Source organism: Mobula hypostoma, chromosome 9 (assembly GCF_963921235.1).
Source record: "Mobula hypostoma chromosome 9, sMobHyp1.1, whole genome shotgun sequence".
Lineage (NCBI taxonomy): Eukaryota > Metazoa > Chordata > Chondrichthyes > Myliobatiformes > Myliobatidae > Mobula > Mobula hypostoma.
Window position 1 is genome coordinate 44,559,818 of NC_086105.1, and position 226,387 is coordinate 44,786,204.

Below are 226,387 nucleotides of genomic sequence, written 5' to 3' on the forward strand. Positions count from 1 at the left end.
TATTACTTATAGCACCTGAGATCCCAACACACTAGTCCACTATTACGCTATCGTCTTGAATTTCTTGGTCTTTTATTATGCATTTTTGATCATTTTTTCTGTTAACCGCAAGGTCCTGTATCATCAAAAGGAAACCCTCTGTTTCTGGGAAGAGGTCTCCAACTCTGAACCAGGTGTTCGACACGTTCTTGTCGACATCTCGTCTGCTCAGATCATGGGGTGTCTTCCATGGAGGGTCATGTTCTTCCTGTAGTTCGTTTTTTCTTCTCCAGTGATAATTTCTTCATTTTTCTGGCCTGTTCTTCCATTTAAGTTTAGTAGTGTGTACTTCTTATCAGAATTGCCTTTTTTCACATGGAGCGCTGAATCCTATTTTCATTGATGAAAATATATCCTTTGAAATTTCATTTGACTGCTGTATAATTTTTTATGTCTGTTATTCCTCTTCCTCCTTCTGTCCTACGTAGTGTTAATCTATGTGTATTCAAGAGTACAGTAGTATTTTCTAAAAGTTCTCATTTCAATTCTTGTTTTTCTTTGTAAATTTCCCAGATCAGATTTGGACCAAGATATTCTGTCAAAAGAATAGGTTAATATGTGTAGAGAGAAAATGTTTATTGGCTTTGTTATATTTTTATAACTGAGCTCTGAGAGATTTTCTTAATTATTGAAGTAAATTCTGTCAAAAGTTTTCCCTTTATTGCACTATGATCTACTTTCTTTGCCTGTTGGTATCCCAGATACTTATACAGCATGTTTCATATTCATCCATTAATTGTATACTTAGAAAATGGTTCTGTTATTTGAATTAGTTGCTTTAGCTTTACTGATGAAGGAGTGCACAAATTCACATTGTTCAGGTATAGAAGGTGTGTGAAGGTATAATTCATTCAGTTATTTCTGATTTGATAGCCTATTTTCATCTGATTCAGTAAATTAGAGTGTGGGTTTAGAGCTAGACAAAACCATAGTGGGCTTAGAGAGTCACCCTGGAAGATTCCTCAGTTTATTTTGATAATGGTGGATGTTCTTTATTGGTTGTTAATACATAGGGCGATTATTGCTTCACCAGCTATTGTAGGAATTTCACAAGTACTGGGTATGTACATACAATACATTTTCATCAATGAAAACAGGATTTAACACTCCATGCGAGCAAATGCAATTCTGATAAGTACACACCACTTAACTTTGAATGATAGTACAGGTCAGAAAAAGAAGAAGTTATCATTGTGAAGAAAAAAGTAACCATTGGAAAAGCATGATCCTCGATGGAAGACCCCCATGATCTGAGCAGATGAGATGTTGACTAGGAAATGGTTCAGAGTTGGAGACCTCTTCCCAGAAACAGGGTTTCCTTCTGGTAATACAGGACCTTGTGGTTAACACAAAAAATGATCAAAAATGCTAAATAAAAGACCAACAAATTCAAGATGATAGTGTAGTAGTGGTCCAGTATATTGGGACCTCTGGTGCTACAAATTATATACTGCTGGTAATCGGTCAGGGTTTTCTTCAAACCAGGAAAGCTAAGAAGGTGAAGCTTTGATGACAAGTTAGAGTTATCTTCAAAAGGCAATGCTTCAAAAAGTGATATCCATCAATAAGGACCTCACCACCCAAGACATGCCCTCTTCTCATGACTACATTCAGAGAGGAGCTACAGGAGCCTGAAGACACAAACTCAATATTTTCGGAACAGCTTCTCCCCTCTGCCATCAGATTCCTGAATGGACAAAGAATCGATGAACACTACCCGACTCTTTTACTCGTGTGTGTGTGTATGTGTGTGTGTGTGTGTGTATATTTTTAAAATGTATTTATTAATATATTTATAACTTTGTGTATTGCACTGTACTGCTGCTGCACAATAACAAATTTCACATCATATGTCAGTGATAATAAACCTGATTCTGAAGGACCTTTGGATTTGGAATCTTAAAATAATTTTTCTTATTTTCATTGAACTAGAATGTCTCTATTCAACTGAAGATCATGTTGCCCTGATCACATTTCAGTAAATGCAACAAACTCTATAAGCTATCCTTCATGTTTTGTTCAGAAATTAATTCAAATTGCATTAAACTAACTCAAAATACTGTATAACTGAAATGTTAACTTTCATGAAATGAGATTTTTTTTAAAGATGCTTAATGCAATTATTTTCATTTGTAACTCTAATTTGAACATCAAGGGCTCCTGAAACCAATTTACAAAGTGGAAGATTACTTAAACAAGTCCTATCCACTTTGAAATGAATAGATTTAGCCCCACCAAGATCTGTTCAGTAAAGTCTCCACCCTGACGCACATAGGGTAAGTGAATCATGTTTTTAATTAATGACTCAGTTAAGTCATTAACTCAGAGATCTGCCTTCTTAAGTAGAGGAAACAAAATCCCTGTCAACATTCAGAGAATATTTCATCACAATCCTTCAAATCGGAAAACAAGGAGTTGCTCTGCAGGTTAAGTATCATGGATGGAAACAAAAATAGGGTTAATACTTCAACTCAGTGAGCTTCCTGGCATTTACCTAATTACTTGCTTTTCAACCTTTGAAGACCGTCAGGCCATTATTGCATCATAGTTTGTGGGAGCTAAAGATGCATAAATTCCCCACTGAATTTTCTTTTACAATTTTGAGGAGAATCCAAAGGTGATTTGTGTATTCACTGGCCATGCTTCACCATGTGGCTCACTCCTCCCCGGTGTGAGTGTGGGCTGTGGCATGAATGGTAGCCATTGCACTCTGAACATTCACTAGCTAGAGATCCTTCCTTGATATGTTCTTCAAGATTGATTTCTTCTGTGACACAGGGAGGCTGTAATGTGAGTCTCCCACTGAGAAAGAGTGAAAAGCTTCTAAGGCAAATTTCCACCTTTTAACCCTACAGTTTTCTACCTCCCAGTATGCTGGTCATTTATGCCAGAAACCATCTTATTATCAAATTGCAGTGAATATTGCTGTATTCAGAGCTGACCGTATTTTAATAAAATACTTTAATGTAGTTTCTGGTTATGCAACCATTAACTGAATGTCCAGCTTTTTCATCTTCAGACTACTCCTCTGCGGCCTGTGATTGTGTAAGTAAATTACTTCATTCTGCACTCCTAACACCTTGCAAGATTTAGACTTATTCAATTAGAATTTGCATAACCACAATTTTTAAACATTTTCTGTTACAACTAAATTTTCTAAAATGTACTTAATAAATACTTTCCACTGACTTTATTTGGCTAATCAGTTTGACATGCTGCACATTCCTTGTTGGATTTTTTAACTAATTGTGGCAATGAAAAAAAATTGTTTTCCTTGTTTAACTGCCCCAGAACTAACGAGGTAGTTAAGAGTAGAACACATTGATTGTCCTGATATAACATATAGGGAAGAGCAGGATGGTACACAGGTAGGGAGTGTACTTGTCTTGAAACAGTGCAACATAGATTGTTTGAATGCAGTTCCTATGAGGTGCAAAGGAAACATCTAATTACTAAATTGAGATCTTTGGGAGAGACACAGTTTAACACAGAAAGTTTGTTTGGATATTGCTGTCATTGTAATGTATATAAATGCATATCTGACTTTCTGAAAAACATTGATATTATTTGAGAGTTGTTTTTGTAGGGGTGGAATTTTGTGGATATACTTCCTGTCTCTTTGCAACATACTTCAACTCAGTAGGTGGCTGTAATGCATCTTATGTTGGTCTGCCAGCTGTCATTAAACCTAAACAAGAAGATGGTAGGTTTCTTCACTGAAGAACAACTATAAATCAGATGAGTTTTACTGACATCATAGTTATGACGGACTAGGAAACTAAAGATTTTATTTAATTGCTTGAATTTCATTTCCTTGGCTGTCTCACCTTCTCGGCAACTGGATTAATTATTTATATACTTTCTTTTACCTTTCACTCACTTCCATTCTCATATTGGCTTGTTCCTAAGAGTGGCTATTATTTATAATTGAGTTATGCACTTCTCTAACACAACCACAATCCTGCCACTGTGTGGAGAATTATTCTGCTGTATTATTGACTCAGCTGTAGTCTCTTCTAGCATCTGGTTCATTCTGTGCTGCTGCAGCCACAGAGACCAGTGAGTGTTGGTGATATCTGTGGTGTGGTGCAGAGCATGCAGGGTGAGAAGATCACCTCATACTCAAACAGGGGAAAGGCTGTGAACACCTCCTCCAGCCTGAAGCACTGAGTATCAGGAGGAAGTAAATTAAGGATTCAGGAATGAAATTTGTGTTGGTAACCAAAGACAGCTGGTTTGGTCTTCCTGTTTGTTAATTGGAGGTAACTCTGATTCATGCTGTATTAAATAAGGCAATGCGCTATGGTACATTGCCTTCTCACTCTTTCAAAGATATGGATCAGCAATGAGGGGTTTTGGGTTAATTACTCTGACCCACAACAATCTTCTGTATTTTCAATATCCTCCTTACCTAACCCCAATCCTGTTTACCTCCTTTGAGGATCTGGTGATGATTATGTACAAGCGTTTCCTGAAAAAGAGGGAAGAGATAGATTGTGGGTAGAACAGATTTGTGAGAATCTTTACAGATTTGAACTGGGTGATAGATAAGCTCAAATAATCCGAAGGAGGTTTATTCTGTGAACTCTGCTTTGACAGTGGTGCTCTGGATGGGCGAGGTGCAAGAAACAAGGCATGGACTTCAGGTTCCAAGGCCAGAAGCCTTGTTATTCTGCTAGGTAAGTGCCTACATTAATTTCACCTCTTCTATGGTCACTTCTGTACTATTGTACAACAGGGTTTATTTCATCAGACTTCTTTCTGTACAAGCCAAGGCTACTGGGCCCGAGAGAACTGGTGTTCAGTCACTGCTCAGATTCATACTGCCATTGCTCATTATTCTGGCTGCACTCCGACTTTGGCTTCCTCCTTAGTGAGCACACGTTGATTTGAGACCTCATTTCTCTAAAAGGGTACATACAACTGCTGGGATGACACTGGAAGTGTCATATAAGTTTGCTGCTGCCACCACAATTGTAGGCCGTATCTTGGGTAATGATGAGTTTGAGTACAGAGAGGAAATTAAGAACCTGGTGGCATGGTGCGAAGACAATAACCTATCCCTCAACGTCAGCAAGACAAAGGAATTGGTTGTTGACTTCAGAAGGAGTGGCGGACCGCACGACCCAATTTACATCGGTGGTGGGCAAGTGGAACAGGTCAAAAGCTTTAAGTTCCTCCGGGTCAATATCACAAATGACCTGACTTGGTCCAACCAAGCAGAGTTCACTGCCAAGAAGGCCCACCAGCGCCTTTTCTTCCTGAGGAAACTAAAGAAATTTGGCTTGTCCTCTAAAACCATCACTAATTTTTATAGATGCACCGTAGAAAGCATTCTTCTAGGGTGCATCACAACTTGGTATGGAAGTTGTCCTGTCCAAGACCGGAAGAAGCTGCAGAAGATCGTGAACACGGCGCAGCACATCACACAAACCAATCTTCCGTCCTTGGACTCACTTTACACCGCATGCTGTCGGAGCAGTGCTGCCAGGATAATCAAGGACACGACCCACCCAGCCAACACCCTTTTCATCCCTCTTCCCTCCTGGAGAAGACTCAGGAGCTTGAAGACTCATATGGCCAGATTTGGGAACAGCTTCTTTCCAACTGTGATAAGACTGTTGAACGGATCCTGACCCGGATCTGGGCCGTACCCTCCAAATATCCGGACCTGTCTCTCGGTTTTTTTGCACTACCTTACTTTTCCTTTTCTATTTTCTATTTGTGAGTTATAATTTAAATTTTTAATATTTACCATCGATTTGTACTCCAGGGAGTGCAAAGTGCAGAATCAAATATCGCTGTGATGAGTGTAAGCTCTAGTATCAATTGTTTGGTGACAATAAAGTATAAAGTTGAAGTTAGAGTTGTTTTTATGATGAAAGGGAAATATCTTGAGTTTCCGAGCTCTACGGCTGACAAATATTTTGAGTGGCACCTTTTAAGACATTGTATGTTGTTCTCCTCGATCCTTTTTTATTTGTTCTTGCGTTCCTGCTGATTTTATACCCATTGTAAATGGATGAGTTCTCCATGAAATTTCCATGTGTGACAATGAATGTAATGTTGCATAAATAATTTTGCATCACAACCTGGTACTCCAGCTGCAGTGCTGTCGACAAAAAAGCCTTGCAGAGGGTGGTTAGGGGAGCAGAGAAGGTTATTGGGGTCTCCCTACCTTCTGTCCAAGACCTCTTTCAGAATCGATGCCTCCAGAAGACATGGTACATCATTAAAGACCCCTCACACCCTCTCCATGAACTGTTTGTTCTTCTACCATCAGGCAAACATTACAGGGGCATCAAAACTAAAACCACAAGGCTACTAAACAGCTTCCTCCCACAGGCAGTCAGACTGCTAAATAACTGCTCCACCTGACTCTGCTTTGGACACTTAACTTGCACTGGACATGTATAACTGATTTTAACTGACATGTGGCTGTTGTGTTTTACTATTTATTGTTAGGTTTATTATTTAGTGTTGCGTTTGTTATGTTATGATTGCACTGCTCCTGAGAAACGCTGTCTCATTCTGCCCTGCAGAGCTGATGTATGGTTAGAATGACAATAAAGTTTTTTGAATCTTTGAATCTTGAATCTTTGAATATGGATTAGGTTGGTGACTTGTTTGTGCATTGGTTGCTCTGGGTGTTCTGTGGCTCTACAAGCGTTTTTCAAATAAGAATTGGTCACATTAGCCAGGCTACATCATTGGCAAAAGTGAACTAAAAGACAGCTAGCCAAGGCCATTTATCATATCTTCTCCTCAACAGGCAAGCCAGAATTTTAAATTTAGACAATATGACTGACATAAGCAAATTTCTTGGGTCTGTGTAGGCCTATCATATCACAGTTCAGATTTTAAATATGAAAGCCTTTGCTGAAGTACAAAGGTGACATTGTTGAAGTGTTTTCCATATATGTAAACTTTTGGCTCCGATGCTGCTTCTCCCATCTACTGCTCCTCTCTCACGATTTCTGGGCTTGTATTTCCTGAACTAAGTGTGTATTTACCATTTGCAATGTGTTTCCAATTAAACTAACATCATCACTTCTCAGACCATAAGACATAGGAGCAGAATTCGGCCATTTGGCCCATTCAGTCTTCTCTGCGATTCAATTAAGTCTAATTTATTATCCCTCTCAACCCATTCTCCTGTCTTCTCCCTGTAACCTTTGACGCCCTTCTCTAATCAAGAACTTATCAACCTCTACTTTAATGAATTGGTGTCAACAGCTACCTGTAGCAATGAGTTCTACAGATTCGCCACCCTCTGGCTAAAGAAATTCCCCCTCTTGTCTGTTCGGAAGGGACTTACTTCTATTTTGAGGCTGAGTCCTCTGGTCCTAGACTCCTCCACTATTGGAAATATTCTCTCAACATCCACTCTATCTACGCCTTTCGATACTCGGTAGGTTTCAATCAGATCCCCATTCATTCTTCTACACTCCAGTGAACACAGGTCCAGAGCCATCAAGCACTCTTCGTATGTTAACCCTTTATTTCCCAGGATAATTCTCGTGAACATCCACTGGACCCTCTCCAATGCCAGCAGATCCATTCTTTGGTAAGGGGCCCAAAACTGCTCATAATATTCCAAACGTGGTCTGAACAATGCCTTGTGATGCATTTGTGGAGAGAAAAATAGTTAACATCTTAGGTCAAAGATCTTCCAGAACTAACCTGCTGACTATTTTCAGCACTTTGTTTTTATAGAAACATAGAAAACCTACAGTACAATACAGGCCCTTCGGCCCACAAAGCTGTACTGAACATGTCCTTACCTTAGAAATTACCTAGGGTTACCCATAACCCTCTATTTTTCTGAGCTCCATGTACCTGTCCAGGAGTCTCCTAAAAGACCCTATCGTGTCCACCTCCGCCACCATTGCTGGCAGCTCATTCCACGCACTCACCACTCTCTGCATAAAACAACTTACCCCTGACATCTCCTCTGTACCTACTTCCAAGCACCTTAAACCTGTGCCCTCTTGTGCTAGCTATTTCAGCCCTGGGAAAAAGCCTCTGACTATCCACATGATCAATGCCTCTCATCATCGTATACAACTCTAGCAGGTCACCTCTCATCCTCGTATGTAACCGTGCATAGGTGAACCACAGACAATGCAAGATACACATCTGCAAAAAGACAATATTGCGTCACCAACATGAGACTCTGGAAATCCAGAGTAACACACAAAATTCTGGAGGAACTCAGCAGGTCAAACAGTTCTCAAGGTGACGAACATTTAGAGTTTTGGGATGTGTTGTAAATTAGATTATAGATCTGTTAATTTACCCTCAGGAATTTCGATATCTGCAACTGAGAATCTAGCTTATCAACCAGAACCCAAAGTTGCTCAAAATGCAGGAAATTATTATACATAGTTTCTGGGAATCTTTCTGGCTTCATCCTTCCATTAATATAGGACCTTTCACAAATCTACCCTATCAAATTGTGACTTTATTCAGCTGGCAATCAATCATGCAAATTTTAACAGGTTATTTCCTTTTAAGTTATTAATTTTATAAAACTATATAGTATCGGTTGGAATGTGGGAATGGTTTGAGGACAGACATACGTACTAGTATGTAGCCTTGAAGGTAAATGGATCAGGAAAAGTAGCTTGGCCAGGTTGGATGTTGAATACTTGTTCTGTATTGTTCTCTGCTGTGTGCACACTTGCATTTTCCTTTCTTCACTCAGCCCCCACCATCCAGCTATATGCTTGCTTTAGAAAATTTACAAACTGTCTGAACAAACTGCCTGATAACAATGAAAACATTTTTTAAACTGCAAAAATGCTCTTTCTGTCTTTAAGTTGCATCTATTTCGAAAGATCCCAGTGGTAAGAAGGTACAGCTTGGTACCCCAAGTAAATGGATAAGAGAGAGAGGGAGGATATAAAACACTCATAAAGTAATTTTTATAACCTTAAACTCATGCATACCTCATTTGTTTATTGATGGGCTTTGCTGCTGAATCAGAAAAGAACAAAGAAAGCTTTTATGACACTATTGATATAGTTGGCAAGATTCAGCACAGTGTTTGGCAACCCAAAGAACATAACTGTGAGCAGGATAGAGTTCAGAAGTGCTGAGGTGGGCGGGCAACACCCATGGCTTTGGAGTGGTAGCCAACACCTTGTCTGTGTGTTGATCTCCCACGTGTTGGAGAGTGAGACAGAAAGCAGTAGTGGCAACTTCCTGAGTATGGTAGTCAGACTGTTATATTGGGCAAGGTTTCCCAATTGAAAAGGGAGCAAAAAGGTGTGGTTTTTACTATGCACCTAAAAAGGAACATGACTCAGGTCAGGCAGTAGAGCGATGAGTGGCCATCCTCACTGCGGAAGTGGTAACCCAGAATCTTCAAAATATCACTTCAACTAAGTTATTTAGGTCAGCCTGAAATGCAGCAGACCTCCATAATCTATTAGCTAATTAAAGCAAGGTAGAAGGATTGAGAACAGCTGAAGGATTGGGATCTGGATCTCGTCTGGATAAGGACACTAATGGCCAAGGATTGGGATCCCAACAGCGGGGATAGCTTCATATACAGTACGACCCCAACACTTGGTGTGGTAGTGGTCCAGAGGGTCTCCCACTGAGGGATGAGTGGAGTCCCCCCCCAGGTGAGAACCCAATAGTTCACACTCAACTGATGAATATCGGCAGTACTGAGCTTGCAATCATGGGATGAATTCATGACAAAGAACAACCAAGTGGTGTACAACCCAGGAATAAAGGGCCATGTGAGAAGAAGTTAAACAAAAGACTAGAGGGTCCCTCATGGTTAACTTAGTTATGAGATGTGGTTTCTGACTACAGAGGAGGCCAGTGATCTACTCCCTCTCTATATATAGGGCAGTATCAATCACCAAATGCAAGATGACAACAATGACCCTACAAATCTGGTTACATGAATCAGACTATGGTTTATCCCTCTGTGGAGATTGGGAGTCTGATGACACCTCTCGACATACCATAGACAAGAGAATCACGGTACTTTGGTCCATGACTGCAGACTGGGATTTACTGGGAACTCAGGTGGCCTGGCCCCGATAAGGAGGTACTGAGCCAGGGACACCTGACTAGATTAGTTCAATATGCACCCGCCAGTCTGAAGGGGGTCTTGTTGGTTGTTTCAGCACCACAGGTGGGACAGCCTTTGAGGGAGCTGTGTGACAGCAGTCCTCTTTTATTGTCATTTTGCAATGCATGCATTAAGAAATGATACAATGTTCCTCCAGAATGATATCACAGAAATACAAGACAAACCAAGACTGAAAAAACTGACAAAAACCTCATAATTATAACATATAGTTACAACAGTGCAAAGCAATACCGTAATTTGATAATGAAAAGACCGTGGGCGCAGTAAAAAAAAAGTCTCAAAGTCTTTCGGAAGTCCCATCATCTCATGCAGACGGTAGAAGGAAGTAAAACTCTCTTCCTGCTATGAACCTCCAGCACCGCAAACTTGCCGATGCAGCACCCTGGAAGCACCAGATCACAGCCGACTCTTGAGTCCGTCGGAAAACTTTGAGCCTCCGACCAGCCCTCCGACACTGAGCACCGAGCACCATCTCTGCCGAGCGCTTCGACCCCGGCCCTGGCAATAGGCAATAGGCAAAGCTGAGGATTTGGGGCCTTCCCCTCCGGAGATTCTCGATCGCACAGTAGCAGTGGCAGCGAAGCGGACATTTCAGAAGTTTCTCCAGATGTTCCTCTGTGCTTCTCACGTCTGTCTCCATCAAATCAGGATTGTGCACGGTACTTACTTAACAAATACGATATCATTTTGGAGCGGCCGCGCGCACTGCGTCGCGCCGCCATCTTCTCCTCCCCACCATTATCTGGCTTACATTCAATTTTGTTTCTGTCCTTTAATGAATTCTAGACTTTCAACAAACATAGGAGTGATGTCAACTCCTAAAGCGAGATTTGCAGTAAATTTTCCCCTAGGTACTGGATACCAGGGGTTGGCACCCTAGCTTATCAACTAAATCCAAAGTTGCTGAGGTTGCAGAAACTTACAATAGGCATAATTCTTCCTGATTTTCACCCACCATCGCACACAGAACCTCTGACACATCTATCCCTATCAAATTGTGGCTTCATTCAGTTACTTATCAATCTTGTTAATTTTAGCAGATTATTTCTTTTAAGTTATTAATTTAATAAAATGTTCATGAAGCTTGCATATTACATTTCAAAATCACACCTGAGTTAAACAAAGTATAATAAACCATCAACCAATCACCCACCTTCTGGCTTCTGACGTCACAGCTGTTTTTTCAGGGAATCCCAAGTTCTTGAAACCAAAGTTGGTTTCTTGCTCTCCTGTAGTTGGTCTCAATGATTCAAACACATTGTTATTGATATTATATAGCTCAGTATGAGTTTCCTGATGCAAGCTGTTGGTGAATACTTACCCCATTATTTTGGGGCGGGATTTAAACTGCATTCCTGCTCCGGGATCTCAGATATGCTCCATCCCTACCGTTCCATGGGGTCCTCGGAAATAAAATCAGAAAATGATGGAAACACTCAGCAGGTCAGGCTGCTGCTATAAAAAGGGAACAGTTTACATTTTGGATTGAATACCCTTTACTAAGGGTAGCACTGAAGCACAGTGACCTCCAGCAACCCACGTTCAGTCCTGACCGCCACCGTCAGCTGTGTGGTGCTTGCATCTCTTCTCTTTGATGTCATGGATTTTTTTCCCCACATCTCAAAATTGTGCAGGTTGGTTGATTAGTTGACTGCTATAACTTGTCTCTAGTGTGTAGGTGAGTGCCAGAATTTGGGCAGGTGTGAGGGGTGGTCTTTGGGAATGTGCTGAGAACAAAATAGATTAGTGTAGGATTAGCCTTGGTTTAGAGTAATAAAGTGAGAAAATGGAGAATCTTAACTTTGAATGCAAAGATAAATCCCTATGAGGAAATCATTTTGAAGAGAAGTGCTGCAGCTTCTGCAGAATGGAAGCCGGGAGGTTGTTCTTAAAATAAAATTCGCACCATAGTATGATAGTACAAGTGCTGTCCATGTTTCCTCTCATCATACTAGTCATTGTCTTTTCCTTTCCTACCTGAAGAGGGAGCTGGAGTTCAACATTTTGTTAAAGGACAAACCCTCGGCCGTATGTTTTCTTGCTGACATATGTTACTCAAATCCAACAAGTTCCTTTTTCATTTTCCACCATTGGTTTTGATGCTTTTAGTAGTCTAACCTCCAGCTTCCCTCCCAAAGCCAGTTTCCACTTCATATCTCTCTCTTCTTTTAAAGACATGTCAGTAAAACATTTTAAAAAATGACAGGATGGGAGTGGTGCTACTAAGGACAAGATAGCAAAAATTCAGAGAATGCTATAATAAAATGGCATAAATAATTATTTTCCTTTGACATCAACCGGGAAGATGGATCATTCGTAAACCCTTTTGGACTCCAATCAGTGCACAAAAACTTTGAAACTTCCAAAAATTTCAAATTTCTCCATCAAAATCAATACACTAAAACCATGTGGCGGGAAAGACATGACATAGAAAAACAGAAGAATCCTATCTAATGTGTCAATTAATATGCAATTAAATGTGGAAATGTTAAGTATAATCACAATAATTACACTTTTAAGGGCATTGTTAAACAATAACAACACTTTCAAAGGGAAAATGTTTATGCCCATCACTTGGAATGATGCAGTGAAAACGTCCTGCCTTTAAGAACCTTTAAAAATGTCACTTTAAATTATTTTTGTTCAATCACTCTAAGAGTTTGTCCCTCCCTCTGTCAGTACTATTCACTGTATGTGTCACTACTTTCCTTCCTGCCGAGCAATTCACAAGTTCTTTTCCCCTCATCTCCTCAAGAGAACAAGCCTCTAGCCTTCCCTTTCTTGCTGACACCAATTTGTGTATTCTATTTTCTTGTGTTCTCCACACTATCACAGGTATCGCTTATGCTCCCTCCATCCTTTGCCCTCCCGTGCAACTTAAAACAAGTCTACTTTATAAATTATCCTAGTTTTGATAAAAGTTCATCAACTTAAACCCTTAATTTTGTTTCTCTCTCCGCATATGCTGCCTGACTGGTGGAATACTTCCGGCACTTTGCTTTCTACAATGTTTTACTTGGCGACTTGTTGATACAGACATCGTGGGCTGAAGGGCCTGTTGTGCTGTTGTATGTCTGAGAGTGCAAACCACAACCTCATCCACAGCTGTGACAGAAAAAAATGCCTGACGGGATACACAAGTGAGTTTGTGAAGTGGTGGGCTGCTTAATCAGGGCTTCTGTGCGCATTTGATGCATGGGTAAAATTCTTAAACCATTTTAAAAATCACTTTTCCATTTTGAAATGGGTTTTTTAAACCACATTTCCATTTTGATCAGTCATGGGTCAGCGATTCACAAGAATCATTGGATTGGTTACCTCTCTTCAAATTGACTTAAAGTACCATGGAGTCAGTTATACAGCACTGAAAACTGAGCCGGCCTCATTTGACTATGTTTGACCCATATCCCTCAACCTTTCCTATTCATATATCTGTCTAAATGTGTTTTAAATGTTGTAATTGTACCTGCCTCTACAACTTCCTCTGGCAGCTCGTTCAGTTTCCCTGCCACTCATTTAAAAGTTGCCCTAAAATCTTTCCCCTCTCACCTTAAACTTGTGCCTTGTGGTATTAGAATCCCCTACCCAGGGAAAAAGACTGTGAACTTATCTATTCCCCTCATGATATAAGGTCACCCCTTAGCCTCCTATGCTCGCTCCTTATAAATCAATTCCTCTAATCCTGTTTATATCCACAAGAGATTTCTTTCCTGCACCTTTTCCAGTTCAATGACATCCTTCCTATAGCTGGACAATGAGAACTGAACACAATCCTCCAAGTGTGGTACTCCAATACTCCAGTTGTAACATGAAACCCTGACTCCCACTCTCAACACCTTGACCAGTGAAGGATATGATTATGGCCAAATGCCATATTCATTATCCTGCTTACCTGTGTCTCCACTTTTGTGGAACTATGTACCTGCATCCCTGGAGTCTCTTTGTTCAACGACATGCTCCAGTCTCAACTCTCAACAACTACTATTTAGTGTGCAAGTCCTACCCTGGTTAAACTTGGCAAAGAGCAAGACCACAGACTTGACTGAAATAAATTCTAAATGCCCACTTTGGTTAACTTCTGTTGGGGTAAAAAACGACTATCCATTACTACTCTCTAGTCCCTTTCACAAAGCCAATTTTGTGTTCAATTAGCTCATCCAGGATCCCACCTATCTCATCTTCTGCACTAGACTACCATGAGTGATCTTGACAAGGACTTTGCTAAAGTCCACGTGGACCACATCTACTGCCCTGCCCTCTTCAATCCTCTGGGCCACCTCTTCTTTAAAAAAAAAACTTGAACGAATTTGTGAGGCTCCATTTCCCATGCACAAAGTCATGCTGACTATCCCTAATCAGAATGTTGAGTACATTTGAGTACATCCTTGATATTTTCCCTTTGCCCTGATAGTCACGCCTGTGACAGATTATTAAGCGGTGTCTGTTTCAGGAGTCGTAGCTGACTGATTAGAAGAAAGGTCTCAGTGTTGAAAATGTTAGCCCGGGGGAACAACCCTAATATTGGTTTGCGGTTCCTCTCAGTAAATTTAGAGTATTTTGTGCAGGCAGTATCTGTAGTGTGGAAGCTCCAATGTGCAGGATCAAAAGAGGCTGCAAAGGGATGTAGACTCAGTCACCTCCATCAGAAGCAGGTCTCCCCACCATCAAGGACATCTTAAAAAGGCCGTGTTGATCATTAATGAGCCTCACGATCTGGGTCCCATTACTATCAGTAGGGAAGAGATACAGGAGTCTGAAAATCAACATGCAGTGTTTTAGGAATAGCTTCTTCCTTTCCATCAGGTTTCTGAACAATCCATAAGCACGGCCTCACTGTTCCTCTTTCTCCCTATCTATCTTGACAAGAAGCTCAGAAACCTCGGCCTTTACCTTGCCTTGTGCAGCTGGATCCTGGACTTCCTATCAGATAGCAGGCAGGTAGTAAGATTGGGCTCCCTCATCTCTGCTGCTCTGACCCTTAACACACGTGTCCCTCAGAGCTGTGTCCTAAGCCCCCTTCTTTACTCTCTGTATACCCATGACTGTGTCACTACCCACAGCTCCAATCTGCTAATTAAATTTGCTGACGATACTACATTGATTGGCCTAATCTCAAACAATGATAAGGCAGCCTACAGAGAAGAAGTCATCACCCTGACACAGTGGTGTCAAGAAAACAATCTCTCCCACAATGTCGCAAGAACAAAGGAGCTGGTTGTGGACTACAGGAGGAATGGAGACAGGCTAACCCCTATTGACATCAATGGATCTGGGGTTGAGAGGGTGAACAGCTTTAAGTTCCTCAGCATAAACATCATTGAGGATCTCATGTGGTCTGTGCATACCGGCCGAGTAGTGAAAAAGGCACAATAGCACCTCTTTCACTTCAGATGGTTGAAGAAGTTTGGTATGGGTCCCCAAACCCTAAGTACTTTCTACAGGGACACAATTGAGAGCATCCTGACTGGCTGCATCACTGCCTGGTATGGGAACTGTAATTCCCTTAATTGCAGGGCTCTGCAGAGAGTGGTGCGGACAGCCCAGCGCATCTGTAAATGTGAATTTCCCACTATTCAGGTCACTTACAGAGACAGGTGTGCAAAAAGGGCTCAAAGAATCATTGGGGACCCAAGTCACCCCAACCACAAACTGTTCCAGCTGCTACCATCCGGGAAATGGTACCGCAGCATTAAAGCCAGGTCTAACAGGCTCTGAGACAACTTCTTCCACCAGGCCATCAGACTGATTAATTCATGCCAATACAATTGTATTTCTATGTTATATTGACTGTCCTGTTTTGCATACTATTTATCACAAATTACTATAAATTGCACATTGCACATTTATATAGAGATGTAACATAAAGATTTTTTACTCATGTATGTGAAGGACGTTAAGTAATAAAGTCTGTTCATTCAATCTATCTATTGCAACTTGCGGTAATTTATGCCTTGCACAGTACTGCTGCCGCAAAAAAAAACAAATAGAAAAACAGAACGAAAAATGTGTGTCAGTGATAATAACGCTAATTCTGATTCTGGTACATTTTCAGGTCACTTGAGGTGCTTGTTGTAAGTAGTATAGATCTCGGAAGCATGTAGGAAGGCAAGGATCATTGCTCCCCAGAGGGCCCTGAGATTATGCTAGGTCTGAGGTTTTCCTCTTCAAGTATGTTTTACTCAATCAACCAAAGCCTGAGCTGAAACATTGAGGAGTGATGATGAATTACTGTATTCCTTCTCATCATGAGCAGTGCTGCAGCACACGGTGACTGGCTGGGGATTGTAACAACTGTGCTCTATTTCGCATGCCAGTCAGATTGAAAAATTTGTTGAAGGCAAGGGGTGAAGCAATCATTTGAAAAGAATTGAACCTTAATTCTGCTAAATTGAATTGCACCTGAAAACAAGTGCAATGATAATGTGTCAATAACACATAGTTGTTTGAAACTGCGTAAAATTGAAAAAGTAGTCATGATGTGTATTTGCAGAGAAGGATGAAGGTCAAAGAAACAAAGGAAATGGTTGGAAAGGAGTTCAAGTTCACGTCAACACTAACAACACTCTGGAGTACATACAATATTGTATTAGTGAAGAGCGTAATTTTGATTTTGCTTGCCCCAATTTAAGAAGCTTTCTCTAATTAAAATTGGCCTCAACCCTTCACAGCTGGCTCTCTGCTCCCAACAGATGGTGGAAATCACTGTAGTGGTCTTGGACATTACACAACACGTGTCCTGCAGGATTTTAAATGCCGCACTGGAAATCTTGGCACGGGGAAGCTGAGAGGAGGTGGAAACCCTGGAAAGACATGTTGATAATATTTATTGCTAGACAGGCTGTACAGCCCATCATGTCATCACTGACTATAGTTTTGGGATCCTTATTTTAGAAAGGATTTACTGACTTTGGAGAGGGTTCAGAGAAGATTCACAAGAATGATTCCAGGAATGAAAGGGTTACCGTATGAGAGACGTCTGGCAGCTCCTGGGTTGTACTCCCTGGAGTTCAGGAGAATAAGGGGAGGAATCTCATTAAAAAAACATCCTGAATGTTAAAAGGCCTGAACAGATTAGACATGGCAAAGTTATTTCCCATGGTAGGGGAGTCTAGGACAAGAGGGCATGACTTCAGGATTGAAGGACGTCCATGTAGAACAGAGATGCAGAGTAACTACTTTAGTCAGAGGGTGGTAAATCTGGAATTTGTTGCCATGAGTGGCTGTGGAGGCCAAGACATTGGGTGTATTTAAGGCAGAGATAGATAGGTTCTTGATTAGCCAGGGCATTAAAGAGTATGGGGAGAAGGCAGGGGAGTGGGGATGACTAGAAGAATTGGATCAGCCCATGATTGAATAGTGGAGCAGATTTGATGGGCTGAATGCTTACCTCTGCTCCCATATCTTATGGTCTTAAAGCACCCTTTTATATTAATGCCATTATTATTCTCTTCAACTCTTCTCAGTTTCTACAACTTGTCTACCCACTTGAGTTAATTTAGTTTTGCCAAATACCTTACCAATCTGGACATTTTTTGAGAGGTGGACAGAAGCCCACTTGGACACAGGGAGAATGGGCAAGTTCTACACTGTAGATCAGAATTGAACTCGTCATTGGCACTGTCAGGCAGAGGCTCTACTTGTCACAGTGTGTGCTGATAAATGACTGAAGCCAGGTTCGGAGGAACGACAGACTCCCAAGTAGAGACAGAAACCCCACAGGAACCCCAACAGGACCTCAGTGGCTCGACTGAGTGACATCATGGAACGAATCATCCTCGAAACACAAGGACCCCACAATATATCAAAATCAGGAGTCCGCTTTCAATGATCACAGTACAGAAAACCCGTGCCAGTCAAAACAAACTTAACAAGGTGAAACAGAGAGCACAAGGGCTTAATGACTCTAGATAAGACAACAATTAACAAATACAGGTACACAGGCCCACAACACTCATGACATTACCACTTTGTCTCAGTCAGGCAAGAAGTTCAGGAAGGTTACATAAATGTTGTGGTCTTTGCTATACTGTGCCAGGCACTTCAGGCATTGGTCAATGTATATACTTCCACCATCTACCTATCAACAACTTCTGTCAGTCAAGAATACGTCCTCACCTTTATCAGGCCAACTCCAGTTTCTAACATCACTTTTCTTACCCATTCCATAACATATCCTGATCAACATCTCAAATCTCTCAAACAGTACCAATTAGCCAGCTTTGGAAGACACATCACTCAGGCATAGCACTGGACTTACAGACACACCCCTATCTCTCTTATGGAACAAGGTAACAAATAACCAGAAACAGCAGGGTGGGGAAAAAAACAAGTGGGAGGAGAAGGCACTTGCCTTATTTAGAATGGACATGAGAATGTTGAATGTTGAACTGGGCTAAGAACATCAAAGAAATTTGTCTTAATCTTCCAATTCATAGGCTGCTGATAATGTAAGCGGGCACCTATTACAATCCTTTTAATCCATCTCTACCTGGTTTCCCATTGCAGAGTAAAGATAAGCTCAGCCTAAACACTCAGTCCCAACCTGTTCTAGGGTTGTGGCAAGTGGCAGATTTCATTAAGGATTTCCTTACTGAAACACCGACCACATGCATAGTACCCTTCTGAGGTGGGTGTAAGATTTTATGGTGCATGGTGTACATGGCCTCCATTTGATGAACACTGTTCCCAATTCCTCCTCCCATTTCTGTCAGGTTGTCTTGTTCCTTGTGTCTTCCCTGTGAGCGCTTAGAACACTGTTTCCTGTGCAAACACAAAAGCAACCAGGAAATTCTAAATTACATACTGGAAATTAAATAGCAACTTATTTACTTTGATGATCCCCTTTTTATAAAAAGGTGTTGATTGAACAGTGGCTCCTCTCCACTGCTAACATTTAATCTGCTGCATGCATTGAAAATATGATGTTGATGCGTTATTGAAGTCTAGTTTGGCATCACTGGCTTTAAGTTGGTGGTACACTCTGATACATGATATGCATGGTCTGCATACTTTCAGTGGGAAAGGTAACTCAATAAGTTATTGTCCTCTAAATACGACAAGTCATTGGCGCCTGCACTACAGCTCTGAGATCAATGCACAACACAGCCAATTTTTGTTGTTCAAATGAGCTTCCAGCAGGGCGAGTGAAACAACAAAAAGCACTAATGCTTTTTAAGCATGTAGAAGCAGAAAATACAAAGCTTCAATTTGTATTGCTTCAGGAACGTTAATGCATTAACAAGGATGCCTGCCTCCCTGGCCATTCTCTTTTCTCACTACTACCTTCTGAGAGAAGGTATAAAAGCCTGCAGGCCCAAATAACTATACTTAAGAGCAGCTTCTTCCCTTGTGGGGTCAGATTCTGAACCAATCACTTCTTTCACATCTCCTTCTTGGTGTGGCTGCAGTTCTCATAGAATCTTCGCTCTATATTTCTTCATTATTCCTTTGTTGTCATTTTAGACTTTCTTTTTGTAATACTTCCAAAGCCCTGAAATCTTTGCACCATTCAGGTGTCTGTTGCTCTTTTTGTATTTAGTATTAGATATATTGTTTATTTTGTGAGCTTCACATGAGTGAGGAGTTTCATTGCACCCTGGTGTATATGATAATGAACTAAACTGAATCTGGACTGCTCTTTCCATTGGAATAAATGTGAAAACACTTGTAAATTCAATGTAACTTAGTTTGGTAAACTGTACCAGCCTTACCTCATGTTATTTGTGTAACTGCATAGGCACTATTTCTTCAAGAGGTGTAACCATTTCCATTCCAATGACATTCTTTGTCTACTTGTGAATCTGAGTTTCAGTTAAAACATAGAAACTGAAATACTTTGCGATATGCTGGAAAAAAAAGTATTGAAACATTGTAATGTTTCTAGAGTACAATTATGGAGTACTATTTCTATCATAATGCTTAATTGCCAGCATTTGAACACCATACTGTTGTGTTTGAAGTGTGAACAATTTTACAATGCAATACCTGATGGAATAGTGGCGGTCTGTGCTGGAGATGTGTAATGTGCGCTAAGTTCATAAAAGGGCAGCTTCAACATCCCTTCGCAAGTGGTGTGAGTTTGACAGAGCTATACAGAAGGAAATTTAACACCAAAGAGCGTACCCGAAGCTTCTTAGAGGTAACATGGAAATCCTGATGTGGGAGGAATCTACCAAACACACATTTGCTGAGAGTTGAGGTCTTGCAGACAATGGCAGAGTTGATTAGGTTGAGACCTGAAATCGAGAAATGAGCTCTCAAAGCCTCAGGCAGCAGAGGATGTGGTTCGACGTGCACAAAATGCTGGAGGAACTCGGCAGGTCAGGCAACACTGATAGAAACGAATAAACATTTGTTCGGGCTGAGACCCTTTGTCAGCTGCAGCAGAGGATGCAACTGATGGAATCAAATACCCAGGCCTCAAGGTTCATTGGAATCTCTCAATACTACTAAATGGAGATAAAATCATGAATAGTGTCCCGGTCTAGTTTGTTTGGAGTTGACAGATAGACGGGAAACATTGAAAAAGGAGAGGCACGATGCAGAGTGTGGAGGAGCAGAGGACTAAAATGAGGATTGAATTGGAAAGGTGAAAGAATGAATTGCAGAAGGTAAAGCAGGCGCAAATGAGGATGGCACATGCGAGAAGGAGTAGGGACGAGTGAAGAGAAATTTAGAGGGAGAGAATGTAAGAGACAGTTACATGATCAGAAGGGATGGAGGGAGAGGTAAGGGCTCAGAGGAGGTAAATAGGGGCAATGGATGAAAAATGGAGTAGCTGCAGAAAAATGGAGTAGAAAGATATTGAGCAACAACAAATTGGACGTATTTGAGTCACAAACAAGAGAAAATCTGCAGCTGCTGGAAATCCGGCAACACACACTAAGTGCTGGAGGAACTGAGCAGGCCAGGCAGCATCTATGGAAAAGAGTCCAGTTGGTGTTTCAGGCCGAGGCCCTTCATCATGACTGAAGGAAAAAAAAGATGAGAAGTCAGAATAAGAAGCTGGGGGAAGGGGAGGAAGAAGTACAAGGTGGTGAGTGATAGGTGAATCTGGTGGGGGGGGTGAAATAAAGAGCTGTGGAGTTGATTGGTGAAAGAGATAAAGGGCTGGAGAAGGGGAAATCTGATAGGAGAGGGCAGAAAGCCATGGAAGTAAGAGAAGGGGAGAGGAGCACCAGAGGGAGGTGATGAGATGGTAAGGAGGTATTGTGAGAGAAGGAACTGGGAAGGTGGAATGGTGAAGGTGGAGGGGGGAGGGTTCAATTACAGGAAGTTCAAGAAATCGATGTTCATGCCATCAGGTAGGAGGCTACCCAGATGGAATATAAGGTGTTACTCCTCCAACCTGAGTGTGGCCTCAGTGCGGCAGTATAGGCGGCCATAGACTGATGTTGGAATGGGATGTAGAATTAAAATTGGTGGCCACTGGGAACTTCCTCTTGGTTTTCACTACTGTCAGTCATGAAGGTCCTGGGTGGAGACTCAGGAATACTGTCACACTCAGATGTAAAAGGATCCTTCATTGCTGTTTCCATAACAATCTTGTTTTACCAGTCAGGATTATTAGTCCTGAGCTGAACCCCTCAACCTGGGGACTGGTGGAGTGCTCGTAGTCTGGCTTCTATCCTTTGACCTGTTTGGCATGGGTGACCCTACCAACAGCCAAAGCATAAGGCCCTGACTCCAGCCAGCACAGCTCTCCGGGTCACTGAGGCACACAACCTCCAAACCCAACGACAAGGAGGATTCACCAAACAAATGCAGGTTTAAAGGCGAAACTTGTAGAAAACGAAACAAAGTAGGAAACATACAAAGACCCCATTGGGCAGACAAAAATAATGGACTGTACAGGGAAGAGAAAACGCTAAAAAGTCAGGTTGCAATTTTAAGAAGAGCACTAATCTGCGTGCTGTTGATGAAAAATCTGATAATGATGCGAGTGACACAGGACAGGGTAGCCTTGACATTTAAAATGTGAAAACTAACAGTAGACGAGCAATATGGCTTGCACCAGCAGAGGAAAGCAGATTAATTAAAATGAAATTGGACACTGGCTCAGCTGCTTCAGTCATTCCACAAAAAGTGTTTTAAAGATTCTAAATAAAGCCTGCAGGTATCCAATTAAGAACTTATATTAGAAAAAGGTAACTCCTGTGGTAGTTACATTTGTAACAAACAACAAGCTACATTGGGCTTGTATGTGGTAAAAACAGGAGAACAAACATTGTGGGGACATGATTGGCTGAGACACCTACAGCTGCAATAGAGTCAACTGAAAGTGAATTAAGGAAGGTACTGGATGATGACATAACTGTCTCCAAGCTGTACATCTTGAATTGTTGCCCAACAGAGGACAAACCAGTGTTGGTGCCAACCTCGTGCCTCCGGTTGGAAAGCATATTGGACCAAGGAAGGACCATGAAAGTGATGAAAGCAATGGTCCGGCCACAACAATTTTTGGAGGCAACATATCTGAGAAAGCTTCTGATAATGTTAATCAGCTAGTTACTAGCAAAATGTGGCTCAGTTTTAAGTTGGAAGTGTGTTCAAGGAGCTTCAGGAAAGTTGCAAGCATTTGGCTTTTGTGAGTATAAAGAGCCAGAATCTACTCTGTGTGCGTTAAGTATATTGCATGAACTTCAGGTGGACGACACAAAAGCTGCTTGTAAAAGTTGATGCAAAGTCCAAAGCCCAGCTGGATGATTGAAAGATGAGAAAGAAAGGAGTCAATGGAGGTACGGAAACAGAAGATTCATCAGATGATGTTATGGATTTGGAAACCAAGGGGAGAGAGCAGATTGTAAAGGGGTTGTAATGGAAGGATGAAGAAGAGCATACTCTAGTGAACTACATGCACCTTCCCAAGATCAAGATGCACAAACTAGAAGTAAAAGGAAGAAGAAAGGTGGCTACCACTATCAGAACCACTTCCTGCAGAACCAGAGTCAACTCTTACAACCACCACAGAGGAGATCCTAGAACCTAAGCTTGTTTCACAGCCACACGTCTCACCTGTCATGCAAAGTGATTCTCCTTATCAGGAATGCAAACACGAGGAATTCTGCAGATGCTGGAAATTCAAACAACACACATCAAAGTTGCTGGTGAACGCAGCAGGCCAGGCAGCATCTCTAGGAAGAGGTGCAGTCGACGTTTCAGGCTGAGACCCTTCGTCAGGACTAACTGAAGAAAGAGCTAGTAAGAGATTTAAAAGTGGAAGGGGGAGGGGGAGATCCAAAATGACAGGAGAAGACAGGAGGGGGAGGGATGGAGCCAAGAGCTGGACAGGTGATTGGCAAAAAGGGTATGAAAGGATCATGGGACAGGAGGCCCAGGGAAAAGGAGGAGGAGGGGGAAAACCCAGAGGATGGGCAAGGGGTATAGTCAGAGGGACAGAGGAGAAAAAGGAGAGTGAGAGAAAGAATGTGTGTATATAAATAAATAACGGATGGGGTACGAGGGGGAGGTGGGGCATTAGCGGAAGTTAGAGAAGTCAATGTTCATGCCATCAGGTTGGAGGCTACCCAGATGGAATATAAGGTGTTGTTCCTCCAACCTGAGTGTGGCTTCATCTTTACAGTAGAGGAGGCCGTGGATAGACATGTCAGAATGGGAATGGGATGTGGAATTAAAATGTGTGGCCACTGAGAGTTCCTGCTTTCTCTGGCAGACAGAGTGTAGGTGTTCAGCAAAATGATCTCCCAGTCTGTGTCGGGTCTCACCAATATATAGAAGGCCACATCGGGAGCACTGGACGCAGTATATCACCCCAGCCAAACTCACAGGTGAAGTGTCGCCTCACCTGGAAGGACTGTTTGGGGCCCTGAATGGTGGTAAGGGAGGAGGTGTAAGGGCATGTGTAGCACTTGTTCCGCTTACACGGATAAGTGCCAGGAGGGAGATCAGTGGGGAGGGATGCGGGGGGACGAGTGGACAAGGGAGTCGCGTAGGGAGCGATCCTTGTGGAAAGTGGGGGGGGGAGGGAAAGATGTGCTTAGTAGTGGGATCCCGTTGGAGGTGGCGGAAGTTACAGAGAATAATATGTTGGATCTGGAGGCTGGTGGGGTGGTAGGTGAGGACCAGGGGAACCCTATTCCTAGTGGGGTGGCGGGAGGATGGAGTGAGAGCAGATGTGCGTGAAATGGGGGAGATGCGTTTAAGAGCAGAGTTGATGGTGGAGGAAGGGAAGCCCCTTCTTTAAATAAGGAGGACATCTCCCTCATTCTGGAATGAAAACCCTCATCCTGAGAGCAGATGCGGTGGAGTCGGAGGAATTGCGAGAAGGGGATGGCATTTTTGCAAGTGACAGGGTGAGAAGAGGAATAGTCCAGATAGCAGGAAAGCCATTTTATCCCACAAGAGTAAGAAATCCTCCACAGTAATTAAATCTTTAGGCCTGAATGGGACAATTTAAAATTTACAGTGCTGTGGATATTTGTATATTATTGTTGTATTATATAGTATGACCCAGCTGGTGACACAGTGACATCAGTGCCAGACTTCGGGACGAAAGGTCCCGAGTTCGAATCCAGCGGCTCCCCAGTGCTTTCCATCCGTGCTGGGTTACGAGCTGCTGTTCTCTTTGCAAGCTCACCCGGCAGAAGGCAACGGCAAACCACTGCTGTAAATTGCCTCGTATGCGGTTCCCCACCACGTCAGAGAGGCGTGGAGGGAAATAATCCGCTAACCGGAGAAACTCCGGGTGCGACGTACCTTTCCTATTATATAGTACTTATACTTTATACTTTATTGTCGCCAAACAATTGATACTAAAATGTACATTCATCACAGCGATATTTGATTCTGTGCTTCTGGCTCCCTGAATTACAAATCGATAGTAATTATTAAAAATTTAAATTATAAATCATAAATAGAAAATAGAAAAATGGAAAGGAAAGTAAGGTAGTGCAAAAAAACCGATAGGCTGGTCTGGATATTTGGAGGGTACGGCCCAGATCCGGGTCAGGATCCGTTCAGCAGTCTTATCACAGTTGGAAGGAAGCTGTTCCCAAATCTGGTCATACAAGTCTTCAAGCTCCTGAGCCTTCTCCCGGAGGGAAGAGGGATGAAAAGTGTGTTGGCTAGGTGGGTGGGTATACTGTGTATGTAGATGAGATGTTTTGAGTCGGAGTTTATAGCTAAGCAGGGAGAAGTGTTGTGTATTTAATTGTTCAATAATATTTGAGTAATTTTGCATATATATTGTTAATGCATTCTTGTTCATTTAAATAATTCATTACGGGTTATACGTACGTCATCATGCTACCATGTGATACACGCATGCCTCGCTAAAAATAAGCTCAAGGTTAGACTCACATTTCGGACTCCAATGTCTTCCTTTGAATGAGTTCAATGTTTTTCAAAGTTACAAAACATAACACATTAATTTGCCTGCTGTTCAAAAATCTATCTAAGTGTGTCTTAAGTATACTTAATGAGGTAGTCTCTACTGCATCCCAGTACAGAGAATTCTACAGAATCACCTCTCTCTTGGAAGAAGTTTCTCCTCTTCTTCCATCCTAAATCTATTGCCCTGAATCTTGAGGCTATAACCTTTAGTTCTAGTCTCACCAGTAGAAACAAGTGTGCTGTCTCTAACTTACCTATCTCTTTCATAGTTCTGTTCTATATGTTTCCATAAGGTCTCCTCATTCTTCTGAATAAATGGAACTGAACTTTACGCTCCTGACGAAGGGTTCCGGCCCGAAACGTCGACTCATCATTTCTGACTGATGCTGCCCGACCTGCTGAGTTCATCCAGCGTACTGAAAGTGTTGCTTTGATCTTTTACAGCATCTGCAGATTACTTTGTGCTTACCCTCCTATTCTTGCTCAGTATTTCCAGCTGAAAGTTCCCTCTAGATCTTCTATTTAGTTGAAAAAGACACAATAGCTAAACCACATTTTTTACAATTGCTTCAGTTTTCTGGAATACTTTGATTCCATACATAATGTTTCTGTAACAGCCCGGAAGAATAGCAGGAGCTCTCCACTTGTTTTATGAAGTCAATCTGCTGGAATGCTGCAAGAAGTAGTCTCAGCTACTGTTGCTGGTTCTATTGTCATGAGAACACAGGAGAAATTGGAGTATCCTTGATTTTTAGCAAAACATATAGAAATTTGACTCGAAACAGATTCCAACCTATTCCTTGTGGTTAAATGAATATTGCAATAAATGCAATGTCCACAAGGTGCCACTGACAAGTTATACTGTACTCATATGCTATGCTTGGATAATATGTGATCTTTGGTCAATAGCAGCTCTTGCTGGCGTGGAACAGCAGAATCTTGTGCTGCAAAACTAAATGTTTCATTTGACATTTGTAACTATTTACTTGTCTAAATATGCAAATATTGCCTTGGACACATAAGTTGCATTGTTTTACCATCAATCTTAATGCATGTTATTCCACGTGCTCATTCAACAATACACTGAGAACTCTGTTCCACCTATCAGGATGCCTACTCTTTAATCAATAGTCAAGATAACTCGGTGCTGAAGCTTACTACTTGTAAAAGACAATGAAGCAGCATAGCACTCCAACTTTGATGAAGCTGCACTGGATGTTGTTCTTTGCTGTATGTCATTCATTGCTGATATGTTGGAAGTTCTCACATCTGCCAACATATAGTCTAACGGATGTGATCACTTCAGTCAACTAGCATGAAGTTCAGGGTTTGGTGACATGGGTAGGTTGCATTCAAAACTGTTCCACTTGAAGAATTGATGCTGCCATGATGGGACGAGGGTATGATAATATACCCTGATGGTCAGAAAGATCTCGACAGGTTGGTGCAGGAAGGTGTCCACAGTAGCTACAGAGACTCTCCAGGGGTACCTCAAGGTGTTACTGGTAGGAGTTTGACAAAGAGGCCTGTGAAAGTAAATGGGCGCAGTCTACGAATGGCAGAACTTTGGACAAGCTTGTAATGCAGGTGAATGTCTGCCCCTGCAAACTGAAGGGGAAGTAGATATGGTCTTCCCTTGTTTGATTTGGAGATTTGGTGACTTTTCCAAATACAACAGCGAGGAACCATTTGTGAGATGTCTGAAAACTATCTGAAGTCACAGATCTCACTGAGGACAGATATAGTTTAAGTGTTTGCCTAAGTAGTAGGATCCAGGGCATGAATAACAATAAACAAAGGTCTGCAGGTTTGTTTTTCGGGGGGGGGGGGCAGAATGTTGAAAATCTCACTGGAGACAAATTTTGCAAGGTACACTACTATGAACTTAATTGGTGGAATTTTAAGATAGAAAATTTGTGTTAAGGCAAACATAAATCCTGGTTTAAAAACATTTGGAGCTGAATTTCCTGGTGTGTGCTGAACAGGCTAACAAAACAATTGCAAAATCGCTCTGTGTTCTGCTCTCTTTGTGTGCAAAGTAGGAGATAAACAATTCAACAGTAAGCCAAACTCGGCTCAACTGAACACAGGAGTCAGGATATAGTGTCCAAGTTCCAGGTGCTTTATTGGGTAGCACCCACATATAAAGTTGAATAAGAGTAAAACTCAGAGAACCAGAAAAAATAGTGTAAGGGGTTTCTTCTTTTATGTTAACTGCGTAGGCTAATTAAAATGGCTTCTTTGTTATTTTATAATTAAACTGGCTTCTCTATTACATTAAATGCTGAGAAAGTCCTCCCGCTAGTAGTTTGTTTTGGATTATTTATTGATAAGAGGCCTAATGAACCAATTGGGATAGTTGTTATGCTTTCTGTGTGTCTGTAAGATATTGTGATGCGCGGGTTTTTGGGGAGAAGGCGGGAGAGAGAGACAGAGGATGGACAAGGTGCTGTGAGTCCGCTAACGGGGTCAGACCCCAAGCAGGAGGCTGAGGTCCAGGGTGTTCAGCGAGGAGAGGAGGCGGAGATGGACTCGTGTGGAGCGTCTGGTCGACCACCGTTGTTGGTGCCAGGCAGCGGGTCGAGGTGGTCCGAGGGGTCGCAGGGTGAAGACGGAGGGTCCTGAGCTCCAACTGTTTGTGCACAAAGAGATTGAACTTTGATAAGTGTGGCGCATTTTATTTTCCTTTTATATTTTATTCTCTATTAATTATATAGTTCCAGTAATATCTATAAACTGTAAATCATTTAATTGTATCTGGTGTATTGTCTGGTATTTGGGCGGGGTGGGGTACATCACACAGCATCCACACAAACTGATTACCCAGTTTGGCGGGGCCAAGTGCTGTTTCCCTAGACGACAGCGAGCCGAGAGACCCTAAGGCTGGCCGGGGGGCTACAATACTGTAAGTACTTAATGCAGGGGATGATTATTGAGCCACACATTCTAAAGAAATTAGGAATACTTGATGCTAGACTTATATGTAAAATGTCCAAAAATGATACGCAACGTGAGTAAACAAAGTTTTAAAGTAAGCAAGAAGATTAATATCGTGTAAGCATTCCCTAAATTACCAAGGCTGGTCAAACACTATACAGATAATTGAGAATAAACTTTTACATAATATTAACACAAAATATTGCTCAGATAGTGCTCTCCTTTATGAACTAGAACAACACTTCCCGATGATGAATTTGATGGCACAAACTAAAGAAAGGCAGCACAGGATTATGTATGTGTGCATGAGTCTGACTGAAAAACTCTACCACAATCAAAGATGGCTGACTTCCTGCTGTGGTTCAACTGAATTTCAAAATAAAAGTCCTCAGGTCTGTTAGTTAACAAATTAGCCAGAGCAGTCCCTACTTGGCATCTATAAAGGTGCCACAAATAGTTCAATGGTCCACTTAATATCAGAGAATGTATACAGTATACAACCTGAAATTCTTGCTCTTCACATGCATCCAAGAAAACTGAAGAGAACCCCAAAGAATGAATAACAGAAAAATGTTAGGAGCCCAAATCCCCCTCTCCCTCCTCCCACACGCTAGCAGCAGCAAAACATCAACCCTTCCTCCTCTTCCCCCCCCCCACCTATTCAGCAGGAAGCATCAGCATCCATCACCCACCAAGCAAGCTCCAAAAGAGAGACCATGATCTGCAGTAGAACAAAAACTATTGTTTACCTGATTTGTTAACGGAACAAGTTACAAAGTTTTGTTCTAATTATTCAGAAAAAGAACATTCTCAGGCACAGGCCTGAAGAACTTGTTGCTTGACCTTTGCTTTGTCACCTTGAGCTCTACTTTGCAACTCCTTTCATTCTGTGTGTTACTAATTCCATGGGCCAGTCATTTCAGGATGCTTTACTGTCATCCAGAAGCACAGTATCACCTTCTTTAATGTTGGAGCATGACTCTTGCCATTTGTGGTGAACTTGCAGTATCTGCAAATATTCTTGTTTCCATCACCTCCAGAAATGATCAGCTAAATTCTGTACTTGATGCTTTTGCTGTTTATAGAGGTTGCTTTCTGTAAAGTGCCCTGTTGGGGATGGTGCACCATATCTACGTGTGAGGAGCATTGCAGGATGGAGAATGAAAGATGAACCTGCATCTGCGGAGACTGGAAACAATGGCCTCAAGTTGATAATTGCCATGAGAGTGCATAGAACGTTTAAGCTGGAGGATCCTGTGTGCATCAGCATTGGGTCCAATATTCCTTTTCATACTTCAATCAAGCACTGCCCATACGTGAGGAGTGTGATGGATTAAAGTCCCAAGTGCTCCCTTGGCTGTTGATACTGTATACCTTTGCATTATGGAGTCTTCTGTCATTTTGTGGAGCCCAGGTTGAAGGCAAGCACAAATAAAGTTCATACCACAGTCAGAGTAGAGTCTCTCAGAGGAACCTGAGATGGCAAACAACCATCTCAGAGCATTAATGCAGCTAGATGTATCCACAGACTCAGTCACTTCTCTGTGAACAGTTCGAGTGCTTAGGCAAGTAAAGGTCACAACCCTTCGCTTGCTCTGAGCTAGATCTCCTCTTGTACGTCTCCAAGGACCAAAGACATCCAGACCAGTGTTTGTGAAGGCTGAGGACTGCTTAGTCACTCCTCCAGCAACTCTGACATCAGTCACCTTTCCAATTTCCATGCAGCTTGTGAAAAGTGACAGAGTCATGTAAGTTGCTACTTGTGCATCTCTTGCCACTGATCGGGCATATATCAGCAGCTCCAGTGGCTCCTTCTGTGAACATGCATCCCTGATGTTTCACCTGCTCTCGATAGTGGCCTACGAGCAACATGGAGGTGTGATGTTTGCCAGGCAAAATAATGGGGTTCATCTCTGAGCTGCTCAAATCTTCCTCAAACTCTGAGCAGGCCAACTTTGCCTATGATTGGATTCCATTTAGTGAGTGGGTTGTTCTTGTTGAGGTCTCCTCCCTTAAAAAGAGTGTCTAATTTTTTAGAGAAGGTGGCCATTTCCACAGAGTGAATTATTATGTATCGCTGTCTTTGACAGCACGTTGGTGGTGTGGGGTTTCAAAAACATCTGTGACAACCTCTGCACTCGGTAGGGAGCAGTGCGGTGGGCCTGAAAGAGTACACAATGTGAATCAGGGTTGCAAGAAGTGTCAGGAAGACCATGCTTTAACCCTCCCAGGGACAAGTGGCTTATATGTTGTGCCAGTGGTACAGCTTGTCACTTGTGGTTGAATCCCTGTATCAGCCTCCTGATCGATTAGCTCATATACAGTACATCTGGTTGTGTGTAGCAAGTGGAGTGTAGTTTGTACAGGAACACTGGCCCTGTGAACCAGCTGCTGTCGGTGAGCTTGGCTTGGACAGATCTGGAAATGTGATCTGTGGGATTATGCTTCATGGCCATACTTCCACTGCCTGGGCTGCACAGATTGTACAGTCCTTTGGATCCTGTATTGGCTGTTATTCAAGTTTGGTCCGGTGAGCAGGATGTTTTTCGGACCTATGCCACTGAATTGTGCACTGGAGTCAATAACCACGCTGATCTGGTGTACCTTTCTTTTACCTTATTCAGCACAGCAACAAGCCCTGCATGCTCATCGTCAAAACCACAAACTGCTCTTCCATCGTCAGCTTTCAATCAGGGAGGCGCCATAGAGAAGACAGGCAGGTCAAAGCTTGTACTCTATTGTTGGGCAGAAATGGTCTGGGAGACTTAGAGGAGCAGTGGCACCCAGCCACTGTACTCGTCTTGGAAAGCCTATTTGTCCGTAGTCTAAAGAAAAAGTTCATCTTTGAAAGACAGTGCAAACAAGAGAAAACCTGCATATGCTGGAAATCAAACTAACACACAAAATGCTGAAGGAATTCAGCAGGCCAGGCAGCATCTATGGAAAAGAGTACAGTTGACATTTTAGGCGGAGACCCTTCTGTCCTGCTGAAGGGTCTCGGCCCGAAACGTTGATGGTACTCTCTCTTTTCCATAGATGCTGCCTGGCCTGCTGAGTTCCTCCAGCATTTTGTGTCTGAAGCTTCTGATCTTCTTCAGTTCTTTTGAAGAGTGTGAGACCAAGGTGGTCTTCATCTGTTCTGCCGATACTGATGCTTTGTGAGAGATCATGTTGGGGCTGTGAACTGGAGTTTACCTTTTCTTTAAGGTTAACATGGCTTGTGCAAGGGTTAAACAGTGAAGGACTCCCATTTTCCAGAATGTTTCTCTTAAAGCTGCGAACAGTAGGCCTGTGGACATTCCCTAAATACATATCACCAACAAAGACCCATCCTAGATCCAGCTTCGGTGCCAAAGCTGCATTGGCATGACCTTTTTAAAAAAAATTTACTTCTTTACATGGGTTCTATTGTGTTTCTTTGTTTTGTGGCTGCCTTTGGGGTTACCATTTAATATTCTGAATCCTTGCCTATCGCTTTGGTATGCTTCCTGACCTTATGTGCTGTGAGGATATCTCTCCTAAGCAGAAGTAGGATTTGGGCTTTATCATTCAGAAGAGGAATCTGTTTGGAAAGACACTAGAGGTGGGTGTGATAAGGAGCAGCCTCAGAAGCTTCGCAAGTGTCTGGAATGTCATCATACTCCATTAGTGCTAGGAGTGAAAGAGTAATGTCACCAATTCATGCTTCAATCTGATACCTGTCACTCTTTTGTCTGATCTCTCTGTTACATCAGCACAAATCTTCAAGATGTCGGGTGATGAATCGCTAGGAATGCCAAACAGATCAGAGAACATTGACCAGACTAAGGATCTGTTACTCTGGTCGTCAAGCATAGTGTACATTTTGAAATCATTCTCTTGTTGCCCTTTAGGATTCACCTTAATTAAGCATATCAGGATTTAGCAGCTAGCCTGGCGATTCAAACTTCTGTGCATAAAGAGTTCACAGAGGGCAACGTTTCTTCCTCTTCCTCCCCACTGTTCTCAGAAATGCAATCTAAAACCTTGGATGCCCACGGAGGGGGACGGGGATATAGGGCTGTAATATGATTGTTCTTCCATTCATCACACTTTAATGTGGTCTTGTAGTTACGTGTGAGATATGATGAAGAATAGCATCCGAAGCAAATCCCTTGCTCTTTCAGGTAAGCCTTTTGTCTTTCAAGGGTTTTTAACCTAAAGCAATGTCACCTTTGCAACAGGTGAAGTTTATTATGGATGGGGCAACATTTTGCTGGGTGTTCCTTAGGAATAGTTTCATTCTGAGCCGTAGGTGGGAGATATTGGTCTTATGGACTGACACTGGAGTACTAATGCTTGTGTGCTTTGGAGGAAGTTTCCCGCTCCAAGGTGAGCTGCGGCTGGCTAAGTCTCTGGTACGATCACTCACACACTCATGTGTGCCCTATGTTATTGCTGGGTGGTTTTTGTTTTGCTTTAAAGCTCCTCACCCTCTTGCTCTGCTACTGCCTCTGGTATCTCGTCCTGCACGATAGCACCTGCAGCCTCTTTTTCAAGGTGCAGGCTTTCCAAGCTATAATGGCAATCTCACTCTCTACAAAGGTAGCACGTGCTCACGCAGCCTCTGCCTTCGTTCTGGCTCACGCCGCGCTGCACCAACTGGTGGTCTGATTTGATTACAATGAATTGTGATGAGAACTGTCATCAGGTATTCTGTCTTGTCAGCTTTGTCTTCCCTGGGGTTTTGTGTGTTTTGAATATCTCTCATCCATAAAACAGATCATTCACTGCTAGTGACTGTTGGCCATCTGCATTCCCATCTTTTTACTGTACTGCTCTCCTTTTATGTAAAGTAGGAAGTAGGATTCAAACTCCACTCAGTTAAACACAGGAGTCAGGATATAGCATCCAAGCTCCAGGTGCTTTATCGGGCAGCATTCACATATAAAATTGAATGAGCAAAACTGAGAGAGAATGAGAATAATACCATATGTACTTAATGTAGAAAACAAAGAAACATAGAAAACATACAGCACAATACAGGCCCTTCGGCCCACAGTGCTCAGCCAAACATGTACTTACCTTGGAAATTACCTAGCGTTACCCATAGCCCTCTATTTTTAAGCTCCATGTACCTATCCAGGAGCCTCTTAAAAGATCCTATCGTATCTGCCTCCACCACAGTCGCTGACAGCCCATTCCATGCATTCACCACTCTCTGCATTTAAAAAAAAACAACTTACCCCTGATATCCCCTCTGTACCTACTTCCAAGCACCTTAAAACTGTGCCTTCTCATGTTAGCCATTTCAGCCCTGGGGAAAATTCTCTGACTACCCACATGATCAATGCCTCTCATCATCTTATATACCTCTATCAGGTCACCTCTCATACTCTGTTGTTCCAAGGAGAAAAGGTTAAGTTCACTCAACTTATTCTTGTAAGGCATGCTCCCCAATCCAGGCAACATCCTTAGAAATCTCCTCTGTACTCTTTCTGTAGTTTCCACATCCTTCCTGTAGTGAGGCGACCAGAATCTAACTGGGGTTCTATACAGCTGTAACAATACCTCTTGGCTCTTGAACTCATTCCCGCAGTTGATGAAGGCCAAGGCACCGTATGCCTTCTTAACCACACTGTCAACCTGCACAGCAGCTTTGAGTGCCCTATGGACACGGACCCCAAGATCCCTCTGATCCTCCACACTGCCAGGTACCTTACCATTAATACTGTATTCTGCCACCATATTTGACCTACTAAAATGAACCACCTCACACTTACCTGGGTTGAACTCCATCTGCCACTTCTCAGCCCAGTTTTGCATCCTATCGATGTCCAACTATAGCTTCTGACAGCCCTCCACATTATCCACAACACCCCCAACCCTTGTGCCATCAGCAGATTTATGAATCCATCCCTCCAGTTCCTCATCCAGGTCATTTATAAAAATCACGAAGAGCAGGCGTCCCAGAACAGATCCCTGAGGCACACCACTGGTCACCAACCTCCATGCAAAATACGACCCGTCTACAACCGTTCTTTGCCTTCTGTGGGCAAGCCAATTCTGGATCCACAAAGCAAGGTCCCCTTGGATCCCATGTCCTCCTTACTTTCTCAATAAGCCTTGCATGGGGTACCTTATCAAATGCCTTGCTGAAATCCGTATACACTACATCTACTGCTCTACCTTCATCAATATGTTTAGTCACATCCTCAAAAAAATTCATTCAGGCTTGTAAGGCACGACCTGCCTTTGATAAAGCCATGCTGACTATTCCTAATCATATTATGCCTCTCCAAATGTTCATAAATCCTGCCTCTCAGGATCTTCTCCATCAACTTACCAACCACTGATGTAAGACTCACTGGTCTATAATTTCCTGGGCTATCTCTACTCCCTTTCTTGAATAAGGGAACAACATCTGAAACTCTCCAATCGCCCAGAACCTCTCCTGTCCCCATTGATGATGCAAAGATCATTGCAGGGGATCAGCAATCTCCTCCCTCGCTTCCCACAGTAGTCTTGGGTATATCTCGTCCGGTCCTGGTGTCTTATTCAACTTGATGCTTTCCAAAAGCTCCAGTACATCCTCTTTCTTAATGTCCATATCTGCAAGCTTTTCAGTCCACTGTAAGACATCCCTACAGTTGCTAAGGTCCTTTTCCATAGTGAATACTGAAGCAAAGTATTCATTAAGTACCTCTGCTATCTTCTCCACTCCATACACACTTTTCCACTCTCACACTTGATTGGTCCTATTCCCTCATGTCTTATCCTCTTGCTCTTCACATACTTGTAGAATGCCTTGGGGTTTTCCTTAATCCTGCTTACCAAGGCCTTCTCATGGCCCCTTCTGGCTCTCCTAATTTCATTCTTAAGCTCCTTCCTGCTAGCCTTATAATCTTCTAGATTCCCATCATTACCTAGATCTTTGAACCTTTTGTAAGCTTTTCTTTTCTTCTTGACTAGGTTTTCAACAGCCTTTGTATACCATAGTTCCTGTACCCTACCATCCTTCCCATGTCTCATTGAAACAAATCTATGCAGAACACCATGCAAATATCCCCTGAACATTTACCACATTACTTCCATATGTTTCCCTAAGAACATCTGTTTCCAATTTATGCTTCCAAGTTCCTGCCTGATAGCCTCATATTTCCCCTTGCTAAATTAAATGTTTCACTAACTTGTCTGTTCCTATCCCTCTACAATGTTATGGTGAAGAGATAGAATTGTGATCACCATCTCCAAAATGCTCTCCCACTGAGAGACCTGACACCTGAACAGGTTCATTTCCCAATACATAGAATAGTACAGCACAGTACAGGCCCTTCGGCCCACTATGTTGTGCCAACCCTCAAACCCTGCCTCCCATATAAGCCCCGAACTTAGATTCCTCCATATACCTGTCTAGTAGTCTCTTAAACTTCACTAGTGTATCTGCCTCCACCACTGACTCAGGCAGTGCATTCCACGCACCAACCACTCTCTGAGTAAAAAACATTCCTCTAATATCCCCCTTGAACTCCCACCCCTTACCTTAAAGCCATGTCCTCTTGTATTGAGCAGTGGTGCCCTGGGGAAGAGGCGCTGGCTATCCACTCTATCTATTCCTCTTATTATCTTGTACACCTCTATCATGTCTCCTCTCATCCTCCTTCTCTCCAAAGAGTAAAGCCCTAGCTCCCTTAATCTCTGATCATAATGCATACTCTCTAAACCAGGCAGCATCCTGGTAAATCTCCTCTGTACCGTTTCCAATGCTTCCACATCCTTCCTATAGTGAGGCGACCAGAACTGGACACAGTACTCCAAGTGTGGCCTAACCAGAGTTTTATAGAGCTGCATCATTACATCGCGACTCTTAAACTCTATCCCTCGACTTATGAAAGCTAACACCCCATAAGCTTTCTTAACTACCCTATCCCCCTGTGAGGCAACTTTCAGGGATCTGTGGACATGTACCCCGAGATCCCTCTGCTCCTCCACACTACCAAGTATCCTGCCACTTACTTTGTACTCTGCCTTGGAGTTTGTCCTTCCAAAGTGTACCACCTCACACTTCTCTGGGTTGAACTCCATCTGCCACTTCTCAGCCCACTTCTGCATCCTATCAATGTCTCTCTGCAATCTTTGACAATCCTCTACACTATCTACAACACCACCAACCTTTGTGTCATCTGCAAACTTGCCAACCCACCCTTCTACCCCTACATCCAGGTCGTTAATAAAAATCACGAAAAGTAGAGGTCCCAGAACAGATCCTTGTGGGACACCACTAGTCACAATCCTCCAATCTGAATGTACTCCCTCCACCACCACCCTCTGCAGGCAAGCCAATTCTGAATCCACCTGGCCAAACTTCCCTGGATCCCATGCCTTCTAACTTTCTGAATAAGCCTACCATGTGGAACCTTGTCAAATGCCTTACTAAAATCCATATAGATCACATCCACTGCACTACCCTCATCTACATGCCTGGTCACCTCCTCAAAGAACTCTATCAGGCTTGTTAGACACGATCTGCCCTTCACAAAGCCATGCTGACTGTCCCTGATCAGACCATGATTCTCTAAATGCCTATAGATCCTATCTATAAGAATCTTTTCCAACAGCTTTCCCACCACAGAGATAAGGCTCACTGGTCTATAATTACCTGGACTATCCCTACTACCTTTTTTGAACAAGGGAACAACACTCGCCTCCCTCCAATCCTCCGGTACCATTCTCGTGGACAACGAGGACATAAAGATCCTAGCCAGAGGCTCAGCAATCTCTTCTCTCGCCTCGTGGAGCAGCCTGGGGAATATTCCGTCAGGCCCCGGAGACTTATCTGTCCTAATGTATTTTAACAACTCCAACACCTCCTCTCCCTTAATATCAACATGCTCCAGAACATCAACCTCACTCATATTGTCCTCACCATCATCAAGTTCCCTCTCATTGGTGAATACCGAAGAGAAGTATTCATTGAGGACATCGCTCACTTCCACAGCCTCGAGGCACATCTTCCCACCTTTATCTCTAATCGGTCCTACCTTCACTCCTCTCATCCTTTTTTTCTTCACATAATTGAAGAATGCCTTGAGGTTTTCCTTTACCCTACTCGCCAAGGCCTTCTCATGCTCCCTTCTTGCTCTTCTCAGCCCCTTCTTAAGCTCCTTTCTTGCTTCCCTATATTCTCCAATAGACCCATCTGATCCTTGCTTCCTAAACCTCATGTATGCTGCCTTCTTCCACCTGACTAGATTTTCCACCTCACTTGTCACCCATGGTTCCTTCACCCTACCATTCTTTATCTTCCTCACCAGGACAAACATTGACCACATGTCCATAGTACATTTCCCTGCAAAAACATCATCCCAATTCACACCTGCAAGTTCTAGCCTTATAGCCTCATAATTTGCCTTTCCCCAATTAAAAAAATTCCTGTCCTCTTTGATTCTATCCTTTTCCATGATAATTATAAAGGCCAGGGAGCAGTGGTCACTGTCCCCCAGATGCTCACCCATTGAGAGATCTGTGACCTGACCCGGTTCATTACCTAGTACTAGATCTAGTATGGCATTCCCCCGGTCAGCCTGTCCAGGAATCCATCCTGAACACACTTAACAAATTCTGCCCCAACTAAACCCTTCGAACTAATCAGGTGCCAATCAATATTAGGGAAGTTAAAGTCACCCATGATAACAACCCTGTTATTTTTGCACCTTTCCAAAATCTGCCTCCCAATCTGCTCCTCTGTATCTCTGCTGCTACCAGGGGGCCTATAGAATACCCCCAGTAAGAGTAACTGCTCCCTTCCTGTTCCTGACTTCCACCCATATTGACTCAAAAGAGGATCCTGCTACATTACCCACCCTTTCTGTAGCTGTAATAGTATCCCTGACCAGTAATGCCACCCCTCCTCCCCTTTTTCAGCCCTCTCTATCCCTTTTAAAGCACTGAAATCCAGGAATATTGAGAATCCATTCCTGCCCTGGTGCCAGCCAAGTCTCTGTAATGGCCACTACATCATAATTCCATGTATGTATCCAAGCTCTCAGTTCATCATCTTTGTTCCTGATGCTTCTTGCATTGAGATACACACATTTCAGCCCTTCTACCTTACTGTCTTTACACCGTTTATTCTGCTTCTCTTTCCTCTAAGCCTCTCTGTATGTTAGATCTGGCTTTACTCCATGCACTTCTTTCACTGCTCTATCACTCTGGGTCCCATCCCCCTCGCAAATTAGTTTAAACCCTCCCGAACCATGCTAGCAAACCTACCTGCAAGGATATTGCTCTCCCTCGAGTTCAGGTGCAACCCATCCAATCTGTACAGGTCCCACCTTCCCCAGAAGAGATCCCAATGATCTAAAAATCTAAATCCCTGCTCCCTGCACCAACTCCTCAGCCATGCATTCAACTGCCATCTCCTCCAATTCTTACCATCTCTGTCACATAGCACTGGCAGCAATACTGAGAACGTCACACTTGAGGTCCTCTTCTTCAGCCTTCTGCCTAATTCCCGAAACCCACACTTCAGGACCTCATCCCTCTTCCTGCCTATGTCGTTGGTCCCAACATGTATCACGACTTCTGGTTGTTTTCCCTCTCGTACCAGGATGTCGTGCACCCGGTCAGAGACATCCCGGACCCTGGCACCTGGGAGGCAACAAACCATGCGGGTGTCCTTCTCACGTCCACAAAATCTCCTGTCTGCTCCCCTGACTATAGAGTCTCCAATGACGACAGCTCTCCTTTTCTCCATCCCACCCTTCTGCACCACAGGGTCAGACTCAGTGCCAGAGGCCCTGCCACCATGGCTCACTCCTGGTCGGTCGTCCCTGCCAACAGTATCCAGGACGGTAAACTTATTATTCAGGGGAATGGCTACAGGGGTGCTCTGCTCTACCTGTCTGTTCACCTTCGCTTTCCCCCCTCTGACTGTCACCCAACGACCTGCTTCCAACAGCCTAGGTGTGACTACCTCCCTGTAGCTCTCATCTATGACTGCCTCATTCTCCCTTATGAGTTGAAGGTCATCCAGCTGCTGCTCCAGATTCCTTACACGGTCTTCCAGATCGCCCAGCCGTACGCACTTCTGGCAGATGTGACCCTGCGGGAGAGGGGCGTTCCCCCAAGACTGCCACATCTCACATGAGAGGCACATCACCGTCTCAGGACACATTGTAAAAACTAACTGCGAGCTAGCTTGTCCTCCCCCTCCTCTTGTCGAAGCCTCTCGAGTCAAAGCCTCAAAGCTCCACTCCTTCACTGGCCCACTCACGCACTGGCCGCTTCGCTTGAGCTATCCCTCTATTTATCTGTTTGAGCGTTTCAAAATGTTTGGTCACCTGACCTCGACTACCCAATCAGCTGCTTTCTGCTGAGTCTGAGCTATTCAAATCTTGATTGTCTAATCAACGGCTTTCTGCTGATCTATTCAAATCAAGTACAGCCTCTCTTCTTGTAAGTTTATTTACATATTATGTCAGGAAACCTTCCTGAACACACCTAACAAACTCCACCCCATCCCCAATATTGATTGGCTCTAGGGAAATGCCAATCAATATTGGGAAAATTAAAATCTCCCACCATGACAACCCTATTATTATTGCATCTTTCCAGAATCTGTCTCCCTAACTTACGATGAGTACGTCACACATTCATGTAAACATTTATTCCTGTTTACCAGAATGGTGTTTGACAAGCCTTGGTAATCTAATTTAATTTAAATTTGGAATATATGATGTTAGACTTGCATGTAAAATATCCAAAAATTATGCACAACAGTGAATAAACTATTTTTTAAAGACTGCAAGAAGATTAATATCATGTAAACAATTCTAAAATTACCAAGGTTGGTCAAACTCTATACTGATGAATAGGAATAAATTTTTACATAATATTAACACAAAATATTGCTCAGATAGTGCTCTCCTTTACACTTCCTGATGATGAATTTGATGGAACCAACAAAAGAAAGGCAGCACAGGATTATGTACCTGTGCCTCAGTCTGACTGGAAAACTCCACCACAATCAAAGAGAGCTGCTTTCCTGTTGTGGTGCAAGTGAAGTTCTAAATAAAGGTAAGCTGGGCTATTAGTTAACAAATAAAATCCCGAACATACTGCTCTGGATTAAGCCAATTTTCAATTACACGGCACTGTTTCCTTTGGAGCTGTATGAATGAATTGGATGTTGTGAACTTGCTGAATAAACATCAAAGCCTCCATATTTGAAAGGTTCATTTATTATCAAATTATACAACTCTGAAACTCTTCTTCTCCAGGTAGTCAATAAACCGAGAAAGTAAAGAATGGGAGTATGATCATTAACACCCCAAATCCCTCCTCCCTGCACCAAAAACAAACAAAAATGGAACAGGAACACTGACCCGCTAAAACGCCCTCCATCGCACACAAAAAGCATGGGGCAAAAAATACAATATAAAAAACTATAAGTCTGTAAAAAACAAGTCTATAGTCTAAGTCCATATCCAAAACACAGAAAGTCTGGGTAACGTTCTCTGAGCACAGTGGCAGGCCTTTCCCTCTCCAGCAGCAGAGCGATCCCACCAGCAATCAAAAGGCAGTCTCCCCTCTCCGTAGCAGAACAATCCCACCAGCGATCAAAAGGCAGTCTCCCCTCTCTGTAGTAGAGTGATCCCACCAGCAATCAAAAGGCAGTCCCCCCTCTCCGCAGCAGAATGATCCCACCAGCGATCAAAAGACAGTCTCCCCTCTCTGTAGCAGAGCGATTCCACCAGAGATCAGAAGACAGTCTCCCCTCTCTGTAGCAGAGAGATCCCACCAGAGATCAGAAGACAGTCTCCCCTCTCTGTAGCAGAGAGATCCCACCAGAGATCAGAAGGCAGGCAGCTGGCGCTCACTTTCCACATTTGCCTCAATGTTTCAATCTCTCTCGTTGCTTTAATCAGCGAAACAGAGTCGAACATCGGCTCGCATCATCCCACAGCCTTCTCGCCACGAGGTTCACACATGCTGTCTCTACTTCCCAGAATCCTCTTGGAGACCGCAGAGCGCTGAAACACCCAAACAATCTCCAAACTGTAAATCACAGGCTCCGACAGTTCCAGAATCACATTCAAGACAAAAAAAGACAACGTAAAAGACATAGAAGGAGTGAAATGTTTTATAATCTATCCAGATGATGTCGACCCCCGAAGGGGCGTTGTATGGAGGCACTACCTTTCCACCTCTTCAATACCTGACTCCCAGCATTCATTCCAATTTCACTCTCTTTGGATTGAGAAGTCACTTTTAAGTTTGCCAAATTATTAGAAGTTGGATTTTAATCAAACGTACTTATATAATGTTTTTGGAACCAGCAGTAAACAAACTCTTCCCACTGCCTTGGTAATGCAGCCAACATAATCAAGGATCGCACCCATCTCCCCCTCCCATTGGGTAGAAAATACAAAAGTCTGAAAGCACGTACTACCAGACTCAAGAACAGCTTCTAACCTGTTGTTATAAGACTATTGAATTGTTCCCCAGTACGATAGGATGGACTTCTGACTTCACCGTCCACCTCGCTGTAAACTTGACTTTACAATCTACCTTTACTGCTCTTTCGAAATAACGTAACATATCTTGTTCCCTTTTGTTTTATTTTGCACTACCTCGAGCCACTGTTGTAATGGATTTATTTGTAAAGATGGTATGTAAGACAAATTTTTCCCTGTACCTTGGTACATCTGACAAAAATAAACCAATTTACTAATTAGTTCTCACGGTCAGCAATGGGTCACTTAATGTCCTGTTTCTGCCTAACAAGCAAATGATGTTTGGTGGTTTCAGCCTTCTCTTAAAATATATTTCAGGATAAAAAAAAATACTACTTTCGTTTACCAAATGAACAAACTGGTTCATATTGGTGACCTTCAATGTCAGTGAAAATGTACTTATTGCACGACACTGGCAAATTTGCACTGAGTTTGAGAAGGTGACTAATTGGCAGGTATGTGGAAGGAGTCAACACAGTGGGTTTCATGAGCCCTGTCAGTCTGAAAGATTATTTGAATAATTTGCCAAAAGAAAACAGAAAGTTGTCAGTTACTTGTTTTGCTGAATTTTAAATATTTTTGCACCAGAAATGGAAAGTGAGACCACTCAGCCATTGTCTGTGCCAGTGTCATCCATTAACTAGAATTTGGCTCTTTAGGCCAATTTGCTTGGTTATTCCTTTACTCCATAATATTTCCCTTATTTATTTGACAAATGTTGTAATCAAATCAGCTTTGTAACCACTTAAAACAATGTGTTCATTTTAATTTACGATAACACTTGTTTAAAAAAAACTAACACTTTCACATTGAAGCATCATGTCTAGACCCTGTCTGCTCTTGGGTGGATGTGACAAACTATGCTGCTAATTTGAAAAAGAGCAGGTGTTCTGCTCAGTATTTATCCCTCAGCTAACAGATTACCTGATCATCACATGTCGGCTTGTGGGAGTTGTTTTGCTCAAATTGCCTCCTATGTTTCCTACATTGCAACAAAAACTAGATTTTAAAAAAAAGTTAATTTATCTTAAAACCCATTGGGATGTGCTTAATCATTAAAAGAACTTCATAGATATCTCAGTTTTGTATCCTTCTGATATTAATCATGTAACATACTAGATAATCATTTAATAATGTTCCCACTTCTTTGAGAACCCCATTGTGCAGGAGAAAAATTGCTTTGTTATGTGTTCTTTTGGGTTTCTTGTTTTGTGTCTGCCTGTAAGGAGATAAACCTCAAGGTTGTATAATATATACATACAGTACTTTGATAATAAATGTACTTTGAACTTGGGCACTTATTCAAGTAACATTTCTCCATTGTTAAACATCTTGTGAAGACAGATCCGTTCGTTTGCAATGCAGTTTTATTTTTCACTCTACCTTTGTTGTTTTGACTTTTAATTTCAAATCCCCGTTGGTTAATCAAATTGCAGTCAACAGAAAAACTGGATGAAAGATGCCAATAAGTACATATCCCATGAAATTAATTCTGGCATAACCATGGCAGCAAGATCCACAAGGGCTTTTCGCAATGAGATTTCAGTTTGTCTGGAGAGATTTTTTTTCAATGCCTGTGTTTAAGCAGACATTAAATCTTCTTGCACCAGCTGCTTACAGCTGCACCTGTATTGTGTGCCAGCCTCACGTGGACACGTCAGTGCAGTGCTTAAGCACCTTTGCTTCGTGCACTGTTTGAGCGTGAAGGGAACTGAGCAGTTATAGAGGAAGCTAGGAAAACCTCGGAGAATTCTGCAAATGGTTGTGGTTGGATTTCTGTCTAATTTATTCTAATGCCCACTACATTTCACTGTTGTCATATTGTCCCATAATTTAGCTTATGTTGAAATAGCCCTGGTACAAATGTTTGTAGATTAAAAATAGATTACAAATCACAAGGGGCACATACAGTTTATCTACACGTGGGTAATAAGGGTATAATTTCTCCATGAAGCAGACGATTTTGTTGCAAAGACTACACCTTTTCTCTTTGAGCGAAAAGAAAGAATTGAACACCCATTTTTGTTTTTGGCACAGGACAATGACTCATTGAGTGAGTGGCGTTTGATGTCAAAACAAGTTGCTCTTGTAGTTCAGTTGAAATATAAACAGTAGATGTTGGGACACGTTGTGCACCTATCTCCATACACATAAGTAAGTTTAAGTTCATATTTTACCGGAGCACAGACCAGTGAGCAACATAGCTTTTCTAGGATATTTATACTGGAAAGTTTCACCATGCTTCTAGCAGCTCTGTAATTCATATGCGTAAGCTATTCACTCCTGTATTGACCATGCTTAGTAGAGTTACAATTTCAATGGTCAGATGCAGTCTCTTTTCTTTTACCCGTTATATTCTCCAAATATTAAGAAAGATCATTTCTTTCAGTGGGTCAGAAGGATCCAAGATCCCCGCAATTCACTCTCCTACATGTGACTTTAGAGGTGTACGAACTCATGAGGGGTATAGACGGAAAGGTGAATTAAAAACTGGAGGGCTTAAGTTTAAGGTGAGATGTGAAAGATTTAAAAAGGACCAGAAAGGCACATTCTTCACTCAGAAGGTGGTGCAAACATGGAGTGAGCTGCTAGAGGAAGTGGCTGAGGCAGGTACAAACCAACTTCGAAAAGATTTTTGAACACATGCATGGATAGGAGGCCAAATACGGGCAAATGAGTTGGACGAGTTGGGCTGAAAGGTTTGTTTCTGTGCTTTATTACTCTATGACTATTTATCTAAACCCATGTAAAGTACCACTTGACGACTGTCCGATTGTTAAAATTTGGCATTCTGCAGCCACTACATCGACGACCTGAGGTGGTGCTAGGAATTTTGCCTACCTCCATTCTGTGCTGGTAAATGATAACGTTTCTCATGTCACTACCCATGCACTAAGAACACAATGCTGTAAATTTCGGCGGTACTACTTGCTGCTTGGCCACTGTGGATGCTGAAATGATTTCAATATAATGATAAATAGGCAGATGCACAATCGTACATTGTACAAATGTGACCAGCAATAGGAAACAAAGAAAAACTGAAAGCATGGCAGCCTTCAGTAGCTTCTTTGCTCATTGTCAACATGGGTTTGTGGTGTTTCAGGTTTGCTTCTACTCACTCTAACCTAGCCCCATCAAAGCCTCCAGCACTCTGCTTCCCAATGACCACCTTCAACATCATTAAACTTGTTTACTCGGCTAGTGCTATTCTGATTTGATGAACTGTCCTGTCTACCAAAGGCCAAATGTCAGCTTTCATGCATCTCCTCTTACCTCTGTAGACCATGAGCCATTGCTTCTGACCTAATTTCCTCAGGAGATCTTCTAACCCTGTCTTAGCAGTTCCCAAATCATTCCCCACTTTCACCTCCTTTCCAAGATCCAAAACATGCCTGTGGAGGTGGACCATTGTTACAGGCTAATCTTTTTGCACAGCAGTTACTTCTTGCTATTTCGACCTGGTTTCTTCTCCATTTTCCATTCCATTCCTACTTAGAACTATTTCTTCTCCAATATCTTTCTTCTCGTTTCTTTGCCCCAGCAGGCTCATCGTCACAATAAGCATTCAGTCCCTCACCACCTCCATCAAACTGAAGCATTGTTTGACAGCCTTTTGCTTTTTCCTCTACAGAGACTCAAATAGTCTCCTTCCACCAGATTTCTCCTACACCTGGATGAAATCGTTCTTACATTGAAAAACTTCCACTTTCAACGAGCTCGAGACATGTTGTTGTGGGTCCCAAGCTACACAACGATTCTTGTATTAGTGCTACATACATCAAAGTTGCTGGTGAACGCAGCAGGCCAGGCAGCATCTTTAGGAAGAGGCGCAGTCGACGTTTCAGGCCGAGACCCTTCGTCAGGACGAAGGGTCTCGGCCTGAAACGTCGACAGCGCCTCTTCCTATAGATGCTGCCTGGCCTGCTGCGTTCACCAGCAACTTTGATGTATGTTGCTTGAATTTCCAGCATCTGCAGAATTCCTGTTGCTTGTATTAGTGCTGTTCACGTCCTCCCCGCCAAATTATTTTTCCATTATATTGAGGACTATATTGATGCTGTTTCCTGCACTGCTCAAGAAATAAACACTTTGAGAGAGATAAAAGTACTGTTTAGATGATCAACCCAATTCAGAGTGCCAGTTAATACACTGAGTCTGTTTTGATTGTGTGGATGTACAGATGAAAGTTTCATGTCTTTGTTTCCAAAGAGGGAGAGCTATGTGGAGAATTCCTGCAAAATATGTACATAACGTATACTACGCAAGATTCGAACAGAAGAGGAGCGTCCCGCTTCCTCCGGATGAACCAGACCTGGTGGCATCGATATTCACCGAGGAGGAGGTTAGAAGGGCCTTACTGAAGATAAATCCAAGGAAGGCGACGGGCCCAGATGGCGTCCCGGGACGGGCTCTCCAGGCCTGTGCAAGCGAGCTAGCTGGAGTGTTTGCTGACATCTTCAACGGCTCCTTGCTTCAGTCTAAGATCCCCTCGTGTTTTAAGAAGATAACGATAATCCCAGTGCCGAAGAAGAACAAGGTGGCATGCATGAATGACTATCAACCTGCGGCTCTGACATCAATTGCTATGAAGTGCTTTGAAAGATTGGTTATGGCACACACCAACCACAGCCTACCAGTCAACCTCGACGCTTTGCAATGCGCCTACCGGAGCAACAGGTCAATGGCAGTTGCCATCTCTCTGGCCCTACATTCATCCTTAGAACACCTGGAGAATATAGACACATATGTAAGGCTCCTTTTCATTGACTACAGCTCTGCCTTTAATATCATCATTCCAAATAAACTGATTCCTAAGCTCCGGAACCTGGGCCTTAGCACTCAGATCTGCAGCTGGATCTTCAACTTCCTCACAGACACAACCCACCCAGCCAACAGACTTTTTGTCCCTCTTCCCTCTGGGAGAAGGTTCAGGCGCTTGAAGACTCGTATGGCCAGATTTGGGAACAGCTTCTTTCCAACTGTGATAAGACTGCTGAACGGATCCTGACCCGGATCTGGGCCATACCCTCCAAATACCCGGACCTGCCTCTGGGTTTTTTTGCACTACCTTACTTCCCATTTTTCTATTTTCTGATTATGATTTATAATTTAATTTTTTAATATTTACTAATTATAACTATTTTAAATATTTTAATGTTTAATATTTGTAATCCAGGGAGTGTGAAGCGCAGAATCAAATATCGCTGTGATGATTGTACATTCTAGTACCAATTGTTTGGCGACAATAAAGTATAAGTTGTGTTGATACGCTTGGCTGTTAGACCAAAATATGTATACACCCTTAGTTTGTACTTCCTGGTGTTATGGTAATTAATGTGCTTAGCGATTATTAGCAATCTCAGCATGGTTTCCGATGAAGAACAATGTCTGAGGGTGTATTTACTCTAACCCCTACAAAGAAATAAGGATATTTTATGAGCAATGTTTGAAAGCCTTTCCTGTGGTTGGGAACGACTGGGAAATAGAGAGAGAAAATGTAGTGGGGAATAGAGAGTGGAAGGTGGAGACATTGTTAGGGTGGGTCGGGGCAGAGTCTGGGCAGGATGGGTTAGGGACAGCACCTGGTAAGGTGTGGGTTCTGTTTTGGGACTGGTATGGGCCAGGGTCTTGGTTGGGATGGATGTCGGAGGGGAATAGGGCTGGGCCTGGTTGGGACACTGATGGGGAGGTATAGGATGGTTTGGGCCAGCTTCTGGGCTGGGTCTTGACCGGGTGAGGAGTGGAGTGAGGTGGTGAAGTTGGGCGGGTTCTGGTTGTGGGGTGGGGTCTGGGTTGGGCAGGGTGTGGGTACGGGGTGGAGTTGGCCGGGTGAGGGGCGAATCTTGGCCAGGTGAGGGGTGTGGTCTGTGAGGTGGGCGGGGTCTGGGAGAGGGGCGTGGTCTGTGAGGTGGGCGTGGTCTGGGAGAGGGGCGTGGTCTGGGAGAGGGGTGGGGTCTGGGTCCACCCCTATCGGCGAGGGGCGGGCCCTGGGCTTGGATGGGCGACGGTGGGTGGGGGCTGCCTCACTATGCGCCGATAGGGGGCAGCTTGGAGGGCGCGGCGCCAGGTGACAGGTGCACAACGACGGCTTTTCAATGTATCATATTACGTCTTAGCAACAGGCGAACGGCAGCCTAGCAACCGGCCGCACAGTATCAAGCTGCCCTGTTCCTCCCGCCCTTCGGGTCCCAGTCACTTCCTTGTTTTTAGTTTCTTTCTCACATTTTTTCCTACGAGGAGGAGAATGGCTCGGATGCTTACGGGGCTCCTCCTTATCGCCCTGTTTGGCTGCAAGGTGTCCTGCGACCACAAAAGGGACTTTCCTGAGCTGCCGGCCCATCGCCGGGAGATCTTTCAGCAACTGGCAACTTTCAAGGGCGCTTCGCGGGTCGTGAGAGATGCTCCCCGTGGAGCCAGTGCCGGGCAGGCAGGATCTTGTGGCAGTGACACCTCTGATCAAGGCGCTCTGGTGCAAAATACCCACCAGGTAAGTCTGGCTTGTGCGTTGTTAGTTCAACGGAACCATCAGGAGCCCTTTTAAGATGCTATCAATGCTTCGCTTCCTTCTGCTTGAGAATTGTTGTGAAACTGACCAGTTTATCTATGTAAACACAAAAGATTCTGCAGATCTTGGAAAACCAGAATAAGAGAGACAAAATGCTGGAGGAACTCTGGAAGGATTGGGGGAAGAAGCCAGTACAAGAAGGTGGGAGGGAGGGTGGCCCCGATAAAGGCCTCGGCCGGAAACGTCGACTTTTTATTCCTCTCCATAGATGCTAGCTGACCTGCTGAATCTCGATATGTACCCGGTTTCACAAGCCCTTTCTGCTAAAATGACCATCAAGGCAGGGACTGGAGCTGTAGTCACGGTGGAAAGCTCAGGTTTAAGTTTCACTCAGTTGCAGTGAGAGGTGTTTAAAAAAGTAACCTATTTTAATGCGAGTAGCTTTTTTAAAAAAAATAAGTGATCACAGCTGGTTGTCTGTCCGCCTGAATAGCAAAATTCAGTAATATTTGTTTGCTTTCGATTTTGCTTGCGTATCTTGCTTTCTCGTTCGGAGTATCTTCTGAGCACAAAATATAGCTTGTTTTATTTTAAGGTACTGTCCGTTCTAAAATTGTGCTCACATGCTCTGGAGCTTCTCGCCTGTGTACATACTTGAGAATTGTGTAAAACAGTATTCTGAGAATAAAGAATGGGGAATTCAATATGTTACAGTATGTACATGTATTGTTAAATGACAATAAACTCGACGACTTGAATTATGGAAGGAGGCGTTTCTAATTTATAGGATCTGAATGCTTCTCTCTGAACATCCCATATCCTGTATGACTGAAACACCAAATCATCTGTAGTGAAGTTCTATAAATCAACCAATAAGCAATTATCTTTGAATTTATTGATTAGATTTTTATATATTAAGAGATATAGAACCAGGTATTGTTGGCATAAAGATCAGCCTTGACTTAATTGAAAATTCATGCTTTTCTCTTGTTCCCAGATGGCAATTCCTTTAAATTAATTTGTGTTATCTTCTCTTATTAAAACATTTTTCCAGACACAAGTATTGCATTTCCTTCTGCTGTATTACAGTCTGACTATTAAAGATATTTGAGGTGGAAAAAGAAAACGTGTTTTCTACGCAAGATATAGGAAAATTGATATTGAAATGTATCGTCATGTGTAGTAGCAAATGGTTTGAAAAAGAGTTGTGATGGAGAATAACTATTATATTAGAAGTGCGCATTTGGGAGTAATGTTAACAAAGCAGAAAAAGTAATGGTTCCATTTGTAACTTTAGATTCCTTAATCCACATATAGAAGTAAACTAAGAAGATTATGGTTTATAATATTCAGTCATGATGGGGGGAGGAGGGGCAAGTGTTGGGAACGTGAATAACATACTCAGTTTGCCTAAATGGAGACACAAGAGACTATAGGAGCCACCAACAATCTCACTAAAAAGCTATTAAAATTTATATAACAAATATATTTCACCTCACACATTTAACATCTATGGTCAACCCTAATCGACGGAGGCCTCAGTCATATTTCACCTAAAACCACATTTTTTTTACACCAAGGGTAGAAAAGGGAAGACATTTATATACCCTTTGTACTTGGTTTCACAAACTTGGGCTTTCCAAAGCATTTACTGCAAATTAAGAGGTTTTTTTTTAGTGTAAGCATTGTAGTAAGGTAGGATATAAGATTAAAAAAAGAACAAAACAGTAATCTCTCAATCAGTAATAGGATAAACAGCTGGATAGATCATCTCCTTTGGTCAGGAAGTCAGGTTGTACATTCTCCTGAAAGAATTGATCTGGCTTTCACTTGTTTCCTTTGAATGAAAACACCTTTGACCATACAGCATTCTGTCAGTAGTATACAGTACTGTTGGCCTAGATTATTTCCCACAAAACTCCAGTGTGAGGCTCAATCCTAATAATAGAAAGATAACAATAACAAGTTGTTTGTGGTACATATTGTGCAACAACGTCAAGTGGATGTTGGGTTAAGTAAAAATAAGTTTAGATTAGGTTGATTAAAGTTTGAGTACCTTATGACATTTATGTCTTCACTTTTTTAAAATTAAAAAAAAAGTCAATGTTGCTGCTGAGGTACATCCTAGGATGTGCTGGGACACATCATCAGTGATGTAACCTGTGGTTATCGGGTGTTTCGAGTGTTTCAACATCAGACACTATTGCCCAGGCGACCCAGCCAGGATTGATCTGACCCTGGCGTGTGTCCCAGCAGCATTGGTCCACGGGTCACACCTCTTGATCCATAGCTGTTTGGAGGCTCGCTCAGCAGCCTCTGTGACGGTGCTGATGACCCTTTCCTTTGCAGGCCCTGTAATGCCAAGCAGAGAGTAGGTTCTGCACAGCGAGCAGCCACCTCTACAAGCTTGCATTGTGCCCTCCACCCCTGTCTCTGGCACTACTCCACAAGCTCCTAATAAATGGCTTTCATATGCTCAAATGCCTCCTCAATCTGGTCTTCCCAAGGGACTTTCACTTTTACCATGACCACCTGCTTTGAGGTTTCTGACAGAATGACCATGTCAGGCCTCAGGGCTGATGATGCGATGAAGTCAGGAAACTTCAATTGCTCGCCAAGATCTATTTTTCAGTTGCCGATCAGATGCTACGGTGAGCAAGCCTGCTGGTGATCCAGGCTGAGGCTGTGGTTGGCCTCCAGCTTTGACAAAGGCTATGGGCTTTATGAGTTGGTGGGGGTGCCTACAGTGGTTAAAAGCCAAGGAGATACTTCTAGCACCTGGGTCATGGCACGAGTGGTAGTGTCCTTCTCCTGAGACTTTATAAAACAAGAAACTTTCTCCCAAACACCACAAAATAATGGTGTAGAGGATGTTTTTAATGAAATGTCATATTTTCATCACTTGTGACATTTTATTTGAAGTATACCAGACCCCAGTAGTTGAGAGAGTATTGTATTATTAACCATGAAGTGAGTGCGCTTTTACATGTGCTGCTTTCGCAGTTGGGATCATCGAAGTGAGACTACTGGATTTTGAACTAATGTTGCTAAAATGGCCTTGCTGTTTCTGTGTTGTATGATCCCATTTCCTCATTTCTTAGTACAACTTAGTCGCTTGAGGGATAAGCTGGAGTGGCATGAGGGGAAAAAAGATTTACACGTAACTTTATTACGCCTTTTTTGCACCAGTTGAAACTGGTATTGGATCAACTGAAAAATAATACTCTATGCTTGCTAAGAGTTGGATTACTCTTTGTGTACTTGTGTAATATAAATCAAGTTCCCGAATGCTTGCTATATTGTTAGCAGTTTTTTTTCTTAGATATGACTCAAAGGTAAGGCAGCGTTTGTAGACTGGAACTTCTGGATATATTATTCCAATTGTGGGAAATAGTTCACCTGAAGGCTACTGTAAATGTGTACAAAAATATCCTGCTAAAAAATGGCAATCCAAAGTCTCAAGTGTTGATAGATGCTCTGTCCAATTATATAAACTACAAGTACTTTCTTCAAAATTATCTCTTTCTGGATTTAATTTCCACCACAGGCAGCTTCCTTTCAGTCCAATGGATAAATGTGGGATTACACTGTATATGCCTGTACATGCCATCCAAGCAAAATTAATGCAAATGGCTTGGCTGTAAATGTTAAATGACATACTGGAAAAATATTTACTGCATGACAAGAGCAGTAAAAGTTATGATAATAAAAGTAAGTTTAAGTGCATGGTTGGAACTTGTGTTATACCATCATGGAAAAATCAAACCTCTCACTGTGTGCTGTAAAACATCTTTCAGGTACGTCCTCCAGGTTTCATAGTACTTGGAAATTTCATGTACAAGATTATGATTGTTCAACTTTTTCTTGATGGGTGTGTGTGTGTGTGTGTGTGTGTGTGTGTGTGTGTGTGTGTGTGTGTGTGTGTTATAGAACCATCTGCACCAGAGGTGAGAAGGGCTGTGGGGGAAACTCAGACATGGCAAAGCATTGGGGCCAGATGGTGTGAGCCCCAAAGTCCAGAAGGAGTATGCTGAGCAGCCGTGTGGAGTTCCCCGGTACTGAAAGTCTTGAATGACTGCCATCCAGTGGCCCTGACCTCACACATTGTGAAGACCCTAGAGACCCTGGTCAGATCAGCCCTCGATCTCCTGCAGTTTGCCTACAAGGAGCAAATTGGAGTCGACAATGCTGTCATTTACCTGCTGAACAGAGCCTACTCCCATTTGGATAAGCAGGCCAGCACGGTGAAGATCACGTTTTTTGATTTCTCAAGTACCTTCAATACCCTACAGCCCTCATTGCTGGGGGAGAAGCTCTGTCCAATGCAGGTGAGCACTTCCATTGTATCCTGGAGAATGGACGACCTGACAGTTTGTGTGGCTTTGGAGCTGTGTGTCAGAAATTGCTGTAAGTAGCACTGGTGCCCCACAGGAGACTGTGTTGGCTCCCTTCCTAGTTACCCTGTACACCTCAGTTGTTAGATTCAACACTGAGTCATGTCATCTGCAAAAGTTCTCTGATGACTCAGCAATAGTTGGGTGTATAGGGGGAGGACAGGAGGATGAATACAGGGCCCTGGTGGAGGACTTTGTCAAATGGGTGCAAGCTGAATCATCTGCAGCTCAACATCAGTAAGACAAAGGAGATAGTGATGGACTTCAGGAAGACTAAGCCTCCACAGCTCCACGTTACTATTGATGGTGAGGTCGTGGATGCGGTGAGGACCTACAAGTACCCGGGGGTGCACCTGGATGACAGACTTGGGTGGAGCACCAACACAGAGGCTGTGTACTAGAAGGGCCAGAGCCACCTCTACATCCTGAGGAGACTGAGGGGAATAAAACACCAAGCAGGATACAAAACCAATAGCTTTTTTAGTTGCTTTTGATTTCCAGATCAATTAAAATTATTTCTAAAAATAAAATTCACATCTTGTTCATTCGGAAGGAGAATATGTGGGCCTCTCTTTCACATGTTCTACCAGTCTGTTGTTGCCAGTACAGTCTTCGATGCAGTGGTGTGCTGGGGCAATGGCATCAACACGGATGATGCCAACAGGCTCAGTAAACTTATTAGAAAGGCTGGCCTTGTTATAGGAGTCAAACTGGACACACTGGAGGCTGTGGTAGAGCAAAAGACCCTATGGAAAATCCCAGCAATCTGGATGTTTCCCACCCTCTGCATGCCACCTTGGCTAAACAAAGGAGCTGACTAAGGCAACTGTGCTGCTCCAAGGAGCACGATATGAGGTCATTCTTACCTTCAGCCATAAGACTGTATAATGAGTCAACCTATAGGTGGGGAAGTGATGAACCCCTCCTGTTAGACTGTTCAACGTAACTTATTTCTGATTTATTTTTCTTATGTCTCTTCTAATATTGTATATCTGTGAACTTGTAATGCTACTGTGACATTGTAATTTCCTTTGGGATCAATAAAGTATGTATCTATTTATCTCTAAATCTGTTATGTGCTAATTTTGAAGGAAGTACTATCAGTTAATATAATGGAAGAGTGCACATGGCAACACTTGAGTCTTGAGCTTCTCAGTTACTGTTGGGAGAAAGATTATGTCCACACAATAACCATGAAGTGAACTTTCTGTAATTAGAATTAATCCGATATTTGAATATGTTCCAATCCGTAATATTCTACCTCCTGGCTTCTTAGCTCTTCTCCTTACCTGCCCGTCATCTCCCCCCGGTGCCCCTCCTGCTTCCCTTTCTCCCATGGGACACTCTTCTTTCTGATCAAATTCCTTCTTCTCCAGCCATTTTCCTTTTCCTCCTATCACCTCCTAGCTTCTTACTTCATTGCCCCCCCCCCACCTTCACCACCTGTCTTCTCCTTCTTCCTTTCTCCCACCACCTTATTCTGGCATCTTTCCCCGCTCCTTTCCTGGAGAAATGTCTTGGCCTGAAACATCGGCTGTTTTATCCATTTCCATAGATGCTGCCTGACCTTCTGTGTTCCTCCAGCATTTTGTATGTATTGCTCTAGGTTTCTAGCATCTGCAGAATCTCTTGGGTTTATGTACATATCATCTACGTTACAAGGAAGCTTATAATTGACTGTTGTTAAAATGCATGACTTGCCCTTTCTATACTTTGAGGAATGCTAATTTCAATTTATTACTTAGTTGGACCTTCTCTGAAATAGTTATTTTCTTTTAGTGAGATGTTTTAAAGGGTAGCCCTGTGGGAATTGTACATTTTAGATTTTACAGAAGTTTCCAGAATTAGGAAGTCACAGAAAAGGAAATATAGTTTGGCCTATGTCATGTAATTAAAATCATTTTTGAAGTATTCTTTGTTGGGAGCTGATTGAAGATTATTATGTTTTTTTTCCCCCACTGTTCATTTAATGAGGCAAGTGAGAATTGATTTGACTTGACACTTCCTCCTTCTGTGTCCATTTGTGACTTTTGTACTTGAGTATTTTTGCAGTGAACATACTGTTTGCTTTCCAAATTGCTTCATGAGATTGTTTTCCTCTACTCTCACTATACCATCTTTTATTAACAGGGTTACCCTTCTCCAAATTTCCCATCTCATTTAAACAATAAATATCCTGGAATATTTAATTTCCAAACTTGGTCATTTTGAACCGTTTTACTGCAATGACTATTGGATGTTTGTCTCTGTACATGTGAATATTGAGTGCATTTCAATTTTATCTTTTTACCACTTTTCCCTAATGTGACCCCAATAGGCGGTATACTTTAATGTCAAGATCTTGAAGTGCTGGTTATAAATATCTGCTTTGATATTTGCTATTATTGGCTAGTCATTTCTTTCTTATTAAATCTCCTTGCCTAAGTTTCCTCCCTACTCATATTTGGTAGAATCTCCTTCTTAGCCCTATCTATGTCATTAGTACCTGCGTGGACTATAATAAATTGATATTCAGATTCAGATTTATTTATTTATCACATGTACATCAAAATCGGTCATTTGTGTAAACAACTAGCACAGCTTAAGAATGAGCTGGGGCAGTGTGCAGGTGTCGTGACACATTTTGGCGTTAACATGGCATTCCCACAATGTTCAGCAGAACAGCAGCAAACAGTCCCTTTCCCACCGTCCTCTCCACCCACCCACTTACACACACGCACACACACCCAAATTTCCAACCCCCGGACAGGCTGCCTACAGACCTCCCACTTCCAGTCCTTGGTCTGGACTCTCAAATTTGCAGACATCAATCTTACAACTTCCAGTCCCTGGCTCAGACTCGCAGACTTTCAGACATCAAGCCTCTGACCTCTGGACAAGCCAATCCAGTTGCTTCGATGTTCAAGCCTTGACCTCCAGACTTGCCAACAACTGGAGTTTGACCAAAGGCTTTGACCTCTGGAATTCATCTTCCTCTGGATATCCACCCTAGGACTCACCAATTACTGGACTTTGACCTAGGGCCTCAACCTCCAGACTCACATAGACGTCAACCCTGGGACTTACTGACCTGGGCATGCTGTACATTGATCCTCATGCCTCCTGCCTCTGACTCTGAGTCATGGCGACCTGAGGAATCGCAGGTCTTCATCCTCAGCACCTGCCGACCTAAACTCTGTCCTCAATGGTCACTGACCTTTGCCTGCAGAGTGCTCTGACCTGGACTCCAGCCTCCGGCTCCTGCCTCTGACACTGCATTTACTGCCCGTGGCTTCTTAACTCCCTCATCACTGTCCCTAAACCATAACCTGACCCCTAACTCTCTGAACTATTCCCTGAACCAGCCCTATGAAATTAAAATAATACTAACTGTGAGCCACGACCTCAACAGACATTGCAGCTTAGTGCCATCTTGGACCACCAATACCCACTCAAAACTCCTTTCTAAGCCTGAGGAGATGTACTGAACCCTGCCAGTGGACCTTCAGGACTCACACCGATGTGTACACAGAACAGTATCTTTAGTGCCTATAAAAAGTATTCACCCTCCTCCCCCAGAAGCTGATCAGCAGAAAAAGACCCTTTTGTGTCAAAGTGAAAGCTGATCTCTACAAAGTGATCTAAATTAATTACAAATATAAAATGTAAAATAATTGATTGCATAGTATTTACCTCCCCTTACTATGTCATATCAAATCATCACTGGTGCAACCAATTGGTTTTAGTAGTCACGTAATTAGTTAAATGGATATCTGTGTGCATTTAAGGTGTTTCACTTGATTGTAGTGAATGTACACCTGCACTGTACCTGGAAGGTCCAACTGCTGGTTTGCCAGTGTCCTGGCAAGAGCTACACCATGAAGACAAAAAGGGATTTCTGGCAGGTCAATGGAGGTTATTTAAAAAGGGAGCCTCGAGAGCGTTTGTCCGTTGTACTTGGTCTATCAGCAGCGTCAACAGAGCTTTACAAAGAGGTATTTCTCGCAGGTTGGCAGTGCTTATTTAAAAAGGGTGCTTCAAGAGCATTTGTCCATTGTACGTGGCCTATCAGAGGCGCCAACAGAACTCTTCGAACTAAATGAAAGTACAGAAGGGATAAGTGGAGCGGCCATTGTCAGTGGCGAGAGTAGAAGCGACAAGCTTTGGCTGAAACTAGGCTTCAGCTAGAAAGAGGCGTCGGCTCTGTGTAAAGTGTCTGTTAGAGTTTCCTTTTTGCTTTTTTTCCTCTCTTACTGTACCATTTAAACAGCTGTGGTGTGCTGTTTGTGCAGATGGTGGAGAACTGGGAGATCCAGAGTCTCCCGGGGAACTACACCTATGTGAAGTGCATCCGGCTGCAGCTCCTTGAAGACCGTGTTAGGGATCTGGAGCAGCAACTGGATGACCTTTGGGTTGTACGGGAGAGCGAGGATATAAATGATCAAAGTTACAGGGAAGTAGTCACCCCGAAGTTGCAGGAGGCGAGTAGCTGGATGACTGTCAGGAGAAATGGAAATAGGCAGTTAGAGCAGAGCACCCCTGTGACCATTTCCTCAGAAACAAGTACACCGCTTTGGATACTTTTGTGGAGGTTGACCTTCCAAGAGAATGCCATGGCGACTGGGTTACAGGCACTGAGCATGGGTCCATGGTGCAGAAGGGAAAGAGAGAGAAGAAGGGAGCAGTAGTGACAGGGGAATCAATAGTGAGGGGAACAGACAGGAGATTCTGTGGACATGAACAGGACACCCGGATGGTATGTTGCCTCCCAGGTGCCAGGGTCAGGGATGTCTCGGATCATGTCCACAACATTTTGGAGAGGGAGGGGGAGCAGCCAGGTGTCTTAGTACATATTGGTACCAAAGACATAGGAAGAAAAAGCAATGAGGTCCTGAAAAGAGAAGCAGGACCTCCTGCGTAGTAACTTCTGGATTGCTGCCTGTGCCACGTGCCAGTGAGGGTAGAAACAGGATGATTTGGCAGATAAACGCATGGCTGAGAAGCTGGTGCAGGGGGCAGGGCTTCAGGTTCTTGGATCATTGGGATCTCTTGTGGGGGAGGTATGACCTGTTCAAAAGTGATGGGTTGCACCTGAACCCGAGGAGGACCAATATTCTTGTGGGTAGGGTTGTTAGAGCTGTTGGGGAGGATTTAAACTAATTTGGCAGGGGGGTGGGAACCGGAGTGAAGGGACTCAGGAAAGGATGGATTGTGAAAAGTAAAGATAGCGTGCAGTCAGACTATCAGGAAGGGCAGGCAGGTGATGGGACTTAGTTGCAGCCAACAGGCTGAGTATCAAATCATTAGGGATGCACAATCAGAAAGGACAGCAAATACAGTACTCAAGGTGTTCGATCCAAATGCACGTAGTATAAGAAATAAGGTGGATGATCTTGTTGCATTATTACAGATTGCCAGGTATGACATTGTGCCCATCACTGAATCATGGCTGAAGGATGGTTGTAGTTGGGAGCTGAATATCCAAGGTTACACATTATATCAGAGGGATAGGAAGGTAGGCAGAGGGGGTGGTGTGGCTCTACTGGTAAAGAATTGCATCAAATCGGAGGAAAGATGTGACATAGGATCAGAAGATGCTGAATCCTTGTGGGTTGTGTTAAGAAACTGCAAGGGTAAAAGGACGTTGATGGCAGTTACATACAGGAGGCCTCCCAACAATGGCTGGGAGGTGGACCACAGGTTACAAAAGGAAATAGAAAAGGCAAGTCAAAAGGGCAATGTTATGGTAGTCATGGGAGATTTTAACATGCAGGTTGATTGGGAAGATCGGGTTGTTAATTGATCTCAAGAGAGTGAGCTTGTTGACTGCCTAAAAGATAGCTTTTTGGAGCAGTTTGTCGTTGAGCCTATTAGGGGATCAGCTATATTGGATTGGGTGTTACGTAATGAACCGGAGGCGAAAACGGAGCTTAAGGTAAAAGAACCCTTAGGAACCAGTGATCACAATATGATTGAGTTCAACTTGAAATTTGATAGGGAGAAAGTAAAGTCTGATGTAGCAGTATTTCAGTGGAGTAAAGGAAATTACTTTGGTAAGAGAGAGGAGTTGACCAAAGTAAATTGGAAGGAGATGCTGGCAGGGATGTCAGCAGAGCAGCAATGGAGTGTGTTTCTGGGAAAAATGAGGAAGGTGCAGGTCATGTGTATTCCAAAAATAAAGAAAAACTCTAATGGTGAAATTATAAAACCGTGGCTGACAAGGGAAGTCAAAGCTATTGTAAAAGCAAAAGAAAGGGCATACAACAAAGCAAAAATTGGTGGGAAGGTAGAGAATTGGGGAAGTTTTTAAAAACCTACAGAGAGCAACTAAACAAATCATTAGAAGTGGAAAGATGAGATATGAAAGCAAGCTAGCAAATAATATCAAAGTGAATAGTAAAAGTTTTTTCAAGTATGTTAAAAATAAAAGAGAAATGAGAGTGGATATAGGACCGCTAGAAAATGAGGCAGGAGAAATAATAACGAGGGACAAGGAGTTGGCTGATGAACTAAATGAGTATTTTGTATCAGTCTTCACTGTGGAAGACTCTAGCAGTATGCCTGATGTTGTAGTGTGTGAAGGAAGAGAAATGGTTGCAGTTACTGTTACAAGAGAGACGGTGCTCAAAAAGCTGAAAGACCTAAAAGTACATAAGTCACCCAGACCAGAGGAACTGCACCGTAGGGTTCTGAAGAGGTAGTGTAAGAGATTGTGGTGGCATTAGAAATGGTCTTTCAAAAATCATTCAACTCTGGCATGGTGCCAGAGGACTGGAAAATTGCAAATGTCACTCCACTGTTTAAAAAAGGAGGAAGGCAGCAAAAAGGAATTATAGACCAGTTAGCCTGACCTCAATGGTTGGGAAGATGTTAGAGTCAATTGTTAAAGATGAGGTGATGGTGTACTTGGTGGCACAGGACAAGATAGTACAAAGTCAGCATGGTTTCCTTCAAGGAAAATCCTGCCTGACAAACCTGTTGGAATCCTTTGAGGAGATTACAGGCAGGATAGATAAAAGGGGATGCAGTGGATGTTGTATATTTGGACTTCCAGAAGGCCTTTGACAAGGTGCCACATGTGAGGCTGCTTCCCAAGTTAAGAGCCAATGGAATTACAGGACAGTTACTAACATGGTTAGAGCATTAGCTGATTGGTAGGAGGCAGCAAGTGGGAATAAAAGGATCCTTGTCTGGTTAGCTGCCAGTGACTAGTGGTGTTCGGCAGGGGTCGGTGTTGGGACTACATCTTTTTATGCTGTGTATAAATGATTTAGATGATGGAATAGATGGCTTTGTTGCCAAGTTTGCAGATGATATGAAGATTGGTGGAGGGGCAGGTAGTGTTGAGGAAATGGGTAGGATGCAAAAGGACTTAGACAGATTAGGAGAATGGGCAAGAAAATGACAAATGAAGTCAATGCTGGAAAATGCATGGTCATGCACTTTGATAGTAGAAATAAATTTTCGGACTATTTTCTAAACGGGGAGAAAATCCAGGAATCTGAGATGCAGAGGGACTTGGGAGTCCTTGTGCAGAACACCCTGATTGATTTAACCATATTATCATCCAGATCTTGGATATAGATGACAAACGACAATGGACCCAGCACAGATCCCTGTGGCACTCCATTAGTCACAGGTCTCCACTCAGAGAGGCAACCATCCACCACCATTCTGTGGCTTTTTCCCACAAAGCCTTTGTCTAATCCAATTCACTACCTCATCTTGAATGCTGAACATCTGAACCTTCTTGGCTAACCTCCCATGAGGAACCTTATCAGATATCTCACCAAAGTCCATATAGACGACATCCACTTCCTTGCCTTCATCATCTTTCCCGGTAACTTACTCGAAAAAGTCTAAAAGATTGGTTAGACATGACTTGCCACACACAGAGCACGCTGACTATCATTAATTAGCCTATGTCCATCAAAAAACTCATATATCCAGTTCCTTAGAATCCCTTCCAATAACTTTCCTACTTCTGATGTCAGGCTCACCGGCCTATAATTTCCTGGTTTATTTTTAGAGCCTTTCTTAAGCAGTGGAACAATATGAGCTATCCTCCACTCCTCTGGTACCTCACCTGTCACTAAGGATGATTTAAACATCTCCGTTAGGCCCTGGCAATTTCTGCACTGAACTCCCGCAGGGTATGAGGGATCACCTTCTCAGGGCCTGGGGACTTATCCACCTTAATTAGCCTCAGGACAGCAAACACCTCCTCCTGTGTAATCTGTATGGGGTCTGTGAAGTTGATGCCACTTTGCCTCACTTGTATTGACCCTGCATCTGTCTCCTGACTAAATACAGATGCAAGAAATTCATTTAAGATCTCCCCCATTTCTTTTGGATTACCATTCTGGTCTTCCAGAGGACCGATTTTTGTCCCTTGTAATCCTTTTGCTCCTAGCATAGCTGTAGAATCCTTTAGTATTCTCCTTCACCTTGTCTGCCAGGGCAACTTCATGCCTTCTTTTAGCCCTCCTGATTTCTTTAAGTGTTCTCTTGCATTTATTATACTCCATAAGCACCGTTTTGTTCATACCTACTATGCACTTCCTTTTTTTCCTTAACCAGTGCTCTTGAAACCAAGGTTCCCTGCACCAGTTATCTTTACCTTTTATTCCCTCAGGCACTTTCTTGCTCTTTCAAATAGCCTGTAATATTTCTCCTCCACTTATTTTCCTAATTATTTCTCAGACCCCTGACTTGCTGTGCATTCTAAATTTCTTACCATCTATTCTATGAAGTTATACTTCTGACATTTAGCATGGAAACACACTCTGCAGCCCATGGAGTCTGCATCAACCATTGAGTGCCCATTTAAGCCACTCCTGTAATGAACCTATTTTTGTTCCCCTCTCATTCCCATCTATGTCCCCATTCAACCACATATCAGCATCAAATCACAGCAGCCAATCAATCTGCCAACTTGTGCATCTTTGGAAAGGGGGAAGAAACCACAACACCAGTGTGAAACAGGCACAGGCACGGAGAACGAGCAACCTCCATGCAGATAGCACTGAGCTCAGGATTGAATTCAGACCACTGAAGCTGCGAGGCAGTAGCTACACTAGCTGTGCCACTGTGCTGCCTCTGGCCCTTCTGCCTAGGACATTAAATCTGTACCTTCTCATTATCAGTCCTTTATGTAATTATTATTTTAAACAACAACCTTAAACTCTGCTGTCAGATGACCAAATGGCAGTTTTAGAAAGTTCACAAAGTAAAATAATGATGTTTGATTGGTACAAATAGGCTTGGAACCCTTGGGAATTTTTGAGGTATCAGTTTCCCTGATGGTTTCCTGAATTTTAAATCTTGTGAGATGACTTTAAAATTTTTTTAACTTGATGTTATTGGATGCCTTAACCTCTTTTATACTGCCTTGCATTAGATTAATCAATGAAGTCACTCTGCGTCTCTCTTCCATCTACCAATGATCTCTGGTCTCTGTCTCACAGCAATCCACCACCACTCTCCACCTTCTATACTTGCTATTTCCTCTCTCCATTCTTAGTCCTGATGCAGGGTTTAGACCTAAAGTGTTAACGGTTCCACCCACAGATGCTGCTCAACTTGCTGATATTTGATAAGTAAGAATGGAGATAATCAAGTGAAGTCCTCCTCAGCTGGTTAACAAAATGAGAGAGAAAACTTTTGAAGAGGATGGCATTGTCATCTCATTCATTGGCTGCAGTTGATTCAAAACAGGATGAGGAGGAATAGTTGATTATTATCACAGTCACAGAGGATAACATTTGTGACTTTGGTTATCATTTTTGTACCGCAGAAGGCTAGCATTGCAATCAGAGAAGACACATAGTTAACTATGGGAAAGGTGTCAATGGGTGGGGGAGGGTGTTAATACCGTATTCAGATTCTTTGAAAAGGGAACCATGGAAGAGAATGGTCATTACCAAAATAGAGGTGTGAAGAATAGAGTTTGCTTGCATAATTTTTATTTTCAATAGATTTTTTCTTTGTTTCTTTGAATACAAAATGTTTTAAAAATTGTCTGTATTGGTGCAAATGAAATGAGTAGTGTATTTCCAACCAGAACAATATTCTGATTTCTAAGTACAATATTTGGCAGAATTGGACTTTCTTAAGATTATTATTCATGTACTATTGTGCTATTTTAATAAGTGAATCTTTCTTGTTATATTAAAAGCTTTGGAATGAAGCACTCCACATCAAAGTTACTGGTTAACGCAGCAGGTTGGTGCGTTCACCAGCAACTTTGATGTGTGTTGCTTGAATTTCCAGCATCCGCAGAATTCCTCGTGTTTGGAATGAGGCACTAACTGTTCTGAATACTTAGAATTCATGCAGAAATTGACATTTTGGAAGCATAACCCAAATTGACACCTTCCTGAATTCTCTAGAGTTACCCACTTTAAGCGAAGAACAAAATAGAACAATGACTGCTGACATAACTGAAGCTGAACTAAAAACTGCAATTAGTAGGCTTAAATTAAGCAAGTCACCAGGATCAGATGGATATATGGCAGAGTGGTATGAAGAATTTAAAAAAGAGTTAATTCCTGTTTTACTCCCTGCACTGAACTGGGCTCTAAAAAAGGCACAAATGCCTCCCAGCTGGAAGGAGGCAATAATCTCAGCTATGCCGAAAGAAGGCAAGGATAAAATGGAATGTGGGTCATTCAGACCAATATCTGTTCTTAATGTGGATTATAGAATATTTACGTCCATCTTGGACAAACGATTAGAAGAGTTTCTACCCACACTGATACATAATGATCAGACAGGTTTTATACAACAACGCCAAACACAACACAATATACGAAGGACACTTCACATCATGGATCATATACAAAAAAATAAAATTGAAGCAATAGTGATAAGCGTGGATGCTGAAAAGGCATTTGATTCGGTTAATTGGAGTTTTCTTTACAGAATTTAAAAAGATTTGGTTTACATGACACAATTATTAAAACTATCCAGGCACTATATGACAATCCTACTGCTAGGATTAAAATCAATGGATATTTATCAAATAGTTTTACCCTAGAAAGGGGCACGAGACAGGGTTGTGCATGGTCACCGCTACCCTTCGCATTATATCTGGAACCATTAGACCAATATATCAGACAAAATGAAGATATCAGGGGAATTACTATTAAAGGGACAGAGCATAAATTGGCCTGTTACGCAGATGACATTTTGATCTATCTAGGGCAACCAACATACTCTTTACCTAAATTGATGCAATCCTTTGAACAATATGGTCAATTATCAGGATACAAGATCAACATAGATAAAACCCAATTACTTTCATATAACTATAGCCCACTAAGAGAAATTGAAAGTAGATATTCCTGGGCATGGCAAACAGAGTCTTTCAAATATTTGGGCATCATTATGCCAAAAGATTTGGCAAAATTATCAGAATGCAATTATCCGCCTATATGTAAAAAAATTAAGGTAGATATATGGTAACAAGATGGAACCTAATTCCTTAGTCTCAGTTCAAGGATTGAATCCATTAAAATGAATATATTGCCAAGACTATTATATCTCTTTCAGACCCTACCAATATATTAACCAAAATCAATTCAATGAATGGAATAAAATGTTACCAAGATATATATGGCAAGGTAAAAGGCCTAGAGTTCATCTCAAAACTTTGCAATTAGCCAAGGAAAAGGGGGGATGAGGCCTCTGTTCTCTTAGAGATTATTATTTTGCAGCACAGTTGAGAGCTGTGATATGCTGGTGCAACCCATCATATGATGCTCAATGGAAGAACATTGAAGAGAGGATACTTTCCATCCGGATACAGGCAATTTTGGCTGATAACAACCTACAAGGTTACATAAATACTATTGATAACCCGTGGGTGAAATTGACTCTTAAAATATGGAAAATTATTATAAGGGAATATAAACTAGAGGGAGATATTGCAATTCTTAAGTGGTGTGCATATGACTCAGATTTTACGTCAAATAAACTGGATGCTAGATTTAAGGATGGACAGCTAAAGGAATAACAGTTATTTGCGATATAATGAAAGAAGGAACACTGTTCAGTTTCGAAATGCTTAGAGAGAAGCACTTATTAGAAAAACAAGACTTTTATTGGTATTTGCAGATGTGACAGTATGCTAACTGGAGGGTTAAAAATGTAACCAAGACAAGTACATGTTTGATAGAGCTATTTAGAAAAGCATATAATTCAGACAACAGTAGTAGAATCATTTCAAGCGTGTATAAGGGTTTGTCAAATCTTAAAACACATTCAACTTCATACATTAAAACAAAATGGGAGAAGGAAGGAGGGATAATTATATCTGAGGAAGAATGGACAATAATATGGAGGTATCAATGGAAGTGTACCAGTTCACAGAAATAGAGGGAGTTTGGATGGACAAATTTGATAAGACATTTTATTACACCCTCTCAGAAATCCCATTATGATAGGAACCTCCCTGTTTGCTGGAGAAATTGTGGAAATCAAAATGTAAACCATTATCATATTTTCTGGGAATGCCCCATTATCAAAGACTATTGGAGTGGGATACATAATGCTCTATAAGACATCTTTAAATGTGAAATACCCTTAGAAAGTAAGACCATATATTTTGGGTATTTACCTCAAGAATGGTTGAAAAGAGATAAATATTTTATGAATATATTGCTGGTAGCTGATTAAAAAGACTCTTACCAGGAAATGGTTATCACAAGAGAGACCAACTTTAAACGCAATGATGGAAATTACAATGGACACTTACAAAATGGAGAAGATAACAGCATCTGTTAATCATAAGTTGGAACAATTTGTTTCATACTGGGGGAAAATGGTTTAACTACATAACACCTCATAGACCTGATTTTATTCTCACAAATCAATGAATATGTTGTTAAAAAAAAATCACTCCCTGCTTGTACATAGTTTTCTCCTTTTGCTTGTTCTTTCTTCCCTCTCTTTTCTTTGTGTTATAAATATTATGTGGAGATTTCTGGCAAATATGACTATGATATATATGTACTGTATCTGAAATACATCTTATGGAAATGTTTGAACTTCAATAAAAAATAAATTACAAAAAACAGTGAAATTTTATCACAAAATAATTTAGTTTCTTTGATTAATATTGTATTTTATTTTACAGTACACATTTGAGGATGATGATGCTTCCTCTGTAACATTAGCTTGGGTCGGGGACGGAACTGGGGTAAGTCTAAACTTCTGGATTGTATGTCACAGTATATTGATTTCTCCTCAAAATGTGGGAAGTGTTTTAAACTGTTGAACCATTGACTTTATAAATGATACTGTTTTCTCTTTGATAATATATACCATGTGCAACTTGAAAAGTATTCAAAAGCCGTGTTGAGAACATTAGGTCCCTGAACAAGGGTGATACCATGTAATCAAGGAATGCAAATTGGGCATGAGACAATAGCAAAAATTCTGACTTTCAATCCCTCAGATTATAACCTCCTGTCAAGAGCAAAGAAATGTGATTCGTATCTGCAGAATGCTACTGAACAAACTAGAATGTCTATCAATATATATTTACTGCCATCACAATATTCTAATCAACTACTAAAGATAATGGTGATATGTCTATCTGGAGGGAGGTTCTAGCTGCCTAGAAATTGGATCACATTTCACTTTTTTTCAGGGCTATGCTCTTAAATTTTTTCTTTTTTTGTGGAATAAATCCCAGAGCAACCATTTTCATATGAAATTTTGCTGATTTCAAAATCTGTTCTGCTTGTGATCCACATTAGTTGTTGTCTAATAGCTTCCAAAATTTAAGATTCAAGTTTATTTATCATGTATATATCAAAACATACAGTGAAATTTGTTGTTTGCATAAACAACCAACAAACCCAAGGATGTGCTGGGAACAGCCTGTAAGTGATGCCACACATTCAGGCAGCAATGTCACATTCTCACAATGAATTGAATTGACTTTATTACTTGCATCCTTCATATACATCAGGAATAAAAATCTTTACGTTACGTCTCCATTCAAATGTGCAATGTGCAATTACAGTAATTTATAATAAATATTATGTACAACAGGATAGTCAGTATAACATAGAAATACAATTGTGTCGGCATGGATTAAGCAGTCTGATAGCCTGGTGGAAGAAGTTGTCCCAGAGCCTGTTGATCCTGGCTTTTATGTTGTGGTGGCGTTTCCTGGATGGTAGCAGCTGGAACAATTTGAGGTTGGGGTGACTCGGGTCTCCAATGATCCTTCGGGCCGTTTTTACACACCTGTCTTTGTAAATGCCCTGAATAGTGGGAAGTTCACATCTACAGATGTACTGGGCTGTCCGCTCCACTCTCTGCAGAGTCCTGCGATTGAGGGAAGTACAGCTCCCATACCAGGCAGTGATGCAGCCAGTCAGGATGCTCTCAATTGTGCCCCTGTAGACATTTCTTAGAATTTGGGGGCCCATACCAAACTTCTTCAACCATCTGAGGTGAAAGAGGTGCGGTTGTGCTTTTTTCACCACACAGCTGGTATGTACCAACCACGTGAGATCCTCGGTGATGTTTATGCCGTGGAACTTAAAGGTGTTCAACCCCAGATCCATTGATGACAATAGGGGTTAGCCTGTCTCCATTCCTCCTGTAGTCCACAACCAGCTCCTTTGTTTTTGCGATGTTGAGGGAGAGGTTGCTTTCTTGACACCATTGTGTCAGGGTGATGACTTCTTCTCTCTCCTCATTATTATTTGAGATTAGGCCAATTAGTGTAGTGTCGTCAGTAAATTTAATTAGCAGATTGGAGCTGTGGGTGGCGACACAGTCATGGGTATACAGAGAGTAAAGGAAGGGGCTTAGTACACAGCGCTGAGGGTCAGAGGGGCAGAGGTGAGGGAGCCCACTCTTGCCACCTGCCGGCAAACTGACAGGAAGTCCAGGATCCAGCTGCACAAGACAGGGTGAATGTTTAGCAGAACAACACATAACACAACAAAACAACACATCAAGTAACAAAACAACAACAGCAACACAAGTTCTGTTTCTCCCTCCCACCTAAATACATACACAGTCCTCCGACCCCAGGACAGGCTGTCTTTGGCATTCAGCTTCCATCGGGCTCACAGACATTGGGCTTTAAGTTTCCCAGTGGACTCTCAGAGGGTCGTAGACTTGGGGCTCCAGCCAATGGGCCTCAACTTACAGACTTCTGATTTGACCCTTGGACTTTGATCCTCAGCATCGATCCCAAGGGCCTGCCAATCACTGAACACTAGGCCTCAAACTCTGGACTCACCAGTGATGGTACCCCAAACACTAGGCTTCAAACTCAGGCCTCACTAATTCATGAACCTAGGGGGCATTGGACTTTGTTCTTCCTGCCCGCATGGAGCTCTGATTCCGGAACCTGCTGACAACTCAGTGACCCCAGGAAGGCTACCAGCCCTGATCCACACTGGTCTGCCAGCCTGACAACTGACATCTTGGCCTGGTCTGCAGATTTCCCACATCGTGTCGCTAGTCTTCAAATGCAGAGTGGTGACTTAGACTCCGGGCTGGTGTCTAATTCCCCAATATCCTTGTCTCTAAACCATAACCTGACCCCTAACTCCCCTCTCAGTCCCCAGCTTATCTCTGTGAACCTATAACAAACAATTAAAACGCAACTAAATCTGAGCAGCAACTCAATAGAGTTTATAGTCAGTACCATCTTGGGAGAACTTCTCCAATTTTAGATTATTTGATGATGTCATTTGTCATACAAAGAACACTTTAACTCCTCCCATTTGATTCCTTTCTTAGTTTTTATCCATACAGTACAGTACGGATAATTGTTAATGTATTGATACAAACGAAATGAACAATATACTTGCATCACTGCATATCATAACAATCTTGTAATTTTTAAATGTGGTAGTCAGCAGAATTAGGTTGGCTTTAAACTTAGAACTCAAGGGTTAAGAGAATGGACCTTAAATTCCATTGTTCTGTACCAGTCATCCATCTATAATGTTAGCTCAGCTAATTTTTTTTCTTGCCTCATGTTTTTCTTCTCTCTGAAACCTGCTGGGCTTGTCCTCCTGCACTATATTTCACAACTACCTTATTCCTTTCTCTTCCTCTAATTGCTCATATTTATTCATTTTACTCACTTCCCCCACCACCATCAAAACAGTGCTCTGTGCAGCTTTACAAGTTTTATTTGTGTCTTTTTCAGTTCGGACACAGGGTCTCTGGCCTAAAGCATTGACTGTATCTCTTCCCACAGACATGGCCTGACTTGCTGAGTATTTCCAGCACTTTGTGGTTTTAGTTTACAGTCAGTACCTGTGTTTTTTTTTTCATTTTCAAGAAAATGATTGCAGTTGAATCATAGGGAAGCAAAAGCACACCGTGCTGCATTCTTCATTTAGGTGACGTCAAGTCACCTCACAAGACAGTTTCGTAATTAACAGCAAGCTGCAGTAACATCTCCCGGATTGTGCTTAAACCAGCAGAGAGTGCTTGTTTACAACACTTAAACTGCTAAACAACGCATCTGCAGATGTCTGTTGCTGGCGGCTCTTTACTACAGAAATTTCAAGATCAGCGTCACAGGAGGGAAGATGTAGAAAGCACAGAGAGTGTTCAGAAACATTGAATTTTATTTGGACCTTCCCATAAGAATGTTCATGACATGATTAATAAGTTTGCAGATAACGACAAAATTGGTTGTTTGGTGGACGATGAAGGTTGTCCAAAGTTATAACATGATTGTGGACAGAAGAATGACACATGGAATCTAACTCAGACAAGTGCAAAAGGTTGCATTTTGGCGAATAAAGCCAGGGTTGGATCTAAATAGCAGTGCCCTGGAGTAATGTTGCTTTGCAAAGAAATTTAGTGCTACAAGTACATACAGTTCTATGCAAAAGTTTTAGGCATACATACGTAACTAGGGTGCGTAAGACCTTTGCACAGTACAGTAGTAATTTTATGTATTGCACTGTACTGCTGCAAGAACAAACAAATTCCATGGCATATAAGAATGATGATAAACCTGATTCTGACATGGGTCTCTATTGTGGACTGAGCATGAGAAGGGTGCAGGGAGAGGGAAATCATAGTTGGGAAAAGGGGGAAGGATTGAAAAAGGAGTGGGAAGCACCACAGAGACATTCTGAAAAGATCAATAAACCAATTGTTTGGAATCACACAACCTTGCCTGGTGTCTGAGGGCTGGGTGTGTCAGTTTACAAACTTGCTCTCTGCTCCATGTTGAGAAATGCAATACTGTGCGAATATCTTCGGCCCTGCAGTGGTGAAACAGGGCGACAGGATGGTGAAGAAGGCATAAGGCATGCCTTTACTGACCACAGCATCGAGTCCAAGAGTTGGGCATCATGCTACAGCTGTATGCAATGTTAGTTAGACTACACTTGCAGCATTGTGAGCAGTTCTGCTTATCACACTACATACAGAATGTGATTAGGCTGGGACTGTTGTCCCTGGCACAAAGGAGGCTGGGTGGTGACTTTTATAGAGGTGTGTAAAATTATGAGAGGCATAAATAGGATAGATAGTCACAACCTTTTTTTGTCTTGGGGCAAAGGAGTCCAAAACTGAAGGTGAGAAGGAAAAGATTTTAAAAGGCTCTAAAGGGCAAATATTTCACTCAGAGTGTGGTGGAGGTACCAGAGTAAGTGGTAGAGGCAGGTACAATTACAATGTATAACAGCCATTGGGGCAGGTACATAAACAGGAAAGATTTAGAGGACTGTGGGCCAGATGCAGGCAAATGAGGTTAGCTAAGACAAGTATTGTGATTGGCATGGACAGCTTACTTCTGAGCTGTCTTTTGACTCTACAACAGCCTCATTCACTTTAATTGAAAAGAGATTGTCTGGACATTTGTCAGCCAGGTTAGATTTCTCCTGCTTTCAGTGAACTAGATGTTGTCAGGCGGTTGCTAGAGCCGTAAATACATTGGTGGAGTACTACTAGTGAGAGATGCATTTAGCTCTGTAGTGCAGATCATCATTCTTACAGCTGGGATGTTTTCTGATCCGATAATTAACACCAGTGGTGCCTAGACACCCTTCTAACCAGTGGAGCGGCGCAATTTTGCACTGTGATGAGACAAGGGTTAAGGAGATTTGTTGAAGAGCTTATGTTTGAAGTCCACACTCATTCAGCAATGGGAAAACCTGCCAAACTCCTGGATCCAAAAGTTCAGCTTGGGCAATTGAACGAATTGACTAGTGTCTGAAACACAATTGCAAAATAAGAGATAAAACTATCATTTGAAGATGGATCATAATTTATGCTGTTCAAACCTATCAGATGTTGTTTATCATTATCTTGCTATCCTGCTCAAGGAGTCACTTCAAGCTCACACAATGTTACATGTTCCTGTAACGTATATACTTTATACTTATATAGAAATATATACTTTATTCACATGCAGAAATGAAGCCTCCTGAAGTGCAGTCAACATTGGGTGGATGTTTTAGTTCATCATGCTTCTCATCATGTTCTTCATATTCTCCAGTCTCCTGAAGGACCCCCTCTTTCAGAAAGCGCCTTTAAAATTATTTGAACAGCACACCAAGCAGAAAGAATAATTACAAGATTTGAGTACACTTGCTGACTCAGGTCAACTCCTGAGTCCCTGAGTAATAGGGTAGGTAGGGTATGCTTCTGTAAGGGAATCCTTTTTATATAAAAACAGTGATCAAGTTTGAGTTTGAGCCATGCATGCTGCTTCAATAGTATGGTCTGCAATAATATTAGCAGTTGCAAAAACCCTGTGAATTGACACGTGTTATGTATCTAAAATGAATAATGAAAATGACTCGTGTATTGAAAATAGTTTATTTGTGAGATCAGTGAATACATCAATAGAAAATTAAATTGGGTCTTTTCACCCTAGTGGCATATTCTTTTGACCACCTTGTTAGGTAGGTTTTGATGTCTGCTCTTGATTGGTCGTTTCAGGTCCACATATATGTCCTCGGGTATATATGTTCATCACTGGTCATTGAGGCCATAAAGGTCAGCACAAAGGTTGGCACAACATAGTGGGCCAAAGGGCCTGTAATGTGCAGTACTGTTATGTTTTATGTTGTGTGAACTTCTGCAGTATCTGTGTAGGCTTCCAACAGTTGCTGCTTAGTGATTTCAAGGAATTTGGGGTGTCTGACTGTGGACCATAGATAAACATAAGAGGCAATGATGGGAAGAGAATTGCTGATCTTATAAAGGTTAATGAACACATCCTGTTGTTTCACACCTCTCAGGGCACTGTGTAGATAATGCAGCGGGGATTTTCTGGGACCTAGCATTATTATCATTGTTTCAGCCAATGTTCCTAAGCCTGAACCAGCCAACGGACTCAACAAGAAGATAACTTAGAGCCAGCTCTGTTGCTTGTAAGATCATGCGTGATCTCATCTTGTCCTTTGATTTAAAACATAGAAAACATAGAAAATAGGTGCAGGAGTAGGCCATTTGGCCCTTCTTATCTATTTCTTATCTATTTTGTACAAACCTTGACTCCCAAAAAGATGAAAATAAAATATTTCTTTGATATGAAAGATCACCATCTTTGTCATAATATCCTAAGAGAAGAAATTCATTCTCTTCCATCTTAAATGCATAATTCATTGTCAGACCTACACAGGTAGGCACATCCAGCTCTCCACCCAGATAACAGGAGTCACCTGTCATTCGCTTCCAACTGATCGCCTGCAACCCATTTAAACCCAGTTCTCATCCACAAATCCCTGTTCATTCAAAGTTTCAGGTGATTATTTAGGAAAAGAAGTATGCCCTGATTGTGTACTTCTGATCTCTGATTCATTCTTGGTCTTGATATCTATTAAAACAGGTATTTCTAACTGTTGGCCAAACACTTTTCTTGAGATTGGACAACATCTGTTGAGGCTGCATGGGCTTGTGTATACATTTCTTATGGGTCGTTGCCCATGCTGGCATTGAAGGAAACGAGGTGGCAACGTCCTAGCCAAGCAATCGTTTAAAATTAAGGATATAAATGTAGTGGTACCTTTACATAAGGGGGAGATGAAAGCCATAATTAAAAAGTTTATTCGATCACTGTCATAACAAAGTTTGGATAAGGAAAAGAAAGTATGGCATTTATATAAAATTCAGAGGATGGTGGAAACTCAACTGGATGATGGGTATAAAAGGAGGGAGAAGTTAAACTTAAACATTAATGTATTGGACATACTAGGTTGAATAGTTTATTGTTCAGAATTAATATGTATGATATAGGCATTTGTAGGGAGTGTGCTTATCAAGAAACAGTGCAGCATATATTGTTTGAATGCAGCTCCTATGAGGTGCAAAGGAAACATCTAATTGCTAAATTGAGATCTTTGGGACAGGCACAGTCTAACATGGAAAGTTTGTTTGGATATCACTGCCGTTGTAATGTACATAAATGCATATCTGACTTTCTGAAAAACATTAGATTTTTTGATTTTTAAAAAAATATTATTTGAACTTTTTTGAGGATTTAGTGGGTATACTTCCTGTCTCTGCTCCACACTCCAACTCTGGAGGTGGTGGTAATGCAACTTATTTGATCTGCCGACTGCCATTAAACTTTAGAAGAAGAATCATGAACCAGCCAGCCTCGGCCTCATCACTTTAGTTACATTGTTGCCTTGTCATGTTTAAGTACCTGTTCTCTCTTGTTTCTCTTGTGTCTTGTTATTTTGCAGTTTATTATTAAAGTGATTGCTTACTACTAACTCTGCATTTGGGTCCAGTCTCCTCTTCATTTCTTGATACTTATTCTCCCTCCATTTCTTGATTCCCCAGCAATGGGAATCATCCTCACTTCCCTGAATAACTCTCTCAGAATCCTGCATGTTTCAATAAGATCACCTTTCATTCTTAAACTCCAATTATTATAGGCTGAAGCAGCTCAATCTTTCCTCTTATGGTAACCCTTTGTCCCAGGAGTCAAGCTACTGAATCTTTTCTCAAATACCTCCAATACAAGTATTTCTAAATTTAGCAAATCTGTAGTTCTATGGCAAGACTCGTTTTTATATTTCATACCATTTTTTAACTGAAGTCATTTAGTTTTAATTACTCACTACACCTAGAATGCTAATATTCTGTGTTTCATGCTCGATGATAGCCTGGTCCTTTTACAGAGTTATTCATTACATTTTGCCAAACTGAAAAGGACACATTAATCTTCATTCTGTTTTCTGTTAGTTTGCTAGTTCTTTATGTATTAAACAAATTTCATAAGCTCTTGCAGCAACCTTTTATGAGGCATCTTATTAAGTGGCTTTTTGGAAATCCAAATATATTAAATCTACTGGTTACCCTTCATCTATCCTAACACTCTAATAAAGTTGACAAAGCTAATTTGCTTTAAAAAATACTGGTTCTGCTTAATTGTATTATGATTTTCTAAATGGTGTACCATGACATTCTCAATAATGGATTTCAGCAGTTCCCAATGGTGGTAGCTTTCTTGGTTAATTCTTTCTGTCTCAATGCTTTCTTCAATACAGCATTAAATTTGCACTTTTTCAATCTGCTGGGACTCTCCTGGGTAGGAAATTCAAATTTAAATTATTGAATAAATCAAATGCTTAAAACAAAATGCTAGCATCAATACTTCAAAACTTACTGCATGATTGTTCTGAACACACTCAGTTCAATGATGTCCATCAAGGAAGAATATCTGTTGTCCTTACCCAGCCCACTTGTGTTTGACTTTAAACCCACCAATACCTTCTCAGTTCGGTGACAATTACAAATAAAACCAATAGGTGCTGGAAACAATCAACAAGTTGGCAGAACCTGTGGAAAGCGAAACAGGCCTAACATTTCAGGTTTGAGAATCTTTGGTAGATGGAGCAGAAACATTAACTCCATTTTCCTCTTCACAGATAATGTGAAGAGCACTTCACTGAGCACGTCTGCATTCTCTTTTTATACTTCCTGTGATGTTTATATTGCAAACTGTTTTATAAAGAGTAAAAAAACTTAGAATTGGATTTGTTTTATTTTCACATGTACTGAGATGCACTGAAAAGCTTGCGTTGCATACTGTTCATACAAATCAGATCACTATGCAGTGAATTGAGATAGTGCAAGGTAAAGCAATAAAGTGTACTAGCTACAGGGAAAGTGCAGTGCAGGTGGACAATAAGGTGCAGGATCATAAACAGGTTGTGAAATAGTCTGTCTTCTCATTATATGGGTCCATTCAGTAGTCATATAAATGTGGGACTGTCCTTGAACATGGTGGTAGGTGCTTTCAGACTCTTGTATCTTCGACCTGATGGGAGAGGGGAGAAGAGAGAATGTTCCGGTTGGTTGCGGTCTTTAATTATGCTGGCTGCTTTACTGAGGAAGTGAGAAGTATAGACAGAGTCTATGAAAGGTTGGCTGATTTCTGTAATGTGCTCTGCGGTTTCTTGCGGTCATTAACAGAGGAGTTGCTGTTATGCATTCAGACAGGATGCTTTCTATGGTACATTCACAAAAATTAGTAAGGGCTGATGGGGAAATGAGAAATATCGTTCACTTCCTCGGGGACTAGAGGCATTGCTTAACCTCAGTTCTCATCTATTTTGAATTTGACTCCGAGAGCTGTTGAGCTTAGAAGTTAGAAGTTTCTTGTAACTTGTAGGATTAAACCTTATTGATTATATGCCTCATCCAATATGCCACTGATTTCCATAAGAGGTACTGCAGCACAGGCAACCACCTAGCACCATTGTGCAAAACTACATTTAGGCTTTAGGTTTAAGTATCAGAACAGTTCACTTATCTAGCAGTTACTTGAGAAACAAACCAAACCACTGAAAGATGTGAAGGACTTGACACCTTATTATGTGCTTCCAAATACCTGAGCTCCAAGTTGATAAAAGTACATTCAATCCATTATTATGAAAGCAGCAAAGACTATCGATCTTGTATAGCAATGAAAAAAACTAACAAAACTAGCTTAGCGAGAATGAAATAAGCAAAATAAGCCACATTAGCGAAGTTAGCATAACCACATTAGAGATATAGTGCAAGAAAAAATATTTATTCCCTGGCTGTCTCTAACTTAAAAATTGATGGTATAAAGGTGAATATGTGACTATACTCATTTGCTTCTACCACGCCCCAACCCCCGTGACAAATTACTGCAACCCATAATAAACATGCAACACAAAATACAATACAGACAGACAGAAAATAGATACATGGCTCCTACATCCCAGCCCCTAATTATTACACTATAATAATGATAACCATGTACTACAAAAATAGGAGGCATGAAATATTCAAGGATAAGCATCTTAACACTTAGGCAAATGTCTTCTTTCTTCAAGTTAAGGCATGTAACAGTCATCTAGGCCAGAGGTTATGAGCACTTAGCCCAGTGTGGAGGGATCTTTACCACCACTCTGTCAAGTCAGAGTCATGAAGCTTCCAGAACTGTAGCTCCTCAAACCTATGTTTCCTGTAGAAGATGGATCTTTGCTTTGACCTGTCCACACAACTGGTCTTGGTCTTGATGTGCACTTGCTGCACAAATCCTCTTCTCCTAAACTCTCCTCTGGCTTCCAGCTGGGAGCAGATGTCAAATATAACTGACATTTCAATAACAATCTCTGCTGTCTTCAGGGATGATACTTAGGCCTGTCTAGTCCGATGATACATATACTCAACTCCTGTCATCTGTCTCTCCTGATAGGTTAGTCCCCAAGCAATCAGGTTTCCGCTGTCCCAACTTGTTTAAAATTGTGTTCCAGTTCTTACTTAGAGCGAGACCTTTGCCTTGGTTGAATTTTTTATTCTGTAGACTTAGTTCAATGGCTTCCTTCCCCAGGAGGTCACAAAAGCCCTTGGCGTGGCACAGTAGTTCAATCCTGTGGTCATTGTGTATTAGTGTACTGCTACCACCAATTTCTCCGGGTAACCCAAACGGTTGCACCTCCTGTGCTCCTTGATGTGGGTTTCCACCATGCACCCTGTCTGGTGAATATATATTGCTCCACACTCCCAGTGAATCCTGTAAACGCCAGTTATCCTGAGTCCCGCGTCATCGAATGTGTACAACGTTCTTACAGAATGGCTACAAGGCAAAGAAGTCAATTGGGCCCCTGAAAGGGCCAGTGGAAAAACCAAGAAACCTAACAATAAGGTGGAGCCCTTCGCTACCACCAGTCTTCTTTATATTTCCATGGTTTCTGGAAGGATTACCGGGATTCTGAAGAAATACTGGATTAATAACATCCACAAACCCCTAAGGAAGCCCAAATCACAGCTTATGTGGGTCAAAGTTGACCTGGGACTCAGGATGGCTAGTGCTTACAGGATTCCCTGTGACTGCAGAGCAGCGTATATCGGCCAGTCCTGGCTTTATCATCATCAGCATGTGTCATGAAATTTGTTAACGTAGCAGCAGCAGTTCAATGCAATTCATAATATAGAAGTAAAAAACCAAAATAAAATAATAAATAAATAAGTAAATCAATTACAGTATATGTATATTGAATAGAGTAAAAATTGTGCAAAAACCAGAAACAATATATATTTTAAAAAGTAAGGTAGTATCCAAGGATTCAATGTCCATTTAGGAATCTAATGGCAGAGGGAAAGAAGCTGTTCCTGAATCACTGAGTGTGTGCCTTCAGGCTTCTGTATCTCCTGCCTGATGGTAACAGTGAGAAAAGGGCATGCCCTGGGTGCTGGAGGTCCTTAATAATGGACGCTGCCTTTCTGAGACACCGCTCCCTAAAGATGTCCTGAGTACTTTGTAGGTTAGTGCCCAAGATGGAGCCGACTAAATCCACAACCCTCTGCAGCTTCTTTCAGTCCTGTGCAGAAGCCCCCCCCCCTCCATACCAGACAGTGATGTAGCCTGTCAGAATACTCTCTACGGTACAACTATAGAAGTTTTTGAGTGTATTTGTTGACATGCCAAATCTCTTCAGACTCCTAATGATGTATAGCCGCTGTCTTGCCTTCTTTATAATTGCATCGATATGTTGGGACCAGGTTAGATCCTCAGTGATCTTGACAGCCAGGAACTTGAATCTGCTCACTCTCTCCACTTCTGATCCCTCTCTGACGATTGATATGTGTTCCTTCGTCTTACCCTTCATGAAGTCCACAATCATAAGAGTTTATGTGTCATATACACCAGGAAAGTACTGGATCCTTTTTCAAATTTTCGTCTGTTTAGAAAGATTTGAATGGCTTCCCATGATCCATATTAAGGTAATATCTCCTGCGAGGAAATTGCACTTTATACCAGATCATTTCTAATGTTCCTGTAACTGTGTTAAGTACTCCTTGATGAACTGCTCCAAAACAAGTTTGACATATATTGGACCTGCTTCCATCTATGATGAGCATGAATGTCTTCCTTTTGGGACTCTTCTGGTGGTAAGGATGGTAAGGTTGGTAAGGTTTTCAGAAGCAACAGATGGTTGGATGTTAATGCTTCCAAATCATTGGGATCAGAGGATGCCTTTGTAATTGGATGACTATCAGTCAAGATTTTGTACCTTTTGTGGTGGAATTGAGGATCTTTCGTACACACCTGATCCTCCATGATGAGAGACAGCCAGGAGGTTAAAAATCTACCTAATTCTTTTCTGAAAAAATACATCACTGATCAGTGAATGGTTCCACTTCTCAACTGCTCCTCTCAATTCACACTCTGCTCCAACAAAACTTGGCATATAGTTAGAGTGCTTTTCACAAACCTCTCCATGTCTTGCCGTAAAGCATTGAAATGCATCAACAAAGGAACCTGTGCCTAAAGAATATGCCACTTCAATGTGAACAGCTTGTACAGCTAGACAGATAACTGTGACTCCATACCCCTTCAATACTCCTTATGCTCTTCATCTCAAACGGTCCAAAGTAGTCCACTCCTACACGTGTAAACAGAGGGTCATCTGCAGAGACCCCGTCCAGAGGTAGATCTGCCATGTGCTGGCATCCAGGAGCAGCGTGCAATTGTTGACAAACAGCACACTTAGGTTTCTTCTTATAGCTGTACTAGTGCCAGGAATCCAGTATTTTTGGCACAACCTGGACAACTTATGTTTATGGTCACCATGTCCCATCTATTGATGTACATACCTCAGAATGATGTCCAAGATGCAAAGATCCTTTGCCCGTATAACAGGAAGCTTAGATTGTTCAGGCATGGCTGACATTCTAAACTGTCCACCAACTCGCAAGACAACATATTGATGTACTAGATTGAGCTTGAAAATGTGGCTGTTCGTTTTCACACTTTATCCCCTTTGCAAACTGGAAAATTCATCTAGAAATCTCCTTCTTTGGCAATACCGAATTATCTCCATTTCTGCGTTACTGAGCTACTCCACTGAGAGACGACCTTGGCCAATTTGACCTTTGGCTTTCTCAATCTCTCTCACTAAAGAATACCCCTGTTGGTCTTCATCAGAATCACATTGAGCAAGAGCAATGTTCAATTGCTTCCTCTTCTGACTAAGAAACAAGAGCAGGTTCTTAAATCTCAGAAACCAGGCCACTATCTTCGTCAAACAGGTCCAAGAAGTGGTGGATTATACATGTTAATGCGTCTGCTTCCTCTTCAATCTGCACAGCATTTATTGTAACACTCCTCTTGTGGATCATCTAGCTGGAGTTCTCCGGAGCAATTGGGATTCACAGGCCATTTCCTTTCAGGCTGGAGAAGATACTGAGGCCCGGACACTCTTCTTCAGGAATACTTTCACCTTCAACCGTCATTGGCCAGATTGCTTGAAGTGTTCGCGTAACCTCAATGAGATGCTTGTGAGACCTTAAGAATTTCTGAATCTCTGTTTGCAACGAAGGTTCGAACCTGGAGGTTTTATTCTTGATATACCTCAGTGTAGAAGTACTATCAGTCCAAAAAACAGAGTCATGTAGTTGCATGTGCAACTCCTTCCTTCACAATGCGCCTATGTGGCTTGCCTATGGAGCAGCAGGAAGCTCCATACAAGGGATAGAAACTGACTTCAACGGAGCTACCCTAGATTTTCCTTTAATAAAGGTGCTGTGCATTTGAGAGCCTGCGTTGGGCAACTATAGGTAAGGCACTGCTCCATAGCCATTTTCACTTGCATCTGTAAAGTAGTTTAACTGTGCAGCAGGAACTTACTCAAAAGCAAACATTTAACAACCTTGAAGTCTTCTAACTGGCAGAGTTCTTCTGGCCAGCTTGTCCATTCATGAACAACTGATGTGGTATAGTGTCATCCCAGCCAAGTTCTTTCTTACATAGATCTTCTTAGCAGATAGCACCACCAGACTAAAGACCCCTAAAGGGTCATAGATGTAACCAGCTGTGATGAGGATCCATCTTCTGGTGAGTTGTCTATCTTGGCTCATGATCTTAAATTTGAAGTATGAGACTGAATGCACCATTCTTTCCTCTTTTGGTATCACAGCCAGCACACTGTTGCTTATTCACTTTGTGAGTCGAAAGCCACCTTTAGCACAAATATATACAAAGTCATGATGGAGAGACATCGCTTCTTACTCAGAGGACACTGACACAAGACAATCAGCAACTTGGAAGAATGTAAAACCTTATCCACCTCTTCGCAGCTGAACTGTTCTTCATTGTCTTCTGTACATTTCCTAAGGGCGAAGTTGCCACAGCTCAGAGATGAAGTTGTTCCAAGGAGATGTACCACCACTCTAAAGTCCACTGTATCTTGACTGAGGTTACCATCAGGTCATGAGAGGAACCTCAGCAGACCTGCATCTTCCTCAGGTTCTTTAATCTGGTGAAGCATTTGTTCAGTATCTACCATGATCACCACTGATTTTTTTCTGAATCTGGTGATGACTTCAGTCAGTGAGCTCGTAAGATCTGGTCCCTGTAAAGGCTGATCATTAAGTGATATTCCCTGAAAAGTCTCTCCACAGACAAAAGCACCATGACATTTCCCTTTTCTGAGGTGATAAACAGCATGATATGGAATATTCCAGACTTTCTCATCACTGCATTCAGATCCTCTACTGGTGCTCTTTCGGCATACTGTAGCCTTTGGAGACAACATCCTTTATGAAATCTCTGTTGTGTGAAATGAGAAATCCTTCTTAAACCTCTTCCTTAGATTTAGTGCACGCTGTTCTATAATCTTCCTGTTATTTGTTTGTTAACCTCCTCCTTTTCAAAGGTAAACCTACTTGGTAGTGGCCATCCACCAGTTCTGCAGAACAGAGGCTGTCACTATGGCTGTCTGCCTTGCTTTCAACACTGTTCTCAAGGGCCTACATGAATGCATGATTCTGCAATAGATCGCCATCAAAGATTTGAATCTCTCTTTTAAGTATAGATGATTGTTGTTCCAATAAGGTTGTTATTTCATTTTGCTTCCTCATAATATCAATAATACAGTTTTGATCTCTATCCTCTGGAACAGAATTTCCATGCTGTTCTGTTGATGGCATGAGCTGTTTGACTGTTGGATATAACATAGTTTCAGCGTGCCTCATTAGTGCAGGCTGAGAGTAAACACCCTGAACTACAGTATCTCTTGGAGGTCTTGTTCATGTTTCACAGACAGCTGAGGAACAAATAAATCAGGATTTCTCTGTGCCTTTTCAATGTAGGAACTCACACCTGCGGGAGTACTTCTAGCACTCGTCACACTTGAAACCATGGGCATATTAATTTTAGCCATGTGTTTGGCAATTTCTTCCTCAACTCTTAAGCTGTTCCTTCCTTTTCCATAGCAATTAATTGTTCCTTTTGTTTGTCTTTCAATAATCGTCAATGTGCCATTAATGCAGTTAAAACAGCCTCTGTTTAATACATGCAGAGGAGGTCGTAGGTAAAGAAGACTTCCTTCCTGCAGCAGAACTTCGAGTGCTGACATTTGACACACTGTCATTTGGTTTCACATCATCTTGTGGTTCATCTGCTATATGCGTATTCATAACATGCCTTGGAATTTGAGAAACATTGTCTGTTGGAAGGTGAGACTTATATTCACTCATTGCAGCAATGTGACCTTCACTGTAACATGTTTGGGTCAACCAAAGGTGACAATCATACCAGTGCCCAAGAAGACCAGGGTGAGCTGCATCAACAACTATTACCCAGTTGAACTCACATCTCTGTAATGAAGTGCATTAGGAGGTTAGTCATGGCCAGAATCAACTCCTGCCTCAACAAGGACCTAGACACATTGCAATTTGCCTATCAGCATAATGGGTCTGTAGCAAATGCAATCTCACTGATTCTTCACTCTACCTTGGATCACCTGGATAACAGTATTACTTATGTAAGGCTGCAGTTTATTGACTATAGGTCAGTGTTCAATGCTTTCATACCCCCCAGTTCTAATCAACGAGATCTAAGACCTGGGCCTCTATGCCTCCCTCTGCAACTGGATCCTTGTATTCATAACTGGGAGACCACAGTCTGTGTGGATTTGAAATAACACCTCCTCACTGACTGTCAACACTGGTGCACCTCAAGGATGCGTGCTTAGCCCACTGTTCTACTCTTTCTACACCCACGAATGTGTAGCTAGGCACAGCTCAAACACCATCTATACATTTACTGATGACATAACTATTGTTGGGAGAATTTCAAATGGTGACAAGGAGGCATACAGAAGTGAGATAGATCAGCTGCTGGAGTGGTGTTGCAACAACAACTCAATGTCTGTAAAGTCAAGGAATTGTTTGTGAGCTTCAGGAAAGAGAAGTCGAAGTCCTGATTGAGAAATTAGAAGTAGAGAGGGTGAGCAGTTTCAAGTTCCTAGATGTCAGTGTCAGTGTCTCTGAGGATTTTTCCTAGGCCTAATGCATTGATCCAATTACAAAGAAGGCACAACAGCAGCTATACTTCATTAGGAGTTTGAGGAGAATTTGTATGTCACTAACGACACTTGCAAATTTCTATAGGTGTACTGTGGAGAGCATTCTAATTGGTTGCACTGCCATCTGGTATGGAGAGACCACGAGACCACTGCACAGGATTGGAAAACCTGCAGAAAGTTGTAAATTCTGCCAGTTCCATCATGGTCACTAGCCTCCCCAGCATCCAGGGCACCTTCAAAGGATGATGCCTCAACAAGGTGGCATCCATCTTTAAGGACCCGCATCACCTAGGACGTGCGCTCTTCTCATTGCTACCATCAAGGAGGAGTTACAGGAACCTGAAGACACAGACTCAGTGTTTCAGGAACAGCTTCTTCCCTTCCACCATCGGATTTTTCAATGGACAATGAACCCATGAATGCTATCTCACGTTTTTGCTCTCTTTTTACACTACATATTTAATTTAATTTTTTATATATACTTATTATAATTTATGGTATTTCTGTCATTATGTATTGCAATGTACTGCTGCCACAAGACAACAACTTTCACGACATATGCTAGTGATATTAAAACTGATTCTGAGAAAACGTGCGTTGACTAGTTGGAGAATTCAGACACAAAGCACCATGAGGAAGTGCACAGGAAAAGGGTCATGTTTATGCAAAATAGTGCCTGATTTTATTGACTGGTCTGTTGAATAAAATGTGCAGCTACTATAGAAGCCTGTTTCACATGCCTGTTGAAAATTCTTGCAAAACTAGACGCAGACTGAGAGTGGTGATATGCACTTCTGATCCAGTGACCGTTGACATTTTGGCACTACTGTAAAATATGGAAAATAATTTCTGCTCCAGGGAGGTACAGGACAAATCCATTGATGTCCTGTAAATGATAACCACCGTAGTGTGATCTGCTTCATGCAAATGCTGTATTGCTGTTTTGTGGAAGCAGAGAACTGCTTTGACAGACACTGCTTTGACAGTTAAGGAGTAGACAGCTCTTATAGGAACTGGTCATCAAAACAGACAGGAACCTGAAGGCTTTCATCTCAAGTATTCAGTTTGGATTACAGCTAATCTTCACACTGTTGTCCTCCTAATGCCAGCAGAGTGTTGTGATCTACTCCCTCGGGATATTAATATTTTGCCTCCACAGGCAGTGTGTGAGGTGGTTTGATTAGATTAGATTAGATTCAACTTTACTGTTATTGTGCCAAGTACAGATACAAAGCCAATGAAATGCAATTAGCATCTAACCAGAAGTGCAAAAGAATAGTATTATTTACAAAATAACTGCGAATAAAAAGTAAGTGCTACAGCACACAAATATAAAAGTACTGAGACAGTACAATATGGGTGTAATACTGCTTAGCGCTGTGATGTGAGGTTCAGCAGGGTTACAGCCTCAGGGAAGAAGCTCTTCCTGAGTCTGCTGGTGCAGGAGCGGAGGCTCCTTAGCACCTACCGGATGGGAGGAGAGTAAGAAGTCCATGGTTCAACATCAACTCTGTCCCATTGCCTGCCTTCTCAGACTGTCACACTGCTAGTGGATTGCAGCATTCAAATGTTAGCCCTCCAGCGTAAGAGTTCATCCTGATCATCCAGGATGACACTGAGATCCCACCATGGAAAGGGAGTAAAGAGAGTAAACCTTTCCAGTTTGGTAGCTGCAGAGGGATTTCTGCAGTGCGGTGGGACGGTGAAACTTTCAAATACAATGGAGAAGATATTGGGTTTGATAAGTAAATTATCAATTGTATAATACATTTCAGCTGCATGCTGTCAGTTTTATAATTAGTACACTCCACTTTTTAAAAAAGGAGGGAGAGAGAAACCGGGGAATTATAGACCGGTTAGCCTGACGTCGGTGGTGGGGAAACTGCTGGAGTCAGTTATCAAGGATGTGATAACAGCACATTTGGAAAGCGGTGAAATGATCGGACAAAGTCAGCATGGATTTGTGAAAGGAAAATCATGTCTGACGAATCTCAGAATTTTTTGAGGATGTAACCAGTAGAGTGGATAGGGGAGAACCAGTGGATGTGGTATATTTGGATTTTCAAAAGGCTTTTGACAAGGTCCCACACAGGAGATTAGTGTGCAAACTTAAAGCACACGGTATTGGGGGTAAGGTATTGGTGTGGGTGGAGAATTGGTTAGCAGACAGGAAGCAAAGAGTGGGAATAAACTGGACCTTTTCAGAATGGCAGGCGGTGACTAGTGGGGTACCGCAAGGCTCAGTGCTGGGACCCCAGTTGTTTAAAATATATATTAATGACTTGGATGAGGGAATTAAATGCAGCATCTCCAAGTTTGCGGATGACACGAAGCTGGGTGGCAGTGTTAGCTGTGAGGAGGATGCTAAGAGGATGCAGGGTGACTTGGATAGGTTGGGTGAGTGGGCAAACTCATGGCAGATGCAATTTAATGTGGATAAATGTGAAGTTATCCACTTTGGTGGCAAAAATAGGAAAACAGATTATTATCTGAATGGTGGCCGATTAGGAAAAGGGGAGGTGTAACGAGACCTGGGTGTCATTATACACCAGTCATTGAAAGTGGGCATGCAGGTACAGCAGGCGGTGAAAAAGGCGAATGGTATGCTGGCATTTATAGCGAGAGGATTCGAGTACAGGAGCAGGGAGGTACTACTGCAGTTGTACAAGGCCTTGGTGAGACCACACCTGGAGTATTGTGTGCAGTTTTGGTCCCCTAATCTGAGGAAAGACATTCTTGCCATAGAGGGAGTACAAAGAAGGTTCACCAGATTGATTCCTGGGATGGCAGGACTTTCATATGAAGAAAGACTGGATGAACTGGGCTTGTACTCGTTGGAATTTAGAAGATTGAGGGGGGATCTGATTGAAACGTATAAGATCCTAAAGGGATTGGACAGGCTAGATGCAGGAAGATTGTTCCCGATGTTGGGGAAGTCCAGGACGAGGGGCCACAGTTTGAGGATAGAGAGGAAGCCTTTTAGGACCGAGATTAGGAAAAACTTCTTCACACAGAGAGTGGTGAATCTGTGGAATTCTCTGCCACAGGAAACAGTTGAGGCCAGTTCATTGGCTATATTTAAGAGGGAGTTAGATATGGCCCTTGTGGCTACGGGGGTCAGGGGGTATGGAGGGAAGGCTGGGGCGGGGTTCTGAGTTGGAGGATCAGCCATGATCATAATAAATGGCGGTGCAGGCTCAAAGGGCCGAATGGCCTACTCCTGCACCTATTTTCTATGTCTATGTTCTATGTCTATGTCTACATGAGTAAGGGATTGTTGAACTATAACATGTTCTATATAGAATCAGTGCCATGGTATCTCATTTCACATTTGTAGAGCCTGTTATTATTGCATTAGGATATTGAAGTGATAGAGTAATACAGCATGGATACAGGCTCTTCAACACAATGTGTCCATGACAGCCTCAGTGCCCTATCAACTTGCACCAATTTCCTGTGTTTGGCCCATATCCCTCTTAGCCCTGCCCCTCCACGTACCTTTCCAAGTACTTCTTAAGTGACACCATAGGATCTGCCTCAGGCACTTCTGACAGCTCATTACACATACTCACCATCCTCGGCATCAAAAAGTTGCCCCTTTGAAATAAAGGCTTATCCTGGTCAGTCTTTTCCCTCTAATCCTAGTACCTTGCTTGTTAATAATTTTTGCACTCTTTACAGTTTAACCACATCTTTCCATATCACATATTGGTGTGGCCTCACCAATAACTTATACAAATGAAATATAATGTCCCATCTCCTCTACTCATTGCCTTGACTGATGAATGCCAACTTGCTAAACACTTTTTTCACCACCCTGTCTATCCATGACACTGCTTTCAATGAACTATGCACTTGTACTTCTAAGTCCCTCTGTTCCATTACCCTTCCTACTGTCCTAGCATTCGTAGTATAACCTGTACAGTACACTAGTTTGGCTTTACAAAATGCTTCACTTAGCAGTCATCTGTATTGAAATTCATTCATCTTCAGCATACTACCTTAAATGATCTTTGTAATCTATGATAACATTCTTCACTGTCAACCACACCTAATTTATCAAATTTACTGATCAAGCTTTGTGTGTTGCTATCGAATCACATATAAATAATGAGTAGCAAGGGTTTCAACACAACCTCTGTGGCACACCACTAGTCATTGGATCCATTCTGAGAGACAACCTTGAACCACACTCTCTGTTTCCTACTTCTGAGCCTATTTTGAATGCACTTAACTCACTCTTGTTAGATTCCATAGAACCTAACCTTCCAGACCAGCCTTCCATCTGGGCTGGTCAAAAGCCTTGTTTAAGTCCAAACAGACAACATCTACTGCCCTGACTTATCTACCTTTTGAGTTGCCTCTTAAGCAAACTCCAAAAGGTTCATTAAGCATGCACAGTATTATGCTGACTCGAGCTTATCAGACTCTGTTAATCTAAATGCTGATAGATCCAGTCCCTCAGAATTCTCTCCAATAACTTGCCCATTACTGACCAGACTGTAGTTCCCTGGCTTGTCCATGCTGCCTTTTTAAACAATAGAACAATATTAGCCATCTTCCAGTCTTTGGGAACTTCGGCATTGGCTAATGATGGAACAAATATCTCTGCAAGCGTCTAGCCTTCCACAAAGTCCAACAATGTACTCACTCGGGCCCTGGTGACTTATCCACCTTATGGCACTGTAAGGCTGCAAATACCTCCTCCCTGATAATATGAATGTGTTTGAAAATGGTTTCACTTGTTTTCCTTATCTCTCAAGTAGCCATGACTTTCTCCTTAGCGAACATTAAGTATAAATATTCATCAAAAATCCCACCCATTACCTGCGACTTGAGACATAGGTAGCCCTGCTGATCAGTGAGGAGACCCACTGTATCCCTGGCCAACCATTTACTCACAATATAGCTATAGAACCATTTGGGATTTTCGTAACTTTACCAAAAAGATCCCTCTCATAGTACCTCTTTGCTCTCCTGATTTCCCAGTTAAGAGTATTCTTAATCTTTTTGTAGTCATCAAGACATTGCTTGATCCCAGCTTCCTAACCCAATGTATGTTTCCTTTTTCTTGACCAGAACCTCAGTATCCCTTTTCAGCCAAGTTTTTCCTAAACTGCCAGGTTTTCCCTTCAGCCCAACAGGAGCATGCTGCTCATTAACCCTTACTATCCCACTCTTAAATACCCCCCTCTTGATATTTGTTCCTTTCTTTTAAAAGAAACTCATCCAATCAATTTTTGGTAAATCCTGCCTAATCCCCACATAATTTACGTAGTTCCATTTTTGGACCCTAACCTGTGAACTAGGCCTATCCTTTTCTATCCCTATCTTAAAACTAATAGAAATATCGTCATTAGAGCCTAACTGATCCCTGAATGGCACTTTGATTATTTGCCCTACCTCATTCCCTAAAGGGAGATCTGGTATTGCACCCCCCCCCCCTCCCCGAGTTGTACCCTCTATAAAATGACTCAGGAGTCTCTCCTGGACACACTTCACAAATTCCACCTTAACCACTCTAGGTTGCTCAGTCAATATTGAGAAAATTAAATTCTCCCACTAATGCAATGCTGTTATAATAATTATTCTTATAACCATGAGTAATTCTCTCCACACTAGCCCCTTTAGTTCTCGCTGATTATTGGAACTTTTAAAAGAAACCTTCAGAGTCAGTAGTCCATGAGTCATCACAGTGGTTTTAGCTCAGCAATGTATTATCCTGAAGTCTTCTCCTTTTGGAATGAGATCAGACTTCATTGCCTATTTTGCCTCCATATTAGCAGACCCAATTCAATGAAGCACGATAGACTGTTTTCATTGCCTAATTCCAAGTCTGAAAAGGAAGGGTAGTATTTTAAAACATTTGACAACATTGCCTGAGAACTAACTTCTCCCATGAAGATTTAATGACACACGTTCCAAATTAGCAAAATTATCATATTTCCGTTTTGCTTCGATAGTAATGTTTCAAACAAAAATAGTGAAGTTGTAATACATTTTATTGTCTGCCACATCACTGTTGAATTTGATCATGTCTACATTCTAGAATGGCTGGCTCCAAGTCCTTCTGAAATATCAAAGGATACCTAAAAGAAAATTGGAAAGTTGGAAATTTTGGCAAATGGTAAATGCAGTTTAATACAGACAAACCTGAGCTAGTGCTTTTTGGAAAGTCAAATGTAGAGAAAGGGATAGGGTAAATGCAGGATTCTTAGGAACATTGATGTGCAGAAGGATTTTGGGATGCAAGTCCATAACTCTCTGAAAGCGACAACTCGAGTGGATAGGGTGATAAAGAAGTCAAATGGCTTGCTTGCATTCATTTGTTGGAGTGTTGGGATACAAAAGTCAGGAAGTGATGTGTAACTGTGTAAAAATTTGTAGACCACATTTGGAGTATTGAGTACCTTGCTGGTCCATGCACCAGACTTCAGAAAGGATGTGGAGACTTTGGAGGGGGTGTAGCAGAGGTTCACTCGTATGTTGTCTGCATTGGTTAGTATTAGCTGTAAAGAACATCTGGACAAACTTGGACTGTTTTTCTCTGAAGCTTTAGAGGCTGAGCAGTAATTTGAGTAGATGGTCCTTGTCTCAGAGTGGAAGAGCCAAATACCTGAGTGTGCAGGTTTAAGGTGAGAGGAGAAAACTTTAAAGGAGATTTGCAAGACAAGATTCTATTTTACACAGGGAGTGGTACTTACCTGAATCGTACTGCCAGGGGAAGTGGGAGATACAATAGCAACATCTAAAAGGCATTTAGACAGACATATTAGCAGGCAAGGGATAGTGCAGGCAGGTTGGATTAGATCAACTAGCATTATGGCTGATGGTGGCTGAAGGGCCTGTTCCCGGCTGTGCTATGCTCTAGAAAGGACTGCTTGTAATAAGCATTGCTGTCAATTAAAAAGCAATGTACTCAGACTAACACAAATGGACGCTGCTTAATCTCTATAAATCATCAAAGAGTGAACCATGGAAGCATGACGTATTTAAGAGGAAAGTAATCTTTCATTGCATCCTTTTCTGTCTATTGTTGGATGCCTGCCATGATAATTTTGTATCCAAGAACTGAAGCTGTATAGAACAGGGGTCCCCAATCTTTTTTGCACCGTGGACCGGTTTAATATTGACAATATTCTTGCGGACCGACCGACCGGCGGTGGGGGGGTGGGGGGTTGTGTTCAAGTAGGGTTAAACTCACCTCAACATGTCTTTTACAGTAGGGTTGCCAAATTTCTCACTCCTAAATAAGAGACAAAAGTAGCAGTCAAATACAGGACACTTGTCCCCGAGAAAGACTACCATGACCATGAAGCCTTGCGCGGGCGCCTGTGTGCACATGCGTGACGTGCACATGCGTGACGTGCGCATGCGTGTATGTGCCGATTTTTTTTTTCCCCACAAATCGGTTTTGGCTTAATCTTCCCAACTATACTGTACACACATTATTTCTACTTTATATAGGCTGTGTACTTATCAGATCATTCCTGCTTTTACTATATGTTAATGTTATTTTAGGTTTTATGTGTTATTTGGTATGATTTGGTAGGTTATTTTTTGGTCTGGGAACGCTCAAAAATTTTTCCCATATAGATTAATGGTAATTGCTTACACCATTTCAGCACAACGGTTTCATAGGAACGCTCTACCTTAGCGAGGGAAATACAGGACAAGGACAGTCCCGTATGGGACAAACCAATTTAGCCCAATATGCGGGATGACCTGGCAAATACAGGACAGTTGGCAACCCTAGATTTATTTGCAGGTTGAGTCCATGGTGAGGAAGGCAAATGCAATGTTAGCAGTCATTTCAAAAGGACTAGAATATGAGAGCAAGGATGTAATGTTGAGAGTTAATAAAGCACTAGTGAGGCCTCACTTGGAGAGGGTTTGAAGGAGGTTCACGAAAGTGATTCCAGGTTTGAGTGGCTTGTCATATGAAGAGCATTTGATGGCTTTGGGCCTGTATTCACTGGAACTCAAAAGAATAAGTTGTGACCTAATTAAAATCTGTCAAATGGTGAAAGGCCTTGATAGAGTAGATTTCGAGAGGATGTTATCTATGGTGGGAGAGTCTAAGACCGGAGGACACAGCCTCAAAACAGAAGGGTGTCATTTTAGAACGGAAATGAAGAGTCTGTGGAATTTGTTGCCACAGGCAGCTGTGGAAGCCAAGTCTGTATGTATATTTAAGGCAGAGGTTAATAGGTTATTGATTAGTTGGGGCATGAAGGGGTACGGGGGGGGCGGGGAGGAAGGCAGGAGATTTGGGCTGAGGGGAAAAATGGATCAGCCATGATGAAATGGCAGAGCAGATTTGATGGGCCAAATGACCTAATTCTGCTCGTATGTCTTATGGTCTTACAGAAAGAAGCTGTTTCTGAATCACTGAGTATGTGCCTTTAGGCTCTGTGTCTCCTTTCCAACAGTAACAATGAATTTTTTGTAACTTTCAGATGTGAGGTTTTGCAGGATGGGTTGGATGTTAAAGAAGTATTTTAAGTATGAGGAAAAAGGAACATTTTGGCAGTATCAACTAGTGCATTGCCACATAGAGAGCACAACTGGCAGAAATTTGGAAGCAAGTGGCTTTATGCATTTAAGTTCAAGAAATGGCATACAAGTGTTAGTGGCAGCCATCCCACCCTGCAAAAACTCATTCCAGGGAGGTAGCACCATCAATTTGCTGGAGACTTCCGGGAGAGGTGGGATGTCTGCAATAGAGTAGCTCCTTAGCAGCTGGCCAGCTAGTTTAAATAACGTTAGCTATGCTAATGGACGAATGACACCTGTTAAACTCACCTCAACATGTCTTTTACAGTCTTAACCCACCATGGGCAATAGAAAAGTCACTGTTGCAAACAGTGCAGCGAGCAACACGGTCATTATTTTTGACCCCTATTAGGCAGGGGTACACTTTAGTGTAGTCTGGGGTGACGTACTTTTTATTTTTTTTGGAACACTGCCACTCTGACTTTTTTTGGAACTCTCTCGCTCTTGCTCTCGCTCTCTATCGCACGCGCTCTCTTGCTCGTGGTCGCTCTCACTCGCACTTGCTTTCTCGCTCTTGCTCTCGCTGCTCGCGCTTGCTTGCTCACGCTCTCTCTCTCGCGCTTGCTTTCTCACTCTCGTGCGCTCTCTCTCGTGGTCGCTCTTACTCACGCTCGCTCTCTTGCGCTTTCTTGCTCTCGCGCTTTCTCTCGTGGTCGCTCTCACTCGCTCTTGCTCTCACTCTCGCGCTTGCTTTCTCGCTCTCTCGCACTTGCTTTCTCGCTCACTCTCTCGCACGCTTGCTCTCTCGCTCTTACTCTCACTCTCTCGCGCTTGCTTTCTCGCTCTCACTCTCGCACTTGCTTTCTCGCTCACTCTCTCGCGCTCTCTCTCGTGGTCGCTCTCACTCGCACTCGCTCTCTCGCTCTTGCTCTCACTCTCTCGCGCTCTCTCTTGTGGTCGCTCTCTCTCGCACTTGCTTTCTCGCTCACTCTCTCGCGCTCTCTCTCTCGTGGTCACTCTCACTCGCGTTCGCTCTCTCGCTCTTGCTCTCGCTCTCTCGCGCTTGCTTTCTCACTCTCACTCTCGCACTTGCTTTCTCACTCACTCTCTCGCGCTCTCTCTCTCGGTCGCTCTCACTCGTGCTTGCTTTCTTGCTCTTGCGCTTGCTGTCTCGCTTTCTCTCGCGTGTTCTCTCACGCTCGCTCTCAAAAAATTAAATTTCCGGGACGTATATAATTTGTGGGCATTAGGGAGCCACTATTAATATGCGGGAGACTCCCGGAACTTCCGGGAGAGGTGGGATGTCTGTTATGGTGATGTCAGAAAATAATCATCTTTGTTTCATGGTATTTTAGAATAAAAGCCAAGTAACATGACTATGTGTCAGTTCCATGTACGAAATATGAAGCAATTGAATTTGCAGAAGCATTTCATAGTTAATTTAGGAACATGCAAATCAAGTAATGAAGACCTTTTCAACTGTTTTAGTTTTGCCACTGACCCTACTGATAAGTATTTTATATTTCCTGTTTTTTGCACATCAATGACATTCACAGAATTTCAATTTAAACAACAGCTGACAAAGCCGTAGGTGGCCCTCACAATCTGTTCAGGATTCTAGTATAAACCTGTCAGTCAGGGTGAAACAAGTTCACCTGATCCAAGTCCAGTGGGCTCACTGACTCATCCCATTTTGCGTCCTTTATGAATTCCATTGTTTTTCTTTTGGTTTCTCTATCATGTCTATTCTGGTGAGGTTTCTTTCCACACCCGTGCTTGACCTGTCTTCCTGGCTGGTGTACTCACAGATATCTTCAGCCTTTTGCTGTGGCAAAGCTGGGTACTCGCCTGCTTCAGGCAGGCTTCAATCATACTGGTGCCCAAGAAGATCATGGTGACCTGTCTAAATGACCATCGCCCAGTGGCACTTACATCCACAGTGATGAAATGTTTTGAGAGGCTGGTGTTGAAGCATATCAGCTCCTGTCTGAATGACGACTTGGATCAGCTCCAAAGCAACAGGTCTGCATCAGATGATATCTTGTTGGCTCTTCACACAACTCTGGAACATCTGGAGAGCAAAGATGCATACATCAAGAAGATCTTTATTGATTACAGCTCGGCGTTTAACACCATCATTCCCTCAAAACTAATCAGTGAGTTCCAAGACCTGGGCCTCAACACCCCTTTGTGCAGTTTGATTCTGGATTTCCTCACTTGTAGAAACATAGAAACATAGAAAATAGGTGCAGGAGTAGGCCATTCGGCCCTTCGAGCCTGCACCGCCATTTATTATGATCATGGCTGATCATTCAACTCAGAACCCTGCACCAGCCTTCCTTCCATACCCCCTGATCCCCGTAGCCACAAGGGCCATATCTAACTCCCTCTTAAATATAGCCAATGAACTGGCCTCAACTGTTTCCTGTGGCAGAGAATTCCACAGATTCACCACCCTCTGTGTGAAGAAGTTTTTCCTAATCTCAGTCCTAAAAGGCTTCCCCTTTATCCTCAAACTGTGACCCCTTGTTCTGGACTTCCCCAACATCGGGAACAATCCTGATGCATATATTGTATACCCCATTCAGTTCAGATTGGCAAAAATATCTCCTCCACAATTTCCTTCATCACAGGGGCACCACTGGGGTGTGTACTTAGCCCTCTGCTCTACTTGCTTTACACCTATGACTGTGTGGCTAATTTCAGCTCCAGCATCATATACAAGTTTGCTGATGACATCACTGTTGTGGGCTGTATCAAAGGTGGTGATGAATCAGCATACAGGAGGGAGCTTGAAAATTTGGCTGAATGATGTAACAACAACAGCCTCTCACTCAATGTCAGTAAGACCAAGAAACTGATAGTAGACTTCGGGAGAGGGAAACCAGAGGTCCATGAGCCAGCAACGATTGGAAGATCAAAGGTGGAGAGAGTCAGTAACTTTAAATTCCTGGGTGTCATTATCTCAGAGGACCTATCCTGGACCCATCATATAAATATTATCTCTAAAAAAAGGACAACAGTGCCTCTACTTCCTCAAGAATCTATGGAACTTCGGCATGTCATCAAAAATCTTGGCATACATCTATAGATGTATTGTGGAGAGTGTGCTGTCTAGCTGCATTCTGGTCTGGGTTGGGAGCACCAAAGTCTTATTCCTTTAGTAAGCTCATTTCTTGTAATTTCTTCTTGTTACTTTCACTGAGTGCATATATTGCAACATATCAGCTTAGCACTCTGGGATTGTCTACTCCATTTTATCACATAAAATGGTTACAAAACATATAAAATTTAATACATATTTCCACAATGATGATAGTGAATGTAGGACTAACTGGGATAAAAAGGGGAAACATGCTCTGAGTTGGAGGAGGTAGTGAGGTATTTATTGAATACTTTGCTTCAGTATTCATCAGTGAAAGGGACCATGGAAAACAGACTAATATGCCGGAATATGTCGAGGCTAAGAAAGAGGATATTCTGGAGTTTTTGAAAAAACACTAGGATGGATAAATCCTTGGAGCCAGGTGGGATATGCCTTAGGTTACCATGGGAAGTGAGGGAAGAGGTTGCTGCACATTTGGTGATGATCTCTGTGTCCTTACTGGCCGCAGGAGTAGTACCAGGAGATTGAAAGATGACAAATGTTAACCCTTTGTTCAAGAAAGGTAATGCAGATAATCCTGGGAATTATGATCTTACATAAATGGTAGACAAACTACTGGAGTGGATTTCCAGAGACAGCCATGATAAGCAGTTAGAGTAGCATTGTCTGATTTTTGATTGTCAGCATGGCTTTGTAGGAGATAGGTTGTCCCTAACAAGCCTGATTGACTTTTTCAAGGAAGTGACCAAACAAATAGATGAAGGAGGATAGTGGATGTGGTGTAAATGGATTTTATTAAGGTGTTCAACAAGCTCCCCATGATAGGCTCATTCAGAAATTCAGAAGGCTTGGGAACCAGGGAAGCTAAGCTGAGAGGACTCACAATTGGCTTCAGAGGGCTATAGTAGATGGGCTGGATTCTGCTTGGAGGTCAGTGACTAGTGTGTTCAGCAGGGACCTGTTCTGAGACCCAGCTCTTTGTGATTTTTATAAAAGACTTGAATGAGAAATTAAAAGGATGGATTAGTAAGTGTGGAGATGACATGAAGATTGGTGATGGTGTTGGATGGAGAACTGCGCTGAGAAGTAGCAGATGGAGTTCAATCTGGAAAATTGTGAAATGATACCTTTTTGGAAGGTTGAACTTGATGGCAGAATACAATGTTAATGGTCGGATTGTTAGCAGTGTGGAGGAACAGAGGATATTGGGATCTAAGACCATAAATCCCTCAAAGCTGCTGCGCAAGTTGGTAGAGTGGTTAAGGTTGAGCAAGCTCTAGCTTTTCTCTTTGGAGCAAGGGAGGATGAGGGGAAGTTTGATGGAGATTTATAAGATAATGGGCATAGAATGAGTGAACAGCCAGTGCCTTTTTCACAGAGTTGCATTGGCTAATTCAAGAGCATGTACTTTTAAGGTGAGTGGAGGAATTTAAAGGAGGGATGTCAGAGTTAGTTTTTTTTTACACAGAGGGTGGTAAGTGCCTAGAATGTACTGCCGGGGTTATTGGTTGAGGCTGATACATTAGGGACATTTAAATTACTCTCAGGCACATGGATGAAAGAAAAATGGAGGGTTATGGGCTATATAGGAGGAAAGGTTGGACTGATCTTGGAGCATATTACAAGTTGGGCACAACATCATGGGCCAAAGGCCTGTATTTCTGTACTGTTCCATATACATTGCACAACTTTTACACAATTATTCTGCTTCATTAATTTACTTTTCCTTCAGAACAAACAGCTGTTATTCACTAATCTCCAAAACCCTCTTTGACCTTGCACTAACACTCTTTTTGATACTTAATCTCTCCTGAACATAATGGAAGCCACAGACCTTCCCGTATGTTCTGTCCTCCCCTCCTGTGAATTTGAAAGCATGCCTTGTTTCTGATACTTTAATACAGTGAGTGGACAGAATCTGGTATACGGTGCTGTAGCAGAAGCAACAGCATATTCAACTGTAACATTCAAAATCACTTGGATGAGTACTGTATATGAAAGGAAAGGATTTTCAGGAGTAGGCAGAGAAGTGGACTGCTCTTTTGTAGTGCTGGCATGGATTGAACAGGCCAACTAGCGTTCTTCTGTGCTGGAACCATTTTGTAATCTTTCTTCATATTGATTAAACATCAGCTCTGTTTCCTTCTTCAGAGATGCTGCCTGGCATGTTGAATATTGCCAATGTTTACTCTTTTATTACATACATCCAACATTTGCAAAATTTTCATTTTTGAAAGAGCTTCATTATTTTGTATATACTACATAGTCTGTCCTTCGGTTTCCCTTTTGGTATCTCACTCCTGTCTTCCCTCTCCTTATCTATTTCTCCTCTCTATCTATCTTCTCTCCCCTTTCTTCAAAAGGATGTGCTAGGTGCTGTAATACAATAGCAATTTACAGTGGGCATTTAACCTACCAATGGCCATGTCTTTAGGATCCAGAGGAAGCACTAGTAGCCACCTGGAGATCATGTAAATTCCATATAGTCATCATTGAAATCAGGATTGAACCCGGTTGCTGGAACTATGAGCCCCACCACTGTTCTGCCTACACCTGATCAGTGTAACCTGGTTGTAAATTGGGAGAATTGCAGTTTTAGAGGCTGATATCCTTCTAGCTTAAATTGCTGTATCAAAATGGCTGACACAACAGATTCTGTAATGCTGGAAATCTTGAACAACACACACAAAATGCTAAAGGAACTTAGATCAGTTAGCATCTGTGGAGGGGATTAAACAGTCAATGTTTTGGGCCTGATTAAGGGGCTTGGCCTAAAATGTCAACTTTTTAATCTTCTCCACAGATGTTCTCTGACCTGCTGAGTTTCTTCGGCGTTTCTAATATGTTGATCAGAATGATTGATAAATCAAAGGCACTGACCTGGAATAAAAGCTTTGAGAGTTCAATTAACAAGTCTAAGGAGTTTGCCTCAAACCTGAATTTAATCCAAGAATACATTTTGATAATAAAAGGAAATATTCTATCATATACCGCCCTTCCTTATGGGATTATTGCAAAGTAGAGAGAAAGAGTACGGCTTGTTTTAATTACCAGTTCATTCTAATTACCTCCTCCTGCCTGCAAAAGTCTTCACTCATTTATAAGCTCTTGAGTTTTTTTTCCCTTTTTCTGGTCAATGTAATTATGCTGTCCCGCGGTATGGCTGTTCTGGGAGAAGGTGTGGACTGAGACTGCCACTCCACTGAGCAAGGGAAATTTTCTGCTCTGATTAACCCATTGTACCTGGCTTGTTCCAAATTGTGTCGGGCACGTGGCCAAGTGGTTAAAGATAATTGCTATTTCGATTTTACAGATCATTCTTGCATTGACAACTTTCAACTTGCCACTTTCTTGGCTATTTTTTGGTGGAGATTCCCGGCTCTATAGAAGGTAAGAGTGTACTTCTGATGTTCTGAATCCTACATTCCCAGTGTAAAGCTTTGCTCTGTAAATTTTCCACATCTACAAATTAAAGTTGAGTTTCTGCAAGTAAATAGATTAATTGTGAACATTACATGTAAATTGTGGGATTTGAATGAATCATGCAATTATGGTCAAAGCTAGCAATTTGATACTTATTGCCCACCCCGAAACGATGTTGACCTGGAGATGAGTGACATACAATAAAGATACTCCCATTGTACGTTTGCTAGAATTGAATCATAATAATATTGTGGCACAGAAGGAGGTCATTTGACATATTGAGTCTGTTAAGAGAGGAGATCCAGGATTTAATCTCAGTAATAATGAGAGAATGGTGATATATAGCCATTATGGTATGATACTGCTTTGATGTTATTTGCAAGTTTTCTACATCTAAATAACAGTGACTGTATGTTTCTGACATGCTGTTAGTAGCATTCAGCACAATATTATTTAAATAAGGTAAAGCTTTTCTGAGAGCACATTTGGTATGAAATGCAGATGAAGGCAGATTACTATCTGAATGGTGTCAAGTTAGGAAAAGGGGAAATACAACGAGATCTGGGTGTCCTTGTTCATCAGTCACTGAAAGTAAGCATGCAGGTACAGCAGGCAGTGAAGAAAGCTAATGGCATGCTGGCCTTCATAACAAGGGGAGTTGAGTATAGACAATAGACAATAGGTGCAGGAGTAGGCCATTCAGCCCTTCAAGCCAGCACCACCATTCACTGTGATCATGGCTGATCATCCACAATCAGTACCCTTTTCCTGCCTTCTCCCTGTATCCCTTCACTCCGCTATCTTTAAGAGCTCTATCTAACTCTTTCTTGAAAGAATCCAGAGAATTGGCTTCTGCACTTGTACAGGGCCCTGATGAGACCACACCTGGAGTATTGTGTATAGTTTTGGTCTCCAAATTTGAGGAAGGACATTCTAGCTATTGAGGGAGTGCGGCGTAGGTTCACGAGGTTAATTCCCGGGATGGCGAGACTGTCATACGTTGAAAGATTGGAGCGACTGGGGTTGTATACACTGGAATTTAGAAGGATGAAAGGGGATCTGATTGAGACATAGAAGGTTATTAAGGGATTGGACACGCTAGAGGCAGGAAACATATTCCCGATGTTGGGGGAGTCCAGAACCAGAGGCCACAGTTTAAGAATAAGGGGTAGACAATTTAGAACGGAGTTGAGGAAAAACTTTTTTACCCAGAGGGTTGTGGTTCTGTGGAATGCTCTGCCTCAGAAGGCAGTGGAGGCCAATTCTCTGGATTCTTTCAAGAAAGAGTTACATAGAGCTCTGAAAGATAGTGGAGTGAAGGGATACGGGGAGAAGGCAGGAAAAGGGTACTGATTGTGGATGATCAGCCATGATCACAGTGAATGGTGGTGCTGGCTCGAAGGGCTGAATGGCCTACTCCTGCACCTATTGTCTATTGTCTATTGAAATAAGATTGTATCCTATTACAAGCCTCAAAGTGGAGGAGAAATTTACTTCTGAGTGGCATCAAGTCTGCGAAATGCATTGTCTGATGTTGGTTCCACTTACTGCACATGACTCTGAGTATTATTTATCGCCTATCAAAATGATGTAACTAACACTACACAATCTTCTAACAGTATATTCCAAAAGGTGGGAGGTGTATGGAATGTGATGAGGGTGAAATCAGAGATTTTGCTTTGCACCATTGAGCAATTCACTCTTTTAAGTCTGCTCCTGCATAAGTAATTACTATTGAACTTTCTCAAAGGTGACTGCAGGTGCGAGGAAAGGAAGATCATGTCATCAAGTGATAGTGTGAAAAATGCTGGTCTCTCATTCTATGCGACATTCACAGGGATCTCCATTGATTGTGGCAATGTGCATTATCCTGCTCATACCTCCTCACATTAAGCATATTTTAGCTAAAGAGGTGGTTGAGAAAAGGGCTCTGATGATGACTTTCCCTCTGGCAGATAGCAGGGAGATCCTTCCGTTAAATACCAAGATCAGATTTGCTTTCTATATTGAAAAAGGTCATAATTACAGCATCATTAAATTACCCCTGCATACTCTCATCTTTCCGGCTGAGGAAGATAAAATTGTAAATTTCTGACTCTAGTTCCTCACTGTCAAGTTTAGACATTCAGCAGGGATAGTTACTCCTGTGGCCTTGTTAGATGGAATACAGTATGCCTTTTTATTTTCTGGTTGCATCAGAGTGGCCACAAGGGGGAATTGAGTAGTTTGTGGTAGAATGGCATCAGGAGGAGCTACACCAAAGACAGAGTCACAAAAGGCAGCTCTTCAAAGTGTTCTTCTAAATGGTATTACTTTCCTCTCTATTTGTCAGTTCATCTCTTTTCTTGACCTTCAGTGTTTCTGCCGTACTTTGTCTAAATAGTACTGAAGAATCTTTGTCATCATTGTTAGTGGTTTGCCAGAATTCTAAAGCCGCTTCCAGTTCTTTGGGTCTTAGGTTTTCTGCTACTCAAGTGCTTCTAGTCATAGTCATAGTCATACTTTATTGATCCCGGGGGAAACTGGTTTTCGTTACAGTTGCACCATAAAAACTAAATAGTAATAAAACCATAAATAGTTAAATAGTAATATGTAAATTATGCCAGGAAATAAGTCCAGGACCAGCCTATTGGCTCAGGGTGTCTGACCCTCCAAGGGAGGAGTTGTAAAGTTTGATGGCCACAGGCAGGAATGACTTCCTATGACGCTCTGTGCTGCATCTGGGGGGAATGAGTCTCTGGCTGAATGTACTCCTGTGCCCACCCAGTACATTATGTAGTGGATGGGAGACATTGTCCAAGATGGCATGCAACTTGGACAGCATCCTCTTTTCAGACACCACCGTCAGAGAGTCCAGTTCCATCCCCACAACATCACTGGCCTTACGAATGAGTTTGTTGATTCTGTTGGTGGCTGCTACCCTCAGCCTGCTGCCCCAGCACACAACAGCAAACATGATAGCACAGGCCACCACAGACTCGTAGAATATCCTCAGCATCGTCCGGCAGATGTTAAAGGACCTCAGTCTCCTCAGGAAATAGAGACGGCTCTGACCCTTCTTGTAGACAGCCTCAGTGTCCTTTGACCAGTACAGTTTATTGTCAATTCGTATCCCCAGGTATTTGTAATCCTCCACCATGTCCACACTGACCCCCGGATGGAAACAGGTGTCACCGGTACCTTAGCTCTCCTCACCAGCTCCTTAGTCTTTTTCATATTAAGCTGCAGATAATTCTGCTCACACCATGTGACATAGTTTCCTACCGTAGCCCTGTACTCAGCCTCATCTCCCTTGCTGATGCATCCAACTATGGCAGCGTCATCAGAAAACTTCTGAAGGTGACAAGACTCTGTGCAGTAGTTGAAGTCCGAGGTGTAAATGGTGAAGAGAAAGGGAGACAAGACAGTCCCTTGTGGAGCCCCAGTGCTACTGATCACTCTGTCGGACACACAGTGTTGCAAGCACACGTACTGTGGTCTGCCAGTCAAGTAATCAAGAATCCATGATACCAGGGAAGCATCCACCTGCATCGCTGTCAGCTTCTCCCCCAGCAGAGCAGGGTGGATGGTGTTGAACGCACTGGAGAAGTCAAAAAACATGACCCTCACAGTGCTCGCTGGCTTGTCCAGGTGGGCGTAGACACAGTTCAGCAGGAAGACGATGGCATCCTCAACTCCTAGTCGGGGCTTGTAGGCAAACTGTTCTAATACTGTTCCCTTGAAATGTGGTTTCATCAGTCACTTCGATTAAACACAATTAGCAAATATGCAAATTATATTCAACTGGAAGAAAAACTAAGAACCAAAAAAGTCTATTTGTTTTTCACTTTTTTAAAAACCTAAAATTTTGTTGTCTTTTGAATTGCAGTGAGGATTATGGGAAAACATTTACTGATATCTCAAGTATACTCAGGCACTGTTATATAAGGAAAGAATTTGGAATTAGTGTAGGACCGGAGCATTCAGAGAAGGTGAGATTTCCAAAGTAAGATTTTTCTTCCGCTCCTCCCACTTTCTCCAGACTTGAGGGGTAGCCGCACGCATTCTTATGGGCCTCAGCTATGTCTTACTATTGATGCTGCCCCCACGCACATCTCCTCCATTCCCCATGCATCCATGCTTACCCCATCATCCTGCTGCCTTAATAGTAACAGAGTTCTTCTTGTCCTCACCAACGACCCCATAAGTCTCTGCATCCAACACATTATCTCCGCAACTTCTGCCATCTCCAAAGGAATCCTACCAGTAAATATATCAATTGCCCTCTCCCTCTCCCCCTCCTCTTTTTCTCCCCACTCTCCGCAGGGATCCCTTACCCAATCATCCCTCGCCACTCATCTCCCACCCGGCACTTATCCCTGTAAGTGGCCCAATTGCTACACTTGTGCACATGCCTCCTCCCTCACCTCCATTCAGGGACCCATACAGTCCTTCCAGGTGAGGCAACACTTTATCTGCAAATTTTCTGGGGTCATCTATTGTGTCCAGTACTTCAATATGTCCCAATGTGGTCTCCATATGGTGAGACCTGTCATAAATTAAGTCCTGAAGAAGGGACCTGGTCTGAAACTTCGTTGAGCACCTTCGTTCCATCCGCCAAAAGTGGAACTTCCGGTGGCCAAATATTTTAAATCCAATTCCCATTCTAACATGTCGGTCCATGGCCTCCTCTTGTGCCAAGATGAAGCCGCCCATGGTGGAGGAGAAACATGCTATGTTCCATCAAGGTATCATCCAACCCTGATGGCATGAATACCGATTTCTCCTTCCAGTTTTAAAATAAATAATGCCCCTCTGCCTCCTTCTATTCCCCACTCTGGCCTCTTGCCTCTTCACACCTATCTATTGCCTCCCTCTGGGTCCCCTCCTCCTTCCCTTTCTCCTTTGGTCCACTCTCCTCTCCTTATCAGGTTCCTTCCTCTCCAGCTTTTCACCTTTCCTACCCACCTGACTTTATCTCCCCCCACTTTTCATTCTAGCATCTTCCCCCTTCCTTTCCAGTCCCGAGGAAGGGACCTGGCCTAAAACATTGACTGTTTATTCCTTTCCATAGATGTTGCCTGACCTGCTGAGTTCCTCCAGCATTTTGTGTCTGTTGCTCTGGATTTCCAGCATCTGCAAGACTTTTTTGTGTTTATTATTTTTCTAAAATGTATTAGTTCATATTCATTACAAATATCTAGGCAGATATTAATAAAGTACTCCTTTTCTGTGAACCAATAGGTGATTCTGATAGCAGATGAATCAAGACAAGCAAGTCAAGGTAGCATAATATTGCAGTCATCTGATTCTGGTCGGTCATTTCATTACCTCAGTCTACCCTTCCACCCTAGCCGGCCGATGATATATCACTCCACCAATTCAGATTACCTGCTGGCATACAGCACTGATGTAAGTAAGACAAAAATAGATTTTTAAAATGTTTATCCTGCTCCACTGTGGCTGCCTGTAAGGGGAAATATTTCTGAAGTGTTTTATTGGAACATTTGGAATCAACTCTCACTTTATCTTCTTTTTCATCTGCTACAGCATGATCTTTGGTTTTCTCAAAAGTTTGGTGATGCATGGAAAAGAATCCATCAGTTTGTCTATACATTTTCATGGTAAGTTGTAACTTACTTTAATACAGTGGATTCCAGTTAATTGGGACACATGGGATAAGTACATTTTGGCCCAATTAAGTGGCTGCCACAATTAGCTGAAGTTTCCTGGAAATAGTTAAAAGGTATTATGAGAGACAAACTACCATTTAACTGAGTAAGAAAACATGAATTTGAATAAAATACAGAACAAATTAAAACACTACCAAAATTACTGCAGTACTATAAAGCTGTGCATTAGTTTGTCATTGCTCTTTGAACACAAACACACACACATGATGCTATTTAAAAACTGTTTGCTGTAAATATGGTGTAGTATTTAACAACACGTGACATGCGCGTTGACTGCCACTACTTAGAAACTGTTCAGCAATAGTCTCCTGTCCCAATTAAGCAGCACAGTGTCCCAAATAACTGAAGGGAATCTAGGCTACTTTCTCTGTTTGTTTTTGTTCTTTAAGAGTTTTCCCAGATAAGTAGCTGCCCTGACTAACGGATAGACCAAATAACTGGAATTCACTGTATTTGCAATCCACTGTACATTAATGATTTGAAATATGTTTTATAGCAACAGTTTATAAAACTTCACGAAACTGCAAAATTTGAAACATTTTGTTATTGTGCAAAAGAAAAAAAATCATTACAGTAGCAGGTGAATTATGTTATTATATAGATTTTCCCTCCAACCATCCTTTCTTTTAACCATGCTATCTTTTTTCTTCTGATTGGCCATTATGACTGTGCAAACCTGATTGACAGGAAAAGACTAGCTGGTCCATTAAATTGTGCTCATTCCAAAGACATGCTGGTTTGTAGGTAAATTGGCTGATGTAAATCACTGAAGTGGAGGTAGGTGGTTGGAGTATTTAGGTTGTGGGTGAGGGATGTGTGTGAGTGAGAGAGAGAGAGAAAGAGAGATTAGCTTACAGGTAAAGAAGTGGGGGAATGTGATTATTTTGAAAATCAACATAGACTCGGTGGGATCATATCCTTCTTTGTAATAACTAAATATCAAATAGGAAATAGTTTCCATGTCTGACAGCCAAATTTTGTGACATAAGATTACCAATATTAAACAAATCATCTGCTTTTTACATATAATATTAACTCTGGTATCCAGCAGTATATAGAATCCCATTGGACGTCTCTCTATGTGGAACTGGGGGTGGAGAGAGCAGTGTCGTGGAACTGGTTTTTAAGTTGGTTCACGGACTCCCAGGTTGCCTGCCATTTTTGTGTCCTAGAGGAGTCAGTGCTTTATGTTTATGCCAATGTGAGAGATTGCTACCCCTGTTTGAGTATTTGAAGAGTCTGCTTCTTAAGTTCTGTTTGCCCTTCAGCCCCACTTTCCTGATGTTTGGGCACTTTGTGCAGAAGGTGGCAAGTTGGTCAAAGGACCCCCTTGTTGGTCTTCTACTGGGCCTCGCCAAGCTGGTCATTCATTGTATGGGCAATGGGCCTGGGGGTTTCCACTCAAACTGACTGCCTTTCACCTTTTTTGAGATTGAATCTGTGTCTACGTGTCCCTGGGGAGAGAGCACACAATGTCCATCGGCTCTCTGGAAACCTTCTGGGACCAGTGGCACCACAAGAGTTGAAATGCATGCGGGACAAGTTTTTAAATATTTTCATTTTATGTTTTAACTTAATGTATATTTGTAAATAATTGAGCAAAATGTAAATATTATAAACAAATCTTTTTAAAAAAAACATTACATGGAAATGTGATCTTACTTTCCTTCTTATTTCCCCAATCAATTTGTCCCAGACCACCATACCAGGACTTTGTAGTCAGCAAAAGGACATTATTGGTTCATGCATGATTTTGAAAAGAAATTTAAAGTCATCTGATGTTACAACAATCCTTACAGCAATTACTTTCAGGAATGACAAGGAAAATTTTCACAGGGAAAGACTTGCCATGATCATTCTGTGTGTGTTACTGCATGTTATGCTGCTGGCATTTGGGGCAGCAATGAAGATTCTCATCTCTGGTGGTGTTTAGTAGCTTCCTTTCAGTTTTCACTACTCTGTAATGCAAGTCCTGGGTGGAGTCTCAGGAATACCATTGCACTAAGATGTAGAAAGGTTCTTCATTGCTTTTTCCATTACAATTTTGTTTTACCAGTCAGGATTGTTAGCCCTGAGCTGAACCCCCTAACCTGCAGAACTGGTAGACCACTCGTAGTCTGGCCCCTTCCCTTTGACCTGTTTGGCATAGGTGACCCTACCAAGAGCCGAAGCATAAAGCCCTAATTCCAGCCAACATAGCTCTTCAGGTCACTGAGGCACACAAGCCTCCAAACCATGACAAGGTTGTGGTCCTCTTCGAGATGATAATTTTGATCTCAAGTTAAATCACACTGACAACTCAGGCTGTCAAACCTAGATAGAAGATAAAAAATGAAGGGTTAAAGGAAAACGAAATGAGTGAGGAAAGATGAGATGGGGGGGAGGGTTAGTGAGGGGGGTACCAAGGTGGTATGGTCAATTAAAGGAGGAAGTTGGGGAAAAGAGGAGGAAAAGGGAAGTAGATGGGGAGCAGAAGTAGACATGGGAAGAAGGGGTGGTGGTAGGCAGGAGGTATGGTGTTGCCAATGTTCCAACATTGGTTAACACATTCTGAATTTAAGTGGAAAATTGGTCGTCCCTTCTATAAGGGAATTCCTTTGTCACGTGTAATTTCCCTCATGTATATTTAAGTCACAGACTGATCCCTAACAAAATTATTATGGAATTTTGCTTGGCTTGGAATCACTATCTAAAGATTTGCCAGGCCGATCAATAAGCTCCAGAATTCAAAATAAATTGGAACTCATTTGGGAGTGATATTCCCAACATGAACTTCATGAAATACTGGAGATTAATTCTTCCTGCTCAGTTGAAATATGCCCACCCATAGCTTCATCCTTATTAAATACAGCACTGGCAACTCTATGAAAAGATTTAAAAAATTCAAACACAAGAAACATAAAAATACTGAAATACTGGAAATGCTTAGAGTGGGTCTGATAATGTCTGCAGAGAGACAAATGCTTAGCATTTCTAATTAATAATTTTTCTTTAAAACTAAATGAGGAAAAGGAACTTAAAATGCAGTAAAGAGTGAGAGAGGGAGAAAGGAAGAGGAGAAAAGTGAAGTTTGTGATTAGGAGGCCAAGAAAGACAGTGTGTCACATGTGGTGGTGGAGCCAACAGTAAAAAATTATTTCTCAGAGTTGCTCTGTCTGAAGGTGGTATAGGTAGAAGATAAATAAGGAAAGTGCTGAAATTTCAGCACTTCTAAATTTCCAAAACAATAGTAAATTTATGCAAATTTAAAAGAAATTGCTGGAAAGACTCAACAGATCACACAGCAGCTGTAGAGAGAGAAAAATAGAATCGCTACGGAGTTGATATTTCATGAAACTGCCCATCATGAAATGATCAAGCTGAAATAATGTGTCTATTTTGAGAATATGATGTGAGATTCAAGAATATGCTCAACCTGTCTTCGAAATGCAACATCCTCTGACTTTTACAATATCTGTCTCATGACCACTTAAAGTCTAGAAGAAATATTCTGGATGGTTATGAGGACTTTGGGGCTTTGCATCTGAAGTCCTGCATAAGTAGTAGAAGAAGAGCAGATCACCTCATAAGCTACCATCACTTTGACCATCACTTGCCCCATCTGTAGAAGAATCTATGTTTTTCATAATGGCTTCATCTGCTACATCAGAATCCACAGAATCAGAGGGAGGCAAGTCATCCTTAATCCTGAGGGACTGCCTGGGAAGAAGAATCCATTGCATTAATTCTCCACTCCAAACTGATCTCTCACTCTCTTTTGTTTCCTACACTGTTCCAACAAGTCCTAAAGATTTGGTATATTATAATAATTAAGGCTCAACACTGAATTCCATCAATTCTGATTATTAGCCTTTCCAGCTTGTGTCCATTTTGATGAAAAGTAATCTGTAAAAGTAATCATGACCTGTAGTGCTATATTTTTGCAATCTTTACAGATACTCCTCTTAATCTTTTGGTTAAGTCTCTTTTATGTCAGCTTTCTTTTAATTGTAGGGGTGCATTTCATGGTTCCAGCATTTTTCCCTCTTGCGTCTTTCATCTTCCATGTTTCCCTCAGAGTACTCATAGGAGCTTCATATATCAAGCCTTCTCCACTGTCTCTCAGCTGACATCATCAACATTTTGATCTCTGTTGATTTCCACCCCTCTTAAAACATGTTTCATGTCGGTTTTCATTGGCAACCCTATATGGCCAAATCGTGCCAACCTCTTCTCCTTCTATAGTTTGAAATACTTTTCTTTCTTTTTAAATCTTTTTATTAATTATTATTGAAAATCAACAACAGAGAAAAATACATCAAAATAATCAAGACAACATATCCATATGTAGAATAAGAGTTAAACTATCAACCAAGCTGAACAGTATATCAATAATAATAAAAAAACAAAATATTAAAGCTTTTTTATGGAAAAAAGAAAGAAGGAAAAAAAGAACCTCTACTAACTAAAACAGGAAAAAACCCCTAATAATAAAAAAAAAGGAAAAAAACCCATTTGGAGCACAAACCCGGAGCTAAACGCCATACAAGCTTCCATTTAAAAAAAAGACATCAATCCGCCAACCACATCCATATACCCAAGCATCAGAAAAGGACCATCTTTATTAACTCAAATCAAATGATAATAACAGGCAAAAGAACCCCACCTTTTCTCAAAGTCAAATCTAGGATCAAAAGTTCGACTTCTAATTTTTTCCAAATTAAGACATAACATCACCTGAAAGAACCACTGTATCAAAGTGGGAGCAGAGGCATCTTTCCATTCTAATAAAATAGCCCTTGAAATACTTAAAAACAGTTTGGATAAACAATGTCTAAAAAATTGTCTTCCTCGACCCCCTGGGGCAATTTAGGCTCTGTGATTATGTAGGAACAGAACTTGGCTATTCAGCCCCTCAAGCCATGAAAGTAAATTATGTCTGATCTGCACTTCGCCTTCATTCATTTAGCTTCCTCAAAATTCTAACACAACATATTTCAATGTTTCACGAGGATAAATCTTGCTGTGTTTTTCATACATATTGAATTAATTTGACACATGGAGCTCATAATCGCAGTGGCAAACAAACGCTAACTATTTTGTGACTGGATTTTGTAGTACTGTTGCAAGATATTGTATTTTTTAAAATTCAGAGACTTATGATCATTTCTCATGACCTTCTTTGTTTTTAGGGGACCAGGAAGCACCATCTTTTTCTCAACTCATCCTAACGGCCTTTGTAAGTTAACTGAATTTTTTTTTACAAACGTTTAAGATAGATCTGGAGTAGGATTTGACCTTTTAATCTCTCCATCTTTCTCTTTCCCCTGTCCCATTCTATCCCTGTTGTACAGATCCATCTATTGTTGGCGATGCATATTGCAGTGATATTGGGTCAAATGAACTGCTTCCAGTTACCGTAACTGGTAGTGAATCAGCAGCTGATTTTTATATCCATTCAAGCCAAAAAAAACTAACACTGAGTGGACTGAAATATCACTGCTGATTTGCTCATGTGTATTACCACTCACATCTGATTTCACCCCAACTGACTCTTCAGTTAGATTCTTGTATTTGGACAATCTGCTTAATGTCTGCAACTTAAGTCAGCAAGAGTAAGGGAAAGTGACAGAAGATTGATGAGCAAACTTAATAAAAAGAATAAGGCATAGGAGGCCGAGCAGAAACCCCGTTCACTGGGGCATAACTTTGGAGAGGTTTTTTACAAATCTCAGAACGCATCCTTTCTAATGCAGAAGTTGTACTGACTTTGTTCACATACTTGTGAACCAAAAAATGTGTTGAAGCACCCAGCTGGTTTAACAGCTTCCTCCAGAGCACAAAGAACAGCTAGGCAGTTTCTAAGTTCTGCAGCAGAAACTCAAACGACAAGAAGAAAGCTGACTGCCACAGTGACTTGTAGTGTACATTCTGCATCTGTACTGTACTCTGCATAGGGAGGGTAACATAATAATCTGTCGTAAGGAGAGACAATGTTGAAGGATCACTAGGGGGAGGGTAGGTTCACTGAAGGAATTTGTGCTTGGAGTCAGAGCAAGTGGCTGAGGTACCAAATAAGTACTTTGTGTCAGTATTTACGAAGGAGAATTCATTTGAAGGGTAGTGAAGGCAGAGCAGGGCATGCTACTGTACTGGGACATATTGATATCAAGGAGGAGGTAATTCTGCTTTTCCTGAAAAGCACTGTAGTCCCCTGGTAGGCCTCAGGCTCGCTCAGCTCACTTTCGTCTAGGGGGGAGCAGCCTTCGGCCCCGCCAAACTGGGTAATCAAGTTTGTGTAGATGCTGTGTGATGTACCCCACCCCGCCAAATAACAGACAGTACACCATATGCGATTCACAGAATACAATTTATAGATCTTACTGGAACTATGTAATTAATAGAGATACAATACAAAAGGAAAAGTAAAAGGCGCCAAACTTATCAGAGTTCAACCACTTCGTGCACAACTGTTGGAGCTCAATTAACGGGGTCCTCTTCCCACCGTGTGATCTCCTCCGACCTCCTCGACCTGCCGCCTGGGTCCAACCACGGTGGTCAACCAGACGCTCCACACGAGTCTGTCCTCATCTCCTCTCCTGGCCGAAGACCCTGGGCCTTGGACTTCTGCATGGGGTCTGTTCCGTCACCCAGCTTACAGCATCGCGACTCCTCTCTCTGTCCCCATCGCACCTTCTGCCCCAAAGCCCGCGAAAACAATAGCTTACAGACACACAGGAAAGAATAACATCTATCCCAATTGGTTAGCAAATGAATACAATTCTCGTTATCAGTAATTATAAACCCAAAACAAGCTGCGAGGGAGAGAACCACTGTCTCAGCAGTTAACATCACAGAAAAGCCATTTTATTTTAACATAACAAAGAAGCCATTTTATTCACCTTAGCAGTAACGTAAAGGAAGAAACCCCTTACAGCATTAAAGTGGATAAGTCCCCATAGCCTAATGGCATATATAGCAGTGTATTGAAAGAAGCAAGAGAGGAGATTGCTGGGGCTTTGACAAAGTTCTTTGTGTCCACACTGGCAATAAGTAAGGTCCTAGAAGATTGGAGAGTAGCAAATGCTGTGCTTCTTTTCAAGAAAAGAAATTGTATAATCCCGCTAATTATAAACCAGTGAGCCTCAGGTCAATGGTAGGGAAGCTCCTGGGTAGGTGACTGAGAAATAGGATTCATGCATATTTTGAAAGATATGATGGGCTTTGTGCAGGGCAAGTCATGCCTTAAAAACATGACCAAAGTTTTTAAACGTCTCTCTGTTTCCTCAACACTACCCGCTCCTTCCTCATATCTTTGTATCATCAGCGAATTTAGCCAGAAATCCATTAATCCCATAGTCCAGATCAATGACGTACATCGTAAAAAGCACCGACCCCTGTGGAATCCATTGGTAATAATGACAGCCAGCCAGAATAGGATCCCTTTATTCCCACTCTCTATTTTCTGCCGGATCAGCCAATGCTCCACCCATCCAGGTCCAGAGTTCACTAAAAATGGCTACACAAATGGATAAGACGGTAAAGAAGGAGAATTGGAGCGGGGGGAAGTTTAGTACAAGCATAAGGAAGTCATGCTGCAGCTGTATAAAACCTGTCAGACCACACTTGGAGTATTGCATTCAGTTCTGGTCATCCTATTTTAGTAAAGGACTTTGATCACTTTGCACTATATGAATTTTTCGTTCAATTTGTGTTCTTTCTTATAAAAATAGTGCATGAGTTTTTTTGTGAGTGCTGCGTTGTGACACTATGTGGTTGGGATGTTGCTCTAAGTAACTTTCTCATTGCATCTGTGCATACATGGGCTTATGCATATGGCAATCAACTCAACTTTTTACAGTTTGACTATTTGCCTGAATATCATCCTCCTTCTTTCAACTCTTGCATTAGCACTTTTACTTTTCTTGTCAGGCAATCAGCAGATTTGCTCTGATTCACTCTGAGATGAAATCTACACCCAGTCCTACTAGGCTACAGATGTTTGCAATTATTCTTCAAGACTGTCTCCAGTTATTTGTACTGAGAATCAACAACTCACTGCCACTTATGTGATGGTCACGAGCAGCTTTACGTAAGAGACGTAGAACAACCAAAGGCATTTTGAAGAGAAACAAAGGAAGAATATGCAGTGTGATTAGTTCACTTTTATATGGAATATGGCATAATCTGATTCCAAATGGTGTCTATTTTGATGGTTTTTGCTTTGTACTGTGGTGAGCAGATGTTCTAATTGTCAGTGATCATCAGAAGGTAAAATGTGGACATTTCGATGAATGATGTATCCTTGTTTCACATACTGGTATTACACTAAGATGAATATTTCACAAATAGCCTGAATGGGAAGATATTAACGAACTGGCTCCCTCTCTTCCTTTTCCCTCTTTCTTCTCTTATTCCTCCACTACTTGCCATGAAGCTGAAAAAGCTTTAGATTGATTGATTACTCTCTAGCCCTCTGGAATACTGCTGCCTATTTTGGAAGTTTGTCATGTATATCTTTTGCAGGAACCATAGGATATAATATTATAGATCTCTTAATTTATCAAAAAATAAATTTACAGACATGTCATTATGAATGATGTGATAAATCAGTACAATTATGAAATCAGGCTGCATATATTATAACAGTTTTGAAGAGTGTAGGAGATTCCTCCGTGTTTTCCGTGAGTGTCGACAATGCATGCAAATCTACATATATGCTTAAAATTATATAGAAGTAAAATCTAGGAACTATTTGTGTTCCTATTTGTCAATGAAGTTTTAGAGCCTTCATTTATCTTAAAATTGTTCTGTATATGGTCCATAAAATAAAAACTTTGATTTGCTCTTAATGCTGACAGGCATATGTAACCTCACAGTGTTCAATATCATATAAGTCAATGCCTTTGGTGGTGATCAAGCTAGTAGAACAGTTGAACTATCACTAATTTTTACTTAAAAATGTACATAACATGTAATCTGTTATGAAATTTAAGTATTACTTTATTATTTTAAAATTATTTTACAGATGATGTAAATGACAAAGGAATTCTGGTGCTAAAGAGAACAATGGATTTTGGAAAAACTTGTACAACACTTCTGACAAATGTTTATTCATTTGGCTTTGCTGGCCGTTTTCTCTTTGCCTCTGTTGTCAATAACCAGGTAAAATGACTACATTTAAGGAGTAGTACTTGGACATATTGTAAGATGCAACTAGAGGATTATACATTGTTCTTCTGGTGAAGTTATAAATCTATCATCAAAGAAGGTATAGAAGAAGGTATTGAGGCTGAGTGATTGTTTTATAGGAATCGGTTGTTTGAAACAGTTGCATAAATTACTCATCTCTGCCGTGACAAGGACCAGCGTATAGAAACAAAAGAGGTGCATTTTATTTGCCGGGCATAAACTGATGTAATGTCAATGCACCCATTATCCAGAGGTCTAGATTTAGCTGTCCCATTAACTTTATTTGTGGGAACATTTTTATCCTGAATTCAAGCAACCATTTCCAGTCAACTGCTACTAAATTGCTTCTAGTCCAATAAAACTGGCTTTTGGCTTGGACTTGGATCAACACACCAATCCTTTCCTTTTGGATGGTACTTGCATTCCTTACACTCCTGTGAAACATCTTAATAACGCTGTACAAATAATTGTTGTTGTCAACAACTTGTGCATTTGTTATATATTGAAACTTTATTTGAAAGTAATTGGCTGTACTTGAAATTCAGTTATCTAACTGATAATATCTCATGAACTAATATGGAAGTGAATGCATCTGTAATTTGTTGACTTTCAAGGTGTCTTAGTCACTAAACTGCTTGCAATTGTTTCAAAAACTTGAATTTTCAAAGTAGTGGCAGTCTAAGTTTCAACTTCGAGCTGCCAGTTGAAGTTACATTTAGAAAATAAATTCCTTTCCATTTACTATTTCATGTAAATCATTTGCTCTCGATGAGCTACACTACTCGTGATTGTCAAATGTTGTTTGTAGCTTGGAAAGATAATATGCGTAACAAATTTGCATGAGTACATACAATTTATAAAAGAACAAAAATTCTAAGCATATGGAATGACCAATTTTTATTTACAGACCCAGCCTCGATCGATCTACGTGTCTACTGATCAGGGTGATTCTTGGAATAAAGCTCAACTCCCTCCTGTCAGTCATGAACAGGTACATTCAAAGTAATTCTCAAAGCCTCTTCATCTGTTCCTGCTTGTAAAATGTCTAACATTTGAAAGAATGATTTGAAAGTCAGGTTCAGGAGGTTCTTTCAGTTATCATCATTTGACAAAATCAAGTATTTTAGGTTATTAGGATAAACATGAGACAAATCCATCAACACAAGAGATTATGCAGATACTGGAAATTTTGTGCAACACACAGAAAATACTGGAGGAATCCAGCAAGTCCAGCCGTGTCTATGGAGGGGGAAAAAGCAGTTTGCATTTCAGGCCAAGACCTAATGAAGGATCTTGCTCCAAAATGTTGTCTGTTTATTCCCTTCCATAGATGCTGCCAGACTTGCTGAGTTTATCCAGCATTTTGTGTAAGTTCCACAAATCCATCAACAGTTGGTTTTAAATAATATTTTCTCAATCAGTCAAAAGGCACCCACAATGGACAAGTCATTGACTATTGCAGTAGTTTCCAGCTACAATGTATGACTGATTAAGAATTTGGGGCTGGTTTTTAGTTGCTGTTGGTAAAAATTGAAAATTTCAAACCATAATAGCATGTGACACTGAAAGAAAGGATTCAAACCAAATTGTCAACTATGATTTTCCCTCCATTGATGTTGCATGTGTGGTGCTCCATATTCCAGCATCTGCAGTCTTTTCTGTCTCTAATCTAAAAAAAAATTATATGGTAAAAGAAAAACTAAAAGTTCAGTGGGATGGTGCTTTTGTTTCAACACTGTGCATCTGAAAAATCAATTAATTTTGGAGTGGAATGCAATCTTGACCATTTTTGCTTTTAATTGCATGACCCTAGGCATTTCAGGCATGCTTGCTCTGTCAGTTGTGCACGTTGGAACTTCATTCCTGCCTAATAAACTTTTTGCAGCATCACTGTTGCTGAGAGAAGAGGACCTTTGCTGGATATTCTCAAGACGAGAAGATATTTATGCAGCATTCCCCTCCAACACTCACACACACACACACTCACACTCACACTCACACTCACACTCACTCACTCTCTCACTCACTCCCAGCATAATCAATAGATTAATTCATTTCTCCATTCAACCCTCTTGTGGACTCTCTCTTCTCTCCGGCATTCTACAAAGTGTAATTAGGGAGGGCTTAAAATGTTCCAGTTCAAGCCTACCACCCCCTAATTAGCTAAGCTCCAACATTCAATCATCCCCCATTGCAGACAAATTACACATCAACCTATACTCTGCTTTGCCTGATCTTGCTTGCTGACACTCCCTACATTATGTAGCTCCCTCTGAACTTGACATATTGTTCCTATTATTTTGTGAAGTTACTAATAGCCAGTGCTCCCAAGCAAAAAAAAATGACTAAGTGGAAGGCTTCCTCAGAGCTGACATAAGACCAATGGTCTTATGCACGAGTGTACTTATTCAGAAGCATGTGAGTTCTATTGGAGAGCAGTTTCATGAAGGTCAAAGACTGATAAATCTATCTTGCAGATAGATTTTGTGTTACTTAACAGCTACAAGTATAGATCTGTATATTTTAACAATAAATGCAGATCTATTTGAACATTTGAGATTGGCAAATGTGACATTGAACATCTAGCTCTTACATTAGAGCAATTCCTGGAGCAGATTATGGATCAAAGCTTATGCAGTTGTCTCTTGTCATTGTGTGCTTAGTGTATATAATTGCTTCTTACGTACTCTCTATGTTCTGTTTTTAGAAGTTCTTCCTCTCCCCAAGTCATTTTTGAGACTCAAAAATACATTTTATTTCATTATTTCATTTACAATTATGCAAGTAGAAGTTATGAAAGTATTTCCTTTCCATTATTATGAACTTAATATTCACAAAAACTGAAACACTCTGCAATTGAAAATAACTAATTTGGTTAGCTTTGATGAATATGATTAATTGTGAGGTTTAGTGACGGTGCCTGGCCATGTTTGAAGCACCAATGCTGACACCAATAAAGGGTCTCTGCCTGAAATGTTGACTGTTTATTCCTCTCCATAGATGCTGCCTGACCTGCTGAGTTCCACCAGCATTTAGTGTTGCTCAAGATATCCAGCATATACAGAATCTTTTGCTTACTAACTTATCCGCCCTCCCAGTGTTTTTGGTGGCATTTTGTATTCACTAGTGCCACCAGAAGGCATAATGAATTTTGCACACTCCTGCAGTTAGTACTTTAAGACATCTCCAGCAGCTTCTATGTTCTACTTCTTCCAGTTAAGGTTGTGAACCATTGTGAATAAGATATAAATAGGGCCAGAAGTAAGTCATAAAATCCCTCAGTCATGCTCATTAAAAATCAGCTAGCCATATTTTTACAATATATCTGTGAAAAAATTAGTTGTGAATAATATGCATCAGATTGAAATAGATATATCCTATGATACCTACGTGTTTCCATTCACATAACTTAATATAGGACAGTACACTGTAGAATCAGGCCTTTAGCCCACAACGTCTGTCCCAACAATGATGCTAATCCAAATTAATCCCATCTGCTGGCACATAGTCTCTACCTCTCTATTCCCTGTTTACATGCCCCTTAAACATTACTGTTGTATCTGCTTCCACCATGTGACCTGGCAGGTCATTCCAAGCACCTACCACTCTCTATGTAAAAAGGAAACCTTGCCTTGCTAAACCTACCCCTTCTTACCTTAAACCTGTGCCCTCTAGTATTTTACATTTCCTTCCAGGGAAAAGTCTCTATCTACTTTAACTATGCTTCTGATAATAATATTATGTACTTCTTCCAAATTGTCTTCCAGTCTCCAGCACTCTAGAGAAAATAATCACAATTTATTCAACCTCTGCTAATCTAATACTCAGTAATCCAAGCAACATTCTGATATCGTCTCTATATCCTTCCCGCAATACAGCAACCAGACCAGACACAGTACTCCAAATGTAGCCCAACCCAAGTTTTATACAGCTGCAACATGACTTTCCAACTTTTATACTCAACACCCCAAATGATGAAAGCAAGCATATCTTCTTTATCATCCTATCCACTTCTGTTGCCACTTTTAGGTAGTTATAGACTTGCACTACAAGACTCCTCTAAATATCAGTGCTCCTACAGATCTGGCCATTTACTGTATACTTTTCTATTGCATTTGGTCTCATACTTGTTCAGATTAAGCCACGTTTTTCAACCCACATTTCCAGCTGGTTTATAGTCTACTGAAAAACATCCTCAGTATCCTTACTCCGTGAATTTTTCTGTTATCTGCAAACATCCAAATCATTTTATCATGAACAACAGAGATCCCCACGCTGATATTTGCAGGAAAGCACTGTCACAAACCTCCAGCCAGAATTACACCCCTACGTTATTATCAATGTTGATTCCAGTCTACCAAGTATCCTTCGATTTCAGGTACCTTAATATTCTGGATACCTGACAGTTCTTTGAAGCACAATGTGCCAGGGATGGTGATTAGATCTAGGGTTTTATCTCATACTCCACTTGTATCCTTCCTTGTTCATCTTTTGACTATTTTTTGTTGTTTGTTATATTCTGTGTAATCTTCTGAAGCTGTCTTTATGCAATTATATGATAGTGAATCGGGCCCAACTAATTTTCCTTTCTTGTGGGAATATATCTCATTGCCATAACCTGTATAACACCGAAACAGGCCTTTAGTCCATTGAGTCTGCAGAACCATCAAGCATCTCACACTAATCCTGCACCACCTCAGTCTTTCAGATGTTTTGGGTAGTTACTTTTATGCTCTATAGAAAATAGTGTTGCAAAATACTACTTCTTTTCTTCTGCCAATTCCCAATTTCTATTATTAGTTCCCAAGGTTAATTACCTTATATAATGAAAGTTCACTCTGTCAGATTTTCTTTTCAAAAATTTGACACTAATTGTTACTATTTTTTTTACATATTCAGGTATTCCTTCCTTGTTCCACTCATACTTCGAATTTTCTGACATTCTATCATCTATCTTCATGCAATTAGATACTTTTTCTTTAAATATGACACTATCTTTATCTGCTTTTTATTAGTTAACCATGAGTTTTCCCCTTGGAATCTTTCTTCCTCATATAAATCTGAAAGGTCTATTTAAACATTTGCCTCCATTGACCAATCCCTTCACCTCAATTGCTTGTTCACTCTGTCTAGCTCAGCTTTCATAAACCTTTTTTTCGCCTTCAGGATGTATGTAAAATTCAATCATAGTTTAACTGCAGCAACTATTAGTTCCACAATATTAGGTCTAGTGTTTACAGTTCACATGTGGACTTTTTAAAAAACAATTGTGAAAACATTTCAGCTAGGCTTGCTTTTCAGTCTAAATCCTCCATGATCGTCACTCTAAATCTTTGGTCCATCGTTTCTGACTCCTTTGTTAAAATTTATTTCTATTTACTTAGCTAGACTTCTAACAACTTATACCTCACAATTAAGTCTCTGCTTAGTCTCCTGTGTTCCAAACAAAAGATGTTTGTATCCAATTTTTCCAACATTGTTTCAGTTCTGACAGTTGTGATCAATATTCTCTGAAACATTGCAATTACGTACACCTTTCTTGTAAAGTAGTGAGCAGAGTTGTATGTAGTGCTCAAGCAGTAGCCTAACTAGTGTTGTATACGTAACCTGCCTGATCTGGTATTCAATGAATGTACTCTTAAAGGAAGGACCTCATTACTTTTCAATTACTTTACTGACCCCGACAGCCTTTGCACATTGAGATCCCTTTGTTCCTCCATGCTATTCAATGCTAGTTATTGTACATTTCTTTACTTTATTGCACCTCCCCAAATTTCTCATCCTTCTTTGGATTAAGCCTCATCCCATTTTTCTACCCAACTGTATTCTTTTAGATTTCAGACTTAGCAGTGTGGACGAACAGAGGAGTCTTGGAGTCAAAGTTCATTAATTCCTCAAAGTTGACGCGCAAGTTAACAGGGTTGCTAAGGAGGTGTATGGTCTGTGGTCTTCATTAGTTGGCGGATAGAGTTCAAGAGCCATGAGATAATATTGCAACTCTATGAAACACTGGTTAGACCACACTTAGAGTATTGTATTCAATTCTGGTCACATCATTGCAGGAAGGATATGGAAGCTTTAGAGTGGGTACAGAAGAGATTTACCCGGATGCTGCCTGGATCAGAGAACATGTTGTATGAGGAAATGTTGAATAAGCTAGAGCTTTTCTCTTTGAAGTGAAGGAGGATGAGCAGTAACTTGATAGAGATGTAGAAGACTATGAGAGGCACATGTAGAGTAGACAGTCTGTGGCTTTTCTCCAGGGCAGCAATGGCCCAATACCAGAGGACATCCAGTTAAGTTAAATGGGGGAACATTTAGGGAGATATCAGAGGTAGGTTTTTTTTTTACACAGTGAGAGTTGGGTGCTGGAGTTGTTGGTAGAGGTGGATACAATAGGGACATTTAAGAAACTCTTGGATGTAAGGAAAATGGAGGGCAGTGGGCTGTATAGGAACTAATAGTTAGATTAATCAGGAGTAGCTTTATTATAGATCAGCACAATATTGTGGGCCAAAGGCCCTGTACTATGCTATACTACTCCATGTTCAATGTTCAATCCGATGATATGATAGAGCTGAAAAAAGCAATTTATAGAGATCAAAAAAGAAAAAAATGTGCTTTGTACTCACTGGTTCTAAAAGAAAAATAGTAATTTAGCATTTGGATGAAAGACTACAACAGGTCTAAGATCTGATATGCACCCAAATGTGAGCCTTTATTTTAGCTTTTGATTACCTTTACATAGGTGTTCCAGTATTTTGTATTTTTATCAAGTAAATTTTAACTTTACACCTCCAGCCTTACCACAAAATATTTTGTTGTGTTTGCAACAATTAAGCTGGTAAGATCTTCCTTCATGTACTGATTAAACTGGAGAATGTGGTGGTTTGTATACATGTGTAGATGTTTCATCTATGGATGCATGCTTGGAGAGCTGTAAGTAGTCGTTCTTGGCAATGTGAATAATGTTATGTAGATGCTCTCTTACAGTTTTACTCAATACTTGCAGCAGATGATGATATGATCTTCATACATGTGGATGAACCGGGCAGTAAGTAGTACCTCTGCATCTTTTTAAAGTAAACTTAAGGAAGTGAAGATAAATTTACATTTAATCAGTCATTCAGTGTGTGAGTGTGGTCTGCATTTACTCAGAATATCTTTCATTATTTATGAAATGTGTGCATCACTGGCAAGATTAGACACACTTTTAAACTGGTCCAGTGATTAGAAACCTCATAGAAGTGGAGCAGTGTAGTTTGTGACTAGGAATGGAAATTACAAATTGTGGGCCCTTGTTTTCCTCTAGCATAAGAGTTGTACTGCTACTTCTACTTCTTTCAAATATAATTCTACTACTAAACTGTGTGTGATAGGAACCTATGATTTGTATTTTGATGGTGTGTTTTGGGGCCGATTGAACAACCTGGCACTTTGCTAACCCCAAGGGAGTTCAGCAGGCATCATACTCGAGACGTTTTTGGATGAAGAGGCCCATCTGACCCAATATTACGACATTTTTATATGCTAAAGATCAACAGTAACAGCATGAGAACATAAGGGCATGAGTACAGGCCCTTCGGCCCACAATGTTGTGCCGACCCTTAAACCCTGCCTCCCATATAACCCCCCACCTTAAATTCCTCCATATACCTGTCTGGTAGTCTCTTAAATTTCACTAGTGTATCTGCCTCCACCACTGACTCAGGCAGTGCATTCCACACACCAACCACTCTGAGTAAAAAAAAATTCTACAGTGTATCCTCAAAGCTTCCTTTGAATTACATATAATTTTCAAACACTTCCAACGCTCCAGACACCTAAAATGAATGTTAATCCCCATAGGGTACGTCCACACTACGCCGGATAATTTTGAAAATGAAGCTTTTTCTCTTCGTTTTGCCCTCCCGTCCACACTGAGCCGGCGTTTTCAGCCCCTGAAAACGGAGATTTTCGAAAACTCCAGAGTGAATAAATCTGAAAACGCTAAATATCCGGCGTAGTGTGTACAGGGTAAACTGAGAGATTTAAAAATGTTGTCATGACAACACCACAACAACAATGCTTTTTTCTGCTTCTGCTTGGTACTGCGCAAGCTGTTATAACGCGCAGTCGGTGTGAACGGCGTAAGAGTTAAATTGTAAAGGGAGCTTTTTGACTATTTAAAAACGCTGTCATGACGTGCTGGAACAGATGTTCGTTGTTTTCTTGAATGCCCCCAACTAACAATTTCAGAAAAGACGGACTAGACTGAAGCCAGAAGGGTTAGAAATGTACTCACCAAATACTTTGACCCATAGCTTACTGAATAAATAAGTATACTCACTTCGCCCTGTTTTCTGTCCTTGCTTGTATGAAGGTGGTTCACCTATTTATACAAGTACTTCTCTGACAATAGATGTGTAACAGCCTAATGTAACATTGTATGGAAATACAAGATAACGCTGATGCAGACGTTTTATAAATTTAACAAGGTGCTTTATTAATGCAACAGAGTTAGTCAGTTTTTCAATGTTCGTCGTCAGCTGGGTCATGCTGTCCGTGAACTCCCTGTCGGTTGCCTCCATACGCTCCAGTATTTGTTTTTTTTTAAGTTTTAAGTCCTCCTGCACGAGAGCCAAGAGCAATTCCTTTTAAGTTTTTCTACTCTGTAACTGGACAAACACACTAAATATACCGATTCCTCTTCGCTTGTTTTCTGTGTGTCCTACGCATGCCCAGTAGGCAGAGATTCGCCCAAATATCCGCCTAATGTGGACAGAGATATTTTAAAAAACGCTTAGTGTGGACGCCTGTTGTTTTTACTCGAAACCTGCGTTTTCAAAGTTACCCGGCGTAGTGTGGACGTAGCCATAGTCTCTAGCTGCATGCATGCATATGCAGGCATCAGCCCCAGTCTGCAGCTTCAGGAAGGCCATTGTTTAGAGCTGGATTTTAAATTCAATCTGCAATCCACATTCAAATCTAAAGACTGGTTGCTGTTTAAATTAATATTTGCTATATACGGTACCCCAACTCCAGAACATGCCCTAACAATTACCTACCTCCAGGTTGGTGCCTTTTGCTTTCAGTTATGACACATTATCCCTCACTGTTCACATATCTTGTGCGTCCTTGGATCTGTCCACCTTCTACTTGTCCCATTTGCAGCAAATACCTGACCTTTCCCCCTACTGATTTCTAATAAATATATATATTATCAACCATTTCCTCAGCTCCTTACCTCACACAATCTTCTTGTTTTTCATCTCTCTGGTTGCCTAACTTAATTAACAATTCCTCCACACTCACCATAATATCAGAGTGTTCGTACAAAGGATATATTCTACCATGCAACATTCTTTGGGCCTGTGACGAAGGCCCGTCACTGATTACGGACAGCACATGGCACACTCAGTAAAATACTCGTCCCCAGCAGTAATAGTCACTGGGTCTGAAACAGAGCTATCCTATGGAGCTGTCTCGTATAGAGGCAGCAGCAACCTGCACAGGTGTGCTGATGGTGGAGGATACCATCTTTAATTGGATAATTGAGTTAATTAGCTTTTGGTTGTTCTAGGGGGAGGGGCTTAGCAGTTATAAGCCTCAGGTTACCAAGGTGCTTTTTTTTTTGTGTTTAGTCTAAGGGTGGCTATGTATATATTGTTTTTTTTTCCAAGTTTTTTTCTTGTTTTGAGGTAAATAAAAGCATCTCAATCTATTTTTGTGACTCAAGCCATCTTGTTATTTTTCTTAAACAATTGACCCACAGTTTTTTGTGACAGGCCTCGTGCAGTAAGTTGATTTAAGAGTAGCAAAGGCATAAATTTGATGTAAAGCCATGGTGATGGGTAATGCTTAGAATGCACTCGTGCTCCCTGACTCAACCCAGGTGTGTTGAGCTTCTTGGACCTTATTGGAACTGCAGTCACTCAGGCAGAATTGGACTGAAAATGAAGCTCGTTGCTGAGATTATAGAAACGCATACAGAAATTTCTGGAAGGGTTCTTCAATTTTCATTTGAATGCAGTATAGTTCAGTATACCATAATCATCAAATAATCATCCCCATCTTCTCTTCATGTTAGTAATTTTAGCTGATATGCTGAGATGGCACTTCTGATGATCTGAGCAAGATCCAACTGGCAGCAGTTTTAAGGAGGTCCTGTCAGTTGTACAGTCTTTTGTTTTCAAATAGAGTACTTTACACTAGATTGTTTAACGTATTGCTTTATATTTCTTTTAGATGATGGGTTTGGTACAATTTATACTTCTGATGATCGGGGACTTCTTTTCTCCAAGTCCCTGGAACGTCACTTGTTTTCTGACACGAGTGGTAGAACAGATTTCACAAATGTGACATCACTTCGTGGAGTCTACATCACAAATGTACTTGATGAAGGTAATAAAATAACTACCTGTCTGAACATCACAATAAAGTTTGTTTTTTTATACTTTTTGAATCAATCTCTTTTGATTCAAAATGATTGACTTTTTTTATCAATTTATCTTAATGTCTATATTTTTGTAAAATTATTCTAAGTTCATTTCAAAGCTTCAGACTAATTCTACAAAATTCTACCATTACAATAAAATCATAACGTGTCAGATTTGAGTTAAATATTTAACAGCTCATGCATACAATGCACTTCGCAGGTACCAAAGAGAATAGGTTTGCTTTCATGTAGCACTTTCGGGAAGCAGTGATGTGGGTCCTGTGATAGGAGAGCAAAGCCAAAAATGACAATGTAATTTTGACCAGATAATCTGTTCTTTGTTTACTTGGTGTTGAATTGCATGGTAAATTTTGACTCTGCAAAACAGGGAGAACTTTCCTGCTAAGGTAATTTTATACCATCTAAAAGGACAAGGATTGTCTTGATTTAATGACTCTGGAAAAAGTTGTGCACCTGTTTGCAGAAACCTGTCAAAGTTCTTGGTTGAATTGTCCTTGAAGTGTTGTCCGATGATGTTCAAGTTTCTGAATGAGACTTAAGTTTGCAACCTTTGACTTGCAGCCAAGAGTGACTACTTAGGCCTTGCTGTCATGAAAATAAGATTGTAGCCATCTTTATCTTAATTCCTTTCTGATTTAATAGCACCAGTCTGAAATTGATCATTTAGATTTTATGTAATACAATAAGCCCTTGTGTCTCAGTGACTCCCTGATCATGCCCAAGTAATTACGATATACAAAATATATGACATCTCCAGAATAGTCTGTCTGTCTTGGTGTCCAGACATATCCTTTCTAGTCTTTCCATCGTATGAATTGGACAGATCCAAAACACCTCACGGATTTCTTGAATACCATAGCAACCTTATCACTCTTCATCCTTTGAGACCTAAACTGTAATTCACTGAAAGATCTCAGTGTTCCAACATTTTATATCTCGATGCAGACACCTAATTTTCCCTCTTACTCTCAGTCTCGTCCTATTCAAACTACTCCCTCAATTGTCCTCTCCACTTTGCCTACCATTCCATTGTAGAGACACTGGAGACAGTTCAAAAAATGAAGCAACAGAGGAAATGGGAGAGCAATAAGGAGGGACACAAGCACTTGAGAAAGTGCTGAATGGTCACACATGGACACGCTCCAGAGACGTACATGCTGGAGAGAGTACAAAACAGAGAAGGAAATCATCAACAATGTAATTTAGAAAGTAAAACCATGCATTTATGTAGCAGCTTACATAACATGATGCTTCACATCCAAAGAATTCCTTTGAAGAGCAAATGCAGCAACTAATGTATCTAACAGATGAAACACAAACATTCTGCAGCTGCTGGAAATCTGAAATAAAAGTAGAAAATACCGAGAAAATGCACCAGTTTAGGAGGCATCTGTGGAAAGAGATACAGAGGTAACTTTGAAAGGTTTTGAACCCGAGTCATTCAGTCTTCTGCGTTTTCAGTTTTTGGACAGAGCAAAGTTCACAAACAATAATTTAAACATGTAATAATACAAAACAGAATCAAATAACAGTACCATTTTTATGAGACTGAAACCAAGATCCAACTAAATATAAAAAGAAAAAAATGCACAAGAAATTCATTATCACTTATGTTTTCAATAAAGCAGATAGCATGCATGTGCGCATACCAAAGCAGGGATTTGCAACAAAAACATAATTTTTTCAGGAGGGGGTCGTGGTGTCAGGCTCATTTGTGAAGTGAGAAACTGTTATTGTTTCAGGTTAAAAACTTTTCTTCAGAACTCATTCCTATTTCTACACCACATTACCACCATTTGTAAATATTAGGATCTCATCGCTGACATATTTTTGTCATTCTACTCTAGCATACTCTTTCAACTCATGATCAGTTTCGAAAGGGGATCTACTGATGTTTAACCACCTATCTCTCAATACACTTGTAGATAATAATATTCGATCAGTAATTACATATGACAACGGAGGAGAGTGGAAACCTTTGAAAAAGCCAGATAACAGTCAATGCGATGCAACATCCAAGAATCCACGTATGGTTAGTAAAACTACTTATTTTCAGAAAGAGTTCTTTCTCCTCTGACTTCACTGGTTTTTAAGTCATCTGTGTTTGCTTTCATAGAACAGCCAAGGGACAGGGCTGTATTTGGGTTGATTTCCTCTACTGAATGAGGCAAGTCAAATCAGGACATATGGCACCCAGTGCTTAGTCATCAATGACACAACTATTTAAAGCAGAAGTCTGTCAAAGCAGGCACAACCTGATGCAGGAATTCCAACTCAATTCAGCAAATGCCAACTTCTGTACTTGTTTATTTATAGTGCCTAAAGTGCACTTTTAAACTTCAACTTAAATTTCTTGAACCAATTTGTCTCAATTAAGTTGCTACATTTTATTGCACAGCATTAATATTAGGACCATGTACTGTGTATGTACATGGCTTGCCCACCAGAGCAGCTCCAAGAGAGTTCTTCACTTCATGAACAAGCAACACAGTACTTTGGGGCTAGATGAAACTGTATCATCATGATTCAAATGTTCTGCAACATATGATATAGATGTTGTGTATGATCTTTTGTTTATTAAAAAAAACTATTCTGTTTTCTGCTGAGAAATTTGAATGTGTTTCTCTTTTCCTTTCATTGCTATGTATTTGAATATGAGTTATTCCCAGACAGGAATACAGTTTCTGTGTCATGTCACACCACTCCAGTGGTTTGATTAGACACACCCAGATGCAAATGATATCTACAATGTTGATGTGACTTCTATGTCAGACTTACTTGGAGGTACATCACACCCCATGAAGTGTTCTTTAAGAGGACCACTAAGGAAATGAAGTGCCATTGTTCACTTTGTAGCTGAGTACTCTTAGACCATTAGTAGTAATCCCTATGCATGCCCCAACTCAGAGTTGGAAACTCTAATTCGGCAAATTTTCTCATTTGTACGAGTGCTTTTGGCCACTGTTTTCCTCAGTGCCGACCCCACAACTGCTGATCTTGCTCCCTAATCCCCAAGCATCCCATGAAATCACTTTCTTCCCCAGTCCAATATTTTCTAACTATCCCCAAGTTTTTCTCCCCACTGCTCACAATCTGAGTCTCCTGACACTATCCATAATACAAACTCCCAGGTTGCCTCCTCACTTGGCCTCAGTTCAGTTTGTCATTTGTGACCAAGCCCTCCAATCGCCTTTCACTTGTAGGCAAAGCTCCCCAACACCTCAATCCCAATTGTAGCCCTTTTGATTCTGACCACCAACACCATAATTTGAAACCCCCAGATTTGTAACCCCTAAATCTGGCGCTGATTTGAGTTCCAGCAGAATCTGCAAACTGGCCTGTGATCCAAATCAGGATCCCAATGAGGCCCTAAGACAATTCCAGCACTTAACCAGCAGGGGGCGGTGTCTCAGAAAGGCAGCGTCCATTATTAAGGACCTCCTGCATCCAGAGCATGCCCTTTTCTCACTGTTGCCATCAGGTAGGAGGTACAGAAGCCTGAAGGCACACACTCAGCGATTCAGGAACAGCTTCTTCCCCTCTGCCATCTGATTCCTATGTGGACATTGAATCTTTGAACACTACCTCACTTTTTTTTTAATATACAGTATTTGTTTTAGCACATTTAAAAAAATCTATTCAATATACGTATACCGTAATTGATTTACTTATTTATTAGTTTTTTAGTTTTTTTCCCTCTGCTATGTTATGCATCGCATTGAACTGCTGCTGCTAAGTTAACGAATTTCATATCACATGCTGGTGATAATAAACCTGATTCTGATTCTTCCCACTTTCCCCTGTGACCCTCTGGTCTCTTGTCGATCCCTGTTTAGCTTGAGAGTCTTCTTGCTGTGCTCTCCAGTATGCAGGAGATGATGGAATGTGCATTAAGAATATTCAATTGTGTTTGCTATCCTGGGCCTTAGATTCTGCTGAATTTGGCTGAAGTGGGGCTTTAACCAAATTCAATGGCACAGCATGCAACGAACAGTTAGCATGCTTCTCTGACACCTTAATCCTTAGTTCTTGGTGTCTAATCACTCTGTTGAACAAAATTAACTTCTTTTAATGAATGATTTGTTCATTTGTTCATTGGCATATCCTTTACGATTATAAATAACCAAACAAAACTTCCATCCTACATTCAAAAGAAAATGAAAAAATGACATTGTGTCCTTCCTGAGTATTGTATCAAAAAAGATATAATGTAACAACTGTACTGACCTCTGACAGGGACACTTCAAGGTTTATGGCTTGTCTTGAAGTTCAAGGAAATATGAGTGAGCTATCTTCTTGAAGTGATGCACCCTGATTGTGCTCTCCAAGAGCCACTTGGTAAGGTAGGCTAGGTTATTGTCCCAGAAATATCAGTGCATTTGCCATGAGTGTTTAATTTCCCAATTCTTCCCCTTGATTTGCTTTCTCATGCTCCCCACTATATCATCACTGAGTAAGTAGGCAAAATCTGTAGTGGATCCATAAGATGATACAGATCAAATTGCTGCTTTTCTCATTTCTGTTCTTCTCTATTTCTGCTCAATTCCCCACCCATATTTTTTGCACATCTCCCAGTGAGCACATACTGTTCTCTCTACAACAAAGAATGGATTATCCAAATGCAGTAAAGCTGATTTGAGCCGTCTTCATCTGTTCCTCGTTGGTGTACAATGGTATATCGGCACATTAGAGGTCCCAAGATAAATAGCCAGACAATGTAATACAAGATTTGATGAATGGCAGAGCTATTACTTGTTTTGATTAGTATTAAAACCTCTATTAATACCCATTACTCTCAAAACTAAATCCAGCTCTGTGTGTACAATAGCTTGCAATCAGTCATTTTTCCCAAAACTCATATCCTTCTGATTATTGGTGTCAACAGCTTTGATCCAGAAATGATAGAAGGGAAAGGCCAAATTCAACCTAGTTTTCTTACCTCCTTTCTGTATGCACTCTGTCTTCTCACAAAACAATCTTCCATTTTGTATTCCATTGATAATTATATTTTATACTTATTCTTTATACTTTATTGTCACCGAACAATTGATACTGGAACATACAATCATCACAACGATATTTGATTCTGCATTTCCCGCTCCCTGGGTTACAAATATTTAATATTAAAAATATTAAAAAATTAAATTATAAATCATAAATAGAAAATAGTAAGGAAAGTAAGGTAGTGTAAAAAAAACCGAGAGGCGGGTCCAGATATTTGGAGGATATGGCCCAGATCCGGATCAGGATCCATTCAGCAGTCTTATCACAGTTGGAAAGAAGCTGTTCCCACATCTGGCCGTATGAGTCTTCAAGCTCCTGAGCCTTCTGAATGTTCGGTGACTATTTCTGAACTGTCCGCTGTTACAACTGTTCTTTGTTATGGTCGTCAGACACTGAGGAGACATTCATAATAGAAACCCTGTTTCACTTTCTCCAGCACACTGTAATGTGATTAACTCAGACACTCATTCTTATAAACTACAGAATTATAATAATGTTGTGTAACACTTGCTTCGCCTAGCGGCTTAATATAGGGGGTAATTACCCCTTGCCTGGCCAAACTTAAGAAATCTCGTTTGGGTGGATGCTGTGCGATGTGTCCCCTGTTACAAAGCAGTACCCCGAAATAACAAACAATACACAATATGCGATTAAACAATTAAGCTTTATAACTCTTACTTTGACTATATGGTTAGTAGAGAAACAAAATATAAAAGAAAAAGGGCCCAAATCTTATTAAACTGTCTGTGCACACAAAGTTGGAGCTCACGGTTTCCCCTTCGCTGATCCTTTGATCGTCGCTGCCCGTCTGACCCTCGCTCCGAGTCCACCCCGTCCGGCGGACTACCAAGTCGCTCCATTCGCGTCTTCTTTCTTCATCTCCCTCTCTCACTCTGGCAAAAGCCCACGAAAGCAACTGCTTCCAGAATCACACAACACAGCCACAGATCTCGTATTGACTGCATGCATCCTGTTATCTCCAGCAATAACCCAAACATAGCTGCTACAGAGAAACCATTACCTCAGCAGTGAATATGACAAAGAAGCCATTACAGTAGCAGTGAAACCTTACAGCACGTTACACTTGCAAACATGGAACATAGTACAGGGGAAATCTTTGATTTTAATGCTAATTTATGACTCCTGCATAAGGCCACCAATAATTATTAATTTGTAGTCAAATCTATCCTTGAACCCTATCTCTATGTATATAATTTATTTAAGTTTGCAGGGAGTTAGTAAAAAGAAATACATTCCACATTAATTGTCTAGGATGAAAACGCTTTACTGAATTTATTCTATAATTAATGTAGGATTAAGATTATCTGTTGTCAAAAAATCTGTTGAATTTTTAATCCAGTTTTACTTTACCATGACACAAAAAATAATTGGTCTAATCTATTTCATTACTTTTCCAAATTGTGACCTATTTATTATGCAACTGGAAGGCAAAAGGGAAGTGATGGTCAATTTGGGCACCAGTCTACTTATTTTACCTTGCACTGAAATACAATGTGTAAATATTGCCCTTCTCTACTGTCGTATTCCTTAATGCAGTGAATCCCACCAGGGATGGTTATGTGTCCTAAGGGGTGTTAGGAGAAATAGAGGTTGACAGGGGACATTCAAGATTCCTGGGGCTGTGGGGGGCAGGTTGTGCACAGTAATTAGCACCCTAACTTGAGGCACGAGACCTGATCGAATGTTAGAAGAGCAGACACTTCCAAAAAAAAAAGGATGAGGCACTGGACCATAGGAAGAACCATAGCTGGGCAGGTGGTGAGCACAATATGTCTGAAATTCTGCAATCTCATCCAGCTTTACCAACATTGCACACTTGAATCATTTGCCAAGAAAGCTAAAAACAACCTTGATAGTGGTCTCATTGCTTCTTATAACATTTCCAAAATGATAGCAAAGTGTGGAAAATCTCATACAATTGGTGAAAGATTAATAATGCTCACCACTGTTCTCAAAATGGATACCAATATTTTAATATCAGTTCCTCTGAGTAATAACTCTTACAGCTCATTGTATTGACAAAATGACTGAAGGCATTGAGTATTAGCTATGTACAGAGCTACAAAAATGGGATTTGGGATGCAACTAGATGAGACAACTGTATGAGACAACGAGGAATTGCTGATGGCATATATGCAGTTTATCAAAAATGGAAAAGTTTATGAAGAGATGCTCTTTCGTAAAAAGATTTTTAAAAATCAATGGAGGATCCATCTACAACAAGCTCAAAATGTATATTGAGGTTAAAAATATTCTGATTAGGAACATGATTTCTTGTGCAACAGATGGAGCACCACATATGACAGGTTACAATGCTGGTTTAGTGACATTTATGAAAAAAGAAATTCCAAGTCTGTTTTCAATCCATTGTAATTCATCGTCATCATCTCACAGCCAAAAACCTCAGCCAGTGACTTTTTTCAAGCATGACCCTTGTAGTATCTGCTTTCAGTAAATTAAAGCTCATCCATGAAATAGCAGAATATTTCGCCAGTTATGCCAAGATAACGATGAAGAGCTTGAATGCTTGCTTCTTCACACTGAAATGCATTGACTGTCAAAAAGCTGCTGCTTAACATGTTTCTTTGATCTTTTTGACACTGTGGTTGAAAGCCGACAAGAGCTTGGGAAACAAGATTGAATTTCTATGTGAAGATATGGCATACCTAGCTGATCTGTATGACAAAATGAACATTATTTTAGATTATGAAGACACGCAGTCCTCTTTTATTGTCATTTAGTAATGCATGCATTAAGAAATTGTACAATACTTCCTCCCGTGTAATATCACAAAACACAGGACAGACCAAGACTGAAAAAACTAACAAAACCACATAATTATAACATATAGTTACAACAGTGCAACAATACCATAACTTGATGATGAAGTCCATGAGCACGGTAAAAAGTTCAAAGTCTCTCAAATGTCCCACATCTCAAACAGACAGGAGAAGGAAGAAAAACTCTCCCTACTATGCCGACCACAGTCCGACTCTGAGTCATCCGAAAACTTCGAGCCTCCGATCAGCTCTCCGACACCAAGTACCTGAGCCCCATCTCTGTCCGAGTGATTCGACCTCAATCTTGGTCACCAACAGCAGGCAAAGCCGGGGATTTTGAGGCCTTCTCTCTGGAAGATTCTCGACCGCGCAGTAACAATAGCAGCGAACTGGCGTTTCAGAAATTTCTCCAGATGTTCCTCCGTGCTTTCACGTCAGTCTCCATCAAATCAGAATTGTCCATGGTCCCTATTTAATGGATACGATATCATCTTTCACTGGAGGGCTGCGCATGCGCAGCGCGCTGCTCTCTCTCCTCCCGCCGTTCTAAATATGAAACTGCAAGATGAGAATTTCAATTTAATCCAGGCAAAATGTGCAGTGTCCACTTTTATCAGAAAATTGGAAATGTGTAAGCAAAACATTGGGAGAAGAATGTTCTTACTGTTTCCCTGCATGGAAAGTATGGCACTGTCTTTCACAGACAGTGGTTTGCAAGAGTACTGCTTATACCTTCAGTCACTGAAGAAGGATTTTCAGAATCAATTTAACAATCTGGAAATTCTGAACTGGTTAATTAATCTATTTCTTTGTAAGGTGGAAGAACAGGAAGAGAACTTGCAAGAAGAAATAATCGAAATTCAGAATGATGAAGAAGCAAAAATGCTTTTCAAAAATGTCAGCTTTGTGGTATGTGGCTACACTGTCATACAGAGGTTCCTGGTCTTTGGAGAAGAGCAAAACTGCTCTTCATTGCATTTCCATCCTCCTACCTTGTTGAAAGAGGCTTCAGTGCAGTGAACCACATACTCTCAAAAAACAGAAACTGCTTGGATGTTGTTACACGTGGGGAGTTTAGGCTTTTGCTGTTACAACTTGAATCAGATATTTCAACTCTTGCTATAAACCATCAAGCTCAAGGATCACATTAATATTGAAGCACTGTACAGAGCACAAGTACTGTGTAAGCAAGGTTTAAAGACAAATAAAAATTTATAGCAGAGTCATTTTTCTCATGTTAGCATTAGTACATATGTTTTTACACCATGGTGTGCCAGAAAGTATATTGTGCCTTAGAGGGGTATTGGCAAATATGAAGGTCCTTTAGGGGGGCATTGGCAAGTATGAAAGTGTTGTAAGGGGACGTTGGACTAGAAACGGTTGGGAAACACTGCCTAAATGGATCCTCTAAATTGATATTGTTTAATGTTGCGCTGACATTCATTCTTGGACCTTCAAAATTTCCTTCAGTTAATCTTCTGGAAGACCTGTCTTCATCCTTTCAAACAACTTCTATTTTCTGAGCTCTGTTTCCAGGCCCTTTTCACTCATGGATCAAAGCTGAACGATATAATATATAAGTGTACATATGGAAGTATACTTAGGAAAAGAGTAGGCTGCAACCTCTCAAGCTTTTTTCACCTTTTAATGAAATCCAATTGTAACTTAAAATCCGCACTCACATCTACCTGTGGTAATCTTTCACCTCCTTGTTTAGTCAAGAGTCAATCTAATAGTGCCTTAAAACTTTGCTGATTCTGTTTACACCACCTTTTGAAGTAGATCATTTGGGAGAAAAATGGTGACCCTCAGAGAGGAAAAAAAATCACTGTAAATGGACAACCCCATACTTGTAAACAGTGACCCCCCCCTCTAGATTTTCCCATGAGAAGGAACATCCTTTCATGTTTATTTTGTCAAGACTCTGTGTCTTATATATGTCATTTAAGTGATACAGGCTATATTTCTATCCATTGGAATTCAGTATAATTTCATATAGAATTCCAGTGGATACAAGCCTAGCCTATCCAACATTTCCTCATAAGACAATCTGCCCTTTCCAGGTATTGTCAATTTAACCTTCCCTGGATTGCTTACAATGTACTACAAACACAAAAATAGTAGGAGTAGGCAGTTTTACCTTTTAAGTCAGTACAATAATGGCTGTTCATTGTTAATAGCCCTCAAACTGGAAGACCAAACCTGTACATAGTGCACCACGTATGGTCTCACCAACACCTGTTTAGCTGAAGCATTAACTTCTTTACCTTTATGTTCAATGAACCATGTTTTGCTGGTTTTCCTATTACTAATTGTATCTGCATACTTCTGCAAACCATACACTAGGAAACCTTGCATTTTGGAGCTCTACATTTTTTTTACATTATAATCTACTTTTGAGATTTCTGCTCACTCACTTAACCTAACTATGTCACTTGGTAATGTCTTAATTTCCTCTTCACTACTTACTCTCTTACTTTATCATTGTGTTACTGGCAACTTTAGCAACAACTCCCCAATGCCTTCATCCAGGCCATTTGTACAACTTGTAGAATACTGAATCCCCAGGAACAAATCTTCAGGGCACCACTTGGTTCATCATGCCATGCACTGAAATGCACTAATTTCCTTTGATAATTCGACTGTGGTACTTCCCTGCCTATGGTGACTCCCAGTCTTCCAATGCCTCAGGTTTACAATTTGTCTCCTTGAAATAATTTTAACTCTGAGCAGTACTACATGCTCATCTTTGAAATAAACCTATTTTAGTATTTTTGTCACTACCTCTTACTAGATAAATTAGTTCTTTTTATGAAAGTTGATATAGATAGTCCCATTTCTGAGGCAACCTTAGATGTTAATGTATACTGAACATAGTGGATACATATGATCAAAAACTCTTATTGGACTGCACTATTATGTCACTGATTCGTTCCAACTTTAGATGAGGGTATCTCCCATTCCCTTCTCCTTTACATTAGAAGCTATGCTTTCAACTACCTAGACCTTGAACTCTGACATTCCACCTCTCCTTATTTAAGATGTGCCTTTAACCCTATCCCTTTAGTGTTAGTGTTTGTAGCTGATGGCACTTTATGAAGCATTGGAATGTTGTCTTAGATGGAGGCTCTATCAGGGAAAGACACATAAGTCGAGTTGCTCTGTTGGACACAATGGTTGGTGGGTGAGTTGGACTGAGCAATGGCAGCAAACTTCTGGTTAAGCTTTTACGGAGTGGAGTATGTGAGATGGACCATGATAGTATTTAGTGTTGATCAAAGATGAATACTCAGTTGGCAATGTCTCGTGGTATCAGATTGTTCATATAGTTCTATTTCAAGTTTAATTATCATTGAACCATACATGAATACCCATGATTACAGCCAAATAAATGGTGTTCCTCTGGAGCCAAGGTGCGAAACACATAACCAGCAGTCATATATAGCACAAGGCACATATAACATATATAAGATAGCAAGTAAACATACAGTCTCACAAAAAAAATTAGATGTATATAATAAGAATAAACTCTATAATATAAAAATTGACTTTTTTCTTTGCTGATTTCTTGTATTTTAATAAAAGTAGAGGGGATAGAAGGTATTTAAACTGCTCCTGGCTTATTGATTTAACTTTCAAAATTGAATACAAAGGCTGTATTGTCAACCCTAGAGGATGAAGTTCATGCTAAATGCCACTATTACTCTAAGTTGTCTGAAAAATACTTGTCTTTGTTTCCAGTGTAATCTTCACATCCATGCTGCATATAGCATCTCCCAGAACTTGGATGTTCCTATGGCCCCACTCACTGCACCAAATGCAGTTGGATTGATCTTAGCCCATGGTAACTTTTGATTTTGTTTCTACACAGTATCATATTTTTTTGCTAGCTTGTCTCTGAATTCCTCAATAGGTGAAATGATTTTTCTTTTTTATCTATTGTGGCAGGTAGTGTAGGAGATGTCATCTCTACATTGATTCCTGATGTGTATGTATCAGATGATGGTGGATATACTTGGTCAAAAGCACTGACTGGACCACACTATTATGCCATTCTTGATTCAGGAGGCCTAATCGTAGCAGTGGAATCACATGTGGACAAGCCCATAGACATTATAAAGTATGTAGCTGTTTCAAAGAATAACTAGAGCCTTGTTAGACAGTTGAAAGTCTTGCTTGTAGTTTTATAAGTATTATATATTTATTATGCTAATAAATCATGTCATAGATTTTTAGCAGCTCGTGTTTCTGAGTTGCTCTTTCAAAATGTTATCAATGAAAATTATAAATACATGCTTGAAAATTGTTTCTGCTTCTGCTTTTAAATATGTAAACTACACTTTAAATTCAAAGTCATTGCCATAAAAGAACCCAAAATTTGCACCTGCAAATTGTTAGGATTGGAGGTAGGACAGTAAGAGGCCTCATTGTTTGAGAGAAATTCTAGGCCTTTCTCACACCAAAGTGGCTGGAAGTCTAGGATATGTTGCTTAGGGCCTCTGCCTTGAATTTTTTTTTGCATGTGTGCTCACAGAAACCTCCTGGAATAAATCTGCAGGGTCTAAGCGCAATTCCCACTCTGAGTCTCGACAACCCTATATAAAGTACAAAAAAAACTAAAATATGAGAACCTCTAATTTTAGCTGAATGTACAACATACAGAGACCCTTGGTCTCTGCTACAACTTGGAAGCTTCAGCACAAGTTTGGACACAAGTTCCAGTTAGTTCCCAGCTCAGTTTACGGTGCTTATATGCATGGAAATAAGCTCATCAGCCTAACCGGTCCATGCTGAGCAAGATGCTCCCTCCAAGCCAATGTTGGGTCTATAACCTTCTAAACCTTTTCAGTCCATGTACCTGGCCTATTGTTTTTTGAGTTGTTATTGTACCTGCCTCAACCACTTCATCTGGCAGTTCATGCCACTGATTGTGTAAAAATGTTGTCCTTTAATTGTTTTATTAAACCTTTCCCTTCTCACTTTAAACCTCTCCCCTCTAGTACTTGATTCCCCACTTGAGGAGAATATTTCTAATCTAGTGCCAACTCAGAAAAGCCTCAGACATTTGAGCAGCAAATTCCAACCCCATAATAGTTCCAGTGAAATGCTGAATGCTTCTGATTGGTTGAATTTATATTAGTGGCAGGAAAAATTAAGTAATATTAAGCAGAATTCAAAATGTGATATTTGTGACATGACCTTTATGTATCTTAGATTAGGGTCATTACAGCATGGTCATAAAATCAAGACAACATTTGTATCTTCCAATAGTGGCCATTTCATTTGTCTGGAGTGGATATAATTATTTCAAATTCAAGTATGACCAGACATCTGCAACAAACATCTCTGTTAAACCTGCATTTATAATGACCTCTTATTACTGCAAGAATTTTATGTTTTAAGGGGAAAATTATTCAGCATTTTAGTGAACAGCTATGTCTTAATATGGTTGTTGTTGGGTGAAGAAATGAGTCTATGTCTCACTCATGGTGGAATATATTCCAAAAGTTTATTGATGGGCAGATCATTCTTGCTTCACCTAGTCCAACAAATATCCTGAAAAACAAGTTGTTCAATCCTGAACAACGCCTCTTCCATCCTGAGTACTATTTTCTGGCAGGTTTTGTCTGATGTGAAAGAAACCAATAGTTCCCACTCAGTCTTTGGTGACATCATGTACAGAATCTTGAGTGGATAATCTTGTGATTTAAAACAGCAGATGGTCAGACCGGGCAAAATGCTGGAAAAGAACTCTGCTTCATTTTGACTGACTCCTACGTAAAAATGCATATTTATACTTGTTCTAGCCTAGCTCACTTATTAATATTCATTCTGACTGCCTTTGGCCGCTAACTAACGCCAGTTTTTCATGTGTAGCTTGTTTCAACTTCTATCATCAACAATATTCTCAAACAGGATCACATTCTCTGTTATTGTAAAGGTATTCAACTGATGAAGGGCAGTGCTGGAAGCATTATACCTTCACCAATGAGACGTTCATGTTCGTGGGGCTTGTATCAGAACCTGGAACCAAGTCAACGAATGTCAGCCTCTGGGGATACAAACGCGAAAGCATTTATAAAACAACTTGGATTTCAATAACCATTGACTTTGAAGAGCTTCTAACCAGAGACTGTAAGTTACGCTAGGACTTTATTTAGTTCTTTTATACTTTGATTAACCAGCCTTTTGGTTAATTTCTCCCTAATAACAGCTGCTTCATCCCTTGCTGTGTATGATGACACTGTAGTGCTAATTTACCTGTGATAATTTTCTGATTTTAATACGGGTAAATTACTAGATCATCCCTCGTGATTACTCAGTACTCCAGTGGATATGTCTTTCCCATGCATAACAATTCCCATGTCATTGCTGTTAATTAATCTTCCGTTCATTAAAAATATGCTTCTTAAAATGAAATCTTTTCTTCCTCCAGGTGAAGAGAAGGATTATGTCAGATGGTTAGCGCATTCTACAGCAGTTAGTACAGAAACTGATGGCTGTATATTGGGATACAAAGAAACATTTCAGAGGCTTGCAAAGGCATCTGTTTGCAGAAATGGAAGAGATTATATCGTCAGCAAAGAACAAAACTTCTGCCCTTGCACTAAAGATGATTATATGTGGTATGTGTCAACAAAGTACATTCAGCTAGTTCCACATGTTTGAATGCTATCATACTTTTATAATTATAAAACACTTCCTAGTTGCTATCATTGTCTCATGGCAATCAATTGTGTTTATTTTGAAGACAAACTTAAAGTAGTTGTTTTTCTAATCTCCCTTCAATATCCTACCATTTCAAATCGAGCCTTTACTATGTTATGCTATTTTTCAATTTTATTGCATTATCCGTAGTAAAGTTGTTCATATTTAATTTTAAGCAACATTCAAATATTACACTAAGTCTAAGAGAAGTTGAATGAAGAAAGGAAGTGTTGCATGGTGAAAGTCTCAATTCTAGTTGCAGAGATTGATTTGAGTGTATTTTATACAGGCTTATGAGAGGGTATTCTCTAATCATATTTCAAATACAAGAGACAGCAAAGCAGGAAACCATAAGTATAAGGGAAGAGAATTAAAGGTTGACAGACCAAGCAAAAGGGATGTTTATAATAGGCAGATTAGAAAAGAAAAGAGTCGAAGGGATAAAAATGTGAAGATGAAATTAAAATGAAATCAACTATAATCTTATTGAATGGTGGTGGAGGAGGCTTGAGGCCTCCTCCTGCCCTATATCTGATATATTGAATGGAAAAATCATAACAGTTTCACTATTTGATCCTTGGGACTGAAGTTCTTTAGAACAGAAGACTGGGGAGCAGAATGAAATTTGCAACAACAAAATCAGGGATAAAAGAGACATTTACTAGGGAGCATGCAGGTTATACAGGAAAGATCTATTACAGGCAGATCACAATAAAGAGAGACATTTAGAATACAGGGATCAGGAAGAAGAAAAGTATTTGGCAACAGGCAAATCCGGAGAAGCAGCATCTATCCATGATATTTCAGATTTTTGCAAAAGAGCATTGCAGTCAAAATATACAGGTTTCCCCCGCCATCCGAAGGTAGAGCGTTCCTATGAAATGGTTTGTAAGCCGAAATGTTGTAAAGCGAAGAAGCAATTACTATTTATTTATATGGGAAAATTTTGTGAGCGTTCGCAGACCCAAAAATAACCTACCAAATCGTGCCAAATAACACATAAAACCTAAAATAACAGTAACATATAGTAAAAGCAGGAATGATATGATAAATAAACAGCCTGTATAAAATAGAAATACTTTTCCACAATCATTACTGCACTGTTCTCTGTAGCGAAAATCTCATGCAAGCGCCGTCGGCAGAAAATCTTACGCAAGCGCTGTTGGCAAAAACACGGCGCAAGTGCTCTCCAGTAACCTTTCAGCTATAAAGCTGCCAAATCATACCAAATAACACGTAAAAATACACAGCCGATATAAAGTAGAAATAATGTATGTACAGTGTAGTATCACTTACTGGAATCGGGAATGATGATGGTGTGTTAGACTGAGTCGTCGCAGGTTGGGGTGGTGCAGTGGCCCCCACCTTCCAGGCCCTGGACAGATACCGATCCGCGAAGAATGCAGGGGTGCCGCAGTAGCTGGGAGGTACACAGCACATCTTTAAGAAAAAAGCCGAAATAAACATGCTAATTAATTAGGTTCCACCCGGCACGTAATTGTCAGCCCAGATCTGTGCCGATTTCCAATTGCGTCGTCTCTGATCTGGGCCGACAATTACGTGTCGGGTGGCACCTGATTAATTAGCATGTTTATTTCGTCTTTTTTCTTAAAGATGTGCTGGGTGCCTACTGGCTACCAGTGCATTGTCCGCGAATCGGTATCTGTCCGTGGCCTGGGTGTTGGGGTGGTGGGACACTGGGGTGTCATCTCGTCGTCTGTTTCCATTAGGACAGGCAGCTCATCTTCTCCTATGACTGCCCACCTCGATGTTGAAGGTCGAGGTTCGTCGTCTGCTGTGGCTGATGTGGAAGGCTTGCTTGACTGTTGAGCCTCGCGCATTTTTCTTTCATACAGTTCTTTGTAAGCATTCAAACCATCTTGCAAATATCCCCTAAACCTACATACCCTTTCAAAATTAAAGTCGTACTTTATCATTGCAGCGAAGATCTCACGCAGTTGCTTCACGTTCCGTTCGCTACTGCATTTGGTTTTGATTGTTATCCTTTCCTCTTCCAATTGCATCAGCTCTTCACCTATCAGTTCTTGGTCATGGGATGCCAAAACCTCTTCAACATCATCTTCATCCACTTCCACAAGCCAAACTCACTTTGTCCTTGCTTCGTTCACCACGATCGAAATGCTTAATTATGTCTAGTTTTACACTAAGTGTAACACCCTTACGAGGTCTTTTAGGCTTTTCCAATACCCTAGAATTCATCTTGCAAATGGCTGCTCACAGGCACGTGTTTAAGCAATGCCGGTGACAATGCAGTTCCGAATCCGGGGAGAGCAGCTGCGTGGGGCGCGCGCTGCTTTTTTTTTGTAACAATGAAAACACCTTCTGAAAGCGAAAACAGGGAACTAATGTAGGTCTTTCGTAACAGTGAGGTTTCGTAAAGCAAACGTTTGAAAAGCGGGGGACACCTGTATGGCGGATTTTAGCATGTAAGCAGATTTAAGAAATGTAATGGCCTATATAGAATTGAAATATTTTTCATTATCTCAAAGGGGTAATGTGCTTATTTTGTACAATGCAATTCTCCTTTAATGTGTACTTGTTAGTTCAGCAAAATTCTGTTCCACACTTTCTCAAAAATCCTTCCTTTATTGTTCTCCATTCCAAATTCTGCCAGTCAGTCAATCAAAAAGAAGTTCAGTTATGGTTTGAAATGGGGATATACTGCATTGCTGAGAAAACTGGGTAACCAAAGCAGCATGTAGAAAACCTTGACAAATTTTCTCTCCTCTCAGTTTTCTGTTTAGGAAGGACTTTGCCATATCTTGCACTTTTGCTCAAGTTAAGAGGTTGACAGGGTGGGCCTGGGATTTTGGCTTGTATTCTGCTTTAAGCCCATGAGAATTTATTTGAGAACTTTCAGGGGGCTCTATAATGCATGAGAATCCCTGATGAGTAGTTCATATGTTTAAGATCTTCAGTGTTACTTAATAACAGCTCTCGGCTCCATCCCTCCCCCTCCTGTCTTCTCCTATCATTTTTCATCTCCCCCTCCCCCTCCAGCTTTCAAATCCCTTACTCACTCTTCCTTCAGTTAGTCCTGACGAAGGGTCTCGGCCTGAAACGTCGTCTGCGCCTCTTCCTATAGATGCTGCCTGGCCTGCTGCGTTCACCAGCAACTTTGATGTATGTTGCTTAATAACTAGATATCTGTTCAAAAAGGAAATGATAGCAATTCAGATTGCTACATTCTTTCAGTGCAACTGCTAAGAGCAGCAAAGAACAAATATTTCATTGCAGGGTGTGGTACACACGTTACAAACAGCTCAATAATGTTGACAGCTCTACTTTCTTCTTGCATCTATACCTTTGATATCAAATGGTTACTATTTGGAAATGTTGAAAACTCACTACTTGTTCATCAAGTGCTTGCTTACAGTCGTGACGATTAAATTGGGAAGCAGGGACCCTGTACCATTAACTAGAAGAAGTAAATTAAAATATTGTTCCAAAGGTGCGATACAGTAGATATCTGAAATATGAAGAAAAAATGCCAGGAATACTCAAAGGTTGGGGAGTATCTGTGGAGAAGAAAACAGCCGTTAACATCTTGGGTCAATGATCTATCATCCAAAATCCGTTAATTAAAAAACGGATACAACAGTCTACACCATATAGTCTGAACAAGAAAGAAATTTCAGAAATATAATTTTCAGTTATTAGTAACCATTACATTATTATTTTTCTCTTTGGTTCCTCACATAAGTGATTTTGGATATTTCCGTGAAGGAAGCAGTGATGAATGTAAAGAACAACCAGATTTAAAGAATCATGTACTGGAATTCTGCTTACAGGGGAAGGAGGAGCTGCTGAAAACTCAAGGGTGAGCTCTTTCTCATATACTTTTGTTAAGACTTCCTAAATTTTTACATATTATGTAGTACCATATAGCTACTGTGCATAGCATATCAGATTTATTTTTGTCACATCAGAATACCTTGTGGGTAACCTAACAGATGAGAAATCTTTTGGCATTATAGGGGCAATTCAGTAATTCAGAAGGTTTCAAAGTAGATAGGCACAAAGGGATGCAGATCCTGGTATCCGGAGCAAAAGATAAACTGCCTGGAAGAACTCAGAGTCAAGCAGCATCCAAGGAGGCAAAGAGATGTTAATATTTTAGGTCAGGACAGCAATTCAGTTTCAGAAAGTTTCAGACCCTATCTCATTATTTTTAATCTGATACAATGGTTGGATGTAAAAATCACGCATTTCCCACATATTTTAGAAATAGCCTAGAGTTTTGGATAATAAAATGATAAATGTTTTTGAAAAGAATAATAATATTTTTATCTTGCTCAGTAGACATAAATTAGCATGGAGCTAGCAGAGAAGATTGCAGAACATAGGTTATGGGTCGGCAGTTGTAAACGGGAGGTGTGTGGGAGAGGGGTCAGAGGAGTTAGGAACAATGGGGTAGGTAAAGGAATCAGGACCTCAATAGATTGGGTTTGGCAATGGTGTTATATTTGACTGGATGGGGAGTGTGGGGTAATGTGGATGAGGGTTAAGAACAATTGAAGAAATACATAATGTAGCAACCAAACACTTGACTCTGTTCTCTCAAACTCAGCACCCCTGAAGTTGCTTTGCTTGTCTTGTGCACACCCCATCTATTTATTGACCACGTATGCAAATGAGTTTTAATTTAGTAAAGTCAAAACACATTTTGAACCCAATTTTTCAGCGCTGTGCACATCCTAAAGTCTCAGTGTTTTAGCATATCCTGGGTTCCTCTTTCCTCCCACATCCCAGAAATAGATATGTTGGTAAAGTAATTGGCCCTGTAAATTGCTGTATAAGATTGTGAAGTCTTGGTGCAATTCTACCTTTCACTGTTTTCAACAGAAAAAAAAAGCAGATTTCATGACAAAAATTGTACGTTCTTTCTGATTTGTTTGCGAGAGTGATTTGTGTGTCATTGACTTGCCTAAAGGATAAGATATCACACCTCCTCCATTTTGAGCCAACAAATGGAGATATTTCCTCTGCACTTGTTACCTCAAAATGGATGCTGTGACCCATAACACAAACATTATACTTTCAGTTTGGTGAGAGACATCAAGACAACCTTTGGGGAAAGTTTCCCTTTAAGTTTATGATACCAAAGACACAAGTTTTCCATTATATATAGTACGGAATTACCTGTCTGCTGTGGCTTAAAATGTACTTCTAATAATTGCCATCTTTTTAGTGCTTCCCTTAGTGACCTAGTTAATCAAATATTTTGAGGCTGTAGTGTTATGAGGTTTGTAATCTAACTTCAATTAGTTAAAAGATAAAATCCAATAATAGCAGCCTCATTCTTCCAAGACACCTAACTAGACTGGTGATGGAAAACTACTCTCTTTACAGCTGTTCCAATATCTTTTCATATTAATACGAATGTTACTGCCCTGAGAAGGATACCTTTTAGTGTTAGTCCTCCCCCTCTAAATCTCAGTTCTTTGCTGGTTGGCAAGTTCAAGGAATCGGCAAAACCAGAACATCAACCTATATTACACCTACTTCAGACCATAAGACATAGGAGCAGAATGAGGGCATTCAGCCCATTGAGTTTACTCTGCCATTCCATCATGGCTGATTTATTATCATTCTCAACTCCATTCTCCCGCCTTCTCCCCATCACCTTTGACACCTTTACTAATCAAGAACCTATCAACTTCTGCTTTAAGTATATGTAATGACTTGGCCTCTACAGATTTTCTAAAAAGATTCTTCTATTTATAAAAAGTTATCTCAGTGAATTATTACATATTTCCCAGTTATTTCTCAATTGATAATGATGAGAGATTAATATCACGAAATTGTTTCCTCTATAAATTCTTTTAAGGTATCGAAAAGTTCCAGGAGATAAATGTGAAGGTGGTTTCATGCCCAATCGATCAGAACAAATGACAAACACGAAGTGTGAACAACTTCTGTCAGTGAAAGATCCTGTAAGTAAGATGGGTGTTTTTGAACTTAACAACTCATCTATTTATCTATCTTTTAGGCCACCAGAGCAGAGGTAGGTTGAAGTATTCAAGTAGTTTTCTGGCTGTGCACTACCTCTGATAGCTTCTGCCACAACCATTGGTAATTGTGGATAAAATGTCACATAAAGAATGCTTAACAGCAGGATTATATTTTGCATTTTGCACTTAGAAAATTATGGCTAAAATGGGTGAAACTTTTCTTCAGTTTCAGCAGCTTATCACAAACCACAATTGTTCGAAAGGAGGGCAGTGTCTTTAAAGGCATAGGTCACGTTAGCAGTTAAACATGGTAAGTCAATCTTGGATTTTCAGAAGGCCTTCGACAAAGTGCCACACATGAAGCTGCTAAACAAGATAGAAGTCTGTGGTATTATGGGAAAGGTAATAGCATGGATACAGATTTGGCTGACAGACAGAAAATAAAGAGTGGGAATCAAGGGTGCCCTTTGTGGTTGGCTGCTGGTGAACCCACAATGTTCAGTGTTGGGTCTGCTACTTTTTGCTTTATATGTTAGTGATTTGGAAGTTGGAGTTGATAGCTTTGTGGCCATGTGTGCGTATAATACAAACAGAGAAGCAGGGAGTCTGCAGAAGGACTTGGACAGATTAGGAGAATGGGCAAAGAAGTGGCAGATGGAATACAGTTCAGGGGAGTGTATGGTCATGCACTTTGGTAGAAGAAATAAAGCCAAATGGGGAGAGAGTTCAGAAATCAGAAGGGCAAAGAGACTTGGCAGTCCTACTGCAGGATTCCAGAAATGTTAACTTGCAGTTTGAGTTGGTAGTAAGGAAAGCAATAGTGATGTTAGCATTCATTTCAAGAGCACTAGAATATTAAAGCAAGGATGTAATGCTTTGAAAGGCATTGGTCAGACCATACTTGGAGTTCTGTGAGCAGTTTTGGATCTCGTATCTGAGAAAGGATGTGCTGGTGTTAGAGAGGGTTCAGGGGAGGCTTTCAAGTGTGACCCCAGAGATGTATGGTGGCTCTAAGTCTTTTCTTGCTGGAGTTCAGAATGATGCAAAATGATCTCATTGAAACCTACCAAATATTGAAAGGCATAAAGTGAACATGGAGAGGACGTTTCCAGTAATGGTAGTCTAAGACCACAGAGCACAGCTTCAGAATAAAAGGAAGTCTTTTTAGAACAGAGATGAGGTGGAATTTCTTTAGCCAAGGGGTGGTGAATCTATGGTATTGATTGCCAAGTCTTTGGGTGTATTTAAAATGAAGATCAATATGTTCTTGAATAGTAGGGGAGTCAAGGTTACAGTGAAAAGGCAGGAGAATAGAGTTGTGAGGGAAAAACAAATCAGCCGTAATTGAATGGTACAGCAGACTTGATAGACCAAATAGCTTTTTTCTGCTCCTATCACCAACGGTCTTTCACAATTCAGACACAACACAAAGATTAAACAAAGTCTCAATGGTCCAGCTGAAGGGTCTCAGCCCAAAACGTCATCTGTACTTTTTTACATAGATGCTGCCCGGTCTTTTGAGTACCTCTAGCATTTTGTGTGTGTTGCATGGATCTGCAAGATTTTATTTTATTTTTTGGAATATCTGTGCCTTGAGACTTTGGGCCCTTTCAGATTATTGATAACATTGCTGAAGTATATTTTATGTCTAATCCTCATGATAGGAGAATAGAAATGCACAATCTGGTCTCATTTCATTCTTGGGTTTGGACTTCAATACTATAGAACAATGTGTTATGTCATCAGCCCACCATTATAAGGAATTTATTAAATATGGCCCATTTTCAGCATTTTATGTTTGGACTTCTATCAGTTTGGGGCTCTGATATTGTTAAGTTCGTACCCACAAGTATTTGAAGAGTTCATAAACAACACACACAAAAGCTGGTCATCCAGCTTCTATGGAGAGGAATGAACAGGTGATGTTTCAGGCGAAGACCCATCAAAATGTTGCTCAAGATTTCCAGCACCTGATCAATCTCGTGTGTTTAGGGTTTAGTTTGTTTAAAGTTTGGTTTACCTCTTTTTATGAAAATCCTTCAAAGTTCTGAGAGAATTTTTATTTTGGTTTATCGCAATGAAACAAAGTATTAGTGAAATTACATAGCTACTTCTGTTCGGTTTGGATGTGTTGCTGGATGCCTGATGGGATATCTGCATTTTTAATTCTATTTTAAGTGACCCATTTTAACTTGTCTCCATTTAATGGAGCTTTACCAAAATGGAAAAAAAAATGTAATCACTGAATAGTTTTGGTTAGCTCATGGAATCAAATCATTATTTGTTGCCCCTTTTTAAGCAAGATAACATGTGACTACTACAGTTGAGCACCCTTTATCTAAAAACCTCCAAAATCCAAAATATTTTTGAGCGCTAACATGACGCCACAAATGGAAAATTCCACAAGGTGCTGGGAAAGTTGCCAGGCGAAGCACGGGTCTCTGCACACCACAGACCTTTCTGAGAAGTGACCGCACATACCCTGAGAGGTGCCCTGTTGGCACCAGTTTGTTTCAGCAGTTATCATAGCCAGACCTTCGTGCATCGTTCACCGTGATTACCATATGTTGTGTGCTGATTCTCTGTGAAGTTGTTGCTGAAAACCAAAAAGGCCTTCAGTTTCCCCTATGGGTAATAGTGTGAAAAGAAAAAGAGAAAGCATTTATATTTATCTACAGCACAGGAAGTCAAGTTGTTGGAGAAACTGGAGAGTGGTGTAAGTGTGATGCATCTGACAGTGTTGGAACGATCATCTGAAGAAACAGAAGGACAAACTGTTAAAGTTCTGTGCTGAAAGTAATGAACAGAAGTTAATGAAAAATCGAAAAGCAGCCCATAAAGTGAAAAATGAATGGATTTGTCGGCATCAGAGTAAGCATATGCTACTTAATGGTATGCTGATCATGAAACGAGCAAAGATCTATCACGACAAACTGAAAATTGAAGGTAATTGTGAGCATTCAGTAGACTACTTGTAGAAATTTAAGAAAAACCATGGCATTAAATTTTTAAAGATTTGTGGAGATAAAATGTCTGCTGATCATGTAACAGCAGAGAAACTGAAGGGCTAGAACAGCGTACATTCATAGCAGAACAAGAAATCATGAAAGTTTATAAAATGAAAGAAAGATTGCTATGATAAAAACCCTTGTTAATGAGGAAGACTGCACTGGAAAAAACATTTTTAAAAAGTCATCCAGCACAGTGCCTTCTCATCCTGAAAGCATCTGCTTCCAGGTCTGTCTACTGCTTCTCATGTTCCACCTCACATAGATGTCAACGATGATTAACCCTCTCCCTCATATTGAGGAAGATTGAAGCATCAAGGCGAGTGTGAAGGAGGTCCGCGGTTGCTCTCAACCGAGACCATGGGTGTGACGGTGTTTGGCAGCGTTTGGACCCTACGTGGCGGTTGCTCTTCATGGAAGCACTGAGTTTGTTCGGCCGCTCTCCTCGAATGTTGATGGGAGGATGTTTTCAATATTCTGAGACTTATGTGATTATTGAACTCAGTGTTGGTCTCCTACAGTTTTCGGTGTTTTTTTTGTTGCCGATTGGCAGGTGGGTGATCTGTTAGATTTGGGAGTGAGAGAGGGGATTTTGGTGCTATTGTTGCTGTTCTTTTCTGTGAGATGAGTGTGTTGGGGATTTGAAGTTATTGCCGCTGGGGGTTTTTTTGCGAGAGAGGGGGTTGGGGTTTTTGATGTTCTAGCTGCCGTTTTTTTGTGTGAGGGAGGGGTTGGGGGGAAGTTGGGGTTTGTGAGTTTTGTTTCTTTTCCTTTTTTGTGCCGGTAGGGGGAGTTGATGTCTTTTCTTTCAACAACCCCCATCGTTTTTCTGTATTTCATGGTTATCTGGAGAAGACGAATATCAGAATTTTATTGTACATGCATATTTTGACAATAGAATGAATCTTTGAAACTTTGTTGTAATGTAATCGGATTTCATGTTTAGACTTGGGTCCCATCCCCAAGCTATCTCATTATTCGGGTGCAACTATTCCAACATCCAAAGAAATCTGAAACACTTCCAGCCCCAGTCATTTTTGATAAGGGGTGCCAAATGGTACCTAGATTCTGTCGTGATCTCGAATAAGGTGGAATTTTTAGTGTTTCTTTGTGAACTGGCTCAAAAAGCATCCGTGATGGAGAAGAGCTGGTGTTCTGTGATGAACCAACAATTAATAATATTACACACCGTCGTGCTCATCAACACTCAACACCATTCAGCTCCACCATTACATCATGGCTGATCCCAGATCCCAGATCCCACTCAACCCCATACACCTGCTTTCTTGCCATATGCTTTGAGTTGAATTGCCTTTATTTCTTTCATCCTTCACATACATGAGGAGTAAAGATCTTTACGTTATGTCTCCGTCTAAATGTGCAATGTGCAATTTATAGTAATTTGTAATAAATAGTCTGTATAACAGGACAGTCAAAATGTGTATAAGATGATGAGGGGCATTGATCGTGTGGATAGCCAGAGGCTTTTTCCCAGGGCTGAAATGACTAACACAAGGGGCATAGTTTTAAGGTGCTTGGAAATAGGTACCGAGGGGATGTCAGGGATAAGTTTTTCATGCAGAGAGTGGTGGGTGCATGGAACACACTGCCGGCAGCAGTGGTGGAAGTGGATACAATAGGGTCTTTTAAGAGCCTCTTAGATAGGTACTTGGAGCTTAGAAACATAGAGGGCTATGCGTTAGGGAAATTCTAGGCAGTTTCTAGAGTAGGTTACATGGTCAGCGCAACATTGTGGGCTGAAGGGCCTGTAATGTGCTGTAAATTTCTATATTCTATGTCCTAATATAGCATAGAAATACAATTGCATAAATTAATCAGTCTGATGGCCTGGTGGAAGAAGCTGTCCCGGAGCCTGTTGGTCCTGGCTTTTATGCTGCGGTACCATTTCCTGGATAGTAACAACTGGAACAGTTTGTGGTTGGGATGACTCGGGTCCTTAATGATCCTTTGGGCCCTTTTTACCTGTCTCTGTAAATGTCTTGAATAGTGGGAAGTGCACATATACGCATGCACTGAGCTGTCCACACCACTCTCTGCAGAGTCCTGTGACTGAGGAAATTACACTTCCCATATCAGGCAGTGATGCAGCCAGTCAGGATGCTCCCAATTGTGCCCTTGTAGAAAGTCCTTAAGATTTGGGGACTCATGCCAAACTTGTTCAGCCATCTGAGGGGAAAGAGGTGCTGTTGTGCTTTTTTCACCACACAGCCGGTATGTACAGACCACGTGAGATCCTTGGTGATGTGTATGCTGAGGAACTTAAAGCAGTTCACCCTCTCAACCTCAGATCCTTTGAAGCCCCTGACTGATCAGGAAATGATCAACTTCTGCCTTAAATATATGCATGGACTTGCCCTCCACCACAATCTTTGGCAGAGCATTCCACAGATTTACTACTCTCTGGCTAAAAATATTCTTCCTTACATCTGTACTAAAGGGTCACCCCTCAACTTTAAGACTGTGCCCTCTAGTTCTGGATACCTCAACTGGAGGAAACATCCTTTCCACTTTCACCTTATTTAGTCCTTTCAACATTTGGTAAGTTCCAATGAGATCCATCCCCCCCCCCCCGCATTCTTCTCCATTCCAGTGAGTACAGACCCAAAGCTGCCAAACACTCCTCAAATGTTAACCTCATTCATTCCTGGAATTATCCTCATGAAAGTTCTTGTGGACTCTCTACAATGACAACACATCCTTTCTAAGATAAGGGGTCCAAAACTGTTGACAGTACTCCAAGTGTGGCCTGACTTGTCACAGTCCAGTACGTTGACTGCTCATTTCAGTTAATTTCCATTTCCCCGTGTTCTACGGGGCTCCTTGATTCGGGCACCTGATTTTCATCCGAACCAGCAGCATAAAAACTCCGGTTTACATCTACTCAGTGCTGATCCATCTCCTGAGCAGGGCGGCAATGCACGTTCTGGGCCGCCGAGAATAGTGGACTCTAAGTTGCTTCGGTGCCTGGGGTTGCTTTGTGAATTCTGTCGTTTTCATGCCCAACTGAATTTAGCCGGCCATTTGCCGCTACTCTGAGTCAAGATACGAATTCTGTCATTTTCGTGTCCAGCTGAGGATTGCAGGCCGTTTGCCATTACTCCGAGCCAAGATACGAATTGTCTGTCATTGTTGGGTTTTGTTGTCTCGTGTCCAACTGAGGATTGTAGGCCGTTCGCCACTACTCAGAGCCAAGATACGAATTGACTGTCTTTGTTTGGTTTTGTCGTCCTGTGTCCAAGTTCGAGTCCCGGCTCCGTGTCCGAGTTCGAGTCCCAGCTCCGTGTCTGAGTCCCAGTCCAAGTCTAGGCTCCGTGTCCGCGTCTGAGTCCAAGTCCAGGTTCCGCGTCCACGTCCGAGTCCAAGTCCAGGTTCTGTGTCCAAGTCCAAGTCCAAGCTCCTCCGGTTTGTTGTCCAATGTTTACGTCCATGTAAGCATCTAATCCTCGCTGTCCGGCCTTCCTGGCAACTATTAATAAAATACACTTCTGTTAATGCTACCTCCATGTCTGTGTCCTGCACTTGGGTCTGCTCCCAATGCCCTTGTAACATGCCTAGTGTTTTATAAAGCTTCAGCAGTATCTTCTTGTTTTTGTATTCTATTCCCCTTAAGCTAAATGCTAACATTGCATATGCCTTCTTTACCACAGACTCAACCTGTGAATTAACCTTCTGGGAGTCTTGTATGAGGACTTCTAAGTCCCTTCGTACCTTTGATGTTTGAATGTGCCTCTCTAAGAGTCTTTTAAATGTTCATAATGTATCAGCATCTACCACAAACCCTGGCAGTGTGTTCCAGGCAATTACACTCTCTGAGTAATAAAAACTACCTCTAATATGTCCTCTAAATTTTCCTCCACCCACCTTAAATAGATCACCTTTGGTATTAACTATTGCCATTCTGGGAAAAAGTTGCTGATTGTCCAAACTATTGATGCCTCTTATCATCTTATACTTCTCAATCAAGTCGCCTTTCATTCTCCTTCACTCCAAAGGGAAAAGTCCTGTTTGCTCAACCTTTTCTCACAAGATGTGCTAATCTAGACAGCAGCTTGGCAAATCTCCTCTGCCCTCTTTCTAAATCTTTCACCTCCTTCGTATAATGAGGCAACCAAAACTGAACACGACACTCCAAGTGTAATTGATAAATAGATAGATATACTTTATTAATCCCGAGGGAAATTTGGTTTCGTTACAGCTGCACCAACCAAGAATAATTAAACCCCCCAACAATCAAACAACAAAATGCAAACTATGTCAGATGGAAAATAAGTCCAGGACCAGTCTATTGGCTCAGGGTGTCTGACCCTCCACGGGAGGAGCTGCACGTTCGATGGCCCCAGGCAGGAACGACCTCCCGTGCCGCCAAGTGTTGTATCACGGTGGAATGTGGCCGAAGTCCAACAGTAAAAAGTTCAATATCCAGTCTGCAAACACGTTCCTCCATTTCCTCTTTATTATCTTCAACATGTTCCAGCACATTAGTTTGCTCTACTCTAACCTCACATTCATTAAGGTCTCTCTCACTGGTGAATACTGAAGCAAAGTATTCATTAAGGACCTCTCCTATATCCTCTAAATCTGGGCATATTTGCCCCATTTCGCACTGATTACTGCCCTTACTCTAGTAATCCTCCTGTTCTTCATGTTTGTATAGAATGCCGAGGTTTTCCTTAATCCTACTTGCCAAGGCCTTCTCATGTCCTCTTCTAGACTCATTGTTTACAATGCAGGACAGACTGCAGTTCCAAATAATATTTGGACACAGGAGCCTAGATCTTTCGACAATTAAATCATCATTAAATTCTGCCAGGAGTTAAGGAAATGTTCCATCAGAAAACTGTGCTTGTGCTGAAATTTCCTGGGAATTTTACTTGCTTAACCTGCTGTAAAGAAGAAATCAAGATAAAAAAAATATATACAGTCAAGGAAAGAGCAAAATTCCTTAGGTCCATTGTTGTTTATCATTCATATTTATGAGTTAGATGATAATGTGGTAAACTGGATCAGCGATTTTGTGGATGACACCAATATTGGAGGTGTAGTGGGTAGACAGTGAGAAACTTGCACTGTGATCTTGATCAGATGAGAAAATGGGTTGAAAAAACGTCAGATGGTGGGCCAGCTGGTGGCGCAATGACATCAGGGCTGGACCCGGGTGCGGAGGTTCCCGGGTTCAAAGCTAGTCAGGTCCACTCCCGTGTACGCTTTCCATCCGTGCCGGGCTGAGTGTTGAGATCGCAACTCATCCTTATAAAATTAAAGGGAAATACTGCGAAAATATCTGTGTGAGGAGTGGCGTGCCACACAGGCTCTCTCTCTCGCTCCGCGCCTTGTAAAAAGCCATGAAAAGAACATCACGGACGCACGCACGGACACGCAGACGCACATGCCCAGACCCACGCACATGCACAGGCACACGCCAAGAAAAAAAAATGTCATATGGAATTTTAATACAGACAAGTGTGAGGAGTTGCACTTTGGAAGGACAAACATGGGTCAGACTTACACAGTGAATAGTGGGACTCTGAGGTGTGTGGTAGAGCAAGAGACCTGGAAATATAGATCCATAATTCTTTGAAAATGGCATCATGGGTAGATAGTGTCATAAAGAGAGCTTTTGGCACATTGGTCTTCTTAAATCAGGGCATTGAAGACAAGAGTTGGGATATTATGTTGAAGTTGTATAAGACATTGGTGAGACTGAATTTGGGGTGTTGTGTGCTGTTCTGGTCACCTACCTACAGGAGAGATATCAATAAGCTTGAAAGAGTGCAGAGAAATTTACAAGGATGTCGCCGAGTCTTGAGGACCTGTGTTATAGGGAAAGGTTGAATAGGTTATGACTTTATTCTCTGGAGCTCAGGAGAATGAGAGGAGATCTTATGCAGGTTTATAAAATTATGAAGGTGTATATATCAGTCAGGTGAGTGCATACAAGCTTTTTCCCATCAAGTTGGGTGAGATTAGAGCTAGGAATCATAGGTTTAGTATGAAAGGTGAGGTACTTATGGGATCTGAGGAGCACCTTTGTCACTCAGAGGGTGATAAGTGTTGAACAAGCTACCAGCAGAAGTAGTAGATGTGGGCTCAGTCGTAACATTTAAATGAACTTTGATTAGGATCATGGATGCAATTTTTATGGACGGCTATGGACTAGGTGCAGGGAGATGAGACGAGGCAGAAGACTGGGTCAACATGAACTATGCCGGCCAAATAGCTTCTTTCTGTGCTGTAGTGCCTTATGGCTGTATTTATAGATGCATGTTAAATTCTGAAACTATCAAATTGTCATCTATGCCTATTAAGATGAGCTTATGTTAAAAAAGGAAAAGAATCATGGAAGCTTTTTGACTTTTGAAGTAAATAAGTTTTAATTAGTATCATGAACATGGAGGTCAGGTAGGTTTCGTACACAATAGTAAGTGCCACGGAGTGTGCTGTCAGGGATGGCGGTGGAGGAAAATATATTAGGGACATTTAAGAGACTCTTAGATGGGCACATGGATAACATAAAAATGGCAGGCTGTATGGGAGGGAAAGATTAGATTGAGTTTGAGTAGGTTAAAAGGCTGGCACAACATTGTGAACTGGAGGACTTGCACTGTGTTGTTCTGTTCTATGTTCTATATATTAACACAGTTTGTTTTCGCCACATAAAAAATACCTGACATTTAATGCAATAAATACCTCCGCCTTTCTAAGTATTCTCATACTAACTAACTGAATTCCTAACTCTCAACATATCAATGATATTGCTTCCAAAATCTCCACATTCTCTGTGGGCAATCTTTGCATTGTAAGTGTTGGGGGAGTCAGAGCAATTGGTTTGTACTTCCCTACAGCAGTTCAGGAGTTGCAGCCCAGCATCAAATCACTTACAACAACTTTGGGATGTCCATGCTTGTATTTGCTATGTTGGAGATATTTATGAAATAAAACCCAAAAACACTAGAACCATTCTCTCCCCATGTCTGTTGCCTGATCTGCTAATTATTTCCATTAGTTTTTGTTCTTTATTTCAGATTTCCAGCATTTGTGCTATTTTGCTTTTGAATGCTGGTCATTATTATAGATTTATACCGCAGAGAAGTTTGAATCAAGTTCTTTGTACTGTTTTGAAAACTACTTCTAGTCTTATGTTGCTTTATAAGTTTACTGTATGTTCTTTTTGTGCTATTTATTTACCCTAAATTCACCTTTGTGAATAATGCAGATGTTGTTACTTTTATTAACAGATGCCCAAGATTACTATCATCATCATTGTTCTGAGTGTATTGGGAGCATCAGTGCTGATGATAACAGGCATTGTCCTTATATTCAAGAAATATGTTTGTGGAGGAAGGTAAGCAGTAGTAGAAATTTGTAATCGAATAGGTTTGCTTTAAGGTGTTTATAGTGTAAAATAATTGAAATTCCCTCTGTTGTGCAGTATTTCAGAAATAACCTTTCGTGAGTAAAAGTGTTTGCATCCTCATAACTAATGAAGAGTTAAATCTTTTGTCTCTCTTGGTTGATTAATCAGCATTACTTAATCTAGGAGTGCAGAATCTGCTGGTATAATCACCACAGTGCAGTTTCCATACCATGCAGCTTTATAGGATGCTGTCTACAGCACAACTGTAGAATGACATGACTAGAGATAGAGATGTGCAAAGTCCAGCTCTCTTCAGCCTCCTCAGAAAGTAGAGACATTGATGAGCTTTCTTGTCTGTGTAGGGTGTATTCTAGGACCATGAGAGGTTGTGCCTGATGTACACTCCCAGGAGTTTGAAACTGTTTGCAGTTTCCACTGCTGTGCCACCGACGTAAAGGGGGGTGACTGGTATGAGTTCTCCTGAAGTCGATAACCATCTCCTTTGTCTTGTTGACATTAGGGAAGAGGTTATTTGCCCGGCACCAGACCTCGAGCTCTTCCACCTCCTGTCTGTAGGCCATCTCATTGTTGTTGGTGATGAGCCCCACCCTTGCCATGTTATCAGTGAACTTGCCAATGTGACTACTCAGGTGTTTGGCCGTGCTGTCATGTGTGAGCAGAGTGTACAGCAGTGGGATCAGCACAGCCCTGGGGGGGGGGCGCTCCCATGTTGAGGATGATGGGGAGGGTGGTGTGGTGGTGCATCCTGACTATCTGACATCTGTTTGTTAGGAAGTCCAACACCCCGTGGCTATTCGAGTTACAGTCACCTTCCTGTCGGCCTGAACCAATCTGTCCGTTCTCCTCCAACCTCTCTCATTTACAAGGTGTATGCTTCAGCACCTTTCTGATTGTCTTTTTCCATCCACTTTGTGGTAAAATAAAATATGCAAACCTTCCTCATTTCTACTTCATTTTGAAGCACATCAGGTCTTAGGGTAGCATATTTCTATAATCAATGTGTGTAAAATTACTCAATAGCTGATTTTCTTCTTTTACATAGATCTTTGGTTTATCGTTACTCTGTTCTACAAACCAACACTGATGAAGTCTGTATTGCTGATGGCCTGGATAGTAATAGATCAAACACACAAAGAACTTACCACGATGATTCTGATGAGGTGAGTGTCCCCAAAATGTGCGAAGGTGTTCGTTGAATTTCTTTCTCTTTTGGTGTTTGTGTTTCGTTTCTTTAGGCTCTTTGATTTGATTTGGTTTATTGGTCCTTTGCATTCATAGCTCAGACATACCTCCTCACTAGTTATCTCATCTCAGTACATGCAAATCCGTAGAAGCAAAGCCCAGTCAGAATAAAATATAAACCTCACACTCCCCCAATGTCATTAAACAATGTAATGGCTATAAGAGAGAAAAAAAAAATAGATGTTTGGATACCTTGCAGGAAAGTAGAAGATTCCAGCAGTTTCATTTATATGCTTCTTTTTATTTGATTAGTTTTGTGTGATTCCTCATAAACATCAGCAAGAAGAAAACTGTTGTTGCTGATGGGCCCACTAAAAGTGAAAGCAGACCAGCAGGGACCTGCGCCATACTTACAAAGGCAGAGCATTTGGCAATTTACCTGCATTTGTATGGCTTTTGTCAACATTATGCACAAAGAGTTTAATGTTTTTCATAAAATAGTATTAATATAGAATATAGTATTAATGATAAGACTCTTGGCAGTGTGGAGGATCAGAGGGATCTTGGGGTCCGAGTCCATAGGATACTCAAAGAAGGCATATGGTGTATTGGGCTTCATCAATCGTGGGATTGAGTTTAAGAGACGAGGCGTAATGTTGCAGCTATATAGGACCCTGGTCAGACCCCACTTAGAGTACTGTGCTCAATTCTGGTTGCCTCACTGTAGGAAGAACGTGGAAACCATGGAAAGGGTGCAGAGGAGATTTACAAGGATGTTGCCTATATTGGGGAGCATGACTTATGATAACAGGTTGAGTGAACTCGGCCTTTTCTTCTTGGAGTGACAGAGGATGAGAGGTGACCTGATAGAGGTGTACCAGATAATGAGTGGCATTGATCATGTGGATAGTCAGAGGCTTTTTCCCAGGGCTGAAATGGCTAGCACGAGAGGGTATAGTTTTAAGGTGCTTGGAAGTAGGTACAGAGGAGATGTCAGGGGCAAATTTTTTTACACAGAGAGTGGTGAGTGTGTGGAATGGGCTGCCGGCAACGGTGGTGGAGGCGAAAATGACAGGGTCTTTTAAGAGACTCCTGGATGGCTACATGGAGCTTAGAAAAATGGAGGGCTATGGGTAAAGCCTAGGTAGTTCTAAGGTAGGGACATGTTCAGCACAGCTTTGTGGGCTGAAGGGCCTGTACTGTGCTGTATGTTTTCTATGTTTCTATAAGGTTTATTTCTATTTATTTCTTTATTTCACTCAGAAAATCTGATAGGGACTCCTTACACTGGTCAGTCAAGAAACATCATTGTGACGCGTGTGCAATGGATAATGTAATTTCCCATACAAAAGCATCTTATTACACCACTGAAGGAGAACCAGGATGAAAATATATGTCTTGCTCTTGCTGGACTAGAATGTCTCCAAGGTAAATGAAATATACAGGGCAACCTTCTTGAGCATTCTTCCCTTCAAGAATGCCTCCCCCAAACAACTCCCCTATAATCAGGACTTTGTATCCACGTCTTGACTTGGGGAAGGTGCCACTTCTGAACTCAGTTTAGTAGAAAGCTGGGTCATTCATTCAGACTACACTGAATCAGTTTCTGGAAATCATCCACAATCACATAAATCTTCAGTTTCCTCTTACAGCAATATATGTCTCTTCTAATTTTATATCCTTTGTTCATAAATTCCTCTTGGTACATCGTACTAAAACTTGAACACTCCAGCATCTTGTCCCTGAGTGTTTGATTAGCAGGTGGTAACACATAAATCTAACAAGTTATTTGAATTGTTTCTCTCTGTGACTCAATCATAATATTTTTATTATCCTAGATGTGCCTTTCTCACACTTCTCTGCAAGATTTAGTTGCTTTAAGCTGAAATGTAACAGCTGGAATTTATAGTGCTGTGATATATGGTGTGGTTCTGATGCTAAATGATATTTTGTTGTCAAATTAACAACCTTATGCTTACAGCTTCCGTGTTTCTTGATCATTCTCACTGATTTCCCAATTCAATTTGAGACTCATCTGGTTTCCCAGGGCACACTAAAGGAGAAAGACCACCTTTTACTGGCAAGAGAAGGGCCCTGATGAGCCCAGAGAGCATGGAGTAGGCTTTACAATGAGACATTGTTGAAGAGGTTGAAACCAGGCAGCAATGGATCTGAACAACTTCTGCTCTTCGCTCAACACCACAGAAGGTCCAGTTACACTTGATGGTGTGTATGTTCCCATGCTGCCGGCTGGTGGTGTAGTGGCATCAGTGCTGGACTTCAGGGCGAGAGGTCCTGAGTTAAGTCCGGCCGGCTCCCCTCCCTTGCACGCTCTCCATCCATGCCTGGGTTGAGTGTCGAGCTAACAACTCGGCCTCGTAAAAAAAAACCTGGAGAGGGATGGGCTCCGCCAGGTTTCAGATGCCCAAGACACACCATACGATGAGCATACCAAAGAGATTGGTGCAAAAAACTTGTCATGATGGCACCCCAACGACTCCACCAGGAGTTAAGGGTGCGCGCACACATGCATGCACGTGCGTGCGTTCCCATGCTGTGCTTCACCTCTGAGGCAAAGCATGAGTTTTATGAGAACCTCACCAGTATCATCAAGACTACCCCAGCAAGGAACATCCTGTTCTCTTGAGTGACTTCATTTCCAGAATAGGTGGAGATCACGGCCCTATTGTCTAGTTCACTTTACCATGAGCAAGATGGATGAAAGCGGACAATGACTGCTAGAGTTCTGCACCTATCATAATCTATGTATCACCAACTCGTATTTCCAGGCCAAGTTTCAACACAAAGTTTCCTGGAGACGCCCTCACTCCGGACATTGGCACCAGCTGGACTTGATCCTGATCAAGTGCTCCTTCCTTGGCAGTGTGCTTTTCACATGTTCCTCCCATAGTACAAACTATGACACAGACCAGTCACTGGTGTGTTACGAGATCAGACTGCAGTCAAAGAAATTCCATCACACTAAACAAGAAGGGAACCCTTGCACTTGTGTCAGCAAGATATCTCACCCAGACCTGCTGGAGCACTTTGCTAAGTCCTTTGAGAAAGAACTGAGCACCCAGCAGCCTGGAAACTCCGTCACAGAGAAATGGGATCTTCTGCTGAATACCATCTACAGCACAGCTTTTGGAAGAAGACCTCAAAAGCAAATAAGTGGTTTGAAGCCGGATGCAATGAGATGACCTGTCGTTGAAGCCAAACATGCTGCCCCAGCTCTGTGTAAGCGTTCGCCAACTGAGAGGATCCTCTACATTGTGTTTATTGATCTCACCGAGGCATTTGACTTGGTTGGCGGAGACGGGCTCTTTCAGATCAGGCAAGCTATCCACCAAGGCTGCAGGGCGTGATCAAATCCTTCCACGATAACATGAAGGAGACTGTGCAGAAGCCCTTTGACATGAGCAGCAGCATTAAGCAAGGGTATGTTCTCACCCTGACAGTTTTTGGGATCTTCTTTTCCCTTCTCTTGAGGCATACATTTGTACTGCAGTAGAGGGGATCTACCTCCACACTAGATCAGATGGCAGGCGTTTTATCCTCGCCTGCCTAAGAGCCAAAAGCAAAGTGCCCGAGGATATGATCAGAGGCATACAGTTTGCTGATGATGCAGCGGTCTCAAGCCACACCCTGCAGCACCTTCTGAGCTTGATGGATCATTTCTCCCAGGCCTGCAAGGAATTTGGTCTGACTATCAGCCTGAAAAAGACAAATGTCTTCGGACAAGACATGGAGGCACCACAGGTCAATACCATTGATATCTACAAACTGGATGTTGTTCATCACTCCACATACCTGGGGTCCATCATCGGTGACAACCCATCCTTGGATACAGTACTCTGACAAGCACATCAGGAAAGGCTGCAACAACTCTTGCCTGCCTCACCACACGAATCTGGGAGAACTCTAAACTCTCAGTCAAAGCAAAGGTGATAGTGTATAATGCTTGCAGCACAGTGCTGTACAGCAACAAGACCTGGATAACATACACTAAGTCAGAGAGGAGGCTCAACACTTTCCACTTAAGGTGCCTTCGTTGCACTTTGGGCATCTCCTGGAGGCACAGAGTAGCCAATGCTGAGGTTCTGTCTTGTGCCAGCCTCCCTAGTGTGTACACCCTGCTCAGGCAGCCATTTCTGCACTGGCTGGGCCATTTCTGCCGCATGCAGGATGGCTGCATCTTAAAGGACATCCTCTATGGTGAGCTGGCCTCAGGCAGGAGAACTGTGGGCCACCCACAGCTGCACTACAAGTATGTCTGCAAGTGGGATGTGAAGATGCTGGACATCAACGTCAAGTCCTGGGAGGAACTTGCAGCCGACTGCGTGCGCCAGATGGAGAAGCACCCTGAAACAACACCTTAAGTTGGGCAAGGAAAGATTCTTGATTTGGTGGAACACAAACAGGCCTGTAGAAAGGAACACTGCATCTCCTGCAGAGCTGAGACTGTTTATAGAGGTGACCTTTGGAACAGTCTGCCACTCCTGTACCTTTGGAACAGTCTGCCACTCCTGTACCTTTGAAACAGTCTGCCACTCCTGTATTAGTCTCATCAGCCATAGACGGCATTGCACTTACAATGTAGATAGCTAGGAAGCAACATACACGGTTAACCTCAAACAACAGAGGAACACAGACAGCATTTGATGCTGGATGATACAGTGAGATGGATTCATTTTATCAAAGAAAGAAGTGAGGATATTATCCCAGACTAGTCCTTTGATTTTGTTAATTCAAAACCACAAAGGTTCTGAACTTGAACGAAGATCTTCAGCCTACCTGATATAAATAGCCACAAATACTCTCACTTAAAGGGAGATAATACTATAACTACCCAATTTTCAAAGAATAGTTTACTTCCCTGTTTATTCTCTACAGCGAGTTCTAGCTGCCAATACCAACTGTTGGAGTGGTGGATCCCTCCTCCCTACCAAGCAGAAGATACTTCCAGCTAACAAAGTAGTTTGAAACACTGTTCATTTATTTACAATTTTGAATCCACACATCGAGAACGCAGAGGATTTCTACCTTAAATGTTTATTTCCCAATTTCAAACCCTTTCTAAAACACAAAGCACTTCTTTAATGCAAAGGATTTCTAAAACACGGGTACAATTCCTATAAACTAAAGAGCAAGTCACCCATCACAGAAACTGGAGCTGGAGGAATGGATTCTATTCATCCATCTTATTATCATTCTTCTTGCTGTTCCTGAACCACTCCCCATAAGTCTGAACTTCTCTCCACGTTTATGCCCTTTTTCTACCACTGGGTGATTTCACATGCATATGATATTTCTTCAGATGTCCTTTCAACACAAGCAGTCTTAAAGCATTTTGGAGGCATAGTTCTCCAGCTACCTACCATTAATGCTGTAAGGGTGTAAAGCTAACGTTCTTGAGCATATAAAACCTATCAATGCATCATTGTTATTGATATGCTAAATAATATTATCCATCTGTTTTGCAAGCTTCTTTGAACCAAGCAATTTAATAGTCAGTTTGTCTGTTGTCTTATACTGCATCTTGAGCAATGTTGCTCTGGCCACATTGAATCTTACTGAATTAGTTTTCAAAAGAAGATTGCATAGAGGCCTTTTTCTTCTCTTCATAAACTTTCTTCTTGCAAATCAATGATGCCCCTATGGATCTTAGTGTGAAGAATTGGGTCTCATTCATCCAATATAGGCTGAGCAGCGTCCTTAAAGAAAAAATCCTCTGCCAGATGTTGAGTTGTAATCCTCTTGGATTCAACTGTGATAATCGGCTTTCTCTGTGATCAAAAGAGATTTTAATTCTACCAAGTCTTTATTTTAATAAATCTTGTGTGTGAATTTGCAATAACCTCACAATTTCAATCTCCAGTTTAAGTTTCTTACTCAATTGAATTTTTATCTTTCACACTGTCAAGATCTTTGAAAACGTACAAAAATTCAGAGTAATTTTTTTTCCAGAAGCCATTAGTATTTCCCCACATTTCAAACCTCAATAGATGTTGTCCTTCCAAAATTCTTTGAGTGTCATGTCATGTTTATTTTCTGTGACCATAATTGCATGCAAAATTGTACTATGTAGATGGTAGGCATTAAAAAAGGTGATGACTCCTTGATTCACTGGATATTGTAATGGTGTTCTTTTAGGTTGCTTATAAACAAACTTAATATGAGGGTGAATTTATCCAGGCATGGGGGATGCCAGTGGCATTTTTTAACATTTTTCAACTTCTTTGTTTAAATGACACTCAGTGACCACTTTATTAGGACACCTGCTCATTAATACAAACATCTAATCGGCCAGTCATGTGACAGCATGCAGACATGGTCAAGAGGTTCAGTTGTTATTCGGACCAAACATCAGAATGGGGAAGAAATGTGATCTAAGTTACTTAGGCCGTGGAATGATCGTTGGTGTCTGATGGAGTGAGTTGATTATCTCAGAAACTGCTGATCTCCTGGGATTTTCACACACAACCGTCTCTAGAGTTTACGGAGAATGGTCTAAAATAACACAAAAACATCCAGTGAGTGGAATGGCCAGACTGATTCAAGCTAACAGGAAGGTGATAGTAATTCAAATAACCACTCATTACAACAGTGGTGTGCAGAAGAACGTCTCTGAGCACACGACATGTTGAACCTTGAAGTGGGTTGGCTGCGGCAACAGAAGCCCATATCACGTACCATTCCTGTGGCCACTTTATTAAGTATACTCCTGTACCTAATAAAGTGGCCATTAAGTGCATAATGTTTATTGAAACTTCTTGTTCATCATTTTAAAATTCATCAGCTCTATTACCCTAATTCATTTAAACTATTACCTCTCTTCAATCTTACTGCTGGGATATATGTTTCTTGGACTTAAATTTCAGTTGCCGGATGTCTGCCCTTTCCACTAGCTTGTCTATATCATTTGAAGTCTATTATCATGCTTCTCTGGGTTCCAGATTTTGTGTCATCTGCAAACACTGAAATTGTGCCCAGCATATTCAAGTCTAATTCATAATGGTCCTGGCACTAAACTTAGGAAACAACACAATACACTTCACTCCATTCCAAAGATCAATTACTACACACCCCTCACAATATTCTGTCACATTGCTACTTCTCCATCTGTCGTGTTGGTGTTTATCTTCATGACAAGCCTATTAAGCAACACATCAAATACCCTTTGAAAGTACATATACACCATCTGCATTTCTCAAGCTACTTATACAAGATTTGCCTTTAGCAAGTCGAAGAGAACTTTCCATAATCAGTCCACATTTATCCAACTACCTGATGAGCAGTAACTAAATTTCTTATTTCTATAGTTGTCCCTACCTCCAAAGTTAAACTGCCAGACCTGCGGTCACTGGAATGATGCTGCTTTGGTTTCTGGCAATGGCATTGTCCACCGTTAAATTGAGAGCACACTCAGTGTAGCAGCTAATGGAAGAGAAACGCTGCTCTGTTATTAGGGCCTATTTTACTAATGCAAGGCTCTGGGGAAAGACCAGAGAAATACAATTCATTGCATAGATCTTTCAAAGACATAGCATGGATACAAATAAACCGAATGGGTTCCTTCTAGAAATAAGATATGACTAAACAGCATTATCAATGTGTGTTCAAATACTGGAACAGTAAATAACAAGGCACAAAATTAGTTCCATAAAGTGTATTCCGTAAGCTAAATTAGTTTCATAGGGTTCATTCCTGACCTTGTGTGATGCACATGTGCAGTTTGCCCATTCTGATCCTGTTTTAATTCTGATTCTCCTTATGACCATGTGAGTTTGGTCCCAGGTGATAAAGATGAGCGGGTTGGTGGGTTAATCGAGCAGCATAAAGTGCTCGTAGGGTGTAGATGACTGGAATAATCTGATGGGAGTCAACACAAATGTGGGGAGAATTTTAAAAAAGCGATTAAAAATAGGATTAGTGTAAATGCGTGCTTAATGGTGGATGTGAGCTTGGTAGGCCAAACAGGCTGTTTCCATGCTCTTTCTCTCATTAGTCTGTGACTGGCTGTTTATTCACCATATAACTGACAGATCCATGAGTGCTTGGTGATGGGATTTTAAATATGTTAAAATAATTGTTTATTGAGTGTCTTATGTTAGCTGAATATGATTCCATTTGCCTTTGTTTCTATCTAATGAATCTTGTTAAATGATTTTATTGTTATAAATATTGTTATTATCAACCTTTTATCCTTTCCATCCTAGGATCTTCTTGAATAAGGCTGCATTTGGTCTAAATGGTGTCGTGGCCTCTATTTGCTAACCCAACTCTGCAGATGGACTTTGCCTCAATCAGTCATCAGCTTGTAAAAAGAACAATTCCAGATGCCCTTGACAGTGCTTTCTTCTTGCTAGTCAGCTTCCCTACATTTTTATTCCATTTTGCAAGCAAGATATTTTCGTGCCACTGTTAATAAAGTGAAAATATTCTTTTCACTGTGTCACTATGTTCGTGTAGCTACTAGAATTTAATGGGCATCTTTCTTACAGGATAAACTTTGCAAGTCCTGTATTGGTGGTAAGGCTTTGCTTACAACCAACTGATGTTGCAAAATGGTTCCTATCTAAATCAATGCACAGTAAAAACAGAAGCAATGTATGATTGTTCAATGTTTGAAAAGTGGCTCCTCACATTTATCCTACTATATATTGCCTATATTCAGTGATTGTTTAAACTGTGCAGGAAAAAGAATAATTGCCAAACAGAATTAAATGTTTGACTTCACTGCTCGAGTCTTAATCAGATTGAGGGAATCATTTGCTCTCTATAGAACTCATCAAATTTAAATTTCATTTCATTGGGCCATAGGCTCTATTCTACCTGATTACTATCCAGCAATTAATATAAAGATCCATTCCCCCCCATTACTTTCAACTTACAATGAAAAATATTTTGTGTTTGATAAAACCAACAAAACTGAATTCTCTTTTATTTTCCAAAGAGGCATGTAGGAACAAAAAAAATCTATGTATATTGTCCCGTCACAATATTGTCAGAAGATTAACGTCATCACCCCACCGCCCTTCAGTGAAATTATATTGTGTGTTTCCAGCTGTCATTATACAGAATTTGTGCATATTCCACTGACCTTCCACTGAAATTGTGACCAAAGAATGCAGAGATTTTCTGTATTGTGTTGTGTGTCTTAATAAGAAATTGTTGTTTTTTGTAAACAACTACATCTAATGTTGGGAAAAAGTTTCTTGATTATACTTTGTGATTGCGTCACTTAACTCAGATCTTGCTGTAAGTAGAAATTTATAGGAGCTTAGAGTTGTTGCGGCGGTGGTGGTCCAAAACAGTCGGTATCCAATCACTTGTCCTTTATAGATCCTGCCTGAAATTCATTTCTGTTGGATTTATATATATATCCAGGAATATAACAGGCAGCACTATCACTACAAGTTTCTGTGTTCTGGACGATAGCATTATACATTGACTGAATAGCTAATTGAAATGTCACGGTCATCCATACTTTGTTCAGGTTTTCAACAGTTGAATCAAATTGGAGACTTGTCAGCTTTCCCACGGGACCTTAAGATCAGATTGACAGGCTCAGTTTATCTTTGATATTCCCAGAGCTTTTTTTCTTAAGTCCATGATCATCCTGTGTTTAACTTCTCCATATTACATTCTAGTCCCACCTTTTGCTAATCCTTTCTTCTCATGCAAAATGGTACTGTACTCTATTTTTTAAATTAGTTATGAGGTGGTTCTCAGCTTGGAGGTCACTTAATATATAGTTTGTAAATAATGGGGATTCCAGCTCAGGATTCAAACATACGTTTTATTTTGATTAAAAGATACTGTAAATCACAAGGCTTCAAATCTTTCTCAGAATTGTCCCCTGTCATCCCACCTCCTGCTTCCAGAGACATAACAGAAAGCTGTTTGCATATGTCATGGTTTCTGTGTGAACAGGATTTTCTGTGACATTGCCTCCACCAGAGCGGAAGCCTCTCTAAATAATTTCTCTTCCAATCAATACCATTATGACTCACTCCCATTAAACATTTTTCCCATCGTTTCTCTCCAAAGTTATGGACACAGTTGTCATACAGTAGTCCAATAATAAAGCACATTGACTTGTATTATTTGTAATCATCTTCTATTATCTAATGAAATTCAATATTGTAATTGTGATCTACATAAAAATATGTCTGATGACCCCTAGTAATGTCTTGACATTCCTAAGCACTCCAATCAATCGGCAATATAGTACTTCGATACTCAACTGCGTCTGTTCAGTGGACAAGCCTCTCGTTTTCAGATGACTTTCTAAATGAAATGTTAAAAATAAGAACTAAATGAATGGGGAGCAATCTGACCAACAAAAAGTCATCCTCCAAAACACATTCTCCTGAACCTGAGAGTCAGATAACGTGTCCAATGCAGTAATTCACTCTTGAACTGGTGGCACAATACCAGAGACCCAGGTTCAATCCTGACTTTGGGTGCCAGCGATGTGAGGCTTGCACATTGTCCTATATGACAGCATGACTTTCCTACCATATCTTAAAGATGTGGGTTGATCGGTAAATGGCCACAATTAAATTGCCCCTAGCATGTAAGTGAGTGGTTATGAGAAGACTGGGAGAATACGAAAGGGATAGTGTAAATGGTTGTACGATGGTTGGTGTGGGCTTGGTACGTTGAGGATCTGTTTCCATGCTATATCGCTCTGATTCATGGGCATGAATGAAATACTATTAACAATTGCTGCTTTGGGTGTTTTTGGAAAAATAGCTTTGCCCTAACAAACAATTTTGACTTTTCAAATTAAAACAAGTAATATAAATAATAAAAATTTCTAAAGTTTTAACATAAAAATAACCAATAATGTTGATAATGTCAGGATCCTGAAAGTCAATTAGACTGCTTCTATGGGAAGAGAAACAGATTCAATGTTTCAGGTGAAAGACGACAGTGGAGGTGATATCTCTGATAGAGTAAACCAGGCAGTTGCAAAATGCAGAGCAGATTAGGCTGAGCATGTGCTTCACTCCCAGAGAAAAGAAAGGAAAAAAGGTGTGTGTGTGGGGGGGGGGGGGATTAAACATAATTGAGCTAATATTACAGATGAGTGATACAGTCAAGAGTAATCAAGTTACCTGAAGTTGTAGAATTGCCTTCCTGTTCTGCGTTTTGCAACTCCTACATTCTTTGTTTTCTCTGGCTAACTATTTCTATTTACTAACTGACTTGATTACCTTGACTACGGCTTATCCACACTACTGTTTTCCCCATGAGAGACATTTCCCCTCCTTCACTCTCCTTAACAAGCTTCTTTTGTCTCCTTCCCTGTACTGACGAAGGACCTCTGACCTGGAACATTAACTCAGTCTCTGGTCTCACTGAAGTAGCCCGACTGATGAGAAAATAAATAATACCCTGCACCAGTCATGTAATGAACGAGACATAAGGCACTTCTCTTGCTTTCAGAGCTGCCTGTGCACTCCCACCAACCCCCCCCCCCCCACCTGCTGAAAGAAATGAGTCCCAAGATTAAAGGGAAGCGAACCAAAACACGGCTGAAGTTGGCCACCTCAAATCGCCAAGCGATTTTGTTTTAAGGTTGGTTCTTATGAGTGAGGGAAGTACCTTTTTTTAATCAAATGTAACGCAACATGATTGTAGATTGAATTGTGAGGATAACAGCAGAGAACGTCTCCACACATTTTAGATCTTAAAGATTATTGTAGTAATGTTATTTCTATCTTTATAATAGATTTCATAGAAAATATATTTTTAAATATTCTCTGATAGGGAAATTATCTAGAAAGGATAATTAAATTTTATTAAAAAAAGATTTATAGCAGAATAAAATATTGTATTTAATTGCTGTTAACTGAATTTGCAAATTAAGTTGTTCTTTACAAAATAAAGTTCTTCAGTCACATTGGAGGGGGAGGTTTGTTAGAGTCTCATCTTGTGCCACAGGCTGCAACTGTGTTTGGACAGTGCCTGTGCATTTCCATACATGGTATCAGTTAAGCAATGGCAAAGAGAGAAAGGCATTTGTGTGAGAAATATCCTAAAGTGAATTCACAATGGGCCCGGCATTTACCTCAAAAGCTGAGGATGTTTGAGAAACTGTCCACTGCCTTTTCTTCCCTCTACCAACAGCCATCAATCATAAGACAATGAAGCACTTCCCGTTCTAAAAATATTAATGCTGTGAACTTTTATAATTCCTGAAATAATTGGACATGGTATTTGTACTGTGTGTTCAAGCTAAGCTGATTTTCTTTGTCAGTTGTCAAATAGGTAAATGTTGGTCTTGCAACTGCTGAATAAATTATGCTTTATTAATTACTTATGCATAAGTATCATTACACTGACTGTTCACAGAGTAAGAAAATGTTCACCTTACCAACTGAGGAACAAATAAATCTGGTTTGTCTTCCTTCACAGCTATGGTTCAGTCACAGCACCTTCACCTCAGAATCCAGGGGTTGTGGGTTCAAAGCTCTTCGAGAGATTTGTGAACGTGATTGGGAGTGTTACCCTGATGCAGTTTATAGCAGTGGTGTATTATCAGAGTTGTCACACAAACGAGGCTTTAAAGGTCCCTCAATATACTGAACAAAAATGGGGAGGTTTCCCATTTCACACAACTACCCACCACCCTTTCCCTCTCCATCCTCACACTCACACCAACTCCATCCAGCTGCCCAGTATCCCAGGACAACGTTTACCACTCACGTAATGATTAACATTACTGGCTTCCCAGTGGAATGGCAACCTTTTACCTCAGCTGTTCTTTCCTGCAACATCCCCATATTCTCTGAGTTCCTTACAATGCAGTTCTGGATGAAGGGAGAAAAGAAACAAAGGAGATAAATGTGATTTTAGGGCTTGGACAGGAGTGTTCCTTAGAAGATGGTATGGAACTAAAGGGAGGGATGTAGCAGGTATAATGATGGTCTCAATGTTGGCGATAAATCAACAGGTTTGTTTTCAGCATTTTCAGCCGAGCTTACACAATTGCCAGGGGTAGAGAATTCAAAAGTTCACCTTCCCTAAATTGAAGAAATCTTGATTTACAGTATCTCGGTCCAAGTTGGCCTCCTTATTCTCAAACTGGTCTCAGAGTCAGAATCAGGTTTATCATCACTGTCTTATATAACATGAAATGTGTTGCTTTGTGGCAGCACTACAATGCAAGGACGTAAAATTACTAAAAATGATTAAATACATAAATAGTGCAAAATGAAAAGGAATAATGCGGTTGATTGGGCTTATGGATCGTATAGAAATCTTATATCAGAGGGGAAGAAGCTTTTCCTGAATTGCTGAGTGTGTGTCTTCGGCCTTCTGTACCTCCTCCGTGATGGCAATAATACAAAGAGGGCACGTCCCAGAAGGTGAGGGTCCTTAATGATGGATTTCCCTTCTTGAGGCATTTCCTCTTGAAGATGTTCCTGATAGCTGGGAAGTTTGTGCCTGTAGTTGAGCTGGCTGAGTGTACAACCTTCTACAGGAGGGTCCACAGACCCCTTAGTTAATGGTAGAGGTCCATGGCATAACAAAGGTTGGGAACCCCTGCTCCACAACCTTGTGATCCTGTGCATTGGAGCCTCCACACCAGGCTCTGATGTGACCAGGCAGGTGTTCTCCACTGTACATCTACAGAAATTAGCAACTATCTGTGGTGACACAGCAAATCTCCTCAAACTCCTACTGAAGTCGAGCCTTCTTTGTGATTGCATCAATGAGTTGGGCCCAGGACAGATCCTCTGGGATGATGATACCCAGGAACTTAAAGTTGCTAACCTTTCCACTGCTGACCCCTCAACTAGGACATGTTCGCCTGACTTCCCCTTCCTGAAGTCCACAATCATTCCCTTGGTCTTGTGATATTGAGTGCAAAGTTGTTATTCTGACACCACTCAATCAGCCTTTCTCACTCCTGTTGAGGGTTGTAAACTCAGCCAGCCTCCACATCGCCATCTGAGATTTTACCAACAGTGATTTCATCTGTGAATTAATCAATGATGTTTGAGCTGTGCTTAGCAGTCGTTAGTCAGGGGGAAATATCGTCCCTGCACCTAGCCTACCCAGCCCATTAAGAATTTGTAAGTTTCTATAAAATTTCCTTACAGTTTACTCAAGTCTAAAGAATAAATTCCCACTTAATCTCCTGTCATACCTATATGTTGAATTTCAGTGACTGAAAGCACATTTAGTCTTTACTGAACATTATCACAACCCAATCTTTCATCATCTCCACCGAAGTGGCTTGCCTGTCATCTTTACACATTACATTCCATCTGCCATGGTCTTACCTACACTCACAGCTTAACTATATTCTCCGAAGACTCTCTATGCTTTCCTCTGTTCTCACAACTTGAGTAGCAATGAACAAGTTAAGACAAATTGCCTATTTCCATACTATATGATTCTTTATCACAGTTAAACAAATCATTGATATCATTTGCAAATAGCCCAGGCACCAGTGCAGCCTGTCAACCTGTGAAGGAGCTAATTATTCCTACTGTCTGCTTTCTGCCCAATGGCCAATTCTTAATCCATGTCAGTACATTACACCCATTTTCATACTCTATAAACATGTTAACCAACCTTTCTGAACCCCTGAGAATGCAATCTGAAAGAACTCCTACAACTTAGTCAAGTGTGATTTCCCCTTCATAGATCCACGTTAGCTCTGCTTCACTCCTATTATTTTTCCAAGGAGTTCCATAATTACATCCTTTGTTTTGCATTCTGGTAATTTATCTACCACAGATGTTAAGCTAACAGGCCTGTTTTCTATCTCCATTCTTTCCCAAATAGTAATGTCACGTTTGCTGTTATCCAGTCCACAAATTCTACAAATTACAGAAACTTGGGAGGTGATAACCAGAGCATCTAGTATCTGAAGCCATCTCCTTCAAAGCTTCTATCAGTGCACCATCTTTTGGGCATCAAATCTAACAAAGGCCTGGTTGGTTGATTACAGTATTCCATGTTAATGTTGGTTATGTGGTTGCCTGCAAATCAGGTGTACATGCTCATAGTGTCCATTTTTATACCTATGGAATGAACACAGAGTGGTGGCCACATACAGAAATCATGTGCAGTTCCTGGGCTAGTATAGGCTCATTTATGGGACTGGCATATTTGGTGAACACCCGTTCCAAATACATACAGGCTTTCATAACCTCAAATCATTCTGACTGCATGGATTTCAAGTAAATGTTGCTTAATCTCATTGTAGAATTTGAAAAGAGGTCTTCAATTACTTCTTGTTAATTACAATTTATTGTGCTAAATGCAATTAACATAGATTTTTCTAATTTCTGGTAATGTTTCCCCTTCCTCCTCTCTCTTTTCCATTTCTCATTCTGGTTCCACTCTCAACCCTTCTCTTCTCACCTATCATCTCCCTCTGGTGCCCGTCCTCCTTCCATCTGTTCTCTCCTATCCTATTCCTCTGTCTTCAGCCCTTTACCTTTTCCGTCTATCCCCTCCCAACTTCTTACTCAATTCCCCCTCTCCAACCATTCTCCTTCCCCCCCCCCCACCTATCACCTGCCAGTTTGTACTCTTCCACTCCCCCACCTTCTTATTCAGGTTTATGCCCCCATCCTTCTCGGTCCAAAACGTTGACCATTTATTCCCCTCCATAGATGCTGCTTGACTTAACACACATCAAAGTTGCTGGTGAACGCAGCAGGCCAGGCAGCATCTCTAGGAAGAGGTACAGTCGACTGCACCTCTTCCTAGAGATGCTGCCTGGCCTGCTGCGTTCACCAGCAACTTTGATGTGTGTTACTTGAATTTCCAGCATCTGCAGAATTCCTGTTGTTTGCTGCTTCACTTGCTGAGTTTCTCCAGCACTTGGTGTGTGTTCTTCAACTATCTGCAGGTTTCTTAGGAATCCACTGAAGAAGAGTTCATTGGGGTCGCCTCAGAGCTGTAACAATTGCTGAGGTGAAGATTTCTCTGGAAATGAATGTGGTTTTAGTATTGCTTGTATATACTAATAAGGAATTGCAGTATGCAGTCAATTAGCCTCAGTGTTGTTGAACTGGATAAACTAGTTTTGGTTGTAAGATAATAGGCATCTGGTAGAGAATATTCTCACTCTAACCAGGTTTTTCTTGTTGCATTAAAGCACTTTGTTAGTTTGTTAACATTTTGTTAGTTTAAATCTTCAAGTATCTTCACAAGTGAAATGACATGAGACTGAGTATTCTATTAGCGTTTGACTGAGTTTCCAATTTGTGAAGCAGAGGAGTGCAAGCACAGGGCCTCTTTCATAGAAGGTGGAGAGACAAGAGTGCAGGTGCTGCAATCTGGAGCGACACACAAAAGGCTGAAGGACGTCAGCAGGTCAGGCAGTATCTATGGAGAGTAATGAACAGTCAACATTTCGGGTCAAGTGGACTGGACTTGGACAGATGAAGGGTCCTGACCGCAAACGGCAACCGTCCACTGCCCTCCATGGAGTGCTGCCTGGACAGATGGAGGGTCCTGACCGAAAATGGCAACCATCCACTGCCCCACTGCCCTCCATAGAGTGCTGCCTGGACAGATGGAGGGTCCTGACCGAAAATGGCAACCATCCACTGCCCCACTGCCCTCCATAGAGTGCTGCCTGGACAGATGAAGGGTCCTGACCAAAAACGGCAACTGTCCACTGCCCTCCATAGAGTGCTGCCTGGCCTGCTGCATTCCTCCAGAGTTTTACGCATTCCTCTTCCATAAAAGCCTATGAAGGAGGGGGGAAGGACTCTCTGGCTAGGAGAAGCAAGCCCTGAGAGTCTTTCTGGAGAGGCATCAGAGAAAAGAAAAGCTTCAGAGAGATCAAGGAAGGATATTTTAACCTGCCACATTCACATAAATGTCTATTGTGACTTTTAAGAAGATCTGTTCCAGCAATGTGACCTGGCTGCAAGAGCTCAGAGACTCAGTGCTGGAACTTAAGAGAAATTCAGGGACTTTGGAGATGAAAGAGAGGTTGAAAGTGGGCTGTAGTGTGTTAGAAGGGTGGTCAAATATTTATTTTTGAGGTCGGACAACAGCAAACAATTTGATAGAGCAACGGAGAGAATTGTTAAGAATGTCACGTAACAGCAATTTCGTAGGAATAGAATAAAGGAAGCAGGGGGTGGGTGTCACAAACAAAATGAGCTCAGGTCAGGCATGAAGAGAACAGGAGAGAGAAGAGATAAATATGAATTGAGGAATAGGAAAGAAGGGTTCATGAGAGAATGGTACGGGATAAAGATATGAAAAAGATTATCTCAATCTTAATGAGATGTGTATAATTTATGTTTAATGTGTTTCTTGTGGATGCTACTGAAATGATGCTATGTGCCTGTGATGCTGTTGTATGTTTTTCAGTGCATCTGTGAATGAGACAATAAACTCAACTTTGACCTTATCTATGGAGGGAAATGGACAATCAACATTTTGGGTTGTTCAGTAAGCAACTCAAGAATATTCAACATGACATCACATATTTGCCAGAATTATTTGCAAAGTTTAATAAAATCAATCTTCAATTGCAAGGGAATGAGGTGGATCGCATCAAAGTCAAATCAGTTGTCACCACATTTCTCAAACAAGAGAAAACCTTCAACTGTACTTTTGTCCACAGATGCTGCCTGGCCTGCTGAGTTCCTCCAGCATTTTATGTGTGTCTCCACATTTCTGTCCAAGTTAACCCTTTGGCCATTGTGACCTTTTTCAATTTCCAAGCCTCTCCGAGATGGAACAGCAAAAAAGAATAGCAGATGATGATATTCAAGTGTACTGTGCCCACCTAGGTGAACTGCATAAAGACATCTTAGAGTGATTTCAGGATCTTCTGTCGATCCAAATGCAGATTGGGTAATAAATCAGAATCAGAATCAGGTTTATTATCACCGGCATGTGACGTGAAATTTTTTAACTTAGCAGCAGCAGTTCAATGCGATGCGTAATATAGAAGGGAAAAAAACAAAATTATAATCATACATAAATCAATTACAGTATACGTATATTGAATACATTTAAAATCATGCAAAAACAGAAATACTATATAATTTAAAAAGTGAGGTAGTGTCCAAGGGTTCAATATCCATTTAGAAATCAGATGGCAGAGGGGAAAAAGCTATTCCTGAATTGCTGAGTGTGTGCCTTCAGGCTTCTGTATCTCCTACCTGATGGTAACAGTGAGAAAAGGGCATGCCCTGGGTGCTGGGGGTCCTTAATAATGGATGCTGCCTTTCTGAGACACCACTCCTTGAAGATGTCCTGGGTACTTTGTAGGCTAGTACCCAAGGTGGAGCTGACTAGATTTACAACCCTCTACAGCTTCTTTCAGTCCCGTGCAGTAGCAACCCCCACCCCGCCCGCCATACCAGACCGTGATGCAGCCTGTCAGAATGCTCTCCACGGTACATCTATAGAAGTCTTTGAGTGTATTTGTTGACATACCAAATCTCTTCAAACTTCTAATGAAGTATAGCACTGTCTTGCCTTCTTAATAACTGCATCGATATGTTGGGACCAGGTTAGATCCTCAGAGATCTTGACACCCAGGAACTTGAAACTGCTCACTCTCTCCACTTCTGATCCCTTTATATGGACTGGTATGTATTCCTTCATCTTACCCTTCTTGAAGTCCACAATCAGCTCTTTCGTCTTACTGACGTTGAGTGCCAGGTTGTTGAACAGTTATAATATGGAATTAACAGGATGGATGGAGGAGGAACTGATGTTGCTACAAAATGACTGAACTGAAGCCAAGGTTGAAAAGTCTTATCGAGACTTGGTGGTTACAGAAAGAAATCTCTGCATGTTACCCTGCACTGTGGAAAAAGGTCTATACTGTATTGCCTTTCCAACATCATATTTTATGGACGCAAACAACAGGAGTTCTGCAGATGCTGGAAATTCAAGCAACATACATCAAAGTTGCTGGTGAACGCAGCAGGCCAAGCAGCATCTATAGGAAGAGGCGCAGTTTATGGAGCACAGTTTCAGTGCAGTCATTCAACTTCTTTCAACACATCGAAACAGACTGCAAACTACTGAATGTGGGAATCAGAGACTCCTTCGGAATGACACTCAGTATGATATTGAGAAGGGGATATCACTGCATCAAGCCCATCCATCTCATTGAAAGGTGAAAATCAATGAAGTGAATAGTTCAACTACTGATGTATCCTCTAAAATTGTTGATGAAATTTTTTTATTAGAATTAAAAAAGAAATTATTTTATTTGTAGTTTTAAATAGTTTTGAATATTTTTACAATTACTTGTCACTGCTTTGAATTTGCAGTTCCTTTTTTTTCACTGTGCATTGCAAATTAATTTTATAAAGTTTTTTTGTGTAATGGCCAGAAAGAAATTGGGTCTAGGAGCCAAGGGGGCGGAAACCCAACAAAGTTTGGGGACCACTGGTCCAGATGAAGGCTGAGTTTATGCAACAACTCGCTTTTATTGCCTACAATGGGTCGCCCCCCGAACTGCACAACACTAATATGGAAAAATAGCGCCAGATCTTCTAAACTCAGAACTCTCTAGCCAACCTTCACAGTGGTTAAGGCGGATAACCACCATATTTCAAGGGTAGTTTGAGGTTGTTAATTTGTGCCAGCGACGTCCAGGTCCAGAAAAATAAATAAATTATGGAAAGAAGTCCTAACGAAAACAAACCTGCTGAAATATGTCATCGTTCGTAGAAAGTTCCACTGGTTTTAAGCAAACACAGTGGGTGGGACATTCTCAGATTTACCAGTGGGGTTGCGGATTTCCATCATTTTGTTCCTGCTACTCGTTTCGTCTACAAATCTAATTTGTTTTCGTTGATGGATACTGTGCGCTGTCCCGCTCATCTTTCGCTGGTGGCATTTTCGGAAGCGCTCAGGGCGCTGAGTGAACGCAGGCCGCCGGTGTCTCGGGAGGGCGGGCGGCTGTGTTGAAGCAGGAGGGCAGCCGCTCGCCAGGTGGCGGTGTGGAGGGAGGGCAGCCGGACGCCGGGCAACTGTGTTGAAGTAGGGGTGGGAGCCAGTCGCCAGGTGGCGGTGTTGAAGCAGGAGGGCAGCCAGACGCCAGGTGGTGGTGTGGAGGGAGAGCAGCCAGACGCCGGGCAACTGTGTTGAAGTAGGGGTGGGAGCCAGTCTCCAGGTGGCGGTGTTGAGGGAGGGCAGCCAGACACGAGGCAACTGTGTTGAGGGAGGGCAGCCATTCGCCAGGGGGCGGTGGTGAGGGAGGGCGGCCAGTCGCCAGGGGGCGGTGGTGAGGGAGGGCGGCCAGTCGCCAGGGGGCGGTGGTGAGGGAGGGCGGCCAGTCGCCAGGGGGCGGTGGTGAGGGAGGGCGGCCAGTCGCCAGGGGGCGGTGGTGAGGGAGGGCGGCCAGTCGCCAGCGGGCGGTGGTGAGGGAGGGTGGCCAGTCGCCAGGCAGTGGCGTGGAATGTTGGCGGAGAGCCGCCAAGGGGTGGGCGCCTAATCCCGTTTTGCCAGGACAGATGGGAGCAGCGGAGTGAGAGTTCGAGGCACTGGGAGCTGCGAAGAGACAGCACATTGTCTGGGCTGCAGGTCAGTAGGTGATCCCCTTTCTTCCCCCACCCCCTCCCATTCTGCACTCGGCCTCTCCCATCACGCTCGGAGCCCCTCCTTTTCTGGTCCCTTACTACTAACCTGATGGCGCGTCTCGGAACCTTGTCCCCCAACCCTTCCACACTGTCGGCAGGGCAGGTCGCAAGGAAAGCGCTGGTGTGGCGCCGACCGAGAGGTGGCAGCGGGTGGGTGAAGTCAAGGGGTGCAGTAAACGTGGGTGGGAATTGTTTGTTGGTCCCCAAATAGTAATTGTGAAGGAGGAACACGTGAGGAAATTACAAGTTCATACGCCGGAGGTGGTTATGTGGTTATCATGGGCAACTTAAACTGCTAATATAAGTATAGGATGTGTGAACGAATTGCCTGTTTTAGATCTACAACTGTGCGAAGGGGTAGAGTTAATTATTTAGTTTGCATGTAGCTTCTAAGCAGCAGTGACGAGAACACGATACAATTTTACATTGAATGTGATGCTGTAAAAGCCTAGCCTGAGGTTTCCAGTGTTAAGTACAGAACATAAGGCGTGTGCAGCGGGTTGGGTTGACTGTAAAGGTTTAATAGTAATAAAGCTGTGATAATAAGGCAATGCAAACAACAGGAATTTTGCAGATGCTGGAAATTCAAGCAACATACATCAAAGTTGCTGGTGAACGCAGCAGGCCAAGCAGCATCTCTAGGAAGAGGTGCAGTCGACGTTTCAGGCCGAGACCCTTCGTCAGGACTAACCGAAGGAAGATGATTAGCATTTAAAGAACCGTTTCGAGCCGGTTGATAGATTGCAAAACTGCTTGATAGATTGCAAAACTGCATGATAGCATTCAGGCACTTGGTAACATTTAAAGAAATAATTAGTTATTTTGTGGTAAACGTACATTGGGCATAGAATGACTAATAAGGTAGAACATAATTTTTAAAATATAGGAATGTTAAAACAAAAGTGAAAGAATAAAATGAAGCATCAGGGCTGGGATTGTTTGCAATTCAGTGAATATGACGAGGAAATTACTGTGGAAAATGAAATGTGAATCAGAATCGTGTGTGATATATTGTGAAATGTGTTCCTTTGTGGCAGCAGGACATTGCAATACAAAGTAAAAACTGTGAATGACAACTGGGTCTCGGCCTGAAACGTCAACTGCGCCTCTTCCTATAGATGCTGCCTGGCCTGCTGCGTTCACCAGCAACTTTGATGTATGTTGCTTGAATTTCCAGCATCTGCAGAATTCCTGTTGTTTGCGAATGACAACAAGAAGTGTGTGTGTGTGTATAATATACACACACACACATATATATATATATATATATATATATATATATAAAGGAATTAAATAAGTAGTGCAAAATAAGAGGAAAAATTACTGAGGAAATGTTCATGGGTTCATTGTCCATTCAGAAATCTGATGGAGGTGGGGAAGAACCTGTTTCTGAAACATTGAGTGTGTGTCTTCAGGCTCTTATGCCACCTCTTTGATAGTAACAATGAGAAGAGGGCATTGGGTGGGGGGTCCTTTGTAATGGAAGCTGACTTTTTGAGACGTTGCTATTTGAAGTTGTCCTGGATGCTCGGGAGGTCAGTGCCCATGATGGAGCTGGCAGAGTTTACAACTTTATGCAGCTTTTTCCGATCCTGTGCAGTGGCCCCTCCATACCAGACAGTGATGTAACCAGTTGGAGTAAACCAACAAAGTTCTGCCAGTGTTTATAATTAATAGCATTGATAAATATGTTGGATGAGATGGAAGAAATTACAATGGGAACAAGGAAATAGCAGAGCTTAAACATATTTTATGTCTGAATTCACAAAAATAATTTCTCAGAAATGCTGGAAAACCTAGGTTCTGTTGCAAATGATGAAATTAAATGTATTAGAAATACTAGTCACGCTTCATTATGTGCCATGTTGTATGACGTAGCGATCATGGTCTTTCCATGATAATGGTTGTTCTTGGCAAATTTTTATGCAGAAATGGTTTGCTATTGCCACCTTCTTTGGGCAGTGTCTTCACAAGACGGTGACCCCAGCCATTATCAATGCTCTTCAGAGGTTGTCTGCCTGGCATCAGTGGTTGCATAACCAGGACTTCAGTGCACCAGCTGCTCATATGACCATCCACCACCTGCTCCCATGGCTTCACATGACCCTGATCGGGATTTACATCTTGCCCAAGGGTGACCTGCAGGCCAGTGGAAGGAAGGAGCACCTTACAGCTCCTTGGATGGAGACATACCTCTATCCTACCACCCACAATACTAGTAGAAATGTTAATAAACCTGAAAATAATCACTGACAGAACTTGATGATCTCCATTCCAGAGCTTTGAAGAAGGAGCCATAGAATTGTACAGCACAGAAAGTCCATGCCGATCTTTTTGCCCATCTGCATTAATCCCATTTGTCTACACTAAGACTGCATCTTTCAGTGCCTTGCCTATCTCTCATCTGTCATGATTCCACTGTTTCCTGTGGTATCTTTGTTTATAAACAAACCCTCAGATTTATTTAAAAATCCTCTGGATATCCAGGCTTCCCTAAGTAATTGCAGCCAGACCATTTTTTGAACTATTGAGCTATATTTGATGCAAACTCGTTATTAATTAAAAGCAAAAAAAAAAATCCTTTGCCCCGTTTAAACAGTAACATTTCTTTTACATTTTCTGTCGCTCTTAGGCCAGCAAATGATAAACAGCTCTGCTTGCTCCTTTTTGGATTGTGCCATTTGAATCCTGTTTTACGGTGGTTTTCTGCTGCCTCAGCTGCTTTATCACTGAAAATCCACCTAATCGCCCGATCTTTGGAGTGCCTCATATTGAGGTTGCAGCAAACTGACATTTTTGGAATTGTAAGTGAAGACCGGTCCTGTTATTTTGTTTGCTGTTCGCTATTGTCATTGTATCCACTCTTAAGCTTCTGGTGAAACTGCCAGATACCAGTACTTCAAATCACTGCCCCCTTTTGGTTTTAGTCTCAGAGCTATGACCAATGCACTCAGGCAATGATCACGCTCACCTTCATTCTGTAAGTGATTGTTCCATTTTACAAACTGACAGAATTTCACTGTTTCCAGGTGTTAGGCTTCACCAATTTTGTTGGTGGAAAAACTGATGCCACCAAACCCAGCCATACCGCTCACCACTTTGAGAAGCTCCAGTGGGACTCTGAGGATACAATGTTTGAATCCAGCACATTTTGCCTCCTGCCTATCAGTGTAATGTTATTCAGATACAATGCTGATCGGCCCAATGACCTGCATCACCCAGCAACCCACCTATTTAACCCTGACAGGGCAATTTAAAATAATCAATTAGGCTATTAACTGGTACATCTTTTGAATGTGGATGAACCTGTTATGGATGGCTTAAATTGATCTTAGTTAGCTGTATTAATTGTTCGGCAAAGTAGGAAACATGAGAAATAAAAACCCCTTGAGGACATATTCTTTGTTTCCAGCTTCTCAGACTATGTACAATGAACAGTGTGGTATTGGGTATACTTACTATCTTAGGGGATGGAATGAAAAGAATAATTGCTGTAAGAAAAATCATTCTGTCTTACTCCCAGCTCAAAACTTGCATTAATATAAAATTATATTACTATTATTGGAACATTATGAACTCCAGTTAATAAAATGTGTTTTTTTTTGTTCAGTGCCATGAATCCCTAAGATTGTTTTCTCTGGAGATTGTCTAATATGAAGTCAGGGGCTTAAAGTACTTAGCTGCAATGTGAATTATTGTGCTCAGCTTTGCATATATTAAGCTCACATTACAGTAGATCTTTGACACGAGGAGTTCTGCAGATGCTGGAAATTCAAGCGACACACATCAAAGTTGCTGGTGGATGCAGCAGCCCAGGCAGCATCTCTAGGAAGGGGTACAGTCGACGTTTCAGTCCAAGACCCTTCGTCCTGAAACGTCAACTGCACCTCTTCCTAGAGATGCTGCCTGGCCTGCTGCGTTCACCAGCAACTTTGATGTTTTTTGTACAGTAGATCTTTGAATTGTGTTCCTTTTCTCTTAACAAATGTACACCATTGACTGCAAGCCAAATTCAGGCAAAAGGTTCATCTTTTCAGCGAAAGTACCCCCCCCCCCACACCTGGATAAATCTGCTTGGCTTGCTTTTGTTATGGTTCTGCTGGGGCTGATGAGGTCAACATTAGAGTAGCATACTCTTCAACAAATGGGTCAGGAAGTGGTCAGTAGAGTGGGTGGGTAGTGCACTCTTCCTTCTCCTCCTGTAATGCTCGGCTTCTGTGCTCAATAACATCCTGAATGTCTCTTCTCCACTTTTCTACGTCATAGATTAGGGTCAGTAAGGATGTTGCAGTTCTTCAGGGGGTGTTTGACCGCATACTCTATCTGGTAAACAGTTCCCCTGAGAGAGCTTGGAGTGATTTAAAGAGCAAGGCATGTAAGTGCCATGATATCAATACTGGGAATGTTGACCTTCAGAGAGGGCAATGATATTGGATCACTTGTCCATCTAGTAAATTTGTAAGATTTTTGTGGAGATGGTGTTGGTACTTTGTAGATTAGTCCAGCGCGCTCTCGGTATGATAGAGGAGAGCAGGGGTCAATGCAGCTTCAGGGGATCAACTTTTGTGCTAGATCTGAAGTCTTAATCTGCATTGCTGTCCTAACTAACACATTGAAGGTGACAGTGAATTTCATCGTCAGTGCCAGCCTCTCTCAAATGGTTTGCTCCTGAAATTTGGGAGTTGGTCTGTTGTAGGGGTAAGACTACAGAGGGTTAAAAACTGGTGAAATAGAATGTTGCTTGTACTGATGTGAAAACAGGATGCTGCTGATACAGATCAACAAAAATAAAGAGACTTAATTGTCTTATAGCATGCTACTATTGTGGCAAGAACTTGCTGTTGACTAAATTAAACTTGTGGAAATTTAAGTGTTATATTCTGTAACCAAAGCATAGTTTTACTGTTAACTAAGTCTTCTGTGTAGCGATATATATGAAGAAGTGTAACGATCAAAACATTTTTAATTAAGTTTTCTGCATATCACAGATGTGGAAAGGTGTATAAGGCTGACACAAAATCATATTTTTGACGATCAGCTTTGTCTGGTCTCTGGTGGGCACCAGTTTCAATAAATTATAAGTCGTTTTGACACCAACTTCTTTGATTGCTCCTACAATTTGAGGAGACCCATTAATGAAAGTAAGAGACTTTGAAAATATTGATGCTGGCCTTGGATCCCAGCTTCAGAGTATGTGCAAATGTCACCTGTACATAGCAGATTGGGAGACAAACAAACACAAGCACATGTATCCACTCAGACTCGTCATTGCAAATGAAATTTGTTAAAGCAATCAATGAAGTGTAAGCTGTCTTGTTGTTTCCTGTTCAATATTACAGATGGCCCTAAGATTTGACTGTAGTGTAAGAGGTTTGTTAGTGTTGGTGTCCTCCCTTCATGTAGATTTTTAATCACTAAAACAAATCATGGGTTATGTTGGCAAAAAATTATGAGTGAAATCACGGTGGAGAGGGGATCTGCACTGGAATTTCAATCCTTAAAATTCAAATCATTGTCAATAAAGATTGCAGTTAACTCAACCCATCACTGCCAAAGAGAATTGGGAGGGGAGGGGAAGAGGGAGGTAGGTGGTGCACAGTTCATTGAAGAATAAGCAGGTAAAAGAGATTCACTTGGTCCATACCCTGAAATTGTTTTATTTTAAGAATTGTATTGATATATTTTTAAGTGTTTACATTTATTAAGCAATATTCTTGGCTGTGGAATGTAACAACAGTTTTTACATTGAAACTATTGGGAAATACCTGCATTTTCTTGGAAGTAACCCCTTTGTCAGTCAATGGATAAGTATCTGCTCTGCTGTGGTCTAATTCAGACATGTGATTAAAGAGGAACTTAAAATTTTGCAGCCTGTTTGTTTTGGCTCAAACACAGTGGCTAACATAAAATGATGGTGGTGTATGTTAGCTTTCTTAGGTATTTGCATAGCCTCCTTCGTCATTAGTCAGATGGTCACATGCCCAGAGATGCAAATACAACTCCTGTCAGTAGCCACAGTAATTTATAGCATCTGGTTTTGTGAAATTTAAAAAAAGGTTAATATTCTTGGTTCCACATAATAGAATTTGACCTGGAATAGGACTCTGTACTTTTCAGTTCAGAACTAAAGTTCTTCCTAAAGCAGATAATGGGGAATGTACTGACCATTGGGGATGTCCTTATCCTCCCTCAAGCTCTATTTGATTTTAGTATGGCGTATTTTTGAGTGGAACAAGCTTCATTTTTACTTGCTCTTTGTGCTAAAGCTACCTTATAAAAGCTTTATTCCTGTCATTCTTTCCTTTAATCACTTCTAAAAATGTTGCCCATTCCACACAGACTGTTTATCTTGCTGAAATGCCTATTTTTCAAAGGGTTAAACTGTGTGGGTTCCCACTAGCTGGCCACTTTTCCAGCCCACCAAAACTCAAACATTCCACATTGATGCATTGGCATCCGACGGGTCTAGATACAGTAGTGATAGAGATGTTCGGGATTGGAGCAGTGCTAGTAGGTGGTTGATCACAGCCATTTTCAGTCAGAACTGTGGTCATCATCCAGATTAATAAAAACACATACCTTGTTAATAGGAGTGTTCTACAGACCATGTGAAGTGAAAGGAAGTAAACTATTACCAAGAAATTGGGAGAATAATTGAAAAAAACTTAATAGTCAAGGTATTGTGAGCATCCTGACTTTAACTGGCCAGAAGCAGTAGGAGACATTAAGGGGATGAGTCCTTGCAAAATGCACAGGGCTGTTTTTTAATTCAGTGTGTTGGTAGAATGATCCACTTTTGGATCGAGTGAGAAATAATGAACTAAAACAGGCAACGTTTTAAATAATTCAGGAAGTCTTGTGCTGTACATAATAAATTGGAGAAGAGCAGGTTTTGAGGTTCTTGAGATGAAACTTGGGGCAATAAGATGGAAACAAAAACGATATTGGAAAACAAAAATTTTAAGCGCAAAATGAAAACATTTTAATTTTTCAACAGGATAGAAAGAAAACTACAAAAATAGATCAAAGTACATAAAATAGTAATGCTCTGCATAGGAGCACTTATTTCAGAGACTAAGGCCACTGAGGGATGAGCGGCAGAAAAATGGAAGCAAAAAGTGAAATAGTAACAATAAATAATTATTTATGTTTACTGGGGAGGTGGGCATGATTTCAGAACATGAGAGAAATTTCTCATGAATAAAACTCACGGGTTAAAACTCATAGATTACATTTCTATTTTATTTAGAGACACAGTCCAGATCAGGTTCTTCTGGCCCAACAAGGCTGTCTGCCCAGCAAATGACCTATTTAACACAGGACAACTTACAATGACCGATTAACCTACCAGCCAGTACACCTTTGGTCTGTAAAGGGAAACCAGAGCATTCCGAGGAACCTATGTACTTCACAGGGAGAGCGTACAGATGACATCAAAATTGAATTCCAAGCTCTGGAATACCCAAGCTATAATAGCAATGCTAACCATTTAAAAATATCTATGGCAGCTAGAACAATAATGCGTTCAGTAGAGCTGTTATTTCATAGCTCAAGCAACCTGGATTCAGTCACGATCTCTAGCTTACACAATTTTCCTCTGACTGTATGGGTTTCCTCTAGATCAAGAGTTCCCAACCTCTTAATACCATGGACGCTTACCATTAACCGAGAGGTCCATGGACCCAAGGTTGGGAGCCACTTTTCTAGATGTTCCTGTTTCCTCCCACTTCCTGAAATCATGCAGGTTGGTAGATTAATAGGTCATTGTACATTGCCTTTCATCTCTAGGCTTGTCATAGACTCGAGGGGAAATCTAGGTTTTGTGTAGGATTAATATAATGAATGTTGGTATAGACTCATTAAGCCAAAGGACTTATTTTCGTGCTCTACAACTCTATGTCTCTGAGAAGGCAGCCACATGCTAATAAGTGAGCAATTTCTTGAAGAATAGATGCAACACCAAAGGACTGGTGTTTAATGTTTAAGAAGGAAATTCGTGCCCCAGGACCTGTGGACCAATTGGCTTAACTTGATGTTAGGAATTATAATGGAATCCTACAAAAGAAGAATATAGATAAATTTGTAGAAAACAAAAACACAATATGCAGTGGTTAGTTAGGACCTTGAAAAGAACGTATTGGTTGAACCTGACTTAGTTCTTTACTGGGGTAACTAAATATAGACAAGGTTAAGGTTTATGGATACAATTTATTTAGATTTCCAAGTTCTTTTAAGGCTTAAGAGAGCAATTGGTGCTGAGGCAAACGATCAAATTAATTAAAGCTTTTTTTTAAACTCAGAATAGCGGAAATTTAGAATTTGGCAGAGTAGACTACTCAGTCTTGGGACAACACCATGCAACAATGTCATGTCAGAGATGGTTTGTTACCTCAACTATGCATTATTCACAGTAAATTTTCACCCTTTGAGGAAGAATCTGTGTCAAAGAAGACTCTGCTTCCGCCAGCCTGAAATAAAATTCTCCCAATTTTTGTGTTGGAGGTGAACCATTATCTTGAAATAGTGAAGTCTGGATCTAATTTCTTCTCAAAGTGAATGTGCCCACTTTATCAAGACTCTGCAGGATTCTAAACAATACTGCGCAAAAGTCTTAGGCACATACGTATAGCAAGGGTGCCTAAGACTTTTGCACTGTTCTGTATTTGTCAACGTGGAGCGAAGAGTGAACTTATAAATCTGGCAGGAGTAAAGGATGTTGGGAATGGTGAGGGTGGGGCGCTGCAAGAGATGTGTGGGACATGAGGCAGAGAAGCAGTGCCAGGGTCAGGGGGCTGCTGCGGATGCATATGCACTCAGCCCTCAGGTACCAGGCAAGGTCATTTGATTCCAAACCTTGGTTTATTGATCATTACAGAATGGCTCTCTGGTGCTTCACACTCTATCCCCATCCTCTTCCTCTTTTCCCAACCATGGATAAGTCCCTGGGACCTGACGGAATATTCCCCAGGCTGCTCCACGAGGCGAGGGAAGAGATTGCTGAGCCTCTGGCTAGGATCTTTATGTCCTCGTTGGACACAGGAATGGTACCGGAGGATTGGAGGGAGGCGAATGTTGTCCCCTTGTTCAAAAAAGGTAGTAGGGATAGTCTGGGTAATTATAGACCGGTGAGCCTTATGTCTGTGGTGGGAAAGCTGTTGGAAAAGATTCTTAGAGATAGGTTCTGTGGGCATTTAGAGAAACATGGTCTGATCAGGGACGATCAGTATGGCTTTGTGAAGGGCAGATCGTGTCTGACAAGCCTGATAGAGTTCTTTGAGGAGGTGACCAGGCATATAGATGAAGGTAGTGCAGTGGATGTGATCTACATGGATTTTAGTAAGGCATTTGACAAGGTTCCACATGGTAGGCTTATTCAGAAAGTCAGAAGGCATGGGATTCAGGGAAGTTTGGCCAGGTGGATTCAAAATTGGCCTGCCTGCAGAAAGCAAAGGGTCATGATGGAGGGAGTACATTCAGATTGGAGGGTTGTGACTAGTGGTGTCCCACAAGGATTGGTTCTAGGACCTCTACTTTTCGTGATTTTTATTAACGACCTGGATGTGGGGGTAGAAGGGTGGGGTGGCAAGTTTGCAGATGACACAAAGGTTGGTGGTGTTGTAGATAGTGTAGAGGATTGTCGAAGATTGCATTGAGACATTGATAGGATGCAGAAGTGGGCTGAGAAGTGGCAGATGGAGTTCAACCCAGAGAAGTATGAGGTGGTACACTTTGGAAGGACAAACTCCAAAGCAGAGTACAAAGTAAATGGTAGGATACTTGATGGTGTGGAGGGGCAAAGGAATCTGAGGGTACTTGGTCCACAGATCCCTGGAAGTTGCCTCACAGGTAGATAGGGTAGTTAAGAAAGCTTATGGGGTGTTAGCTTTCATAAGTTGAGGGATAGAGCTTAAGAGTCGTGGGGTAATGATGCAGCTCTATAAAACTCTGTTTAGGCCACCCTTGGAGTACCGTGTCCAGTTCTGGTCACCTCACTATAGGAAGGATGTGGAAGCATTGGAAAGGGTACAGAGGAGATTTACCAGGATGCTGCCTGGTTCAGAGAGTATGCATTATGATTGGAGATTAAGGGAGCTAGGGCTTTACTCTCTGGAGAGAAGGAGGATGACATAATAGAGGTATACAGGATATTAAGAGGAATAGATAGAGTGGACAGTAGGCGCCTCTTCGCCTGGGCACCACTGCTCAATACAAGAGGACATGGCTTTAAGGTAAAGGGTGATATTAGAGGAAGGTTTTTTCACTCAGAGTGTGGTTGGTGCGTGGAATGCAGTACCTGAGTCAGTGATGGAGGCAGATACACTAGTGAAATTTAAGAGACTACTAGACAGGTATATGGAGGAATTTAAGGTGGGGGGTTATATGGGAGGCAGGGTTTGAGGGTCGGTACAACATTGTGGGCTGAAGGGCCTGTACTGTCCTATGTTCTATAGGTGCGTATAAAGGGCCTGAAGGGTCATTGGGGACCCGAGTCACCCCAACCACAAACTGTTCCAGCTGCTACCATTCGGGAAACGGTACCGCAGCATTAAAGCCAGGACCAACACGCTCCAGGACAGCTTCTTCCACCAGGCCATCAGACTGATTAACTCATCTGATACAATTGTATTTCTATGCTATACTGACTGTCCTGTTGTGCATACTATTTATTACAAATTACTATAAATTTCATATTTCACATTTAGACGGAGACGTAACGTAAAGATTTTTACTCCTCATGTCAGAATCAGGTTTATTATCACCAGCATCTGTCATGAAATTTGTTAATTTAGCAGCAGCAGTTCAATGTTATACATAATTAGAAGAAGAAAAAATAATGAATAAATCAATCAATTACAGTGTATCTATATTGAATAGATTAAAAATCCTTCAATAACAGAAATAATATATTTTTTAAAAGTGAGATAGTGTTCACGGGTTCAATGTCCATTTAGGAATAGATGGCAGAGGGGAAGAAGCTGTTTCTGAATCACTGAGTGTGTGCCTTCAGGCTTCTGTACCTCCTACCTGATGGTAACAGTGAAAAAAGGGCATGCCCTGGGTGCTGGAGGTCCTTAATAATGGACGCTGCCTTTCTGAGACACCGCTCCCTGAAGATGTCCTGGGTACTTTGTAGGCTAGTACCCAAGATGGAGCCGACTAAACTTACAACCCCCTGCAGCTTCTTTCAGTCCTGTGCAGTAGTACCACCCCCCCCCCCCCATACCAGACAGTGATGTAGCCTGTCAGAATGCTCTCCATGGTACACCTGTAGAAGTTTTTGAGTGTATTTGTTGATGTATCAAATATGTTCAAACTCCTAATAAAGTATAGTTGCTGTCTTGCCGCCTTTATAATTACGCTGATATGTTGGGACCAGGTTAGGTCCTCAGAGATCTCGCCACCCAGGGACTTGAAACTTCTAGATCTCTCCACTTCTGTTCCCTCTATGAGGATTGGTGTGTGTTCCTTCACCTTGCCCCTCCTGAAGTCCACAATCAGCTCTTTCATCTTACCGACATTGAGTGCCAGGTGGTTGTTGCTGCAACACCAGTCCACTAGTTTGCATATCACTCCTGTACAGAACTCTCGTCACCACCTGAGATTCAACCAACAGTGGTTGTATCATCAGCAAATTTATAGATGGTATTTGAGCTATGCCTAGCCACAGTCATAGGTATAGGGATAGTAGAGCAGTGGGCTATGCACACACCCAAGGTGCACCAGTGTTGATAGTCAGCGAGGAAGAGATATTATCAACAATCCACACTGATTGTGGTCTTCTGGTTAGGAAGTTGAGAATCCAATTGCAGAGGGAGATACAGAGGCCCAGGTTCTATAACTTCTCAATCAGGATTGTGGGAATGATGGTGTTAAATGCTGAGCTATAGTCGATGAACAGCATCCTGACATAGGTGTTTGTATTGTCCAGGTGGTCTAAGGCCGTGTGAAGAGCCATTGAGATTGCATCTGCTGTTGACCTATTGTGGCGATAGGCACATTGCAATTGGTCCAGGTCTTTGCTGAGGCAATTATTCAGTCTAGTCATAACCAACTTCTCAAAGCATTTCATTGCTGTAGATGTCATTAAGGCAGCTCACATTATTCTTCTTAGGTACTGATATAATTGTTGCCTTTTTGAAGCAAGTGGGAACTTCCGCCCATAGCAGTGAGAGGTTGAAAATGTCCTTGCATACTCCCGCCATTTGGTTGGCTCAAGTTTTCAGAGTCTTACCAGGTATTCCATCAGGACCTTCTGCCTTGCGAGGGTTCACTCTCTTTAAAGACAGCCTAACATCAGCCTCTGAGACAGAGATCACAGGGTCACCGGGTGCAGCAGGGATCTTCACAGCTGTAGTTATGTTCTCCCTTTCAAAGCAGGCATAGAAGACTTTGAGTTCATCTGGTAGTGAAGCATCACTGCCATTCATGCTATTGGGTTTTGCTTTGTAGGAAGTAATGTTTTGCAAGCCCTGCAAGAGTTGTCGTACATCCGATGTTGCCTCCAACCTCACTTGAAATTGTCTCTTCGCCCTTGAAATAGCCCTTTGCAAATCATACCTGGTTTTCTGGTACAGACCCGGGTCGCCAGACTTAAATACCACAGATCTAGCCTTCAACAGACGACGTACCTCCTGGTTCATCCACAGCTTTTGGTTTGGGAATGTACAGTAAGTCTTTGTGAGCACACACTCATCCACACAAGTTTTAATGAAGTCGGTACCAATTGCTGCATACTCATCCAGATTTGTAGATGAGTCCTTGAATACAGTCCAGTCCACCGATTCGAAGTAGCCCTGTAATCGCTCCTGTGCTTCTCATGTCCATATCTTCTTGGTCCTTACTACCGGTGCTGTAGTCTTCAGTCTTTGCCTATACTCAGGGAGTAGAAGTATAGACAGGTGATCAGACTTCCCAAAGTAAAGGTGTGGAATTTTTGATGGTTGTGTAGCAATTGTCCAGTGTGTTGTTTTCTCTGGTATTGTAAGTAATCTGTTGATGGTAATTGCTTAGTGATTGTTTTTCAGACTGGCTTGGTTAAAATCCCCCAAAACAATGGTGAAGGTGTTCAGGTGTGCTGTTTCATGCATGTTGATCCCATTGCTCAGATCATCTAAAGCCTGATTGACAATGGCCTGAGGTGGAATGTATACTGCTACCAAGATGATCCCGGAAATCTCCCGTGGTAGGTAAAATGGACGGCACTTAACTGCAAGATATTCCAGTTCTGCTGAGCAGAATTGGGACAGCAGTCGGTGTCCTATCTATCCTGACAGTGTATAGTAAACCCGTAGATCTGAATTGCTGATAGAAGGGGTTAGCCAGGATTCCATGAGACAAAAGGACACCAGCGGTCCTAATGTCCCTCTGAATCAGCAGCTTAGCTCTGAGATCATTGATTTTATTCACCAGAGGCTGCACATTTGCCAGCAAGGTAGTCGGTATTGGGAGTTTAAAACCCCGTACCCTTAAACGCACTTGTATCCCTAACCTGCAGCCATGTTTCCTATGTGGAATCCTATGAGGAATCTGTTCCCAATCACCATTGTTTTTGTCAGTTCTAAGCAGTGATAGTTCGTTTAAGCGCATTAAGACATCTTTGTTGACTGTACTGACCTTGGAAGCAGCTGAGCTTTTTAGCAGTATCAGGTGGAAACGAGAATATTTAATCATATCCATTGAGAGTTCTGCTGCCACACGAGTCGCCTCGAGGCACCCTGAAGTCCAAGTATGTATCTGAAGGATGCAAGAAATAAAGTCAATTCATTTGAATTCAATTCAAATATGTTTTAATTTGCAGCAGCAGTTCTGTGCAATACATAAAATTACTATAGTACTGTGCAAAAGTCTTAGGACCCTAACTATTTATACTGTATGTGTTTAAGACTTTTGCACATTATGTATGTTTTTATTAGCTGGATTTGAGTCTTGATCATTAATACATTGATATTTTAAATACTGATTATGATGCATTCTTAGTTTTTATTTTTACAAAAATAAGAGAGTTCTGGAATAAAAAGGGAATGTATTTTTCACTTATGTATTAAAACATTTTACTGGGGTATAACCCCTTCGTTAATTCTCCCTCTGTAATTTGATCAAATGACTCTGAAACCAGTGAAGTATAATGCATCCCTAGCTAGTTTAATATGTTGCTCACATGTGATCCCTTGAGACCCACATGTGATCCCTTGAGACCCACTTGTGATCCCTTGAGATCTATGCAGAACCACAGTGGAGAATTGAGGGTTACGTTTATGACATAGCTTGTTCCTGTAAGTGGATATTTTTGATAAAGGGAAGTATGTAAGTATTGGATTTAGCACATAGTTAGATTGTGGAAAATTGATATGATAATCCACATCAGGAGTACATAAAGAGAGCTACCTTTTAATCAGGACAGCGACCGAGATTTTAAAGCCAGAGTTTCACAGCAGTTTCACTGAGGAATGACCAATCAGCAAGGGGGATTCATTAGAAAGGGCTAGTAAGAATAATTCAAGTGCAAGTGGAGAGGCCATTCTTTTGGAGTGTGCCTGTCTTTAGAGTGGCTTTGGCTCATCAGGCTTGGGTGAGGTAAATTGCCTTTGAAGTTATTCTCCTTCTGTTCTTATTTGTTCATTTCTCATCTACTAGGGCATAGTAGTTTAGTGAGAATGGCTCCAGAGGTAGTGTTTTATACTGCGTGTGGGAAGTCTGAGAGACCTCCAGTCTCCTGGATAAACACACCTGCACCAGGTTCACCGAGCTGCAGCTCCTGAGAGGGCGTATTAAGGAACTGGAGCTGCAACTCGATAACCTCGACTCATGCAGGAGAATGTGGAGGTGATAGACAAGAGCTACAGGGAAGTGGTCACCCTGAGGTTGCAGGAGACAGGATAGTGGGTGACTGTCAGGAGAAGGAGGGGAAATGCACAGCCAGTGCAGAGTACACCTGTGGCCGTTCCCCTCAATAATAAGTATATAACTTTAGATAATATCAATGGGGACGACCATCCAGGGGGAGCCACAGTGACTGGGTCTCTGGCACTGAGTCTGCTGCTGTGGCTCAGAAAAGCAGAAAGGTGAAGAGAACTCAGTGTTGATAGGAAATTCCTTAATCAGAAGAACAGAGACACGGTTGTGTGAGCCCAATAGAGACATCAGTGGTATTGTCTTCTTGGTGCCATATTCAGGGATGTCTCAGAATAGATCCATGGTTTTCTCAAGGTCGAGGGTGAGCAGCGAGAGGTATTTGTGCATATTGGCACCAATGGCACAGGTAGGCGACATCATGAGGCCCTGAGAGAGATTTTGGGGAGCTAGGTAGAAAGCTGGGAAGCAGGACCTCTCTGGATTGCTGCCTGTGCCACATGCCAGTGAGGGTAAGAATAGAATGACTTGGCATGTGACTATGTGCTGAGGAACTGATGTAGGGGACAGGTATTTAGATTTATAGATGATAGGGATCTCTGCTGGGGAAGATATAACCTGTACAAAAGGTAAAGTTTACAACTGAAGCTGGGGCCGGGGGGGTGTCCAATATTCTTGCAGGCAAGTTGACTAGAGTTGTTAGGATGGATTTAAAGTAGTTTGGTAGGGAGGTGGAATCCAGAGTGATAGTGCTGAAGATGAGGTAGTTGGTTTACCAGCAGATGCAATGTGTAGTGAGACCCCTAGCAAGGAAAGGCTGATGATAGGGCAAAATTGCAGTCAACTGAATGTTGCAATGCAAAAGGTGATCAAAGTCGAAAAGGGTGAATACAGGACTGAAAGTGTTATGTTTGAATCTGTGCAGTATATGGAATAAGGTAGATGAACTTGAAGCACAGTTACATTTTGGCATGTATGATGTTGCAGGCATCACCAAGTCATGGCTGGAAGATTATAGCTGGGAACCTTATTGTCCAAGGATACACCTTGTATCGAAAGTACAGGCGGGAAGGCAGGGGGTGGCATTGCTTTGTTGGTTTAAAAAAAAAATGAAATTAAATCATTAGAAAGATTTTGAATTGTTGTGGATAGAGCGAGGTGTCCAAAGAAGTTGGGATCATCTCATACTTGGAGCATTAAAATGAAATGAGTATGTACAGAAAATGATAAAGACAAATGCAATAAAAGCTTGAGAATGACAACAGTTGTAGTCTGACGAGCAGTTCTGGAATTTGCACCTTATGAAAGATATTTTAACGAGCCTCAGAGGGAATGAGTATGTTTATGACAAAAACAACTGACTCCAAGGGTTAAATCACAAGAGGCACTATGCAGGTTGTTGTTAAATTGTCTATCATTTAGATGGTCAAAAGGAGTTTTAATTGAAGATTTCAAGATATTAAAGAGAGTTGATGGGAAACAGTTTCTTCTGATGGTGAAATCCAGGACTAGGGAGTACTGTTGACCGCAAGCTCGGAAACACTTCTGGTATCAAAAACAAGTGGACTTTTAGAGATCTCTTGTTAATAACAGCTGCTTCCATCTCTAAAATTAATAGAATTATGTTAATCATAGACATTATAGGATATCAATCAATGATGTAGTTAGGTCACAGAATAGACTCTTTTTTGATGAGAGTTGTGAGGTTAATTAGCTTCCTCGCCCAATAATCCGGCACAGCGAAGCTTTTGGCTTGTTATGTCTGAGTCAGCCCAATGGTATAGTTTCAAATCACCCATTTATTCTCTTGCTGTTCATATCCTTGCATGCTTTCCCTTAAAATAGTTATCAAACTCTTTTTGAAAATTTCCAGTTTTAAAAAAAATTGATGTCAATTTAAAATTGAATTGGATTGGAAATAGAACTAAATGGGAGAATTTGCTAATTATGTTATCATGCTAGTACAGATAAGTTTAATGCAGGTGGAAAGCTTGGCTTGGTGTAAGAGAATGCTGTTTATAAATAAAATGAATTCGCACCATTTGGTGATGTGCTTGCATTAGGATGGGGTGCAATTGACATATAGAACAATACAGGCCTTCAGCCCATGATGTTGTTCCAGTCTTTTAACCTACTCCAAGATTAATTTTCCCTTACTCTCCCACATCACTCTCCAGTCTTTCATGTGATTGTCTACATCTAAAAGTCAATTATGCTGTAAAGAAACAATAACGGTGGTGTGTTGTTTTCTTACACATGTTGCAGCACACAGTTAAGATGTTCCTTAAATCAGTGTATTAGTAATAGAAAATAATAGGTGAGGATGGAAGAGTATCATGACAACTAACAGCTGAGTTAGAGCTAGCAAATGGGATTACTTTCCATACTTATAAATTTGAACTGAGTAAGTTTTTCATTTAGGTTGTGTGACCTGTTCAAAGTTAATGTCCAAGTAATCCATTCATATATGTACAAAGTACAATTAGGATCTCATGAGATTTTGTTTTCTTCCCCCTACCCCCATAATTCCCTGCCACCTCATTCCTGATTGTAGGCTGCAAAAGCTATTTCTTGCATTCCTATGGGATATAAATCCTTATAAACTCCTCTCTTCCTTGTAACCTTAAGTCTTAAGACACATTGTTTCAAGTTAACTAAGCAACCTTTCACCACTTAATGTACTCTAAACACTTTTCAACTTTTCTCCTGTACCTTTCCAATCTCAATGAGATTTTCAAAATAAATGTAATGCATACCTGTGCTGATTATTAGGCTGGTAAGTAATCACGATGAATCTGGGTATGGCGTCTATTACTGGGATTTGCTATTGCTGCTGTACAACGTCCGATAATAACTAGTCCTCTTCTCTTGAGTAGAAATTCCCAGTCTGAATATAAATAAACAAGTTATTTATTACTTTTTTATGGATGAATACGCCTTAGACTATGGAGACTGAAGTATTGACATTCACGATTATTTTAATTATTTATTTGAAACCAATTATTTTTCTTTGAAACATAGTTTCATTGAAATTGAGGGTGTTTTCTTCTTACAGATATTGAAGCTGGGTGACTTTCATTAAAATTGGAACAATGAGAATAGCAGGTAAAATACAGCAAACTTTATTAAATTACTTTTTAACACCATTTGCTTTATATCAAGACACCTGGATAAAATTAAATTTGGAACATCAATTGACAGTGTACTAGGGTTGGTGAACCTTTCTAGAGCATTTGCTCACATTGACAATCATCTATCACGTGTCGTAATTTTGAGCAGAGATTATCGCTGAGTAATGAATTGGTAACAATAATTATGTTTTTTTAAGGAAAAACAGTTGAGACCTGGTGCTTATTTCTGTTTATTCAGTGTTTTCTGCTGTTTTATTATTTCAATCCCACAATTTGTCAATTAATGTAGTTAATGTATATAATCCTGAACTTAAATTTAATACTTATTCTGAATAAATTACATGAATTGTTCACCCATTCAATTCAATTTATTGGAAATGCAGTGTTTTCAATAAGTGCACTGTTTGGTTTGCAGATATTAAGCTTTTAGATTAAAGATTATTCAAAAATGTTAGCAACAATTTTGTCTCAAAAAATCATGACCTATAGGATTCCAGTTTTTACTATAAAATTGATTTTGAAATTGAATCTACAAAAACAAATTCTTCCTTGCATCACATTTGGCTCTTTTGAGTTTCATTTTGTGTCCTAAGTACTTCACAGCTTTGCTAGTGTGAAGAATTTTTCTGTTTTCCATGATTTAAAAAAAGTCTTTTGAACAACTTTGTAACCTCATGCTTTTCAAGAAAAATAGCCCAGATTTTTAAGCTGTCCCCACAATCAAAGTCCCTCAATATGGATTTGTTACGGTAAATCACTCCTTCTACAGCCCTCCTCCTTTCCTGGAATATTGTGTCCATTACTGGACAAGTAAGTTGTTTGCAATTTCTTATTGTGTCTTATTTCCTAAAACAGTTTCTCAAGCTGACATGTTTTTTTTTTAACTATTTGATCTTTCAGGTCCAATAAAACTTGGGGTTGTCATTGTAGTGTCTTTGCTGATGGGTTATCTTGCATTCCAAATATTTGAAATCAAAATCAATGCAAATTTCAAATCAATATTTAGTAAGTATTTTACTACATGCTCCAGTATCTTGGAATGCTAAGTTTCTGAAATAAAATGCAGAACAATGTTTTTACATAGAAATAAGTTGATTTCATTTATATAACAGAAAGATGGCTTGAATGATTATTAATATTCAACTGTTGTTATAGCACTATCAGTCTCCACCAGCCTCTTTAGCAACAGCTATTTCATTTACATTGGTTTAAGTAAGTTTAACGAAATATTTTTTCTTTTGAGTAATGCTTTTACTGTGGTTTGGTACCTCTGTGGCATAAGAGCCCTACTGTCGAACCATATAACTTATCAGGTTTTAGTTGCATGGGGTTGGTTTGATGATGCTTTTCTCACTGTTTTATCTGCTTTCCTTGTCACCTTACCTCTTCTCCTGTGTATAAAATGATTCCCCTGAGCATGGGATTTCAGCATTTGAACATCTGGATGCCTTTAAATAATGTAGAACATGTACATTGAAAACAACTTGCTGATTACAGGTGGCAATGCAAATCAAACGTTAATGATTGTTGTTTTCGATTGTGTCTATATTATATTATATTATAATTTGAGGCCATTGATGAACCCTTTCTACAAGCTCACAGGTAATACTGATTAAGGAACTAATCAATAGCTCAAAATTAATCAATGAACTCCAAGACCTAGGCCTCAATACCTTTTTGTGCAAATAGATTTCCCTTACTTGTAGATCCCAGTCAGTTCAGATTGGCAACATCTCCTCAATAATCTCCATCAGCAAAGGTGCACCATAAGTCTGCACCTCAGCGTTATCAATTCAAAGGATCTGCCCTAGGTCCAGTGCCATTATAAAGAAGGTACCGCAGTGCCTCTACTTTCTTGGAAGTTTGCAAAGATTTAGCAAGTCATCTGAAACCTTGACAAACTTCTATAGATGCACGGTGGAGAGTATACTGACTGGTTACATCCTGGCCAGGTATGGAAATACCAGTGCCCTTGAATGAAAAAAAGTACTGATGTTAGAAAATTCTATGTGTAGTATTGATGACAGTTTTTATGATGAGATTGATGTTAAACTCTGCTATGCCTATGACAATGGATGGGATCACACACTCTTTGGGTTCAAAGTAAATGTATTATATACTGTCCTGAGATTTTTTTTTGTAGGCATTTACAGTAGATATAAAAAACAATAGCATCAGAGTAAAAGTGCACACAACAAAGACAAACAACCAATGTGCAAAAGACAAAAATTCTTTGAGGTTGTTGATTCAGGAATAGCTACTACCCTTCAACCATCAGGTTCTTGAACCAGAGGGGATAACTACACACAATTTCACTTGCCCCATCATTGAAATGTTCCCTTAACCTATGAATTCACTTTTAAAGACTCTTCATCTCATGTTATCAATATTTATTGCTCTTTTTTATTATTATTTTGTGAGTATTTTTCTTTTTGTATTTCCACGGTATATTGTAAAAAGACCATAAATCACTCTTATTCCACTCACGTTCGCCTTTTCTATTGATCCTTTTTGAGTACGCATGGTCCTCATTCAGATAGTTGAATAGTTTATGGAGAGAATTCTATATTCAGCGTGCCATCTGATAGTTCGTAGCTAATACTTCTTCTGTACTTGCTGTAATGCACTCTGTCATGATCAGCACAAAGGTCTACCCTCCTGGTCTTTCTCTAATCAATTCTCTCTTATTTTCAAGGCTCTTTGTTCATTCATATTTGTGTTCTCATGGTGAATCTTAACATGCCTGGGCAGTTCTGTTAATTCTGTCCTCATTCCTGATCCTTTGGTTAGGAGATCAACTGATGGTATCTAGAAACAAGCATCAGCTGGAGTGAACTATACATTATCTGGAAATAACATTTTAATTATTGTAATTATTTTCTCATTGCTTTTGTTTAAGAGAAGTTACTTACAACTTTTTTAGCTGCTTGACAGAGCTGAGTAAACTAATCACCCACTTTCAAACTAGCAGCAAAACCAAAACAAGATTGCAAAAGAAGCTTTGCAGGCTATTTTCTTTATATACATCAGCTTTTTAAGTTAAGTTGTAATGACTGTTACATGTAAGTTAAAATGATCCAAAAGTAAGGCTGTGAAATTGCCTTGTAAAAGTTGCAGCAATATGCAACAGATTGTCATTGGACCCAATTTTAACTAATTTCATGAGTTAAAGATGCTTTTAATTGATAAGACCTAAATATGCACATCTTCCATGAATTTTCTGAAAGCTTTCATCATGACGCATGTATAATTTGAAAATATGTGAATTTCAAGATTGACGTATTTGTCAAATTTTTAGCTTGCTTTAAATTATTGCAAAGCAGATGAGTTGATTACTAACAACAGTTTAATTGTTTTATTTTGCAGCCAGATCACAAGACAATCAAGTACAAAGTAAGCCTTTTTTCAGATGTGCAAACTGGAAGTTTTAGACTATTACAGTAATTAATTTTTTTATTTTTCATTTATTTTCAGAAAGGGGAAGTTGACCATCTAGTCCTCTGTACTTTTAGTTATGAGCACAATAGTAAAGTCTTCTGAAGTGTCCTGTTGCACAAATATTGCACATGAGTGTTGTTACCCCAGACGTGCCAGTTTTCAGCCCATTCGCACTGTCTACCTATGGTGCATTGGACTCTGCACAGTGATATGGGCATCTCTTTGAGTTTGTTATTTGCAGTGGTATTCTAAGATTTAATAGAGCGAGGAATATAAAAGTATGCCATCCGGATGTAGTAGGAGTGAATTATTGTTTAGAATTGTAGTTTTAAAGGCTTCTGTATACATCCTGCAATATATATAGTAACTTTGGAATATGGAGAATGTTCTCTTCCATTGATTGAACACATGTCAGCTTGGTATCGGTGTTGAGTTTTTTATATAGCTTTTGCAACCTCAAATATACTTCTGCTATCCAGAAAAAAATATATAAAACTAATTTATGGTCTGATAATTTTTATGGGATTCAGCTAACACTTTGCAGAGAAGATAGAGATAATACTGTAATGCTTATCAGTCATCTTCCTGTATTCTTTGTTTTTTTTTCTATTTGTGTTAATTTATTGAGTAACATGTGAATTTATTTTTTGAAATAACTCTTTAAAATTTTATCTTAGTAACAAAGGCACCAAAATACAAATGTGGCCTCGCAAAGCCTTGCCCTGAGAATCATTTTGCATTCAAAATGGCCAGTGGAGCAGCAAATGTTGTTGGTCCCAAAATCTGTATTGAAGATAAAATGTAAGTGTCGAACACATCAGCTCCTGCTTTACGTTAAATTACAGATAAGTAAAGTGTAACCAAGGTTAATTAAACCCAAAGATTTAATGTTAAAAAGCTCCACCTGTGAAGGGATGAAAACTAGGTTTGCCGAATTTAAAAAAGAGAAAACTTGGGGGGTGGGGTGGGGGGGAACTATGAGAACAAGGCGTGGCTGACACAGGTGCAAACAAGCATGAGAAATGCAACAAATTATTAGAAACTAAAGATGTTAACTATTCAAAGTAGAATTAGTAGTGAGCATCTACACCCTACTTACTTGAAACCACTCAGGGTGAAACCTCTGGAGGAGAGACAATATCAGCAGAGACGAGTGTCCAAGATTTCTACTGTGTAACCCAAAATTAGTTATGTTCAATCTTACCAAGGGATTTGGTCAGGTTTTTGTTGTCTAAGTTTTATGAATCAACCTTCGGTGGATGACCCACTTCTTCATTCAACAAACAAGAAAATTATGTATTTATTTTAGGGAGAGGGTGGAATTTGAATTTGTAGACAAACTGACTTGAACTGAAACTGAAGTTGACCATAATACTTAAGAGTAGGAATTCAATTCATTTTCAAGCTAACTAGGGATAAATAAAACGGCAATTGTTAGTCTGTAAACCTTTACATTAACACTAGATCTAATTAGAGAAATTTAAGTAATATAGGTTATTCTAATGAGTGTCACTAATGCTAGCTAAAAAGGAATTTGGTTTTCATTTGATATCTAAAATTTGGAACCTAAGAATGTTAGAATTTTGAATTGTTCCATAAATATTTTGTATATACTGCTATTTTTATAAACAAACTTGCTCCAGAAGTGTGTGTTTTCTATTCACTGCCTCCTTTCAATACCTAGAGCTTCTGATGGTCCACTTGCACCTAGTATAGTACTATGTAAGTAGATTTTCTCATAAAGAGTGCGGTGACCATTCACACTAGATAATACGAGCGCTACAGAGGTGTTATGGAAGTATAATAGGGATCGATGTTTTTTTTTTAGCTCAAATCATAAAAGGTTAGCAGGCTGATGCAACAAGTGTTTGGGAAGGCAAGTGGTGTTTATTTCAAGGGAGTTGTAGTTTAGAAAAGGGGCAGTATTGATACAATTGTACAGAAAACTAGTGAAACCAAACACCAAGCACTTTGCACAGTTTTGGTCCCCTTATTTAAACAAATAATCCTACCTTTTGTGGGAAGCTCTGCCAGTCACATGAGCAGTAATAAGGTTTGCAAGCAATGAGGTAAATTATTGATATTTTCTGTACTTTAATGCTGTTGATTATGGATAAATGATAACCAGAACACCGAGAAGTCACCAAATATGTGTGATGACATTTAAAAGGAAGTTATGGATGAATATTTTTCCTTCATCCTTCAGCATAATGAAAAATGGCTCCTACTTTAATGTAGGTATCTAAAGATCCAGTTGATAAAATGAGGAATATATTGATGTGCTATATTAAAATAAACTGTATTAATGTGATATATGTAATTGAAAGATATATTCTATTTAATTTTGGGGTTTTATCTAAAATGAAATCCAGTTTCCATTCAAGTTTCAGTATGTATTTTAGTTCCATCATTGTTCTGTTAATGCCATTTGCAAGTGCTATACGAATTTGTTTCATATTGCTCCTTGCTCTGTTTTCCACATTGACTGCAAAAGCATAAGCAATGCTTCACTGCTTTGACAACATTTGGTTCACAGAATTGTGCTCTCTAGCAAATTTGACATGACTCTAATTGATTTATAAGTGTATAGTTTCCAGAGCAAACCCAAAGCAATGCACCCCTGTGGCAAATAATTATCTCGGCTTCAGTAGATAAATGCAATTAAAGCTGAATTATTTTGAGGTTTACCTGGGCACGACATTACATCCAAGGCACGTTGTGCATTTTCATAATATCTGTAAACAAACAACCTTAATACAAAACCTCACAGTAATATGAAATTATTCTCTCTGTTGTAGCGTAATGAGTGGTGTTAAGAACAATGTTGGTCGGGGTATGAACATTGCTACAGTAAATGGTAAGTGAATCAATTTATCTCGTTTGAAGTTCCTAATCTCCTGTTTTGAAACAATGCTTCATGCAGCAGTTTCCTGCCTTTGTAAGATCAGTTATTCAAATTCTTGACAGTTTGGTTATCTTTGTGTTTATTGTTTTATACTTTGCGGAAAGTAACATCAGTAGGAATTGTATATAATTGATAGCCATCTCTAACTCTGAACATAAAGGTAGTGTGTAAAAAATGAGATTAGGGATCAGTGTGTGGCAGTGTTTTTAAAATGCACGTTCTTTCTTTTATCAATGATGAGGGTGAAAATAGTCTTTTTGAATGCACTTGGGAAGACCAATTTCTGTCAGTTTTATAACTAAGTATTCTAAACTGCGTGTTTTACACTTTAAAAAAACTTTCAAATGTTATTCTCTTACACTTCAGCTCATTCACCTTTCTGGTTTTTCAGGTAAAACTGGTGAATTATTGGAGACTAAATTTTTTGACCTTTGGGGTGCAGGTACAGATTTAATACTACAGATTATGATATCTAATGTTTATGTTTGACATGTAATCTTTAATGCTTAAAATTTTCAGGAAGGTGTTTGAAAAGGCTCAGTGCAGTTACATTTGCAGTTTAAGCAATAGTCTTAGTTTTCTAAGATTTTATTTTGTTAGAAAATATTTACCTCAATTTATTAGTCATTTTGAACTTGTTGAATCATTGCATTACTTTGAACTCTATGTTAAATTTATTTAGATCTAGTCTGACCTTGATTCTGTTGTAACAAGGTCCCTCTATATAAATACAAAGATTCCCACCCACAACACACCATGAGATATGAATTGTCTCCAAATATTAGTAGAAGAACTGGGGAGGAGAGTTAGGTGAGATGATAAGGTAATTATAGTATTTGAGGAGTGTTTTGAGACTGCGGAGAGCAGAACTGGGGAAGATGATTGTAAGAGTTGAGGACATAAATTAGGTCATCTGACGTAAAGAAGGAAGAGAGGATTTAAAGAAAAATTGTAATGACAAAAAGTGGTATTAACTGTACTGATGAATATAAGTTGATAGGTGAAAAACAACTTTGTGGCGGTTATATACAGAGCGATCTCTCTTGAATCCATGTTTTTTTTAATATAATGTGTTCACATCTCTGGGTAATACTTGGAAACATGAGCTGGTATGGTTGCACTTGAAAAATCCAGGTTTGCTGTGCAGCTGAGGCAGGAATTCAGACACAAACTTGTTATTTGAATCAAACATTTGAAGAAAGAATGGAGTTAGAAACTGGTGCCTATTTTCTTGTGAAGCATACAAATTGGCTTGACCTTATCAGAATGTTTAACTCTTCTCAGAGATTAATGTCAAATGAAAATATCAGGCAGCATTGTGGTACTCCAGAAGTTCCTCTACAATGCAGAGAAAGTTGATGGCAACAAATGATCTGGGCTGAAGAAAGAACCCCAGTGCAGTTCTGAGTTAACCGTCAATGGGTTAAAAAAAAAATAGATTACTACAAGCATTTTTCTTTTAATTTACAGCATGTAAGTCTTTAGAAGGTGTTGGTGAAGTGCTTCTTCCAAGCTGTCTGTGTGCTGAAGATACTTCCATAGTCTGATTAGATTACAGAATCTTATTCAGTGATGATAAAAGCATACGCAATGTATGTCCAAGATAGTAGAGTATGTAGGTGGGAAGGAAATGCAGGATATTTTCTCAAGTACTTGTACATGGGGGAAGAAAAGGAACTGAGGAATCAGTGATTATCGCATAGGAACGATTCTAATGTGATGAATTCTTTTCTTCAGAATGCGTTGATATTGTTCTAAAAGCAACATCATAGAAACAAAATCAATGTTGTTTCTTTTTAATATTATGCCGTCATCACTTGCTAATTTAAAAATTTTTGAAATTATACTGCGTGACCCACAAATGGTAGGGTTCAAATGCTAAGTTTTTAATAGAAATACTTAGTCCTATTTTACTTGGGTAATATAACTTTCCTAACCTGGCTACCTCATCAGTCTCCCCTGAACTCGTTCACCTGATTTTTCCGGCGTACCAATTGGAAGTACGTATGGTCAGTTTTGGTGATTTACTGCTTTGGGCGTCATTAATAGCATCAATTTTCTCTCCATTTCTCTAAGGTTCGTCAAAGCATTCAAGTGTTCCTGGTAGCCAAATTGTCAAGTAGTTTTATGGAAAGAAGAATTGGCTTGCCACATTATGACTATATGCTGTAAACTAATCGTAGTTCCTATTTTGAAAGTAATGCATCGAGTCTTAAATATAGAGATTTACATTAATAAGAAATGTGTAATTCATTATAGGGAATCACAGCTAAATGATCTGAGTATAATTTACTCCTTTGTGTTTCCCACAGAAGTACAACCTTTCATTGAGTTCCTGAAAGCTCTAAAGGATGGAACAATAGTATTTATGGCTACTTTTGATGATGCAGCAACCAAGTTAGTAATTGTCAACTCTTCATAAGTTAGTCAGGAAAATGTTTTGTCAATGTATTTAATGTTCTCATATGAAATTACACTGATTTAGAAACATCATCAGCCATATTCCCAAAGTGACTCTTTGATTGAAAAAGTTGTTTATTAAAAAAAAATCAGTTTGTTTGAGTCCGCATATAATTTTATGACATATTGCATTTTATAGCTGTCCTCTGGTCTTTGAAGGTTTACAAACAGCAAAACTCAATTTACTAACTTGATATTACATGATATGAACATACGAATAAGATTATTCCTGATCCCAAAAATACAAGCTTCATTTACACTGAAATAATGTAAAAGTTCATAATTTGAAAGTGGATAAGAAAAGAAAGGCCAGGTTTGATTAAGATTAAAGAAGCTAATTATGTTTTTGGGTGGAAGTCATGGCTGTAGATATAAATTAGTTTTATTATAAATATAGAAACTGGGGAAACGGCTCAGCTAATATCAGTGGAGAGGGAAGCAGTTGGCATTTCAGGTCAATGACTTCAGAACTATAATAAGCTGGCGTGTTGAAACTTGGTGAGAAGGAGAGGAATGAGGAGAACAAAGGAGATGTCTGTAATAGGGTGGAGGCCATGAGGATTTGGATGACACACAGTGATGTCAATTAGGAGAAGATGCTACAACTTGTTAATGACAGACTGTCAAAGGAATGATGAAAAGCTTGCTGAAACTTTGAGGTAGAGAACACAAGCATTACCAGAAAACTGGAATTATTTGAGTGCAAATACCAGGCAGTATCTGAGGAGAAACAGAGCTAGATCAAATCTGTCCAAATGCCCTCTGAAAATTCATACAACATATTATACGCCAATTATGGCCACACCAGCAGCTTGTATAACTGAAGTATGCCTTCCCAACACCAATTTTCAGTGCCCTTTCTGACCAAGGCCAGTATGCCAAATGCCTTCTTCACCACCCTATCTGCCTGTGACACAGCTTTCAGTGAAAGCACCTAGTTTCTGTTTCAGAAATCTTTGGAGTCTGTTCATTGTGGGATTTCATCTCGAAGCTTAGAATAGACAAGTTATTTTCCTTGCAGCAGGAGAGAGATTTGATTGCGTGCAAAATCTCAGCAGGTATATGAATCTGAAATCGAGAAATTATTCTGCTCCTGCAGATGATTCAAGGTATGAAGACAGAGGGCAAAATTTAATGTGTTATGGACAAAGATACGGGAGAGATGTGAGGAGAAATTTTGGACATGACGTGGAGTTCCCAACAGAGAGAATTTGTAAAATGCCTATGAGATGGCTTTTTAGAGTAGCTTGTGGTTGAGCCCATTAAGGGATCAGCTACTCTGGATTGAGTGTTGTGTAATGAACCAGATTTGATTAGGGAGCTTAAGGTGAAGGAACCCTTAGGAGGCAGTGATCATAGTATGATAGAATTCACTCTGCAGTTTGAGAGGGAGAAGCTAAAATAGGATGTATCAGTATTACATTGAAGTAAAGGGAATTATAAAGGCATGAGAGAGGAGATGGCCAAACTTAATTGGAATGGAAACACTAGCAGGGATGACGGCAGAGCAGCAATGGCTGGAGTTTCTGAGAGCAATTTCGGAAGGTGCGGATACATACCAAAGAAGAAATATTATTCTAAAGGCAAGATGACACAACCGTGGCTGACTAGGGAAGTCAAGGCCAATATAAAAGCAAAAGAAAGGGCATATAATAGAGCAAAAGTTAGTGGGAAATTAAAGGATTGAGAAACTTCTTTAAAAAAAACAACAGAAGACAACTAAAAAAGCCATAAGGAGTGAAAAGATGAAGGATGAAGGTAAGCTATCCATAAAGAGGGAAAAGATGGAATACAAAGGTAAGCTTGCCAATAGTATTAAAGAGGATATCAAAAGTTTCTTTAGATGTGCAGGGAGTAAAAAAGGAGTGAGAATAGAAATCAGACCACTGGAAAATGACAGTGAAGAGGTAATGGGGAACAAGGTGGATGAACTGAATAAGTATTTTGCATCAATCTTCACCATAGGAGACACTAGCAATATGCTGGAATTTTGAGAGTGTCAGGGAGTATAATTGAGTGCTGTTGCTATTACTAGGGAGAAGGTGCTTGGGAAGCTGAAAGGTCTGAAGTAGATAAGTCCCCTGGACCAGATGGACTACGCCCCAAGGTTCTGAAAGAGGTGGCTGAGCAGATTTTGGAGGCATTGGTAATGATCTTTAAAGAATCAATAGATTCTGACATGGTTCTGGAGGACTGGAAAATTTCAAATGTTATTTCAATCTTCAAAAATGGAGACAGGTAGAAGAAAGTAATCTATAGGCCAGTTAGTGAGATCTCAGTGGATGGGAAGATGTTGGAGTCTATTGTTAAGGATGATGAGGTTTCTGGGTAGTTGGAGGCACATGATAAAATGGGTCAAAGTCAGCATGATTTCTTTAAGGGAAAATCTTACCTGACAAATCTTGGAATTCTTTGAGGAAATAACAAGCAGGATAGACAATGGAGAATCTGTGGGTGTTGTGTACTTGGATTTTCAAAAAGCTTTTGAGAAGATGCCACACATGAGGCTGTTTAGCAAGATAAGAACCATACTATTACAGTAAAGATGCTAGCATGGATAAGGGATTGACTGATTGACAGGAAGCAAAGAGTGGGAATAAATGGAGCCTTTTCTGATTGACTGCCGGTGACTAGTGGTGTTCTTCAGGGGCTGGTGTTGGGACAGCTTCTTTTAGGTTTTTTGTTGATGATTTGGATGACTAAGTTAATTGCTCTGTGGCCAAGTTCTCAGACATTACAAAGGTAGGAGGACTGGCAGGTAGTGCTGTAGAAGCAGAAGGACTAATCTGTCTGATTAGGAGAATGGGCAAGCAAGTGGCAGATGGATATAGTGTTAGGAAGTATATAGTCATGTACTTTGTTAGAAGGATTAAAAGTATAGGTTATTTTCTAAATAGGGAGAAAATTAAAAAGTCTGAGATGCAAAGGGACTTGGGAGTCCTTGTGCAGGATTCCCTAAAAGTTATCTTGCAGGTTGAGTCAGTGGTGAGGAAGGCAAATGTAATGGTAGCATTCTTTTTGAGAGGACTGGGATATAAGAACAATGATGCGATGCTGAGACTTTATAAGGCACTGGTGAGGCCTCACTTGGAGTATTGTGAGCACTGTTGGGCCCCTTATCTAAGAAAGGATGTGCTGGCATTAGAGAGGGTTCATAGGACGTTTGTGAAAATGATTCTGGGATTGAAAGGGTTATCATATGAGGAACATTTGGCTATGGGCCAGTACTCACTGGAATTTAAAAGAATGAGGGGGTAATCTCCTTGAGACCTATCGAATGTTGCAAGGCCTGGATAGAGTGGATGTGGAGAGACCATAAGATAAAGGAGTAGAGATTGTTTCCTATGGTAGGGGAGTATAAGACTAGAGGGTACAACCACAGGATAGAGAGGCATCTATTTAGTACGGAGATGAGGAGGAATTTGTTTAGTCAGAGGATGTGAATCTGTGGAATTTGTTACCACAGGTGGCCTTGGAGCCTAGCTCATTGAGTGCATTTAAGGCAGAAATTGATACTTCAAGTTACAGGGCGATAGCAGGAGAATGGGGTTGAGAAGAAAATGGATCAGCCATAACCAAATAGAGTAGACTCGATGGGTCGATTGGCATAATTCTGCTCCAATGTCTTACGGAATTTGCTTTGTACAGTTAGTTGAGTCTTTCAAAAGGGAATTGGCTAAATAATTTGCATCGTTGTGCAGAAAGAGCAGGTGGATGGGAGTGACAGGGTTGCTCTGCCTAGAACTGACACACACACTTGATGGGCTAAGTGGCTTCCAGTAACATCAAGTTCGGCAATTAAAATAAGATCACGTGTTAGCAATGAAGATCAAAGACTATCTTTATCCCATTTGATAAGTCACATTTGGCCTGAATGAGAAGCAACTCCAACAGCATATTCTCTTGGTAGCATAATAATAGAACTTCTAAAAGAAAATGAGGTAGAGGATGTCGCATGACAACAAAGCTGCTGAATTACTTCTGCATTCAGTTCCATATTTCTCCAACGGTAAAATAAGGCAGCCTCACAACATACTATCTCTAAATAACACTCAAATGGCCTTTGTTTTACAATGTTATATTTTGAAAGTTACTATTTTAAAATATATCATAAATGTACTGCACAAGTATCCCGATTCCTGAGCAATGTATGAATCTTTGCAGTCAGCCATGGTTGCCCTTGTAACGCGCTGGTAAAGGTTTCACTGCTAATGTAATGGTCTTTCTGTAGCCTTATGTAGCCCAAGGAAATGGGTTTGAATCTGGTAGTGAAGTGTTTAATCACGGTAACATCCTCAATAAACTTTCCTACGTAACCAGTCACCGATCCAAATATTCTTGCCCAGTAGGAGGAGATTCGCCCAAATATCCGTCTAATGTGGACGGAGATATTTTGAAAAACGCTTAGTGTGGACGCCTGTCGTTTTTGCTCAAAACTGGCGTTTTCAAAATTATCCGGCATAGTGTGGACGTAGCCTTAGTCTTGATGCTCTTGTACCTCCTTCCTGACGGTAGTGGGTCAAGGAGATTGTGGGATCCTCAACAATGCTTTGGGACCTTCATATGCAACACGTCCAGTAAATGTAGCAAATATGGGGGAGGGAGACCCCGATGATCCTCTTGGTGGTTTATACTGTCCTCTGTCGGGTCATTGCAGCTTCCTTACTACACAATGATGCTGCCAGACAGGACAGTCTTGATGGTGCTTCTATAGAATGTTGTTAGAAAGGGGGTGGGGAGCCCTGCGCATCTCAGTCTACTTAGAAAGTGTAGACGCTCCTGTGCCTTCTTGACTAGTGAGGAGATGTTATGAGTCCAGATTAGTTCATTCATTATGTTCATACCAAGGAACTTTGTGCTCTTCACTCTCTCCACTGCAAATCCGTTGATGCTCAATGGAGAGTGGTCTGCCTGTGACTTCCTAAAATCCACAATGATCGCTTATGTCTTGTCCATGTTGAGACTCGGTGTTTGTTCTCACGCCATTTGACAAGCCTCTCTACCTCCTCTCTGTCTGCTGACTCATCATTGTTATTGATGAAGCCAACCGTCAGTGAACTTGATACAGTTTGAGTTGAATCTGGCAGTGCAGTTGAGAGTCAGTACCGGACTAAGCACACAACACTGAGCGGCACCAGTGCTCAGCGCAGTGGAGCTTGAGATGTTACGGCCAACTCAGACTGACTGGAGTCTTTTCATCAGGAAGTCCAATATCCAGTTACAGAGAGGGGTATTGAGTCCCAAACAAGGACAGTTTACCCACCAGCTTCTGGGAGATGATTGTGTTAAACACCAAGATGAAGTTGATGAACAACGTCCTGGCGCACGAGTCATTGTTTTCTAGATGGGCAAGATGGAGTGGAGGGCCAAGGCTATGGCATTAGTGGACTGGTTTGAGCAGTAGGCAAACTGGAGAAGGTCCAATGTAGCTGGAAGATGGGATTTTATACAATCCATTATTAGGCGCTCAAAGTACTTAATGATTGTTGAAGTCTGCCACTGGGCAGTAGCCATTTAGGCCAGTTACCATTGCTCTCTTGAACACTAGAATGATGGTGGCTGCCTTGAAGCCTACAGAGACAGTGGACTTTCAGAGAGATTAAAGGTGTCCATTAAGACCTTTGTTAGCTGGGCCACACAGTCCCTCAACATCTGACCAGGTATGTTGTCCGGCCTTGCAGCTTTGCACGCGTTTACTCTGGTTAGGGTCCTTGTCACCTCCACTACAGCCAGACAGTGATTATCCTCAGGAAGAGAGGAGGCTTTTGTTGATGTCACATCATTCAATTGCTCAATTCATGCATAGAGTTTTCCGCCTGTCAGGAAGGGAGGCACCGCTGCTGTTGACGCGCAGGATGGTCTTATAATAGATTATGGTTTGTGTACCTTGTCACATGTGCTGTATGTCCATGGTGTTCACAACAGTGTCTGTGGATCTTAGGTGAGTATTCACACTTTGCCTTTACGATGGCACAGGAGGGCATGGCTCTTGCTGACTTTAGATTTCTCCTGACCCTGATCTAAAGGCAGTATCCCAATTCCTGAGCAGTGTATGAATCTTTGCAGTCAGCCATGGTTTCATTGCCCTTGTAACGCACTGGTAAAGGTTTCATTGCTAATGTAATGGGCTTTCTGTAGCCTTATGTAGCCCAAGGAAACGGGTTTGAATCTGGTAGTGAAGTGTTTAATCATGGTAACATCCTCAATAAACTTTCCTACGTAGCCAGTCACCGATCCAAATATTCTTGTCCGGTGTAATGTACAGATAATTTTTTTTATATCTGCAATGTGCCTTGCAATATATCAAAGGTAATCCATATATTAGTAGACAAAGTTTGGTCAATTCCCAGGAAATCAAACTTTGTTAGATTTATATGGTGCCTCCCTAAGACCGGTAAGTTCAGTAGTTTTAAACTAAGCTTTGTATAATCAATAAAGATAAATTAGTTTAAAAGTGAATTGTTCTTATGTTCTTTCACCTTACTTGTTATTACTGCAGACTTAATGATTTGGCAAGGCAGCTTGTAAGTGAATTGGGGAGTTCATCCATCTCGAAACTCAGCTTCAGAGACAGCTGGGTATTTGTTGGTGCAAAAGGGATTCAATCAAAGAGTCCTTTTGAACAGGTAAAATGAGTGTTGATGTTGTAGATGTCATTCTTCCATTACTTAAAACTACTATTTTGGCTTCGTTGCAATTCATGGTGAGGGTATTGGTGAACCATCTATTTCTACTTCTGAGAAAGTCAAAAAGCCAAATCAGCAGTTCTTCTTATTCTGTGATAATTTTGATAATATGACCATAAGACATAGGAGCAGAATTAGGCCATTCAGCCCATCAAGTCTGCTCTGCCATTCCATCATGGCTGATCCTGGATGCCACTCAACTCCATACAGCTGCCTTCTTGCTATAACCTTTGATGCCCTGGTGAATCAGGAAACTTATCAATTTTCACTTTAAATGTACCCACAATCTTGGCCTCCACAGCTGTCTGCAGCAGAGCATTCCACAGATTCAATACTTTTTGGCTAAAAGAAATTCTTCCTTACCTCTGTTCTAAAAGGTTGCCCCTCAATTTCAAGGCTGTCCTTCTAGTTCTGGACACCCCCACCATAGGAAATATCCTCTCCATGTCCACCTTATCTAGTCCTTTCAACATTCAGTAGGTTTCAATGAGATCTGCATTCTTCTGAATTCCAGTGAGTACAAGCCCAAAGCTGCTGAACGCTCCTCGTATGTTAACCCTTTCATTCCTGGAATCATCCTCGTGAACATCCTCTGGACTCTGTCCAATGACAACACATCCTTTCAGAGATATGGGCCCAAAACCATTGACAGTGCTCCAAGTATGGCCCTGACTAGTGTCTTATTAAACCTCAGCATTATATCCTTGTTTTTACATTTTATTCCTCTTGATATAAATGCCAACATTGCATTAGCCTTTACCATAAACTCAACCTGTAGTGTGTAAGTTAACCTTCTGGGAGTCTTGCATGAGGACCCTTAAGTCCATTTGCACCTCTGATGTTTGAGTTTTCTCCCCATTTGGGTAACAATCTGCACTTTTGTTCCTTTTACCAAACTGCAATACCATACATTTCCCAACACCGTATTCCATCTGCCACTTTTTTTGCCCATTTTTTCAATTTGTCTAAGTCCTTCTGCAATCACATTGCTTCCTCAGCAGTACCTCCCCCTCCACCTATCTTCATATCATCTGCAAATTTTGCCACAAAGCCATCAATTCCATTATCTAAATCATTGACAAACAATGTGAAAAGTAGTGATCCCAATACTGACCCATAAGGAACATCAGTAGTCACTGGCAGCTAGCCAGAAAAGGCCCCCTTTATTCCCACTTGCTGCCTCCTGCCTGTCAGCCAATACTCTAACCATGCTAGCAACTTTCCTGTAATACCATGAGCTCTTAACATGGTAAGCAGCCTTATTTGTGGCACCTTGTCAAATGCCTTCTGAAAATCCAAATATACAGCATCCATTGCATCACTTTCATCTATCCAACTTGTAATCTCCTCAAAGAATTCCAACAGGTTCGTCGGTCAAGATGTCCCCTGAAGGAAACCATGCTGACTTTGTCCTATCTTGTCCTGTGTCACCGAGCACTCCATAACCTCATCCTCAATAACATGTACCAACCACTGAGGTCAGGCCTATAATTTCTTTTCTTCCTCCCTTCTTTAAAAAGTGGAGTGACATTGCAATTTTGCAGTCCTCTGGAACCATGCCAGAGTCCAATGATTCTTGAAAGATCATTACGAATGCCTGTACCGTATCAACCACTCCCTCTTTCAGATCCCTAGGGTGCAGTTCATCTGGTCCAGCTAATTAGTGTGCCTTTAGGTCTTTCAGCTTTTTGAACACCACCTTCCTTGTAACTGCACTCACTTCTCTTCCCTCACACCCTTCAACTCCTTCCACAATGAGGACTGGCTCAGTTTCATGGGAGATTATGATCATTTCCTATAAATAGCATCTTGCTCATGGTTAATGCAGATGAAGAAATCCAACTTTGTTTTGTGTTTTTACACTGATTAGGAAAGGAATTGATTTGTATTTTCATGTTAAGTAATTGAGATCTAATAAATGTTTTACAGCTCAGTAGTACAATTTCCATGTCTCAAGTTTGAGCTCTGAACATTATTGTATTTTCTAACAAGGAGACATAGCAGAAATGTAGGTTATCAGATGAGAATGGCACTCAAGGAATTCCTCCAATCAGTGGACAAATGGCAATCCTTTTCCCCCGTAGCAAGTTTGTGTCTCCATCCTTACTGTGAACAGGTTATTTCCTTTAATTGGTTCTGATCTTTGATTCTTAGTTACAGGGTAGACCAGTTATACCTCCCGTTATTGTTGAGGCTCATATCTTTTGCCTTTATTAGACTTAGTCCATCCCTGATTAGAAAAACGATTTATAAATATTTTACAGCTCAGCAGTAAAAAAAAAAATCAATCAGGCAATTTGCCATATCTCAAGTTTGAACTCTGCCATTTTCTAACAAGGAGACAGCAGAAATGTCGGTTATCAGATGAGAATGGCATTCAAGGAATTCCTCCACTTGGAGTTCGTAAAAACTTAGTGGATAAATGGCAGTCCTTTTGTGCTGTTGCACAATTGTGTCTCCATCCTACTGTAAACAGGTTATTTCCTTTAATTGGCTCTGATCCTTCTTTCTTGGTTACAAGGTAGACCAATTATACCTCCCGTTATCATTGAGGCTCATGTCTTATGCCTTTATTAGAATCATTCCATCCCATACCAGCCATTATTTCCTCTAATTTGCTTTGGCAGGGTATCATTGAATGGGTCAAAGTACTTTGACAACTGTCACAACTTGCCATTCTTTAATAGCGAATCCCCGTGGCATTCAGCAGCCTTCAACAATCTTGAATGAATTCATGTGCGAGATGATCCTCACAAATGAAAGCTTACAAAATAAGTTACTGTTAAGGGTGTGGTTTTAATGTTAGGTGAACTTTCTCTTCCAGAAGAATGTAGTACATTTCTGGTAGTTTCTTCATTAGGATCCATAGTTCACTAGCTGCAGTTTGCTAACTGTTTTTATTGAAAAAGTATGATTTTACTTTCTTGTAGCTAATTCTGTATAATATTAACCTTCAATGGTTTTGTATCTCCCTACCCCAAGCACAATATCATAAAATATGCCGAGTAGCCACTTTATTAGGTACAGGACTGGAACGAAGTGTGGTCTTCTGCTGTAGCCCATGCATTACAAGGTTTAATCTGCTGTGTGTTCAGAGATGCTTTTCTGCACACCACTTTTGTAACTCATGATTATATGAGTTCCTGTCAATTTGAATCTGCCTAGCCATTTTCCTCTGACTTCTCCCATTAACAAGGTGTTTTCACCACAGAACTGCTGCTTTCTGGATTTTTTTTTTTTTTTTTTTTGCTTTTCGCATCTTTCTCTGAGACTGTTGTGCATGAAAATCCCAGGAGATCAGCAGATTGGGATACTCAAACCACTCTGTCTGGCACCAGCAATCAGTCCACGGTCAAAGTCGCTTTGATATAATTTCTTCCCCATTCTGATGTTTGGTCTTAACAACAACTCTTGACCATGTCAGCATGCTTTTATGCATTGAGTTGCTGCCACATGATTGGCTGATCAGATATTTGAATCAATGAGCAGATGTACCTAATAAAGTGATCACTGAGTGAAAATTGATTAGTTTTTCTGTTAGCTGACAACCGATAACCTAGAAGATTAATATGATGGCCAAACATTCTAACTATTTGACACTATTTGTATATGGATTAGTGGAATCATTGACCTAACTTACCATTCCATCAATGCCTAAATCCCCATAACAATAGGGCAGCACAGCAGGTTAGTGGTTACCGTGATGTTATGACAGCTTGTGGTGCCAGAGATTGGAGTACTAATCTGGTGCCGTCTGTAAAGAGGTTTTACTTTCTCCTTGTGACCATGTGGGTTTCCTCTGGGTGCTCCGGTTTCCTCCCACAGTCCAAAGATGTACTGATTCGTAGGTTAATTGCTCATTGTAAATTGCCCTATGATTAAGTAGTGTTAAAGGCAAGTGACCCTGATGAATTCTCCAAGGATTGAACAAGGCTGCTCTATGGTAGGAATCATTCAGAGTATGGTATGTTTTTAGTAGTGCCCTTATTTGTAATATTGCCCTCAGAATGGCAAGGTGTCAAAGGATATTATTTTTTTCTCCATCAATCTAGTGCTAATCTATACTAATCCTACTGTACCAGCATTTCAGTAATCTTTTGTCTTGCTTCTAGTTGCATGTTTTCAATGCAGGAAGGTTGGGGACTTTAATTTTTTTTTAATTTAGATCAGGGACAATTTTAGGGTCTTGTGGTGTTCCACTAATAATCATATTTAGATCAGGAGATTAACAGAGAATTTTGACTAAGTGGTAGATTAGGGCTTCTAGGATTTTGCTAAATTTGTTTTCTCTTCAGTGACTGCCGTCATGAAAACATGAAAGTTTTCAGTATCCTCTCAGTAACAGAATTGATAAGTACTTTATTTCTTATGTGAAATAAGACATGCAGTCAAGGCCAAGAGTAGTGTTAGAGGACATGAAATAACTGGACCAGAAATGTAATGTCTACTCAGTACTATTTAAAATGAAATTCAAATATTTGGGACAGCTTGTGAGCTAAAAATAAAAATAAAGTTGGCTGAACACTGGGAAATGATATACTGTATTGGCAAAGGAACACAACAAAGATGCTGTAGACCTGGTGGCAGTGTATTTATAGTAACAATAAATGCATGTTTCCTTGAAACAATGTTCCACAGGTTTCTAATATATGTCTTTTTTTCCCACTACAGCATGTAAAGAATAATAAAAACACAAACAAATATGAAGGCTGGCCAGAAGTTTTAGAGATGGAAGGATGTGTTCCCCCGAAAAAAGAATAAAAACCTTCGAGAATAAATTATATTTTTAACATAATTTCTTTGTTTTGACTTGACCAGATTTCTGTTCATTTTTCTTTTAATCTTACCATTTGTTTGTCAATTTAGTCCCTTACAATCACAGCTTTTAAAAAATATATTAAGAAACAGCCGTCGGAAGCTCGAGTCCATGCAGGGTCTAAAACATTGATGGCTGTTTCCCCCTCAACCCTGTAACAAACCTTTTGTTCACTTAAATTTCATTTTGGAAGAATAACAGAACTGGATCAAAACTGGTCAGAAATAGTTCATGTTTTCTGGAAAACAGAACTTGATTGATCCATTGTGTTGCATGTTTATAAATGTAATGTGGTTTACGGTAAAGGAATTGGATGACATATTGTGCACTTATAGTTTTTGTATAAGTTGATAGTATTTGTACAAGTCGTTCTTCCAAAGCTGTAATGTGAAAAAACCAAAGTCCAGAGCTTGGGCTAGAAAATTAACTGTGTGATGAATGTCATCTAAGCACTTGTAATTCACAAATGACTTCAAACCAAATTTCTGTATTTCTTGTGCTTGGAATCAAAAATTATTTGTGTGTATCTTTTTTCCTTTTAATCTCATGTTTTATCTTTTTGCATTGGTAAATATTAGTGAATCTATGCTGCATCGCAGGCGATTGGGGAGTAATGTTTGGTTATACTCATTTGTTCTGCCGGATGATTTGTAAAGCCTGTTAGGTGTGGATGTAATGAAACTACTTGTTTTCAGTTTAATGTTATGTTGCCTCTAATCCTTCACAACTAATGTTCATTAACATTAGAACAGTGAATTTCACATCTTTTTATATAGAGATTAGGCATTCCTGTGGAAGCTTGAATCTTTTTCCACAAAGTATCACCAAACACAGGGAAAACTATTGTTTTAATGGGTCTTTGTAAAGTAGGAGACAACAACAAAATCAGCATGTTAAATCAAAAAGTAAATGCAGCACAAGAAATTGGTGACAGTAATTGAAGGTGATATTAATTGTGTTAATATATATGGAAGTGAAAGTGAAATCATTGTTCTAGATTCAAAAACTTTAAAACTGACACATTTACTATTTCTATAAGGTGAACAATTTTACTACATTATCTGCCATTTCTACGTTTGTCTGTTATAATGTGCAGGCACCTTAAAAGGCTCTGAATTTTTGTAATGATGCATATGTCACTTATTGGTTTGCAAAATGAATCACCAGCTCAGATTTAATTCATGACTTTGTGTGTAATTGAGAGTTCACGCTGTTTGACTGTAAATATTAATGCCTTGAAATTATCTATAGATATGAAGGGAGAGGTAAAACAAAATGATTCTTTTCCTGAAAGGGAGAAATGAAAATATCCAATTATTTTTAAGTCAGCTGTTTTTGCACTTCGTTAATGTAAAGTATTTGTGTATGAATGTGGCTTTTATGGTAATGATCTTAAATACAGAACTCATGGAATTCAAAACTACTGTAATATACAGATAAAGAAATAGGGTCAAAATGAATTATGTGCTTATTAATGCTTAAATTCAGATCTAAATAGTCACAAGGTTGTGCAGATGTTTGAACTTTCATTTAATAGAATTTTTCTGCTCTCTGCATGCAATACAGTGAGTTGAAAGTGCCAAAATTGTAAGGATCTTGATGTGGGCTCTCTTAGGCAAAATGCTGACCTGTATCTTTTAAGAGTCCCCTTTTTACAAAGTAAATTGAATTTTGGGGCAATCTATAACCAGCACCAACCTCAGCAATAAAGACAGAGTTCCTGCACACAGAACACTTATAAAGACAGCAAAACAAATTATTGGAAGAACCAGCAGGTCAAACAGCATCTATGGAGGCAAAGGAATAGTTGACATTTCTGGTTAGACCTTACATTCAGACTGAACTAGTATATAGAAGGGAGAGGTGAGGCAGGCTGGTAGGTGGAACCAGCTTTTGGGGGCAGGGGAGGATGTGTGGAAATGATGGCTAGATGGAAGGGGAGAATCAGTGACAGAAAACCTGCAGATGATGGGTGGAATCAGAAGGTTGGATGATGGGCAGATGAACTCAGGTCAGGAGAAGATGTCAGAAAAAGTGCAGCAATGGAGAAAAAATATGAAAAATCGATGCATAGGTTTGTAGGTGATTGGAAGATTGAACCAGATGGAGGAGGGAGAAATGTCTTGATAATGATGGAAAAGGTGGACTGAGAGAGTGGAAAGGAGCTTAGGTTTAAGGGGATGGGAACTGAAATTATTCAATATTCATACCATTGAAATGTAAGCTATCAAAGTCAAATAGGTGGTGTTCTGGTTTGTTTGGCCTCTTGGTTATAGAGAAGGCTAAAGACAGGTCAATGTGCAAGGGTGTTGTATTTTGTCATTTTACTTGTTAAAGGTGGTTTCTCGTTTTGATTCCATTTTTTTGTTTGCTTAAGTATATTTGGAACACGGCACATTTTATCAGTACAGCATACCCAGGTTGTAGCAGGGTTCTGTTTCTGACATTTCATAACCTGGATAGTTTGAATGGTGGAAATGTGGCTACAAACTTGATTCCCAGGTGGCAGAAATACCTGCAGCCCCACCAGTCTCTCAAGTGCTTGTTTATACATATGGGCTGTGCATAAGTTGGCATGTCAAACATGGGGCAGACCTGTACATTTTTCAGATGCTGCCTGAATTTATAGTTGTGTGCAACTGCATCTGTTTATGCAGGTTGGGAGGAAGTTTACAATGTGTCAGGATTGGGGATGGGCATTGCAATTCCAAGGTGGGAACCCAGTTGTAGCTGTAGACAGTAAGGAATACTTTCACTGGAAAGGACCAGATCATTCCTACCAAGAAATAGTGAAAATATTCAACATCTCTTTGTGCCTGCAGATGTAATCACCAAATCAAAGTTCAAAGTAAATATATTATCCAGGTACTAGTCGCTATGTACCTGCAGTCCTAAGACTCATTTTCTTGTGGGCATTCACAGTAAATACAAAGAAACACAATATAATCAATGAAAAGCTGCACACAATAAGTTGGATAAACAACCAATGTGTGAAAGACAACAAACTGCAAATACAAAAAGAAAAACAAAGTAATGATAATCAGAATCAGGTTTATTATCAAGAGCATATGTCATGAAATTTGTTAACTTTGCGGTAGCAGAACAATGCAATACATGATAAATATAGAAAAAACTGAATTATGCTAAATATGTATATTAAATAGTTAAGTTAAAATAAGTACTATAAACAAAACCAATTTTTTTTTAATGTAGTGAGATAGTGTTCATGGATTCAGTGTCCATTTAGAAATTGGATTTCAGAGAGGAAGAAGCGGTTCCTGGATTGCGGAGTGCCTTCAGGATCTGTACCTCCTTCCTGATGGCAACAATGAGAAGAAGGCTGTGATGGGGTCCTTAATGATGGACGCCCCCTTCCTGAGGCACCACTCCTTGAAGATGTATACTATGGGCAATAGTACCCAAGATGGAGCTGACTAATCTTGCAACTTTCTGCAATTTACTTCAATCCTGTGCAGTACCCCCCACCCCCCCCCCCATACCAGATGGTGATGCAGCCAGTCAGAAAGCTCTCCATGGTACATCTATGGAAGTGTTCAAGTGTTTCAGGTGAAAAACCAAATCTCCTCAAACTCCTAATGAAATATAGCTCTATCTTGCCTTTATAGCTGCATCAATATGTTGCAAACAGGTTAGGTTGCCAGATATATTGATAACCAAGAACCTGAAATTGCTCACTCTGACCGGGCTTTAAGGATTGGTTTGTGTTCCCTCGTTCTACCCTTTCTGAAGTCCAAGATCAGCTCTTTGGTCTTACTAACGTTGAATGCAAGGTTGCCGCTCCAACACCAGTCAACTAGCTGGTATGCCTCGCTCATGTACACTTCTTGACAGCTGAGATTCTGCCAACAATGGTTGTATTATCAGTAAATTTATAATTGGCATTTGAGCACTGCCTAGCCACACAGTCATGGTTGATGCAGATAAAGAAATCCAACTTTGTCTTGTGTTTTTACACTGATTCAAAAAATGACTTATAAATGTTTTACAGCTCAGCAGCAAAAAGAAGATCAATCAGGCAATTTGCCATATCTCAAGTATGAGCTCCGCTATTTTCTAACAAGGAGACAGTAGAAATGTAGGTTATCAGATGAGAATGGCACTCAAGGAATTCCTTCACTTGGAGTTAGTAAAAACTCAGCGGATAAATGGCAATCCTTTTGCCCTGTAGCAAGATTGTGTCATTGTGTCTCCATCCTTACTGTAAACAGGTTATTTCCTTTAATTGGCTCTGATCCTTCTTTCCTGGTTACAAGGTAGACCAATTATACCTTCTGTTATCGTTGAGGCTCATGTCTTATGCCTTTATTAGAATCATTCCATCCCATACCAGCCATTATTTCCTCTAATTTGCTATGGCAGGGTATCATTGAATGGCTCAAAGAACTTTGACAACTGACACAACTTGCCATTCTTTAATAGCGAATCCCCGTGGCATTCAGCAGCCTTCAACAATCTTGAATGAATTCATGTGCTAGATGATCCTCACAAATGAAAGCTTACAAAATAAGTTACCATTAAGGGTGTGGTTTTAATGTTAGGTGAACTTTCTCTTCCAGAAGAATGTAGTACATTTCTGGTAGTTTCTTCATTAGGATCCATAGTTCACTAGCTGCAGTTTGTTAACTGTTTTTATTGAAAAGCATGATTTTACTTACTTGCAGCTAATTCTGTATAATATTAACCTTCAATGGTTTTGTATCTTCCTATCCCAAGCACAATATCATAAAATACACTGAGTGGCCACTTTATTAGGTACAGGGCTGGAACCCAGTGTGGTCTGCTTGTAGTCCATGCATTATAAGGTATAACCTGTTTTGGATTCAGAGATGCTCTTCAGCATACCACTGTTGTAACATACGATTGTTTGAGTTCCTGTCAATTTGAACCTATGTAGCACTTTTCCTCTGAACTGTCCCGATAACAAGGTATTTTCACCACAGAATTCAATATCAGTTTACCAATCTACTTGTTTTATAATGTAAGGTAAGCCTCAGTGTAACGATCAGCCAATGCTGGAATCCATATTATACAGGTAGCAATTAATAGTTCGTTCACCCACTTATCACCAGTAACTTTCCAGGAACCTTTGCCAGTGAGCTTCTGGTGAGTTTTCCTCAAGGCTGCAATGCAGTTGAACTGCTGCAGCTGACCTTCTGAAGAGCCTTGAGCTTGCCTGAAACTTGCTGAGAGTGCCAGCAGTCTAACTCACTGGCAGGCATCACGAGGACAGCGGTAAAGTGGTCCCATACTTCTCAGAAAGACCTGCAGAATTTGTCTCAGGTCAAAACTCAAGAATTCTTGCCCCAGTTGGCAGCTGTTCTGGAGGCGAGCACTGGACACACCAACTGCCAAAGCAGGAACAGCTGGCCAGCAGGCTTGGTACGTGTACAGAGGTTTCATCATAGTTCGTTCAGGAAATAACATTCTGTGTAAGATAGTCATACAAAGGCTGAGAACTTGGATACCGATTAACAAGAGATTTGTTCATAGTTTAGTAGATAAGGTATTGAAGTACTGCAGTGGAGAATATTTATCTGGATCTCTTAGAGGAAAGAGAAAACAAGTATTTGTGTTGGGAAACAGGTCAACCAAAAGAACAGTGTACCCAGGACCTCTTGTTGGTTGTGGGCCAGTACAGGCAGCTGCTAAATTCAGTTGGCCAGTGAATCACTGGGCCAGGCTGCATCACAATGAAATCAATGCAGATTATGGCTTGTATGCCTGAAGTAAAGCTTGGGGTTATCACTTCTTGATCCATGGATAGTGTGTTGCCATTGAACTAAGCTGGATTACACTGAACCTTGATGTTTCATATGACACTACAAAGAGAGCATTCAGTCCATTTGTGACTATTCCAACTCACACGAAGTATTCCTGTTCCCCTATCAGTAACCTGTTCTCATCAGGTTCCGATGACTCTCCCCAGTTTGTATCTCTTGTTTTAGGGCTAATATACAGCATCTATATCAGTGTGCCAGCACCTCTATTGGGAGGTGAAAGGAGCTGGAACACTTGGAAGAAACCCATGCAGTCCATTACAATCCATTGAACAAAAGCGTACTGGAATGTCACCACACACCCTGCCAGCCTCCAGTACAGCTGAACCACAGTCACCATTGCAGACTCATGATCTGTCTTCTGGAGAGTGAGCCTAAGGAAGTAAATGGTCCAGATGGTGCCCTTGGCTGTGTCCTTAGATCCTGCACAGATCAGCTGAAGGAGGTATTTGTAAACGTGGTTAGTCTCTCCCTATTTCAATCTGTGGTTCCCACCTGCTTTAAGAAGACCACTATCAGTCCAATACCTAAGAAAAAGAAAATAACGTGCCTTAGTAGCTCTGATATTCACCATCAGGAAGTGCTTCAAGAAGCTGGTCATAGCATGCATTAACCAGCCTCCAAGACAACCCAGACCCACTGCAAATCACCTACTGATGAAACAAATCTACAGCAGACACCATCTCCACAGCTCTACATTCACCTCTGGGGTATCTGGATAGTAAAGACTCCCACTGTATGGTAGACTATTATTTATTGATCACAGCTCTGCCTTCAATACAATAATTCCAAGTGAACTCATCTCCAAACTCCTAAACCTGATACTCAGCACCCCTTTTTACAACTGGATCTTTGACATCCTGACCACCAGTAAGGATAGGCAGAAACAACTCGGCCAGAATTGTTCTCAACACAGATGCCCCACAATGTTGCAGTCTCAGCCCCGGACACTCACAACTATGTACCAGATTCTGTTTTAACTCCATCTTTAAGTTTGCAAATGATATCACCACAGTGAACAGTATCTCAAATAATGATGAGTCAGAGCACTGGAAAGAGATAGAGGGTTCAGTGACATGAAGTCATGACACCAACCTCTCCCTCAATGTCAGAAAAACAAAAGAGCTGGTCATTGACTTCAGGAAGGTGGATGGTTTGCATGCTCATGTCTAGATTTGGAAGACAGGCGTTGAGAGTTCCTAAGATCGAACATTGCAACCAGCCTGTCTGGGTCCAACCATACTAATGCCATGGCCAAGAAAACTCACCAAAACCTCTACTTCTTCAGGAGGCTAAAGAAATATTTCACATCCTCTTTGACCTTCATCAAATGTTTTCAATACACCATAGAAAGCATCCTACAGGGTGCATCATAACACAACTGCACTGCCCACAAACAGAAAGAAGCTGTGGAGAATTATGGAAACCAGTTCCCATCCATCGACCCAAAGTTCAGAGTACATATATAATCAAAGTATGTATACTAAATATGAACTTGAGGATTGACTCCCTATAGGCAGCAAGAAAAAGAGAAACTTAACAACAGCTGGAACAAATAACGATACAGATAAATTCTATGAAGAGCTTGAACAAGCAAAGAATGGATGCAAATCTCAAGATATTGTCATGGGAGATTTAAATGCTAAAGGAGGACCAGGTGCTGATGGAAATACCATAGGAAAATTTGGACTGGGGAAAGAAATGAAAAAGGTGAGAAATGGGTAGAATGGTGCAAGATGAATAATCAGGTTATTATGAATACCTACTTTACAAACCATCCATGACACTTGTAGACCTGGAAAAGTCCAGGTGTTAACACTAGAAATCAAATTGACTTTATTACTATAAACCAAAGATTTAGAAACTCAGTGACTCAATGCAAAACATATCCAGGTGCAGACTGTAATAGTGACCATAACCCAGTAGTATGTCATGTAAAAGTAAAACTTAAAAAAACTAAAGAAGCAAATATCTGAACAATCCCTTGACTACTTACAATTAATTAAAGAAGAAAACTTAAGACAAAAATTTACAATTGAAGTAAGGAATAGATTTCAAAGTCTAGAAATAGAATCTGTTGAAGATGATAGCAATCATGTAGAAATGAAATTTAACTCTCTAAAGGATGCCTTGGTAGAATAAGCAAAGTCAATGATTCCTAAAAAAGAAAAAAGCACAAAGAATAAATGGATGACAGATGAAATCAAAAATCTAATGGAAGAAAGCAAATCCTATAGAATGTAAGTCCTTAGATAAAGAAGTTAAAAGCTTATGTCAAAAAGCCAAATAAGAATGGTTAAACCAGGAATGTGAGCAAATAGAAAGAATCCCTATTTCTGATCCAAAAAGGTTGCATGAACAAATCAAGAAGATCACTGGTAAAAAGCTCCTCTGTTCTTCAGCTAGATGTTTGAAAGCAAAGGATGGTACCATTATCATGGAAAAAGATGAGATTATGAGCAGGTGGACTGAGTATACTCAGGAATTGTTTGAAGATGATTGAGGCGAAAAACCAGAAATTAATAAAAACATTGAAGGTCCAAGTATTTTAAAATCTGAAGTTCGTAATGCAATAAATAAGATGAAGAAAGGAAAGGCAGCAGGTCCTGATGAATTAGTAATAGAACAAATTATCACCCTTGAAGATTATGGAATTGAAAAACTTCCTGATTTAATCAATGACATTTATGAGACTGGAATAATACCAGAAGAGATGAAAAAATCAGTATTTATCACTCTTCCTAAGAAACCTGGAGCAACAAAATGTGAATTACATAGGACCATAAGTTTAATGAGTCAGATCACCAAGATACTCCTAAGAATTTTGATGACAAGAGCTAAAATTAAGATACAAGCTGAAACACGCAAAGAACAATGTGGTTTTGTGAAAGACAAAGGTACAGGAAATGCAATATTGTTGTCAAGAATACTATCAGAACGAGCTATTCAAGTACAAAAAGATTTTTTTGTTTTATCGACTACACAAAAGCATATGATACAGTGAAGCACAATAAGTTATTTGAAATATTACAGACAACTCTAGATCCAGATTTGAAAGGCTTCCGCCTAATCAGAAACCTGTACTGGGAACAAACTGCCGCTGTAAGGATAGAAGAGAGACATGAGACAAGAGTGTGTTTTCTCCCCAATTTATTTAATGTGTACAGTGAAACAATATTACAAAAAATAAGAAACATCTTGGGAATCAAAGTTGGCGGTGAAAACATCAATAATTTCAGATATGCAGATGACACTGTGCTAATTGCAAGTACGGAGGAAGAACTACAAAACGTAATTGATATAGTTGTTGAAGAAAGTGCAAAAATGGGTCTATCTATCAATTACAAAAAGACAGAATGTATGGTGATATCCAAAAAGAAGGAGAATCCTATCTGCAGGCTGAGAATAAATGGGGAAGACATAAAACAAGTACAGAACTTTTGCTGCTTAGGGAGCTGGGTGACATCAGATGGCAGGTGCGACATGGACATCAAAAGAAGAATAGGGATGGCAAAAGACACCTTTACGAGAATGAAGAGTATACTGATCAACACTAAACTAGGCACGACAACCCGCCTCAGAGTACTGAAATGTTACGTTTATCCAGTTATGTTATATGGCTCAGAATGTTGGACAATATCTAGTAACATGAGGAAATGAATTGAAGCAGCGGAGATGTGGTTTTTCAGAAGGATGCAAAGAATATCATGGATGAAACGAATATCTAACCAGGATGTCATGAACAGAGCAAACACAAAAAGAGAAATAATGTATAAGGTCATGAAAAGGCAACGTAACTTCATTAGACATGTGATTAGGAAAGAGGAGTTAGAATGCACGGTAATTATGGGGAAGATTGAAGGGAAGAAAGGAAGAGGAAGACAAAGACAAATGATGATGGAGACAGCAACCAAAGAACTGGAAATGAATACCAATGAATTGATCCACTTGACCCGAAACAGGAGCATGTGGGCCATAGCAGTCAAAGCTCAAACAGGGCACGGCACCTGAAGATGATGATGATCAAACACGCAATGTGCAAACAAAAAACAAATCATGCAAACAATAAAAGTAAGCAAATAACTTTCAGAACAAAGTTCACAAAAGTAAGTTCATAGCCACGAACCCAGTCATCACTGCAGCCAGTCCAGGAGCCCATTAGTTGCAGGCCACAGGCTCAGTTCAGTGCAGAATGAGTAGACCTCACCGAGCAGCGGATGAACACTGGCTCATCCTTTGCCTCCAGCCCCAACACCCTGACCTTTCCAATCTGGCCCAGCAATTAAATGAGCGAAACATCACTTGTTCCCCCTCTCAGACCCTGGCCCTGCCACTTCAGTACGTTCTTGGGCCCGGGTGTGGACTCTTTCTACACTTCTCACTGCTTGATAAAGCAACCAGTACAATCAATGATCTCCCACACCCTGGACATCCTCTCTTCTCCCCTCAGACAGAAAGTACACAAGCCTGAAAGCATGTGTGCCACCAGGCCCAAGGACGGTTTCTATCCCGCTGTTATAAGACTATTGAATTATTCTGTACTATGATAGATAAACTCGGCCTCACAATTCTCCCCATTCTGACCTTGCACCTTACTTTTATCTGCACTGACTGTAAACCCTCATTTTGCATGCTGTTATTTTTACATTGTTCTGCCTCAATGCACTGTGATAATGAATTGATCTGTACAGATGCTAAACAAGACAATTGTTTCACTGTGCTTCATGTGACAATAATAAACTAACTCACCAGTCACATGGAAAACAAGTTCAGAAAGGCGGTGTCCATTACTAAGAACCCCATCACCCAGGACATGCCCTCTTCCCATTGTTACCATCAGAAAGGATGCACAGAAAACTGAAGGCACATGCTCAGGGTTCAGGAACAGCTTCTTCCCCTCTGCCATCTTATTTCTGAATGGACATTGAGCCCATGAACACTGCCTCACTACTTCTTTGTTATTTCTGCATTTGCAATAATTTTAAATTTAACTATTTAATATACATATATATGGTTACTCTAATTGACTTACTTATTTTTTTCTATATTCTCAAGTATTGCATTGTACTGCTGCTGCTAAGTTAACACATTTTACGACGTATGCAGGTGATATTAAACCTGATTCTGATTCTGAAACCTGGTGTCAGGACCAAACATGAGTTATTGCAACATTTAGACCACAGCTTTACTAGTTGAGTCATTGTGCCATTAATTAAAAAAACAACAAAAACAGTGTGTTCTAGTTAATTGGTGTGGTTGCTTATTTCTTTAAAGAACAAAAACTAATCGAGACACTATGCAACTTAATTGGGACAGGAGAGTATTGCTGAACAGTTTCTAACCAGCGTCAGTCATATGTGTTCATGTTCAAAAAGCAGTGATTTTTGTCACTGACAGTTGGCAAGAAATAAGCAGTAAGACAATTCAGAACTGTTTTGTTCACTGTGGTTTCAGTCATTCAGGCTTGTAGATGCCAGAAACAGCGGGAGTGAAAATGAAATGATTTCATTACTTCAACAAGTTAGGAACTACAAAGAATTTAAAGGTATCAACAACGAGCTTGAATGTTACAATGAAAATGAAGATTTGGAGGACGCAATACTTGCTGGGCAAAAAGCTCTGTTCAATGCAGGTTGCATTTCCATTGTATCCTGGATAATGGACTACTTGAATGGCAGACCACAGTTTGTGCGGCTTCAGAGGTGTTGTGTTAGACATTACTACAAGCAGCACTGGGGCCCCACAGGGGACGGTATTGGTTCCCTTCCTATTTACCCTGTATACCTTGGACTTTGGATACAACACTGAGTCATGTCGATCTGCAGAAATTCTCTGATGACTCAGCAATAGTTGGGTGTATAAAGAGAGAGCAGGAGGATGAATACAGGGCCCTGGTGGACGACTTTGTCAAATGGTGCAAGCTGAATCACCTGCAGCTCGACATCAGTAAGACAAAGGAGATGGTGATGGACTTTAGGAAGACTAAATCTTCACTGATCTTTGTTACTATTGATGGTGAGGGTGTGGATGTAGTGAGGCCTACAAGTACCTGGGGGTGCACCTGGATGACGAACTTGAGTGGAGAACCAACGCAGAGGCTGTCTACAAGAAGGACCAGGGTCGCCTCTACTTCCTGAGGAGTCTGGGGTCCTTTGGAGTAAGCAGGCCTCTCCTTCACATGTTCTACCAGTTTGTTGTTGCCAGTGCATGCATGTTGTGCTGGGACAATGGCATCAACACAGGTGATGCCAACTGATTAGAAGGACTGGCTCTGTTATAGGAGTCAAACTGGACACATTGGAGGTTGTGGTAGAACAAAGGACCCTCCACAAAATCCTGGCAATTCTGGACAATGTTTCTCACCCTCCGCATGCCACCTTGGCTGAAGAGAGGAGCACCCTTTAGGAATAGACCAAGACAACTTTGCTGCTCCAAAGAGTGCTATATGGGGTCATTCCTACCCTTGGCCATTAGGCTCTATAATGAGTCAACCTGTAGCCAGGGAAGTGATTACCCCCTCTTGTTAGTCTGTTTGAGGAAATTTAATTTTTATTCTTTCCACTTCTAGTATGTATATATCTGCGCACTTGTAATTCTACTGTGACACTGTAGTTTCCTTTGGGATTTATAAACTATCTAACTATCTTAAAAACATCGCATGAAGGCAGTCCTTCATACTGCCTTGTTCACTTCAAGGCAGTCTGCAGAAGGTA

The 226,387-nt window shown here is 40.8% G+C and overlaps 2 protein-coding genes across 4 annotated transcripts; both read left to right on the top strand.

Moving 5' to 3' along the window:
- The first annotated feature begins 47,941 nt into the window (after positions 1 to 47,941).
- On the top strand, positions 47,942 to 166,088 carry LOC134351692 (sortilin-like). The gene is made up of 21 exons (XM_063058203.1): positions 47,942 to 48,403; positions 65,933 to 65,995; positions 97,517 to 97,593; positions 101,495 to 101,597; positions 102,850 to 103,017; positions 103,156 to 103,229; positions 108,470 to 108,516; positions 112,306 to 112,442; positions 113,377 to 113,460; positions 119,463 to 119,523; positions 122,697 to 122,852; positions 124,833 to 124,939; positions 134,454 to 134,556; positions 134,661 to 134,832; positions 136,654 to 136,847; positions 137,149 to 137,338; positions 141,145 to 141,261; positions 143,272 to 143,377; positions 153,660 to 153,766; positions 154,842 to 154,959; positions 163,204 to 166,088. Exons 1-21 carry the CDS (start codon positions 48,161 to 48,163, stop codon positions 163,216 to 163,218), a joined length of 2,442 nt encoding a protein of 813 aa, XP_062914273.1. The 5' UTR covers positions 47,942 to 48,160; the 3' UTR covers positions 163,219 to 166,088.
- Positions 166,089 to 175,368: 9,280 nt separating this feature from the next.
- Positions 175,369 to 215,461, top strand: LOC134351693 (protein FAM3C-like). Of its 3 annotated transcripts, XM_063058205.1 has the most exons (11): positions 175,369 to 175,534; positions 178,223 to 178,394; positions 193,496 to 193,545; positions 194,472 to 194,576; positions 196,938 to 196,964; positions 197,687 to 197,810; positions 199,808 to 199,866; positions 200,306 to 200,356; positions 202,227 to 202,311; positions 208,874 to 209,000; positions 213,732 to 215,461. In XM_063058205.1, the coding sequence occupies exons 3-11, from the start codon at positions 193,533 to 193,535 to the stop codon at positions 213,819 to 213,821; spliced, it is 681 nt and encodes a 226-aa protein (XP_062914275.1). In that variant the 5' UTR covers positions 175,369 to 175,534; positions 178,223 to 178,394; positions 193,496 to 193,532; the 3' UTR covers positions 213,822 to 215,461. The 3 variants fall into 3 exon arrangements, with proteins under 3 accessions (XP_062914275.1, XP_062914274.1, XP_062914276.1); XM_063058204.1 differs by lacking the exon at positions 178,223 to 178,394; XM_063058206.1 differs by lacking the exons at positions 175,369 to 175,534; positions 178,223 to 178,394 and adding an exon at positions 175,677 to 175,740.
- Positions 215,462 to 226,387: the final 10,926 nt, after the last annotated feature.

Bases quoted from the DNA above. Each gene is read 5' to 3' on its own strand.
- LOC134351692 (XM_063058203.1), top strand. From the start codon at position 48,161: ATGGCTCGGATGCTTACGGGGCTCCTCCTTATCGCCCTGTTTGGCTGC. The intron at 101,598-102,849 runs GTGAGATTTCCA...GTGAACCAATAG, and splicing joins GACCGGAGCATTCAGAGAAG to GTGATTCTGATAGCAGATGA. The intron at 112,443-113,376 runs GTAAAATGACTA...TTTTATTTACAG, and splicing joins CCTCTGTTGTCAATAACCAG to ACCCAGCCTCGATCGATCTA.
- LOC134351693 (XM_063058205.1), top strand. The intron at 194,577-196,937 runs GTAAGTATTTTA...TTTATTTTGCAG, and splicing joins AAATTTCAAATCAATATTTA to CCAGATCACAAGACAATCAA. The intron at 197,811-199,807 runs GTAAGTGTCGAA...TCTCTGTTGTAG, and splicing joins ATCTGTATTGAAGATAAAAT to CGTAATGAGTGGTGTTAAGA.